The sequence below is a fragment of the Oncorhynchus mykiss genome, chromosome 7 (assembly GCF_057628025.1).
Source record: "Oncorhynchus mykiss isolate SJ-2025 chromosome 7, ASM5762802v1, whole genome shotgun sequence".
In the NCBI taxonomy this organism is placed as follows: Eukaryota; Metazoa; Chordata; class Actinopteri; order Salmoniformes; family Salmonidae; genus Oncorhynchus; species Oncorhynchus mykiss.
Genome location: NC_143028.1, coordinates 38281208 through 38566894, shown reverse-complemented (window position 1 = coordinate 38566894; position 285687 = coordinate 38281208). Strand labels below are relative to the sequence as shown.

General features: G+C 43.6%; 10 protein-coding genes and 1 long non-coding RNA gene across 24 annotated transcripts; 8 read left to right on the top strand and 3 right to left on the bottom strand.

Moving 5' to 3' along the window:
* Nucleotides 1-9188: 9188 nt before the first annotated feature.
* trim62.1 (tripartite motif containing 62, tandem duplicate 1) lies at nucleotides 9189-55735 on the top strand. 2 transcript variants are annotated; one of them, XM_021609379.3, is made up of 6 exons: nucleotides 9189-9449; nucleotides 10332-10873; nucleotides 42070-42165; nucleotides 46830-47155; nucleotides 48375-48490; nucleotides 50524-55735. In XM_021609379.3, exons 2-6 carry the CDS (start codon nucleotides 10466-10468, stop codon nucleotides 51075-51077), a joined length of 1500 nt encoding a protein of 499 aa, XP_021465054.1. In that variant the 5' UTR covers nucleotides 9189-9449; nucleotides 10332-10465; the 3' UTR covers nucleotides 51078-55735. The 2 variants fall into 2 exon arrangements, with proteins under 2 accessions (XP_021465054.1, XP_021465055.1); XM_021609380.3 differs by having other exon boundaries at nucleotides 9199-9449; nucleotides 46830-47086.
* Nucleotides 55736-62517: 6782 nt separating this feature from the next.
* Nucleotides 62518-69521, bottom strand: LOC110527834 (uncharacterized). Of its 2 annotated transcripts, none has more exons than XM_021609378.3 (3): nucleotides 69047-69521; nucleotides 65096-65245; nucleotides 62518-63875 (listed from the first exon to the last, which is right to left on the bottom strand). In XM_021609378.3, the coding sequence occupies exons 2-3, from the start codon at nucleotides 65241-65243 to the stop codon at nucleotides 62716-62718; spliced, it is 1308 nt and encodes a 435-aa protein (XP_021465053.2). In that variant the 5' UTR covers nucleotides 65244-65245; nucleotides 69047-69521; the 3' UTR covers nucleotides 62518-62715. The 2 variants fall into 2 exon arrangements, with proteins under 2 accessions (XP_021465053.2, XP_036839203.1); XM_036983308.2 differs by having other exon boundaries at nucleotides 62518-63848; nucleotides 69047-69129.
* On the top strand, nucleotides 64363-85435 carry znf362a (zinc finger protein 362a). 4 transcript variants are annotated; one of them, XM_090240896.1, is made up of 10 exons: nucleotides 64363-64658; nucleotides 65021-65271; nucleotides 75010-75073; nucleotides 75474-75726; nucleotides 76112-76237; nucleotides 77462-77798; nucleotides 77912-78136; nucleotides 80206-80284; nucleotides 82781-82939; nucleotides 83176-85435. In XM_090240896.1, exons 3-10 carry the CDS (start codon nucleotides 75011-75013, stop codon nucleotides 83290-83292), a joined length of 1359 nt encoding a protein of 452 aa, XP_090097022.1. In that variant the 5' UTR covers nucleotides 64363-64658; nucleotides 65021-65271; nucleotide 75010; the 3' UTR covers nucleotides 83293-85435. The 4 variants fall into 4 exon arrangements, with proteins under 4 accessions (XP_090097022.1, XP_021465050.1, XP_090097023.1 ...); XM_021609375.3 differs by lacking the exons at nucleotides 64363-64658; nucleotides 65021-65271 and adding an exon at nucleotides 71146-71521; XM_090240898.1 differs by lacking the exons at nucleotides 64363-64658; nucleotides 65021-65271; nucleotides 76112-76237 and adding exons at nucleotides 71414-71521; nucleotides 75990-76057.
* Nucleotides 85436-85698: 263 nt separating this feature from the next.
* On the top strand, nucleotides 85699-98518 carry LOC110527833 (alpha-1,3-galactosyltransferase 2). Of its 2 annotated transcripts, none has more exons than XM_021609376.3 (6): nucleotides 85699-86264; nucleotides 86502-86576; nucleotides 88883-88975; nucleotides 94086-94181; nucleotides 97072-97209; nucleotides 97354-98518. In XM_021609376.3, the coding sequence occupies exons 2-6, from the start codon at nucleotides 86572-86574 to the stop codon at nucleotides 98039-98041; spliced, it is 1020 nt and encodes a 339-aa protein (XP_021465051.2). In that variant the 5' UTR covers nucleotides 85699-86264; nucleotides 86502-86571; the 3' UTR covers nucleotides 98042-98518. The 2 variants fall into 2 exon arrangements, with proteins under 2 accessions (XP_021465051.2, XP_021465052.2); XM_021609377.3 differs by having other exon boundaries at nucleotides 85818-86264; nucleotides 88886-88975.
* Nucleotides 98519-120199: 21681 nt separating this feature from the next.
* Nucleotides 120200-152079, bottom strand: si:dkey-264d12.5 (uncharacterized). The gene is given in 21 exon segments (XM_021609369.3): nucleotides 120200-120332; nucleotides 120334-120553; nucleotides 120694-120755; nucleotides 126929-127061; nucleotides 127290-127426; nucleotides 132776-132917; nucleotides 133042-133154; nucleotides 135633-135798; nucleotides 135956-136092; nucleotides 136412-136594; nucleotides 144952-145348; nucleotides 145515-145600; nucleotides 145781-145852; nucleotides 146015-146130; nucleotides 146350-146421; nucleotides 146716-146875; nucleotides 147636-147719; nucleotides 148050-148282; nucleotides 148777-148897; nucleotides 149071-149247; nucleotides 151916-152079. Coding segments are annotated over 21 exon segments (2868 nt in total). The 5' UTR covers nucleotides 151940-152079; the 3' UTR covers nucleotides 120200-120299.
* A 2389-nt stretch (nucleotides 152080-154468) lies between these two features.
* On the top strand, nucleotides 154469-169115 carry emp3a (epithelial membrane protein 3 (MAM blood group) a). 2 transcript variants are annotated; one of them, XM_090240895.1, is made up of 6 exons: nucleotides 154575-154717; nucleotides 162799-162819; nucleotides 165181-165303; nucleotides 166611-166713; nucleotides 166956-167096; nucleotides 167300-169115. In XM_090240895.1, exons 3-6 carry the CDS (start codon nucleotides 165226-165228, stop codon nucleotides 167473-167475), a joined length of 498 nt encoding a protein of 165 aa, XP_090097021.1. In that variant the 5' UTR covers nucleotides 154575-154717; nucleotides 162799-162819; nucleotides 165181-165225; the 3' UTR covers nucleotides 167476-169115. The 2 variants fall into 2 exon arrangements, with proteins under 2 accessions (XP_021465040.1, XP_090097021.1); XM_021609365.3 differs by lacking the exon at nucleotides 162799-162819 and having other exon boundaries at nucleotides 154469-154717.
* Nucleotides 169116-169542: 427 nt separating this feature from the next.
* sack1e (scaffolding CK1 anchoring protein E) lies at nucleotides 169543-175607 on the top strand. 2 transcript variants are annotated; one of them, XM_021609362.3, is made up of 9 exons: nucleotides 169543-170924; nucleotides 171240-171386; nucleotides 172632-172756; nucleotides 172850-173299; nucleotides 173751-173813; nucleotides 173974-174033; nucleotides 174183-174429; nucleotides 174590-174802; nucleotides 174937-175607. In XM_021609362.3, exons 1-9 carry the CDS (start codon nucleotides 170463-170465, stop codon nucleotides 175135-175137), a joined length of 1968 nt encoding a protein of 655 aa, XP_021465037.3. In that variant the 5' UTR covers nucleotides 169543-170462; the 3' UTR covers nucleotides 175138-175607. The 2 variants fall into 2 exon arrangements, with proteins under 2 accessions (XP_021465037.3, XP_021465038.3); XM_021609363.3 differs by having other exon boundaries at nucleotides 169935-170924; nucleotides 171224-171386.
* A 1853-nt stretch (nucleotides 175608-177460) lies between these two features.
* On the top strand, nucleotides 177461-185352 carry utp3 (UTP3 small subunit processome component). Of its 2 annotated transcripts, none has more exons than XM_021609361.3 (15): nucleotides 177461-178304; nucleotides 178625-178712; nucleotides 178916-178972; nucleotides 179073-179129; nucleotides 179240-179342; nucleotides 179468-179536; nucleotides 179688-179809; nucleotides 181505-181645; nucleotides 181805-181917; nucleotides 182002-182098; nucleotides 182241-182372; nucleotides 182692-182831; nucleotides 184329-184389; nucleotides 184674-184781; nucleotides 185047-185352. In XM_021609361.3, the coding sequence occupies exons 1-15, from the start codon at nucleotides 178288-178290 to the stop codon at nucleotides 185134-185136; spliced, it is 1395 nt and encodes a 464-aa protein (XP_021465036.3). In that variant the 5' UTR covers nucleotides 177461-178287; the 3' UTR covers nucleotides 185137-185352. The 2 variants fall into 2 exon arrangements, with proteins under 2 accessions (XP_021465036.3, XP_021465035.3); XM_021609360.3 differs by having other exon boundaries at nucleotides 177789-178304; nucleotides 184326-184389.
* A 2064-nt stretch (nucleotides 185353-187416) lies between these two features.
* ppcs (phosphopantothenoylcysteine synthetase) lies at nucleotides 187417-189838 on the bottom strand. Of its 4 annotated transcripts, none has more exons than XM_021609357.3 (4): nucleotides 189713-189838; nucleotides 188092-188633; nucleotides 187886-187989; nucleotides 187417-187799 (listed from the first exon to the last, which is right to left on the bottom strand). In XM_021609357.3, exons 2-4 carry the CDS (start codon nucleotides 188621-188623, stop codon nucleotides 187476-187478), a joined length of 960 nt encoding a protein of 319 aa, XP_021465032.1. In that variant the 5' UTR covers nucleotides 188624-188633; nucleotides 189713-189838; the 3' UTR covers nucleotides 187417-187475. The 4 variants fall into 4 exon arrangements, with proteins under 4 accessions (XP_021465032.1, XP_021465031.2, XP_090097019.1 ...); XM_021609356.3 differs by having other exon boundaries at nucleotides 188092-188625; nucleotides 189713-189825; XM_090240893.1 differs by having other exon boundaries at nucleotides 187417-187794; nucleotides 188092-188625; nucleotides 189713-189825.
* A 3517-nt stretch (nucleotides 189839-193355) lies between these two features.
* LOC110527824 (forkhead box protein J3) lies at nucleotides 193356-285485 on the top strand. Of its 2 annotated transcripts, none has more exons than XM_021609355.3 (12): nucleotides 193356-194290; nucleotides 221830-222286; nucleotides 258635-258709; nucleotides 264714-264797; nucleotides 267006-267107; nucleotides 272089-272217; nucleotides 275049-275223; nucleotides 276742-277245; nucleotides 277596-277697; nucleotides 280688-280888; nucleotides 281095-281163; nucleotides 281638-285485. In XM_021609355.3, the coding sequence occupies exons 2-12, from the start codon at nucleotides 221963-221965 to the stop codon at nucleotides 281748-281750; spliced, it is 1878 nt and encodes a 625-aa protein (XP_021465030.1). In that variant the 5' UTR covers nucleotides 193356-194290; nucleotides 221830-221962; the 3' UTR covers nucleotides 281751-285485. The 2 variants fall into 2 exon arrangements, with proteins under 2 accessions (XP_021465030.1, XP_090097017.1); XM_090240891.1 differs by having other exon boundaries at nucleotides 193640-194268.
* Nucleotides 232688-237005, top strand: LOC149982536 (uncharacterized). The gene is made up of 2 exons (XR_016497241.1): nucleotides 232688-234368; nucleotides 235840-237005. It is a non-coding gene; the product is annotated as an uncharacterized LOC149982536 (long non-coding RNA).
* Nucleotides 285486-285687: the final 202 nt, after the last annotated feature.

The following is a 285687-nucleotide window of genomic DNA, read 5'->3' as shown; positions in this document are numbered from 1 at the left end:
GCCTGGCAAGGGTTCAGTCTCCTCGCCGCCCGGATGTACTCCAGATTACAGCGGTCAGTCCAGATGAGGAAAGGGTGTTGAGCCCCCTCAAGCCAATGTCTCCACACCTTTAGAGCTTTTACAACAGCCAGCAGCACCCGGTCCCCCAAGTCATAGTTTCGCTCCGCCGGGCTGAGCTTCCTCAAAAAGAAAGCCCAGGGGCAGAGCTTCAGTGGCGCACCCGAGCGCTGTGAGAGCACGGCTCCAATCCCAGCCTCGGATGCGTCCACCTCCACCATGAATGCCAAAGAGGGATTCGGAGGGGCCAACAGGGGAGCCTCGGTAAACAGAGTCCTCAAGCGACAAAACGCTCTGTCCGCCTCAGCCGACCACCGCAGACGCACCGGTCCCCCCTTCAGCAGTGAGGTAATGGGAGCAGCCACCTGCCCAAAACCCCGGATAAACCTCTGGTAGTAATTGTCCAAGCCTAAAAACAGCTGCACCTCCTTTACCATGACAGTCGTGAAGCAGGCACAACAAAACCTATTCCCCCTCAGGAGACTGAAAAGATTTGGCATGGGTCCTCAGATCCTCAAAAGGTTCTACAGCTGCAGTGCCTGGTATGGCAACTGCTTGTTCTCTGACCGCAAGGCACTACAGAGGGTAGTGCAAACAGCCCAGTACATCACTGGGGTCAAGCTTCCTGCCATCCAGGACCTCTATACCAGGCGGTGTCAGAGGAAGGCCCTGAAAATTGTGAAAGACTCTAGCCACCCTAGTCATAGACTGTTCTCTCTGCTACCACACGGCAAGCAGTACCTGAGCGCCAAGTCTAGGTCCAAGAGGCTTCTAAACAGCTTCTACCCCCAAACCATAAGACTCCTGAACATCTCGTCAAATGGCTACCCAGACTATTCACATTGCCCCATCTCCCTCTCTCTACACCACTGCCACTCTCTGTTGTCATCTAGGTATAGTCACTTTAATTAACTCTACCTATATGTACATACTACCTCAACTAACTGGTGCCCAGCACCTTGACACTGTACCAGCAGCCCTCTGTATATGTTGTTATTTTTTACTTCTCCTCTTTAATTACTTGTTGCTTTTATCTCTTATTCTTATCCAATTTTTAAAAAACTGCACTGTCGGCTAGATAAGTATTTCAGTGTAAAGTCTACACCTTTTGCATGTGACTAATGACATTTGATTTGATTTGAAGACAATGACAAAAACTATTTTCCTGACTTGCTTTTCAAAGATGTCTAGAAATGTACACGTTTTGTGCTCTTGCAGGAAGCAATCACTCCCCTGTTGCTGACTGTAAATTCTCTATAACTGAGCTAATGACTCACTAACTAGCAACGGATATGAACAAAATGTGCACACGTGGCTACATGCAGCTCTTGCTTTGATCTCAAAACAAGCGCATCTACCCACGACCACAGCTATAAACACAGTCCAAGTTCAAAGTAAATGCATAGATCCATATATGGCAATGGTCTATTTGCATATAGGCCTACTGCACCGCTGATTGGTTATGTGGCAACGGTCTGTGTAGAGTACAGGCTGAGTCTTGTGCAATCGAATCGAGCTCAGATGCGTTCTGCCTACAACAAAATCGCTTGCATAGTTCGTTTTGTTTCGGTATGTGGCATTGAAAGTGGCTAATATTGCGTTGATCAGTGGCAACCCCTCATTCAGGCCAGGTGGGGCAGAGCTTTTCTGAATAAGGCAGCTCCAAAATGCAGGTGTTTCAGCCAAGCTCAGTGCTTTCTGTGGTGGTGGGGTAGCCAGCGGAAAATACGGAGTGTAGTGTTGGTAATGTTCTCTAGTTGCGCCGTGATTGGCTCAGTGTTCTGTCGCTCATCTACAAAATCTACGGGGAGAGCTCGAAAATTCAAGCCCCTTGGGTGCTGCCATTGAGTTACATTAGAAGCGCCCATCCAAGAAGGCTCAAGGTCACACATAATATTACGCCAAATCACGTTATATAGCTTGGACTGATCAAGTCGACATCATACTTTCAAAATCTTACCTATCAAGCTAGACAAGCAGTCATCATCATGAATCACGTCAACAATCTACTGGCTAATCCTTTTCAATCCTTGTCATATGAAGAGAAATTATAGATAAACCGTATCGGTGGTCATCGGCCATAAACATTAAACAACATGTTGGAAATCACAAATTCAACAATGAGTGGTTTGGGAGGAATCAGTGGCTAACTGCAAGCGTTGCAAAGCAAACTAGCTTGCTATTCAGCCTTTTTGTTTTATCTTTATTTAACTACACAAGTCAGTTAAGAACAAATTCTTATTTACAAAGACGGCTTAACCCGGACAACACTAGGCCAAATGTGCTCCGCCCTATGGGACTCCCAATCACAGCCGGTTGTGATTCAACCTGGAATCGAAGCAGGGTCTGTAGTGACGCCTCTAACATAGAGTGGCGCAGCCTTAGACCGCTGCGCCACTCTGGAGCCCATTTAAGTGGGTGTGTGGTCCAAGTCTGGGTTTGGGTCTCTTTTTCAAGCTTAAAAGGATAAATATTCAACACCATGGGCCAGAAAAGTTTGAATACATTGGCCATACTGTCAATCCGCGTTCATAACAACTGGAAACTCGAATCGGGGAAATGTCAGACTTCAGTGAGTTGAAGACAACTGGGAGCCCAGGCCTCTTTCTAGAGCTCAAACCTGAAGAACACTGATGTCATGATTCAACCTTGTTTTTTCCAGAGTTCCCAGTTGTTTTTAAAACACCAAAAATCCAAAGAATGCCAGACTTTGATGAAAAAGTTTCATGACAAAATTTGCCCACAAGAAGGATCGCCACACCATCTTCCTGTTCAAATGTGATTTGATTGGATTGGATTTGAAGTGAGTCCAAAAATGTATTGTATGCTGCTGCATAAATGATGTAATATACCAGGTAGATACAGTGCCTTGCGAAAGTATTTGGCCCCCTTGAACTTTGCAACCTTTTGCCACATTTCAGGCTTCAAACATAAAGATATAAAACTGTATTTTTTTGTGAAGAATCAACAACAAGTGGGACACAATCATGAAGTGGAATGACATTTATTGGATATTTCAAACTTTTTTAACAAATCAAAAACTGAAAAATTGGGCGTGCAAAATTATTCAGCCCCCTTAAGTTAATACTTTGTAGCGCCACCTTTTGCTGCGATTACAGCTGTAAGTCGCTTGGGGTATGTCTCTATCAGTTTTGCACATCGAGAGACTGACATTTTTTCCCATTCCTCCTTGCAAAACAGTTCGAGCTCAGTGAGGTTGGATGGAGAGCATTTGTGAACAGCAGTTTTCAGTTAATTCCACAGATTCTCGATTGGATTCAGGTCTGGACTTTGACTTGGCCATTCTAACACCTGGATATGTTTATTTTTGAACCATTCCATTGTAGATTTTGCTTTATGTTTTGGATCATTGTCTTGTTAGAAGACAAATCTCCGTCCCAGTCTCAGGTCTTTTGCAGACTCCATCAGGTTTTCTTCCAGAATGGTCCTGTATTTGGCTCCATCCATCTTCCCATCAATTTGAACCATCTTCCCTGTCCCTGCTGAAGAAAAGCAGGCCCAAACCATGATGCTGCCACCACCATGTTTGACAGTGGGGATGGTGTGTTCAGGTTGATGAGCTGTGTTGCTTTTACGCCAAACATAACATTTTGCATTGTTGCCAAAAAGTTCAATTTTGGTTTCATCTGACCAGAGCACCTTCTTCCACATGTTTGGTGTGTCTCCCAGGTGGCTTGTGGCAAACTTTAAACAACACTTTTTATGGATATCTTTAAGAAATGGCTTTCTTCTTGCCACTCTTCCATAAAGGCCAGATTTGTGCAATATACGACTGATTGTTGTCCTATGGACAGAGTCTCCCACCTCAGCTGTAGATCTCTGCAGTTCATCCAGAGTGATCATGGGCCTCTTGGTTGCATCTCTGATCAGTCTTCTCCTTGTATGAGCTGAAAGTTTAGAGGGATGGCCAGGTCTTGGTAGATTTGCAGTGGTCTGATACTCCTTCCATTTCAATATTATCGCTTGCACAGTGCTCCTTGGGATGTTTAAAGCTTGGGAAATCTTTTTGTATCCAAATACGGCTTTAAACTTCTTCACAACAGTATCTCGGACCTGCCTGGTGTGTTCCTTGTTCTTCATGATGCTCTCTGCGCTTTTAACGGACCTCTGAGACTATCACAGTGCAGGTGCATTTATACGGAGACTTGATTACACACAGGTGGATTGTATTTATCATCATTAGTCATTTAGGTCAACATTGGATCATTCAGAGATCCTCACTGAAATTCTGGAGAGAGTTTGCTGCACTGAAAGTAAAGGGGCTGAATAATTTTGCACGCCCAATTTTTCAGTTTTTGATTTGTTAAAAAAGTTTTAAATATCCAATAAATGTCGTTCCACTTCATGATTGTGTCCCACTTGTTGTTGATTCTTCACAAAAAAATACAGTTTTATATCTTTATGTTTGAAGCCTGAAATGTGGCAAAAGGTAGCAAAGTTCAAGGGGGCCAAATACTTTCGCAAGGCACTGTATGTATACCGTAGCTAAGAAGGTAATACTAAGTTTATGTTGTGTAGTAAGCTGTTAGTAGCCCATGTGCCTCATCCTAATAATTTGGTCCCTTTCCCCCTCATAACTTAGCCTACTGTTCTGACTTGGTGGTGCACATGTAGCCTATAGCCTGTTTTAGATAAATGTAATCATTGAATATTGTAAGAGCTTTCATTGTCTGCTTATTGTATGGCCCCTTAATTTATCTTACAGTTTTGACTCAGTATACAGGGAGAATACTGTAAGAATGGCCCATGTTCTGCATTCTGTCACTGTACATTTCAAAAGTGCTGAACAAATAGTTATATTGACTACGTCCTTCCTAACTTGCTCATTAATATCTTAATCAAAGTGATTTGCTCGTTGTCCTTTTATGCCAGAGTTTGTACATCTCAATTGTCAATAAAAACCACATTTGTTTAAACAAGTCAGCCATATCAGCTATGCTTTTTAAAAGGCAGTAAATGAGGCTGAATTAACTGTTTTGCTGCCAGACAAGGCTCCGCTGATAGCCAGGTGTGTTGCTGGTAAGGATTCACTCCATGGTGCTGAAAAGAAAGCTCTGCTGTTGGGACAGCTTGATGTAGGTCCTAACAGTTTGTGGGAACCGTTTGTCACAGTTATAGTGCAATTCAAGTATTGTTTAGTGTTGTGTTGTGGCTTTGCTTGCATTTTTTGTTTTTTTTGCCCTACCAGGATTTACATGCTAAAATCGCCACTGCATGCTTCTCTCCCTGGGCTGATAATTCTTCTGTGCTCTGTGCAGCAGGCAGCAGTCCCGGGGAGCTGAGCAGAAGGACTACTGCGCGCCAGTGCACATGCACAGCTTAGAAGGAACATTGCTTAAGTGTCAATGTCAGTTGGATTTTCATAGCCATGCATGTATAGGTCGAAACAGCAGGTCTGCGGGAAAGAAAGAAAGACTCCAAACAATGCAGGCAGAGCAGAACTAGGACTATACCAAAATCCAGAAAAGAGATGTTCAATTCTACAACCACCTAAAATGAAGTGTTGCCCACACACTCCACCACAAAGCCCTCACCTACAGAGAGATGAACCTAGAGAAGAGTCCCCTCAGCCAGCTGGTTCTGCGTCTCCGTTCACAAACACAGAGCCCATAGATCCCCAAATTAGACCCAACCAAATTATGAGAAAGCAAAACTATTTGACACATTGGAAAGAATCAACCAAAAAATTGAGCAAATTGGAATGCCATCTGGCCCTAAACAAAGAGAGTACACAGTGGCAGAATACCTGAGCACTGTGACTAACCCCAAATTAAGAAAATCCTTGACTATGTACAGACTCGGTGAGCATAGGCTTGCTACTGAGAGAGGCCGCCATAGGCTGAAGTTTGAAAGAGAAAATAAATAAACATAAATAAATATAGGTTGTATTTCCAATGTTGTTTGTGCTCCACTGGTTAATTTTTTCTCATGGCAACGGGCCACAAATCTTGCTGCTGTGATGGCACACTGTGGTATTTCACCTAATAGATATGGGAATTATATCAATGTTTGATTTGTTTTCAAATTCTTTGGGGGTCTGTATGATCTGCGGGAAATATAGGTCTCTAATGTGGTCATATATTTGGCAGGAGGTTATGAGGAGGCTGGTGGGAGGAGCTATAGGAGAACGGGCTCATTGTAATGGATGGAATGGAATCAATGGAATGGTATCGAACACACGTTTGACTCTGTTCCATTATTGATATTACAGGCATTACAACGAGCCCATCCTACAATAGCTCCTCCCACCAGCCGCCTTTGATACATTTATATTCTAGACTCTGACATCGCTCGTTGTGATCTTTGTTCATTTCTTTTTTTTAACTTTTTGGATAATGTGTGTATTGTTTTGTATTACTGGACTGTTGGAGCTAGAAACACAAGCATTTTGCTGCACTTGCGTTAACATCTGCAATCTATGTACATAATCACTTATGATTTATAACACACAATTAACAACAATAAATAACGTGTATGTGAATAAGCAACCACAGATTGAACAAAAACTTTTGATGTGGCAGTGTGACACCCATAGTTCGCACAGGTGGAGGAGTTGATTTCTTTTTCTGGACAGGGGAACCCAAAGAGGGTCGGTTTGTTAAATTAATGTTTTTATTTCTTTACCCCTTTTTCTCCCCAATTTCATGACATCCAATTGGTAGTTACAGTCTTGTCTCATTGCTGCAACTATTGTACAGACTCGGGAGAGGCAAAGGTCAAGAGCCATGCAACCTCCTAAACACAACCCAACCAAGCTGCACTGCTTCTTGACACAATGCCCACTTAACCCGGAAGCCAGCTGCACCAATGTGTCGGAGGAAACACTGTGCACCTGGCGACAGTGTCAGCATGCACAGGAGTTGCTAGTGCTCGATGGGACAAGGACATCCCTGCCAGCCAAACCCTCCCCTAACCTGGTCGATGCTGGGCCAATTGTGTACAGCCCCATGGGTCTCCCGGTCGCAGCCGGCTGTGACAGAGCCTGGACTCAAACCCAGAATCTCTAGTGGAACAGCTAACACTGCAATGCAGTGCCTTAGACCACTGCGCCACTTGGGAGGCCCGTTAAGTTAATGTTGAAGTGAACCTAGTGAGAAGCCGATGTTTTGCAGCAGCCATATGGCTCTGAAGAGGAATCATGGAACAAGAACAGGAATATTGGGACAGGGACACAGAAACATGGATTCCTGTGGAGGAATGGAGGTGGAAATAGAGGAAGAGGAGGTTGGATTTGAATCTGAGGAAGATAGTGATAAAAATGTAGATGGGGTGTCGAAGAAGACTGGTGTCAAGCGCCAACAGAGTGAGCCATGATCCAGACTGAGTTCTGGAGGAGAAATGGAAGTGAATGAGTGCGAATTAATAAGTGAGGTGTAAGGTGTGGTGAAGAGATTGGAACCAACGCTTTGCATCGTTGGACATGATAAAAAATTGTCTTGGAGAAACTGGACCTTTGCCTTTTGGTGGATCCATTTGTGGTTTCAGGGTAGGTGGAAAAGGAGTTAAGTACTGTTGAATCAGTGAAGGTAATCTGTAGTGGACTGGTGATATTTGTTTGTTTTTTCTTCTGACCAGAGGGAGCAGGTGCTCCATGTCATGCAATTTGGGTCAAGATCTGTTTCGTGCTTTGCACTTAGGAACAAGGCACCATTGAAAGGAGTGATGGGGTAGCGTTTAGTGAGGTGGGGCAATTGAAGTTGGAGATTCCTGGTGTTTGCGATGCCTGCCATTTGGTGCTGTCACTGTCAGTCCTTTTGAGATTTGAGTCAGAGTCTCTACCCGACAAAGTCATTTTAGGATATATCTGTTATCCTGTTAGAGTTTTTGTGCCAAATCCACTGCGCTGTTTCAGGTGCAACGTTTATGGTCATGTCGCAGCAGTGTGTAGGAGGGAGATTCCAAGATGTGGGAAGAGTGCAGGAGTTTATGGGACAGAGGACTGTGTCATTTCGGTGGATAAAGTTGTGTGTGTCAACTGTAGGGGTGCCCTTGCTGCTGGGGATCAGAAGTGTTTGGTGCGAGAGACGCAGGTTGAAGTGACCAGAGTCAGAGTAGTGCAGAAGGTATCGTATGCTGAGGCAGTGAAGAAAGTAGAGGAGGATAGGTCAAGAGTGAGGAATCCTGAGAGGATCCCAGTGAGTAGGAGATTTGTGTCAGCACAGAGGGATAGGCCATAGAGTGTTTTGAACTTCAGTAAGGTCATAGCAATATCAACTACACCGAAGAAAGGGAAACATAAATCACAGAAAATAGATGTTGTGGTGGCACCAGGAGAAAAGTATTCGGGTATACAAGATTTGACTTCAGAAGAGTTACAGGGTGTGTTTAGTGGGGGTGTTCCATCATCCCAGGCCGTTGGCATGGTGAAGGAGCAAATAGGGTCAAAGTGGTGGAATGGGGTAGTGGGCTTTTTAAATGAGTGTAAGTGGCAGCTGCAGAGAAGTAACTGGGTAGTAGTAGTTGAGCTAAATAAAAAAACATAGTGTTATATAGGTTTAGGTTTGGTTGGTGGTGGAATTGTTATTTATTTATTTAAAATAAAAACACAATTGTAACTTGATTGAACATGCACTATCGCACAGTAGGTGGCGGCATGCACAAAGAAAATATGCGAAGGCCATGATAACAAAGAAGAAGAAGAACAGTTGGTTTGTGCGATTGCTGTCAAAGATGTTTTATAATTAACCCAAGATAGACCACAGCCTGTCGTTTCCAATGGGAGCAAATTAATCATAGTGGGCAGAACAAGCAAGGAATTGGGCAGCGCTAAACACGAGTTAGTGAGATCCTATTGGCGTGTTCTAGCATTTATTATCATATTTCCGTTAGGGAACGCCTACTCTGTAAAGTGCGCAAGTGCATTAACTCAATTCGCCCTTCTAAACAACGCACTTTTTAAAAACGTAGGCAAAGGTTCTACAAAACGCAGTCCACTCTGTTTGTTATAGATTCTAGGTTTGGAAACAGAAAACTGTATGGAGTTCAAATGTTTCTTCGATGAGAAAATTTGCAGAATGTAAGCCAAACTCCATCTAGTTCTATTTTCTCCCACTGCCGGGCAATGGGCTTCCTCTCATCACCATATTTGGTGTGATGGGAAACACCAACCAGATGATTCACATTTATACATCCGGTGAAATATCTGGCTCATTGTTTTATCTGTGTTGCTGTATTCCATTCCTTCCTGAAAGGGACCTGAGCAGAAATTCAGGAGTTGTGCTTGTCACTGTGACAACAGTGCGGTGAGTGAGGTTGTCTGAAATGATTTATATGATGTGGAGCAGTCTTCTTCGATTGTTTTGGTAAAGGTCACAGGGTCGCGTTGAAAGCACCCTGATTTGAAGTAACGTTACCCTAGGAGACTTGCTAAGGTAAGTTTGTCAAATGATCTTCCCTATTGAGGAGGCAGATGTTAGCAATGTTTACAAATCCAACTGGCCAGCAAGGCAACTAAACGTTAGCTATAACTAGCTCGCGAGGTAGCCAATTAACGTTAGATAGCAAACGCTAGCGAGCTGATGTTAGTTTGACAGTTTAACAACTGAAAAATATGAACGGTGAGTTAGCTGACAAGCGAAGTAAAGTACAGACATACCCAGGTAACAAACGTTAACTAAATAAGTTTGTATGGCAAATGGAGGTGCTGTCTCACTTTTTTCTAAACATGTCGATTCGTTAGCCGTAGCTGGCTAGCTTCGAAACATAGCTAGCTTGTTAGCTGATATGACCAGTGTCGAAGGGAGGACAGGTAACGTTAAAATCAATGTTAAAAATACTGCAGTTACTGTGAGCGACACTCCATCTTAGTAGCTAGAAGACAAGGAAAATGTAACCTGCTGTGAAAAAAAATCTCTATCATTTTGATTGAACACAGATGCCATAGCATTGACAGTGGTTCACATTTCCTAACAATTGGTCAAACCACAGCTAACTTCCAGCAACCAGCCTATTCTTGCTGGCTACTGTTTACCAATATATGAAGGCAAAGATAGCTGGTTTACTGCACCTAGTGCTAGTCAGCAATGCCAGTGCCCTCGATCCCTTTATCAGATGTAGTTTTCATTTACATTTTTAAATGTTTTATTTAAACTTTATTTAACCAGGTAGGCAAGTTGAAAACAAGTTCTCATTTACAACTGCGACCCAGTTTTATGTAATATTTTTTTTGTATACCCATAAATGTGAATTGCTGCTTGTTGGATAGCGCTCTGATGGATATGGCGTCCACCCCCCCACCCCCCCACAAAATACAGGAAAATCAAGAGTGGCCAAGATTCTGAAGTGGGTGTCAAAGAACTGCCAAGAGTTGATCTCACAAGCCAGAACATTGTCTTAAAAAAGTATAGCCAGTGTGCAGTTAAATGCAGCTCAACCTCTGTGTTTGCAAATGGCTTGCTGTCTGAAGGATGAGCTCCTGTGTTCCATCTGCCTGAGTATCTACCAGGACCCTGTCAGTTTTGGCTGTGAGCACTATTTCTGCCGAAAGTGCATCACTGAGCACTGGAGCAGACAGGAGCCCCACGGTGTACGAGACTGTCCTGAGTGCAGGAGGACCTTCGCAGACCCTCTTCTCTCCCCAAGCCTCAAGCTGTCCAACATCGTGGAGCGCTACTCAGCCTTCCCGCTGGACGCCATCCTCAACGCGCAGAGGAGCTCCTATCCCTGCAAGGACCACGAGAAGGTCAAGCTTTTCTGCCTCAGCGACAAGAGCCTGGTGTGTTTCTTCTGTGACGAGCCAGCCTTACACGAGCAGCATCAGGTCACCACTATTGACGAGGCCTACGAGGAGATACAGGTCAGTTCCTCCAGTACATACCCTGAGGTGTCCAGAATTATTAGTGGTAACAGTGTTGGTCATAGTCGGGGCCCAGGGGATGAATTAGGGGGAAATGGAGTGGAACAGACAGAAATTGTAAATAGTTTGTTGATATACAAAAGTTTTCTGCCAAACGATGGAGGACAAACCATTGATTTGCAAAATAACACACCGTCTTTGCCCTCAGGCAGCGTAACAAAGAACGGTAAAATAAGGCCATATGAGATTTTCATTACAAATATAGTCTGAAATTCCAAATAGCATCTCTGTATAGACTAATGATGGGGTATAGAGCAACAATTCAATCTATTTCCCTTTGATGTTGCAGATATTACGACATACTTGGTGTCAATTTAATACGGTTAGCCTTTTCTTCAACACTTGGATTAGTCCCACAGAGACCCAATCCCATAACACTGGCATAGCAGTCAGCCTAATCCTGTTCTCTTCTCTTTCTTTGCACTCCATTGAAGTACAGTATGCTTAACAGTACTTGTACTGTTAAACAAGTCCAATCCCATTTGTTTTGTGTATTAAACCCTTAAATCCGTCAACACTCAAGGCAGCTACAGAGACCCACTCTTTGTCCCGAGCCACTGTCTGACTAGAGCTTAGTTGTGATACTGCTGAACGGAAACACTTGATTCACACTGTGGTTGGTCAACACCACTCTGATAAGGACCAGACCTGAGGGCTTATGCTTACCAACACTCAGGCACTCGTCTGAAAGGTTTACACAATCTCCTTACTGCAGTAATTCACACTGACACACGAAGTCTTTAGGGATTGAATGTGGTAGTACAGTATCTTCTTACTGACAAGAACTACAGTATCACGGTCTTGCATAGCCACACCAATTATGCTGCTCAGTGTAGTGGGTATTTTAGGAAGGGGGTACTATGTAATTGCATACACTTTTATGGTGTTGGGTTTGATGTGAAGGTCAGTTAGTCTAGTAGCTAACAGATACTATTTAGGGTATTTTCATTACTTTCAAAGGCATTTGGAAGTAAGTATTTTGCTATTTATTTTAAATGACAAGTAGTTTTAATATTGTTATGTATTTGGAAATACACTTGGAAAGTATTTGAAAATACACTGACTCAAACACACTCTTGTGCATTTAACCCAGGTATCTGAAAATAGTATTTGAAAATGCTTTCAACTAGCAGGCTATTTATAGGAAATGATTTGAACATACTTCCAAATACTTTGAATAGAATTAATTGATTCAGGCCACATTATTTGAAAATATTAAAATACACAGAATTTAAAAAAATGTTTAAATGACAAGGACATATATGTACTTAACTGGCAAATTTGGCTAAATTAGACTCTGGTAAGATGTCAAGAAATATGACGGAAATGTGTAATATACCCTAATCTTTGTATCAGGTGGGAGTCTGGAAGGGGAAGTAGAAGAAAAATGTGCTACATTCATGTGGCTGTAAAATGCAAGCATTAAGCCTATCTGTGGGACGGCAGCAGGCTCTGACTGTTCTTTATGTTATCCCCGTATTGCTTATGTCTGACTCGGGAGGAGAGAGAACCTATTTTTAATATATTCATGTTGAGTACGTGAGAGTCGAAGGTAGTACCCTATTTCACAACGTCTTCCCCCGAGTTCAATTGAAATAGTCTACTTGCTGCTGACTGCTTGCAGCCATTATGAACTGGGAACTGAACTCGACAAGCCTCAAAAACCGTCTGTCTAGGTTTATCCAGGCTGCCTTGGAGCATGAAAAAAGGTCAGAGCAGTGTAATCTCAATGCAGAATTAATTGGTACAACATTCTTGGACAGTTTCTCAACTTGGAGCCTTTTCCAACAGCAACTGTTGTGACGTTTAGTATTACGACAGGAGGTTAAGAAGCTGCCCAGATCTACAGGACTCTGAGAGAAGAGAGGTACCAATAAGTCTCCATTGGAAACAAGTGACTTTTGGCCCCTATGAGTTTGGCACACTTCTGTTTCAAGTGTTTGTGTTCGGATTGTCATTTCTTGTTAAAGTGAAACGAAAGGAACAGGAATGTTGTTCGACTTATTGGCAAACATGTTCTGTCTTTTCAGTTTTGTTTCTTTCCCTGATTTTAGCTAACGAACACCAGTTGGACGGTTGAAACACATTGTTCAATGGTTTTGCCTGTGGGTACAAAGTTCACATTGAACACAAACCCTGATCATTCTGAGTAAGAAGTGTCAAGGTGTGATGAACGAAGGTGCCTAAAAGCAATGTTCAACTCAGAAGGCACTTGAAGTGCCAGGTGGGAAGTCTCTGTCGAGTGGTAGTGATCTAGGGTTTTGCCAGCTGAGACCTAAGGGGATATGTTGCTGGGTGGGATGCCTTTCTTCCTTTTGTTCTCTCTCTGGCTGTAATGACACTGCAAGCGCCATGAGGTTCTCAGTCAGAGAGCATTCCTCTGTACAACAGGCCACCAGTAGGAAATTATTATTATTGTAATATATACTTATAATAATATAACATAGCAGACGTTTATATCCAAAGCAGCTTTGTAATGCATGCATACATTTTTCCGTATGGGTTTCCCCGTGAATCGAACCCACAACCTTGGCAGGGTAAGCACCATGCTCTACCAACTGAGCCGTACAGACCACCGAAAAATAGCTTCAGGCTGACTGACTGACTGACTCACTCACCCGCTCTACTGCCCTGCGTTAAAAGATTGATGTATTTTGAGAGGTGAATTGAAAAGCAGAGTTTGGAGCAGTAATTTGCCCAGCGTTGCTTGCTTTTAGGTTACTTTAGGTTTAGGTTACTTTACTGTCGCTGTATTGCCCATTCCCCGACTGGAAGACTGTGAGGATAGAGCAAAATGTCTCTGGTTACCTTGTTGTTTACGCTGCAATTTACCATGGGGAGTGGTGCAAACATTTTGGTGTTGCACTGAATGCTTTAAAAATAGCCTATATGTTGAGCCAGATAAGTGATGTCTGTTTGCCTGGCCCTGGCCACAGATGAGCCCAGCCAGGGCTTTGGTTGGCTTGTGGCGGGAGCTACTCTCTGGGCTCTGGGCTGGGAGAAAGAGGGTGTAATCTCCTTAGCTTGGCACTCCACTGCTCTGACCTCAGGCAGGCAGGCCAACAGTCTTGTTGGTTGTTGTTGCTGATGTCAGGGGGCTTTGCTCCTGCAGATTGTCATCCCTGTCCCCTGTGGATCCATGCTGCAGTCAAATCTATAATGTGGTAGATGGCATGTCCTCCAACACACACACACACACACACTTTCTGCATGTGCTTTTCAATGTAAAGGATATTAAGGTGGGGATAGAGAAGGATTTGTTGTCAGTTCTGCCATTTGCTTGAGGGAGCAGAGATTCAGAGGGAACTAATGCACTCTGCGTAGGAGCTTTGTGTCTCTGTTCACACAGGAGGGCATGGCTAGCATGATCGCATCTCCCCAACTATTCAGAGCAGATCAACCCCTTTTACAAATACACAATTGGAAATAATGTTTAGTTTAGTTGGTCATTGGCTTAGCCTTATTAGTCTGAAGTCTGGCCATTGAGGCTTCTTGTCTTTTGGATTGCATCTCTGACTGAAGTGTTTGTGGGTGGACAGCTTTGTTTGATGCAATATGGTGCAATCTTTTTCCATGTTAATGCCATCTGAAACAGACTGGGAGATTGCTTATGCTATGTTTGTGGCTGGACATTGCATTGGGAAAGTATTCAGACCCCATGACTTTCCCCCACATTGTGTTACGTTACAGGCTTATTATAAAATGGATGAAATTGTTCCCCCCCCCCCCCCCCCCCCATCAAGCTACACACAATACCCCATAATGATAAAGCAAAAATAAAAACTGAAATATCAAGTATTCAGACCCTTGACTCAGTACTTTGTTGAAGCACCTTTGGCAGCGATTACAGCGTTGTCTTCTTGGGTATGACGCTACAAGCTTGACACGCCTGTATTTTGAGAGTTTCTCCCATTCCTCTCTGCAGATCCTCTCAAGCTCTGTTAGGTTGGATGGGCAGCATCGCTGCATAGCTATTTTCGGGTCTCTCCAGAGATGTTAGATCGGGTTCATCAAGGATCTCTTTGTACCTTGCTACTTTCATCCTAACCTTAATCCTTACTCGTCTCACAGTCCCTGCTGCTGAGAAACATCCCCACAGCATTTAAAAAATATATTTAAAAAAATAATGTAACCTTTTATTTACCAAGGCAAGTCAGCATGATGCTGCTACCACCATGCTTCACTGTAGGGATGGTGCCGGGTTTCCTCCAGATGTGACCCTTGGTTTCATCAAACTAGATAATCTTGTTTGTCATGGTCTGAGAGTCCTTTAGGTGCCTTTTGGCAAACTCCAAGTGGGCTGTCATGTGCATTTTACTGAGGAGTAGCTTCCGTCTGGCCACTCTACTATAAAGGCCTGGTTGGTGGAGTGCTGTCGAGATGGTTGTCCTTCTGCAAGGTTCTCCCATCTCCACAGAGGAACTCTGGAGCTTTGTCAGAGTGACCATCAGGTTCTTGGTCACCTCCCTGACCAAGGTCCTTCTCCCCCAATTGCTCAGTTTGGCCTGGTGGCCAGCTCTATGAAGAGTCTTGGTGGTTCTAAACTTCTTCCATTTAAGAATGATGGAGGCCATTGTATCCTTGGGGACCTTCAATGCTGCAGAACTGTTGTGCCTCGACACAATCCTGTCTCGGAGCTCTACGTACAATTTCTTCAACCTCATTGCTTGGTTTTTGCTCTGACATCCACTGTCAACTATTAGACATTTATATAGACAGGTGTGTGCCCTTCCATATCATGTCCAATCAATTGAATTTACCACAGGTGGACTCCAAGTTGTAGAAACATCTCAATGATGATCAATGGAAACAGGATGCACCTGAGCTCAATTTCGAGTCTCATAGCAAAGGGTCTGAATACTTATGTAAATAAATTATTTTTGTTATTTATTTTTAATAAATTAGCAATAGATTCTAAACCTGCTTTCACTTTGTCATTATGGGGTATTGATGAGGGGGGAAAATAATTTAATCAGTTTTAGAATAAGGCTGTATGTACTGTAATAAAATGTGGAAAAGGGGAAGAGGTCTGAATACTTTATTTTAGGCCCATTTTTCTCTGCTCCATATCGACAAACTGGAATCACTAAGGCCAGTCCCTTAATTGTGATGTGGTCTGTCAGGTTGCAGATCAAATCAATGTATTTCTAAAGCCCTTTTTACATCAGCAGATGTCACAAAGTGCTTATACAGAAACCCAGCCTAAAACCCCAAACAGCAAGCAATGCAGATGTAGAAGCACGGTGGCTAGGAAAACCGGTCAGGGTTCCATAGCCGCAGGCAGAACAGCAGCACACAGGACACCAGATAAGACAGGAGAATTTCACCAGATAGGACAGACTGACCCTAGCCCCCCAGAACAGACTATTGTAGCATAGAGACTGGGTTGGGGACCCTGTGGCCCTGTCCGACAGGGCAAACCAGACCGGGTATAACCCCATCCCCAAAGCGCAGCCCTCACACCACTGGAGGGATATCAACATACCACCCTGAGACAAGGCTGAGTATAGCCCACGAAGAGCTCCACCGCGCGAGCAAAACTGGACAGGAAGATCACGTCAGTGACTCAACCCACTCGAGTGAAGCACCCCTCCTAGGGACGCCACAGCACGGCATGGAAGAGCACTAGGACCTACTGAAGAGATGAGTCTTCAGTAAAGACTTAAAGGTCGAGACCGAGTCTGTGTCTTTCACATGGATAGACAGACCATTCCATAACAATGTTGCTCAATAGGAGACAAACCTGCCTCCTGCTGTTTGCTTAGAAATTCTAGGGACAATAAGTAAGCCTGCGTCTTGTGACCGTAGAGTATGTGTAGGTATGTAATGCAGGACCAAATCGGAGAGATGGGTAGGAACAAGTCCATGCAATGGGTTGTAGGTTAGTGGTAAAACCTTGAAATCAGCCCTAGCCTTAACAAGAAGCCAGTGTAGAGAGGCTAGCACTGGAGTAATATGATCAACTTTTTTGTTGTTCTAATCAAGATTCTAGCAGCCGTGTTTAGCACTGACTGAAGTGTATTTAGTGCTTTATCCGGGTAGCCGGAGAGTAGAGCATTGCAGTAGTTTAATCTAGAAGTGACAAAAGCATGGATTATCTTTTCTGCATCATTTTTGGACAAACGGTTATTGATTTTGTAATGTTACGAGGGGGGGCTGCCCTTCAAATATTCTTGATATGTAAGTCAAAAGAGAGATCAGGGTCCAGAGTAGCGCCACGGTCCTTCAGTTTTGAGATGACTGTACAACCATGAAGATTCCATTTTTATTTTACCTTTATTTAACTAGGCAAGCCAGTTAAGAACAAATTCTTATTTTCTGTGGAACAGTGGGTTAACTGCCTTGTTCAGGGGCAGAACGGACGATTTTTACCTTGTCAGCTCGGGGATTCAATCTTGCAACCTTTCGGTTACTAGTCCAACACTCTAACCCCTAGGCTACCTGCCACACCAGATCAAACAGCAAATATCTTTGTTTCTTGGGACCTATAACAAGCATCTCTGTTTTGTCCGAGTTTAGAAGTGAAATTTTGCCACCATCCACTTCCTTATATCTGAAACACAGGCTTCCAATAGAATATAGTGATTGATGGTGTCGAAGGCGACACTTAGGTCTAGGAGCACAAGGACAGCTGCAGATCCTTGGTCTTACGTCATTAAAAGGTAATTTACCACCTTCACAGGTGCAGTCTCAGTACTATGATGGGGTCTAAAACCAGACTGGAGCGTTTCGGATACATAATTTGTCTTCAAGAAGGCAGTGAGTAGCTACGCAACAGCTTTTTCAAACATTTTTGAGAGGAATGGGAGATTTGATATATACAGTGCCTTGCGAAAGTATTCGGCCCCCTTGAACTTTGCGACCTTTTGCCACATTTCAGGCTTCAAACATAAAGATATAAAACTGTATTTTTTTGTGAAGAATCAACAACAAGTGGGACACAATCATGAAGTGGAACGACATTTATTGGATATTTAAAACTTTTTTAACAAATCAAAAACTGAAAAATTGGGTGTGCAAAATTATTCAGCCCCTTTACTTTCAGTGCAGTAAACTCTCTCCAGAAGTTCAGTGAGGATCTCTGAATGATCCAATGTTGACCTAAATGACTAATGATGATAAATACAATCCACCTGTGTGTAATCAAGTCTCCGTATAAATGCACCTGCACTGTGATAGTCTCAGAGGTCCGTTAAAAGCGCAGAGAGCATCATGAAGAACAAGGAACACACCAGGCAGGTCCGAGATACTGTTGTGAAGAAGTTTAAAGCCGGATTTGGATACAAAAAGATTTCCCAAGCTTTAAACATCCCAAGGACCACTGTGCAAGCGATAATATTGAAATGGAAGGAGTATCAGACCACTGCAAATCTACCAAGACCTGGCCGTCCCTCTAAACTTTCAGCTCATACAAGGAGAAGACTGATCAGAGATGCAGCCAAGAGGCCCATGATCACTCTTGGCTGCATCAAAATCAAAATCAAAAACTGAAAAATTGGGCGTGCAAAATTATTCAGCCCCCTTAAGTTAATACTTTGTAGCGCCACCTTTTGCTGCGATTACAGCTGCAAGTCGCTTGGTCTTTTTTTTCCTTTTTTTTTTAAATGACTGGGATGGAGGTCTTTATTCCAGTGAGATTGCTAAAGTGAACACCGCCATGTTTAGATTTTCCTGACCTAGATTGAGGCACAGACACTGTCTCAATGGGGAAAACTAAGCTGACTATACTGATTGTGCTAGCGGCAGACTCCACTAAGCTGGCAAGCTGGCTAACAGCCTGCTGCCTGGCCTGCAACCTGGCCTGCAACCTGGCCTGCAACCCATCTCATTGTGGAGCTAGAGGAGTTCCAGCCCTGTCTATGTTGATAAGATGAGAGCACCCCTCCAGCTAGGACTGAGAGGGGGGCTAGAGACATTTACTTGATGCCGACACGTCTTACTAGCTAATTTACACGCTGAAGTTATGTTGCGCTTGGTGACCTCTGACTGTTTCACCCTAACATAGTTGGTGCCGACGTAGATAACAATATCCCTGTACTCTCTACACTCACCAGTTTTAGCCTCATCCAGCACCATCTTCAGATTAGCATTTACGTCAGTAGCCCTGCCCCTTGGTAAACAGTGCATGATTGCTGGATAATTCTTTAAGTCTAATTTTGAGGGTAATGGAGTCGCCAATGACTAGGGTTTTCAATTTGTCAGAGCTAATGGTGGGTGGCTTCTGCGGCTCACACCCCGTAACGGGTGGAGGAGAGACCTGAGAAGGCTCGGCCTCTGACTCCGACTCGTTGCTTAATGGGGAGAACCGGTTGAAAGTTTCTGTCGGCTGAATGAAGCCTTGAGAATAGTGTCCGGCTGCGAGGACTTTGTGGGCAGATTTATACTACTATCTGTACTTACTGGTGACACACTGTTTCATCTTTCCCACACTTAAATTGCCCTTTCCTAACGATTGCGTCTGAAGCTGGGCTTGCAACTCTGCTATCCTCACCATGAGGTGATAGTTGTTGTGCATATTGTGAGTACAGTGACTGCAATTAGACGGCATAGAGTTAATGTTGCTACTTAGCTTTTTCGGCTGGTGGAGGTCCTGCAGAAGCATGTCCAGATAAAGCGTCCGGGGTAAAAAAGTTGAATGAAAAAAACTAAGACGTTGGTAAATTTGGTTAAATGCAGAGTTTAAATGGTTATTAAAAGTAAATAATGAAAAGTTTGGCAAGTAGCCAATTAGCAACAAACAGCACAGCAGCCTAGGACTGGGATAGGAGAGTTTGAGGTTAGAGAGAGAGCCTCTGCCTGCTTTCCAGTGGCCCCAGGACATGAACCTCTTTCTGCTCCACTTGTCATTAGACAGACAGCGGTGATAGGAAACCCAGACTAGAGGAAAAGTGTTCTGTAGCCCCTGGTTACTTATGCATACAGGGACGTGTTTGTAGACTAACTGAGCTCCAGAGACGTTATTTTTAGGAATGCGCAGGATGCTGTGGGAGAGGGTACAGCACATCTATTTGCTTTAGCAAAGTCTCCAATGGCTCTGTGATGTTCTATCCTGGGAGTGTCTGTGGGTGTACCATAGAGCTCAACCTCCAGCAAGATCTGTCAGTTAAAGGGAACTCCTGTATTCCACTCTCCATTAGACCTGCCATATCCCCAGTTATCATTTCATCCTTATCTGGTCCAGAACACGGAGGTTAAGCATGACAATGTGTTACCATTTTTCCTCTTATCTGCTCCACTGTGTGGTATTTGAAGCAGTGGAAAGAGAGGAGCATGTGGGCCTTTGAAGTGTCCCTCCAGGGGTTAACCAGGGCTCTCTCTGTCCCTCTTACTCTGTAAGCTCTCTCTGAGCTCCCTTTCCACACACAGTCCCATTGCTGCAGTAATGAGTCAGGCAATTTCAAGGGCACCCATGGCTACCAATTCTCCTGTGTCCTGCCCCAGTCCGCTCCAGCATTCTCTCTCTCTCTCTCTCTCTCTCTCTCTCTCTCATTTACTTTCTCGCTCCCTTTATCCCGTCCTTATTTTTCCTCCTAATTCCCGCCATATGCTCTTTATTACATAGCTCGTTTTATATCATTCTTCTGAGAAAGGTGGTTCCCAGAGCCAGACAGGTTTTTCTTCTTCTAGCTCACTAGCAAATGAGTTTGAGTGAATTGGCGGTCAGTCAGGGTGGCATCGCAGAGAGGGAGCGCGGTTGCGTTCATGCGGAAACAGGGCCATGCGAAAGGCAGAACGGTCATATCCTATTAGACCCAAATGAGAAATTCTGTGTTTTCCTGGGACCCAAGCTTATGAAAACATGTAACTACATGTAAATATGGGTACATTTCATTGCCCCTTCTGTCTAAAACAAATGCAATATAGACAAAAACAAATAACAATGAAACGAAATACTCATATAAATAGATTAATGTTTTATTGTTCCCCATTAAAAACACTCTTACATATCTGTCTTGGTTGGAACTATTGCTGTTAAATACAATACGTTTTCATTCTAAATGGGAATAAACTGATTGATCACACCGATGTCTAACAGGAAACAAAAACACAGGCCCAGTTTTTGATAGTGCAACCCTAAGTAACAATACAGATGAAAATGATCAGGCCTACTGTACATCTTGCTGTAGAAATGATTGTTGAAAAAAAGTCTAGGTTGGAACTGTTGCTGTTAAAATACAATACATAATTTTTCATTATGAACTTGAATAATCTGATCACATCACACAGATGTGGATCAGAAAAGACATGAGAGGTGTGTGGCTGGTTGAAGTTTTCAACAAGCAGATATATTCTGTACTTTTTGACAGTGTTACCTTATATGGTCATGCTCAGCATTGAGTTTGTTTCTGTACTTTTTATTTTTTTCTACACACTTTTTGTGATTTACAATCTTGTTTTATCGCTGCAACTCCCCAACAGGTGAGGTGAAGGTCGAGTCATGCGTCCTCCGAAATATGACCCACCAAACCATGCTTGTTAACACCCGCTCACTTAATCTGTACTGTTACTTAGGGTTGCACTCCGTAACTAGCTTGCTTGCTTTGGTGAACGTTAACGTTTGCTAGCTATTAGCTGTTGTACAAGGGGATTGTTTGAACGGGGGAACTCGCATCAACTACGATGAGAGCGAGTACTCCCTTACTTCTGCTTACAATATCATCATCACCTGTTCTAAAATGACAACAATGCCTTGCTAGCTGACTTACTCTTCCATTGTTGAAGTTTCCTGTTTCCTGAAGCATTCTGCCCTGTTCTGAAAGAACACCCCGGGTTTACCGTCATGCTGGGGATGTTTGGTCAGCACGTGTTGTTTTAATTTGTTCGTTTTGAGAAACTCATTACTAAGCTCTTCCCCGCACAAAACACATTGTCGGCGCTCCTCGTTATTTCTCCAAGTTTGTATGAAACCAATAGAGAGAAACTCACCGCTTTATTTGCATTTCATGACGATTGAGCTCACTCAGAACTTGTGGCTAGCTTGAGTCAATTCGATGACAGCGGTGAGTGATGCTGAGTGGGGTGGGAATGACAAGTCAGTGGCTGAGAGCGGATCATCTGCTTCTGAACGACAGCGCTGCAGTGTGTGGGTCGCGGAGCGATCTTCCGGAAAACTGCTGAAAAAAGATCTGGTAAACCACGAGGCACACGCACATCTCCCTCCCACTCGTGCAGCTGCCAAACAGAACAGAGGCACTGCTGCTAAGAAGAGAGCGTACTGAACAGAGAGTGCAGTTGCACTTGACCAAATCAATTCGAGTAATTAATTAAATAATGATACATTTCCCCTTGACACGTTGCAGCCCACCATTAACAGTTGAGCATTTTTAAGAGAGGATGCATACAAACCTAACATCCTCATCCAGGGATGGATGTATTAGCTTCTAGCCTATTTCTCTTGTTACTGCTGCTACCACTGAAGCTGCTTGCTTAGTGAAGCTCTGCTGAGGGCTCCCAAAGTGAGATGGGGAGTTTCTACAAGAGGTTTGTGTAAACCCACCTAGAAAGTGCAAGTGTTATTAACCTTTTGCTATGTCAGATGACCATGCCAGCAGACTAATCATACAAAGTCATTTAACTTTGGGATAGGGGGCAGCATTTTCACTTTTGGATGAAAAGCGTGCCCAGAGCAAACTGCCTCATACTCAGTCCCAGATGCTAATATATGCATATTATTATTGTTATCATTAGTATTGGATAGAAAACACTCTGAATTTTCTAAAACTGTTTGAATGATGTCTGTGAGTATAACAGAACTCATATGGCAGGCAAAAACCTGAGAAAAAATCCAAACAGGAAGTGGGAAATCTGAGATTTGTAGTTTTTGAACTCAGCCCCTATCGAATTCACAGTGGGTTATTTTGCACTTCCTAAGGCTTCCACTAGATGTCAACCATCTTTAGGCTTCCACTGTTAAGGGGGGCTGAATGAGAGGGGAGTGAGTCAGCGGTCTGGCAGCAGCCTCGATCTCAGTCACGCCCTTTCATATGAGAGGTAACTCACGTTCCATTGCTTTTCTACAGACAATTGAATTCTCCGGTTGGAACATTATTGAACATTTATGATAACATCCTAAAGATTGATTCTATACATAGTTTCTATGACCTGTAATATAACTTTTTGGAATTTTCGTCCGACCTTTGCACGCGCGTTTCGATTGCACGCGCGTTTCGATTTGTTTACCAAACGCCCTAACAAAAGGTGGTGTATGGACATAAATTATGAACTTTATCAAACAAATCAAACATTTATTGTGGAACTGGGATCCCTGGGAGTGCATTCTGATGAAGATCATCAAAGGTAAGTGAATATTTATAATGCTATTTCTGACTAATGTTAACTGCGCAACATGGTGGATATTTATTTTGGCTGGTTTGGGCTTTGAGCGCCGTACTCAGATTATGCTTTTTCCGTAAAGTAAAAAAAAAAAAATCTGACACAGCGGTTGCATTAAGGAGAAGTGTATCTAAAGTTCCATGCATAACACTTGAATTTTCATCAACATTTATAATGAGTATTTTTGTGAATTGATGTGGCTCTCTGCAAAATCACTGCATGTTTTGGAACTACTGAACATAACACGCCAATGTAAAATTAGATTTTGGGATATAAATATGCACTTTATTGAACAAAACATACATGTATTGTGTGTAACATGAAGTCCTATGAGTGTCATCTGATGAAGATCTTCAAAGGTTAGTGATTTAATTTTATCTCTATTTGTGCTTTTTGTGACTCCTCTCTTTGGCTGGAAAAATGGCAGGGTTTTTCTGTGAGTTGGTGGTGACCTAACAATCGTTTGTGGAGCTTTCGCTGTAAATCATTTTTTAAATCAGACACTGTGGCTGGATTAATGAGAATTTTATCTTTAAAATGGTGCATAATACTTGTATGTTTGAGAAATTTGATTTATGAGATTTCTGTCGTTTTGTATTTGGCGCAATTTCATTGACTTTCAATTCATTCCGCTAGCGGAACCCCAGTGGACGAGTTGGATGTTGCTTCATCTGTTGTGCATTAAACTAGACTACCCACCTCCTCCCACTCTTCATTTCACTACACATTTGTATTTTTATAACAGTGGTACTGAATTGAGGAGGTGTTGAGATTATACTGTAGCGGTATTTATTAGAGGGGTAAAGACAGATTTTGTTCGGGCGCCAGGCAGGTATTAACCATGCCGAAAGGAAAAGAGTAGAATAGAGAGAGTACCACTACCAGACCCACACACATCAGCAGAAGAGACTGCATAGAGTGTAGCCTGTTTACCAGATAGCCAGTGGAGAGAAAAGAGAATACACACCATATAAAACCCACATCACAGCACAGGGGTAACCCCAACAAGAATACCTCATACAATAATACTAATAATGGCAGAGCAATTCAACAGCAACTTCATACAAGAACGAACCCAGTCATCAACAGAGGATTTGCAATAATCTGTATTATTTTCTAGTGGATGAGTGCAGAAGGTATGAATGTGGGGGGTGTTCATCAACACAACAAAGGCCTTAAAAATGTCCACAGTCTTCTCGGCCACATGTCATTAGTACACCTCACCTCAATACAGTTCACATAACAATACACAACTTGCAAGCAACCTCCCTTTTAACTAAAATGTCAATCAAAATACTTCTGGCAGGGCAATAATAGTCCAGCTCTAATGAACTTCAATGGGAAGTACATTTGAAAAATAGAGAGTCTGTTGCAGGGTAAACCACTGGAATGAGAGGGAAGAGAAAGAGAGAGAGAAAAAGAGATCTTAGCTGTGGTCTTCAGGCCTGCCGGTGTACTGTCTAATGACTGTCCGATGGTTTGTATGTTAAAGCTTCGCAACAATGTTGCTACTAATCCATGCAATCCATAACGGGCGCGGTCCCAAACAAAAACAACCACGATCTAAAGCGATCACACCGATGATTGTAGTTTATAAAGTATTTAACTCAAACGCTGAAAACAAACAAAACTTCTGCAGCACACACAATCAAACTGTCGCGCCACCCAAGATTATTTTTTTCTCTCCACTGGCTATCTGGTAAACAGGCTACCCTCTAGGCAGTCTCTTCTGCTGATGTGTGTGGGTCTGGTAGTGGTACTCTCTCTATTCTACTCTTTTCCTTTCGGCATGGTTGATACCTGCCTGGCGCCCGAACAAAATCTTTCTTTACCCCTCTCTAATACCGCTACAGAATTGGCGCCCGAACAGGGACTTGAAGAGAAACACCCATGACACCATCCACACAAGGTTGAATCATGTCTTTTGTTGGAACCCCATACTGTGTCAATGTGGACACCCCTGATGGTAATCATGTTTGGGATTCTTTCATTGTGGAAGGACTCGATGAACTAATGGAGTTGGATAGCACTGACCCTAATCCCCAGGTTTCTGGCTCACCTATAACATCTCCACCATTACCCTCCCCTCAAACCCTTCCGGTTACCCTGTCCAGAGAGACTGGGAGAGGTGTCTCTGTGATCACTGGACAACTGGAACATCAATGGACACACACCAATCATAGTTAGACAATGCAGGAGAATGCCATTCGCAAACTCAGTGAATGTGTGGAGGCTCATCAGACAGATGTGCAGAGGAGATTGGATTTCCTTCCCTGTCAAATGGAGGAAAACCAACAACAAATTGTTCAGAGACAGAAATATTTACAAGATTCTCTGAAGCAGGATATTCAAGGAAAACTGCACCGGTTCAAAACACAAATGGAAACTAACCATCATCAAGTCATAATCTATCTTGAGGAGGAACAAAACAAAAACAGAGAGCAGAGGAGTCAGCCTCTGTTGTGAAGGGAGTGTGTTCTTATCTGAAGGAAGTTATGGAGGACATGAAGAACTCTCTCACAGGGGAACTACGATTTTTGATTGAACAGACTCAAAAGGACACCGTTAATGAGATGGAAAAAGCACAGAAGGCCACAGACCTTCAACTGGAAGGGCTGCACCAGGAGGTAATGCAGTGCTTTTCCCTTCTGGACAAATCTTCTGCACCTCCCTCAGGTTTTACCTCTGCCACTGGCTTGGCCAGTAATGGAATAGGAACAGGTAGTACTACAAAAACCCCTCTGAAGATACTGTTAAACAACAGAACTCCCTCTGCCACTGTCATGCCTCCTCTAGAGCGCTCCCTCCCTATCAAACTACTTTTCCCCACTTTTGGCAGCCCAGAAGATGATGTTGATCCACTGTTTTTCTTATCTAAGTGTAATGATTTTCTTTCTATCCGGCCCCTTACTGACTTGGAGGTTCTAGCCACCCTCCGCAGTGTTCTCCATGGTACAGCAAGAGACTGGTGGGAGATAGCCCGTGAACATGTGTCAACCTGGGAGGAGTTTCAAAAAATATTCCTCTTAGCCTTCCTCTCAAAGGACTATGGGGATGAACTGGCGGAACGTGTTCGTAACAGAGTCCAGGGTGAAGCAGAGCCAATACGGGACTTTGCCTTCTCCTATCGAGTTCTATGTAGGAGATGGAAGGCTGACATTACTGAGCAGGAGATGGTCACACTCCTTCTTAAGAACATGGTTCCCCGCCTTGCTAGTCAACTTCGAGAACGTGTGCAAAATGTGGATGATCTGGTGCGTCTTGGGACTCAGTTTGAGAAGGACTGGAAGCACCACCTCCAAACTAAAAACCCGGTTCCCTCATCCCAGTATACCAATAACTCTCCTGGGGCTAAACCGTCTCAGATATTTGTACCCAAGATCCAGGACAAAAGTCCAGTTATGTGTTGGTGTAAAGTCCAACATCCTCCAGATTCTTGCCCACTCTATGTCCAGCGTCAGGATTCAGGAAAAGGTCAGAAAGGACCGAAGACTGAAAGTCTGCACAGGCGTGGTGGCTTGCATACAATTGGGTCAGCCTTAATGCCCACCATGAAGCCTTTAGACAGCACAGCTAGCGGTCTTATTCCTATTCCGCAACAACTATTGGTTCCTCTGACTGTTAGGAACTGGAGAGGGAAGGCCATAATCGACACAGGGGCATCTTACACCCTGATGCAAGAGGCCCTGTGGCAGAACATGGCATTACCTCATGAGGAGCTACGAACATGGGAGGAGGGACCATTGTACTTGGCCAATGGAGAACCTACCACTCCCTTGGGCTGGATTAGTATAATAATAAAACTGCATGGTGAGACTATTAACCTTCCTGTGGCAATTATTGCAGATTCAAGCCTTGCATTTGCTGTAGTCCTTTGCCTAGACTTCCTGTTCTTCCCTCATGGGACCTTTTCCTCCCAGCCGGGGGACACGGAATTAATTTTTATTGGTGGTAGTGGACTACTACACACACTGGGTGGAGTTGTTTCCCCTCCGCAAAGCCACTGCATCAGCCATTGCTCTAATTCTGAGAAGGGAGGTCTTTACCAGATTCAGGATTCCAGACCAAATCCTCTCTGACCGTGGTCCGCAGTTCATATCAGGAATCTACAAAGAGCTCTGTACCTACTGGGGAGTAATTGCCAAGTTGACCACAGCCTATCATCCTCAGACCAACCTGACCGAGAGGGTAAACCGAACCCTGAAGGGGATGATTGCTTCATTCGTGGGGGATCAGCACACAAGGTGGGATCAGCATCTCCCTGAATTTCGCTTTGCACTGAACTCTGCCGTGCAGGAGACTTCTGGGGTCACTCCCGCCGAACTCCACCTGGGAAGACCACTAAAAGGTCAGATGGACCGAGTCTTGCAAAGTTCGAATGTTTCACCTGACTGCCCAGCGTTTGATGCCGTACAACACCACCACACCTTGCTAGCCAGGGTGGAGGCCAGCAAAACCAAAGCCAAACAACGACAGCTGAGAAACTATGACAAACATAGACGAGACGTGTGTTTTCCACCCCAGTCTCGTGTCTGGGTACGTTCACATCATCTGTCAAAGGCATCTAAGAAGTTCACTGCCAAGCTAGCTTCGAGATGGAAAGGTCCATACCGTGTAGTGCAGCAGTTGGGACCAGTGAACTACTTGGTCTGTTTGGAGGACACTGGGGAAGATGTCAGGACAGTGCATGTTGTTGACCTAAAGCCCTGCTACCCTACGGCAGAAGAGCTGGATCGCAGGCAAAAGCAACACCTGCAGGACCTCTTCGTGGAGGACTCTGATGAGGACTTCCCTGGTTTTGTGTAGCAGGAACATGAACCTGTCAAAGCCTGCATCCTCTGTTTCTACAGGCATTGTTTTTTCATGGGGGGAGGAGTGTGGCGAAATCTGCACGGAGCCTTCACCGTGCACTGCCACTTTAAGAGCGCATGAGCAGTAAGGAAGGAAGGAATGAAGAGAGCTCATTCAGCTCTTTGGGGAGGGGCTCTTTGGTGGCGCGACAGTTTTGATTGTGTGTGCTGTGCTACAGAAGTTTTGTTTGTTTTCAGCGTGTGTAGTTTATAGAGTATTTAACTCAATCATCGGTGTAATCGCTCTAGGTCGTGGTTGTTTTCGTTTGGGACCACGCCCGTTATGGATCGCATGGATTAGTAGCAACATTGTTGCGAAGCTTTAACATACAAACCAACAAACCATCGGACAGTCAAACAGTACACCTGCACGCCTGAAGACCACAGCTAAGATCTCTCTTGTTCTCTTTCTCTTTTTCTCTTCCCTCTATCGTTCCAGTGCTTTACTCTGCAACAGACTCTCTATTTTTCCAATGCACTTCCCATTGAAGTTCATTAGAGCTGGACTATTATTGCCCTGCCAGAATTATTTGGACATTTTAGTTAAAAGGGAGGTTGCTTGCAAGTTGTGTATTGTTATGTGAACTGTATTGAGGTGTACTAATGACATGTGGCCGAGAAGACTGTGGACATTTTTAAGGCCTTTGTTGTGTCGATGAACACCCCCCACATTCATACCCTCTACACTCATCCACTAGAAAATAATACAGATTATTGCAAACCCCTATGTTGATTACTGGGTTCGTTCTTGTATGAAGTTGCTGTTGAATTGCTCTGCCATTATTAGTATTAGTATTATTGTATGAGGTATTCTTGTTGGGGTTACCCCTGTGCTGTGATGTGGGTTTTATATGGTGTGTATTCTTTTTTCTCTCCACTGGCTATCTGGTAAACAGGCTACCCTCTAGGCAGTCTCTTCTGCTGATGTGTGTGGGTCTGGTAGTGGTACTCTCTCTATTCTAATCTTTTCCTTTCGGCATGGTTGATACCTGCCTGGCGCCCGAACAAAATCTTTCTTTACCCCTCTCTAATAAATACCGCTACACCAGTTAAACATAATCAAAACCTTTTTCTTTCACTTACTTACTGTGCTGTTTCATTGTTAATTTGTTCAGTCGTTTCATTCTCAACCAGGATTTCATCATACATGTCAAACAGTTCTGTCCGTGGCCTCTCTTCCTCGGTGGGCACTGTGTCTGTTTCCATCTTGTCCTGCTGTGTCTCTAACAACATTTCACGTAAACCCTGTTTCTTGTCTGCATCAAAGTAGCGGTCCTTGTACCTAGCATTGAGCATGGTGGCGACACATTAGAGGCACAGAGAGAATGCCACCGAATCGCTTGTTCACAGTCTCTAGTAGAGTACTTTTGCTAGTTTTAACCCCACTGTCTGTTTTGGAAGTTTTGTTGAGCAGGCGTTTCACTGCCATGACAGAGGGTCTCACGTCTGCTGCAGACGCAGTTGATGAGCTTATTTCTCCAGTCAGTTGTTCGAATGGAGCTCGGAGTGTGTTCATGTTTCAAACATCTCAAATGCCATTGAAATGGCAGCAGCGGAATGGAAACCTGCACATTCTTGAGCATGCAATACATCTTTCCTCAGTACGAAATCCTCGTCGACCCACCGTGCTGTCAGACTCCGCATGCCCATGGGGCTGACGTCGCTGGTCCAAATGTCAGTCGTGAAGCTAATAGCTGTGACCCCTATAGCAGGTAGCTCATGGATGTGCGTTTCATCAATACTGTGTAACTCCGGTAGGGCAACATCTGAAAAATAGCGCCTACTTGGTAATGTGTACCGGGGCTCGACCAGTCGGCGAAAGCCAACATCATCCACGACAGAGAACGGTTGCTTGTCAAGGGTAATGAATTCCATTACCTGGAATTCATTCATGGATTTGGCCTTTGAGTTGTCTCGCTGAAATGTTCTTACTCTTTCAAATGACTGCTGGACTTGAACTCGTTTAGTTGTTGGCAGTGTTAGTTTTTTCCCTGCTTTTGTTCTAAGTAGTTGCTGAACATCTGGGGGTGATACACTTTCAAAGGAGTAATTAGGTTTGTTGTTTTGAAAGATTTCACTTTCTCCTCTCAGGAAATAATAGCAGCACAAACGTTGCATATGGCCTTTTATCTTCCTTTGAAACGTCAAAATAGATCCACACAGCAGACATTGTGGGCCAAGTTAGGAATGCTGTGTTGCACATGTAGCGCTGTATTCTTTGTGCGTCATTATGTCATAAAGCTACGTTATATAGGTATGCACGTCAACTTTGCGTCAACGCTGTGCTTTTGTTGTTGTTGCTGATATCGTGCATCCCTAATTTATTTAGTTGGAGATTTGCATTGGGTCCCTCCAGTGTTCCCGATTTGGAGTCTTGAGCCCTCACCAGTGTTGGCTGTTTGTTGACTGGTTGGCTGTTTGTTTCTTCTTCCCTCGTGTGCTTTCTTAGGTCCCCGCATCTGTTTTTATTACAGCCCAACTCACTCCCTCTTTTACAATAAGCTGTAAAATGTCTAAGAACACAGGAAGAAATAGGCCAATGAAATTAGGTTCATATAAGCTCATTTCTGCCAATTAACCTAGTTGATGCAGTGGAATACCTTAGTTTCAGTTATGTGTAATGATGTTGATTATAGCCTTGTAGTCAGACCATGCTGCTCCCACCCTGTCCCCGTAGGCCCTTGTTTTTATTTTATTTTTACATTTAACCTTTTATTTAGCTAGCTGCCAGACTGCCTGGGGAGTGGTATGTGTGCAGTAGAGGAACAGGAGGAGGATTTGCAGGTCATGTCTGCCTCGCTATGAAAGGGGAAGTGATGTCTCCTAACTTTGACAGCTTAGGGTCTTATCCTCAGCCCTGCATGTACACCAGTCGGCGTAATTCTGCAGGGAAATCAGCTCTTCCTAACACAATGTTGCTGTCCACATCCGCAAGGAAATCTGTTTTACATGGAGATGATTTGATCATTTGCGACAACCCCATAATCTTGAGTACAGAGTTGATATTAAATGCTAGTCTCGTGGGCTACTAGGAAGGCCGTGGTTGCCTATACATAGCCCTCTAGTTATCTTTAGTGCAGCCTGAGTGGTAAGCATTTCCACAATGTAATTCGTATTGAGCTGCTGTGTGTGTGTGTGTGTGTGTGTAGTCGGACAGCCGCAGAACCCCTGCCCAGCCCTGAGGCTCTGAGCTGTGCGTTCCTGATTAGTCTGGGATTTAGCAGCCCAGATTACAGGCCATTGTTCAGGGCTAGTCTGGGCCATTATCTCCTGTAATTCCCTGTGTCCGTGATTAGCTCCAGATGATTTAATTAGACGTGCTCTTGATAGGAGTCCTCGTTACTGCTCTACAGCCTCGCACCCCAACCCCTCCACTCTAATGGTGCTCCAGGAGTGTGGGGTGGGGAGGAGCTTGCATGGTGACGTTAGTATTGTGCTGTTGCCTGCCGTGGAGTAGCCTAGCTGTTTACATGGTCTATTATGGAACACTACCGCTGTGTACTCAGTGACTCTGGTGTCTTTTACCCCTCAGTCCAGATGCAGTGAAATGAGCGAGGGATCGGCATGCTTGCAGGTGCACCTGGGAAATCCTCCGTATCCTCTTATCTCTGCCTCTTACCAACCCTGGACTTGTAATGAGAATATGGTGTCTAGTGAACACACAGGGAGCCCTACAGTTCCTTCAATTCCTCGCTGGATTATTAACGAGGTGTGAGGCCAAGATGAATATTAAAGCAGCTCTGGAAGGAGAGGCGATGGAGGAAGCGGAGTGTGTATGCCAGACTGGTTGTTCTTAAACTAGACCCAAGTTTCTCCCATAGAAGACTGTGTGTTCTTGTTATTGGTTCTGGTTTGGTCTGGGCACTGTATGGGACTAATCACTGCAGTGACACTGTCCTCTCTCATCTCTCCCCATTGTCTTCATTGCGTTCAACTCCACTCTGCACCCCCAGGCCAGATTGCTCTCAGATGGAGTGGTCCCTGTCCATGCACCTGAGGGGCCACTACACTACTGCAGAGTCTCTGCCCAGCCAGTGGCGACTTTTACCTGTTTTTCTATCAGTGTACATTTCAAGCTAAAGTCAGGGCTTCCCTTCGGCCAAACATTCAGCATTGTGGTTTGGCCTGTTTTACCCCTGTATTTATTGACTAGATGGAAAGTGAATCGATGGACTGGGAGCTACAGAGTAAATCTGGACTGGCCTGGATACTCTGAGACTGTGTGAGGACAAATTTAATGTTTGTTTTGTGTGTGCATAAGTCGAACACACACTTTTTTAATGGGTTTACATGAAGTAGAAACGCTGGCAAGCAGTAAAATAGTAAAGCCAGCCAGCAGTAAAATAGTAAAGCCAGCCAGCTACAGAGAGACAACGGTACGCAGCTGCGTCCAGGGCCAAGATGTAGGAGCTAAACCAGTGTTTGTGAACTCTGTAGTCTGTCTGCATGTTGCGTGTGATGACAGAATGTTCTCCGTGGAGATTTGTGGCTCTTACACATAATGGATACTTGGTTTTAAATGAACAACATGCTGACTATCGAAGCGTTTGCCTAATCCTAAGAAGCTTCTTTTTAGTTTTTATGAAGACATGGTTATATTTGGTTTTGGTCATAACCCCCCCCCTTTCTTGAAAACCTAAGCTTGTCCTCTTCATCCATGCGTTTTGTTTGGTAAAATTGTTTTTGTGTGGGTGGGTGGAATACAACACAAATATAGAGCTGAGTCGCTACTACTAATGAGCCTGTCTCTGGAAATAATTGGAACGCTGATTTATGAGCACCACTAATGCATTTCAGTTATTATGTAATGTACAAAATACAAAGCAATTTTTTTAATTTAACCTTTATTTATCCAGGAAAAGCCCATTGAGACAGAGTATTTTTCAAGGGAGACCTGGCCAAGATTCAGCAACAATCAATACATTTACAGAATTAGGACTTTTTGTCTAGGACAAAAAGGCTTCTCAACAGTTTTTACCCCTAAGCCACGACTCCTGAAAAGGTTATCAAATGGCTACCCAAACTATTTGCGTTGTGTGCCACCCCCCTCCCAACCCCTCTTTTTACGCTGCTGCTACTCTCTGTTTATCATATATGCATAGTCACTTTAGCTATACATTCATGTACATACTACCTCAATCGGGCCGACCAACCAGTGTTTCCGCACATTGGCTAACCGGGCTATCTGCATTCTGTCCCACTCACCACCCGCCAACCCCTCTTTTACGCTACTGCTACTCTCTGTTCATCATATATGCATAGTCACTTTAACCATATCTACAGTCGTGGCCAAAAGTTTTGAATGAAACAAATATTAATTTTCACAAAGTTTGCTGCTTCAGTGTCTTTAGACTATGGAATAATGAAGCATAATTACAAGCATTTCATAAGTGTCAAAGGCTTTTATTGACAATTACATGAAGTTGATGCAAAGAGTCTATTTGCAGTGTTGACCCTTCTTTTTCAAGACCTCTGCAATCCGCCCTGGCATGCTGTCAATTCACTTCTGGGCCACATCCTGACTGTTGACCCATTCCTGCATAATCAATGCTTGGAGTTTGTCAGAATTTGTGGGTTTTTGTTTGTCCACCCGCCTCTTGAGAATTGACCACAAGTTCTCAATGGGATTAAGGTCTGGGGAGTTTCCTGGCCATGGACCCAAAATATCGATGTTTTGTTCCCCGAGCCACTTAGTTATCACTTCTGCCTTATGGCAAGGTGCTCCATCATGCTGGAAAATGCATTGTTCGTCACCAAACTGTTCCTGGATGGTTGGGAGAAGTTACTCTCGGGGATGTGTTGGTACCATTCTTTAGAGGTCGACCGATTAATTAGGGCCGATTTTTCCAGTTTATATAACAATCGGAAATCGGTATTTTTGGGCGACGATTTCCGATTATTTAAATATATATTTTATTGTATTGTATTTATTTATTTATTTAAATACCTTTTTATTTAACTAGGCAAGTCAGTTAAGAACACATTCTTATTTTCAATGACTGCCTAGGACCTGTGGGTTAACTGCCTTGTTCAGGGGCAGAACGACAGATTTTCACCTTGTCAGCTCAGGGGTTTCAATCTTGCAACCGCACAGTTAACTAGTCCAACGCTCTAACCATTGCACTCCACGAGTAGCCTGCCTGTTACGCGAATGCAGTAGAAGCCAAGGTAAATTGCTAGCTAGCATTAAACTTAACTTATAAAAAACAATCAATCATAATCACTAGTTATAACTACTAATCCAGCCTAATGGCTGGTGTAACCGATGTGAAATGGCTAGCTAGTTAGCTGGGTGTGCACAATATTAACCAGGTGAAATTGTGTAATTTCTCTTGCGTTCATTGCATGCAGAGTCAGGGTATATGCAACAGTTTGGGCTGCCTGGCTCATTGCGAACTAATTTGCCAGAATTTTACGTAATTATGACATACATTGAAGGTAGTGCAATGCAACAAGAATATTTAGACTTAGGGATGCCACCCGTTAGATAAAATAACGAACGGTTCCGTATTTCACTGAAATAATAAATGTCTTGTTTTCTAAATGATAGTTTCAGGATTCGATCATATTAATGACCAAAGGCTTGTATTTCTGTGTGTTATTATGTTATAATTAAGTCTGATTTGATAGAGCAGTCTGACTGAGCAGCAGCAGGCCCGTAATCATTCATTCAAACAGCACTTTTGTGCGTTTTGCAAGCAGCTCTTCGCAAGCACAGCGCTGTTTATGACTTCAAGCCTATCAGCCTAATGGTTGGTGTAACCAATGTGAAATGGCAAGCTAGTTAGCTGGGTGTGCGCTAATACTGTTTCCAATGTCACTCGCTTTTAGATTTGGAGTAGTTATTAACCTTGCGCAGCAAGGGCCACAGCTTTTGTCTTGTCTCATTGCTGCAGCTGCCGTACGGACTCGTGAGAGGCGAAGGTCGAGAGCCGTGCTTCCTCCAAAACCCAACCCAACCAAGCCGCACTGCTTCACGACACAATGCCCACTTAACCCGGAAGCCAGCCGCACCAATGTGCCAGAGGAAACACCGCACACCTGGCGACTGTGTCAGCGTGCACTGCGCCCGGCCCGCCACAAGAGTCGCTAGTGCGTGGAGGGACAAGGACATCCCTGCCGGCCAAACCCTCCCCTAACCCAGACGACACTGGGCCAATTGTGCGCCACCCCATGGGTCTCCTCGGCGCAGCCGGCTGCGACAGACCCTGGACTCAAACCCAGAATCTCTCGTGGCGCTAGTGGTGTGCAGTGGGACAGACTAGAACTAGCACTGAGGAAGTGGAGCAGGCATGGTACTCTCTCGCTGTAAGGGTACATTGGCTGCGCTGATAGACGGACATGAGCCTCTCTCAATTAGTAGACGACGTGAGACACATTTTACATAAGTACCGAAAGTAACACACATTTTACTACCGAACCGGTTATCAGGTCCTAGTATCGAAAAAGTTCCTAAAGTTTTGGTATACCGTGCTTCCGGGTAAGTGAAGACTCTACACACCAGGCCCATTCTAGTCAGCTGATTTGGCCCAGACAACATGGGACCAATGACGCAAGAGCCACCCGACAAGCTAGCTAGCAGGCTGGGGTTGCCATGCCTTCACAGAGCATGACCTTTCCTCTGCTCCCAATAGAATGATAGAGAAAAGACGCACCCTCAAGTCCCTGACAGAGTAGCTGACTGAAGATGTGCGGAGGAGACCATTACAGACTATCAGTTTCACAATCAGTCAAACCCATAAATATGTTCTGGCAGAGAGCTATTTCCATGACGTATAAGGGAGGGAAATACTTTCTGGATTTCTTCATTCCTAACTCATTATTCTTAGAAATGATTAAGGCGGGCTAGCTACAGTGCAAGAGAATGGGCCAAATCATAAAAATATACGAAGAGGGTTTTTATTCATGATTTGTAAGTAGCTATTAAAAATGGTAAATCTGAGGTCAGTCAACAGTTGTGCCTCCATAAAAGAGTATGGAACTGCCTGCCCCCACGCCAAACATTGCCAACAGTCTGGTTGCCAATTGTCTGGTTGCTGCCAATACACTCACTCTGCCTCTGGGGTAAGCAGTCAGTGAAAATCTAATCAAAAACACTCACCAACATACTGTGTCAGGCCACAGTGTTTTTTTTGGGAACATCCAAATGTGCTCAAGCTGCGCCTAAAATCCCAGCCCCTCATTTTCCACTCACAGCCTCTCCAGGGAAGTCCCTGCAGTCTAAACAGCACAGCAGCAGCATCCAGGCTACAGCAGCCAGCTGACTGGGCAAACTGGGGCTGCAGGCAACATCCACCCCATGTAACCTACTGGCTTTGATAGACAGACAGCCCTGTCTGTCATTGTGTATGACTGTGACTAGGCCAGGCTGAGATGCACAGACAGCGATGGCGACAGTATCACACACAGAGACAGACATGGCCCTTCCTCCTCCTCCGTATCTGACTCTCCCCTCAGAGGAGATGGAGGACCCAGTGGTCTGATCATTTCTAGCAGTCAGGTGGGAGATTGGCGAGAGAACCGGTCTGGCTGACCTGTCTGAGGAGTCATTTAGTGGCTGCTGTGACCGGCTCACTGCCCAGCTCTCGCTACTGAATGATATGCCCCTAACGACAATGGAGCCCAACACAATTTAGCTTGCTGAACAACATCGCGTGCGTACACACACACACAAACACCTTGTCCAATTAGACCAAAGTGGGTCTAGCTCCTTGAAAAATGTAGAAAATTGTGTGGCTACGGAGAGTTCGAAGGAAAAGAAAGAAGGTGGCGATGCTGGCATTCTCCAGTGGTTAGAATGTAGGGCAAGTCATGTAAATGATGAATGCTCCCAGCCTGCTCCACATCTAGCCCATCTCCAACTACAAGAAACACTACCAAGAGGTCCCTCCCTCAGAAACCGACTCCTGTTAATGAAGGGACGCACTACGTTATGGGAACATAACATGGTGGCAGGGCAGCAGGGTTTTATAGATATTAGTGAGTGAGGCTTCCAGGAATGGTGTTACGGGGTTCCATTCTCATTGACGAGAATTAAAGTCGCCTTTGTCCTAGAGCGATTTACACGGTTATCAGAACGTCAAACCTCAGGGTAAGCCTACACGCAACGCAGCCCATATTTTAAGTGTTTCTAAAAAATCTCCTATGGCGGGAAAAACGATTGGAACCATTAACCTGTTTGACCGCTAGGTTTTATTGGCATCATGACTCCTACTGTAGTACTCTATAGCTTACTGGCTAGTTAGTGGCAATTGAAAAGTTAATGAACAGTACATATTATAAATTGACATCTCATGGCGCTGCCTCTCCTTAAATTTTAATTCATGCAAATAGCCTTGTAGAGCTGTATGTTAATGATCACAGAGCGGGACCCTGGCAGGAATATGGAAGGGCAAGGCGGGGGGGGGGGGGGGACCTGTCTTGTTGGCAGAGGGCTGAAGAATAGATCTGGGTGATAGAACAGGATGACATGTTGTTTCAGCAGAGAGTTGCCAGACGGTGCAGACAGCCGTGTCAATGATAAACAGCCTCTTTTCCCAACAACTAACTCAAACTACCTGCGTCTTACGACCTAAACTGATCAAAACGACAGTTGAAACAATCAATCTTGACCCTCTGCACATGGCGTCAAGTCAGGGTTGTTATCCTAAAACCAGTGTACAAAAATGTACATTGCTATGTCACTTGAGGTTGTGGCAACATGTCCAAAGGTGTGTGAGACACCAGATTCACTCTGTTCCATTTTCTATATAGGTTATTGATTCCTGAATCCCCTCCCTGGGTGTAGAAATCAATACTTTTCAGTCTGACACACTTGCTGTTGGGGCTGGGAATTGCCAGGGACCTCACGATACAATATTATCACGATACTCAGGTGCCCGATACTATATGTATTGTGATTTCTATATATTGCCATTCAGTCTTCCATACATATTGCTCACCATGTATGCTGCAGAGGGACAAGAGCCATGAGAAAACAAGTTTTGAAAAGTGCTTGGAACAAATGGTCTCAACATTTTAAAAAGGAGATAGAGAACAAGCTATAAAGGAAAAATACTAGTGTTTTGGTGCAGGGACAAGGACTAGTGCAAAAAATATTGCGATATATCGTCAAAAATAATATCCTGATACACTACATGACCAAATGGACATCTCATTCCAAAATCATGAGCGTTAATATGGAGTTGGTCCCTCCTTTGCTGCAATAACAGCCTCCACTCTTCTGGGAAGGCTTTCCACTAGACCTTGGATTATTGCTGCAGGGGCTTGCTTCCATTCAGCCATGAGCTTTAGTGAGGTCGGGCACTGATGTTGGGATATTAGGCCTGGCTCGCAGTCAGCGTTCCAATTCATCCCAAAGGTGTTCGATGGGGTTGAGGTCAGGACTCTGTGCAGGCCAGTCAAGTTCTTACACACCGATCTCGACAAACCATTTCTGTATGTACCTCGCTTTGTGCACAGGGACATTGTCATGCTGAAACAGGAAAGGGTCTTTCCCAAACTGATGTCACAAAGTTGGAAGCACAGAATCATCTAGAATGCTATGTATGCTATAGCATTAAGATTTCCCTTCACTAGAACCAAGGGGCCTAGCCTGAACTATGAAAAACAGCCCCAGACCATTATTCCTCATCCACCAAACTTTACAGTTGGCACTATGCATTGGGGCAGGTAGCATTCTCCTGGCATCCGCAAAATCCAGATTTGACCGTCAGATGCTGAAGTGTGATTCATCACTCCAGAGTTCAATGGCGGTGAGCTTTACACCACTCCAGCCGACACTTGGCTTTGCGCATGGTGATCTTAGGCTTGTGTGCGGCTGCTTGGTCATGGAAACCCATTTCATGAAGCTGAAGTTGCTTCCAGAGGCCGTTTGGAACTCGGTAGTGAGTGTTGCAACCAAGGACAGATGGTTTTTACACGATTCAGCACTTGGCGGACCCATTTTGTGAGCTTGTGAGGCCTAGCACTTTGCGGCTGAGCCACTGTTGCTCCTAGACATTTCTACATCACAATAACAGCACTTACAGTTGACCGGAGCAGCTCTAGCAGGGCAGAAATTTGACAAACTGACTTCATTTGGAAAGGTGCCATCCTATGACGGTGCCACGTTGAAAGTCATTGAGCTCTTCAGTAAGGCCATTCTACTTCCAGTGTTTGTCTATGGAGATCGCATGGCTGTGTGCTTGATTTTATACACTTGTCAGCAACGGGTGTGGCTGAACTAGCTGAATCCACTAATTTGAACGGGTGTCCACATACAGTTACACTATATATACACACAAAAGTATGTATCAGTTGAGTTCCCCATCACTACTTGCTCTCCTCCTGTGTGTAAACCCTCCATCATGGCGAAAGCAGCCAAGAAGTTCTCTCTCTCCTTCCCAGAAGAGCTGCACTGATGGCCCATGACTCATAGTTTCTCCTCGCCCCTGTGACTCACCTATTCTAGGGCTGTAAATATAGGTGTGTGTCTGTGAGCAGAGATGGCAGGTTTGTGTTCCTGTTCACACTGATTTACACAACCGGGCCCTTCAAGTAGACAGACGCCTGTACTGGTCGCAGTGTGCGTTCTGCTCAGCTCAGAGCAGTGTGTTGCCACGTCTGCTGCCTGAAAGAGCTGGGTTGTGGATATGTAACGATTAGCAGGTCAAAGAGACGTGGATATAATTCTGTACAGAACAACCTGTTGCAGTTAAATCTATACATGTCTTAATTTATGCTCACTAGACCTAAATCACAATGCTGTTTACCTCTGTGGTTCTTCCACAACTTTAGTGGAAGTTTCTTGGCTTTACTTTCGTGAATCCAATGAAATCCCAAGTAAGGTGTGTGTGTGTGTGTGTCCAGAGGACATTGTGAGCAGCTCATTATTCATGCTAGGACTGGGGCATTTTTTTCCCTGGTCTTTGTCAGTACAGGGAGCCCGTTGGAAGCCAATAACCCTATTTAGCTCCTGAGCAAAGCTCTGCTGTATTTAATAAGGCCTGCAGTTAGGAATGTTTGGGAAATGTATAAAGCCCCAGTGTGTGTTTAGGAAATGTGTTTAATAATTGGCCTGCCAGCCAGCCGCGACCCTGTTCCCTGCCATTCGGCATCCGGGGGGAAATGTCACGTTTGGTCCTCCTGCTGAGATGGACGGGGGGGGTCTAGGGTTATTGCCATAGAGGAGACCGACAGACTGGATTACAAACGGCATCAGACAGTGTTGCCTCTCTCTCTGTTAGTATCTTGGATCAAGATGATTCTGAGTTTTTCAATGCTATAGGCCTATACACTGATCGACTTACAACCTCACAGAACAAGTTCAATGCCAATTACACTGGATTAAAGCCAACTTGTCAGACAACAGAACGAGGGCCCTGGAAGTGGAGAGACCTGAATAAACGGCACTCCTTCTCTCTCAGGATTGGTCCTCAGCCTGGGTGAGGAGTGCGCCCTCTGACCTGCTGGAGCTGGCCCTGAGAGAAATGGAACCTGCTGGAGCTGGCCTTGAGAGAAATGGAACCTGCTGGAGCTGGCCCTGAGAGAAATGGAACCTGCTGATCCAACTGCAGGCTGGAGCTGGCCCTGAGAGAAATGGAACCTGCTGATCCTACTGCAGGCTGGAGCTGGCCCTGAGAGAAATGGAACCTGCTGGAGCTGGCCCTGAGAGAAATGGAACCTGCTGATCTTGCTGGAGCTGGCCCTGAGAGAAATGGAACCTGCTGATCCTGCTGCAGTTCTCTTAACATTAAAATGTAAAGCCACATCCTGTCTAGGAGGCTCTGTTGACAGCATTGGGAGATCGTTTTCCTTAGTTCAGGTCCTTGATTAGGCTCTGTTCAAAACTGTATAGAAACTACACTGTTTTCACATTTATTTTGTAGCTTATTAAGGACATGGGCTTGTTATGTCAACACATCGTAAACCAAATTACATGCAGCGGCTGCCTGGCCTGTTTCTGTGCCAAAGAGCAGAGAACTGAATTTGAAGAGTGTTGTTGGCTTGGCTATTTGACTCGATATAGTCAACAGGAAGCAATTTTCCAGCACTGCATTGATATTCCTCAGAGTATTTTCCGCAGAAGCAAATAAATAACAGCTGTTGTAATGAACCAGTCTGTCCTTTTACTGTCAATCCCGTTTTAGACTTCTGTTATCCCTCTGGACTATTGGCACTGCAGGGGAGATTAACTATGACCTTCACAGGCAGCATGACATTGAACACATTCTCAAGTCCTGCACCTGAAGTCCTGCTCCTCTCCTGGCCCTAAGCACCATCAGTCCGATGAGGATCTGCCTCTGTCTGATAAATGGACTCTGTTCACTGTGTGTCTGCGGTGGGCTGGGCTCAGGGGACCTGTTGGTGACAGCAGTTCCAGCTCCACTGCCTGGTGTCCTCCTTCTGCCTGAGGAAACTTGGAGGTGGATTAGAGGGAGAAAGAGAGACGGCCTGGTTCTGCCATGGAGGGAGTGCCCTGGAGGAGACGACCCACTTTCTGTCTGACAGAACCCTGTCTGGAGACGACCTCCTTTCCTCAGACTCAGCCCCCCCCCCCAGGACCGCAGAAGGTTATCATAATACAGCCTTCCTTAATCAATAAGTCATAAAAGGCTTTTAGGCCGTTAGGAGGAGGAGGTGTCTGCGATACCTGAACCTCCCACTGAGGCTGAAACAGATGTAGATGTCTTACGAGAACCTTGAGTTGAACTTAAGAGTTTGACGTTTTTCCCAATAGCAAGTGGTAGCAAAGGAAGGGTGCCCTATGCTGCTGCAGGACAATTGGTCAACATCAAATCAACGGACTTAATCTAATGTTATGCACCAATTTGATCCAACAGAGGAACTTGATGAAATTTGTGCTCCAGTAAATCTGTAATTCACCTCATTAGTAACTAGGAACAATGCTGTATGTGTGTTTCTCTAGTCAGTGGTTGCTAATTTGTTGTTGTTGTTGTTGTTGTGTTGCAGAGGGAGATGAAGGAGCAGCTGGCCACTCTGCAGGACAGTGAGAAGGGACACACCGAGGCCCTGCAGCTACTGCAGAGACAACTCACTGAGACCAAGGTAACAGACACACTTCTCTACTCCGTGAGACCGAGGTAACACACACCAAGCACACAAATTCACTTAGACCAAAGTCACTTACAGTATAGAGAGCCTTTTGACCTATATGAGACCAAGGTAAAGCACCAGTGTGTCCTGTCTCTCTCTCTACCTCAGTCTCTCCCACAGCTGAGAGCGAGACTCCAAACAGCAAATTGGTTCATTAAGCATCTCTTTAATCTCAACAACTTGTTTTAACCAGCGGAGCCAGCGCATCTAGTCGATACAACAGCTTCTCCTCTTCTTTTCATTCTGGCTCAGCTCTCCCCCTTTAGCGTCTTTGAGCTGTATCGGTCAGAGAGGGAGGGCTCTCTGACAGATGGGGTTTGTGCCGTCAGCGGTATTTGTCATTTGGGATCCATCGTTCTTCCTGCTGTTTACATGCTGGCTGTCCACTGGCATGCCAGCCAAGCCAACTCCCTCCTGTCTTCCTGTTCTGTCCTGTCTGCTTGAGTTCTGCAGTGCAAGACTTTACTTTACCCTGGCTCTGTTCCAGAGAGACAAACCTGCCTGCTTCCACTGCCATCAACTCCAACTGAGTGCCAGCTGCAGGTCTCCATTATAAATCAGCCCATCTCATTAGGTTTGCATCCATTTGTCCGAGGTGACGTGCGTTGCCTGGAAGAGGGCCATAAATTGATCTCTTTGCCTCACAGATGCATTTAGGTTTATGACAATGAATTGCTCTGTTGTTCTCTTGGTTTTCGTGCTTGACCTCACACCGACACCAAAAGGAAAATTGATTAGTAGGATCAAAGCCTCAAACACCCATAATCCTCTCTGCCCCTCTCTCACCGGCAACATGGTGCTGAAACGGAAAATTTGAGCAGGTTGTTTTGGGTGTGACACTTAAACGTCCACTAATACTGCTGTTTGTCACTTAATTGGTTTATATTGGTTCTGGTGCTCTAGGTTAGTTCCAGCCCTGGGCCCATGTGTTTAGGGACGTCCCCTCCCCCGTCTGAAGAGCAGATGTTGTCTGATTCCCAGGCCCCGTGGGGGTTCGCCTGATAAGCACATGCTGCTGCTCTGAGACCCAGCCTCCTCTCCCTGTAGGCTTAATATGGGCTTTAAATATTCCCCCTGCCACAGCCATAACACCCTGCTGGGACCTGGCACAGGCCTCATCAGTACTGTCCTCTCTCTGTCACCAGGTGGAGGAGAGCAGCCCACCTTAACACATCCCATCTGTACTGGAGATAAATGATCTTAATAGGCTGAGAGCTCCCAGCAGCGCAGAGATAATATCTGCCTGCTTCCAGGTTCCTGCTGGAACAGGAGGAACAGGCATGCTGCTGGAAGGAGATTGACTGACTGATTGATTGATCGCAGGCAGTAGTAATAAAACCCAGATTATAATGCTACTGCCCCTATTCTTCTGTACTCCCCTGTGATGTAGAGGGGTCATTCCACCAATTGAGTACCTTTTGGGTAGTGTAGTTTTAGTTTGCTTCATTTGAACATTCTGTCATAAAGAGCACGTTCAACATAAATTAACATGTTTTCCCATCCCTAGGTTGCATTAAAAAATGACTGGTAAGTGCCTACTACGTGCCAAATAAAGTACCAGGGTTGACTGTACCAGGGTTGACTGTAACAAGGTTGACTGTAAACAGGGTTGACTGTAACAGGGTTGACGATTTCATCTTAAATCAGCCATAAATCCTTTTGTGACAGGGGGAATGGAAGCTTGTTGTGTGCAACAGAGCGGGGCAATTTAATACAAACTTTAAGAAAATATATATTTATAATGAACTTGTTAAAACATTTCTAGCCTGTCTACCTGTTGGTAACAGGTTTGACGCGTTATGCTCGACCCACTCCGTTTTCCACCACAAAACACCAGAAAATGGCCAAAAAGAGTAGAATCCACTCACCTGCTTTTACACTATGTTGACTATTCAATGTTTCTTTTCAGTAAAAAAAATTGTTTACCATATTGAAACAAGAGTTCAGCTCACGTAACAAGATTGAACTTAAAATGAGGGACAGACATTTCATGTGATAAGATGAATCACTAGTCACTTTAAATATATAATGTTCTTCAGAGGTGACTTTGTCAAAGCAATAAAATAACTAGGGCTTTACATTTACCACATTTCCAGACACTGTTTTTATGTGAGTATAGTCATGCCAGATATATTAAATCACTACAGCTGTGATGGAAGCAGTACGTTTCGGTACAATTTTATAGATGTCGACAGAATTTGATCGTTCGACATCGGGGATCTTTTTGTGTCTGTAAAATGTATTATGTGAGATGGTGATGGAAATACCTTTTTTTATGAGCAAATATTGATATATAAACCATCATATCGACGTCAACTTGGAAGTCGCGATGATATGGTGTGTGGTCCTCCCACTACGACTCAGGGAAACATGCAGTTTATTAGGCTACAGATGAAATAAGTTACGATGAACTTCACAGGATAGTGAAAGTGCCCAGTGATCTTGATGCTCCTATAGATATCAAGGGTCTTATTCTGGTGATGTGATTGATGCTTGACTGCCGTTTTGACAAATTCAAATACATTTAACCATAATAATGTAATCATGTAGACTAGCCTACCTGCAGTGTATCTGCGAGCTGTTGGCTAGAGCGAACGACCCAGAGTAGGCACGTTTACTATTTAACGCAACAGTTCTTGTGTCTATCGGTCCAGTTGAAAATGTGACGTAAACACATTGAACTTTTAGATTTTAATTTGGTACATGAAAGCTTAAGCGGAAAAGTACATTTTTTGTGTGCACTGAATTGTATCCGCAACAAGTCCGTTTGGTGGAAACACCACTTGTGGGAATTTTCATATTTTGTTAAATGCGGCTTTTCGTCAATTGGATGTCTCCGATGACAACCGAACTGACGACATATTCCTTAAGTACCACCGCATATGTTCAATTGATCGGATTGCCAGAATATAGTTTGTCTATATTAAAAGGCACTTCATTTAATATAACAGGTTATATTCCACATTGGTTTACAATTTCTACTTAAAATATCAAAGGGACACAAAAAGGCACTCTTTTTGTGGAACAACCCAGAGACTTCTAGAACTGGTTTATCAGTAAACTACCAGAACTTTGGTGTCTCAAGGATTTCATGTAATTTATCACAAGACATCTAGTGGCCTTTTTTGGTACTTCAGATTATCACAGGTCGGGACAGTATCTCTTTATCTCTTGCCCTCTGTGTGGCTGTATCACACGTAAAATGTATGAAATAATTCAATAAGATTTTATAGTACATTTTTAATAACAACTGCAAGACATTATCCACCTATAAACCATCAACTTAGTGAATACCAATGGTGTTTGATACTTGGTGTTTATTCGGATCCCCATCAGCCGCTGCAAAAGCGCCAGCTTCTCTTCCTGGGGTCCACATGACATAATACATAGCACAGAACATTATTAGTAACGGACTGAAATATGAGTGTTTCAGCATGAAATATGTATTTTTATTCCATTTTTTTTTTTTACACACGTAGTAAAATAAATATGTCAAACTGGTGACAGTTGTGAAAAAGTCAATAGTTGGATGCGTTGCAGAGGTAATTTTTAAAAAATGCCATTGTTGATTTAAATGTTTCTTTCATTAATTAGACCAGATGGTTCAAGAGAAAATAGCCTATCTAATAGAAACTCATGGACAATATGGACACAGATATAACAAAATGAATACTATATTGGCTAATATTTGTAATGTGATCCTGCGTTGTGTGTTGTATAATGTGAAGGGGAAGAAGAAGAAAAACGGTAGATTTTCATTTAATTCCCAAAATGACTGAAGATGCCGGTAACTTTGGTAAATTACCGGGAGCTTTGTAACCCTAACGACAACAGAGCTTAGAATGTTCGACAAAGATAATGTTTCCTCTGTAGAGACGGACAGAAGCCCTGAGTGAGAAGCTGCTCCCTCTCCAGTTGTTACTGGACTGAGCGTATAGATCCTCTTTGTTTTGTCTAGTCCGCTACTGCTGTTAGCATTGGAGGTGATTCATTTCCGCTACACTATAAATAAATTAATCAAACTCTCTCCTCAGCTTCTGCTCCTTTCCACCTTATCAACAGCCCTGCTCTTTCTCTAATAGCATCCGTTTATCTGACTATTCGCAGGCCTTGTAAATGTTGCCTTGAACACACAGCTAGTCTGTCCCCAGTCGACCCCACAGCATCAGCCTCTTAAAAAAATGCTCTCCATCTCACAAGCAGTGTCACCATTAAAACGGCACACTTCCACTGTCCCGACCTTACACTGAGCTTTGCCCTATTTAACTCCTAATGCGATCTGCATAGGCTGTTCTTATGATAGTACATTTTGTATTGAGTTAATCAGTGTTGGATGATCTATAACAGCAGAGGGGGATTTTATGTCCTTAGAAGCCCTGCCTTTGACTGGTAGCCAGCTTTTTTTTCAATTAATGAGTTCACATTTACATAATCGTTAGGCTAGGTGATAAAAGGTTTTTAAGCCCTGGGGTGGCTGACTTTCATCCAACTAAGAGTGACAGAGGCAGAATACATTTTGTTATTGGTGTGTTTAATGCTTGGAGCACAACCTGCACATTAATCCTAAATAACCAACCTCTCATCTCTCTCTTATCCCTCTCTCGCTCTCATTCCAGTCGTCGGCCAAGGGCCTGCGTGCGACCATCGGCGAGGCATTTGAACGCCTGCAGCGGTTCCTGCGAGAGCGCCAGAAGGCCATGCTGGAGGAGCTGGAGACGGACACGGCGCGCACGCTCTCCGACATCGAGCACAAGATCCAGCGCTTCAGCCAGCAGCTGCGTGACGTCAAGGAGGGCATCGGCATCCTGCAGGAGCGCCTCAACGAGACGGGACGCCACGACTTCCTGGAGGGCGTGGCCCTCACCTCCGAGAGGTGCTCTGCTTACTGTCTGACTGACCTTGGATCAGCTCTTCTTCCAAAAAGCCACAGTCCTAAACTTTTGTAAGATGGCACGCTGTCTGAGGTTATGTTATACTCCCCTCCCGACATAAGACCATCCCCTGAATGTAATGAATGTAACCCATTCTGCTCATCGTCAGGATACCGATAGTGATACTAATAGTGATAGCTTGGAGAGAAAGTGCAGAGTTAAGCAACTCATTGATATACCAGACTCATTATTTTAAATCGGGGGAAAGAGGGTGCTCAGGGATTGAGTTAGAGTATTTAAGATCTTAGAAGGGTGGACTGAGGAAGGTTGTTGCGTCAGAATGCTTTCTAATTGTAGCCGACCACGACCGGGAGACCCATGAGGCGGCGCACAATTGACCCAGCGTCGTCCGGGTTAGGGGAGGGTTTGGCCGGATGGGATGTCCTTGTCGCATCGCGCTCTAGCGACTCCTTGTGGCGGGCCCGGGCACATCTGACACATTGGTGCGGCTGGCTTCTGGGTTAAAGCGAGCGTTGTGTCAAGAAGCAGTGCGGCTTTGCAGGGTCATGTTTCGGAGGACGCGTGGCTCTTCGCCTCTCCCGAGTCCGTACGGAAGTTGCAGCGATGGGATAAGACTGTAACTACCAATTAGATATCACAAAAATTGGGGAGAAAAAAGGGTCAAAAGTACAAAAAAGAAATGCAAAAAAAAGACTACTTTCTAACAAACGGTCCAGAGGGCATTGACAGGAATGAGTGAAGAATGAACTGATATACAGGTTTGCCTCCTCATGAAGTCACAACGATTCCAGGAAGTGTAGTACTGGCAGAAACCCTTGGAAAATGTGAGAAAAGAGAAAAGACTTGACAAGGTTGTGTTTTCTCCTCAGGGTAACTCTCACAGCAGGTGAATTGTTAGCTTTGCATCACTTTTTGTTTCAATGTTTCTCAGACTTGTCGGTGTACAGCTGTGCAGCCCAATGGTTCCCAGGCAGGGTTGAGAGGGGGGGGGGTTCAAGGATGCATGTGGGAGGAATGAGAATGACTAATGTGGGGGTGGATACTGTAATAGCGTTTCAGCCCCCCCCCCCCCCCCCCTCCCCCCTCCCCTCCATCACCCATCAATCTACACTGCTGTAGAATATTACGTGGGCATCCAGAATCTGACAGATACTTTTATCAACAACGAACAGCGAAAATAGAGCAATGACTAGAGACGTCTCTCAGAGAGAGCAAAGAGATGTGAAAGTAGATTGATAGTTGACATTGATCGTTCTTCTCCACCTACAGGATAAAAGGAAAGATACATGAGACCAATCTAACATATGAAGATTTCCCGACCTCCAAGTACATGGGGCCCCTGCAGTACACAATATGGAAGTCTCTCTTTCAGGATATTTCACCAGGTATGCACCATCTACGTTAACCCTCACATAATTCAACTGTGTAACAGCATTCGCTTCACCAGGAGTGTCTTGTGAATTGTTCGATGCACCCAAGTACCTCAGCACATCATTCAGTTATGTTACCAATCATTGTCTCCACCCTGGATTTTTTACTCCAAAGGGTGCTCTTAAGCGAGGTATCTAACCCTAATTGCTCCTGTAAGTCGCTCTGGATAAGAGCGTCTGCTAAATGACACGTATGTAAAAATGTAGCATAGATTTGGGTTTAAATTGGGCTCTGATTGATGCCTTGGAAACCTTGGAAAAGACTCCCACAGTGTGCGCTAATCCCGCGTTCAAATATCTGGGATGTTTGTGAGTTCTGTGAGAAAATGGTGGCTGGAGGGCTGAGATGCCCTTCGCTGTCAGGAAAGCTGATGAAGATCTTTCTCCTTTCTTCTCCCTCTTCCTGTTCTCCCTGAGCCCACAGCCATCGCTCACTCTCACAGAAGGTTATTTAAAACGGTGCACTCAATTCTCTGTCAATTCTCTCATTTTGGCCTTCTGAAGCTGGAGAGAAGGCCGAGTGGTTTCTTGGCCTCCCTTGACTGCTTGCCAAATGGAACAATTGGTTCAGATCCATCAACACTGGCTGCCACGGTGACAACAACAAACCCCTTTCTCCCATCATCCCTCTCGCTCTCTCTGCAGATGATAGTTTAGGGGAATAAGTCTACCTCTCCTCTTCTCTCAAACCCAGTGTTACCAACTAGAAAATGTTACCAACTAGAAAATGGCATACGTGTGCGTGACTTGAGTGTATGAACGCTTGTGTTTGTTGTGTGTGTGTGTGTGTGTGCAAGAGAGATTATGGCATTTTCATGAATTGATTGAAACACACACACTGCCTGGCGACGCTGTTGCGTGGGGGAAAACATTGTCCTGCCTGCTGGCTAGTGGCAAGGCCACCTGTTTTTGTACTGTGTGATATAAACACTGAAGATCAAGGGGGGAGATTTGGCAAATTCCTTTCTCTGTTCTGTTTTAAACCAGCTCTATGTATGGGAGTGAGTGAGGAGAACAAGCTGCTATTGTTCTCCCAGCTCATTTTTCCATAGAACCAGAAAAAAAAGAGACTGAACCCAGTGCGACAACCACACTCCCTCCCTAACCCACAGAACGACATGTTCAGCTGCCTCCAGCCCTGCCAAGCCAACACAGAGCTGTGGAGACATGCGTCTCCCAGCTCCATTCCCATAGCTTTGCATGACGTTGTACAGTATCGATGTGTAGTGGAGGCCGAGGTCATTTTGAATGCTTACTCCATAAGCGGTTTCCCTTTTGTACCATAAAGTCGAAGGTTATGAACCAACAGTCCCAAACATGGCCCATGTAAATACTCTTCATGAGGTCTTCATTTCCTTAAATATGATTACAGTAGATGTTGGGCAATAGGGTGTATTACAAGAGTGGATTATTAGGCTACCCATCAGTCATCCCAAATTCCAACACCATGACAGTCCCTTACTCTCCTCCTGATAGAGTCCTTCAGCAGCACCGGCTCATTTGATTGGTAGAGCAGAAACACCAGGCACAGACACTGACTGACCACTGCAGACAGACACTGTGCCAGTGACTCAGCTCCTCCCTCCAAACAGAATGTCCTTGGTCCTCTCCCAGGCGCCTGATGAATCACTTTTAAAGATAACATTTAGAAAATCAATTTGTATGCACTTTCCTTCAGATCCCCTCTCCAGTTCAGTGACTGGCTGAAACGGGATGCCAGGACGTTTTCACTGCCTCAGCATAAAACTCAGACAGTACAGCGGCGATGGTGACAAATGGAGTGCAACGAATGACACCGCCGTTCTGGAGCTAGTGTCTATCTGAGGGAGGGAGCGTCCTCATAGCATATTTATGTTTCTCATATTGGTAAACAGTAGGGAAGAATATGCCCTTATCTGTATCCTGTCTAACTGGCTTTATCTGGGCTTGCCCTGTCAGGTCGTCTCTGGTGTGTTTTTGAACGGTCTTCATTCTCTCTCTCTCCGTAGTGCCAGCAGCTTTGACCTTAGACCCCATCACAGCCCACCAGAGACTCATCCTATCAGATGACTGCACCATCGTAGCCTATGGTAACCTGCACCCCCAGCCCCTGCAGGACTCCCCGCGGCGCTTCGACGTGGAGGTGTCTGTGCTGGGGGCCGAGGGCTTCGGCTCCGGGGTGCACTACTGGGAGGTGATGGTGTCAGAGAAGACCCAGTGGATGATCGGCGTGGCCAACGAGACGGTCAGCCGCAAGGGCAGCATCCAGATCCAGCCCAGCCGCGGCTTCTACTGCGTCGTCATGCACGACGGCAACCAGTACAGCGCTTGCACCGAGCCCTGGACCCGCCTCAACGTCAAGAGCAAGCTGGAGAAGGTGGGCGTGTACCTGGACTACCCCAAGGGCCTGCTGGTGTTCTACAATGCTGACGACATGTCCTGGCTGTACACCTACAGGGAGAAGACTTTCCCGGCCAAGCTCTGCCCCTACTTCAGCCCTGGGCAGAGCCACGCCAATGGCAAGAACGTCCAGCCGCTGAGAATCAACACCGTGCGTCTATAAGAGCCACACACAGGGTCACTCTACAGATCGGCTTGCTCACCTCAACCCTCCCTGAGGTTAGGATACCAACGATGATGACGTAACTAAGATCCTAAAGACGGCTTGTTTTTTTAAATGATGAGAGGGGGGGGGGGGGGGACAGGGTGTTTGACTATGAAATGTAAATGTATTTTGTTCTGGTGTTCTTTTCCGGGTCTCTGTTTTTGTCTTGCCTGTCAGTGTGGCTCCTCACTGATCTCACCAGGGAGGGACTATGTGGACATTGCTGCATCATGGTTTCAACTGGAGCCCCGGTTAGCTTCTTCAGGGGTGGAAGGAGAGAGAGAGACCCCCGCTCCCCCAAGCCCCTCTGGGCTTTACTCTGTCTGCATAGATGACGTCATCGCACCGTGGTTTCGTAGTGGGATCTCTGTGCTGTGACTGATGCCCACCTTGAACAGGCCCACGGGCTCTGCTCTCCTTCCAAGGCTCCAGACTGACTGACAGACGGCTGCTCGGTCTGTCTCTCTCAGCAGCCAGACATTTTGAAACCGGGGGCCACCTTTCTTTTAGGCTTGTTTGCGGAATATTTCTGACGACGCTCTGCTCCTTTTTTCTTTGGCACAGTTAGCAGTTGTGAGTGAAAGCCTATCGGTGTGGCAGTGAGTGCTGTTCCATGTCCTCCCCGGTGAACCTGTACACTTTACTGATGGAAATGATGTCGCATCTCTTGACTCCTTTCCCTCAGGACACACGTCCAGTTTTCCACAGTCAACACTGTCGAGTCAGTCCAAGTGCTGGACGTGGCTGATACTCGTCATTTGACAACGGCAGCCTCGTGGTCTGTGTGCTCTAGTGATGGTCACTCTGTGCGTGGTCACTGTTGTGGTGCTTGCTGTCCTCACCCTTCCCTCGTTTCCCTACACCTCTCTGTCTCGTTGGGGGTGCCTGGAGAGGTTGTGTGTGTGTGGCATGAAAATGTGTTTCGCTGTGCGAGTGGGGACCTCTCCCCCCCCCCCCCCCCCCCCCGGGTGGTTTCTGTTGGGTTCTTCCACTCCAGCATGAGAGCTCTACTCTACCTGGCATGTACCTATGTTGCATATTTGTTTGTACTTTTGTTTTTAGCAGGTTAGTCTCGTTTTGAGATGAACATTCTCTTTTGCAAGAGAGATCTGGCCAAAATAGCAGTGCACAAAGTTGCAGACACGTTTACAAAATAAAACACAAAGCACTACAGTTGGAAAAAAAGTATGGCGCAACTAGGGGTCAAAACATTGACCGCAACACCCCCCTCTCACCTAATTTCCCATCATAGTGTTTAACGTAGTTTTAATCTCATTTAAAGGGACGAGCTCCTGTCATTTCAGGACCTTTTTTGAAGCTCGTTCCAAGTGAAAGGGGCAGTGAACTGGCATACTCCCCCCCCCCCCCCCCCCCCCCTAATTTGTCTGCTGGACAATGTGGTTACAGAAGCGTACATGTACAAAAAATCGCCATCATTAATTACAGCCACGAAAATAGCCTCTTCCTGACCTCAAAGACATTCGATGTGGGGTTTTGAAAGTGAGACACTCATCTATCTAGAAACCCAAGTACTTGTAAGTTGCTACTCTGACTATACGTGGAAGAGGTGATAACCATAACGTTTGTCTTGTCATTTAAAATCAACTTCAGCTGACAGCTTAGTTAGGACAATTGATGACACAACATCAAACTGAACACACTGAGTTCTATCTGATAGTTAACCTTTGAATCATGAGACTGCCCGATCAGATGATCCTATCCAAGTCTTTGCAACGCGTCATGATCAACGGCGTCGAATGCCTTTCTGACAGCTCGATGAAAAGGGAGACTGTGCCGTTTCTCGCCCTGTGGCATCAATAATATCATTAACAACTTTTGTTGCTGCAGTAGAAGAGCCATGCTGTTTTCTGAAACCTCCATTGAAACTTAGATCAAACGTCATTGACACACAAACCTGTGGATTCCATCTCCCTGCCTCCTCCCTCCCTCGACGTCGACATCATAGGTGTGAGAGGAGGTTAATCAGAATAAATGAATCTTGACATCTGCTGAATTACAGTTAGCCTATGGGGCAGAGACCACTGACAACTCGAGCAGCATGACACTGGAATTAATGAGCTCTGGAAGGTCTTTAATCATTCTGTCTCTTTGTTCACTTGTTCACCAAATGCAACAATTTCATATATTTTTGTTCAGTGTAGTTTAATAACATTAAGGATATGAAAATGGCCAAAGAAAGCGATATTACACTACATTATTATACTGCCTTGGCCTGGGCTGTTGGCATCTTGTTGGCAATGTTACATTTAGTTCCATAAGGCTGTTGCAGTGTAAACATAACACACCAATATATATTCTCTGAGGCTCAGGTATGTGTTGGCTTCTCTGCCCCATATGCACCAAGAGCTCTTGTTATTTCCTGGTTTAAGATGAGAGCTCTTGTCCCTTAGCCAAGTCCAGCATTGAGAGAGCCTAGAGCCAGGGGGCGGGCTGTCTGTATGTTAGTGTGTGCTCATGTTGCTGGGATATATGCAGTTTCTTCAGAAAGTATTCATGCCCATTGACATATTCCACATTTTGTGTTAGTCTGAATTTTAAAAAATTTAAGTTTGAAGTTTTCCCTCACGATCTACACACAATACTCCATAATGACAAAGTGAAAACATGTTTTTAGAAATGTTTGCAAATTTAATGAAAATGAAATACAGATCTCATTTACGTAAATATTTACACCTGAGTCAACTACAGTTGAAGTCGGAAGTTTACATACACCTTAGCCAAATACCTTTAAACTCAGTTTTTCACAATTCCTGACATTCAATCCTAGTAAAAAGTCCCTGTCTTATGTCAGTTAGGATCACCACTTTATTTTAAGAATGTGAAATGTCAGAATAATATTAGAGAATTATTTATTTCTGCTTTTATTTATTCACATTCCCAGTGGGTCAGAAGTTTACTTCACTCAATTAGTATTTGTTAGCATTGCCTTTAAATTGTTTAACTTGGGTCAAACGTTTCAGGTAGCCTTCCACAAGCTTCCCACAATAAGTTGGGTGAATTTTGGCCTATTCCTCCTGACAGAGCTGGTATAACTAGGTTAGTAGATCTCCTTGCTCGCACATGCTTTTTCAGTTCTGCCCACAAATGTTCTATAGGATTGAGGTCAGGACTTTGTGATGGCCACTCCAATACCTTGACTTTGTTATCCTTAAGCTATTTTGCCACAACTTTGGAAGTATGCTTGGGGTCAATGTCCATTTGCGACCAAGCTTTAACTTCGTGACTGATGTCTTGAGATGTTGCTTCAATATATCCATGTAATTTCCCTGCCTCATGATGCCATCTATTTTGTGAATTGCACCAGTCCTACCTACAGCAAAGCACCCCCACAACATGATGCTGATGCCCCCGTGCTTCACGGTCGGGATGGTGTTCTTCGGCTTGCAAGCCTCCCCCTTTTTCCTCCAAACATAACAGTGGTCATTATGGCCAAACAGTTATATTTTTGTTTCATCAGACCAGAGGACATTTATCCAAAAAGTACGATCTTTGTCCCCATGTGCAGTTGCAAACCATAGTCTGGCTTTTTATGGCAGTTTTGGAGCAGTGACTTTTTCCTTGCTGAGTGGCCTTTCAGGTATAGGACTCGTTTTACTGTGGATATAGATACTTTTGTACCTGTTTCCTCCAGCACCTTCAAGGTCCTTTGCTGTTGTTCTGGGATTGATTTGCACTTTTCGCACCAAAGTAAGTTCATCTCTAGGAGACAGAATGCGTCTCCTTCCTGAGCGGTATGATGCCTGAGTGGTCAGAAGCTTCTAAAGCCATGACATCATTTTCTGGAATTTTCCTATCTGTTTTAAAGGCAGTCAACTCAGTGAATGTAAACTTCTGACCCACTGGAATTGAGATACAGTGAAATAATCTGTCTGTAAACAATTGTTGGAAAAATTACTTGTCATGCACAAATTAGATGTCCTAACCGACTTTCCAAAACTATAGTTTAACAAGAAATTTGTGGAGTGGTTTATAAACGATTTTTAATGACTCTAACCTAAGTGTATGTAAACTTCTGACTTCAACTGTATGTAGAAGCACATTTGGCTGCGACCTTTTTAGGTAAGTCCATAAGAGCTTTCCACCCCTAGATTGTGCAACATTTTCCCATTTTAAAAAGTATTCAAGCTCTGTCAAATTGGTTGTTGATCATTGCTAGACAATCATTTTCAGGTCTTGACATAGATTTTCAAGTAGATTTAAGTCAAAACTGTAACTCGGCACATTCACTGTCTTCTTGGTAAGCAACTCCATTTGGCCTTGTGTTTTAAGTTATTGCCCTGCTGAAAAGTGAAGTAATCGCCCAGTGTCGGGTGGAAAGCAGATTGAGACAGGTTTTCCTCAAGGATTTTGCCTGTACTTGGCTCCATTCCATTCATTTTTTTATCCTGAAAACCTCCTCAGTCCTTAACGATTACAAGCATATCCATAACATGAGGCAGCCACCACCTATTTAAAATTACGGCCTACCCTGGACGACCAAATCACGACCGGATATGATACAGCCTGTATTCATTGCAAAAATTGTATTGCTTTACCACATTTTTTGCAGTATTACTTTAGTGCCTTGTTGCAAACAGGAAGCTAGTTTTTGAATATTTTTTATTATTTACAGACTTCCCTCTTTTCACTCAGTCAATTATGTCAGTATTGTGAAGTAATTGTTGTTTCTCCATCCTCAGTTTTCTCCTATCACGGCCATTACACTCTGTAATTGTTTTCCTCTCCGGCAGCGGCGTTAGGAAGGATGCCTGTATCTTTGTAGTGACTGGGTGTTTTGATACACCATCCAAAGTGAATTAATAACTTTACCATGCTTAAAGGGATATTCAATGTCTTTTTTTTTTTTACCCATCTAACAATGGGTGCGAGCTATTCTTTGCGAGGCATTGGAAAACCTCCCTGGTCTTTATGGGTGAAACTGTCTGAAATTCACTGCTCGACTGAGGGACCTTACAGATAATTGAATGTGTGGGTTACAGAGATGAGGTAGTCATTAAAAAAAACACTACTATTGCACACAGTGACTATGTGACTTGTTAAGCCAATTTCTATTCCTGAACTTATTTAGGCTTACCATAACAAAGCAGTTTAATACTTATTGACTCTAGACATTTCAGCTTTTCAGTTGTAATTAATTTGGAGAAATGTCTCAACATAATTTCACTTTGATATTGTGGGTAGGCCAGTGACACAAAATCGTCTCAATTTAATACATTTTTAAATTCAGGCGCTGTAACATTTGGTAAAAAGTCAAGGGGTGTGAATACTTTTCTGAAGGCACTGTATGTTCTGGCCTCTTGTCTGTGAGGTGCAGTGATAAAAGATCCCCCTATATCCCTGCTCTTGCATCCTTGTGTCTGTGTGTGTCTTGTCTGTGTTGTCCACTTTAAAGAACTGGGGCAGTGCCCTGCTTTGTTGGATGCGTTGTTGGTGTGTTCTGATGACTATGTGCAGTATGATGCAGATCCCTGTGGGGTCTAATAAAAGCAAGACTGTTGTCCGGTGATATGGATAAGAAGTAGAAAGATGATTATTGTGGGGTGGTGGTGGGTAACTGGTATTGGTGGTGGTGATTTATAATACCACTTTTAATGATTGTGTCGGGATGTTGGTGGCTGTGCAACCATCATTGTGCGAACCCACACCTGGTGTGCTTGTTGCCCGTGGTTCCTGAGAAATGTTTTAATGTACAATTAAAGAGTGGTAAAAAACCAACATGCTTGTTTGACTTTCTTTTAGAAGCACTGATTTAACATACTAGTACATTAACATGTAGTACTAATGGATTTGTCGGGGCTCAGTCCTTTGACCAAAATGCAAGTGAAATGCTTTCTCAGACCATGTTTAACAGAACTCATTACTAGAGAGCAGCTATAATCTATCAGAATTGTACCGAATGGGATGAGGCAGTGCTTGCTGGTGTACATTCTGTGTCGAGGTGCATATTTCAGCTGAGTTGTGCCAAATCCCAGCCCTGTGAAAGCCTCTCTGACAAGCCAGTGAGGATGTACTCCCTTTGTTCCTCCCCTTCTCATGCTGAGGCATTTTTCAACTAGATTAATACAAAGCTGAGAGTAACCCTGTGATGGATCACACTGTCTGAACACAAGACAACCTCACTGCAGGGCATGGCCTTATTGTGCTGTATGCAGGGCTGATCCCTCACTCACTGTCTCTCTGTCTGCTGTCTGTGAGGATGCCTGGAGATTGGAGAATTCCTTCTAAAAAAAGGCCAGCCCACTCATTCTCATTTTCTTTTTAATGAAACCATTGTATAAAGTGAACATCGGAAGCGAGAAGCAGCGGTTTGCCAGCTATTTGATGTCGGTGCCGTTGTTGGAGGAAAGGTTATGCTTGTAGCGTGACATTACCTCATGCTCCATTGTACGTGCTAATTCAGGGCTGATTGAGTCCAGTTGCATCATTATTACAGAGGAGCTGTGGACCTAGCAGCAGAGCAGCTAACAACCGTCAGTCACCCCAGGATCAGATCTCAGTACTTCTCCTCTACAGTATTTAGTTCTCCTCTCACTTACACTCCTGTAAAGGCGCAGACTATCTAACTTCAACTCGGGACAATTTGTCCATTCAAATAAAAGGGATTTTATTTATTTTTTGCCATGGGGAGATCTTTAAGAAACCCTCACCATTTAATAGAGGTACATATGGTTCAGCTATGGGTGTAGTGTGAGCTTTTGGCTTCACTGTCTTAAGAACAGTGAGCTGATGGTAAGCAGGGCTGTTCTCTCACAGGTACCATAACTGTAGTGACTGAATGAGCTGGAGAGCGAGCGTTCACTATCAAAGCAAATGATGCCATAGACACTATGAGTAGACCACATTCAGTGTGTGTGTTTGTGGCTAGAGTTGAGATCAGACAGTAAATGAGTACAGAGTTGAGAGATATCTGCACAAAGGCGCATTCAGAACAGGATCGTTTTTTTGTTGTAAATGTAGCGCCTGAAGGGCATATTCAAGTCTTATACGGCAGTAATGGTTGTTTGAGATGTTTTGCGTGGGAGTGATTCTGCCCTAGAGGTGACCACAGAGGACTTAAAGTAACAACAACCGAAAATACGGGAATGTAGCAGGTGATTTGTCAGTTCAAATATGTATTTATATAAATAAAACCAACACAAACCCTTTTCTCAACACACGATGTGCTTCAGAAATAAGAAAATAAAAGAAATCCACAAATAATATAAATTCAATGTAGCATTTTCACAAACACTAATATTGCGTAATATTCCACTATTCATGCATTTTTCGGGTGCCATTAAAGCGGCAGCGCTCTTTTTCGGACACAATGTCTATCGTCCATACAGAATGGAATTACTTTAACATACGAAAGAGAATCATTTCATACAGTTTCTCAAAGCTGATTTCTTTCTATCACGTGGATTGTTGTGCACTCTTAGATATGTGGCAGTGTCACAGTGTATTGAGAATTAACCACACACCGATTAAGCGTATGTTAATAGCATCCCTGATCGCCGTGTTGTGCATTTCTACATTAGCATCGTAGTTGGGATTTTGCATCTTGTGGAATGAGGGCTGCATTTCCCCAATGCATGTAACACCTCACTTCATGCCTGGGACTCATATTCCTTGTACGCTTTTTGATTTGTCCATTCATTTGAATAAATTATTTGACCCAGTACAGATATTCTGTTCAGCTAGCAAGGAAATGAACAGAATCACTGAATTCTTGATTGAATCAAAATGCCCTGTGGCAGAAGTAGCAGCTAAGACATTTCCTAATCGTTTCATCGGCTCCTGAACTTCAGTTTGTCAGTGCTAAACACACACACACTCTCTTTCAAAAGTAAGTGTGTATGTACATTCAGATGGAACAGAGTAAATAGGCATTTTAACGTCATAGATTTAACCAATCAGCATTCAGGATTAGAACCACCTGTTGTATAAATGTACATAACACATATACAGTTACAGCCAAATATATTGGCACCCTTGCACTTTTCTTAAATAATTCCCTATTTCTTCAATAAAAACGTTTGGCCACCACACCTTGTTATTGGATTTAACATTGCAAAACCAATTTCATTTTTGTAAACTTCATTTTATGATTTTAATTTAGACAATTGACAAAATGATTGGCACCCCGGAGCTAGTACTTGGTTGCACAGCCTTTGGCCAAAATAACAAATACTTCTTGTCATCAATGGGCTTGCGGCACCTTTGTACTAACAATTAGCACCATTTTCCAGCAGCAAAATGCTGTAGTTCTTCAATATTCCCTCCACCAACTGCTGTTTTCAGAGCTCACCATAGATTTTGGATGTGGTTCAGGTCTGGTCTTTTCGCAGGCCACTCCAGAACAGTCCGGCATCTCTTCTGTACCCCTCCTGAGTGCTTTTTGATGTGTATTTGAGGCCGTTGTCCTGCCGTAAGACCCACAAACTTCAATGGAGACCCAGTTTTTTGGACACTGTGTTGAACAAAACACCTGATAATCTGCTGATTTCATGATGCCTTGCACACATTCAAGGCCCCCAGTCCCAGAGGCAGCTAAGCAACCCCACAGCATTAACAAACCTCCCCCATCTTTGATTGTAGGGAGGGTGTTATTTTCATTGAATGCTTCATTTGATCATCAGTAAACACAACGCTGATCTGAACTTCCAAAGAGCTCTGATTTAGTTTCATTGGTCCACAGAATATTTTCTCCAGGATGTAGGCTTCTTTAGGTGAGTTAAAAAAAAAATCTAATCAGGCTTCCCACTGGGCAAAAACTGGTTGAATCAACTTTGTTTCCACGTCATTTCAACTCCCCCCAAAAATAGACGTGATGATTATGAATCAACGTGGAAAACTGACTGGATTTGCAAAAAGTCATCAACATAAGGGCGTTTCGTCTTTTTTTTCACCCAACTTTTAACCTAAATCCAATGAAATGGTGACATTTTTGGTTAATATCACTTTGAATTCACAACAACCAAATGCCAATCAAAACTAGACATTGAACAGACGTCTGTGCCCTGTGAGTTTCTTTTGACTCCTTCAGCAGTGAGGTCTTCTTATGTTCACCAACGACCAAATGAACCGTTCAAAGAAAAGAGCAACCTTCCTACAATCAAATATGGGGGAAGTTTGTTAATGCTGTGGGGTTGCTTTGCTGCCTTGAATGTGTGCAAGACATCATGAAATCAGCACATTATCAAGGTGTTTGAGTGCAATGTTCAAACCAGTGTCCAAAAACGGTGTAAAAAGCACCCTGGAATGGTTCAAGAAGAAACACTGGACTGTTCTGGAGTAGCCAGTGATGAGTCCAGATCTCCTCCAAAACCTATGGTGAGAGCTGAAAACAGCAGAATTAGATCAGCTTGGTGCTGAAGAGTGGGCCATATTGCCAGTAAAAAGGTACAGCAAGCTCATTGGTGGTGTTAGGTTCTGGTACAAATCCAGTCGGACACCAAAGGCTCTGGAGTGATGAATCACGCTCCACCATCTGGCAGTCGGACGGATGAATCTGGGTTTGGCGGCTGCCAGGAGAACGCTACCCATAGGGCGGAGCACAATTGGCCCAGCATCGTCCGGGTTTGGCCGTGGTAGGCTGTCATTGTAAATAAGAAATTGTTCTTAACGGACTTGCCTAGTTAAATAAAAACATTTAATAACATACACTACGTGACCAAATGTATGTCTAGTATAAACAATCAGTCTCTGTCGCTGGGCAAGAACTGAGTCTGTTCCTCCTCTTGATGTTTGTCCGTGCTTCTTCACCTGCATTGCTTGCTGTTTGGGGTTTTAGGCTGGGTTTCTGTACAGCACTTTGAGATATCAGCTGATGTACGAAGGGCTATATAAAATAAATTTGATTTGATTTGATTTGATTTGTCCTCCGAGTCCAGAATTTTCCTGGGCAGGGAGGTGAGATAAGACGACTTTTGGACTATTGTTAGGATGGGCCCCTCTAGCCCCCCTCCTAGAGGTTTCTTCTCTCTTCAACTGTTGTGCTCACCTCGATGTTGAACTCTACATCTCTCACTGTCCTGGTTCCACAGAAACTAGCCTGACCTTACCAGGAGCTGAGACTCGACTGTGGCTCGACCTACTTCCTTAGAAATATTATTAACATATCTGGACATAGAGACTTTCTGTACTTCCCTTTGCCACTGTAATAACAGTCTCCAGCTCCAACATGCTAACCAATAACAAGGTATTACTACTACTAAGTGGATTATGCATTTAAAACGGTTCAAGTCAGATCATGTCCAACAATGACTACAGCTATCATGGCCAAAGGCTGTGCAACCAAGTACTCGCTCTGGGGTGCTATTCATTTTGTCAATGCCATTTTTATTTAATTTATCAATTAAAATTTTAAACTTAAGTTCTGCAATGTTGAAAATCAAATAACGCCTTTAAAAAAATATTTATTTCACTTCTTTTAGAAGAAATAGCGAATTATTTATGAAAAGTGCAAAGGTGCCAATAAATATGGCTGCAACTACACCTTTAATAATATATATATTTCAATCTATATCCAGTGCCAGAGACTTTAGAGAATGAGCTCAGCCTCATTTTGATCTACTCTGGGCTCTGGGTTGAATCACTATTTTGCTGTGTATCTGTCTGTACAGGTCTGAACACTTTGGCAGCCAGAAAGATGTAGCTAACTAGCCCTACCTGCTGTTGACTCAGTGTTTGCCCTCTGGCTCTCTCAAGGGCAGCACAACCTAAACGTTACTCCTTTGTTTAGAGAAATCCCCTCTCCATCTCTTGTTTCACTGTACTGTATGTAATATACATTCTAGCCTGGGAGCTTCAGAGGTCTCCGTTGTGAGCTACCTGGGGTTGTTGCTGGCTGCAGGCTGCCCTCTGGTGTTGGCCTGGGTAATATCAGCGTTTCCTCTGAACTCCGAAGACATTTGAACCTGATGTTAGGAGGTATGCAGCATGTGTCTGCAACGTGGTACCTGTATGAACACGGCTGTTTGTGTGTGTGTGTGTGTTAATACCTTGAATTTCTCAATGTTATTCAGCCCCCTGCTGCGCCTGTGATCAAGCGGAATCTTATTCCTCGACTCAGAAAACCCCTGAGTGAAGAGAAAGCTTTGTTGTCGTTTCATGCCTAGCTACAGCCCAATGGCAGTAGTGTTTAGAGCCACTTCTTGTTAAGCATGCATTATAATCACTTGCCTTTTGCTGAGGTAAGGTGAAGTCAGATCATCTCCCATCAAACTATTCTAAAATCACATTTCAGATAACTGAACCCCCCCCATCTACTGTTTCAGCAAACTAATTATTGGGTTGCATGTCTATAGATCTGGAAAGCAAGCCTCAACCTGACTTTTTCAGCACTCCTCTGCAGCTTCCCAGAGATCACTCGGCACGCATGAATAGACAGTCACAGTCAAAGGGGGAATCGTTTACTTTTTATCATTGACAGGTAGACCAGCTGTCTACAGTACATGTAATATTCATCTGATCCCACCCCCGGACAATACCTAATAAGTCCCTCTCAACACAATCCCATTCCCAAGCCACACTTTAGTATCTAACACTACCCCCATCCGGGTTTATTGTCCAGTACACTGACTTTATGCCTGTGTTACATTGACTGGGAGAGCCCTGTGTTGTCTGTGGCTTCTTTGGGTACAAACAATAAGAGCTTCAAACTCCACTCCAGCATTGTCTCTATGTGCCTGATCAGTAGGATGTTCACGCTGAGATTTAGAGGTAACACACAGACAATGAGCAGACACACAAACCCTGTCATTACGTTTACCCCCAGGCAGGGAAAGCCCCACTGCCCCATCCCACACTGGCTCCTGTAGGTAGAGCCTGTGTGTTCCTCCACTGTAGTGCTGAGAGGCATGTCTCCTAGTCCTTTTGTCTCTCTGTGTTCCTCTAGTATGTCTGCTGACAAACACTCCAACGATAAGAGGACAGAGTATCCATGGTGAGCCAGTGATAGCTGTATGTTGTTCCCGGAACATGGGCTGTGAAGGGAGCATCTGGATCGTGTTGTCTCTGGGTCAACAGACTGTGTGTCTGGCACCGCTGACGTGGCAGGGTTTACAGCCATGCATGGTGCAGCGAATGTTTGTGCGGGCAGTTGAATGTCAGTGCCATGTTCCTCCTTGTGTGTCGTTGAGTGTGTGTCCGTCTCTGTGTGGGCCAGGTGTCGTCTGAGCAGGCCCCAGCCCACCGTCAGCACCAGCAGGAGGGCCAAGGTCACGGTGGCCAGGGCCCAGCAGGGCTCACCCAGAGCAGACAGGACATTGTTGGGGAGGCTGGGAAGGCACATAGTGAGGGAGCTGGTCCTCTCCATGCAGACCTTCACCCAAAGTCTCCAGCTCTGACCCCCACAGACACCACAGAGAACCCACACCAGCAGACAGCAGAGGAAGTAAATGATGTGGGGCAGGCACTTTTCCTGGTCCTCTCTTCCTCCTCTCTGGCTGTCTGTGTCCCTGCTCTGCCCGTCCTCTACCTCCACTGTCACCCCATGGTGATGTGCAGGAGCTTTAGAGCCTGGAGTTTTACTACGTCCGCCTGTGTCCCCGTCCACTGCTCTACCTCTGCCACCATGGACCTGGGGCCACTGCAACTTCATGGCAGTCTCCACGGCAACAAGAGGAGTGGTCATCAGCAGCACCGCCCAGTAGGTGTGGCTGAGGAAGAGCAGGAAGCGCAGGGCAATGACATCAGAGGACGTGGAAAACTGAGGTAGCCAGGGGTCTGCAAACCAGAGGACAACCAGGATAGCTGAGGGACAACAAAGACCAATCAATCAAATAGAGAAATGTGGAGGATGGGACTAGAAGCATGAGGATTGGGACACTGAAGTAGGCCATAGGAGTATAAAGAACTCCCATTTAAATTGTAAGATCACTAAAATTCAAATTCAGTGATTAACACAATGTTTAGCACATTGATATATTTTGCCTTTCTGTAATACACATCGTTTCCAGTGTTTACGACACTGAAGGTGCAGGTTGAAGGTCACTAGACTTGACACGGAATCACATGGCTTATTCTCACATCTGTTGATAGCGGTTGAGGCCAGACTGGATGACCAAGGACACACTGATTATTCACTGTTGTACTGTTATCGCTGACATCCTGTGAACACTGTATGATTCTATAGGAGCTGACAAAGTCACTGCCTTTTGTTTTGACAGCCCGTCTCCAGGGGCGTGTTCTCTTCTTCTGTGCTGGGTTTACAAGGTGCGTCTGTGCCCTGTTGGAACTTGTAATAAACCAAACCAAGAATAGAGTACATTTTGGGTCGTGTTCATTTCACCTAATTGTAACACATTTTCAATTTCATTTAAAAAAAAAACGTTGTTTTCCCCTTCTCAAATAGTTAAATAAAATTTTAAAAAATGACTATAGCAAGTGCCAATAAAGTGCATTAAAGTAACAGGATTGACGGTAGCAGGGTTGACGACTTCATCTTAAAAATCAGCCGTAAATCCCCTTGTGACTGGAGGAATGGAAGCTTGTCGTGTGCAACAGGGAGAGCTATTGAATGCTTCACAAAACAACGTAAGCTGTTAAAACATGTCTAGCCTGACTATTAGATCTTCAATGTTTCTTTTAACATTTTTAAAAAGAAATATTTTCACCATATTAAAACGAGAGTTCAGGGTTGACCTTAAAATGAGGGACAGACGTAAATGAGTCACTCATCACATGAAATAAATAATAATGTTCAGAAGTGACTGTCAAAGCAAGAACATGACTAGGGCTTTACAATGACGGTGAAAACGTGGAGAAACAGCAGATTTTTGGTCTTTATTCATGTAAAGAATTTGATGTATTGTATACCAGGCTTTTAAAATTCAAAAGGTGCGCAAAATGTACTCTATTCATGGACTTTAGCAACTGTTCCCCTTTCTGTTTTCCAGCCAATTCTTATTACAAGGAAAAACAGGTGGTTGTAGCTGTACACAGCAGAGATGGGGTTAGAGGTGGAAACGTACTTGTGACTACGAGGTCTGTGAAGAGCAGCAGGCAGTTGCAGCAGAAGCTGACTGCACTGAGAGAAGCAGTGACCATGGGCAGGAAGAGAAGACTGCAGGCCAGTTTACACACACACACCACAGCCGCTCCCTCCAACACACCATCCATGGCTAAAACAAAACAGCACAGACAAGAGGTATATATTATAAACCATTGTTGGATTATCACTGGATTTTTTTCTACTCCAGTTGGCGCATACACTGATCACCACCCAGGTCTTTTCACTATATAGGACCTGGGTGTTGAAACTCTGTTTTGGTGGCACCCTGAGAGTCAAGGGCAATAATCACTGTTTGAGACAGCTTACTGTACGTACAAAACATAGCATCTAAACTCAATGTATTAGACCCCTAGAATGACTTAAAGGCCCAATGCAGCCATTTTTATCTCAATATCATATATATTTTAGGGATAACAATTTAGTACGTTATTGTAAAAGTTTTCCATTAAAATTGTAGCAGATAATACAGAAATAGCTTTTTCTCAAACAAGAATTTTGCTTGGAGTGTCTAAGTGCAGAGAGGTTTGGAACTAAAACGTATACCACCTGGTGACATCCGGGCAAGCCAAAACTCCACAGATGCACAACGTGCTGATTAGAATGTATTTTCAACCAGCAACTTTCAGGAAATAACACTGATCAAATGTTCACTTTTACAGTGTTAGGGCTCTATTCAATCTGTATTGCTGAAGTGTTACAGATAGGAAATTACCTTTAAAATGTCTAGCGCGCTATTGGGCCGTCATCTGCAGCGTTTACCGACATGAATGCAATCTCTGCTAAGGTGGGAACATTGCCTTGGAATTTCAATCACGCTTTAAAGCTGTATTTCTGCGATACGGATTGAATAGAGCCCTTAGTTTTATCAGCTGTTGTACAATATGATACAAATAACAGGAAAAAAATATTTGGATTGCAGTGGGCGTTTAACTCAAGACCCATCATGTGAAATACTGTAGCAAATATATGCAAGCAATACTTTTAAAAATAATTTTACGCTGTCATCCAAATGATATCAATCTGCTGCAAACAGATCAATATTTCTTTGTATAAATTAGCATTAATCCATGGCCTTCTCAGCCACCCATGAATGTTTTTGGTCACTGAAATGTCAATAGACAGCAATGAAATCAGTGTATGATTTTTTTTAGGTCATTTTTTTGGCCTTTCAACTTTTGAGATCCATAACAAACTTATGTATTATCTTTTTATTTCGATCATCTGTAATAAGGGTACGGTTAGGGTACAGTATTATTGGGAGTACAAAAATATACAAATACACTTAAATGTACCTTCAGAGGTACACATAATCTCACATGGTATTCTTCTGTACCTTTTAGGGTACATGTGCGGATAATTTTGTATGATGGTAAATTTGTGTACCCAATATTCTGAATATAAAAAAAGGTACAATCATCACACACTCAAAAAACATGCCCATCATTATCATATTTCCCAGCATGCTCTTTTGCAGATAGATTTGTACAAATATTTGCATGCACATTGATTGATTTTATTTTGTCTAGCAGAAGATCAATAATATGCATTTACTGAGATGGTTGTTCCTGTTTAGGTAGTCCAATTTAGAAATGTTCCCCAACTTGGCAGTCATTCTAAATGCAGGTTGCGTGTGAGCCAACATAATGTGACTATGTCGCCAGCAAACCAGGAGTTTCAGACCACTGTGTTGGGGTAAAACTGTCGAAGTATGATATACGGTATGTAATGTATTGTGACTCATGAGTTTAACTTCAATGATAAAATATTCACTTAGGCACTCACTTGATAAAGGCTACAGGACTGAAAGCCATTGAATGCAACAACCATGTCTTTGTCACTTGCAAACACAGTCATGGGTGGTACTGGTAACTATAAAATTAACTTAAAAAGGCACACTGGGATATATGCAAATAAGGTTTTATACCCTATAGTGTTAAAACAACACCCAAAAACCCTTTTAGATGAACATTTTTGCCACTTAAAAAGGAACTTTGTCACTGTGGTGGTAATCTAAAAAGGCATATTTGTAACTTTTCCTAAGGTAAGTTCTTGTACCTGTACCATCTTATCGCTAAGGTACACTATTGGCTCTTTTAAAAGGTACGAACTGCAATTGTACAACTATGTACCTATAACTAAAAAGGTACAAAGGCTCTTCACAGCTCTTAGTCTGTTGTCAGTCTTTTCAACCGACATATGTGACATACATAATTACATTGTGCATGTTTATTCATACGGTAATTATTATTTACATGTCCCCACCTGGGATTTGAACACGCAACATCTTGGTGCACAGCATTCTAGCTAGCTACTTCCCTCGCCGTAATGTTAACATAACTGCGGAAAAGCAGTGATTAGAACACTGTATTATATAACTCTATGTTCTATCCCCTCTGGAATCCTGAAGGGATTCAACTGTCATCACACTAGTGTCAACATCACAACATCACTGGAGCGATGTAATGACTTTTTACCCTTCCGAGACGTGTGTGTGTTGTCAGTATCACATCATCACTGGACAGCTATAATGACTTCGTAATCTTCTGAGATGGTTCTATCAATCTCACTGTCCGGTTGTTGACTGTTGAAGGTACAACAACACTGTGGTTCACAAACTGAGGGGCGCAGTGGTTCGGCAGGGGGTGCACAGGGGAAACACGTTCATTTCAAATACCATTTTATAAAACAATGGCAACACTGCCATGTTGATCTGAGCCTTGCTGTTGGAAAAACACAATTGTGTACGACTTTCAGCTGTCGCAGATGATATCTTATATTCTGAGAAAATGGTAACCATGTTCTATCTATGTTTGGTGGGATCTTGATGTAATTTTCTCCTAGCCCTTAGAAAACTTACCACAGGAATGAGCTTGCAGCGTTCCCGTAAAACATGTCTAAAACATTATTATTGAATATTCTGAGAACATAGTAATCACGTTCTGGGTCAATTCTGTTTGACATTAGGGGGAATGGTAATTTTGACATGTCATGGGAAGATTCCTATGAAAACGCTAGGTAATTACCTGGGACTGTAAGGGAACGTTCTCTAAAGTTGTGAGAACGTTTGTTGTTAGCTGGGATCTCACACTCCATTGAATACAGGCAGTTGACGCCAACACCCCTCACCTAATATTCCAAAATGTTTTCAAATTATGAGATGTATCCACCAATCTAAAGAGAGGAATTGGCTGAAACTTGACAGCCTGCCATTCCGCTCTGTGGACAACGAATTCCATTCTTAGGGCGGAGACACAAGCATCTCGTCATTATATCCAGCAACTCTGGCTGCAGTGAACAGCACGATTTTCCTCTCTAAACAGTGCAGAGGTGGAAGACGTCTGTAGATGGCTTGGTAACTTCTGTTTGACTTGACATGAAACGAAACTAGTGTTTAATCCCGGTGTTGAGCTAGTGCGTAGCAGCTAATTAATGTATAATATGTTGTTGTAGAAAGTTATGCATGTCCCTACTGCAACCAAATTGATAATCGCTAGAGTAAATGTTTATTGTGTTTGCTCTTCTCCGAATATCATTTGAGTTTTAAATGTTTAGAAATGCAGTAAATAAGCTTTAACTTTATTTATTTTTAATCATTGGTGGTGGTTGTAAATGTGCCATACTGTAGGTTTAGCTGAAATGACGCAAATGTCATGAGAACTCTAGCACACGAACAGACACTCCTCCCCCATGTCTGATTTGTTTTGAGTTATGCCTCACTGCCAGTTTCTGTCTTTAAGCAAACTAACACTCTCAAGCCCATCTCCACCATCTTAAATCCTAGCAACAATCGAACAGATGAGTCTAAACTACAGCCCACGGCAATGCATAGTGGTGTTCGGTCAATGATCCCAATTCAGTCAAGGAGTGAGTTTGCATGAAAATCGTTGTGAAGTTTGAATTAGTACCTTACCTGTGCACACACGCGCCTCCAGCAGCACGTCAGTGTGAGCCAAACAGCTCTCTTCCTTTCTATTCACCTCCCCACGCCCCTCCCCCTGTGGGACATGTTCAGTCCAGGGGGGCAGGGTTCCGGTCTGTGCTCAGAGGGCACTTTCGGTACTGCATTTTAGCTGAAGCCAAGACCAAAAGGACAATTCCCATAGACTGCCCCATAGAGAAGTCCAATTTTAAAATTCCTAAAAATACACTTTCATTATCACCTTTGTATCAAAAATATCCATTGAATTTTCCCAGTTATTTTCATTGTGGCCGATTTTTTTTCTCCATCACTCACAGCCGAAGATATTAACATTTAATATTCACCCAATGTCTGCCATCCTTTTGGATGTAGACGTGCCCTCCAGGAGGTCTATGTCGCCAGATGTTACAGAAGATCATCCAGGACATGAGCCACGGCCTGTTCACCCTACTACCATCTAGAATCTAAAAGGCAGAGACAGTGCAGGTGGTGGGACCGATAAACTGAAAAACAGCTTCTATATACAGGCCATCAGACTTTTAAATAGTCACCACTAACCACTAATCGGCCTCTGCCCAGTACTGTTAGAGACTGCTGCCCTATGTACATAATCATTGAACACTGGTTACTTGAATAATGTGTGCATACTGTTTTACCCACTTCATATGTAAATACAATATTATATTCAAGGTTAATCTTGTAAAACTACTGCTGTACACAACTGTTCTATTCATATACTGTCTATACACACCATTATATACATATATATTTATATTCCGGACTATGCCATTGCTGGTTTTGATATGTCCTAATTCCTTTGTTTTAATTTTTAGGATTTGTGTCCTTTTTTTGTATTGTTAGGTATTACTGCATTGTTGGAGCTAGAAACATAAGCATTTCGTTGCACCTGTGATAACATCTACAAAATATGGGTACTAGACCAATACAATTTGATTTGTTGTGTTCGTATCTGTCTGTCTGTCTCCACCTGTCTCTCCGTCTGTCTGTCTAGTGAAACTGGCACCTCTGTGGTGTCCTTTGTAGATTGATGTGTTCTGTTGAGAAATGAAAGCTTGTTGTTGGGCAACATTGCCATTGATAGTAGACTACTGTTTTACATGTCCATAATGTGATCACTCAGATATTCTTATCTAATAATTCGGTACTGCCATCTCATGCTGAAACGTGCACATAGCGTTCAGGTTGCAAAAACACATCTCTGATAGCAGTGCTGCAGGTCAATTCTAATTTAAGGTCGTCACTTCAGGAAGTAAACTTAAATAACAATTAAAGCATTTTTTAACAATCTATTTACAATGACTTCTCGATCAACTGAGCTATTTATTTCAAATGTTTTTCCATTTTTGGATTTTAAATTAAAATCACTTCCTGAATTGACAGCCCTCAATTCGAATTGACCCCTGCCCTGAAGCCCCCACTTTTAGTTGGAAAATGTGGTTTTATGAGTTAGGCTCGCTTTATGGAGTTTATTAAAATGTACTTGCTACGATTGGGATATGTTGTTGTCTCACCTAGCTATCTGGATAAGAGCCTCTGCTAAATGACTAGAATGTTAAATGTTATGGAATGAAAAGTGGCTAAATGTATCATGGTTTACCAACAAACTGATTAAATCACACAACTAATGGTTATTACATGGTAATGCATTATATGTATGCCTATTCAAAATGTATAGCCTTTTTTATTGTAGTGTATTTATTATTGTTTCAGGGTATAACCAAATATTCTACTTTGCGATATAGGGGCTACATGGGCAGTAATTTAACGGAGACCCCCCCTGTTTTTGAACCCTGGCCTCATCCTCAAATTCTTTAGAGTTGAGAAGTAGTGAAGACACTATGTGAGCGTGAGAGCGTATTACTATGAGGATTTTTGATACCCAGTGGTGTAAAGTACTTAAGTAAAAATACTTTTAAGTACTACTTAAGTAGTTTTTTGGGGGTATCTGTACTTTACTATTTATAATTTTGACAACTTTTACTTCACTAAAATAATAATTATACTTTTTACTTCATACATTTTCACTAACACCCAAAAGTACTCGTTACATTTTGACAGGAAAATGGTCCAATTCACACACTTATCAAGAGAACATCCCTGGTCATCCCTCACGTAAAGCAGTTGAGAAAAGATGATGCCTTGATATTATGGTGCAGACAGTTGACAGCCTGTCAAACGAAAAGCTGTCACCAATTATGTCACTACAATGAGGCATATCCTAAACCAAGTTTATATCGCAGCAATTATGTCAATTCTGAATATCTTTAGGCCTATTTTGTAGTTTTTATATTTCCAAAATCTGCTTCAGTGAAAGCAAATCCTCGCCTGCAGCACCCAGAAGTGAACAGTAGGCGACCCGGAAGGTCTGAACTCCGACTGAAGGCAAGCAAAAGGAACATCTTATTATTTTATAAAATATCATTAAATCTACCATCGAGGTGTCAGGTTTGTATACATTTTTACTCCTCTCTTGTGTGCAAATTTAAAAACGTTCGGCTGCATTGCTATTTTGAAATCAGTTATCGCTACCATTTGAGTCGTCAAAAAGTTCAAATAAAAAAATACTAGCCATTACCAGAGCATATTTGAAAAGGACAACGTTCTAGTTATATTGTGCATAGCACACGGAAATGCGGCAGATGAGATGCAGTTATGCTACTATTCTGGAACTAAATGATGGATTTGCATAGCGAGAGAACCCAGTTGTCCATAACGCATTGCATTTTGCAAGGCATGATTGTTGTAGGAAGTGTCTCTTTTTTTCTTCTTCCTCGAGCCGGGCTATTCAAACCTGCAAATCTAAGTAAACAATCATCCGAACACTTACGCTAATGCAAAGAAATCGATTACAAATGTGCATGCATCGAGACACGTTTACTTTTTTTAGGCGAATTAGTACTGTACATTTGGGATCTGCAGAATATGGCGTCCAGTCCTTATAAAAAATAAGACAGGCTGCCATTTTTGTTTTCCTTTTGTCTGAATTCTTTAAATAAAACTGTCTGAGAATGTGGGAGAGGCTGTGGAGCGAGGCACCAGGGGGGGATCAGAGTTGCTCTGCAGTCAAAATTATCTTTGTGATGTGTTAGCGTTTTAAATTCTAAAGGTTTTTATTTTATTTTGGATCTGCAAATAAACGTAGACGTCCAGATAGAATAAGGAAAAGTTAAGTAGGCTAACTTTTGTTTTTAGTTCACAAGTCTAGACCAGCCTCAAGTGATTTGTCTACCCTTGTTATAGGCTGATAATTGAGTACTCATTTATTTTCTGTTTTAAGATAATGATTTATAGAGCAAATAATAGCCTATAGTATTCGTATTGCAAATATGACGTTGGGCTAATGTTGCACGATTGACACAGGCTGACTATCTAATTTGCCGCTAATTGTCTGAAGATGGATAACCTGCAGCCTAATATTTTTAATTTCCTTAAACACGACTAGCCTATACATTTCGGTCTATGGGTTACAGTAATTTTAAAAATCGTACATCTGACTGGCGAAAAGCAATAGACACCATTTTGAGAAACAGCAGTATTTGGGTTTTTATTGCGTATGGGCATGACACAGAACGATAAAATCACTGATATCGGTTCAAATTGACTTAAATCTGCGGTTCTCACCACAGATGTTTTCAGCATGCAGCTATTTCTGCGGTGACTCAAATAGTTTAGGTGGTTCACTGTCTGTAGTTTAGGTGGCTATTTCACTGTCTGTAACAACTAATGCAAAATAGTGTAGTATTTCAATTGAAGACTTGATTCCTCAATACAATTGAAATTTGATTCAATATTGTATACTGTCACAAATGTGGGTTAAATTATTGTTGTTGTTATTAAAAAGTAATGTTGCTCTCCTTGAATAGCAACTTGAGCACTACTTATACATCATGGAAATCAAGCCATGTTTGCATGTGGGAAGGTAATGGGATACATTTGCTCCTTTGTTAAACATTATTGCAGTGGTCAACTCTTTGATGGTTGGCACATTTTACAGAGTGTGGCTTCAATCGGAATTAGGCATTATGGGGATTTCAAGGGGCTCAGTCAATAACAAGAGTGAAGTGTGTTAATTTCCCAACATTGATCCCGGGGACCCAAAGTGTAGAACTGTGTTGGATTTTACTCCAGCTGAGTAACAGTAAGAAACATAGTTAGTATATCAGATTAGCAACCTATTATCACCTATTCTCTCTGCAGCCTTAGTTACGTGGAATAGTTAAGATTTAATCTATTTGATTGTCTTGCTAATGGAGTAATTGATTTAGATTGAAACCTGCACACAGAACGTTCCGGGCACTGAATCTTTTTTTAATGATCTTGCAGCTGGACCTGATCCAAGGCTTGATTCTCAACCATGTCCATGTTATCCCTGAAATAACATTTTAAAAAGTCTGTCAGTTTAGTGTCGAGTTAAATGTGATTGATTTATTGAAAACAGTATACAGTCTTGGTTCTAGGGGTTGCCATGGCATAGACAGATTCCCCCCCCCCCCTGTTTGATTGTTGATTATGGCAGTAATACATTTGTAGGCGTTACAGCCTCCGGATGCTCTACACTCCATCTCGAATACACAAAGGACTCTACTTTAATATAGTTTGACACTTTCCTCTGTTGCTTATGAAAATGTGTTGTTATTATCACCAACATCAAACATGGCATATCAAAGACAGAGACAGCCGTCATATGGGGGAGATGATCAACTCTCTACCTATATTCTGCTCTTGCCCAGGAGACTCAGAGTGCCTCCAGGAAGTGAAATGGACACCCTGTCAGCATGATTAGGGAAATATTTTCTGGGTTTTTGTTCATACGGCTGGACGTATCATTTTAGTTTCTTTTGGCTGATGCAAGTGGACTGTGTTACGCTGCTGCTAAGTCAAACAGACTTTAGAATGGTGGACTGTGCCAAAACACACAATGCAATATGTCATATAAAGAAATGAATAAGGCTTGAAAAGAGAAGCGATGGAAAGAAAGCCCACAGATCGCAGACATCTATGAGAGAGCAGCAGAATCTACCATGGGACAAAGAGCAGCAATGCCACTTGCCCCAAATTCTTCCAAATGTGACTTTTTCATAGAGAGATTGGAGTAAAAGCCTGTTCAATGACATTCACTCTAAATTGATTCAGTGGAACGTCAGGGAGCAGGGATATAGGTTATTTTGTTCCCTATGAAAATATCGACAGTGGAGGCTACAGAAATACCATCTATTTTCAAACGCCTCAACCATCAATGCAATTCTATCTTTAATCACAAAATGGTATAGGGAACTGCCAATATGACAAGTGTTTCTTAACAAGCTATAGCTCCCATGTGATGTTATGGTGTTTATTTGGGGAGATGCCCATCATGCAGTGTGATGGTTAGAGTGTCTGCTGATGGAGAGGGAGAATAAACAAGGCCTCATGGGTATTTCCCTGCCTAATGAGGGGATCCCAGTTGAGTCACACATTTTATTTTATTTTTCCTTCTTTGAATCATTTCTTGCGGAATTGAATCCTCTGCAAATTCTCAGCTGTCTTGGGCGACGGTCGGGAAGTTGTGACTCAGAAAAGTGCGATTATTAAGCTCTATACTTAGCTACAGTGCGTGTGGAACTGGAAACACAACTTCCGTGGTGGACATGACGGAGGAAGAGGAGGGGAGAAAGTTAGAAAGTAGTTCCATTTACTTTGAATCGTGAGGCTAGAATACAATACATTTACAAACGTACGCCCAGTGTTTGGCAAGTGGCTAAATGGCCAGCATTAACTACATGTGTCTACTGCAAGAAGTCTATTGGAGATTCAGCAACTATTTATGAACTCATTAAAGTGCTGCAAGCATTTGAATGAATTGTGAGGCTGAATTAGCTGTGTTGTTGTTGTCATATCTATTTATATGGACTGTGTGCATAAGGTAGTATTTACATCTGGTCTGTTCGTCACAGGATGGCTGAACCTCGTTTTAATAATCCCTACTTCTGGCCCCCACCACCCAACATGCCTGGCCAGGTGAGTACTGACTGTCTAAGACTACCCTCGCATTCAACAACAGGGTAGTTAGTATAAAAGAGGATGAGGAAGAGGATGATGATGATGATGGCGGACAGTAGACTGTGAAGATTGTCAATTATTATTCTAGGTGATGTAACATTGAGACCCATGAGCAGTGAAAGGTATTTTGCCTGCTTGATTGTCATGCAAATGTCCATGTAAAGTATGCACTATTTTTTACGACTCACTTGAAGAGAGGACATAGATTACTGTTAATGTGCTTAGGGTACATTGTAGAGTTGTTTGCCTGTGAGTCCATTGGAGGGAGCCAAAGCAGAACAAATTAATGTAAGCCCACACAGACGTTAACTATGGACTGTTCTTCTGTCTCTGTGTGTTGTTGTCTCCCTGCTGTCAGCTGGATAACCTTGTGTTGATCAACAAGATCAAGGAACAGCTGATGGCTGAGAAGATCAGACCGCCTCACCTGCCGTCTTCCACAGTTCCCTCCCAACAGCAACTGCTGGGGAATCCTACACAGACAGAAGCTGGGCAGCATGTCCAGATGTCAGTTGAGAAACTGCAGCAGATGCAACAAGAACTCCATGCCCACAGCCCGTCCCATCCAGACATTGCCCTGCACGCCCGGCCAGCCTCCAGCTCTGTTGCAGGTACCCTGACCGCCCACCACCTCCCTTCACCAGGCCAGGCTCCACTGTCCATTGACCACCACCACCACTCACACACTTCTATTCTCAGAGGCGGTTCAAATCAGAATGCGTCTCTACTGTATGTCTTGTGATCACACCCCCTCCCATCCTCCTCAATCTCATCAAGTGATTGGCACACATCCCCTCACTTTTTATAAATACTTTTTGTGTCACTTGTCATTACTGTAATAGGCCTACTTATAATCTTTTTCTATCGTTGATAGATGGATGGGGAAAATACTTGTTGAGCCTTGTATGAGCCAGGCTTTATATTTCCTGTTAATTTTCCATGGTAAGAGTTTTTTTTTTGTGTAAATTCTGTGAATTTTCTGCACATCTCTAACAGGACGTATTCTTGGTGATGTAAACTTTAATCTGGATGATAAAACAGCTATAAAAGCTAGAGGATTGTGGGAAGACTGGCATTTGCGTCAAATCATAGACCAACCCTCTAGAACGAACCACCTGTCAGGTAATCACATGATTTTTTGACACAGTAATGCCCGTCTGGCACATAGGAGAGACTGGGGTTAGTTCAGCCAAAGGGGTAAGTTGAGCCATGCTTGTTTCTAGGAAACCATACACAAAATGTATAATTTGACCAAGGTCATCATTTCATGGAGTCTGTAAAGGAAGAAACCACATGGAAAAGGTGTTAAGCAAGTTAGGTCCAAAAAAAAAAAATTCACCACGTCAAATTCATTTATTGTGTTAAGAGGTTTCATGATGCTTCTATCTAAACCAAAGTAGGTCATTTAAAAATAATTCTATACATCAGTTGGGGGTCTCTATAAGCTACAATATGAGGTCCTAAACCTAGCATGAAAGTGAATCATTGTAGTTGTGTGGGCTAATATAGTCAAAATGTTTGTCTTGGGGTAAGTTGAGCCAAAGGCAAGTTGAGCATATTTAAGTGTTTTCTTCCCAGGCGTAATGAAAGGCATATGAGGTAACAACAGGGCCTGGCCTGTGTTAGGTGTTAAAAAAAAGTACTACATGTTTGTTAGGTGTTAAGCAAATGTAAAAAATAGCTTAAAATGATTAAAAGGCAAAAAAAAAGTTATTGTGATTAATTGTGTTTGGGAAATAAAGATAGACATGGTTTTAAGAAGGTGGTAATATTTAATTCATTACAGAAATTGTAGGCATCTTTACTTACCCTGTCCCCCATCCGGAGTAATTCGTGCAAAGATACAACTTTTTTAGACAAGCTATGTTTTCATGAATTCAGATTATTTACAGGGATACACAACACCCTAAAATATATGTAGATATCTTTGTTAGAAATAATACTATATTTCCCTTGATGGAGTGATGCTGAATGTAAAAAATGGCTCAACTTACCCAACTCTCCCGCACACGGAAAGAGAGGCTTCCATAGCCCATTCCAAGATTCCTGTACTGTTGGCCTCTAGACTAATCCAGGCCTCTCAAAATGTGACAGGACTTTTGGCGTATCAACGTGATTTCAAATTACTTCAGCCAACAACTAGGCACAAAGAGTTCTCCTATGTTGAGCGAATAACTAAAAGGGAACATGTCAATAGATAATTTTGAGCATTGTCTCTGAAAAAGTATGCACAATTTTAAGAAGTATACATGTAACTGACTGCATTCTTCTGTTGGAGATTAGTCATTACATAATTATGCAGTGATTATTTAGTTTGTGAGTCATTTTTACCTCTTGACTTGCCAGGTCTGCCACTTTCCTCTCGAATGGGCAACCATAACACCTCAGAGGCCGTCACTCTGACCACACCCACCTCCAATAGTCTGAGCCGACTAGGCGGAGCCCCCTCACCACATCATGTCCTCTCAGGCTTGGCCAGTGGCCCTGGGATGGAGCAAATCAAAAGTAACGGAGGCCTTGCTGGACTGCTGGGGCCCCCTCCCAAGATGGAGGGGCGAGGGCGTAAGAAGATAAAAGCTGAGAACGGTGGTGGCTCTCTGTTGGTGGTGCCTTACCCAATCCTCGCTTCAGGCAACGACCAATCCTGCCACACCGTCACCCCCAAACAGGGCAAATGCTACAGGCATGAGCACACATGAACCTTTTACAGACTGCTACATGTTGATTATCCTCCAAATGTCTTACTGTCATATTGATTGCTTCCGGTGTCTTCCATGTGCGTGTTGTTTTGCACAGGTGTAAATCGTGCCCACTGACCTTCTTCTCCAAGTCAGACATGCAGATCCACTCCAAGTCCCACACAGAGGCCAAGCCTCACAAGTGTCCTCACTGCTCCAAATCCTTCGCCAACGCATCCTACCTGGCCCAGCACCTCCGCATACACCTGGGCGTCAAACCTTATCACTGCTCCTACTGCGAGAAATGCTTCCGCCAACTCTCCCACCTGCAGCAGCACACCAGGTCAAATCATGGACTAATTTGATCATCAGTTTAATACTGTTTTCATGTACTCACCAACTAGGTTCTATAGTGTAATGATAATGAAATTCTTATTTTCAATGACGGCCAATGAACATTGGGTTAACAGCCTTGTTCAGGGGTAGAACGACAAAGTTTTACTTTGCTAGCCCGGGGAGTCGATCTAGCAACCTTTCGGTTACTAGTCCAACGCTCTAACCACTCGGCTACCTGCCGCCCCTCTGTGTTTTTAATATACACTGAGTTTGCAAAACATTAAGAACACCTTCCTACTATTGAGTTGCATCCCCCCACCCCCCTTTGGCCCTCAGAACAGCCTCAATAGGTTGGGGCGTGGACTCTACAAGGTGTCGGAAGCATTCCACATGGATGCTGGCCCATGTTGACTCCAATGCCTCCCACAGTTGTGTCAAGTTGCCTGGGAGTCCTATGGGTGATGGGTCATTCTTGATACACACACCTAACAACCCATTTCCTAACCTTAACTCAATTATTGATGTGATCCTTTGCTGTGTATTTTGTTTCCATTTGCAGCAACAGGATACTTCAACCAATCCTGGAGCTTTAGTAACTTGCAAGCTACATGGTTTTGTGCATTTAGTTTTTATTTTATTTAACTAGGCAAGTCAGTTAAGAAGACATTTTTTATTCACAATGAAGGCCTAGGAACAGTGGGTTAACTGCCTTGTTCAGGGGCAGAACGACAGGTTTTTACCTTGTCAGCTCGGGGATTCGATCTAGCAACCTTTCGGTTACTGGCCCAACGCTCCTGCCGCCCCGCTCCTTAAAATCAGCCGAACTGGCTGTGATTGGGAACGATTCCCATAAATAGCCCTACAAATACAAATTAGTATTTTTCCGCACATCTGCTAAGATATTTTTTTGTATTTCCTCACATAGTTTATAATTTGACTCATGAAGTTATCTTAGCAAACACTTAAATATTTTCTCTTGCCCATTCACCCTCTTAATGGCACACATACACAATACATGTCTCAATTGTTTCAAGGCATAAAAATCATTCTTTAACCTGCCTTCTCCCCTTCATCTAAACTGATTGAAGTGGATTTAACAAGTGACATCAATAAGAGATCATAGCTTTCACCTGGATTCACCTGGTCAGTCTGTCATGGAAAGAGCAGGTCATCTTAATGTTTTGTACACTCAGTGTATACAGTTGAAGTCGGAAGTTTACATACATTTTAGCCGAATAGATGTAAACTCAGTTTTTCACAATTCCTGACATTTAATCCTTGTGAAAATCCCCTGTCTTAAGTCAGTTAGGATCACCACTGTATTTTAAGAATGTGAAATGTCAGAATAATAGTAGAGAGAATGATTTATTTAAGCTTTTATTTCTTTCATCACATTCCCAGTGGGTCAGAAGTTTACATACACTCAATTTAGTATTTGGTAGCATTGCCTTTAAATTGTTTAACTTGGGCCAAACGTTTTGGGTAGCCTTCCACAAGCTTCCCACAATAAATTGGGTGAATTTTGGCTCATTCCTCCTGACAGAGCTGGCGTAACTGAGTCAGGTTTGTAGGCCTATAGAGTACCAGTTTTTCAGTTCTAGGATTGAGGTCAGGGCTTTGTGATGGCCACTCCAATACCTTGACTTTGTTATCCTTGAGCCATTTTGCCACAACTCTGGAAGTGTATGGAAACTTCTGACCCACTGGAATTGTGATACAGTAAATTACAAGTGAAATAATCTGTCTATAAACAATTGTTGGAAAAATTACTTGTGTCATGCACAAAGTAGATGTCCTAACCGACTTGCCAAAACTATAGTTTGATAACAAGAAACTTGTGGAGTGGTTGAAAAATGAGTTTTAATGACTCCAACCTAAGTGTATGTAAACTTCCAACTTCAACTGTATATATTAAGATATTTTCTGACTTTATTGAACCGACAGAGAGGCTTACTGTAGGGAAAGATAGAGTGGGGTTGTGTCAAAGGGCAGTAGGCCAGATTTTTTTCCTATGTCGACACCGTAGACACGGTGCTGCAGCTTCATTAAATCTCCTCTTTACTATATCTTTTACAGGATTCACACTGGAGATCGGCCCTATAAATGTGCCCATCCAGGTTGTGAAAAAGCCTTCACTCAGCTCTCCAATCTGCAGGTATGAACTGGACTGGGTTTTCAGTTAACCTCATGCTTGGTCTTTTAACGACATCCTGGTCTTTTAACCACACCTCTTGCTCCCCGGGCCACAACATTTCCATCAACCTACACACACACACACACACACACATACACATCAAACCTGTTCTAGTTTTCAGTCAGTCAACTTCTGTAAAATGTACTATGGGGAAGTCACGCTCTTGCGACTTCGGTTGAAGGACCTACAATCACGCCTGACAAATCCGATAAGCGTAAGGCTAGGCTTTATTCTTTCGGTTACACCGCTCTTCACCTCGGTGTGAACAGGAACAATTTTAGCATGAATCACACTACTAAAATAGACAATTGGAACAAATTTAATTTGACACATACCCCGAATGCAACAGGTGTAGACTTTACAGTGAAATGTTTACTTACGAGCCCTTTCCCAACAATGCAGAGTTAAAAAAGTAAGAACATTTAGCAAAATAAGTAAATAGAAACACATAAAATAACAATAACGAGACTATATACAAGGAGTACCAGTACTGAGTCAATGTGCAGGGGTATGAGGTAGTTGAGGTAATTGAAGTAGTATGTACAGTACCAGTCAAAGGTTTGGATACACCTACTCATTCAAGGGTTTTTCTTTATTTTTACTATTTTCTACATTGAAGAATAATAGTGAAGACATCAAAACTATGAAATAACACATATGGAATAATGTAGTAACCAAAAAGTGTTTTATATTTGAGATTCTTCAAAGTAGCCACCCTTTGTCTTGATGACAGCTTTGCACACTCCTGACATTCTCTCAACCAGCTTCATGAGGTAGTCACCTGGAATGCATTAACGGCCTTGTTAAGAGTTAATTTGTGGAATTTCTTTCCTTCTTAATGCGTGTGAGCCAATCGGTTGTGTTGTAACAAGGTATGGGTGGTATTCAGAAGATAGCCCTATTTGGTAAAATACCAAGTCCATATTATAGCAAGAACAGCTCAAATAAGCAAAGAGAAATGACAGTATATCATTACTTTAAGACATGAAGGTAAATCAACAAGAAACAAGAACTTTGAAAGTTTCTTCAAGTGCAGTCGCAAAAACCATTAAGCACTATGATGAAACTAGCTCTCATGCGGACCGCCACAGGAAAGGAAGACCCAGAGTTACCTCTGCTGCAGAGGATAAGTTCATTAGAGTTAACTGCACCTCAGATTGCAGCCCAAATAAATGGACCGCAGAGTGAAGGGAAAGCAGCCAACAAGTGCTCAGCATATGTGGGAACTCCTTTAAGACTGTTGGAAAAGCATTCCAGGTGAAGCTGGTTGAGAGAATGTCAAGAGTGTGCAAAGCTGTCATCAAGGCAAAGAGTGGCTACTTTGACGAAGTTTGTTTAACACTTTTTTGGTTACTACATGTTTCCATATGTGTTATTTCATAGTTTTGATGCCTTAACTATTATTCTACAATGTAGAAAATAGTAAAAATAAAGAAAAAACAATGAGTAGGTGTGTCCAAACTTTTGACTGGTACTGTATTCAGCTCTATTTACTCTCAGATTTGAAAATGCTAATTAGAATCAAAGTAGACATCATGCAAAGACTACAAATTCATGCAAGCTCCTGCATGTCATCTCTAGCTGGCATGGGTATTTATGGGTATTATGACTCATACTGTGGTACTCTATAGAATAAAATGGTGCTGCAGCAAGTTGGGCATCACCAAACACTTTTGTGAGGTTTATTCGATGTCACTGCTCCCAGTGTACTTACAGCTGGGACAGGGGAAAGTCACTACGCAGCGCACCATGTACGCAATACCTAGACTGCCTGCATTTGGGAGCATCAGGTCTGGATGGTATCCCATCGGCCCTTTCATTTAGTATCTGTTGGGGTCAGCATGGGGCGTGATTATGTTTTCCCATAGTATGCTGTACCGAAGTTGACTGACTGAAAGGGAACGGAACGTTATTATGACTAATTACTTTTCGCTGAAAGTGAAAAGGGAAGTTAGGTAAAACAACTGTTTGGCCCCGCGTTGCCTGTTCCTTGGCTTGGTAAAGAGTGGTATTAAATTGAAGGAATGAATCCGAGCCTCACACTTATCTCCTGTGGAAGGCGGGGCTTCCAGCGAGGAACGAATTGCATTGGCCTTGTCAGGCGGGATTGTAGATCCTTCAACCGAAGGATTTTGTCCCAGAGAAGGCAATAAAAGCATATCAAATCCACATAGTCACAGACAACAATGCTATTCATTCTTCTTATATTTCACACACATGCTATTATACCTGAAAATATTGACAACCTTTGGAGATAATTGTTATTTTATGTTTTGAGTTATTGGATTTTCAGCATGATTTTCCTTTATTCCCACCGCTCATAATTCTGGTCAGATGATGGCCTGGTTTGACAGGAAGTGCATTTCTAGCAAGATAAAGTTTCCCTACCCTGAAAGTCTAGATAGGTCTTTGAATCGTGTAATGTGATCACTGTGTCCGTCTGATTCCCTGCCTCAGTCTCATCAGAGACAGCACAACAAAGACAAGCCCTACAAGTGTCCGAACTGCTACCGTGCCTACTCGGACTCCGCCTCACTGCAGATCCACTTGTCTGCGCATGCCATCAAAAACGCCAAGGCCTACTGCTGCAGCATGTGTGGCAGAGCCTACACCTCAGTGAGTAGGCTATGCGGCCGCATGAGCTGATGTTTTCACAGGATGTGGGCAAACATGCTCAATGTCGTTAGCGACGGAGTCCTAGTGTTGTTTCTTAATTCTCAGTCAATATATAAATAGTATTGGTACTGTAGCTCATCGCTCTTTTAAAAATGACACTTTTGGGGAATCATTCATACCTCATTGTCTACTGAAGCTTGGTGTTAATTGAACCTTTATTTGATGTTTGTCCTCAGGAGACCTACCTTATGAAGCACATGTCCAAACACACGGTGGTGGAACACCTGGTGAGCCATCACTCTCCACAAAGGACGGAGTCTCCCAGTATCCCCATACGGATCTCCCTCATCTGAGCACTTCGCCCTAACACCCTATCCTGACACCCTGCCCTGACACCCTACCCCTGACACCCTACCCCTGACACCCTATCCTGACACCCTTCCCTGACACCCTACCCCTGACACCCTACCCCTGACACCCTACCCCTGACACCCTACCCCTGACACCCTACCCTGACACCCTACCCCTGACACCCTACCCTGACACCCTACCCCTGACACCCTAACCCTGACACCCTACCCCTGACACCCTACCCTGACACCCTACCCTGACACCCTACCCCTGACACCCTACCCCTGACACCCTACCCCTGACACCCTACCCTGACACCCTACCCCTGACACCCATAGAGGAACTCCCTGTAAGGTCACACCCCTCCACTTAAGCGTAATCAATCCCAGATATTGGCTTTTATTTGTTTGTTTGTATACCCCATGTGGGTTTCAAAAATGGGTCAAACTGTATTTGTACCTTATCAAGAGGTAGACTTTTTTTTCTGTCATCTATATGGTGTGATTGGGTAATGTTTGGGACATCCAAAGATGATTTTACAGCACTTTCAGGCCTCATAGTATTGGCCAAAAAGGTTTTTAGTCTACTAAGACAATAAAAGGCATTGCTCCAGGCAGCTAAAAAGTTAACCATAGGTGTTATAATGCATTAAATGACCACTCCTACTATGTTTTTCTATATTGTCCTTTTCTCTCTTTACGCTTTGCTAAAGTATATTTACATTGGGAACTTTACCTTCCTTTTGTTTAGGTCAACTAAATCATGTATCCAAGCATTTTTTTTTTGCCACGCCTAATGTCAATGTTTGCATCACTTTCGTTACTTAAAAAGGAATTGTTCTCATGTAAGCTTTATAACGCTTAAGTATGTCTTTTAGACAACAATGCACACAAAAGGCTTTCAAAATGGAGGGCCAATACCTATGTTTTATTCTTGTAGTTTTCATCTTGTTAATATTATTGTCCATGGTATTAAAAAGGACACTGCTTAAGGCAATCCTGAAAAGCACCAAAATATATTTTGAATCTGATGTTGGTATTTGTAGAAACTCAGCATGTAAGAGTAAAAATATTTTGGTGACGTATTGAAGAAATGTAGCACAAAGAATTGTCCATAATGGAACTGACATATTTGTTGGTTCAAGCCATTACAGTACCTGACAGATTTTCAACCAGATTTTAATGGAGGCAGACAACTCATTTAAAATCGAAATGTATGAAATATCTTAACACACATTCCATTATATGTAACATTTCAATGTGACTCGATTGAACCCTCTACCATGTGTCATGATGTGGTCAATTACATGCATGAGCTCTGCCTGTGTGCTACAAAGATTTGTTTGCCGACGTTGATGAGGAAGGGGTCTCCTCATATTTCCTTTTATCTTACCTATGAAATAGGAATAGAAAGTACAAATACGAGAATCCACAGGTTTGAAACCAAATGAATGTAATCCTTCTTAATTTGTATATTTTCCCCGTGTTTGCCAGTGATGGATATGGTGTGCTGTCTGGTAGAAAATGTCAGAGCACATTACAACATGTGATACCTCCTGGCCTTTCATTGGTTAACACCTGTGAAGCTCTTTGCGGAAGAACAACATGTGCTGCCTCCTCACTGTCTCCTTTTCTATTGAGTGATTATTTGTACATATATTCTGCATCTATGTCCTGCAGGTTATTTTATGCCCTTTAATGTTTAAATTGAAAATGAGTAAATTCCTGTTTTGGGTGTCCCATGAAATATGTATAGATATCTTTATGTACAAAAAGACCTCCTTGTGTCTTGTAATCATTTTGCTCTCATGTCTAAATATGAATGATTAACATTTTGTTAATTTTATACACATTTAAGCCTTAACTTGTATCATTGTATTACATTTTATTTGCCCCATATTGATGCCTCTCTGTACCCAGTGTTTTATGCATTTTATTTCATAGCATGGAATATACTGTAAATAAACTATATTAACTGTTAATCCCTTTTCTATAGTAAATGATTATATAGGTCTAGCTATTATTACAAAAATCATTGTTTCATTTGTCATGCATTGTGGTACCATGTCCACATTACACGCAGTCAAGACTTAGAGTGAATTGACTTTGTGTAAGAATGAGCAAAAAATAAAACTATTCAAATGTTCCAATAGTTTGGGATTGTTTTTATTGGCCAATATGTCCTTACATAATAATGTATAAATTATACTTCAAGACCTACATCAGCGTTTGATATCAACTGTTATTCCTTGGCAAACATTTATTTCAAATAGGTATATGATGCTGGAGATACTTGACTTTTCAGGTAAGCTACCTGTGTAAGGTATGCACTGCAATCAGGAATGGTCAGCTCATCCACCTGAATCAATAGATTCCCTCATGCCTGTTCATGCCCCCAAATTCACTCCCATACCATTCTATGACCTTTTGATGCCAACAAGCATTTGACTGATACACGCCTGGTGACGTTCAGCACCACGCTTTATAACTCGCAATTTATTTAAGACTGTTCTTTATTTATTTCCCTTGTTGCTTTGGCACACACGCCTCATCTCGAAAATATCTCGCTCCGTCGTGTGATATGTCAAATGAGCTCAGGACAATCCGACGAATGGTCCGATGAGTCATGTTGTCATGGGGAAAGATGCCGCGTTCACGTACTTTCCGCGAGTTATCTGGAGCTCCTAGTTCCAAATTGGAAATGTCATTTTAACGACCCTCTAAATGGTAATTACAGGGAAACTCGGAGAAATGTTTGTTTCCTACCATTTACCTTTTCAACCAAACTATGGCAACCAATCCAACCCTCCATGTACAGGATACTTCTTCTCTTGAGATGAATGCCAAGTTCTGATTCGTTGAACGCTGCATTTGTTTAACTACCACCAGTTAGCAAATCGGAAAAATTATACATTTTTTGTTCTGACTAGCCCTTGAAAGCAGCGTCAGTTTATTACAGACGCGTCAACGAGCAGGTAGGCTACAACATTTCCATCTACACCTGATGACATTGTTGCTGTTTTTCATTTGTGTAAACGCTCTTAGTCATATTTTGGTTTCATATTATTGCTACTTTAGTATCACAGATGTATAGCCTACATTTTATTATCCTAAATCCAAGTAAATAATGACTTATCTTTACAATGCGCTGTTCGTCATGGCCATAATAACATCAGATTGGTATTCACTTTATGTAAATGTTATTCCCTCAGCATATTCGTTTCACTCCTTTTTACCATCTGAAACAGACTTCGGAAGAAAAAAAAACGCATTGGCCACACAATGAGGTAGGCTGTGACTTCTGTGATTATGCATGTACAGTGGGGCAAAAAAATATTTAGTCAGCCACCAATTGTGCAAGTTCTCCCACTTAAAAAAGATGAGAAAGGCCTGAATTTTTATCATAGGTACACTTCAACTATGACAGACAAAATGAGAAGAAAAAAAAAATCCAGAAAATCACATTGTAGGAGTTTTTTATGAATTTATTTGCAAATTATGATGGAAAATAAGTATTTGGTCAATAACAAAAGTTTATCTCAATACTTTGTTATATACCCTTTGTTGGCAATGACAGAGGTCAAACGTTTTCTGTAAGTCTTCACAAGGTTTTCACACACTGTTGCTGGTATTTTGGCCCATTCCTCCATGCAGATCTCCTCTAGAGCAGTGATGTTTTGGGGCTGTTGCTGGGCAACACGGACTTTCAACTCCCTCCAAAGATTTTCTATGGGGTTGAGATCTGGAGACTGGCTAGGCCACTCCAGGACCTTGAAATGCTTCTTACAAACCCACTCCTTCGTTGCCCGGGCGGTGTGTTTGGGATCATTGTCATGCTGAAAGACCCAGCCATGTTTCATCTTCAATGCCCTTGCTGATGCAAGGAGGTTTTCACTCAAAATCTCACGATACATGGCCCCATTTATTCTTTCCTTTACACGGATCAGTTGTCCTGGTCCCTTTGCAGAAAAACAGCCCCAAAGCATGATGTTTCCACCCCCATGCTTCACAGTAGGTATGGTGTTCTTTGGATGCAACTCTGCATTCTTTGTCCTCCAAACACGACAAATTGAGTTTTTACCAAAAAGTTATATTTTGGTTTCATCTGACCATATGACATTCTCACAAACTTCTTCTGGATCATCCAAATGCTCTCTAGCAAACTTCAGACGGGCCTGGACATGTACTGGCTTAGGCAGGGGGACACGTCTGGCACTGCAGGATTTGAGTCCCTGGCGGCGTAGTGTGTTACTGATGGTGCTCACCGTTCTTGTGATCATTTTGACCCCACAGGGTGAGATCTTGCGTGGAGCCCCAGATCGAGGGAGATTATCAGTGGTCTTGTATGTCTTCCATTTCCTAATAATTTCTCCCACAGTTGATTTCTTCAAACCAAGCTGCTTACCTATTGCGGATTCAGTCTTCCCAGCCTGGTGCAGGTCTACAATTTTGTTTCTGGTGTCCTTTGACAGCTCTTTGGTCTTGGCCATAGTGGAGTTTGGAGTGTGACTGTTTGAGGTTGTGGACAGGTGTCTTTTATACTGATAACAAGTTCAAACAGGTGCCATTAATACAGGTAACGAGTGGAGGACAGGTGCCTCTTAAAGAAGAAGTTACAGGTCTGTGAGAGCCAGAAATCTTGCTTGTTTGTAGGTGACCAAATACTTATTTCCACCATCATTTGCAAATAACTTAATTAAAAATCCTACAACCCGGGTGGCGCAGTGGTTAAGGGCGCTGTACTGCAGCGCCAGCTGTGCCATCAGAGTCCCTGGGTTCGCGCCCAGGCTCTGTCGTAACCGGCCGTAACTGGGCGACAGAGCCCGGGCGACGCACAATTGGCCTAGCGTCGCCCAGGTTAGGGAGGGCTTGGTCGTGCACCAGCGACTCCTGGTGGCCAGGTGCACGGTGTTTCCTCCGGCGCAAGCAGTGCGGCTTGGTTGGGTTGTGTATCGGAGGATGCATGACTTTCAACCTTCGTCTCTCCCGAACCCGTACGGGAGTTGTAGCGATGAGACAAGATAGTAGCTACTACAACAATTGGATACCACGAAATTGGGGAGAAAAAGGGGTAAAATAAAAAAAAATCCTACAATGTGATTTTCTGGATTTTTTTCCTCCTTGATGAAAATTACATCTTTTTAAGTGGGAGAACTTGCACAATTGGTGGCTGACTAAATACTTTTTTGCCCCACTGTATGTCATTAATGTTAGACTTATTTTTTAAGATAAAGGAAATTACCCATTAATTATATTTACTTTAAATTCATTTTGATGTATTCATTCATTTGAAAAAATGAACACCTTGACCATGCTAATCCAAACTCCCCAGATTCAAGTGCTAGTTGGAACTAGGAAACTCGAAAACAATATGTATTTTAAGTAAAATCCCTCTCATATCCCCTGAACTAATAAAAGTGATCACAATAAAAGGGTCACAATGTTGGGACAATGATATTTCACTGTCAGAACAGTCTTAAACTGGTATTTTGTCGTTTTGCCATGTGTTCAGGAAATATAGGCCTATTGATGAGTTATTGCATTGACTCTCTATTGCACATTTAAAAAATATATTTTCTTGTCTATTTTCCAGCAGATTCATGTACAAGGCAAAGTGTGTATTAACAGTTGCATTCTGTGCCTTTGTGCTGCTCTTCATAGCCTACTTCACACCCATGTCAGTAAGGTGAGAATGTCTCTCCCTAACCAAACAATTAACATACCCTCTCCCTAATCAAACATAACTCCTCCCATTTGCCAATCAATGGCTATATACAGTCGGGAGAACAAGTATTTGATACACTGCCGAGTTTGCAGGTTTTTCTACTTACAAAGCATGTAGAGGTCTGTAATTTTTATCATAGGTACACTTCAACTATGAGAGACGGAATCTAAAACAAAAATCCAGAAAATCACATTGTATGATTTTGAAGTAATTCATTTGCATTTTATTGCATGACATAAGTATTTGATACATCAGAAAAGCAGAACTTAATATTTGGTACTGAAACCTTTGTTTGCAATTACAGAGATGTTTCCTGTAGTTTTTGACCAGGTTTGCACACATTGCAGCAGGGAGTTTGGCCCACTCCTCCATACAGACCTTCTCCAGATCCTTCAGGTTTCGGGGCTGTCGCTGGGCAATACGGACTTTCAGCTCCCTCCAAAGATTTTCTATTGGGTTCAGGTCTGGAGACTGGCTAGGCCACTCCAGGACCTTGAGATGCTTCTAACGGAGCCACTCCTTAGTTGCCCTGACTGTGTGTTTCGGGTCGTTGTCATGCTGGAAGACCCAGCCACGACCCATCTTCAATGCTCTTACTGAGGAAAGGAGGTTGTTGGCCAAGATCTTGCGATACATGGCCCCATCCATCCTCCCCTCAATACGGTGCAGTCGTCCTGTCCCCTTTGCAGAAAAGCATCCCCAAAGAATGATGTTTCCACGTCCATACTTCACGGTTGGGATGGTGTTCTTGGGGTTGTACTCATCCTTCTTCTTCCTCCAAACACGGCGAGTGGAGTTTTGACCAAAAAGCTCGATTTTTGTCTCATCAGACCACATTACCTTCTCCCATTCCTCCTCTGGATCATCCAGATGGTCATTGGCAAACTTCAGACGGGCCTGGACATGCGCTGGCTTGAGCCGGGGGACCTTGCGTGCGCTGCAGGATTTTAATCCATGACGGCGTAGTGTGTTACTAATGGTTTTCTTTGAGACTGTGGTCCCAGCTCTCTTCAGGTCATTGACCAGGTCCTGCCATGTAGTTCTGGGCTGATCCCTCACCTTCCTCATGATCATTGATGCCCCACGAGGTGAGATCTTGCATGGAGCCCCAGACCGAGGGTGATTGACCGTCATCTTGAACTTCTTCCATTTTCTAAGAATTGCGCCAACAGTTGTTGCCTTCTCACCAAGCTGCTTGCCTATTGTCCTGTAGCCCATCCCAGCTTTGTGCAGGTCTACAATTTTAACCCTGATGTCCTTACACAGCTCTCTGGTCTTGGCCATTGTGGAGAGGTTGGAGTCTGTTTGATTGAGTGTGTGGACAGGTGTCTTTTATACAGGTAACGAGTTCAAACAGGTGCAGTTAATACAGGTAATGAGTGGAGAACAGGAGGGATTCTTAAAGAAAAACTAACAGGTCTGTGAGAGCCGGAATTCTTACTGGTTGGTAGGTGATCAAATACTTATGTCATGCAATAAAATGCAAATTAATTTCTTAAAAATCATACAATGTGATTTTCTGGATTTTTGTTTTAGATTCTGTCTCTCACAGTTGAAGTGTACCTATGATAAAACAAATTACAGACCTCTACATGCTTTGTAAGTAGGAAAACCTGCAATATCGGCAGTGTATCAAATACTTGTTCTCCACACAGTGGGGAGTATATATATATATATATATATATATATATATATTCGTATGAAAAAGTTTGGGCACCCCTGACAATTTCCATGATTTCCATTTATAAATAATTGGGTGTTTGGATCAGCAATTTAATTTTGATCTATCAAATAACTGATGGACACAGTAATATTTCAGTAGTGAAATTAGGTTTATTGGATTAACAGAAAAAGTGCAATATGCATCAAAACAAAATTAGACAGGTGCATAAATTTGGGCACCCCAATAGAAAAATCACATCAATATTTAGTAGAGCCTCCTTTTTTGATAAAATAACAGCCTCTAGACGCTTCCCATAGCCTCTAATGAGTGTCTGGATTATTGATGAAGGTATTTTGGACCATTCCTCTTCACAAAACATATCCAGTTCAGTTAGGTTTGATGGTTGCCAAGCATGGACAGCCCGCTTCAAATCATCCCACAGATTCTCAATGATATTCAGGTCTGGGGACTGGGATTGCCATTCCAGAACACTGTACTTGTTCCTCTGCATAAATGCCCGGGTAGATTTTGAGCAGTGTTTTGGGTCGTTGTCTTGTTGAAATATCCAGCCCCGGCATCATTTCAACTCTGTGACTGATTCTTCAACATTATTCCCAAGAATCTGCTGATATTGAGTGGAATCCATGCGACCCTCAACTTTAACAAGATTCCCAGTACCGGCACTGGCCACACAGCCCCACAGCATGATGGAACCCACAGCATGATGGAACCCCCACCAAATTTTACTGTGGGTAGCAAGTGTTTTTCTTGGAACGCTGTGTTCTTTTGCCGCCATGCATAACGTCCCTTGTTATGACCAAATAACTCAATCTTTGTTTCATCAGTCCACAGCACCTTATTCCAAAATGAAGCTGGCTTGTCCAAATGTGCGTTTGCATACCTCAAGCGACTCTGTGGCGTGTGTGCAGAAGAGGCTTCTTCCACATCACTCTCCCATACAGCTTCTCCTTGTGCAAAGTGCGCTGAATTGTTGAACGTTGCACAGTGACACCATCTGCAGCAAGATGATGTTGGAGGTGGTCTGTGGGCTGTTTTTGTCCGTTCTCACCATCCTTCGCCTTTGCCTCTATGATATTTTACTTGGCCTGCCACTTCTGGCCTTAACAAGAACTGTGCCTGTGGTCTTCCATTTCCTCACTGTTCCTCACAGTGGACACTGACAGCTTAAATCTCAGCGATAGCTTTTTGTAGCCTTCCTCTAAACCATAATGTTGAACAATCTTTGTTTTCAGATCATTTGAGGGTTGTTTTGAGGTCCCCATGTTGCCACTCTTCAAGAGGAGAGTCAAAGAGAACAACTTCTTGCAATTGGCCACCTTAAATACCTTTTCTTGTGATTGGATGCACTTGTCTATGAAGTTCAAGTCTTAATGAGCTCACCAAACCAATTGTGTGTTCCAATTAATCAGTGCTAAGTAGTTACAGGTATTCAAATCAACAGAATGACAAGGGTGCCCACATTTTTGCATAGCCTATTTTTCACATCTGATTTAGTTTCATACAACTTAAATTGCTACACTAAAAATCTGGACAATACCCCAGTACTCAGCTTTTATTAGAAAATGAATGGCATGCCACTGTGATCATTTTCTGTGACAACAGAGTAAATTATTATGCAGCCTCAGAGGGGTGCCCAAACGTTTTCATACAACTGTATATATACACTGCTCCAAAAAATAAAGGGAACACTAAAATAACACATCCTAGATCTGAATGAATGAAATATTTTTATTAAATACTTTTTTCTTTACATAGTTGAATGTGCTGACAACAAAATCACACACAAATTATCAATGGAAATCAAATTTATCAACCCATGGAGATCTGGATTTGGAGTCACACTCAAAATTAAAGTGGAAAACCACACTACAGGCTGATCCAACTTTGATGTAATGTCCTTAAAACAAGTCAAAATGAGGCTCAGTAGTGTGTCTGGCCTCCACGTGCCTGTATGACCTCCCTACAACGCCTGGGCATGCTCCTGATGAGGTGGCGGATGGTCTCCTGAGGGATCTCCTCCCAGACCTGGACTAAAGCATCCGCCAACTCCTGGACAGTCTGTGGTGCAACTGTTGGTGGATGGAGCGAGACATGATGTCCCAGATGTGCTCAATTGTATTCAGGTCTGGGGAACGGGCTGGCCAGTCCATAGCATCAATGCCTTCCTCTTGCAGAAACTGCTGACACACTCCAGCCACATGAAGTCTAGCATTGTCTTGCATTAGGAGGAACCCAGGGCCAACCGCACCAGCATATGGTCTCACAAGGGGTCTGAGGATCTCATCTCGGTACCTAATGGCAGTCAGGCTACCTCTGGTGAGCACATGGAGGGCTGTGCGGCCCCCCAAAGAAATGCCACCCCACACCATGACTGACCCACCGCCAAACCGGTCATGCTGGAGGATGTTGCAGGCAGCAGAACGTTCTCCACGGCGTCTCCAGACTGTCACATGTGCTCAGTGTGAACCTGCTTTCATCTGTGAAGAGCACAGGGCGCCAGTGGCGAATTTGCCAATCTTGGTGTTCTCTGGTAAATGCCAAACGTTCTGCACGGTGTTGGGCTGTAAGCATAACCCCCACCTGTGGACGTCGGGCCCTCATACCACCCTCATGGAGTCTGTTTCTGACTGTTTGAGCAGACACATGCACATTTGTGGCCTGCTGGAGGTCATTTTGCAGGGCTCTGGCACTGCTCCCCCTTGCACAAAGGCGGAGGTAGCGGTCCTGCTGCTGGGTTGTTGCCCTCCTACGGCCTCCTCCACGTCTCCTGATGTACTGGCCTGTCTCCTGGTAGCGCCTCCATGCTCTGGACACTACGCTGACAGACACAGCAAACCTTCTTGCCACAGCTCGCATTGATGTGTCATCCTGGATGAGCTGCACTACCTGAGCCACTTGTGTGGGTTGTAGACTCCGTCTCATGCTACCACTAGAGTGAAAGCACCGCCAGCATTCAAAAGTGACTAAAACATCAGCTAGGAAGCATAGGAACTGAGAAGTGGTCTGTAGTCACCACCTGCAGAACCACTCCTTTATTAGGGGTGTCTTGCTAATTGCGTATAATTTCCACCTGTTGTCTATTCCATTTGCACAACAGCATGTGAAATTTATTGTCAATCAGTGTTGCTTCCTAAGTGGACAGTTTGATTTCACAGAAGTGTGATTGACTTGGAGTTACATTGTGTTGTTTAAGTGTTCCCTTTATTTTTTTGAGCAGTATATATATATATATATATTTACATTTTTCAGTAAATCCATATGTTGAAGGTATGGCAAACTTTCCATAACCAGAAACACATTACCAGTCACACACTATAGAAACAATCCATACACTTCACCTACAAACAGAAAGGTGTGTACATTCTAACTCAACATGTTGGGTTGCAGGTACTTGGAGGGGTTCCTTCCCATGAGCCGATGTCCTCAAGCCCCTGCAGAGAAGCTGAAGCTGGGGAACAGTATAGATGCCTCCCTAGACCTCTGGTAGGCTATAAAATTTGATTGTCTGAACAATGACATGCACAGAATATGCAATTACTTTTACTGTGTTCACTACTTTTATTTGTTTTGTGTTGGAGGCCGACAATGAAATCCTAATCTTTTTAATGGCGTGCATTGATACCAAAGTGTTATTGGTAAAGGTATGGGGCAAAGCTCTACACAGTTCTATACCACATACAAGTACAAGTATTTGATACACTGCCGATTCGGCAGGTTTTCCTACTTACAAAGCATGTAGAGGTCTGTAATTTTTTATCATAGGTACACTTCAACTGTGAGAGACGGAATCTAAAACGAAAATCCAGAAAATCATATTGTATGATTTTTAAGTAATTAATTTGCATTTTATTGCGTGACATAAGTATTCGATACATCAGAAAAGCAGAACTTAATATTTGGTACAGAAACCTTTGTTTGCAATTACAGAGATCATACGTTTCCTGCAGTTCTTGACCAGGTTTGCACACACTGCAGCAGGGATTTTGGCCCACTCCTCCATACAGACCTGCTCCAGATCCTTCAGGTTTCGGGGCTGTCGCTGGGCAATAAGGACTTTCAGCTCCCTCTAAAGATTTTCTATTGGGTTCAGGTCTGGAGACTGGCTAGGCCACTCCAGGACCTTGAGATGCTTCTTACGGAGCCACTCCTTAGTTGACCTGGCTGTGTGTTTCGGGTCGTTGTCATGCTGGAAGACCCAGCCACGATCCATCTTCAATGCTCTTACTGAAGGAAGGAGGTTGTTGGCCAAGATCTCGCGATACATGGCCCCATCCATCCTCCCCTCAATACGGTGCAGTCGTCCTGTCCCCTTTGCAGAAAAGCATCCCCGCAGAATGATGTTTCCACGTCCATGCTTCACGGTTAGGATGGTGTTCTTGGGGTTGTACTCATCCTTCTTCTTCCTCCAAACACGGCGAGTGGAGTTTAGACCAAAAAGCTCTATTTTTTTGTCTCATCAGACCACGTAACCTTCTCCCATTCCTCCTCTGGATCATCCAGATGGTCATTGGCAAACTTCAGACGGGCCTGGACATGCGCTGGCTTGAGCCGGGGCACCTTGCGTGTGCTGCAGGATTTTAATCCATGACAGCGTAGTGTGTTACTAATGGTTTTCTTTGAGACTGTGGTCCCAGCTCTCTTCAGGTCATTGACCAGGTCCTGCCGTGTAGTTCTAGGCTGATCCCTCACCTTCCTCATGATCATTGATGCCCCACAAGGTGAGATCTTGCATGGAGCCCCAGACCGAGGGTGATTGACCGTCATCTTGAACTTCTTCCATTTTCTAATAATTGCGCCAACAGTTGTTGCCTTCTCACCAAGCTGCTTGCCTATTGTCCTGTAGCCCATCCCAGCCTGTGTCTTTTATACAGGTAACGAGTTCAAACAGGTGCAGTTAATACAGGTAATGAGTGGAGAACAGGAGGGCTTCTTAAAGAAAAACTAACAGGTCTGTGAGAGCCGGAATTCTTACTGGTTGGTAGGTGATCAAATACTTATGTCATGCCATAAAATGCAAATTAATTACTTCAAAATCATACAATGTGATTTTCTGGATTTTTTGTTTTAGATTCCGTCTCTCACAGTTGAAGTGTACCTATGATAAAAATTACAGACCCCTACATGCTTTGTAAGTAGGAAACACTGCCGATTTTGCAGGTTATCAAATACGTGTTCTCCCCACTGTACATCCTTGTAATAGGTTTCTTAGTGCAATGTCAACCACATGATCTGCTTTTTCAACCTGCTTGGCAGCGTATTTGGGAGAAGGGGCAGTGGTTTTAGTTAGAGGAATGTATGTTTGTTAGACCCTGTATGAATAGCATAAGAATTATCAAGTCAGCCCACAGTCAAATGCTTCATGCCTCAGTGCAGAGGTATTCAAATGTTACCTAACGAGGTCCGGACTACCCCACTGGGCACATGCTGGTTGACTCAACGTTGTTTCCACTTCAATGAAATTGAGCAAAAACCAAGCCATGAAGTCAAAGGAATTGTCTGTAGAGCTCCGAGACAGGATTGTGTCGAGGCACAGATCTGGGGAAGGGTACCAAAAAATGTCTGCAACATTGAAGGTCCCAAAGACCACAAGCTCTAGGAAGAGTCTTGGTGGTTCCAAACTTCTTTGACTTAAGAATGATAGAGACCACTGTTCTTGGGGACCTTCAATGCTGCAGACATTTTTTGGCACACTCCCCCAGGTCTATGCCTCGACACAATTCTGCCTTGGAGCTCTATGGACAATTCCTTTGACCTCATGGCTTGGTTTTTGCTCTAACATGCACTGTCAACCTTGGGACTTTATATAGACAAGTGTGTGTGTGCGCCTTTCCAAATCATGTCCAATCAATTGAGTTTACCACAGGTGGACTCCAATCATGATGTAGAAACATCAAGGACAATCAATGGGTACAGGATGCACCTGAGCTCAATTTTGAGTCTTGTAGCAAAGGGTCTAAATACTTATGTAAATAAATGATTTATTTTATTTTAATACATTTGCAACAAAAAGTCATTATGGGTTATTGTGTGTAGATTGAGGATTTTGTTATTGATTTAATCCATTTTAGAATAAGGCTGTAATGTGACAAAGTGGAGAAAGGAAAGGGGTCTGAATACTTTCCAAATGCACTGTAAGTCCTGCTATATTCAAATGCACTAAAAATGGCCAATCCCTTGAGCATTGACAGCATGTTAACTTGCTTCATATCCCCCACTGTCTCTAGAATAGGGAGTTAATTACCTTTATTACTCTCATTCTATATCGTTTTCCTCTCCTATTCCATATACCACACAGTACACACTACAGTGAAGCCACTTTTGTTTTTACCATTGTTTGTTCTGAAACCCAATCTGTTCTTTTCTCTCCAACCAGGTCCAGAGGTGATGTTCAGACCTGCACTGACTGGGGAGCACCTGTGATCTGGGATGGGATGTTTGACCCAGATCATTACGACCAGGAGCACAGGAAGAACCACTCATCTGTCTCTCTCACTGTATTCGCTGTGGGCAGGTCAGTTTTTCAACTCAGTTACCTTCTTTTTTTTTTTTTTTTAAATATCAACTCATCAATTCTTATGAAACGCTTCTCAGTCACTTAAACAACATTTTGATATGTTCTTCTTGAACCAGAGTTTTTACTCCTTCCCATCCCAAGGTATCTAGATGCCTACCTGAAGACATTCCTTCTCTCTGCTGAGCGTCACTTTATGGAGGCTTTACCTGTGACATACTATGTGTTCACGGACATTCCCGAGAGGGTACCAGACATCCATCTGGGTCCTGGGCGGAGCCTGAAAGTTGTGAGGGTGCAGAGACACTCTCGCTGGCAGGACATCTCCATGATGCGTATGAGGGCCATCGCAGATGCCATCGAGTCACGGATTCGTCACCACAGCCACTACGTCTTCTGCTTTGACGTGGACCAGGTGTTTGTGGGTCGGTTCGGCTCCGAGGCTCTGGGAGACTCTGTTGCTCTGCTCCACGCCTACTACTACCACCGACCACAGAGCCTGTACGCCTACGACCGCAACCCCAGGTCCAGGGCCTACATGGAGACTGGGGACTTCTACTATCATGCTGCTGTGTTCGGAGGCTCGTGGCGAACTGTGAAGAATATGACGGAGACCTGTTACCAAACCATCATGAAGGACAAGGAGAACCAGGTGGAGGCTCTGTGGCACGACGAGAGTCACCTCAACAAGTACCTGTGGCTCCATAAGCCCAGCAAAGTGCTGTCTCCAGAGTACTGCTGGGACAGGAACATTGGCTTCCGTGGTGACATACATGTGGCCCGCCTGCTCTGGTCAGAGAAGAAATATGGCACACTCCGGGTTACAGATTGAGTAATCAGAACCTGTGTGCAATAATCTAATGAGCAAAAGCCCCTGAAGCGTCAAACATGGTCCACAGTACAGAGCTGCGATAGTCTACAGCCCAATGTGATTTATGCCCATGCCTTGTTCAGAGCAATGAGGCTTGTAAATGTGTCACAATGGGCTGTCAGACTATTAGAGCTGTGAAACTGTGGAATTATTGGCTTGTGTGTTGAAACATGATCTTGCAAGTAGTACGTTTCTTGGTTCTCCTGTGTTGCTTCAGTTGTCTGGTGGTATTGTCTCTCCACCCACGAAGTCTGCTGTCTGTGGCTGGTGGGGATTGAACAAATGGGGAAATAGACTATGCTTGCACTGCTTCTTTTATATGGTTTATATTTGTGGATTAGAAGTAAAAATCTGTTTTCTAAAGTTGTATTAGATATTGGAAATTGTTTTTATGTATAATTTCTTTTACAAATAAAGATGGATACCTTAAAAAAAAAACTTGTGTAAGAACTTGTCAGAAGGATCCACACATTGCAAACCAACTCCAAAATAAGGGCTAGATTCCATCAGTAGCGCTACAGATTGAATCTAGGCCTAAATGTTTAAAAATGGCAACATCTCAGGTTGGGGATATTGCATGCCTCAAAGGACAAGGATTTACTGGCCACATGTCTGCTGAGAGAGATGTCCTAACAAACATAATCCTCAGGTTGTTTTTAAGATATATACCGTAATTTCCGGACTATAAGCTGCTACTTTATTCCCACGCTTTGAACCTCGCGGTTTATACAATGACGTGGCTAATTTATGAATTTTTCCCGCTTTCACAAGATTCATGCCGCCAAAAAACTGAGCACCGTCACATAATGTGACGTAAATCGAGCGGGCTCAAACTTCCCATCATTCTGATTACGGTAGTAATTTTGTCAACCTCATCATGGCAAAGACACGGAGAAATGCATATGATGCAGCTTTCAAGTTGAAGGCGATCGATCTGGCTGTTGGAAAAGGAAATAGAGCTGCTGCACAGGAGCTTGGCCTTAATGAGTCGATGATAAGACGTTGGAAACAGCAGCGTGAGGAACTGACTCAGAAGCTTTCAGAGGGAAGAAAAGCAGATGGCCCAAAGTATTTGCAGCCACTCGACATCAGTGTAAATCGTGCATTTAAGGTGGCGCTCCTTGTTCAGTGGGAGGCTTGGATGACAAGTGGGGAGAAATCCTTCACTAAAACGGTCTGCATGCGAAGAGCAACTTATGGTCAAGTCTGCCAGTGGGTCCTGACAGCGTGGAGCATTGTCAAAAAATCCACTATCATCAACGGGTTTCGAAAGGCTGGACTGCTGCGTGTTGAAGGGGCAGCATGAGCTCAGCGGGGAATTTGCCTCCGGATGAAAGTGACGAGAGCGACAATGAAAACGATCCAACATCGGATGAAGCAATTCTGAGGCTATTCAGCTCCGACGCCGAAGGAGATGACTTCAGTGGTTTCAGTGCACAGGAGGAGGAAGATAGTGACCAAGTTAATTTGTTTCAATGTACCGGTAGGCACCTGCGGCTTATAGACATGTGCGGCTTATTTATGTACAAAATACATATTTTTTAATAATTCAGTGGGTGCGGTTTATATTCAGGTGCGCTTAATAGTCCAGCAATTACGGTAATCGATAATATATCAACCGGGACTGTAGCTTTTTCAATAGGAGAGGGAGAGACCATGGCCGCCCCACTCTGTTGCGCAAGGAAAACTCTGCGAACACCCAGCTATCCACTGACATGATGTGATATTTCTTGCTCATTTTTCAAAATAAAAGCCTGAAACTATGTCTAAAGACTGTTGACACCTTGAGGAAGCCATAGGAAAAGGAATCTGGTTGATATCCCATTAAATGGAGGCAAGGCATCCAATGGAACAGAGAGCTTTCAGGAAAAACAGAACTTCCTTGTTGGATTTTCCTCAGGTTTTCGCCTGCAATATCAGTTCTGTTATACTCACAGACAAAATGTTGACAGTTTTGGAAACTTTAGAGTGTTTTCTATCCTAATCTGACAATTATATGCATATTCTAGTTTCTGGGCCTGAGAAATAGGCCGTTTCAAATGGGTACGTTTTTTAGCCAAAAACAACAATTCTGCCCCCTACACTCAAGAAGTTAATGTGAGTATCTTTTTAGATTTAAGTTATATACTCAGCAACAACAAAAGTCAATTTATCAGGATCCTGTCTTTCAAAGATCATTCGTAAAAATATTCAATGTAAAGGGTTTAAACACCGTTTCCCATGCTTGTTCAATGAGCCATAAACAATTAATGAACATGCACCTGTGGAACAGACAATAAGACACTAACAGCTTATAGGCAATTGAGGTCACCGTTATGAAAACTTAGGACACTAAAGAGGCCTTTCTACTGACTCTGAAAAACCCCAAAAGAAAGATACCTAGGGTCCCTACTCATCTGTGTGAACGTTCCTTAGGCATGCTGCATGGAGGCATGAGAGGACTGCAGATGTTGCCAGGGCAATACATTGCAATGTCTGTACTGTGAGATGCCTAAGTCAGCACTACAGGGAGACATGATGGACAGCTGATCATCCTCGCAGTGGCAGACCATGTGTAACAACACCTGCACAGGATCGGTATGTCAGAATATCACACCTGTGGGACAGGTACAGGATGGCAACAACTGCCCGAGTTACACCAGGAACGCACAATCCCTCCATCAGTGCTCAGACTGTCCGCAATAGGCTGAATGATTGTACTGAGGGCTTGTAGGCCTGTTGTAAGGCAGGTCCTCACCAGACATCACTGGCAACAACGTTGCCTATGGGCACCGTCGCTGGACCAGACAGGACTGGCAAAAAGTGCTCTACACTGACGAGTCTCGGTTTTGTCTCACCAGGAATGATGGTCGGATTTGCTTTTATCGTTGAAGGCATGAGCGTTACACCGAGGCCTGTACTCTGGAGCGGGATTCATTTTGGAGGTGGAAGGTCCATCATGGTCTGGGGCGGTGTGTCACAGCATCATCGGACTGAGCTTGTCATTGCAGGAAATCTCAACGCTATGTGTTACAGGGAAGACATCCTCCTCCCTCATGTGGTACCCCTCCTGCAGGCTCATCCTGACATGACCCTCCAGCATAACAATGCCACCAGCCATACTGCTCGTTCTGTGCGTGATTTCCTGCAAGACAGGAATGTCAGTGTTCTGCCAGGGCCAGCGAAGAGCCCGGATCTCAATCCCATTGAGCACGTCTGGGACCTGTTGGATTGGAGGGTGAGGGCTAGGGCCATTCCCCCCCAGAAATGTCCGGGAACTTGCAGGTGCCTTGGTGGAAGAGTGGGGTAACATCTCACAGCAAGAACTGGTAAATCTGGTGCAGTCCATGATGAGGAGATGCACTACAGTACTTAATGCAGCTGGTGGCCACACCAGATACTGACTGTTACTTTTGATTTTGATCCCCCCCTTTGTTCAGGGACACATTATTCCATTTCTGTTAGTCACATGTCTGTGGAACTTGTTCAGTGTGTCTCAGTTGTTGAATCTTGTCATGTTCATACAAATATTTACACATTGTTTGCTGAAAATAAACACAGTTGACAGCAAGAGGACGTTTTTTGTTGTTGCTGAGTTTATATTGATTCTGTGAAGATATAAAAATAAAAGAATGATGAATTGTCTGTGTGTATAATTGTTCTAGAGATTTGATTAAGTAATGATGGAACTAAACAAGTAATATATGAACTTGCGCACCCAGACGCAGATGTACGTCGGGTGGGAAAATAATAAATACATGTTTTCTGTGTTGGTCCCCTTTTTTATGGATCATTTGGGATTTATGGGATTTTCTCCGTCCGGGTAATACAGTGCCTTGCGAAAGTATTCGGCCCCCTTGAACTTTGCGACCTTTTGCCACATTTCAGGCTTCAAACATAAAGATATAAAACTGTATTTTTTTGTGAAGAATCAACAACAAGTGGGACACAATCATGAAGTGGAACGACATTTATTGGATATTTCTAACTTTTTTAACAAATCAAAAACTGAAAAATTGGGCGTGCAAAATTATTCAGCCCCTTTACTTTCAGTGCAGCAAACTCTCTCCAGAAGTTCAGTGAGGATCTCTGAATGATCCAATGTTGACCTAAATGACTAATGATGATAAATACAATCCACCTGTGTGTAATCAAGTCTCCGTATAAATGCACCTGCACTGTGATAGTCTCAGAGGTCCGTTAAAAGCGCAGAGAGCATCATGAAGAACAAGGAACACACCAGGCAGGTCCGAGATACTGTTGTGAAGAAGTTTAAAGCCGGATTTGGATACAAAAACATTTCCCAAGCTTTAAACATCCCAAGGAGCACTGTGCAAGCGATAATATTGAAATGGAAGGAGTATCAGACCACTGCAAATCTACCAAGACCTGGCCGTCCCTCTAAACTTTCAGCTCATACAAGGAGAAGACTGATCAGAGATGCAGCCAAGAGGCCCATGATCACTCTGGATGAACTGCAGAGATCTACAGCTGATGTGGGAGACTCTGTCCATAGGACAACAATCAGTCATATATTGCACAAATCTGGCCTTTATGGAAGAGTGGCAAGAAGAAAGCCATTTCTTAAAGATATCCATAAAAAGTGTCTTAAAGTTTGCCACAAGCCACCTGGGAGACACACCAAACATGTGGAAGAAGGTGCTCTGGTCAGATGAAACCAAAATTCAACTTTTTGGCAACAATGCAAAATGTTATGTTTGGCGTAAAAGCAACACAGCTGAACACACCATCCCCACTGTCAAACATGGTGGTGGCAGCATCATGGTTTGGGCCTGCTTTTCTTCAGCAGGGACAGGGAAGATGGTTAAAATTGATGGGAAGATGGATGGAGCCAAATACAGGACCATTCTGGAAGAAAACCTGATGGAGTCTGCAAAAGACCTGAGACTGGGACGGAGATTTGTCTTCCAACAAGACAATGATCCAAAACATAAAGCAAAATCTACAATGGAATGGTTCAAAAATAAACATATCCAGGTGTTAGAATGGTTAGAAAGACCAGACCTGAATCCAATCGAGAATCTGTGGAAAGAACTAAAAACTGCTGTTCACAAATGCTCTCCATCCAACCTCACTGAGCTCGAGCTGTTTTGCAAGGAGGAATGGGAAAAAAATTCAGTCTCTCGATGTGCAAAACTGATAGAGACATACCCCAAGCGACTTACAGCTGTAATCGCAGCAAAAGGTGGCGCTACAAAGTATTAATTTAAGGGGGCTGAATAATTTTGCACGCCCAATTTTTCAGTTTTTGATTTGTTAAAAAAGTTTGAAATATCCAATAAATGTCGTTCCACTTCATGATTGTGTCCCACTTGTTGTTGATTCTTCACAAAAAAATACAGTTTTATATCTTTATGTTTGAAGCCTGAAATGTGGCAAAAGGTCTAAAAGTTCAAGGGGGCCGAATACTTTCGCAAGGCACTGTACATTTAGAGAACCTCCCTTAAGGCCTGAAATGTATTTTCCGCAGTAGGAGATGAGTTGCTATATTTATTGAATAAATCCTTTCCCCAAACAGTTACAGCAAATTAAGATGGAATTAAGATGAAAGATCAACATAATTTAAACCGTTTTACGAAGCCAAATGACGGTTTCCACTGATTATCATTACGGAGCTAATGTGATGCAGGGAAATAATTTAAATAGGTTGCTTGAGAAAATAATCTGCTTTTATTACAAGGTGCAAAATCTGGTGTTAAATCAATGGATTTTGTTAGTGTTCAAATACTGGAGAGTTGAGACCAAATCACGGACGCTGGACAGAGTGGATTTCAGTTGTAACAAAAGACAGTTTTAATGAGTCAGAGATATCTTGTCCCGCAGTTTTACGTGCACGGACCTAGTTCACATAACTCGGCAAGGAGCCAGGTGAAAAAGAGGCCTATACAATGGTTACATACATTTTTATACATAGAATAAAGTAGGTGGAGTCTTGTCGTTTCGGTCTTCTTGACTGGTCGGAGGGTTGGAGGCGGGCCTTGCTCTAGCCAGAGCGGGCCCCATTGGTGCACAGCAAAAGTTCTTTGCTCTTGGGACCGGCCAGTTAGAGGGAGATGAGATGTGTGTTTATATAAGGAAGAGGGGGTCAGTCTTATGGCTGGGTGTATGTGTTCTTACTACGGAATGTCTTTGTTTATATGAGCTATGTGTATGAATATTTATATAACAAATCCCCCTCTTCACGTCTATTAGACGTGAAAACTATAGCAGAAAGGTGGCGGTTGCAATCGTGGGTATACATAAGGTGGTGCTCCTAACCTTGTCTGGTTTGCATGGTGGGTCTGTAGGTGTAGTGCTACGTTTGGGACGGGAGTGATTGGAGGGAGTGATGTCAGGAAAGGAGTTAGGGACATGTGTAGGGGTTGGTGTATGTGATGTGGCAGGGTGAAGTAGTTGTTCAATTAACCATGTGAAAGTCCTAGGGTTACTCCAAATATCAGTATGAATATCACAAATAAGGGACCAGATATCCCCAGCCTCACCCAGAGAGGGAGAAATTTCCCTCTAACTGGGCGAGGTTCCCTTCTCAGGGGAGGCGGAGTTTGATGCCGCATCACCTGAGGAAGGAGTGTCTTCATTTGGAATCGAATTTAGGCCGCTCAAATCAGCTCTGACTTCAGTCAGTGTTCTAGAAGGAATTGGGGCTGGGGTGCAATGTGTAAGGCGGTGCCAAGGTGTGCCTGATTTACCTTTGACCTGGACTGAGTGTGAAGTAACCTCCTTCACTTCGTACGGTCCAGTCCACCTGGGTTCCAGCCACTTTCTCTTGTGGACTGTAACCCTCACCCCGTCACCAACCTTTACCTTCAGTAGTGGCGTGTCCCCCGGCAGCTCCCCCTCCTGGACCTTGTGAACCTGGGTAGAGAGTGCTGCAGAGAGAACCGTCAGTTTTTTCACATAATTAGACATTACAATTTGTTGTACATCAAGGGCGGGCATATGACCTCCCTCCCTTGGTGAACCATGCATGACTCTACCAGTTATTATCCCATGAGGCACATACTTTAGCTATCTTAGCTTTTGCTTTTGGTTTGACGTTCCACCAGATTTTGGGATTGGGGCCTGTACACAGATCCAAAACTGTGGGTTATGCCAAATCTTTCTTCCACCTGTCTCAGGTGTTTGTTAAATGTAAGCCATTTGTCAAATTTGATTTGTCTTGGGATGCCATACCTGGGTATTAGTTTGGTTTGGTTTGTAGCCACTCAAAGACTGACCTAGCATCCTCCCATTTTGTTAGTATTGCCTCTACCCATTTGGAGAACCTATCTACTATGACTAGGAGATAGAGTTTGCCTTTAGATACATTTTCGGGGCCCATGTCGGTGTAGTCTATACTAATATCCTGAAAACATGCATTAGGTATTACGTATGAGCCCATTGGTGTTTGATATGGTTTCTTTGGGTTGTGTCTGTCACAACCATTGCATTCGTCACAAAATAAATCATTGTCATAAAATAAGTCAGTCATATTTTTTATGTGAGGGTGCCACCAGATGTGCGAGGCCTTTTTGGAGGGTCTTTAGTTTGCCTTCGTGTGTGGGGCCATGTGTTTCTCATAAAAGTTCTGGGTCCATCAGTGTGGCCTGCTTCATGGGCATGGGCTGAGTCTGTATAGATATTCAGTCTTTCCTTTTCCTCTGATGAGGACCTGCGTCAATCCGATGATTTCAGCTAATTTGGCCGATGCTGGTTGAGGGATGATGGCTGATTGAAGGGTGCCATCACGAGGTGAGCTGTTTTTTCAATAGCTTTTGCTACTGCAGCAACGTATCTGGAGCATGTTGACTGTCCTACCTCAATGTGGTCAAGTTTGAAGAGTAGTACATCAAGACCCTTCTCTCCCCCTCTTGTTTCTGGAATACGACGGATGAGGTGAATCCTTCCCTTCCAGAAACATCCAAATGGAACTTGTTCTTGTAGTCAGGTGCAGTCAGAGCTGCTGCCGCTGATAGATCTGTTTTCAGGAGTGCTATGGCTGTTGATGCTTCAGCCGTCCAGGCCAGGGGTGCATGGAGGTTCCTTGATCGTAGGATGACCGGTGCTGCCACCCCCTCTGGGCCACACCCAATGGTACAACACCTGATAGGTGGGGTCAGGTGCATCATGTCTTCATCCCAGTCTGCAGTGTAGAGGCAGTCATCAGTTTCTGTTGCATTGAGTGTGCAATGGATCTCAGCTTGGGGAGTCTTATATGGGTGCAGAGTGTAGATTTGAGCTTTCAGTTGGTTGAACTTAAACTGGATGTGAGGGGTGGCAGGCCCTGTGGGTAGGCATTTTAGCCAGTACACTTCTTGGGCTTCAGACAGTGTGGTCATCGGCAGGAGTGGCATCCTCATCATTCTTACTGGGTGATCAGGTGTTGAAGTGGGAGGGTTAGTTGTAATCTTGCTGCTCCTGCTGCATGTGGCTAGATTCTGGGTGGTTGTATGCTGGCTGTTGCTGATGCATGGGTGTGGGTCCTGGTTGCTGATGTTGCAGAGGTGGGTTTCCCCCACTTCCTCTTGCTCTCCATTGCTGTTGCTGCGGGGAGAGTGGTTTCATGCAATCTCTAGCAAAATGACCGGTAATTCCGCAGTTAAAACACTGGTAGTTTCCCCCTCTGTATGGTCCAGTGTAAGGGCCTCGTTGAGCCCGTTGCCGTTGCAGGATATACCGCTGTGGGGGAGGGTAATGGGGTGGTGGGGCTGCCTGCTGTTGGATCATCTGAGAGACAGTCTGTGCCACGATCTGAGTGTTATCTGGCTGCTCCCCTTGGTCTTGAGTTTCTACTGCAATCATTTGTTTGGGCGTGATGGCTGCAGACATTTTATCTAAGTCGTCTGATAATGTGTATAATGCGTTATTTAGGTATATCCAATCCTTACTATGTGGTGTTTATTTCTATCGTTGTATGCTTAGCCTGTCCCTGGTCGAGACAAAGGGGGTTATCAGTATGTGACGCCCGCCACGTGTGTATTTCACCGGTATTTTATTTGAATTTGTTCAGCGATTCGTTTAGGTATTTTCTATAAATGATTCTGCGATTTCCTTTTGGAACAATATATCAGTGAATATATGCGGTTCTATAAAAATTTTCAGAGTAATTCTAGCTCTTTAGGAAATATAGATAGAATAGAAAAACCCAAAAATCAGTGTGTAGCTTTTAGCGTCTGTCAAACAAAGTCTGTACTAAGCTCGGCGGCTTATTTAAATACTTTCTAGAAACAATTCAGTAAGTTCCTTTATGAACTTATATCAGTAAATTCCAGCGATTCTATAGCAATTGTCAGAATAATTTTAAACTTTAGGCAATATCAACAGGAATGAAAAAAACGAAAATCAGTATTCCATTCGATACTAAGGTGGCTTTGTCTACCAGCACGTGTGCATAATAGCCCAGTTACGTATCCCAACCTACTCCGCGACAAACGTTTCTTTCAATTTAATTTCCCCCATCTCCAAATCATGGAATGTCAACTCTGGTTCATATTATGTTTATTGTTTGATGTGCAATAGCCACATCATTCCCGATCTCTGTCTTGTGGAAGGCCAAACTTACATATCCTATATCTATTCGACTACACCTCTAACATAACCAATTAAACAGTTTACAACTCATTCAATAGGATCTTTTACATGCAGATTCAGTCGATCTATTAATTAACTAAATCTCTAAACACAACCAATTAAACAGTTTAGAACTTATTCAATAGGAACTTTTACGTGCATACTACACTTCTAAACACAACCAATTAAACAGTAAGCACTTATTTAATAGGAACTTTTACATGCATACTACACTTCTAATAATAGGCCAATTGATAAAAAATAAAAATACAAATAAAAAATAAAAACGAGCAAAACAAGATCTCCCCGATCAATGTCTTAGGTTCTTATGTAAAAATTTGGGCACCGATTCATACTCACGCCCAGTACTTTCTGATCAAAATTTGGTTTAGGCTATAATACAATATGCAGATTTCGATATAACGGGCTCTGCTCACCTTTATATAGAGCGCTCCGATCAGATTTCCTGAGGCAAGATGAATGGCTGGGGAAGTCACTCTTCCGTCTGATTTTTTAGCCGTGATCAGTCTCGTCCTCTCACACTAACTTATAATAGATCGAATTCAAGAACAACCATCCTCTGCTACCAATTTTGTTAGTGTTCAAATACTGGAGAGTTGAGACCAAATCACGGACGCTGGACAGAGTGGATTTCAGTTGTAACAAAAGACAGTTTTAATGAGTCAGAGATATCTTGTCCCGCAGTTTTACGTGCACGGACCTAGTTCACATAACTCGGCAAGGAGCCAGGTGAAAAAGAGGCCTATACAATGGTTACATACATTTTTATACATAGAATAAAGTAGGTGGAGTCTTGTCGTTTCGGTCTTCTTGACTGGTCGGAGGGTTGGAGGCGGGCCTTGCTCTAGCCAGAGCGGGCCCCATTGGTGCACAGCAAAAGTTCTTTGCTCTTGGGACCGGCCAGTTAGAGGGAGATGAGATGTGTGTTTATATAAGGAAGAGGGGGTCAGTCTTATGGCTGGGTGTATGTGTTCTTACTACGGAATGTCTTTGTTTATATGAGCTATGTGTATGAATATTTATATAACAACTCATTGACTGCTAATAAATCCACTTTGCACGTGAAAATCTCTGCGGAGAAACACTAACAAACTTTTTTTCCTCATGAATTGACGGATGTATTTTAATTTGTTACATTTACATATTAATTAAACGTCCATGACTTTAAAATTAACAAGTGTGAAGCAGAGGTTGGTATTAAAAATACAGACTAATATTGTTTGGGTAGACTGAAATGAAAACAATACCTTCTAATAATTTGAATGGAAATATGTTATTAGTTATTGGTGGTTTTTGGATAGACTACTAATGCCATGTTTTAGTCAGCTGGTGAAAGCGAGTCGTGCTCACTGGGCTGTAAGGGACGCAGTGGGACACTTGCAGCAGAGGTCTGAATAGTTGAATTGGAAACGTTCTTTTGATCGTTTCTGATTACTGTTGCTGGGTTTTATAGGTTTAGGCAACACCACTGAATTTCAGCACAAAGTTAATGAATTATCAAACGATAATCTATTTCCATTGCCGGGGAACAGTGCTTAGAATGAAAGTAGATCCAAGTAAATGTTTTATTTGACTATAACGCTGATAGGACAGCACAGACTTGTTGAAGGCTCTAGATTTGTTAAACAGGTTTATATTTGGACTAAATCAATGCAACAGGTTAAAATGATAACATTACCGGAAGTGGGCGATACAGCTATTACCAATGTAATTGGACATTGGTCCAGTAACGACACCAGGATCATTTGACATGGGAGGAAATGGAGCCGATTTTTGGGGTTGGACAATCCTCGCGAGAATTAACGACAATGGAGTCTAAAGGGTAATAAATTAAAAATACTCAGAACCTTGGGTGTTTTAATCTCATGTGAGATTTTTTTTTTAATGTTGTCTTGTTCTGGAATAGATTTGTAAAGGGAACTGGCCTGGCCATTTATTTTGTTTTAGCCATATGGTTTGTAAAAACCCACTCACAACACATTTGCTATGAATATTTGTTAGTGGTGTTAATACCGTGTTTTGTTGAGTGGACTATTTCATTTGGGTTCGTGAGTTTTCACAAATTGGCATTATCTTAAAGGGGCACACACATGGAATTTCAACGTTTTTGTGTTTCTGAGTTTTAATTGAACACATGTACATTCTTTTGATAAGAAATGTACCGGAAACTTCCATTTTGGATCCCAGGTTTCCAGTATGAAATGTTAGACTGTTTTTGATTAATTAGTCGAATATAGTAAGAAACACTTCTTTGAAGGGTTTGTCTGACCTCTGACCTGACTTTCCAGTGTGGTTTGATCACCCTCACTGGAAAGCCATTTGGATGATCAATTTAAGGTGATTTGTAATACTGATAATTAAGTTTATGGTTCATCTCCTTATTTGTGATTCCGACTAACGGGAAGAAGGAGAGGGTTTTGCCTTTGAATAAGGGTAGGCTGTCTTAAGTCTATTTTCCTATGACTGTATGGGTATAAAAATAATAAAACATCTTTATGGAGTTATTGTTAGTGATTCTAATTAGATTTTGTCATTTGAAATTGTTTTAAACAGTAGTGGTGTTTTTTTTTTTGTTTTTTTTTAACACAGTGTGAGTCTTGTGTCAAAATGGGGGAATGGTGACATGTAGGAGTGTATCGAGTGGTACATGCAGGAGTGTATTGTTGTGTTGCTTGTTCTGTTTCTGGGGGGTTGGCCCAGAAAGATGATTTAGGCTTGTCTTTAATTTGGGGTGTTGATTGTAGAGGTCGACACACTGCTAAATGTATAGTCATTTAGATTAAGAATGCATTGGGATACTGATCTGTGGTTATAATCATAAGAAAGTGAATACTATAATTATACTGTATGTTAATATAAATGTACGTTTTGTGCGTTCTGCCTTTAACTTTTTTTTTTACTTTGAGTACTCGGACCAATGTGAATCACTGAAGCAAAGTCGTTCAAATTTTTGGGTTGGATAATTAATTGGGTTTTGATTATAATTTGGAAACTGAATTATTTTTGGGGGGGGAAAACTGACCAATTGATTTGAGTATGTTAACTATATGAGTGAACGCAATTCATGTATTATGGATTTGTTGTTTCGATTGATGTTATGCTAATTGTGACATGGGTGAAGAAGTTGTGTACTGAAGATGTTGACACTATACTCAGCATGCCCTGGTGAATGGAGAGGGTGAACTCTGATCCTGAGAGTCAAATCTATTTGATTCTATATCCATTACCAACTTACATTTTTGATCCAAACCCTGAGCACGGGTCCCAAATTGATCTGATGGCCCATTTGGTTTGTATACATAGTCCTGAAAGGAGCAACTGTAGGTGGTGTTTTAAAGGGAATACGTGGTCCCAGAGTCAGTTCATTTCCTAAATATTATTTGATATAGAAAAGACTGTGCTGATGGCAGGAAGAGATTCAACTCAGTTTCCCAAGGGAGGTTATTTACCATGTATGGCATGGCCGAGCACCAGAAAGGTTTTTAATCGCTCTTATTTTCATTTTATTGTTTTAACGCTGTAAGGGTTTAACTGAAGGTTTAAAATAAACTTCATTTCTTAAAAATGGGGAATGTGAGGGCATTTTCTGTTAAACCTTACTAATGCTTTTGTACTAAATGATCCATCTTTAAGCCTAGGCATTGGGCTTGAGTTAGTTTCTTTAAACTCATATGATAGAAATGTGTGTGTGCGAATTAGAGGGCTGTTCTAACTGTTCTGTGTGTGTGTAGCATGACCATATCCGGGTATCCATATCCCAGTATCCGTGGTATTCTGCATACCAGTGATAGCACAATTGTTCTGTTTGGAGCCTGTTTCTGGGTGAAAGATTCATGTTTTGTGTGTGTGTGTGTGTGTGTGTGACCAGTATGACCACATGCTATCTGGACAGACAGTCGAATGCACTTGCTTGACCAAATTGGGGGAACCGTTGCGCTGCTGTTAGAGGAAGTATGTGTGGAGGGACTTCCTGTCATTCTGGCCCTTGTTGACCTCACTCAGTTGTGACAGACTGAGGCAACTTTTTCACACAGTTGTCTCCCTTAATATACACATACAGTACATAGAGTCACGTGTTTCGCAGACGCTTGCATGGGGTAGCTTGACAATACACAGTGCCTTGCAAAAGTATTCATCCCCCTTGGCATTTTTCCTACTTTTTTGCATTACAACCGGTCATTTAAATGAATTTTTATTTGGATTTCATGTAATGAACACACAAAAAAGTCAAAATTGGTGAATTGAAATGAAAAATCCCCCTTTGCTGTGAAGCCCCTAAATATGATCTGGTGCAACCAATTACCTTCAGAAGTCACATAATTAGTTAAAGTCCACACGTGTGCCATCTAAGTGTCACATGGTCAGAGTGTGTATGTGTATACACACACACACACACACACACACACACACACACACACACACACACACACACACACACACACACGTTCTGAAAAGCCCCAGAGTCTGTAACACCACTAAGCAAGAAGCACCATGAAGAACAAGGAGCTCTCCAAACAGGTCAAGGAGGAAGTTGTGCAGAAGTACAGATCAGGGTTGGGTTACAGAAAAATATCCAAAACTTTGAACATCCCACAGAGCACCATTAAATCCATTATAAAAAAATGGAAAGTATATGGCACCACAACAAACCTGCCAAGAGAGGGCCGCCCACCAAAACTCAGACCAGGCAAGAAGGGAATTAATCAGAGAGGCAACAAAGAGACCAAAGAAAACTCTGAAGGAGCTGCAAAGCTCCACAGCAGACATTGGAGTATCTGTCCATAGGACCACTTTAAGCCGTACACTCCACAGAGCTGGGCTTTATGGAAGAGTGGCCAGAAAAAAAGCCATTGCTTAAAGAAAAAATCTCACAAACACTTTTGGTGTTTGCCAAAAGGCATGTGGGAGACTCCCCAAACATATGGAAGAAGGCACTCTGGTCAGATGATACTAAAATTTAGCTTTTTGTCTATCAAGGAAAATGGTATGTCTGGTGCAAACCGAACACATCACCCCGAAAACAACATCCCCACAGTGAGGCGTGGTGGTGGCAGCATCATGCCGAAGGGATGTTTTTTATTGGCAGGGACTGGGAAACTGGTCAGAAGGAAGGAATGATGGATGGTGCTAAATACAGGGAAATTCTAGAGGGAAACCTGTTTCAGTCTTCCAGAGATTTGAGACTGGGACGGAGGTTCACCTTCCAGCAGGACAATGACCCTAAGCATACTGCTAAAGCAACACTCGAGTGGTTTAAGGGGACACATTTAAATGTATTGGAAAAGCCTAGTGAAAGCCCAGACCTCAATCCAATGGAGAATTTGTGGTATGACAAAGATTGCTCTACACCAGCGGAACCCATCCAAATTGAAGGAGCTGGAGCAGTTCTGCCTTAGACAAATGGGCAAAAATGCCAGTGGCTAGATGTGCCAAGCATATAGAGACATACCCCAAGAGGCTTGCAGCTGTAAATGCTGCAAAAGGTGGCTCTACAAAGTATTGACTTGGGGGCTGAATAGTTATGCACGCTTAAGTTCAGTTTGTCTTATTTCTTGTTTGTTTCACGATAAAAAATATTTTGCAAGGGCCTCCTGGGTGGCGCAGTGGTTAAGGGCGCTGTACTGCAGCGCCAGCTGTGCCACCAGAGACTCTGGGTTCGTGCCCAGGCTCTGTCGTAACCGGCTGCGACCGGGAGGTCTGTGGGGCGACGCACAATTGGCCTTGAGCTTTTTGTCTATCAAGGAAAATGGTATGTCTGGTGCAAACCGAACACATCACCCCGAGGGAGGGTTTGGCCGGTAGGGAAATCCTTGTCTCATCGCGCACCAGCGACTCCTGTGGCGGGCTGGGCACAGTGCGCATTGCGCGCTAACCAAGGTTGCCAGGTGCACAGTGTTTCCTCCAACACATTGGTGCGGCTGGCTTCCTGGTTGGATGGCGCTGTGTTAAGAAGCAGTGCAGCTTGGTTGGGTATCGGAGGACGCATGACTTTCAACCTTCGTCTCTCCCGAGCCCGTACGGGAGTTGTAGCGATGAGACAAGATAGTAGCTATTTAAAAAAACAATTGGATACCACGAAATTGGGGAGAAAAAGGGGTAAAATAAAAAAACATTTAAAACTAAAAAAATATATTTTGCATCTTCAAAGTGGTAGGCATGTTGTATAAATCAACTGATACGAACCCCCCCAAAAATCTATTTTAATTCCAGGTTGTAAGGCAAGAAAATAGGAAAAATTCCAAGGAGGGTGAACACTTCCACAAGCCACTGTAAATAGTCCTGTACTCTTTGTACAGGAGGCTCTCACTCCATTTCACCTGCGTGGGTGGTGCGACCAGCCTCATTAGAATAAATTTTATAAAAGTAATACCTTGATTTATTATAGATTTTTCCTCTCATTAGTTAAAAGGTAGAATTTCCAGCACACATCCCAAGCCACCATACAATCTCTGACTTTGGTTAAAGGAATAAGTGTGTTTTGTGATGCTAACGTTAGCCCAGGAATGTTTAGATGTTTCAGTTCGGGGGGGGGGGGGGGGGTGTAAGAAACTGTTTATAAAGAACAAATCTTGTTCTTTCAACATAACATTGGCAATGATTGGTAGTTCTTTCTGAAAATAAATAGGGTGGACAGTGATAAGGGAATTTATATGTTTAAAAGGTAATGACTAAAGAATACCACCCTGAAATGTAATTATGACATTATGTAACATATATAATGAATAATTAGACAAACGTAACTATTAGTAATTATTAGATTCTGTAACATGTATAATGAATTAGAATGATAAACTTCAGTCTAATAAGGTTTGGTCGAGACAAGTAGAAATGAGTGTGTATGTGACTAAGACAATACAGAGAACAATTAAACTGTGTATGACCTGACCTGGCTAGAACTCTGAGAAATGGGAGTCCCATCAAGGTCTTCTAATCTTGGGGGACTGGAACTGCCAGCTTGGTAGTGATAAACAGTGGTGAGAACCATGGGGAAGGATACATCCCACCTACTGTTCGTGTGTATGTATGTGCGTAGGCTACCGACTGTTTGTGTGTAGGTATGTGCGTAAGTAGGGAGGGAGTGATTTATAAAATGGCATGTCTTTGTATTATGGACTTTAGAACGTTCTCTCGAGTAAACTTTACGGACCTTTTGCATAAGCTGAGTCTGCCTAATTATTATTAAACCCAGGGTCTTACAAACCTCGGGGATTGGTCAAAACTTAAATAAGTGTTAGTTATCATTGGGATTGAAAATTCTCGTGACAGACAGTAGGTTGGTTCTGCTGCTACGATTGGATAGCGTGCACTGCAGCACAGGTGCAGCTGTGCTCGGGATGACATGGGTGCTGCGGGTGCTGCCAGCAGTGCCAGGCAACGGTCCCGTGTGGGCAGAATTGAAAACGGTGATGTTCTCGATTCTTTGACAGATTCTCGTATTTACACCCATTTTAAACAAGTTATTGCTGGTTTTCTAAGTCTAAATATTGTTCTAATACTAGTTCATCTCCTTGGTTTAAACTTAAAGCGCCAATGAGCATTTGAAACAATAAAGCGTGCTGCCTGTGTTGTTATGTGTTAATAACATTTAGACTACCTTACCCAGCAGGCTATGCGGGGGGCAGGGGGTTGAAGAATGCCTTGCATGGCTAAACATGGGTTTTCTATGTTCATTAAAAGTAGTTAAACCCACGTCCCGGTTTGTCATTATACAAGGAACAAACATAACATGGTGTCAGATTGATAGTTGCTATGACGAGACAGATAAGAAAGGAGTAACTCTGCAAATTTCCGCAACTAAAATTTAACATTCTACCACAAGTCAAGTGACGCGAGTAGTCGAAGATGCTAGCTTGCAAGAGCGAGGACAACGAGCCGCAGCAGCGAGAGTGACAGCAGCGAGAGCGAGGCTGCATTGGAATCTGTTGACGAGCAAGTTGATGAGCAACATACTGAAGTAAGATAAATTGACACTGTTCCTGTTCTCCATCATGGATAGGCTTAGTCCTCCTACTCCTATGCAGTTAACAGGCTATCTAGCTGACAATTTTCCAATTTTCCAAACGTTTCAAGCAGAGATTCAATATCTACCTAGCGGCAAGTGGTGCAGGGGGAGATGATGACGACAAATTGAAAGCTTCCATTTTTCTGCATGTTATTGGAGAGGATGCATTGGACATTTACAATCGCTTTCAGCAAGACGTGGCAAACTTGACATTTACTGTGCTAATGGATACATTTGAGGAGTACTTTGTACCAAGCCAGAATGTCACGTTTGAGAGATACAAGTTTTTCTCTCATGATCAGAAACAGGGAGTCAGTTTTGACCAGTATTTGGCTGAGCTGAACACTCTGAGCAAAACGTGTGAATGTAAAAATCTGAAAGACTCATTAGTGATAGACAGGATAGTCTGTGGCATACTTGATAATGGACTCAAGGAGAGATTCCTGCGTGAGCAAGATTTAACTTTGGATAAAGTGAATCTGTCGGGCAGCTGAAACCACCAGAGCACAAGCTAAAGAGCTGCGTAGGGATGAGACATCAGTGTATGAAATAAAAAGAGAGGAGCACCACACACACAACACCTTACAAAACAAAAACAAGCAAAAGAGAGAAATCAAAACAATAAATGTGGAAAATGTGGATTCATCCACAAGCCCCAAAACTGCCCTGCATATGGCAAATCATGTGGGAAAAATAATAATTTCTCAAAATGCTGCAAAGCTGAGGCTACAAAGAAAAAAGGTTCACACAATCAAGGAGATTGAAGAATTCTTTGTTGATTCTGTGGAAATATGCAATGCAGTAAATGCTGAATGGATTGTGCCATTGACTGTGAATTAAACTATAATACCATTGAAGCTTTATACTGGAGCACAGGTAAACCTGTTAATCGCTGGATGACTACAAAACACTGAAGGTGAAGAGCAAAATACACCCGGTGAAAATGAAGGTTACTGGTTATACTGGGGAGAAAGTACCAGTCAAATGTAGCTGCATAGTAACTTTACAGCACAAAGGAAAACAGTTCAGAGCACAGCTACTGATTGTGGAAAAGTGTATACAGCCTATTCTAGGAATCAATGCATGTGAAAAGCTCAATTTGTTGAAAAAAGTGTATGTAGTGACATCACAGACTGAAAATGACCAAGAATCACTACTGGATGAGTATGAGGATGTGTTTGAGGGTCTTGGATGTTTACCAGGAGAACACAAAATATGTACTGATGACAAAATTACTCCGGTTGTGCATGCATGCAGAAAAGTTCCATTTGCACTGAGGAAAAAGCTCAAAGAGGAACTCGGACGCATGGAAAAGATGGACATCATCACAAAAATGGATGAACCTACAGACTGGGTAAGCTCACTGGTTATTGTGGTGAAAAAGAACGGTGATCTCAGGATATGTCTAGACTCAGGAGATCTCAACAAAGCAATCAAGAGAGAGCATTTAAAGTTGCCAACCAGAGAAAAGATAATGTCGCAGTTTGCTGGGGCAAAGTCGTTCAGTAAGCTTGATGCCTCATCAGGATTCTGGCAAATTAAGCTAGATGATGCAAGCTCAAGGCTATGCACATTCAACACACCTGAGGGCAGGTAAACATTTCTTCGTCTACCATATGGGATTCTCTCAGCGCCAGAGGTCTACCACAAGACAATCCACATGATCTTTGAGCACATTCCAAGAGTGGAGACCATGATGGATGACAAAAGAAGAACAAGACGCGAGAGTGAGACAAGTGCTGGACCTGACACGGAAAGTCAACCTAAAACTAAACAAGGACAAATGCGAGTTTGGTGTGAAAACACTTACCTTCGTGGGAGACGTCCTTTCAGAGGATGGAGTCAAACCAGACCCGAGGAAAATATCAGCCATCAACAACATGGAGCGCCCGAAGAACAAGGACGATGTGAGACACTTCATTGGCATGATCACCTACCTTGTTCATACCTCAACTGTCAGCACAGTCCGCTCCACTCAGATGTCTTCTGGAACAGAAAAATTAATGGGAATGGTCCCATGAACAGGAAAACTGCTTCAAAAACCTAAAGAAGACAATCACAGAAGAGCCAGTGCTCAGGTTCTATGATCCAGAGAAAAGCACAAGGATTTCTGCAGACGCGTCACAGTTTGGCCTGGGAGCAGTTCTTCTGCAACAGCATGACGACACATGGCAACCCGTCACTTATGCGTCCAGAGCCTTGACAGGCACATATATAAGGTATGCCCAAATAGAGAAAGATCTACTGGTGAGCACATACGCTTGCGAACGGTTTCCCCAATACATCTACGGACGATACTTCGAAGTAGAAACCGACCACAAACCATTGGTGTCAATCATGTCTAAGCCACTGAATGATTGTCCAATGAGAATCCAGAGAATGTTGATCAGACTGCAAAAGTATGATGTGAAGATGATCTATACCCCGGGAAAGTTCATGTTCGCCGCCGAACACTCTTTCTTGAGCAGTAGACAAGGAGAGCTTCATCACACAGAAAAACACAGATTCAGGCCTACGTTGACATGATGGTAGCATCACTTCCTGTGTCTTCTGAGAGAATGGAGCAGATCAAAAGAGAGACCACAGCTGACCAAACAATGACAGAGTTGAAAGAAACACTGATAGGATGGCCCGCACAGAAAAATAACTGTCCAAGGAGAATACAGGATTACTGGATGTGCAGAGCAGAGCTCACCGTTGTGGATGACAGTGTTCAAAGGCAACAAGATTGTCATTCCCATGACACTACGCAAAGAAATGCTACAGAAAATACACGAGGGCCACTTGGGTGAGGAAAAATGCAAACGACGAGCACGAGAAGTAATGTACTGGCCAAGAATGAACCAGGAAATCAGCCAGACCACTGCTTCGTGTGAACTGTGTTTCACCTACAGGCCAAAGCTGCAAGCAGAGCCGCTAATGCCTCATCCAGTACCCAACAGACCCTACTACAAAGTTGGAGTTGACCTTTCTGACTGCAATGGCAAAAGTCACATTGTTGTTACCGACTACTACTCAAACTAACCTGAAGTAGCAACACTGCCAACTACCTCCAGCAAAGCTGTAATCACCTACCTGAAGTCAGTCTTCGCAAGACATGGGGCTGCGTCTGAACTGTACTCGGACAATGGCCCGCAGTTCTCAAGTTCCGATCATTCGCTGACGACTGGGGATTCCGACAACACCTCCAGCCCCAACTTCCCAAGGTCCAACGGCTTAGCAGAGAGTTCAGTCAACATTTTTAAAGGTCTGTTGAAAAATGCACACTATGGAAAGGAGGAATTCCTAAAAAATCTGATGATCTACCGCAGCGCACCACTGCAGAACGGACTTTCACCTGCACAAATGTTGATGGGACGTCGTGTCAGAACCAACCTACCCATCCATGAGGACTTGCTAACACCCAGAGGTGCTCACAAAGTCAAACTCGTGAAGGAACAACAGAAAGACAAACAAAAACAGCGACACGACAAAAGTGCAAGACACTTACCTGAACTGAAACCTGGAGATCAGGTACGACTCCGAGACATCACCACAGGAATCTGGATGCAGCAAGGGTGTGTGCAGAAAGAAGTTGCACCGCGATCCTATGAGATCCAAACGGAGTGTGGATCACAACTGAGACGAAACAGAGTGGATCTAAGGCTTCAGCCATTCACTCAAGGGACGGAGGATCATCAGGAGGATACTGCTGAAGCGTCAAATGCCTTTAGCAATGGACAATTCAGTCTGAACACCCTGACTGACAATGAGCGCTGTCCAACTGTTTCAGGAAGCACTTCAGCAGAACGACCAAAAAGGACTGTCAGAGCCCCTGAAAGGCTTATTGAGAATTGCTAAAAAAATATATATTTTTTTTAATTGGGGGGAAAGAAATGTGTTATTGAAAATTACGTGTTATGCAGGTTGAGTAAACAAATGTAATGTGACGTGTAGTTACATAGAAAAGTAGTTTCCTTTTAAAGGAAGGAAGATGTGTTGTTATGTGTTAATAACATTTAGACTACGTTACCCAGCAGGCTATGTGGGGGGCAGGGGGTTGAAGAATGCCTTGCATGACTAAATATGGAGTTTTCTAGCTGAAGTATATGTTCATTAAAAGTAGTTAAACCTACGCCCCGGTTTGTCATTATATAAGGAACAAACATAACACTGCCCACCCGTTTTGGTAAGAAGCTGACCGATGGGGCTGGAGAAATCTGACCTCTCTCAAATGTATAGATAGAGCTATGAATACAAGGATTGACCATCCATGGATATCAAAATTATAGTTTTAACCATGTTTTGTGTTTGTTTACAAACATTGGGAGTAAAACAAGCAGTTGTATGACAGTTGAACTGAGCTCAAGAGGCATTTGTTATATTCTTGAAGAATCAATGGATACATGTCATTCATTTAAGTCCAAAAGTGGACATAGCGACTGCTGATTGCCCCTTTAAATACTGACAATGTGAAAACATCAAAAGTTATATCATGACACAAAATGAACTTTAAATAGACTTAAACCACAATGCATAGAATATATGTCATTTAAAAATAAAACAACTAGTCCTGTCATGGTATTATTCATTGCAGCATTCCCTTCTTAAGTTTGGCTGTATTTGCCTGTCTGTCCTCACACCTCATCACTGTCCGAGCTCAGTGCGTCAGAGGTTGTGGTCAGCCCTGGTCAGAGGGGGGCGTCAGGTTCAGATTGCTGTCCCACACCCCTGGGGATGAGGTCAGGTTCAGATAGCCCATCTCCACAGGCTGTGTGGTCAGGGTAGAGCGTGGAGAGGTGAGTGAAGAGCGTGGAGAGGTCAGTGAAGAGCGTGGAGAGGTGGCTTCCTCTGTGTGACTGGCCTTGCACCTATAGATGTTGTCCAAATGGCTTCTCATGTCAAATGCTCCAGGCAGAACTCTGTTGACCACAGAAAACATTCAATACAGTCTTACTTTGAGGAAAGTGCAACAAAGATTGCATGTAAGATGCTCTGTTAAAGTGAACACAGTATCCTTTCATGACAATGGCGGTTTGGAAAAAAACTGAAGTTTCTCTACCTGGTTTCCAGAAGGCTAGACGTTAGCAGTATGCTCTCAAAATGAGACATTTTCTTCGATTCCTGATTTTTTTTTAAAGAAGGAAACGTGGCATGTTATGGTGAGGCAAAATCCCACTTCCAAGTCAACCTCACTTTGAACCATATCCTGCACACCGAGCTAGCACTCTCCAGCCACAACTTTATCCATCATCATATACACACAATCAATTAAACTCGCTCTGTTCTGTGCAGTGCTGTGTTTCGGGACTTAGATTAAATCATCAAATAAATTCCATATAGCAAGAATGCATCCAGGGTAAGTCTAGGCTCATGAAAACATGTGGAAACTTGAGAATGTTGAACACACAACTGGAGTTGTTTGTTGACTACCTTAAAGTGAGATTCCATCTGTCATAATCTCCAGCACAATACCCGTGTCTACCTGTGTGAAAACGGTGCATGTCTATGCGATTCACAGTGACGTGGGGAATAAGAAAATACTCATTGCAGGTTTTGAAAATCACAGTTTTTCTTTTAACCCTACCCTGTGATTTCTCAGAAGCAATTTTAGGACTTTTCTTCTCTTTTTAACAAAGCAAATATGAGGAAAATGGTACCGAAGTTCTACCAACACATTGACTCTGTCGTACTCGCGCTGGTAAAACATTGGCCAACTACTATTCAACTTCTCGAAACACCTTCGCCCACTTTGAGGATAACACCGTGCCACCGATGCAGCCCCATACCAAGGCTGCCAGCCCAGATGGCATCCGTAGCCGCGTACTCAGAGCATGCGCAGGCCAGCTGGATGGAGTGTTCAAGATGTCCACCATTGCTTTCTTGGGTACAGGAACAAATGTAACTGACCTAAAGGACTATCGCCCCGTAGCACTCACTTCCGTCATCATGAAGTGCTTTGAGAGGCTAGTTAAGGATCATATCACCTCTATTTAACCTGATACCCTAGACACACTTCAATTTGCTTACCGCACCAATAGATCCACAGTCGATGCAATCGCCAACGCACTGCACACTACCCTATCCAATCTGGACAAGAGGAATACCTACGTAAGAATGCTGTTCATTGACTATAGCTTAGCATTCAACACAATAGCTCATAATTAAGCTTGGGGCCCTGGGTCTGAAACCTGCCCTATGCAACTGGGTCCTGGACATCCTGAAGGGCTGCCCCCAGGTGGTGAAGGTAGGAAACAACACCTCCACTATGCTGATCCTCAACACAGGGGCCCCACAAGGGTGTGTGCTCAACCCCCTCTTGTACTCCCTGTTCATCCATGACTGCATGGCCACGCAAGCCTCCAACTCAATCATCAAGTTTGCAGAAGACACAACAGTAGTAGGCCTGATTACCAACAATGACGAGGTGGTGAGGGCCCTGGGAAAGTGATGCTAGGAAAATAACCTCTCACTCAAAGTCAACAAAACAAAGGAGCTTATTGTGGACTTCAGGAAACAGCAGAGAGAGCACGCCCCTATCCACATCGACGGGACAGCAGTGGAGAAGGTGGAAAGCTTCAAGTTCCTCGGCGTACACATCACTGACGATCTGAAATGGTCCACCCACACAGTGTGGTGAAGAAGGCACAACAGTGCCTCTTCAAACTCAGGTGGCTGAAGAAATTTGGCCTTGGCCCCTAAAACCCTAAAACTTTTACAGATGCATAATTGAGAGCATCCTGTTGGTCAGCATCAATGCATCACTGGGGGAAAACTACCAGCCCTCCAGAACACCTACAGCACCTGATGTCACAGGGAGGCCAAAAAGATCATCAAGGACATCAACCACGCGAGCCACTGTCTGTTCACCCCACTATCATCCAGAAGGCAAGGTCAGTACAGGTGCATCAAAGCCGGGACCGAGAGACTGAAAACAGCTTCTATCTTAAGGACATTTGACTGTTAAATAGCCATCACTACCCGGTTTCCACCCGGTTACGCAACCCTGCAATTTAGAGGCTGCCGCCCTAATGTGTACATACTGCTTTACCAATCTCATATGTACAGTGCCTTGCAAAAGTATTCGGCCCCCTTGAACTTTGCGACCTTTTGCCACATTTCAGGCTTCAAACATAAAGATATAAAACTGTATTTTTTTGTGAAGAATCAACAATAAGTGGGACACAATCATGAAGTGGAACGACATTTATTGGATATTTCAAACTTTTTTAACAAATCAAAAACGGAAAAATTGGGCGTGCAAAATTATTCAGCCCCCTTAAGTTAATACTTTGTAGCGCCACCTTTTGCTGCGATTACAGCTGTAAGTCGCTTGGGGTATGTCTCTATCAGTTTTGCACATCGAGAGACTGACATGTTTTCCCATTCCTCCTTGCAAAACAGCTCGAGCTCAGTGAGGTTGGATGGAGAGCATTTGTGAACAGCAGTTTTCAGTTCTTTCCACAGATTCTCGATTGGATTCAGGTCTGGTCTTTCTAACCATTCTAACACCTGGATATGTTTATTTTTGAACCATTCCATTGTAGATTTTGCTTTATGTTTTGGATCATTGTCTTGTTGGAAGACAAATCTCCGTCCCAGTCTCAGGTCTTTTGCAGACTCCATCAGGTTTTCTTCCAGAATGGTCCTGTATTTGGCTCCATCCACCTTCCCATCAATTTTAACCATCTCCCCTGTCCCTGCTGAAGAAAAGCAGGCCCAAACCATGATGCTGCCACCACCATGTTTGACAGTGGGGATGGTGTGTTCAGCTGTGTTGCTTTTACGCCAAACATAACGTTTTGCATTGTTGCCAAAAAGTTCAATTTTGGTTTCATCTGACCAGAGCACCTTCTTCCACATGTTTGGTGTGTCTCCCAGGTGGCTTGTGGCAAACTTTAAACGACACTTTTTATGGATATCTTTAAGAAATGGCTTTCTTCTTGCCACTCTTCCATAAAGGCCAGATTTGTGCAATATACAACTGATTGTTGTCCTATGGACAGAGTCTCCCACCTCAGCTGTAGATCTCTGCAGTTCATCCAGAGTGATCATGGGCCTCTTGGCTGCATCTCTGATCAGTCTTCTCCTTGTATGAGCTGAAAGTTTAGAGGGACAGCCAGGTCTTGGTAGATTTGCAGTGGTCTGATACTCCTTCCATTTCAATATTATCGCTTGCACAGTGCTCCTTGGGATGTTTAAAGCTTGGGAAATCTTTTTGTATCCAAATCCGGCTTTAAACTTCTTCACAACAGTATCTCGGACCTGCCTGGTGTGTTCCTTGTTCTTCATGATGCTCTCTGCGCTTTTAACGGACCTCTGAGACTATCACAGTGCAGGTGCATTTATACGGAGACTTGATTACACACAGGTGGATTTTATTTATCATCATTAGTGATTTAGGTCAACATTGGATCATTCAGAGATCCTCACTGAACTTCTGGAGAGAGTTTGCTGCACTGAAAGTAAAGGGGCTGAATAATTTTGCACGCCCACTTTTTCAGTTTTTGATGTTAAAAAAGTTTGAAATATCCAATAAATGTCGTTCCACTTCATGATTGTGTCCCACTTGTTGTTGATTCTTCACAAAAAAATACAGTTTTATATCTTTATGTTTGAAGCCTGAAATGTGGCAAAAGGTCGCAAAGTTCAAGGGGGGCGAATACTTTCGCAAGGCACTGTATATACTGTATTCTATTCTACTGTATTTTAGTCAATGCCACTCAGATATTGCTCAATCTAATATTAATATTTTTCTTAATTCCATTTTTTTTACTTTTAGATGTGTGTATTGTTGTGAATCATTTTTAGGTACTACTGCACTGTTAGATACTACTGCACTGTTGGAGCTAGGAACACAAGCATTTCACTACATTCGCAATAACTTTGATTTGATAGAAACATGCTGTTTTCACATACAGTTGAAGTCAGAAGTTAACATACACCTTAGCCAAATACATTTAAACTCAGTTTTTCACAATTCCTGACATTTAATCAGAGTAAATATTCCCTGTCTTAGGTCAGTTAGGATCACCACTTTTTTTAAGAATGTGAAATGTCAGAATAATAGTAGAGGGAATGAGTTATTTCAGCTTTTATTTCTTTCATCACATTCCCAGTGGGTCAGAAGTTTACATACACTCAATTAGTATTTGGTAGCATTGCCTTTAAATTGTTTAACTTGGGTCAAACGTTTCAGGTAGCCTTCCACAAGCTTCCCACCATAAGTTTGGTTTATTTTGGCCCATTCCTCCTGACAGAGCAGGTGTAACTGAGTCAGGTTTGTAAGCCTCCTTGCTCGCACACAATTTATTGTTGTCCTTAAGCCATTTTGCCACAACTTTGGAAGTATGCTTGGAGTCATTGTCCATTTGGAAGACCCATTTGCGACCAAGCTTTAACTTCCTGACTGATGTCTTGAGATGTTGCTTCAATACATCCACATAATTTTCCTGCCTCATGATGCCATCTATTTTGTGAAGTGCACCAGTCCCTCCTGCAGCAATTCACCCCCACAACATGATGCTGCCACCCCCGTGCTTCACAGTTGGGATGGTGTTCTTCGGCTTGCAAGTATCCCCCTTTTTCCTCCAGACATAACGATGGTCATTATGGCCAAACAGTTATATTTTTGTTTCATCAGACCAGAGGACATTTCTCAAAAAGTACGATCTTTGTCCCCATGTGCAGTTGTAAACCGTAGTCTGGCTTTTTTATGGTGGTTTTGGAGCAGTGGCATCTTCCTTGCTGAGCGGCCTTTCAGGTTATGTCGATATAGGACTCGTTTTACTGTGGATATAGATACTTTTGTACCTGTTTCCTCCAGCATCTTCACAAGGTCCTTTGCTGTTGTTCTGGGATTGATTTGCACTTTTCGCACCAAAGTACGTTCATCTCTAGGAGACAGAACGCGTCTCCTTCCTGAGTGGTATGACAGCTGCGTGGTCCCATGGTGTTTATACTTGCGTACTATTGTTTTTACAGATGACCGTGGTACCTTCAGGCGTTTGGAAATTGCTCCCAAGGATGAACCAGACTTGTGGAGGTCAAACATTTTTTTCTGAGGTCTTGGCTGGATTTCGTTTGATTTTCCCATGATGTCAAGCAAAGAGGCACTGAGTTTGAAGGTAGGCCTTGAAATACATCCACAGGTACACCTCCAATTGACTCAAATTATGTCAATTAGCCTATCAGAAGCTTCTAAAGCAATGACATTTTCTAGAATTTTCCAAGCTGTTTAAGGGCACAGTCAACTTAGTGTATATAAACTTCTGATCCACTGGAATTGTGATATAGTGAATTATAAGTGAAATAATCTGCCTGTAAACAATTGTTGGAAAAATTACTTGTGTCATGCACAAAGTAGATGTCCTAACCAACTTGCCAAAACTATAGTTTGAAAACAAGACATTTGTGGAGTGGTTGAAAAATGAGTTTTAATGACTCTAATCTAAGTGTATGTAAACTTCCGACTTCCACTGTATGTAGATACTGGTATCGTGCTGGAGATAATGAATATGACGTTGTGAAGTGGTGGAATTGCACTTTAACAAGCAGCTACATTGCCCCTATAAGGGAATCTGTTATTGCTCTATCAATTTTTGTATTATTTTAAATTCATGATATATGCCCTATTGATTCTTGAAGAATACAACTTGTAAATTCCTCATGAGCTTAGCTGCATTGTCTGACCCCATCAGGCACCAAAACAATATTGTTTTACTCCTCTGATGAAGAATGTATAACCTGAAAACATGGTTAATTAAAATGTAATTTTGGTAGCTTTTTTGTTGTTGATTTATTTGATCATTTCAAACACAATACAGCCACATGTACAATGTATGGCCAGACCTTGCATCCATAGCTCTGTCTATGAATTTGAGTGGTTACATTTCTCCTGCCTCATCCCTGAGCTTTTTACCAAATAAGTGGCAGGGTGAGCCACTTCGTTATTGTTTGAACTGCAGATTGCAACTTTAACACCGCTAAGTATGAAGTCCAATTATGACTGGCTTTCCAAGAACACAGACTCTGGGAAATCTAAATAGTTGGATACTTTGACAACTTAAACAACAATTCACATTTCTGGGTGGCAGGTAGCCTAGTGGTTAGAGTGTTGGGCCAATAACCAAAAGGTTCCTAGATCGAATCCCCGAGCTGACAAGGTAAAAAAAAATCTGTCATTTTGCCCCTGAACAAGGCGGTTAACCCACTGCTCCTACGCCGTCATTGTAAATTAACTGACTTGCCTAGTTAAACAAAAAGGTATAAATAAAAATCTACGCCACCCAATGTACCTGTACATTAGCGCTGCGTGCTTTATGGAGATTCTTTAGTGCGTGCTGCAATGCTGCTCCGTTAGGAATCAGACCGGACATCTCCACTATGGTGTCCTGTAAGTGCTTGCTTTCCTTCTCCAGGAAATCCACACTGGAGAATGAAACGATAGGAAACAGCACACTTAGACACTCCCCAGAGACATCCAACACTTAACAACACGACAGGAGGTTCAGTAGCTGTGCTAAATGGTGGAGCTGTACTCTCATTACTGTGCTAAATCGGAAGTGATTAGTAGTACCTGTGTTTAGTACCATTGCTGGGGTTCAGTACTGTATTGAGTGGTGTTAGTGAGGGGAGGGGGAGGGGTGTTCTGAATACCTGCATTGAGTGGTAGTGGCAGCAAGCACACTCTTGTTTGTTTTCTCCTCCACGTCATTCAGTTTTCCGAGCAGATCCCTCTTCTCTGCCAGCAGTTTCCCATTTTCCTCATTCATGTTCACTATCATCTCTTTCTCCTAGAGAAAACAAAGAAAGTTCCTTAGTTCTGTTTTGCATGTATGGCATCAATTGGCATTGTCCAGAGTGTGTGACATGAGGGAGCAGCAGATTTAGGGCTTGGACAGACCACCAAGACTGTTGGCCGTGGTACCTCTGCCCAGCATGTCGGCAGTCATTTTTGTGTGTGTTCAAATAGCACAGTACATCGGCCGTCAGCCTGGTTAAAATACTCCAGGCCAGAACGGGTTGTAGCGTTGCTAGCTTTGTTCCCATTGGTATGTCCATGTTCTGTTAGATAGCCAAAACTAGCTCTGATGCGCTAATGTTGCTAACTAGCTAGAATTTGTATAACGTCCTGGCTCATACTTTAGCTAGATAGCCACAACTGTGTCCCACCCTTAATCTTGTAAAAAATGGCCTTCTCTCTTATGTCCCTTCCTGCCGTCCTCCCCAACTTTCCTCTGTACTTGAAATAAATGCCTGCTCTTAGTATCTCTATTCCACTGCTCCTGCTATCTCTGCACCATCACTGTCCATATCAGGCTTTTTGATTCTGCCTCGATCATTGAAACTACAACATCCTCACTTCTAAGTGCTTGTTTAGCCAGTATATCAGCTGCCTCGTTCCCCTCCACCCCCACATGGGCTGGGACCCAAGTAAAACTTGTCTGTATGCCCATCTGTCTAATCCTGCCATGGGTTTGTAGCATCTCATACAGCAGGTCTGGTCTGCTACGGGACCTAAAGGACTGGAGACTCATCAACACTGCACATGAATTAGAGCAAGTAACTACATCCTTCACCCTATACAGCCAGATGATCTGTAATACGTTTCCTGACTGCCACCCCATGTTCCTGGACTACAAATCCTGACCCAGTAGGTCCTGTCCTTGTATCTTTTGAACCATTGTGTAAATAACCACAAAATCCTGATACACAGTTTCCAGACGTCTCTTAAACAAATCAGATGGATCAACACCCTCCCTATCTTTCTGTAGTCTCTCCAACACTTCTAGATCAACTACTGGAGGCTGGAGTAGCCATGGTGGATTTACAGGAATAGCTACAATTGGGCTAAACTCCCTTCCATACAGTCCCATCTCCCTCGCCTAGATATTACCCATCCACCCAATGCGTGTGTTCTGTCTTCGCTCATGTTCCCAGTATGCCTGTGAAATCAAACCAAAGTTTGTCACGTGCACCGAATTCAACAGGTGAATACAACCTTACAGTGAAATGCTTACTTATAGGCTCTAACCAATACATACAGACACCGGTTAGTCAGGCTGATTGAGGTAGTATGTACATGTAGGTATGGTTAAAGTGACTATGCATATATGATGAACAGAGAGTAGCAGTAGCGTAAAAGAGGGGTTGGCGGGTGGTGGGTGTAACACAATGCAGATAGCCCAGTTAGCCAATTAAATCAATTTCACATGATGAGACATCCCTTGTCCCTCCCTGTAGGTTGATCCAATAATTCAGTGCCAGCTGCTGTCTCCTAATCTGAAATGGCATATCCCCCATCTCCACCTGTAGTGCAGCCACTGGGGATGTCCGAAAGACACCACTACATATCCTGAGTCCTTGCCCCTGTATGACATCTAGCCTTTCCAATGAGGTCAAGGCTGCTGAACCAGATGCTATACTGTCATAGTCTACACCAGATCGGATCAATGCAACATACATGGTCCTCAATGAGGAACGCCCAGCCCCCCCACTCCTTCACCGTCAGACAGCGCATCACATTTAGCATCTTCCTACACTTTCCCACCACTCTCTCAATGTGTTCTGCACAGGTCAGTCTAGTGTCAAAGCATACCTCAATGAACCTGAGGGCTCCACCCTTTCCAAGTTTCTCCCATATAACCTCAAGCATACCTCATCTCCCATCTTCCTCCTTGTAAAGAACACTGAGTTCTCTACAGAGAACCTGAACCCCCACATTAATGCCCACCACACTACCTCATCAATTGCTTCCTGTATCTTCCTGATTATGTAAGGCACATTCCTTCCCCTCTTCCATAAGGCCCCATCATCTGCAAATAACAACCTCCCAATATCCGGCTATACCTGAGAGTAAACACAATTGATCATGATTGAGAACAACAGAGGACTAACCACGCTCCCCTGAGGTGTACCGTTATCCACCAGGTGCCTGATAGGGACTTTCCCACCCTCACCTGGATAGACCTTCCAAACAGGAAATCCTTTAGCCAGTTGTACATTCTTCCACCTACTGCCATAATATTAACGACTTGATTAACGACCCCTCCTTCTGCATCATATCATACACTTTCTCCACATCATATTATACACCTTCTCCACATCAAAAAAAGACAGCTACAACAGTCTCCTTGTTCACCTGAGTCTTCCTGACCTCTGCTTCTAAGCAGAGCACTGGGTCCATAGTTCTCCTACCCTTCCTGAATCCACTCTGATGTGGCGATATTCCATAATCTTACATACAGGTGATGTTAAAGCTATTGGCTGATAGCTTGTTGGCCTCATTGGGTCCTTCCCTGGCTTCCGGATTGGTACCACTACAGCCTCCTAACTGCCTGGTAGTTTCCCCTCCTCCCACACTCTGTTGTACAACACCAATGAGGTGTGCTATGTTATGTTGACCCAGCTTAGTTATGAGGCCCTGGATAAGGTGTTGACCTTATCCAGGGCCTCATAACTAAGCTGGGTCAACATAACATAGCACACCTCATCTTCCCCAGGTGAAGTTAACCCAGCCTTACCTATTGCCCTTTTCACCTCTACCATGGTAAATGGTGCATTCAATGCATCATTTGCATCCTCCCTCCCATCCAGCACTCCAGGATGCTCCTCTCACGTTCTCTCTCTCCCCCTCTGCCACTCCTCTGACAAATATGCTGAGCTATGCACTTGGACAAATGCTTTGGCCATCATCTCTGCCTTCTCCTCATCTGTTACTGCCAGTCGTTAACACTGGATAATCCCACTCCCTTCTGACCCCACTCATCCTCTTAATCATCCCCCACACTTCTCCCATGGGTGTCGTCCTTCCAATGGTGTCACAGAACGACGCCAACATAACCTCTTTGCCTGACAGATAGTACTCTTCACCAGGGCCTGAGCCTGCTTATACTGAATCAGATGGAAGTTATGCGTCCTTTTTAGTACTCTAAATGCCCTGTTCCGACTCCTCACCATTGTCCCACACTCCTCCAAACACCCACCTGCCTACTCCATCCACTGACACCTCCTCCTCCCTACTGTGAATACTATGAGGTAATGATCACTCCCTACTGTCGACTCCTCCCATACCTCCCACTCACAGATTCCTGCCATTGCATTAGATGCCAGAGTGAGGTCCAAGGCAGATTCTTTCCCTATGGCTACATCAATCCTGGTCCCTCGGCCATCATTCAGGCACACAAGGGCTGCATTCCAAACACTTAAAAGACACACCCTATACCCTCAGCCCTCAAATTAAGTGGACACTTCAGAATACGTATCATGACGTCTGACGAGTATACACTTGCAGGGCAAGGGGCGAGGAAGGAAGGACTGATTTTTTAAATGGACCGCCCTTGCCTGGAAATTCGTCACTGGCTCATCCCGCGATGATTGTGTTTTCAGCCACCAAGTAGCTTGTGGGTGCTTTATATGAGCTACAGTCAGTTATGATTACATGTCTACTTATATTAACTATATAATAATTAATATATGCCTACTGTATGATAGCTATCAAATTAATTAGCTAAATAACGTTATCCTGCCTAGCTACTTCTGAATAAGAAAAATGTTTTATTTCCACAATTTCCAAAAGCAAACCAAACAAAAAAACAGAATTACTTTTATGAGACATGTTTGTGCATTAGTAGCACAATTTCTAACTATTTACATTTGTTTTTACTTACCTAGTAAGTAAAATGTTCAATATGTTGACTCCTTATTGACATTGATGTTCTCGCTGACTTTTCTTAGCAGATGTACAATCATCACGAATTGAATTATGGGGCGTTTCAGGCCCCGAAGTGAACATAATTGTATACTCGCAAACTCCATTCAAAACGAGGGCTGAGGGTCTTACGCTGCAAACTTCCCTTGCTTGGCTAATCATTTGGACCGATGACAAATATGGCCGCGGGGATTCCCCCAAGAGCATATGGGTGAGGGTTAAGGGTTAAGGGCTGTCGACCTTTGAGTTTGAAACGCAGCCCAGATCTTTCATTTCTATCAGATTTTCCATCACTTGGAGATTTCCCCCCAAGAGCGTGTCCTCCCCCTACATCTCTGTCCCTATACAGGGTTCATAGTGGTTGATACTGTATGATAAAACTCCACAGTCAGTTTGAGCCATGTTTCGTGCACACATAACATCAGGTTTAGCTGGCATATCTAGAATGAACTGCTTGAACTCCTGCCCATTGACCAACAGGCTTTGAGCATTTTATTTTATTTACCTTTATGTAACTGGGCAAGTCAGTTAAGAACAAATTCATATTTTCAATGACGGTCGAGGAACAGTGGGGGTAGAACAGATTTTCACCTTGTCAGCTTGGAGCTCAGAATGAGAACGAGTTGCTTAACCACTTTATGTAGCCTCGCCCACTTATTTTAATCAATAAAAACGTTTTTTTTCTCACGTAGAATAAGCACTCGGATGCAAGCGTTAGCATAATTAGCATTCACATAAGAGTTGGAACTGCTTGTTGTGAGTGGCAGCGGGTAGGGCTTGGTTTGTATGTGTTGTGGGGGGGAAGGTGCAGAGCACAGAAAGAGCGAGGGAGACGAGACCAAAAATACAACAAGAGAGCCAGTGGCTATGAGGACGCAAAATGAGCTAACATTCAATCTTGACGAGTACTCGATTATGAAAATTCAAATGTAATTCTAATTAAAGTTGATTTTAATGAATAATCAATGCAGCCCAAATTCACTCTGATTTGTTACAACCAATGATGTATATAAACCCCATTGGTTACTACCTACAGTGGCTAGATAGCTAGCATGGAGGAAGCTTTCCCATTTGTTTTATGAAGTGTGATTGGCTTAGCTAATTACTGTATATTGTCAAACTTAAGCAAAATACTGTTTATCCTTCAAGCGCAAAACTCCCTTAGCTCGATGTAAGACTTGCAACAGCAAAAACAAAATTGTCAAAATGATTATTTTAGTTAACTGTTTTGAACATGAAAGTGTCTGTGCTGGAAAAGTGCCCTCTTTTCTCCTTCTTGTTATCACTCCTTTCCCTCTCGCAGAAGTTTGTGCTCTCTGATTGGCTCAAAGTTGTCAGGCACACAGCAGGTGGTAACTATTGTTGTGCCAGGCAAGGGAGCGGACCCCTATTGTGCAGGCTAACAAGCTGGCTGGCGGGTCTGACCTCTTACCCTGGCGGATGAGGTTAAGGCGAGAGCCAGGTCTCTCTCAAGGCTTTGAATCCTCTCATCACGACATCCTGTCTCCTTCAAATAAATCTGTTTGGCTCGCCGCATTTTGGCTTTGTGCTGAGATCGCTTCTCGGCGTTCTTGCTGTGGGAGCAGAGGAAACCAAACCACACAGCGTTGTTGAGCACCAGAAGAGAGTGAAAGTGTGACTACAGTAGCTAGGCTAAGTCCCTGGTTTTGCTTTGAGGATGTTCTCTAGGATCTTTACCTTTTCTGTAAATCCAGGCACGTGAGAACTTCCATGAGCTCCTCTGTTAGTTTCTCACAATCCTCCTGCCTGGCCTCCAGGCATTCCTTCAGCTTTACATAATCAGCAGGAATCTGTGGTCAGTCAGACAGGCAGGCAGACAGAAAGACATGATCAACATCTACATAGGCTAGATGAGGGTCTCAGTTTACATTTGTTCCAATACCATACAATTCTGACTGAAACACAGATACAGTGGGGTCTGAAATTATTGACACGCATGATAAAGATGAACAATAATGACGGTATAAAATAAATAATTCAAATACTGAACTGTGTTGTATGCTAAAATTGTTGTAGAAATTATTATATTTTATACTGATACTAGTTTGCTAGTTTTATATGAGAGCCTCTTACCATGAATAATAACAGGGGAGGTTAGCATGTCTTGGGGGTATGACATTTGACCCGCTATAACTTTCTCACTCATTATTATTCGTAATCATGGTAGCATCCACAATGTAGAAGTGTTTAGAGACATATTCTTATTTAGAATAAAAGTGACTCCAAAATGATACAATACATTATTTACCATAAATTTTGTTTGGGCACAAAATAATCTGAAAGCTTGATGTAGTCATTGTGTGCTAGGAATATGGGAGCAAATCAAAAACTTTTGACTACTTTATTTATAAGAATCTTCAGGGTTGTCAATAATTTTGACCTCTACCTTTTCGGAAAACATTTTTTATTACTATTAACAAAATGTCTTCCTCTCAGCAATTATATTAGTTTAAAATAACATACAGTGGGGAAAAAAAGTATTTAGTCAGCCACCAATTGTGCAAGTTCTCCCACTTACAAAGATGAGAGAGGCCTGTCATTTTCATCATAGGTACACTTCAACTATGACAGACAAAATGAGAAGAAAACAAATCCAGAAAATCACATTGTAGGATTTTTAATGAATTTATTTGCAAATTATGGTGGAAAATAAGTATTTGGTCAATAACAAAAGTTTCTCAATACTTTGTTATATACCCTTTGTTGGCAATGACAGAGGTCAAACGTTTTCTGTAAGTCTTCACAAGGTTTTCCACACACTGTTGCTGGAATTTTGGCCCATTCCTCCATGCAGATCTCCTCTAGAGCAGTGATGTTTTGGGGCTGTTGCTGGGCATCACGGACTTTTAACTCCCTCCAAAGATTTTCTATGGGGTCGAGATCTGAAGACTGGCTAGGCCACTCCAGGACCTTGAAATGCTTCTTACGAAGCCACTCCTTCGTTGCCCGGGCGTTTGGGATCATTGTCATGCTGAAAGACCCAGCCATGTTTCATCTTCAATGCCCTTGCTGATGGAAGGAGGTTTTCACTCAAAATCTCACGATACATGGCCCCATTCATTCTTTCCTTTACACGGATCAGTTGTCCTGGTCCCTTTGCAGAAAAACAGCCCCAAAGCATGATGTTTCCACCCCCATGCTTCACAGTAGGTATGGTGTTCTTTGGATGCAACTCAGCATTCTTTGTCCTCCAAACACGACGAGTTGAGTTTTTACCAAAAAGTTATATTTTGGTTTCATCTGACCATATGACATTCTCCCAATCTTCTTCTGGATCATCTAAATGCTCTCTAGCAAACTTCAGACGAGCCTGGACACGTCTGGCACTGCAGGATTTGAGTCCCTGGCGGCGTAGTGTGTTACTGATGGTAGACTTTGTTACTTTGTTCAAAGCTCTCTGCAGGTCATTCACTAGGTCCCCCCGTGTGGTTCTGGGATTTTTGCTTACCGTTCTTGTGATCATTTTGACCCCACGGGGTGAGATCTTGCGTGGAGCCCCAGATAGAGGGAGATTATCAGTGGTCTTGCATGTCTTCCATTTCCTAATAATTGCTCCCACAGTGGATTTCTTCAAACCAAGCTGCTTACCTATTGCAGATTCAGTCTTCCCAGCCTAGTGCAGGTCTACAATTTTGTTTCTGGTGTCCTTTGACAGCTCTTTGGTCTTGGCCATAGTGGAGTTTGGAGTGTGACTGTTTGAGGTTGTGGACAGGTGTCTTTTATACAGATAACAAGTTCAAACAAGTGCCATTAATAAAGGTAACGAGTGGAGGACAGAGGAGCCTCTTAAAGAAGAAGTTATAGGTCTGTGAGAGCCAGAAATCTTGCTTGTTTGTAGGTGACCAAATACTTATTTTCCACCATAATTTGCAAATAAATTCATTAAAAATCCTACAATGTGATTTTCTGGATTTTTTTTTCATTTGTCTGTCATAGTTGAAGTGTACCTATGATGAAAATTACAGGCCTCTCTCATCTTTTTAAGTCGGAGAACTTGCACAATTGGTGGCTGACTAAATACTTTTTTGCCCCACTGTAAATATCCTATTTTGGCATACAATATAGCTCAGTATTTGTATTATTTATTTTATACAATCATTGTTGCTAATCTTTATCAAGGGCCGCACTATACATTTAGTTATTTGACAGCTTTCTCTTGAAATGAAGAGAGAGTGCCATGCCCCATATCAAATCAAATTTATGAAATTTCAAATGTATTTCAAATCAAATCAAATCAAACCATAGTCAGAGGGTGCCAGGTCACTCACCTCCTGGCTGGCTGTGCCTGTCTGACTCTGTAGGACATCTAGCTGTGTCTGCTGGCCTTTAAATCGGAGGCTCAGCTCTGAGTTAGTGCAGTTCAGGGAGGCTTCCACCTCTCGCAGGGAACACCCCTCATCCTGCAGCTCCTCCTCCCTCTGCTCCCACATCCTCCTGAATGAACCAAACACACACACTTTTAGACCAGGACCACATATCTACAACTGCACAAGCAAACCACTACAAGACCATAACTGACCATCACACAGCTGGTTGCTGGTTTAAACAGTTTAACTGAAGCAGCAGAGGGGCCTTTAGTAGGAGAAGGTACCTGTGGAGCTGGTTGTCCTGAGTCCTAAGGGCCGTGTATCTTGCTGCCTCCTCTTGCTGGCCAGACTCTGTGTTGCGGTTTCTTTCCACGTTCAGCTGGTGCTCTGTGCTCTTCAGCTGCTGCTGCAGACTCTGCATCTGAGTCAAAGAGGCAGCGGAGGGAAGAGGTAATTTACCTTGTGTGAAAAGTACTACTACTATTATTCTGTTTGGCTTGGTCAGAGAGCTCAGAACTACAGATTTTATTTTATTTCTCTCTCTATGGGTGCCAATCGTATCCACAGTAATGCAGCTGACTCAACTAATCAGCGTGGAATTTAAATTAGTTTAATGAACTGGAACAAAGTTGATTGGAAGAAATTTCACTGTCCCTCTGCGGAAATTGATTGGCCACCCCTGGCTTGAGACTATAGGCTGAAGACTATGAATGACACTGCACTCCTGCATGGTGTCTCACCTCTACCTCCATGTCTTTGAGCTTGGCCCTCTCAGCGCTCAGCTCTTCCTGCAGACGGCTGCAACTCTGGGCTTTCTGGCTGCTCTGGGCCAGCCCCTCCCTCAGCTCCCTACTCTCCTGCTGCAGAGCACTCTGCTCCAGATGGCTGACCATAGCCTGGCCCTGCTTCAACTCAGCACACACCTGAACACCACCACAACCACACACACAACCAGTACATTTACATACAGAGAAACCATGACTTGTTTTCACAAAATGTAATCCATAAAATGGTCCTTTGGAGGAAGGATTGTTGACATACTGTACAAGTCAAAAGTTTGGACACAAGGGTTTTTCATTATTTTGACTATTTTCTACATTGTAGAATAATAGTGAAGACATCAAAACTATGAAATAACACATATGGAATAATGTAGTAACCAAAAAAAAAAAAGAAATCAACATTTATTTTGATATGCCATTTTGATTTGCCACCCTTTGCCTTGACAGCTTTGTACACTCTTGGCATTCTCTCAACCAGCTTCATGAGGAATGCTTTTCCAACAGTCTTGAAGGAGTTCCCACATATGCGGAGCATCTGCGGTAAAACTCATCCGAAACCATCTTAATTGGGTTGAGATCGGGTGACTGTGGAGGCCAGGTCAACTGATGCAGCACTCCATCACTCTCCTTGTTGGTCAAATAGCCCGTACACAGCCCGGAGGTATTGCTGCAGAATGCTGTGGTAGCCATGCTGGTTAAGTGTGCCTTGAATTCTAAATAAATCAATGACAGTGTCACCAGCAATGCACCCCCAATCCATCACACCACCTCCTCCATGCTTCACGGTGGAAACCAATCATGCGGAGATCATCTGTTCACCTACTCTGCGTCTCACAAAGACACAGCGGTTGGAACCAAAAATCTCAGATTTGGACTCATCAGACCAAAGGACAGATTTCCACCGGTCTAATGTTCACTACTCGTGTTTCTTGGCCCAAGCAAGTCTCTTCTTATTATTGGTGTCCTTTAGTAGTGGTTTCTTTGCAGCAATTTGACCATGAAGGCCTGATTCACGCAGTCTCCTCTGAACAGCTGATGTTGAGATGTGTCTGTTACTTGAACTCTGTGAAGCATTTTGGGCTGCAATCTGAGGTGAAGTTCGGATAATGAACTTATCCTCTACAGCAGAGGTAACTCTGGGTACCTACTATTTTCTTTTTTCACAACTGCCACCAGTTTGGCACCAAAACATTTACAACAAAGACCTATTGGCATATTTATTTCACTAAGTGTGTAAAAAAAAAAAAACTTGTAAAACCAGTGGTATTCACTAATTCTCCATGCACTGTAATTTACTAATTGATGAGAGCTATTGATAGGAGCTAGGTAAATTATCAATCCGTTTGGATAAGGGGATTGTAAATATAAATTATAAATATAAAATATAAATTGTTTTAGATGTATTTTACCTCATGATCTTTGGAGACAAATGTGAAACCAGTCATATGGCAGCAAACTGAAGCATATCAACATGACAGGTAGGCTATGTGTGCCCCGTTCCCACACTGAAGCATATCAACATGACAGGTAGGCTATGTGTGCCCTGTTCCCACACTGAAGCATATCAACATGACAGGTAGGCTATGTGTGCCCCGTTCCCACACTGAAGCATATCAACATGACAGTTAGGCTGTGTGTGCCCCGTTCCCACACTGAAGTATATGAAATGCTGTGCTTACAGAATTTAAATTGTATGGCCATATTACTTGTAGGGATAAATCTTGGAGACACAAGCCAAATGAGATGACAAGCCAAATGAGATGACAAGCCAAATCCACAAAGAGTGACAGTTGGGCCAAATTTAACCTTTGTGCACTCTAGATGTTTAGGTTTCAGCTCTATTGCTCAAAAGCAATAATAGATCATATTTAACATATTACAAGTTGTTCAATAACTTGTGACATGTCGCCCACTTCATGGAATCGTCACGGAACGCAAACCAAGCCTGGCAGTTTAAACCTGGAGCCTGGCACACGACGACTGGACTGTTGTCATATCAGTTCCATGATCAGTGAGGATTAGGGTAGATTTATAGGACCTTCGGTCAACTTCTACTGTTACACGCTTCTCCACTTCCAGTATTTAATGGATTGAACAACTGAATTGCAACTTTCAGGATTAATAATCAAACCGTTGTATTTTTTTATCAAACAATATATTTAGTGTGTAAAGGCTCTCCTAAACGTTTTACATTTTTTATGAAGAAGGTAGATTCCTAAAATATACAAGATCAAGTAATTTTACCAATTAGTGCTGAAACAGATATTTTGATGGCTATCTTTCATTGATCCTTAATATTCTGAACCCGTTCTCTCTATATATTATAGTGAGTCTGTCAACAAAATTCGAATAAAATGTACACCGTATTTAGTCTTAGAAAACCCGACCCTAGGCAACACAGTGACTACGGTCTGGTTTCAATGATTGACTCTTTTGGCATTGATGAACGAACTTCGCACTGCTTACTTCGATAAGGAGAAAAAAAACAAATTCCGAGGACATCACGATTCAAACCAAAGTTTGTAGGCAAAACTTTTGCCGTGGTTTTAGTTAAAGGTAGTTGATGCATACTAGCCACTTACGAAATGCAATCATTAAAAATGGGGCGGCAGGTAGCCTAGTGGTTAGGGCGTTGGGCCAGTAAACGAAAGATTGCTGGATAGAATCCCCGAGTGTCACACCCTGGCCATAGAGAGGTTTTTATTCTCTATTTTGGTTAGATCATTCTAGTTTCTTTATTTTTATGTTTTCTATTTCTTTGGCCGGGTGTTGTTCTCAATCAGAGGCCGCTGTTTCCCCACCTGTGTTTTGTATGTAGTTGTTTTCTGTTTTGTGCATTCTTGGTTAAGGGTGCCCAGTCCGGGGCCCGCAGCGAGGGTCCCCAGTCCGGGGTTGGCGGCGAGGTTCCCCGCACCAGAGGTGCCACCAAAGTGGGGGGATAGAGGTTTTTATTCTCCATTTTGGTTAGGCCAGGGTGTGACTAGGGTGGGCATTCTAGTTTCTTTATTTCTATTTCTTTGGGTTTGGTCGGGTGTTGTTCTCAATCAGAGGCCGCTGTCTATCGTTGTCTCTGATTGAGAATTATACTTAGGCAGCTTTTTCCCACCTGTGTTTTGTGGGTAGTTGTTTTCTGTTTTGTGTTTGCACCAGGCAGAACTGTTTCGTTTTGTTCCACTTTGTTGTTTTGTTTCCGTGTTCAGTTTGAATAAATAATCATAAACACGTCCCACACTGCGCTTTGGTCCTCTTCTTCAGACGAGCGTTACACTGAGCTGACAAGGTAAAAATCTGTCGTTCTGCCCCTGAACAAGGCAGTTAACCCACTGTTCCCTGGTAGGTCGTCATTGTAAATAATAATTTGTTTTTAACTGACTTTCCAAGTTAAATAAATAAAACATAAACAGTCTAAGGTAAGTCTGAATACCAAATACTGAGAAGCGCTTAAATCAAAATGCGTAGAAAAGGCATACATTTCATAAGTCTGAATTGGGCCCCTAGTGATCCTGTGACTGATGGGTTAGGGTTGTCCTGTTGGCACAGTAAAGTGGACTCACTGTGGTCAGAACCTGCATAGTCATCTGCTGCTGTCTGGATAGTTTGTGTTCTTCCTCCTGGACTATCAAATCAAATTGGATTTGTCACATGCGCCAAATACAACAGGTGTAGTAGACTTTACATTGAAATGCTTACTTGCAAGCCCTTAACCAAGAATGCAGTTTTAAGAAGAAAAAAAAAAGAGATAAGAATAACAAATAATTAAAGAGCAGCAGTAAATAACAATAGCCAAGCTATATACAGGGGGTACCGGTACAGAGGCAACATGCGGGGGGGGGGCACTGGTGTCGAGGTTATTATGTACATGTAGGTGGAGTTATTAAAGTGGCTGTGCATAGATATTATAGAGTATCAGCAGCGTGGCCATTTGATTAGCTGTTAATGAGTTTAATGGCTTGGGGGATAGAAGCTGTTTAGAAGCCTCTTGGACCTAGACTTGGCGCTCCGGTACCGCATGCCCGTGCAGTAGCAAAGAGAACAAACAGTCCATGACTAGGGTGGCTGGAGTCTTTGACAATTGTTAGGGCCTTCCTCTGACACCGCCTGGTATAGAGGTCCTGGATGGCAGGAAGCTTGGCCCCAGTGATGTACGCACTACCCTCTGTAGTGCCTTGCGGTCGGAGGCTGAGCAGTTGCCATACCAGGCAGTGATGCAACCCGTCAGGATGCTCTCGATGGTGCAGCTGTAAAACCTTTTCAGGATCTGAGGACCCATGCCAAATCTTTTCAGTCTCCTGGGGGTGAATAGGTTTTGTCGTGCCCTCTTCATGACTGTCTTGGTGTGCTTGGACCATGTTAGTTTGTTGGTGATGTGGACTCCAAGGAACTTGAAGCTCTCAACCTGCTCCACTACAGCCCCATCGATGAGAATGGGGACATTCTCGTCCTCCTTTTCCTGTAGTCCACAATCATCTCCTTTGTCTTGATCACGCTGAGGGAGAGGTTGTTGTCCTTGCGCCACACGGCCAGGTCTCTGACCTCCCTATAGGCTGTCTCATCGTTGTCCATGATCAGGCCTACCACTGTTGTGTCATCAAACTTAATGATGGTGTTGGAGTCGTGCCTGGTCGTGCAGTCATGAGTGAACAGGGAGTACAGGACGGGACTGAGCACGCACCCCTGAGGGAACCCCGTGTTGAGGATCAGTGTGGCGGATGTGTTGTTACCTACCCTTACCACCTGGGGGTGGCTCGTCAGAAAGTCCAGGATCCAGTTGCCGAGGGAGGTGTTTAGTCCCAGGGTCCTTAGCTTAGTGATGAGCTTTGAGGGCACTATGGTGTTGAACACTGAGCTGTAGTCAATGAACAGAATTCTCACATAGGTGTTCCTTTTGTCCAGGTGGAAAAGGGCAGTGTGGAGTGCAATAGAGATTGCATCTGTGGATCTGTTGGTGCAGTATGCAAATTGGAGTGGGTCTAGGGTTTCTGGGATAATGGTGTTGATGTGAGCCATGACCAGCCTTTCAAAGCATTTCATGGCTACAGACGTGAGTGCTATGGGCCGGTAGTCATTTAGCCAGGTTACCTTAGTGTTCTTTGGCACAGAGACTATAGTGGTCTGCTTGAAATACGTTGCTATTACAGACTCAGAAAGGGAGAGGTTGAAAATGTCAGTGAAGACATTTGCCAGCTGGTCAGCGCATGCCCGGAGTACACGTCCTGGTAATCCGTCTGGCCCAGCGGCCTTGTGAATGTTGACCTGTTTAAAAGGTCTTACTCACATCGGCTGCGGAGAGCGTGAACACACAGTCGTCCAGAACAGCTGATGCTCTCATGCATGTTTCAATGTTACTTGCCTTAAAGCGAGCACAGAAGTTATTTAGCTTGTCTGGTAGGCTTGTATCACTGGGCAGCTCTCGGCTGTGCTTCCCTTTGTAGTCTGTAATAGTTTGCAAGCCCTGCCACATCCAACAAGCGTCAGCCGGTGTAGTACGATTTGATTTAAGTCCTATATTGACGCTTGCCTGTTTCATGGTTCGTCAGAGGGCATGGTAGGATTTCTTATAAGCTTCCGGGTTAGATTCCCGCTCCTTGAAAGCGGCAGCTTTACCCTTTAGCTCAGTGCGAATGTTGCCTGTAATTCATGGCTTCTAGTTGGGGTATGCATGTACAGTAACTGTGGAGACAACATCATCGATGCACTTATTGATAAAGCCAGTGACTGATGTGGTGTACTCCTCAATACCATCGGAAGAATCCCAGAACATATTCCAGTCTGTGCTAGCAAAACAGTCCTGCAGTTTAGCATCTGCTTCATCTGACCACAATTTCTATAGGCCGAGTCACTGGTGCTTCCTGCTTTAGTTTTTGCTTGTAAGCAGGAATCAGGGGGATATAGTTATGGTCAGATTTACCAAATGGAGGGAGAGCTTTCTATGCGTCTCTGTGTGTGGAGTAAAGGTGGTCTTGAATAGTTTTCCCCTCTGGTTGCACATTTAACTTGCTGATAGAAATTAGGTAAAACTGATTTAAGTTTCCCTGCAAACCACCAGAAGCACCACCTCTGGATGAGCGTTTTCCTATGGCGGAATACTTCCTATGGCGGAACATTGAGTGCAGTCTTAGTGCCAGCCTCGGTCTGTGGTGGTATGTAGACAGCTAGGAAACAGAAACTCTCTAGGTAGATAGTGTGGTCTACAGCTTATCATGAGATACTCTACCTCAGGCAAGCAAAACCTTGAGACTTCCTTAGATATCGTGCACCAGCTATTGTTTACAAATATGCATAGGCCCCCGCCCAGTGTCTTACCAGAGGCTGCTGTTTTGTCCCGCCGATAGTGTATAACCCGCCAGCTGTATGTTCTTAAAGATGTCGTTCAGCCACGACTCGGTGAAACATAAGATATTACAATGTTTAATGTCCCGTTGGTAGGATATACGTGCTTTCAGATTGGAAAATAAATGGGACATCGATTTAACGTTATCTAGCAGAATGGAAGGCAGGGGCAGATTAGCCTGATCCTCACAAGGCATCCTGATCTCTTTCCGCAAAACCTACGTTTCCTTTTCCAGCGAATCATGGATCTGGGCCTGGTGTCTGTAGTATATCCCTCGTGTCCGACTCAGTGAAGAAGAAAGAACTCTTCGTCCAACTCGAGGTGAGTAATGTTCTGATGTCCAGAAGCTATTTTCGGTCATTAGAGACGGTAGCAGCAACATTATGTACAAAACAAGTTATGAACAACGCGAAAAAAACAAACATCACATGGTTGGTTAGCGCCGATAAGACGGCAGCCCTCCCCTCCGACGCCATCTTGAAGAAACGGGCTCCTATTGAGGAAGCATTTGGTACTTGGTGAAACCGCTATGTCTATTTGAGATATAACAACAAAGAAGTTCCTTCAAACAACGAAAACTGTTATTTTTCCCTCTGACATCATTGCACGCAAGATAGAACACCAGCATATGTACAGCTGATCTCCTCTGTTTCATCAACAAAACAAATGCAATAACAAAGGTGCTGGGCCGAACAGTGCGCTGTTTCGACATATGCAGTTTTCAGCTTTAAAGCTGATTGTTTTCAGGTGCAGATCCTGTGGTCGAGTGGTAACACTACAGGCATAGACACTTAGGCTGTGTTTACACAGGCAGCCCAATTCTGATTTCCCCCCCCCCCCCCACTCATTTGGTCTTTTGACCCATCACAGCAGAGTGAACACACCAATTAGTGAAAGAAAATATCAGAATTAGGCTGCCTTTGGAAACACAGCCATATAGGTTACATTCCCCTGCATCAACCAATGGTTGGGTGCCATGCCATCGACTGGCATTGGGCACTAGATTGCATATGTGGTTAGATGATACGTAAAATACCTAACCTGGCATAGTAAGATCTGGCATGTGTCAGCAACACCTAGGCAGAGGAACGCGCCCATACACTCCTCTGCCCATAGACTTGGGTTTAATTCCTCACTCCAACCCTTCGAACTGTTTCTCCCATGTACCTGTCTCCCCTTCTGTAATTTCAGAACTGTCTCAATAAAGTAGCAAGATACCTCCTCAAAACAGGTTGTTTTCTAATCAAAACATGGATTAACTGAGATTTCCCTATTTTAGACAATATCTCTTTAGCCTGGGTACCAGTCTGTTTCTGCTGTCTTTCCACTTCTTGATTTTGACAGGACAAGGATTATAGGAAGTGGAATGTTACCTTAAAACAGGTTCTGGATTTCAGGGTACCCACTACGCATTTACCGTCAGGCTGTGTCTTTTTGACATCCGTATAAGGCGCATTTTATCGATGTCTGGAAAATACGTTTATTAAACATCCTGAAAAATAGGCTTTGAACCTTTCATTCAGTCACTGAAATGCATGTGATGTCAACATCGGGAAAGGATGTCTAAAAGACGTCTTCTCAACGTAATTTTGCTGACTGGGTAATATCTCCTCTACCAGTCATGACCCAGAACAACATGTCCATCATCCATCAATACATCAACAGCAGGCCTGCGCCCACAGCTACTGTACACAATACACCGTCTGTGGCACACAATGGAGGGTGACGTTAAATGAAGAAAGAGAGCGCAACCAAGCTGCCATGTCAAATGAATACCCGCTAAATCCATGAAAAACACAGCACAAGCCATTAACATCAGCTGCTTTCAATCAATGGGTCACTGTGTGGGATATAGACAGTAAAAACAAAACTACATCATTCCTTGGGAAAGGTAGTCAGGAAAGAGGTTTTCAATTGTAAGATGATTTTTAAGATTAAATATAAACGTGAATTTAAGCAATTTGCTGTAAGAAGTCGATGTTATGTTACTATTCTATCAAACTTAAAACTTGTAAGTTCATTCCATTAACAAATTTGAGAAACATTGACAGGTCCTAACCATAGACACATAATTGGTCCCAACCAGCCCATTCACACTAACTCGGTAGCCCCGGCTAGTGGCCACAGCATAGCACTACATCATCAGACGGACAGGAGTCATCCTCACCTTAAGCTGCAGTTCCACCGCCTGACTACTATGCTGCTTCTTGCTCCGGCCAAGAGCTTCATCCAGCTTCAACTCCAGCTCCTCCCTCATATTCTCCAGATGTTCATATTCCTTCTTCTCCTCGTCCATCTTAATCTTCAGCTCCTCATACACCCTCTCCGCCTCCTCTTTTTTAGTCTTCAGTTCCTCATACTCCTCCTCCACCTCCTCGGTCTTATCCATCAGCAGCTCCAGAACCTTCTCCTCCTCTTCTCTCTGCTTCTTCAGCTCCTCGTAGTCCTCGTACTCCTCTGCCTTCTTCGTAACATTCAGCAGCTCATCGTATTTCTCCTGCAGCCCCTGCAGTTGATGCCGCACATCGTTCAACTTGTCCTTGGTCTCGGACTGCTGGAGGCGTCTGCATGAAAGAGAGACACATCATCACCATCTGACAACAGATTTCACTTTCCTTTCCACTTTCAAATGAATTAACTGGAATAGCATCTACTATCAGCCAACACAAATCTGAGATTATACTGGGTTTGGTTTTGGGCTAAGTTCTAGAGACAAAGTTGAGGTGGGACCTTTCATGGGTCTTGACCTGGTCCAGGAGCAGTAGTTCTGTCTGGAGACAGACGGTGTGCATCTGAGGGGCAGCTATCCCTTCTCCCTGAAACACACAACACAGGACAGGCAGTTAAGTGACAGGCAATGTTTGAAAGACAAAACCTACTGCATGACCACTTCAATTATTTTTGAAGCAACAGATATTTCTATAAAGATGGTGATATCAATAGCTGATTTGTTGTAGTTTGATGGGGTCTCATCTCCATACTGCGTTTGGTTGTACCTTAGCCAAGTTAAGCTGCAGTGCTTCTGGGTGGATCTTAGCTGCGTTGTCAGAGTGCTTCATTTTCTCCAGCTAGGGAACAACAGTATGAGCACATTACATACAGCAACTATCGTGACCTTCACCCCCCCCCCCTCACACATTGTAGCCAAAATGACTACATCTTGTCCATGATCCATTTCTTTATGACAATTTAAGGAGGGGGGATAACTGAATCCAGGAATGGCAGATTACCGTCTCTAGGAGGGTCTTTCTCTCTGCGTCCATGGTTCGCACCCTTGTCCTGAGGGCTCTGATCTCCTGGTCCAGACGATCATTCAGCTCCGTGGCCTTACGCAACTCCACCACGTCTATAGGAGGGACAAAGGAAAATTTTACCCTCTAAACTATAGGTGTCACTGTCTCCACACCAGTTAGTCAGTCAGTCATACTTCTGGAAAAGCCTAAAGCGATACGGTGCAGTTCCTTTGACATTCTGAAAGGCTGTTCTCTGAAAATGCTCCACAAAGGATTTTTTTTGTTTTTTTTGTTTTACAGTAATCCAAAATGTAAAGTAAATATCTTCTTACCACATTTCTTGAGCTTTTCCACTTCCTGCCTGAGCTGTTCTACCTCCTCCTGGGCTCCCTGCAGCTCTGGCTCTGGGTAAAGCACACATATACTTATTCAAGACCGACGTCGGAGAAACACATAACACACAACTGGCACACAAAAAAATGCACACATTAATACAGTTGCTCTTTTATTTTTTTACTTCAGTTTATTTAGGAAATATTTTTCTTAACTGCATTGTTGGTTAAGGGCTTGTAAGTAAGTATTTCACGTCAAGGTCTACACCTGTTGTATTTGGCGCATGTGACAAATAACATTTGATTTGAATAGTAACTAGTACCCTCACTTAGCAGAGAAACGGGCTGTGTGAAATCTGGCCTCACCATAGGCACTCTGGGTCATGCGGGCTGACTCTAGCTCATCGGTCAGACGTCGGATCTCTCTGTGGGCCATGGCCAAGCGGCGTGATGCCTCCTCCAGGTCTCTCTCTAGACGGGCCCACTCACGCTCCACACCGAGCCCTGACCCCGGCCTGAGCTCAACCTGGGGAGGGGAAGAGAGCAGACCCACAACACTGAGCACGGAGAGGAATCTATCATCACTGTCTACAGGAGTACTATTGATTTGACGAATCATTCTCTGCAGGAAAAGGTGGAGTCATTTGAAAGATCCCTGTTGCGAGGCCTTAGCTGTTCCTCACGCCGAGAAGGTTAAAACAGAATAAACAGAAACATTCGATAAAAAAAAATTGGTCAGGAAATCACACTTGCAGTACATGCATTTGGTTCAGACAAGATACCATTGACACTGAGGGGTGTAGACTCCAAATTACCCATTACATCCACACACCCAGAAACATGGAACAATGTTAACTAGAAAGAGTTAGCGTTTTCCTCATGAATCTTGTTCTGGAGGCAGCTCTTCAGAGTGGTCACCAGCTGGCACAGCCACAACGTCATACAATCATTAACCCTAACTTTAACCACACTGCTAATCCTAATGCCTAACCGTAACTTTAAATCAAGACCAAAAAGCATATTTTTGTTTTGATGATTTTTTTTTCAATATAGCCAATTTTGACCCATCTGGCAGAAATCGCACAATTCTTCCTCAAGGACAAGACTCATCCCAATAAACGTCAAGCTGCAAAGAGAACAGGAAAGAGATACAGCAAACACAGCAATTAGAGGGCATGCACAAGGGGTCCCATCACCATGCTGATGAGTTTCAACATAAACTAGAGCATCTTATTCAGGCTTGGCTAAGTGTTAACTGGGATGCAGTATTATCTAAATGGACATACTGAGGCCAACGCCTGTTTGCTCTGAGCTGCCTTGCGGAGTCCAAAGAGCCTCTTCCATGAGCTCTGGCCACGTGAGGGTGCCCCCTTGTGGAAAGACAGTGGAATGAATGAACAGTTTAGTCACAGACTGGATCATCTTCTCTCTCCATGGTCTTACCAGCGGAGCTGCAGCACATCCACTGTCTATGACACCCTGATTTAGCAAATTCACTATAACAACATGAACCAACTATAGTATCTCCATGTAACTATATATCTTCATGTATCATTTGTGACAGTTACTAAACCACTGGAACAAACTGAACAAGAAAATAAATGTGACTTCTAAAGTACTTTGGTTAGCCCTAATCCTCTCATATAAACTCAGTATAATCTTGGACTGAGAGAAAGCATGAGACAGCGAGTTGGTCTCACCTGGTCCATGCTCTCTTTGGTGCACTGAGTCTGGGACTGTGTCTCCTGCTGGCTGGCAGAGGGGGTGCCTGCCTGGGCATCGGGGACTTGCGGGGCCTGGGGGTCATCAGGTCTCTCCAGCAGGGAGGCCCTCTCCACCAGCAGGTAGGCCACCTGTTCACTGTGGCTGCTGGGAATCACTTCTGCCAGGCCCTCCTGGTACAACATCTCAGCCACCTCATTCATCTGGGCATCTGCACACACACACACACACACACACACACACACACACACACACACACACACACACACACACACACACACACTTTATTTTCTTCCTTACTGTGTAAGTGCAATACCTACAACACTTCACTTAAAAAGGGGACTATTACACATTGGTAAGGACACTAATGACCCTGATTTAGAAGGTTTGACAGGAATGGGATACACATTTGAATCCTACACACAAAGAACCATATGTGCGTTTAGATTGTATTTTTATAGAATCATTTCATGAATCATTATAAAAAGGAAAAGATGTATGAAATCAAACTAGAACGTACAATTGAAAGAGAGAAGTGTGATGACATAATCGTTCAATAATTACATTTGATGTGGAATACACATACCAAAAAAAAGACAGTTGACAATTTTTTTTTTTTTAAAGCAACATGGTTATTCGTTCCAAAGGTTCATTTGTTTCCATAGAGTTACATTTTTCACATCTTATCTGGGTTCTATGTCCCACCTTGCTGGAGTGTCAGGCGTTGCAGCTGGGCCCTGAGGACCTCATTCTCCTGCTCGTACTCCTGAGCCAGGGCATCCCTCTTCTCTGATAGGCTACGGATGTGCTCCAGGTACCTCTGCACCTGAGATAGACACATATCATCAGCTCAGGCCCTGAGCTTTGGCTGAAGCCAGATGAGTGAGTTCCTGTACCCACCACATGGTGCCAATCAGAGAAAAAGTATTGAGATGAATGTATGTGCAGCCTGTACAGTACAGTGTAGCATCACAGACAAAACTCTGGGTAATGGCTCACCTCGGCCATCTCGGCAGAGTGGCGTGCTCGTAGGCTGTCCAAGTCATGGGTCACGGCGACGAGGCGACCCTCGCTGTGCTGGAACAGCCTCCATAGGAAACCCAGCTGCTCCTTCACTGAGGCCCCGGGGGCCATGCCCTCCTCCTGCAGACAGAGGACCACATGCTCCAGCTCCTCCTGGGGTTAACATGACAGAGAGACAACCACAGAGATCAGACACTGATAGGCACCTTCCATTGAATGGAATGTCTCAATGCTGTTTCTTGCAATTGTATGATGATTGACTATCAGCTGGAAAGCAAATAGCTGCTATGAAGATGGCCAAAGACAAGGCAAAAACAAAGTGAAACTCTGGGAGACCACATTCTCCCTGCTTCTCCTCCTGGGCTAGAACATCCTTCTGCTCTGACAGGCTGGGGATCTGCTCTGGGTACTGGGCAATGGGCTGCACCTGAGAGACACTTATCAACAGCGTCTCAAGGTTTCAAGGCCGGCTTCAGGCAACATGACCCTGTGTTGAGAGAGATTAGTGCACTCTCTGAGACTAATTTGATTTAATTGAAGGAGAAAATGCTGAACTTGTCAGATCACCTGCCTTGCCAGGCAGATTCTTACCTATAAAAGTTGTAATATGAAGTCTGTCAATGGCACTTTGATGAAGCGGCATGGACTGTATCTGACACATACAGTTGAAGTCGGAAGTTTACATACACCTTAGCCAAACACATTTAAACTAAGTTTTTCACAATTCCTGACATTTAATCAGAGTAGAAAGTCCTCGTCTTAGGTCAGTTAGGATCACCACTTTATTTGAAGAATGTGAAATGTCAGAATAATACTAGTGATTTATTTCAGCTTTTATTTCTTTCATCACATTCCCAGTGGGTCAGAAGTTTACATACACTCAATTAGTATTTAGTAGCATTGCCTTTAAATTGTTTAACTTGGGCCAAACGTTTCAGGTAGCCTTCCACAAGCTTCCCACAATAGGTTGGGTGAATTTTGGCCCATTCCTCTTGACAGAATAGGTGTGACTGAGTCAGGTTTGTAGGCCTCCTTGCTCGCACATGCTTTTTCAGTTCTGCCAACAAATGTTCTATAGGATTGAGGTCAGGGCTTTGTGATGGCGTTGACTTTGTTGTCCTTATGCCATTTTGCCACAACTTTGGAAGTATGCTTGGGGTCATTGCCCATTTGGAAGACCCATTTGCGACCAGGCTTTAACTTCCTGACTGACGTCTTGAGATGTTGCTTCAATACATCCACATAATTTTCCTACCTCATGATGCCATCTATTTTGTGAAGTGCACCAGTCCCTCCTGCAGCAAAGCATGACCACAACATGATGCTGCCACCCCCGTGCTTCACTGTTGGGATGGTTTTCGTCGGCTTGCAAGTCTCCCCCTTTTTCCTCCAAACATAACGATGGTCATCATGCCCAAACAGTTCTATTTTTGTTTAATCAGACCAGAGGACTTTGTCCCCATGGGCAGTTGCAAACCATATGGCTGTTTTGGAGCAGTGGCTTCTTCCTTGCTGAGCAGCCTTTCAGGTTAGGTCGATATAGGGCTCATTTTACTGTGGATATAGATACTTTTGTACCTTTTTCCTCCTGCATCTTAACAAGGTCCTTTGCTCTTGTTCTGGGATTGATTTGCACTTTTTGCACCAAAGTACGTTCACCGCTAGGAGACAGAACGCATCTCCTTTCTGAGTGGTATGACAGCTGCGTGGTCCCATGGGGTTTATACCTGCGTACTATTGTTTGTACAGATGAACATGGTAACGTCAGACATTTGGAAATTGCTCCCACGAATGAACCAGACTTGTTTTCATGAGGTCTTGGCTGGTTTCTTTTGATGATATCAAGCAAAGAGGCACTGAGTTTGAAGGTAGGCCTTGAAATACATCCACAGGTACACCTCCAATTGACTGAAATTATGTCAATTAGCCTATTAGAAGCTTCCAAAGCCATGACATCATTTTTGGAATCTTCCAATAGGTTTCAGGGTACAGTCAACTTAGTGTATTTAAACTTCTGACCCACTGGAATTGTGATACAGTGAATTATAAGTGAAATAATATGTCTGTAAACAATTGTTGGAAAAAATACTTGTGTCATGCACAAAGTAGATGTCCTAACCAAACTATAGTTTGTTAGCAAGAAATGTGTGGAGTGGTTGAAAAACTAGTTTGAAACTTCTGACTTCAACTATAATTTATTCATGTTTTTTTCCACATCTCAAGCACTGCACTGTTCAGTATGAAAAACATACAGTAGACTTTCTCAGAGGAGGTGGGTTAAATACATAAGACACATTTAGGTTGACTACATTTATGTTGACTGCATTCAGTTGTGCAACTGACTAGGTATCGCCTTTTCCTTCCTCTGTGGATGACTATACTGTTGAGACTATGGATCCACATGACTTTGGGAAACAACTGTTGCTTATTAGCGTCAGCTGCAGTTGGGATAGTCAGGAGAGGTTTGCCTGAAATGTGCAGCTGTTTAAATGCCCACCAGACCTTCCCAACTATTTTAAGAGCCGTTTTTGGAAAGGAATCTTACATTTATAATTTACTATGAGAAAAATGCCCAAGGTAAAGCCTGTTAAAATCAAGTCTGCGGTTAATGACAGTTGATTATAGTCATCATTCTAGTTTTGCCAGAGAAAGTCTGTCACTGTCATGGAGGGTTTGTAGCCTAGATACTGTACTCATTATAAACTTATTTTGACGGGTTGTCCGAAAAGTTGAATGGTAAATGTTGATCAACAGTTGCAAATGGGATAGTATAAAGTCGTCAACATCAAATGGTAAAACTATGAAAGAAAGAGGGACTTACCTCACTCTGCTCCGTATCTTCCATGATAGGCGAGACAACTCGAAACAACTGGAAGAGTACTATTATTTAGGCGTTTAATCCCCCAAAATACATAGAAGTGATTTGCTTCTCCCCCCCAAAAAATGGCTGGAACAAACTCGCTTTCTAAAGTGGAACACATTTTCGTTATGCGACGCAACAATGTTGCATTGCATTCCAGAGCCACGGATCGCGTAATAAGGCATTGAGCAGTTCACGGGTTTTTAGTTCGGACATGGCTGAATACAAAAGGCGTTAGCAGACTTACTGTAGAAACACTCATCCAGCGAGACGCATGGACGACGACTCCCAAGCCAGCACTATTTCCAAACAAGGATACGTTTTTTTACAAGGCATTCTCTGACCCTTCTCTTTATAAACCTTATTTCAAAACATGATACATTTATCTATTGTATTGTTAATTTTACGTGTCATGATCGCAGTTATTTTTCGTCTGTCTCGGTATGCCACGGATCAGTGCACAGTTGGTCTCACTCCCTTCCCATCATAGGCTACCGTTATTTTTGACTGGGTGGATTGTTTCGGAGTCGTGAACGCGCAGCGGGATACCAGCGCACCATTCGCTTCTATTTTCTGGCTACAGAATAGGAAACATCGAGAAAAAATACATATACCCACGCTACCATGGCCTATGAATATGTACGTTTTTGTAGCCAACTCTCCCAATCATAGGCTTTAACATTCCTCATGTTAGTTGAATATTTTTTTATACACAGACCTACTACTTAATTAGGAAATCATCTTCATTTTGTATCGAAATAATACGGTGAATGTAACTGAATGACCGTAAGATTCTGAACTTTGCATCAACCCTTCTCCATAACAGCATAAACACTAGAGGGCGCACATATAATGCACAGCATATATGCAACAAAAGACCAAGCTGAAATTCTGATCAAGATAGGGGCGTCATTATATAAATTATAAACATAGAGCTAGCTAGTGGTCAGGATATAGTAGGATAGACAGTAGGATAAAAGTACCAAGCCTAACCACAGCCCTAACTTAACCCTAGATTCATGCCTACATCCCACTTCAACCATTACTTAACACTAGCTTCATGCCTACGTCCCAGTTTAACCCTAACTTAACCCTAGCTTCATGCCTACATCCCACTGCAACCCTAACTTAACCCTAGCTTCATGCCTACATCCCACTTCAACCATAACTTAACCCTAGCTTCATGCCTACGTCCCAGTTCAACCCTAACTTAACCCTAGCTTCATGCCTACATCCCACTTCAACCCTAACTTAACCCTAGCTTCATGCCTACACCCCACTTCAACCCTAACTTAACCCTAGCTTCATGCCTACGTCCCAGTTCAACCCTAACCCTAGTATCAGCCTAATATTGGCATAACCATTATGTTCAACCCTGGCTCAAACCTTAACCTAACCCCTCCAAATAGGGCTCCCCCACCTCTGAATTCCCAATTTAACGGTGCTAAACCTAGAATTTAGCAGAATTTCTACATTGTCCACTTGACCCAATTTCCACTAGATAACACAGCCACAAGCAGCTTTCCCATTTTGACAACAGATGCAGCTCTGTTGGGAGACATCAATAAGTGAATATCACAGCCAATCACATCACTGGAGGGTTAGTAATACTGTGAAACACTATCATTCCACTACCTTTGCAGCTATATTATGGCATTTTTCAACAACAACAAAAAACCTGTATGCAACCATAGACCAAGCTGCAATTCAGATCAAAATAGGGGGTCATTATATCCCAAAATAAACATCAGTGTTCAGTTTAATGGAATTTAATTACATTGAATTTTATCAAGGCACTTTATGGAAAAATGTACATTTGTTAATTTGGTGTTTTTTTTTAGATTGTTCTATTTTATTGTATGTTTGTTGTCAAATATTGCCTTTACATTCAAATAAAGCAGATTTCGTGAAAACATTTTTGTTTGTCTTATTGTGTTAACTTTTAGCCTACTTGTTTAGGTTTCTTGTGTGGTCTCAGTTTTCCCACTCACTAGGAATCAAAAGTGGTCTCTAATGAGAAGTAATTTCCTCCCATTGACTGAATCCAGCCTGGCAACAGTAGCTGTACTGTACTAGAGACAGACTAACCCAGAATGGGTTATACAGTACATCTCCCATATTCCCACACAGTTGCCCCTAGATCAAAGCAATGGATCACTTTAAACAGGTAGTCTACTCAACTATAGTGTGACTTTGGATACAACTTGACAAAACAAATACATGAGGTAAATTGCTCCTGACAAATGCAATAATAATGTATGTTGCTATGACAGTTAAGATTCTTCTGTCTCTATAAACTGATACTGAACACATACATTACATCCTTCTACTCTTACAATTTGCTGCAGGGTTATGGAACAGATCGAAAGCAAAGTATGAATTATTCCCCATTGTATGTATACCATGCCAACATACGAATGTAATGTTTACAATATGTAGCTTTTCATGTGATTGACTCGGTTCATGACTGTGGGTGGGTCCAGTGCAGTGGGTAGTCAGTAGTCATTTTTAGTCAGTTGGTCCAGACTGTAGACTTTGGGGGAGGGCAGAGGAAATGGAAGTTTAAAACTCCCCCTGTATCCCACTCTGCATTCCAACCCCTGTCTTTCTCTAAATTTTAGAGACCGAGTGTGGGAGAAGACGAAGTGTAGAGGGGGAGGAGATTGGCATCTGTGAGAAAAGCCCGATTGCAGCAGAAGACAGGGCTGCTGAGGGTTACAGAACCAGCCACTTGGCCCCTGGAACTGAAATTTGCAATCTAAGGTAAGTCGCAATATCAAGGCTTTGAACTTGACTTGACAGTCTTGATAAATCTTTGGTTATAGTGATATCTATTGTGTTTTTGCTTTGATTTAACAGTGACACAAATATACTATATACCAAAATCATTATGTGTGTTTTGAAATATATACTTTTAAAATGGTTATTCTCAATCTAGAGTGTAATGTTATCAGAGTCAATGTACTTTGTTTTCACGGCACGGTTCCCTTTCAGCCACTCACTCGGTGTAACATACTATGAGGAGTCAATGTCAATGACCGATCATATTCACCTGATGAAAACTGAAATCACGCCCAACAGGCCAATGGATGCTGAGCCTGCCCTCGGAAGCCTTCCTGGTTATAATACCAGGCTCGCATTCATTTCCTCAATTCTTCGCTCCTCAGCTCACCTAAAGGGAGAAAGGGTCACACAATCTACAAACTTTTCAAGGACACAAAGATTGCAATTTTCGGCTTCAACTTAGGTGTCTGTTATTGGGGAGAGAGTACTGGTACCACTAAATGTTATGAGTTTTGGGTGTTGGTATTGGTTTTTGTGTTTGATAAATGTCAACTTCTTTCTGTTCTTTCTGCTCTGCTTGTTCAGCTAATGCTTCCTTGCTTGGGTAGGATTTTTGTTTGCTAAAAACCCACTACTTTCTGCTCTGCTTGTGTAACCAGTGCTTCCTTGCTTGAGTAAGATGGCCAGTGGTAAGAGTAAAGGCTAACCAGCTGAGTTTTAACCTCCGACCGTACCCTAGGGCATACTCACAAGTGTTGTCCTGTTTGCCTGGGGTGGAAATACGCTCAGTAGGCCTTTGGGTCGGACCAGTGAAGGGTCTTACGATGAAACCAGTGAAGGGTGTTCCGATGAAACCAGTGAAGGGTCTTCCGATGAAACCAGTGAAGGGTCTTACGATGAAACCAGTGAAGGGTCTTCCGATGAAACCAGTGAAGGGTCTTCCGATGAAACCAGTGAAGGGTCTTACGATGAAACCAGTGAAGGGTCTTACGATGAAACCAGTGAAGAGTCTTACGATGAAACCAGTGAAGGGTCTTCCGATGAAACCAGTGAAGGGTCTTCCGATGAAACCAGTGAAGGGTCTTCCGATGAAACCAGTGAAGGGTCTTACGATGAAACCAGTGAAGGGTCTTACGATGAAACCAGTGAAGGGTCTTCCGATGAAACCAGTGAAGGGTCTTCCGATGAAACCAGTGAAGGGTCTTCCGATGAAACCAGTGAAGGGTCTTACGATGAAACCAGTGAAGGGTCTTCCGATGAAACCAGTGAAGGGTCTTACGATGAAACCAGTGAAGGGTCTTACGATGAAACCAGTGAAGGGTCTTACGATGAAACCAGTGAAGGGTCTTACGATGAAACCAGTGAAGGGTCTTACGATGAAACCAGTGAAGGGTCTTACGATGAAACCAGTGAAGGGTCTTACGAGCCTGGTTGGCTCAAGGGCAGCTCTGGGGCAGCCTAAAGCCCCAGCTTTGGATTTGGTGGTGGAGAGTGAACCATTGGTGGTTAATCCACCTTTGATTGAGCTGTGTCGTCGGGTGGCAGATCACCTGGAGATGGATTGGGTGTCTTCTCCCCCGCAGCAGAGTTCCTCCAGGTTTGGGAGAAGGTACCTCCTGTCCCTTCAGCGCAGTGAAGCATCACTTACCCCTGTATAAAGATTTTCGCCGATGAGCTAAAGGCGACCTGGGATTCCCCTCATTCAGCCAGGCTGGTGCTACCAGGTTATAGCGAGTTAGTGATTGTAGAGGGTATGAAGAGGGCGGGGCACATTTGCAGTCTGATGGATGGAAAACTGGTGAGAAACTGAGCTCCAGATGCTAACAACGGGGCTAATCCTAGCAGGGTGCTTACGAATAAACCGTGCCGGCAGATCAGATGGACAAAGTGTACCAGGGTGAGGGGTGTGCCGGCCCGGTCATTGAATGTGGTCACAATGCTGCAGATGTATCATATCGATTTGCTGCAGGAGCTGAATGCGACTGTGGAGGTGGGGAAGCCAGTTTCAGAGCTTCTCAACAAAATCCGTGCTACGGCTGATTTTGTGCTGCGTCTGTCCCACTGTACTATCCTAGTTGGGGGGAAAGTATGGTAGCAGCGGTGGTGGCTCAGCGGCACCTCTGGTTGACATTGTCCTGGATTCCTGAGAGGGACAGGCATATGTATTTTGATGAGCCAGTTTCACCAAAAGGTTGTTTAGCTTGGCTATGGAGTTCTAACAGGCCCCTTTCAGGGAGAAACAAAAACAGGATGTAGCTCTACGGGTCTTTTTCTAATGAAGATCCTTCACCGGGGCACCTCGGCAGTTCCCGAGGCGTGATGGGAAGGGTCTAGGCCAGAGGCAGGATGCTCCAGGCCAGGGGGCGGCTTCGAGGTTCTGGGCAGTGGCGGACGTCTTGGCACAGGCGCCATGCTTGGTCAAAGGAGACCAGGGTGAAAGAAGCAGACCTCACAACCCTAGCTGGAGGAGGCGTGTTTTTGGGGCCCTCACCAAGCATTTACGGTGACAACAGTGCTCCCAAGTGGCTCGGTCAATGGGGGCAAGTTACTTGTTGCCAAAGTCCCCAAACCCGGTGTGATCCGGGTATCAGAACGGCAGTACCATGAAAGCACATTGTTTCTACCCAAGATTCCTCGGTGTTCAGGGGCATTGAGAGTGTGGTATCGTCCAGGTGTGTGCATTCCGCACATTCAGACGCACGGTTGTGGTGGATATGAAAACAAGCATGACAACAAAAAAAATATTTTCCCTATCATTCAGGAGATAATGTTTAGGAAACTGGCAGCGTGATCTGTCCAGTGGCTGGCATGCACAGTTTCACTGGTTAATGAGGACGGCGACGAGGGGGTACTGTCTGCAGTTCGCTGTGCATCCTCCTCCTTTTCGTGGCATCATTATGTCAATGGTCCCCGAGGTCCTAGCGTCTATCTTGAGAGAGATTTCCTCTCTCAAAAGCAGGCTATTCGGGTGGTCCCTATGTCTGAAGTACAGAGCGGTTGGTACAGCCGGTACTTCTTAGTTCCCAAGAGAGATGGAACGTTGTGTCCCATCCTGGACTTCTGTGTTTTTAAACAAGCACCTCAAGGTTTGCAAGTTCAAAATGCTCACACTCCTCTGGCTATTGTTGTCTGTGCGTCCCATCGATTGGTTCAAATCCGTAAATCTGAAGGATGGGTATTTTCATGTGGCTAAACATCCTCCTCACAGAAAGTTTCTGAGGTTTCATTTCGAGGGTGTGGCCTATGAGTTTCTGGTCCTGCCTTTTGGGCTCTCCCTATCACCCGCACCTTTTCTGTGGTGGTGGAGCCGGCTTTGGCACCGGTGTGTTGCCAGGGCTATGAGTATTGGCCTATCTGGGTGATTGGCTGGTCGTAGCGGTGTCGAGGGAACCGGAGGAGCTCCACACATTGGTTTCCCATATTCAGTCTCTGAATCACAAGAAAAGTTGTTTGACGCCGGCTCAGCGCATTCAGTTTCTGGGTGTCGTTCTGGACTCGGTTCTGAATCATGCGTTTTTGTCCCAACAGAGGAGGGTCGCATACCGGCTCTGTCTGGCAAGGTTTCAGCTAGAGCACTCTGTGCCTTTTCGCTTGTGCCTGATGACCTCTATGATAGCTCTGGTGTCTCTGGGACTTCTGTTGATGCGACTGTTTCAGTGTTGGGTTCAAGGTATCCCCGTGGTGCCTAAGGGACCCGTGACTGCTGTTGCAGGGGATTCTCATGGGCCAGGTAGTGTTCAGCAGGGTGATCACGACAGATGCATCCTTACTGGGATGGGGAGCGCTGTGTGTGGGCTACTCGGAAAGAGGAATTTGGTCAACAGCGCAAAGAGCGCAGCATATCAATTACCTAGAGCTCCTGACTGTTTTGCTAGCGCTGAGGTGTTTCCTTTCGATGTTGGAAGGCCAGAATGTGATGGTAAGGTCCAACAACAGGACGGTGGTGGCGTACATCAACAGGCATGGGGGTGGCAAGGTCTCTCTCACTCCTACACATGGCCTGTTATCTGCTCGAATGGAGCAGTGCGCATTTCCTGTTGCCCAGGGCGACGTATCTTCCTGGATCTCTCAACGTGGGTGATAGAGAATCATTGTACCATCTAAACCGCTGTGAAATATATTTTTCATAAGCACAAATATTGTATTTTCAGCTGTTTCAAGCTGGTGTACAAAATCACACAAAAAAGATGCAAAAACTAAACTTATGAACTGGAAGCATAGAAATAGTGCACATAGAACAGATCTACCGCTTCTTAAACTTGCTTTCAATGAGAATGACAGATCTATAACACAGATGTGAATTTGGTCAGGTCTCCCAAAAAGTTACATATTGCAGCTTTAAGTGTGTGTTATTGAACAGTAAGTTGCATTTCATGTCACTGTTTACATTATATTAGTCATGCACATGTCGAGTTTAGCACATAATATTTCCCTCAGAGTTTACTCTGTGTAATCCTGTGTAGTCAGCAGCTAAATGTGTTAATAAGCTAAGTAAGCTAGCATTGTGTATCTGTAGCACTTCATATTGTGCATATGCATAGAGAACATGTGTATAGCATCATTCCCTTAGTTACCGCTTACATGCAAGTTCTGACTGAAAACTGGTGTAAGCAGACCACTATCTCAAATCTACTGCTGATAATCTGAATAATCCTTCCAAATCTTGGCAAGTAGTTGTAAATCTGACATCCTAGAGGTGTGCCTCAAGGATCAATTTTAGGTCCACTGTTGTTAAGTATCTACATCAACAACATTGGGAGACATTGAGACAGCTGATGTACATTTTTATGTGGATGACACTGTTCTCTATTCAAGCAGCAGTAGTTTGACTTTGGCTTAAAAACGAACTCAAATGGCTTTTAACATCATTCAACAGAATCTGTACGATTTGAAGCTTGTTCTGAATTGCTCTAAAACAAAATACATGTTATTTTTCCAATACTAAACACTCTGAAAATCATGTCATTACTACCTTGAAAAGGAAGTCTACAGAGCAAGTAAAGACAAATATCTAGGAGTTTGGGCGGATGAGAAGCTGAGCTTCACTAATCATGTTGAGGGCCTGGTAAAGAAGATCAAATTGAGAACAGTTTTTTTCCAGGCTTGTTTTTCTTTGGAGGCCAGATAAGAGCTGCTACGGTGTACATTCCTGTCTATCTTCGACTACCGTGATGGTATTTATATGCAGACCTCAAGCACTACCCTGAAGGCACTTGATTCCGTGTATCACGCAGCTCTTAGGTTTATTACTGACCAAAAGCGTCTGACACGCCACTGTGACCTCTATAGTGCTGTCAGCTGGTCTTCGCTGACTCTACGTCGGCTTTAACATTGGTATGCTATGATCAATAAGGCCATTTTTGGAAGACTGTCACTTGATCTCTGTTCTTATTTGACAAGGTCAGAACATAAATACCAGTTACAGTCTCACTCCTACTTACTTCTAACGGTCCCTAAAATCAGAACGGATCATTGCAAAAAAGTGTTTTAACTACTCAGCTCGGTGGTCTTGGAATTCTCTCCAGAACAGCTTGAAACCCCAGGATCTTCTTACTGAGGAATGTGATTGTCATTCGGACTTGATGCGGTGGTACATTGGATTTACTAGTTCATCTATGGCGCTTGTATGTCTCTGTCATTTAAATGCATTTGTGTCTTCCTAAAAACAAACCTATGTGCCTATGTCTGTAAGTTGTTACAGTTGGTCTGATATTTGTCCGTGGTAGTCCTTTATTAGTGGACAACGGGTCACAACAATAACCGTCATTTCAGTCATACTGCATGAGGAGTTATTGTACACCCGTCTATTAAATGGATGTATGCTTTTGCACACTATTTGGGTTAAGATAGCACTTTAGCGTGCCTTTCCAGTGTATTAATCCAGTTAGCATTTCGTAGTTAGTCAAGCCTAACATGGCGCCGGCGCATGTTACTTCGGTGATTGTGTTGTGTCCCACCCTTTCCGATGTCTTTATGGGATTCAGTGAGATTCCATCCATTCGGTTATTAGTAATGGTGTAGTCATTCATGTGTTATTGCCAACTAGTGGTGCTTTAGTTTAAGCCTTTCATGTGTAATAACCTGTTATAGTGATGTCATATAGTCCATATTTGTCATGCAATGTCATTGTATAATAGCTGTATATCATTCCTGATTTTGATGGCACTTTAGTTATCTGCTTCCTCCTATAGGAAAACCACACATACACACACATCCACACACGCCTTCACACCCAAGTGTGCCTTGTGTCAAGCCGTAGCTCTGTACACGCTGTGCTGCCTTCATACGATGCTGTTACATACGGTCTATCTTGAAGTAAACTGCAAGTCAACTATTCACTGTGTCTTCCCATCAGTGCATCCTGACCGAGGCCCAGATGCAAGCACGCCCATACCAAACCAGCAACCTAAGAATAATACACCTTTAGCCCTCCACTACATTGTGGTCCGTTCAAACCTGGTTAAAGTGTTTACTCTGATCATCCACGGCGCCATGCCTAACCTTATCCTAGTTGTAGTACCTCAGCAGAGTATTCACAGTATTCACAGTATGCACAGTATGCACAGTATTCACATGGGAAAGAAAACGACCTTCAGCCTCTTATTGAGGGAGCTGCCAAGACAACACTCCTCTCCACCCAGTCCCTTCCTCTCCAGCCAGGCCAGATGGGACACAACTCCAGACGAGTGGGAGACCTTCAGAGAGTACAGGTTCGTCCCAGACTCCCATCTGAGCCACGAGAACAGAGGGACAGTCTCACTCAGCTACGTGAGCAACAAGAAGAGACCTCATACCCCAGTCCATAGCTAGACTCTCTCTCACTAAGCCAGCCTCTACAGAGTCCTCATCCTGAGGCATCCCTGCAGCAGAGAGAGTTCTGCCGACACCACCACGGCCCGCATCAGTGCTTGCTGAGCATGTGGAGCCATCACCCAATGAAGAGGATAAGGCTTGTGATGGACAGTATGACAACTGTGAGTTGACTGACCCTCCAACGTGGCCTTCAGCATGTGATGAGTCACTTCTGCCTTGTCATCAGAGTGGCACTCCAAGCCTACAGTGCAGCTACCAAGAGCCTCCTCCAGCAGCAGCTGAATTGTCTCAGTCCCGGCACTCACCACACCTGTCTGAAGGATATTCATCCATTAGTGGTCCAGCTAAGAGACATACTGTACCTACCTATCAGCTCCCAAACATTTCCAGTGTGGAGAACCAGCCCGCTGATGGTGCCAGGGTGTATCTACCTGTCCCTGCCACTGGTTCTCATTTTGCCCTCAGCATGGGTATCCATCCTGTTCCTGACAAGGTGTTCCAGTCTGCCACCGTTAGCCAACAGTAGCCTGCAGCCAGCTGCTGTTCCAGAGTGGCCACCCTCTCCAGCTACAGAGCATCAGTCAGCAGTCAGCCATCGTGGAGCTCTAGACCACCAGTATCTCTTCCACCAGCTGTAGCCCAGGGATCCTCAGCCCCTGTCCCAGTATCTCTTCCACCAGCTGTAGCCCAGGGGCCACCACCTGTCTCTAAGCTAAGAGTCATCCCTGTTCCAGTTAGGGGGGCTTCAGAAGCCAACAACAAGCCCCCACCTGCTCCTGATGAGGCGCACAGCTCATCTCCAGCCACGGTCCCTCCCATGTTGCTAGGACTACAGTACTACAGTAAGTCTTACAGGTCCTCTTACAGATTGTATATCACCATAGTATGTCATACCGAGTGACCAACTGAAAGGGAACGTACAGTTTTGAATATAACTACTGTTCCCTAAAGGAGGGAGCGAGGTATAACATATTTTGGCCCCGCGCCGTCAGGGGGTTTGGGCTTTCTGAAGAGTGGTACTGAATTGATGAAATACATGCGAGCATCTGTATTATAGCCAGGAAGGCGGGGCTTCCGAGGGCTGTCTCGGCATCAATTGGCCCATTGGGAGTGATTTCAGTTTTCTTCAGGTGAATATGATTGGTCGTTGACTCCCCATAGTATTTTTTTGCCTCATTCCCTCCTTCAGGGAACAGTAGCTATATTCATAACTGTACATTCTCCCTCCTACTATGTTAATTCCTCAGGTTTGCTCCTCTTCGTACTAGGTAAGTACTACATAAACAGTACAGTTTACCTCAGCAGTGAAAAAGCCTAATGCCAACCCGATAAAGAATGTGACGAGACACATACCTTTTAGAATAGTCATCACCAATCCAATGGGAAAAAATCTCCCTCTCACTATTTCACGCAGGGGAACATGTATGTGTTGTATTTGAATTTAGAAAGGAGAAGAACAGTACACACACACACAGTCTGCTCTATTCTGCAACTGAATGTCTGAACCTAGTCCTCCATTGGCATTCATCCCATAAACAGGCGCTGTCAGAATGGGCCAGCTTGAATGGGCAAGCTAGAGGAGACTGCGAAATGAACTCCTCTCAAGAAATACTCTTATTCCAGCCATTTGTTGTTGAATGGTGATGCATATTAGATTATTTACAGTATGAGGATGGGGATGGGATATAACCTTGTCCTGCATTGCTTCTAGACATCTGTATATATGTGCACAGGCTCACAGGAAAGGCATACGTCTACATACAGTTGAGGTCGGAAGTTTACGTACACTTAGTTTGGAGTCATTAAAACTCCACAAATTTCTTGTTAACAAACTATAGTTTTGGCAAGTCGGTTAGGACATCTACTTTGTGTATGACACAAGTAATTTTTCCAACAATTGTTAACAGACAGATTATTTCACTTATAATTCACTGTATCACAATTCCAGTGGGTCAGAAGTTTCCATACACTAAGTTCACTGTGCGTTTAAACAGCTTGGAAAATTCCAGAAAATGATGTCATGGCTTTAGAAGTTTCTGATAGGCTAATTGACATAATTTGAGTCAATTGGAGATGTACCTGTGGATTTATTTCAAGGCCTACCTTCAAACTCAGTGCCCCTGTGCTTGACATCATTGGAAAGTCAAACAAACAAACAAATCTGGTTCATCCTTGGGAACAATTTCCAAACGCCTGAAGGTACCACGTTCATCTGTACTAACAATAGTCCGCAAGTATAAACACCATGGGACCATGCAGCCGTCATACCGCTCAGGAAGGAGACGTGTTCTTTCTCCTAGAGATTAATGTACTTTGGTGCGAAAAGTGCAAAACAATCTCAGAACAACAGCAAAGGACCTTGTTAAGATGCTGGAGGAAAAAGGTACAAAAGTATCTACATCCACAGTAAAATGAGGCCAATATCGACATAACCTGAAAGGCCACTCAGCAAGGAAGAAGCCACTGCTCCAAAACCGCCATAAAAAAGGCAGACTACGGTTTGTAACTGCACATGGGGACAAAGATCATACTTTTTGGAGAAATGTCCTCTGGCCTGATGAAACAAAAAATAGAACTGTTTGACCATAATGATCATTGTTATGTTTGGAGGACAAAGGGGGAGGCTTGCAAGCCAAAGAACACCATCCCAACCGTGAAGCACGGGGGTGGCAGCATCATGTTGTGGGGGTGCTTTGCTGCAGGAGGGACTAGTGCACTTCACAAAATAGATGGCATCATGAGGTAGGAGAAATTATGTGGATATATTGAAGCAACATCTCAAGACGTCAGTCAGGAAGTTAAAGCCTGGTCGCAAATGGGTCTTCCAAATGGACAATGACCCCAAGCATACTTCCAAAGTTGTGGCAAAATGGCTTAAGGCCAACAAAGTGCGAGCAAGGAGATCTACTAACCTAGTTATACCAGCTCTGTCAGGAGGAATGGGCCAAAATTCACCCAACTTATTGTGGGAAGCTTGTGGAAGACTACCCGAAACGTTTGACTAAAGTTAAACAATTTAAAGGCAATGCTACCAAATACTAATTGAGTGCATGTAAACTTCTGACCCACTGGGAATGTGATGAAATAAATAAAAGCTGAAATAAATAATTTTCTCGACTGCTATTATGACATGTCACATTCTTCAAATAAAGTGGTGATCCTAACTGACCTAAGACCAGGAATCTTTACTAGAATTAAATGTCAGGAAAAACCGAGTCTAAATATATTTGTCTAAGGTGTATGTAAACTTCCGATTTCAACTGTACATGTTTCTAGTCTGATTGAAATGATAATAGTAATAATAGTAGCAGCAGACAGGGGTTTCAGACAAGTGACGGGACATTTACTTCCTAAACCTACAGCATGTTGGAGCTCTGCTATGTTCTTCAAACGCAGTTCAGGCTCTCTAGATTCCCCTGACTTATTCCCCTGACTAAGATGCCTGTGGTGGGTTGATAGCTAGGCAGAGAGAGATAATCACTGCAGGCATATGTTGAGGAGCATGATGAAAGTGAACATGTTTCCCCCTGAGAGAGCGATAGAGAGAGAGAGCGATAGAGAGAGAGCGATAGAGAGAGAGAGAGCCAGAGTATTTCAGGCAACTATCTCAAGACTTTGTCTATGTCCAGGACCCCTGGGTGTGGCCTCAGTGGAAGCTCCCAGCAGCAGCCATCATGGTTCTCCTGCTCATGTCTGTGACTGTGCTGCATCTGCTCACTCTGGCCATGCTGTTCATCGCTACCATGGAGAAGGTGAGACACTCTCCACTGTTAGCCAATCTCAACAACTAACAAAGTTAGTGTGAGAGAGGTAGAACAATTATTGTTATCAATCAATAATAACAAACCTTCTGGCATTGACAACTTAGATGGAAAGCTACTGAGGATGGTAGCTTACTCTATGGCCACTCCTATCTGTCATATCTTTAATCAGAGTCTAGAGGGAGTTGCACCACTGCACCATTCGGGGGGCTCACGAATGGTGCAGCGGTCTAAGGCACTGCATCTCAGTGCTAGAGGCATCACTACAGACCCTGGTTTGAATCCAGGCTGTATCACAACCGACCGTGATTGGGAGTCCCATGACTGGGAGTCCCATTGTACGGTGCACAATTGGCCCAGCGTCGTCCAGGTTTAGCCTATGTAGACCATCATTGTAAATAAGACTTTGTTCTTAACTGACTTGCCTAGTTAAATAAAGGTTAAATAAAAATAATAATATATAAAAAATTGTCCTCAGGCATGGAGGGAAGCCAAAGGAATTCTGCTACCCAAGAGTGGTAAAACAACCTTTACTGGTTCTAACAGCAGACGTTTCTGCCAGCTCTTAGCAAACTATTGTAAAAATTGTGTTTGCCCAAATACAATGCTTTTTCTCTGACACACACACTTACCCCACCAGACATGCCACCACGGGTCTTTCACAGTCCCCAAATCCAGAACAAATTCAAGAAAGTGTACATAACTTTATGGAGACATTATTGCATGGAACTCCCTTCCATCTCATATTGCTTAAATGAACAGCAACCTTTTTTTGAAACAGATAAAGCAACACCTCACAACGACTCTCCCTTATTTGACCTAGTTATGTTGTGTGTATGTATTGATATGTAGGCCATGTGTGCCATTTTTACATGTATGTAGTTCTGTCTTTGAGCTGTTCTTGTCTATTAATGTTCTGTAATATGTCATGTTTCATGTTTTGCGTGGACCCCAGGAAGCGTAGCTGCTGCTTTCGCAACAGCTAATGGGGATCCTAATAAAATACCTAATCCGACTCTGCAGCACTCCCTTTTCCTGGCATATGTTGCTGATATGAGTATCAAAGGCTGAAGAGAGAAACTACAACAACGTTGAATATCAACCTACGGATAGCACTATGGTGCTTAAGATAAACCTACCGGGACCTTATATAATATGCAGGAATTTAATTTATGGATATTCAATCACATCGAAAGCTCTGAAGGAATCCAACAGTGGGACGTAGCCAACCCACTTTTATGATATGGGCGGATTGCCTGCTGAACTAAACCTTTCTTCTATTGTGTGTCTCGCTCTAGTCCTGGTGGGTCTGGACCGATGCTGAGATCACAGACCTCTGGTATAACTGCATTCATGACAACGCAACGGGAAACTGGCTGTGTGCTGCCTCTAATGAAAATGGTAAATAAAATAGGACGTTTTATCCAGGCTACGTGTGGTCTTTAGGATCTAGTCTACATGTGAATGAGGATGTCACTTCTTGTCACCGCTTCCCATCGTTATTCTGTGTAATTATGCCTTTGAGTGATCATGTGCATGATGTTTGTGTTTTGTGTTTCCAATGTAGTCTTTATACTCAATGTGTCTGTCTATGTGTTGTCCCAATGACATGGAGTCTTATGGCTCATCTCTTGTTCCTCCAGACTGGTTGCAGGCTGTCCAAGCCCTGATGGTCTTCTCTGTGGTCTTCTCCTCTATCTCCTTCCTGGTCTTCCTGGGTCAGCTCTTCACCTTGTCTAAAGTCGGGCTCTTCTATTTCACAGGCCTTTGTCAGGTCTTCGCAGGTACTGTACTGGACCAGAACTTACCAGTTTATGGCAGCCAGTTATTTTGTGTGTGTACTTACTGTATATTATTTTAGAGGGTTTGTCATTAACCTAGATAAGTTGCTTCCTCATTCTCTGTTAATTGTGGTTGTTGATTCACACACGTCTATTCTCTGAAGATAATTTACCCTCCCTGTCCTCTGTCTGCTTTGCTCCTTCAGGTTTCACATCATTTGCCGCCTCGCTCATCTTCACGTTCCACCGTAAGGAGATCCTGCAGGACTCTAGAGACCTAAGCATGGGTCACTTTGGCTACTGCTTCATCCTGGCATGGTCCTGTGTACCCCTCCTGCTCTTCAGTGGAGTTCTGTATGTCCACCTGCGCAAGAGGCAGTGAGCCAAGACTGACGTGAGGTCAATCAGCAGCATCATTCAATATTACTTGGTACTGTCATCCTGTTATCACTCGACTGTGGTGAACAACAACAGAGACGCAATGTACGATGAAAGAGAGGTCTTTATTTTCTCTGTAATATATTTCCAATGGGATTTACATACACTACATTACCAAAAGTATGTGGACACCTGCTCATCGAACACCTCATTCCAAAATCATGGGCATTAATATGGAGTTGGTCCCCCCCCTTTGCTGCAATAACAGCATCAACTCTTCTGGGAAGCATTTCCACTATATGTTGGAACATTGCTGGAGGGACTTGCTTCCATTCAGCCACAAGAGCATTGGTGAGATCCGGCACTGATGTTGGGCAATTATGCTTTGCTCACAGTCAGCATTCCAATTCATCCCACAGGAGTTAGATGGGGGCTCTGTGCAGGCCAGTCAAGTTCTTCCACACTGATCTCGACATAGCATTTCTGTATGGACCTTGCTTTGTGCACGGGGTCATTGTCATGCTGAAACAGGAAAGGGCCTTCCCCAATCTGTAGCCACAAAGTTGGAAGCACAGAATCGTCTAGAATGTCATTGTATGCTGTTGTGTTAAGATTTCTCTTCACTGGAACTAAGGGGCCGAGCCCAAACCATGAAAAACAGCCCCAGACTATTATTCCTCCTCCACCAAACTTTACAGTTGGTACTATGCATTGGGGCAGGTAGTGTTCTCCTGGCATCCACCAACCCCAGAGTCGTCCATCGGACTGCCAGATGGTGAAGAGGGATTTATCACTCCAGAGAATGCGTTTCCACTGCTCCAGAGTAGTCAAATGGCGGAAAGCTTTACACCACTCCAGCAGACGCTTGGCATTGAGCATGGTGATTTTAGGCTTGTGTGTGGCTGCTCGGGCATGGAAACCAATTTCATGAAGATCCAGACGAACAGTTCTTGTGCTGACGTTGCTTCCAGAAGCAGTTTGGAACTCGGTAGTGAGTGTTGCAACTGAGGACAGAATTTTTATAAGCTACGCCCTTCAGCACTCGGCGGTCCCGTTCTGTCAGCTTGTGTGGCCTACCACTTCGCGGCTGAGCCGTTGTTGCTCCTAGACATTCCACTTCACAATGACAGCACTTACAGTTGACCGGGGTAGCTCTAGCATTGCAGAAATTTGACAAACTGACTTGTTGGAAAGTTAGCATCCTATGACCGTGCCACGAGAGCTGTCAGTAAGGTCGTTCTTCTGCCAACGTTTGTCTATGGAGATTGCATGGCTGTGTGCTAAATTTGATACACCTGTTAGCAACGGGTGTGGCTGAAATAGCCATACCCACTAATTTGAATGGGTGTCCACATACTTCTATATATACAGTATATAGTGCATGTATTGTGTGCATACTATTACTGTATCTGTGAAATACACTTTTTCTCATTTAATCTATCAATTGAGTCATTTCATTTTATAGAATTTTTTTTGACTGTAGGCAATATTGCTGCGGCTTGGGTTAATTCTGTAATTTCTGTGATGAAGTATTTGATTGCATAAAATCTTCCTCATGATCAGTAAGAAAAAAAAAGGTTGTGGAGTTAATGGCTCTTGTGTGTTTAATTCCTCTGTGAAAGCTTCTTTAAATTCCTACCACATGCCCGTTGTGAAGAACTCCAGTATGCCGTACTATAATAACCTCTGTAGGGTGTGCCACTATGTTCTTTGAGCTTCAGAGACACTCCTGTGAAGGGGCATTCATAGGTAGCTACCACACTCACACCACAACATTACTATCTTACTCTAAAAAAAAAAACACTTTATGGTCGAATAACATCATTAGCTGACTGTTCCACTTTGTAGAAACCCGTATCTCGTGACATCATTCTGAGCATGGATGGTGGAAATTCGATGAGAGTCAATAGAAGGTGTGGGAAGAGAGGACTGCCCCCAGCGAGGCTTCCCCAGGCAGTCAGTGGGACTCCAGTCCTGCTCCTGTGGCTAGCAGACCTGCCCGTCTGGCTGGACCGGTCTCAGGAGTCAACTATGAAGTGAATGAAAAGGTTTTCTTTCATCACCACATAATAGATAACACAAAGGAAGAAATATTACATACACTCTCTGTAGGGAGTCACCTAAAAACTGCTTTATTTTGGAAGATAGCCACACAGAATCCACAAGTTGGAACACAAGTTGACATGAGGATTTGAAAGTTGTCCGCTGTGCACTTCAGGGTAAGAAGTGGCGATTCTCTCGAGGAAACAGGGTCGTGACCCGATCGTGGCTGCGAGAGACTGAAAGGATCTGTCAGCAGAGCAGAACGCTTGGAGCAGAGAGAGAGGCAATGTGAGCAGAGAGAGAGGCAACGTGAGCAGAGAGAGAGGAGGAAGGTGAGAGTGAGGGAGGAGTTGTACGAAAGGGGGAGGAAGAAGATAAGAGAATCTGTTATAAGTTGGAGGTAATCAGTCTTCATATTTTAGGACATGAAGTGTGAGTGTGAAGGGTGAGTTGTCTTTTTCTATCACCACTATCATTATTTCATTGTTTTTAGTGGTTATGATCTCTTTAGTGATTATATATCATAACTCACTCAGAGCTATTTGTTCCTTACGTCAACAAGGACTTGTGACTTGTTTGTGAAAGGCTGGGAACTTTTTTTGCCTGTGTTTTCAAGATCGTTCCCTTGAAGATATATCGGTGTCCTTACCTTATTTAACTGATTCTGGACAATGCTTTCAATGAGATCTAATGCGAGAATCAAGATTCATTGGTGACTGCGTTTCTCTCAGAGTAAACAGAGGTAGTGAAAAGGAGACTTCTACCGCACACAATTGTCCAGTAACAAATAGCATATCATCACCAGCTAGTGTAATTGGTGTCATGATTTTGGCTGGACCTGTGCTGCCCTAGTAGTGCTTGTAGGTGGGGGTGTACCCCCCCCCCCCCGCAGAGTTCAAAAGACAACCCTCATTCCCAAAGACCGAGGAGGCTACATACTGTTCGGCCATGTCAAACTCCCAGGAACAGAGTCTGAATAAGGATGTGATATTTCTGCCGATGTCTGAGTCCAGCCCGGAGTACCTTCACTGCGAGAGGGAGCGCTATGCGCTAGAACGCCTGCTGAGTGCGGGCCCCGAGGCCTTCTACACCACGCTGAGTGCAGAGCACCTCGTCCCCTTCCTCTCCCCAGAGGAGGTGAACCAGATCAGTGGCAGGGTCAAGGACTACCATAGCAGCTATGAGGAGTTGGAGGGGGCTGAGGAGGGTGGCAACTCAGGTGTGCAAGACCTCTCCGCCAGGTACTTCCCCACCCACTCAGACACCCCTGCACCGTGCCTGGAGCTGGGCTGGCCTGAGGGGGTCACCTGGGTGGGAATGGGACACGCCATGGTCTACACCAGCCCACCTGCAGATGAACAACCTCCTGTCAGAGAGATCATCAGAAGACTACTGCAGGGGGCTAGCAAGGTATGTCTGAATGATTGAAGATGATATACTTTTAAGGCACAAAAATATAATCAGGCCTACATGCACTTGGCACATCAGTAAAAATATTGGATTGTATGATGATTATTTGTAGCGGATGGCTGAGTTCATCGCTACTGGCTTTAATGAGACCTAGAGGTGCTGTCAAGCCGGATCCAGAAATGCCTTTTCTTTGCTGGGTCAGTGTTGTTAATGGTGCCTCTTCAGTATGTTGTGTTAGGGTTTGCGACCTGGTCAGGGAGAAATATCCACTCTGTCACGTATTAATATTCCTCTGACAGAGTGTCTGCTGTACAGGTTGTTGCCATGGTGACAGACAGACTGACAGATAGCACTGTGATTGGGGATCTACGCACTATCGCTTCCCGGGGAGTCCCTGTTTACATTGTCCTGAACCAGAGATCCAGCCAGGAGAACCTCCCCCCTCACAGGCTGAGGCATCCGGTGAGTAACTACACCATATAAGGACTACAGACTCTGACTCCTGATGTCATTCATACCACTTAGCCAATCCCACATACCTTGTTAATTCACACAGTACCAAAACAACAGCTCAACATTTTAATAATCTTTGTCACAGTGCATCAGGTTTCATAAAAGCAGTATGAACTTTGTGAAAGGGGAGTCATTAACCTGACATCTGGCTCTTGAGAAGCTGATGCACACCCAGGCTGACTAGTCTCTGGTAACTCCTTTTTTTGGGCATTTGTGGAATGTATCTGGGTGAAGCAACACAACTGAACAGGTTGTTCTGCATTTACTTTGTCAGTCTGTGCATCTCTTGGTGTGGCTCACGTCACGTCTGTGGTAATGATATACAAGACAAAGGATATTATGGTGGACTACAGGAAAAGGAGGACTGAGCACACCTCCATTCTCATCGATGGGGCTGTAGTGGAGCAGGTTGAGAGCTTCAAGTTCCTTGGTGTCCACATCACCAACAAACTAACATGGTCCAAGCACACCAAGACAGTTGTGGAGAGGGCACAAGAAAACCTATTCCCCCTCAGAAGACTGAAAATATTTGGCATGGGTCCTCAGATCCTCGAAAGGTTTTATAGCTGCACCATCGAGAGCATCCTGACGGGTTGCATCACTGCCTGGTATGGCAACTGCTCAGCCTCCGACCGCAAGGCACTACAGAAGGTAGTGCGTACGGCCTAGTACGTCACCAGGGCCAAGCTTCCTGCCATCCATGACCTCTATACCAGGCGGTGTCAGAGGAAGGCCCTAAAAATTGTCAGACTCCAGCCACCTGAGTCATAGACTATTCTCTCTGCTACCGCACGGCAAGCAGTACTGGAGCAAAAAGTCTAGGTCCAAGACGCTTCTCAACAGCTTCTACACATTTCCTCAATTACCTCGACTAACCGGTGCCCCCACACATTGACTCTGTACCGGTACCCCCCTGTAGCCTCGCTATTGTTATTTTACTGCTGCTCTTGAATTATTTGTTACATTTATTTCTTACTTTTTTAAGGTATTTTTTCTTAAAACTGCATTGTTGGTTAAGGGCTTGTAAGTAAGCATTCCACTGTAAGGTCTACACTTGTATTCGGCGTATGTGACAAATAACATTTGATTTGATGTATACTGTATATTCTGGCAGTATTTAAGTAAATTCAAAGTCTATGTCTGAATCGACAGGGTTGAAATAAAGTTGATTACCTTGTATTCTGCACTTCACAGAATATACAGGTTCGTGTTCTTGGAGGAAAGACCTTCTGTTCGCGGGAGGGAAAGATAGTGATGGGGGAATTGAAGGACAACTTCCTCCTGGTGGATTTGGAGACCGTGGTTAATGGCAGCTACAGGTAAAGCAGCTAGGTGCTCTCCACAGGTTATAACTTTTAACATACTCAGTTACCCTCTGACATCAAATAACAGCTTGTTATTGTGTTCACTAGCTTCACATGGTCAGACGCCCACCTGCACCGGCAGCTGGTGACGGTGCTGAGTGGCCCGGTAGTGGAATCCTTTGACCGAGAGTTCCGGATCCTCTTTGCAGCCTCACTTCCAGTTCCAGACACATGGAAGACCACCAAGGCCCCAATAGATGAGCCCCATCACCACTCAGTGCTCCTGGACCTCAACAACCGGCCCAAGTCTTTCCCCATGGAGCCTATCAACAGCCCCCCTCCTCCCCCACCTGCAGACTACACCCTGGATTGGGAGGCCCTGGGCGTCATCCACAGAGGAAGTCCTGTCAATCAACACGGTGAACCCATGGACATGAATGTGAACATGGAGAAACCATTGCAACATTTTACAGCAGTGAACAAAAAGCCACCTTTTGGGGAGGAGTTTTGTCCGAAGGAAGTTGATCACCTCACAACTACGCATGCATACGAGGGGAGGTATGTGTGATGAAACCAGAGGGATTGCCACAATGTGATTTCCATACCTGTTTTTATGCCACAGAAGGCCAGATTTCCTAACCATTTGAAACCAGTGAAAGGTTTTTGATCCGCCCGTGTACGGCTCTAAAGTGTACAAAAAAGTCAGTTTCGTGCACTCAGGTTTGATCGTTTACCTTTCATTCCCTTCTAAACATGTGTCAACAGGTGCAAACATGGCCCTTGTGTCAACGCAGGCCCATATTGTTGTGAGCTTCGGGGTGTAGAAACCTAGAACATATGAAGCCAGTCATAGAACGCACGTAATGTGTGATTGTATGTACTGTGAGCCACTGTCTTGGTTGTATTTGCTCTCTGTGTCACCTTTATCTGTAATACTTTTATCTTGTGGGGACAGTAGCAGTTTCTGTATGATCGGTGCTCAGGTCATTTTGTTCTTTTCACGTTACAGAATATGGGCCAACAATGTCAGTTCGGAGAGTGAAATTCAGCTGGATAATCAAACGACTTTTAAGTGAGTCCATTTTTGGGAAGTATGAGACTCATACATGCTCGGTTTGCAATGTTTTTTTGGCATATCCTTAAGAAGAGAATGAGTTTTATTCAGAATAACTCTCCACAATACTTTGAGTAGCAATGTTATAACACCTGTCTGGTTTCGGATGATCTTGCAGCGGAGATTTACCCTCTCAGGAAGAGAACCAGCCGTCCGCTGAAACAGAAACCCAACACAGGTGTGTAACGCTGTGATAATTGTGACTATAATTGTGATTGTGAATTCACTTTCAGAACTTTCCAATTAATTAAATGGATACATTACCATAGTAAACCTAGCCATACTTTTGTCAGTAAATAGTACTAAAATGTAATTATTCTCTTGAAGGGTCCAACTCAAAACATATGGCATACACCTCTCCAAACAGAGGAGCTCTGAAGTTGATGAGAAAGAGTCTGTGGGGCCCAGTGAAAACAAAATGGAGACAGGCCCACGAGAAGAAGCTGTGGGCTTTCCCTCCAGAGAGAGAAGAGATCGTCCAACTAGAAGGGAAGATGTTATGGCAGAGGAGTTAGGCACAGAGGCAACTGAATCTAGAGTCAACTCTGGTGCTGATAGCCCCTCTATATCTAGGGTGAGCCTCTGGTTTATAAATATACACACAGTCCCACTGCTACTGATTCATCCTGTATGGAAATACGAATCTGTCTCATTTGGAGTACAATAAAATCAAATACTGTTAGATGTTAAAGGACAGAGTATGGACAGTGAAGGTTTGCCTTTCTCTTATGCAGAGACCTCTGATATTGAAGGTGCCTCAAAGTGAAAGCTTCAGCTCTTTGAGTGACATCATGAGGAGGCTGCGGCCTCGTCAGAGCTCTTCAACCCAGCTAAGGAGGGGTGCTAAGACCACCGTGTCAGAACTCAGCAGTTCCATGATGGACCTGAGTGTGATGCATACAGACGCAGGCTTTAAAGAGAAGGGACCATCAGTACCACAAGCCAGTGTAAGTGTATGTATGTATGTATGTATGTATGTATGTATGTGTGTGTGTGTGTGTGTGTGTGTGTGTGTGTGAGAGCAAGATAAAAATAGAGACCATCTACTGAGACATTCCCTGGTTTTCTCTTTTTCCGACAGTACTTTTCTGACCCTATTCGAATGACCCCAGCCTTCGCCCTGATGAGGAAGAGGAATGATGAGTTTAAAACGGGGATCCTTAGGCCTCCCAAAACCTTTCTGCCTCCTACCACCAGGCCTCGCAGTGGCAGTGTTGGACTCCAGAGGGACTGGAGAAGGCCACAGAGTGACTGGGATCTAGGGAAGGAGGATAGAAAGTGATTGAGTGAAGAGGATGGAAGAGAACGGGGAAATGTCACGATGCGAATGGGACAGACAATGGTAGCTGCATTGAGAGAAGAGTCTAGTGTTGAATCACATGGACAAAATTGATGTGCAACTTCAGTGAAAATGCTTACTGTATTTAGCTGGAAGATGAAGCAGGGAAGCCATCTGTTAATGACAGCCAGTTTGAAATGTATTGTAATGTAACGTAATGGATGTGACCAATGTAAACTCAGTTGATCATCTCTCATAATACAGACGTCCTACAAGATGGTAAAATGCTCAGCAGAACAAATCTAAACAGCCACAGTTTTCATGGTTTCAGGCCCCACACAAATGTATACATACAGGTCGATGACTAGAACAATAGATTTCTTGACATATTAATTTGTTTCTTATGGAATATTGGATTAGGACGGTTTTTCATTATATGTCAAACTGAATAAAATAACCTTTCATAATGTTAATTCACACAGGTTGATCTGTTTAATATAACTTTCAATCCTATGATATTTAGTTTATTATCATGATTAACTATATCTCTGTCCTCGCAAATATAATATATCTTATAGTCCAGGGAAGACAAAAAATATATATATTTTCCATAGAATATACACTGCTCAAAAAAATAAAGGGAACACTTAAACAACACAATGTAACTCCAAGTCAATCACACTTCTGTGAAATCAAACTGTCCACTTAGGAAGCAACACTGATTGACAATACATTTCACATGCTGTTGTGCAAATGGAATAGACAGCAGGTGGAAATTATAGGCAATTAGCAAGACACCCCCAATAAAGGAGTGGTTCTGCAGGTGGTGACCACAGACCACTTCTCAGTTCCTATGCTTCCTGGCTGATGTTTTGGTCACTTTTGAATGCTGGCAGTGCTTTCACTCTAGTGGTAGCATGAGACGGAGTCTACAACCCACACATGTGGCTCAGGTAGTGTAGCTCATCCAGGATGACACATCAATGTGAGCTGTGGCAGGAAGGTTTGCTGTGTCTGTCAGTGTAGTGTCCAGAGCATGGAGGCGCTACCAGGAGACAGGCCAGTACATCAGGAGACGTGGAGGAGGCCGTAGGAGGGCAACAACCCAGCAGCAGGACCTACCTACCTCCGCCTTTGTGCAAGGAGGAGTAGGAGGAGCATTGCCAGAGCCCTGCAAAATGACCTCCAGCAGGCCACAAATGTGCATGTGTCTGCTCAAACGGTCAGAAACAGACTCCATGAGGGTGGTATGAGGGCCCGACATCCACAGGTGGGGGTTGTGCTTACAGCCCAACACCTTGCAGGACGTTTGGCATTTGCCAGAGAACACCAAGATTGGCAAATTCGCCACTGGCGCCCTGTGCTCTATACAGATTAAAGCAGGTTCACAGTGAGCACATGTGACAGACGTGACAGTCTGGAGACGCCGTGGAGAACGTTCTGCTGCCTGCAACATCCTCCAGCATGACCGGTTTGGCGGTGGGTCAGTCAATGGTGTGGGGTGGCATTTCTTTGGGGGGCCGCACATCCCTCCTTGTGCTCGCCAGAGGTAGCCTGACTGCCATTAGGTACCGAAATGAGATCCTCAGACCCCTTGTGAGACCATATGCTGCTGCTGCGGTTGGCCCTGGGTTCCTCCTAATGCAAGACAATGCTAGACCTCATGCGGCTGGAGTGTGTCAGCAGTTCCTGCAAGAGGAAGGCATTGATGCTATGGACTGGCCCGCCCGTTCCCCAGACCTGAATCCAATTGATCACATCTGGGACATCATGTCTCGCTCCATCCACCAACGCCACGTTGCACCACAGACTGTCCAGGAGTTGGCGGATGCTTCAGTCCAGGTCTGGGAGGAGATCCCTCAGGAGACCATCCGCCACCTCATCAGGAGCATGCCCAGGCGTTGTAGGGAGGTCATACAGGCACGTGGAGGCCACACACACTACTGAGCCTCATTTTGACTTGTTTTAAGGACATTGCATCAAAGTTGGATCAGCCTGTAGTGTGGTTTTCCACTTTAATGTGGAAAATCCACATCCAAATCCAGACCTCCATGGGTTGATCAATTTGATTTCCATTGATCATTTTTGTGTGATTTTGTTGTCAGCACATTCAACTATGTAAAGAAAAAAGTATTTAATAACAATATTTCATTCATTCAGATCTAGGATGTGTTATTTTAGTGTTCCCTTTATTTTTTTGAGCAGTGTATATCCCTTTCAGCCAAATAGTCATATTCTGGTTCAGTCGACAGAGGGCAGTAGTATTACGAGTATGTTCATGATATCCACAATGTGGGGATTCAGTTTCTCTGTAGAGAACTCAGACAGTGTTCTTTACCAGGAGGAAGGTGGGAGATGAGGTATGCTTGATGCTATATGAAAGAAACTTGGAGAGTGGTGGGGGCCTTCAGGTCCATTGGGGCAAACTTTGACACTAGACTGACCTGGGCAGAACACATTGAGAAAGTGGTGGGAAAGAGTAAGAAGGTGCTAAATGTGATGCGCTGTCTGACGGGGAGGGGAGGACGGCAGGAAGGGACAGAAGAGAGGAGGCTATTTTTTACAAGATTAAGGGTGGGACACAGCCAGTTGAATAAGACCATAAATGTGATAGGAAAGCATCCTACAGGAAAGTGTGATTATTGACAGGAAACAGAGACCGTGGAGCATGTATTGCTACAGTGTGGGGAGTATCAGATTGAAAGAGAGAGGCTGACATCTAGTATGAGGAAGAAGAGGATACAGGAAATAAGTTCAGAGTAGATTGAGTGGAACTTCATTAAATATAGTTTCAAATATTTTGTTTTATTATTTTAAGAGTTTAGCTTTCCCTCTCTCTGGCCCACACTCCAGTACAGTAGGTGGCGGTAACGCACCATAACGTCTCACTAGAACATCTTTGATACCGTTGGATGCCAACCGGTAAACACCAGCGAAGAAGAGGAAGAAAACAACCCGGAAGCACGTGGAAAGAAAACAAAAAAATGCGAGGCTGCTAGGAGTTGCAAACGATTATAAGTCAATTTATCGTTTGTTGAGTCACCGGAATAGAGACAACATTTTTTTGGAAGATCACATTTCTAGGCAACAGAAAAAGTTATCCCACTAGTAAGATAGCTAGCAAGCTAACGTTATTCTACTGAGCTTCTCAACATGGTTCGGGCGGTAAGGTACGTTAGCTAGATTTCTTTGTATAAACAGTTATATGCTAGACATTTGACCTTTAAATTGTCATATGAGATGCCAAGATTGTAGTCTTTATGATGTCCAGGGCACTGTTTTTCAAAAGTTATCTATATGTCGCCTATCGAATACGATCAAATGCATATGAATAGAACGGGAGTTTCCGTTCAAGTACATGTTTCGCCCGTTCTATTCATTCAATATCTATGCATTTAATCATATCCGAGAGGCGAAATCCAAATAGATTACTTTCGAAAAACTGGGCCCTGGCTTGGATGTGACAACTTAAACCCCCTGCTCCACTCAGAACCAAACGCGCCCCTCCGGTGAAGAAGACGGAACAGTTTGACGAAGATGACCCTAAAGCATACAAGGACATGCCTGTCCCAGATAAGGTAGTCTATATATGTTATGGAGAAGCCTGTGTGACTAGAAGTGTGATTAACTTCACATGTTATCAACATCTGCACAATGTTGATGGGCAACTATGCTTATGGAGCTTGTCCCTTACTTGACCAAGAGTTGTTTGTCATTGTTGCTGTTGACCGATTTTTGAAAGTTTCCGTTCAACCTCCTTTTAACGTACAATCTTTTTAAGAGATCCTCGCAGTATACGAAGGACAAGGTCGACGAGTTCCACGATGACAAAATCTCGGTGAGTCTCCCATCTGTATATTTGAAGAGTTCAACTTCTTAACCCTGGTTATCTTTTTAACCCTACTCCGTCTTAATGTTGCGTATGTTTGCCACTATAGAAACTCATGGCACGTGGTGTTCAGATGGACAGTGACCAGGAAGATGGTGATGACGAGGTGAGTCAAAGGCCAACAACTGGAGGTGAGCAGTATCTAATAGAGCAGAACTTGAATGACTTACCCGTGCAAACGTCACATTGAGCCGATGAGTGTCGTGTGGTTTGCAGGAGGAAGTGATGGCTCTGGACCTCACTGACTCAGAGGATGAAGAGGAGGAGGAGGAAGAAGAGGCTGATATGGACAGTGATCTGGAGGGGAAGAAGGATTATTGTAATTATACAGCCCAATGTCAACCTACTATAGCAGTTTTTGTACCCACTCAACTATTAACCTGTTTTTTTTCTGCGTGTGTATTTTGCTGAATTAACATATTAAATGTGGTTGTTTTCTCCTAGATCTCCCCAATGATATGGCATGGGGAAACAGGAAGAAGATGTTCTATGACTCTGACTATGTGGCTGCCAGTGAGTATTTCACATTTTATTCATTAATATTATTGAGACCTGTTACCTGTAGTCTTTTATGATTCCTGAATGTTTATATCTGGTTGATGTAGTTACGTTTGTTCGACGTAGGCTGTTTCCTTGAAACGACTCACTTTTTTGTTTGTTGCAGAGGGGAAATCTCAGCAAGACGCAGAGGCAGAGGATGAAGAGGAAGAGGAAGAAGCTAAGAATATTCAGAGACGATTGGCTGCCGATCTTAGCGAGGAGGACTATGATCTTAACCTCCTTCAGGTATACATTATCAGCAACAAAGTATAGAGTTGAAGTCGGATGTTTACATAGACTTAGGTTGGAGTCATTAAAACTCGTTTTTCAACCACTCCACAAGTTTCTTGTTAAGAAACTATAGTTTTGGCAAGTCGGTTAGGACATCTACTTTGTGCATGACACAATTAATTTTTCCAACAATTGTTTACAGATTTCATTTATAATTCACTGTGTCACAATTCCAGTGGGTCAGAAGTTTACATACACTAAGTTGACTGTCCTTTAAACAGCTTGGAAAATTCCAGAAAATGGTGTCATTGCTTTAGGAGCTTCTGATAGGCTAATTGACATCATTTGAGTCAATTGGAGGTGTATTTGTTGAAGTATTTTTCACGGCCTACAATCAAACTGTGCCTCTTTGCTTGACATCATGGGACAATTAAAAGAAATCAGCCAAGACCCCATAAAAAAAATGATTGACCTCCACAAGTCTGGTTGATCCTTGGGAGCAATATCCAAACGCCTGAAGGTACCACATTCATCTGTACAAACAATAGTACGCAAGTATAAACACCATGGGACCACGCAGCCGTCATACCGCTCAGGAAGGAGACGCGTTCTGTCAACTAGAGGTGAACGTACTTTGGTGTGAAAAGTGCAAATCATTCCCAGAACAACAGCAAAGGACCGTGTGAAGATGCTGGAGGAAACGGGTACAAAAGTATCTATATCGACATAACCTGAAAGGCCGCTCAGCAAGGGAGAAGCCACTGCTCCAAAACCGCCATTAAAAAAGCCAGACTACGGTTTACAACTGCACATGGGGACAAAGATCGTACTTTTTCGAGAAATGTCTGATGAAACAAAAATAGAACTGTTTGGCCATAATGCCCATCGTTATGTTTGGCGGAAAAGGGGGGAGGCTTGCAAGCCGAAGAACACCATCCCAACCGTGATTCACGGGGGTGGCAGCATCATGTTGTGTGAGTGCTTTGCTGCAGGAGGGACTGGTGCGCCTCACAAAATAGATGGCATCATGAGGACAGAAAATGATGTGGATATATTGAAGCAACATCTCAAGACATCAGTCAGGCAGGAAGTTAAAGCCTGGTCGCAAATGGGTCTTCCAAATGGACAATGACCCCAAGCATACTTCCAAAGTTGTGGCAAAATGGCTTAAGGACAACAAAGCCAAGGTATTGGAGTGGCCATCACAAAGCCCTGACCTCAATCCGATAGAAAATGTGTGGGCAGAACTGAAAAAGCATGTGTGAGCAAGGAGGCCTACAAACCTGACTCGGTTACACCTGCTCTGTCAGGAGGAATTGGACAAAATTCACCCAACTTATTGTGGGAAGCTTGTGAAAGGCTACCCAAAATGTTTGTCTCAAGTTAAACAATTTAAAGGCAATGCTACCAAATACTAATTGAGTGTATGTAAACTTCTGACCCACTGAGAATGTGATGAAAGAAATAAAAGCTGAAATAAATCATTCTCTTCTATTATTCTGACATTTCACATTCTTAAAATAAAGTGGTGATCCTAACTGACCTAACACGAGGATTAAATGTCAGGAATTGTGAAAAACTTAGTTTAAATGTGTTTGGCTAAGGTGTATGTAAACTTCCGATTTCACCTGTACATGCTTGAGCCTCTAGCTCTATCGAAGTAAATAAATACATTTTCCTGTTGTCCTCATTTTGTTTCTGTATGTGTAGGAGTTTGCTGTAGAGGAGCAGGAGGTGGAGAAGGAGAGGATTGTGAAGGACCTGCAGCAGATGTCCCAGAAGGAGAAGATGAAGCTGCTGAAGAAAGAGTCACCAGAGCTACTGGAGCTCATTCAGGACTTTAAGGCAAAGGTGTGATAACCACAACAGCACTACTACTGTATGTGCAACAGGATAAGAAATATAGTGTAATCCACACTTAATGTTGTTGAGCCTGTAACAAGCGTTACAGTTACTAATGGTGGTGTTGTGTGGTAATGCCGTGCTGTTTGCCGATGGTGGTGTGTGCAGTTGGCAGAGCTGAAGGACGAGCTGCAGCCTCTTTTGGAGATGGTCAACGATGGACGGATCCCACCAGGAAAGGGTGCCAACTACCTAAGGACCAAACAGCAGCTTTATCTAAAGTAAGTGTGAATGTTATTTGTGACATAAATTGCATAAAGAATGCCAATGAGAATGGCCTCGCTTATTGTTATTTCTGTCCTTAGTTACTGTACAAACATCAGTTTCTACCTGGTCCTGAAAGCAAAGCGTATTCCCGCACACAACCACCCTGTGATTGAAAGACTGTTGACTTACAGAAATGTGAGTAGATGCATTTGTCATTTGTGATTTGATCCAATTGTAGGTATACTGTATGTAGTGAACTTAACACAGTGCTTGTCATGTAGTTGGTATGATTCTGATTGTGTCCTACAATAATTGCGTTCTCTGACTGTCCCTGCAGCTGATTAATGAGATGGGTGAGGTAGACGCTCGGCTTGCCCCACAGCTGCGCAAGCTGCTCTCTGCAGACCAGAAGGAGAAGTCCGCTAGAACGTCGGAGGGCAGCGAGCAGATCACCAACAAGAAGGTCAAGGTGAGAAATGAGTTGGATGTTGGTCCATTGGGTGATGTGGATGTTGCGTATACTTCAAGGTGGACTCAGCGATATGACGTAGATGCACAAAGTAAACAAATTGGGTCAATTTCTGCAACAAGTTTGAGCATCGAAGCACAAGGCTAAACTTCTCCGCTGTGTTGCTACCACACTGTAACAGCGCGAAGCGAACCCGTGCGCATATACTGTGTGAGAGGGAAGTCTTGCATCTCGTTCAACGCAATATCTGCGGCGCTGCTCGTGGCAATGTCATTTTGCCGGGTCTACCTTTAAACTCGACTGCTCCCTATGTTGTCAGGTATCCGAAGAGGCTGGGGCGGAATCATCTGAAGACTCATACTCTGACTTGGATGAGGAGGCTGCTCTGCGTTTCTACAGAGGCGTGGAGGAGAGGCTGAAACTGAAGAGGAAGGGCAAGGACCCGCAGGCTGAGGAAGGGTGAGCATTACCCGAGTATATTATAGAGCACCACAGTGGTGTCATAACACCCATAAAACCTAGTGGTCAAGCAGGGAAATGGTTCCAATCATTTTCCCACCATTCATTTTCCCCGTAGGGGATTTTAGAAACACTTCAAATAAAGGGCTGTGTTTCTTGTGGGCTTACCCTGGCGTAACGTTTTGATAACGGTGTAAATCTCTCTCTTTCAGACAAGGTGACTTTTATCAATATATTCGGCTCTATTTAAACTCAGATTCGAAAATGCTAATTAGCATCACATTAGACATCTTATCAAATGTTATTTGTCACGTGCGCCGAATACCACAACCTTACTGTGAAATGCTTACTTACAAGCCCTTAACTCTGTTTATTGAACTGCATAGTTGGTTAAGAAATGTTTTACTAAATAAACTAAAGTGAAAAAAATAATCAAAGTAACACAAGAAAATTACATGGCAATAAAGAGGCTATATACAGGGGGTGGCGGTACCGAGGCAATGTGCTGGGGTACAGGTTAGTAATTTGTAAAGTGACTATGGATAGATAATAAACCGCGAGTAGCAGCAGTGTAAAACAAAAGGGGGTGGTCAACGTAAATAGTCCGGGTGGCCATTTTATTAATTGTTCAGCAGTCTTATGGCTTGGGGGTAGAAGCTGTTAAGGAGTCTTTTGGACCTAGACTTGGCGCTTCGGTAACGATTGCCATGCGGTAGCAGAGAGAACAGTCTATGATTAGGGTGGCTGGTGTATTGGGCCGTACGCCCTAACCTCTGTAGCGCCTTACAGTCAGATGCCGAGCAGTTTCCATACCAGGCGGTGATGCAACCGGTCAGGAGATTCTCTGGTGCAGCTGTAGAACCTTTTGAGGATCTGGGGACCCATACTAAGTATTTTCAGTCTCCTGAGGGGGGAAAGGTGTTGTCGTGCCCTCTTCACAACTGTCTTGGTGTGTTTGGACCATGATAGTTTGTGGATGCAGAGACCAAGGAACTCAACTCTCGACCCGCTCCACTACAGCCCCATCGATGTTAATGGGGGCCTGTTCGGCCCTCCTTTTCCTGTAGTCCATGGTCAGCTCTTTTGTCTTGCTCACCTTGAGGGAGAGGTTGTTGTCCTGGCACCACACTGTCAGGTCTCTGACCGCCTCCATATAGGCTGTCTCAGCGTTGTCGGTGATCAGTTCTACCACCATTGTGTCGTCAGCAAATTTAATGATGGTGTTGGGAGTTGTGCTTGGCCACACAGTCGTGGGTGAACAGGGAGTACAGGAGGGACTAAGAATGCACCCCAGAGGAGTCCCCGTGTTGAGGATTAGCGTGGCAGATGTGTTGTTGCCTACCCTTACGACATGGGGGGGGGGGGGGGGAAACGCTTTCTGTTTGACCGGATATTGGGTTTGATGGGTATTAGGACACACTGTGGTTCTCTATTCAAGTTCAAAGAGTAGGAATGAGATGGGCAGGGTTTGATGGTAGCTCTGTTTCCTCGTAGCAGATTGGAGGCGGCAGAAGATGACTATGTGGATCCAGATGCCAAGAGACGCATTACCTACCAGGTACAGTGTAACACCCTCTGAGAATTAGAAATGAGTTACACACATTCAAGTATACAGCAGCCATGATTTATTGTACATCTTAGCCTTTATGTACAATATGAACTGGTTCATGTCTCTTGTTCACCTTTTCATTGTACAAAGCACAGTATGAGGCATTTATTCTCCCAATACATCAACACATGGCCTTCAGATCTATCTTGTACTTTGTATGGAAGAGTATTATATTCCCTTCATAGTTTAAACCATTAGTCTAATTAGCACATGCTGATCTATCCTTTCTGAAGATGGCCAAGAACAAAGGGCTTACACCAAAGAGGAAGAAGATTGACCGCAATCCCAGGGTCAAACACAGAGAGAAGTTCAGACGAGCCAAGATCCGCAGAAAGGGACAGGTTTGTAGACTACATTTAAACTTGGAAGTTGCAGTGTACACACATCCTATGAATGATTGACTATAAGTGCTTTGCAGGAATTACTGACACCTTCAGGCAGATCTTTCTGAACCACTGCTGTGTACTGATATTATATACAGTATTTGAAAGCAAAATTGACAACTTGTATCGTTTAACTTGTCAATTATGGGCCAAATTACAAAAAGACTGTTGGAATTCCTAGTTCTTCAAACAAGTCTACATGAAAGTATTTAATGTATTCCAGGTTCGTGAAGTCCGTCGTGAGGAGACAAGATACAGTGGAGAGCTGTCTGGTATTCGTGCTGGAGTTAAAAAGAGTGTCAAACTCAAGTAACCAACCCAACTGTTTCCTTTAAGGAAGACTGTCAACAGTTCCCTGTGGACTGGAGGGGATTTGTGTGATTTCTCCAGCACAATGTAATACCAACATACAGTTGGGGTTTAATGTCCCAAGTCTGTCACTTTACCGATGTAATACTGTCTGACATTGTCAGAGTAATCTACTTTGTTGTAATGAAACTGCAATAAAGTTTTTCTTAATCAAGTCAAACTTCGTTTGGCATTACCGTTCCACAACCCACATGTTGTAATCTGCTTCCTGACAAGATGGTATGAAACAAAGTTAAGATGCTCAAGGATCGGTTTGCTGTCGTTATGTAATGTTTTTTTTTTTTTAGGCAGACCGTGAGTACTGAAACCTGCTTACCCATACACATAAATGTCTGATCTAGGTGGGTGAAAGCCAAGCCAGATAAAATAATGATCCAAACTGGACAAGCATGAATTACAGACAGATTTAAAACCGAGTTTAGTACACGAGATTGTCCCAAGCCCGGGGACTTGCACTGTACATTAGTGTTCTACAAGTAGCCAGGTCTCCTAGTAAGCAGCATGGTTTAGGGCAGAACCCAATTAGTCAACTGGTCGATTGTTTGGTCATTGGGCTGTTAGTTGACCGAGGTTGTTGTTTAGTCGACTGAGCAGTAACGTGTGTGTGTGTGTATATATACACTAATGTTCAAAGGTTTGGGGTCACTTAGCAATGTCCTTGTTTTGAAAGAAACGCCCCTTTTCTGCCCATTAAAATAACATCAAATTGATCAGAAATACAGTGTAGACATTGTTAATGTTGTAAATGACTATTGTAGCTGGGAACTGCATTAAAAAAAAACATTTTATGGAATATCTACATCAACAGTGAAGAGGCGACTCCAGGATGCTGGCCTTCTAGGCAGAGTTCCTCTTTTCCAGTGTCTGTTATTTTTCCCATCTTAACCTTACATTTTTTATTGCCCAGTCTGAGATATGGCTTTTTCTTTGCCACCCTGCCTTGACGGCCAGCATCCCGGAGTCACCTCTTCACTGTTGATGTAGATATTCCATAATGTTTCCGGCTACACTGATAACGTTGAGGCTGGTGTTTTGCGGGTAATATTTAATGAAGTTGCCAGTTGAGGACTTGTGAGGTGTCTGTTTCTCAAACTAGACACTAATGTACTTGTCCTCTTGCTCAGTTGTGCACCAGGGCCTCCCACTCTTTCTATTCTGGTTAGGGCCAGATTGCGCTTTTCTGTGAAGGGAGTAGTACACAGCGCTGTATGAGATCTTCAGTTTCTCGCATGGAATAACCATTTCTCAGAACAAAAATAGACTGACGAGTTTCAGAAGAAAGTTCTTTGTTTCTGGCCATTTTGAGCCTGTAATTTAACCCACAAATGCTGACGCTCCAGATACTCAACTAGTCTAAAGGCCAGTTTTATTGCTTTTTTAAAAATTGTTTTATTGCTTTCATCAGGAAGTTTTAAGATGTGCTAACATAATTGCAAAGGATTTTCTAATGATCAATTAGCCTTTTAAAATTATAAACTTGGATTATCTAACACAACGTGCCATTGGAACACAGGTGGTTGCTGATAATGGGTCTCTACACCTATTTAGCTATTCCATTTAAAAAAATCTGATCTTTCCAGCTATGTCATTTGCAATGTATTTCTGATCAATATGTTATTTTAATGGACAAAAAAGGTGCTTTTCTTTAAAAAACAAGGACGTTTCTAAGTGACAACTTTTGAATGGTAGTGTAGGTTCTGGTACTGTTTATATTGAGGTGCAGGAGCGCCACAATTATTTTAAGCTAATATATAAGCAGTAGAAAAACTGAGGTGCCTGTACTCTGCTCCGGTTAGCTCCTGCCCAAGTCAAGCACGGCTTCTTATGCTAGTGCAAATAGCCTACAGCTGTGTCTGTAGGCCCACAATGTTTTATACAATTTTGCAACTTTGCTAGTGCAAGCTTTGGGCTAGACCCAACTTAATAGTAGATACAATGTTTCAAAATAGTTGCAGACATGTGTAGCCAGTGATTTATAGAATATTTTTTTATCAGGTTATTTTCTACCTGCAGGCTGCAATGTTTTTATGTAGGCTATTTCGTTTCCTTCTGGTTATCTAGATCTCTGGTGCCCTCGAGGCATGTCTTATATCAAACTAAGTTTAAAGCGTCAGAAGATCAATGCCTACCTATAGTTGAATTTATTAAAACATAAGGTATGTCTATATATGGAAAAATACACATTTACAAATTTCAAATAATGAACTGGTCAAAATAACAGAACTTTCGGTCAACAAAATGTTTATTTAGTTGGGGAAAGCCCTAGCATGGTTAACTGGGGTCTCAGCCTTGTTGGGTTATGAATTGACTGTGAGCTGCAGTCAGATTACTGACAATCCTGTCCTCAATCTCTACATCTCTGCTTGCTTCCTCATCTGTGAGTACCAGCTCGGCCTGAGTGTCAGGGGTCACCACCACTACATAACCTCGTCTGGTGTCCAGTACATTGGCTACCACAGCCTGGTGCCGATAGGTGGCCAGAGCCCGCCGAGCTCTGTCCAGCAGGATGGATGGGTCTGTTTCCAGCTTGAAGGAAATCACAAATGCTTGAGGGGCCCAGTCCTTCACCAGCGGCGACAACATCTTGGGGACCATCTTCATACTGATCTACAGGACAGGAAAGAATCTTGACTTAACAGTGGATCTCTAATAAAGAGCATGTGCCGTTGTATTTGATGGCTTTCTTTACTCACCTGAAGTGGTCCATTGGAAGACTGGATCTTGTGCTCTGGCATGTCAGACGCTGGGATGTAGAAATCCGACACCGCTGCAGCCAAATAAAACATGGCGTTGGACCCTGAGTGGAATGAACATAGAGCGCATGTTAGTTATCCCTGCACATGCAGGTACTGTGCATCTTAACAAGCCCTGCTACCACTAGTTGAGTGTCAGGTCCTACCTATGGGGCTGAGTGCCTGTGCTGCTGCTTTGAGGAGGTGCAGGTACTCGGACAAGGTGCTGAACTCCACAGGCAGAAGAAGCCCTGCCTTTTTCACCGCCTGGTAACGCATCAGGATTTTGGCAATGTTGGGAAGTGCCTGCTGGTTGACCACGACTTGGTCAGAGACCGAACCCCCCTTTCCACTCTCCAGCTGTAGGCTGTCCAGCAGATTAATCCCAGAGTAGAGGCGTGTGAAAGGATATAAGGAACGGTGTCTGTGCAGGAAGATCACAGCATATCCTGACTCAAGGAAGTACTCTGCCGAGGATGCTCCGCGCCGGCCACTGCTGAAGTTATCCAGGAAGCGGACGGTGCGGGACTCCAGGGGGACTTTGGTGCCTCCTGAGGTGATAAGCACTACCCTGTGCCCTGCAGCCCTGTGCTGCACAGCAAAAGCTGCCATCTGCCCTTTGACCTCCTCTACATGGGAGGGAACAGCAAACTCTTCAGACAGCTTCCCTTCTGCAGTGAGGGTCCTGGGGTCTGCCATGCCTGGTTGGCTGAGGAGAGGGGGGAATATCAGCTTACAAGACAAATATTACATTGAAAAGGAATGTGAAACCTAACATGCATTGCAGAGTATGTAATTAAGCAATAGGGGGGGGGTGTATATGGCCAATATACCACGGCTAAGGGATGTTCTTATGCACAACATGGAGTGACTGGATACAGCCCTTAGCCATGGTATATTGGCCGTATACCACAAAACTCCAAGGTGCCTTATTGCTATTATAAACTAGTTAACAATGTAATTATAGCTGTAAAAATAAATGTTGTCATACCTGTGGTATACAGTCTGATATACCACGGCTGTCAGCCAATCAGCATTCAGGGCTCTAACCCCCCAGTATATAATTTGGTTTAAAGCTGCAATATGTAACTTTTTGGGTGACCAAACCAGATTCACATACAAAATGTGAGTTTTAGATCTATATTTCTCATCGAAAGCAAGTCTAAGAAGCGGTAGAACTGTTTTGTGTTATTTCTATGCTTCACATTCTAATTTTTCGTTTTTGCGTCTTTTGGTTTTGTATACCAGCTTTACACTGCTGAAAATGCAATATTTTTGGTTATGGACAAGATATTTCACAGCGGTTTAGATAGAACAATGATTCTCAACACTATACCTGTTTTTTTTTTGTCACAAACTGAAATTAGGGGAACTATTCGAATTTTAACAACCAAGAAATGGCCGTGCACCGTTAAAGTCGTGGAGAGGAGCCAAGCCATCAATCTCTAAGATAATGTACGCTTTTGGTAGGAATAAGGATACTTGTGACCTTGACACACTTTTGAGGGGACGAACAGTAGTCACTGGTTGATTATTTGAAAGAGTATCTGGTTTGCCTCTATGATACGTAAGTATGTTAGACTCACCTTTGTCTACTAGCTACAACTTTACTGCACTTTACAGCAGTTAACGTTATACCTTAGAAAATGCGGTTCACACTAGCTGCTATTACAAGGAAGTTCATTGGCATGGAACACGCACCTAAGATCATTCGGCTAATGTTGCAGTTATCAGTGAATTAGCTTAATATTCATATGAATCTTATTCATTAATAGAAACATTCCTTACTTTTAAAAGGCACCGAGGGAAAAACGTAGCTGATGATTGAGAGGTACCGGGCGACTTCCGGATGCTGTCTGGCGTGATGTCTTCTTCGATTAGCTACATTCATTGGAATGTAAAGAACTCGGAATTATGTCGCCGCCTAACATCGTGGAGGTTGAATTGCCAAGTGACTGCATTACAAATGATTCCAACAACAAAGGGAATGTAGGGGCTAGCCTATACATTGTGTTTCAGTTATTTATCACACTTAAACATTTTTTTCAGAAATAATAATAACCCACGTAGTGATTCAGTGGCCCTTTTCCTAGATACTTTTAGTTACAGGCAAACAACCTCCTGTCCCATGAAGGTCCAGACCTGGCAGGGGCTGTAGTAAGCTTCCTTAGAAAGGCTATACAAATAAGGCAAACTTCAAACAAAAGTCTGAGACTGCAGGATTACCACTCCGCTGCCAGCAATGAAGTGATTCAGGGGGAACACCTGAGCTAAAAATCAGCGACAGGACAAGTGCACTACCTACAAGTTCACATCTCTTGGCAGATGCTGTAGTCCTGAAAGCAACATATAGGAGAAGATAGTAGAAACTGAGGTTTTGTTTGAAACTGCTAGTGAGTCGGGTGAAGATAATAGTACAGAGATGAATGGGTTGTGATTGAATAAGTGGGATGGATATTGTTTGTCGAAGTGTTAATTTCTGTATTTTGTTTGGCGTTGTTTTGCCGTCTTTCACGCAATGGATTTGTATTTTCTCATTCAATACCCCGCCCCGCTGGTGGCGGTAATGCACCATTAATATTGGATCCCAAGCGCCGTTAAACCCCATCGAAGAAGAAAAAGAGGCTAAAATCCGCTTTCAGTGAGCTCCAAAAGGGACAGTGACAAATGTTTTGTTGTTTTGTCTGTGCTCCAGCACTTTGGATTTGAAATTATACAATAACTAAGAGGTTAAAATGCAGACTTTAAGCTTTAATTTGAGGCTCTTTTCATCCATATCGGGGGAACTGTTCAGAAAATACAGCAATTACAGCTTGTGACGCTACAAACTTGTTGGATGCAATTGCTATTTGTTTTGGATGTGTTTCAGATGATTTTGTGCCCAATAGAAATGAATGGTAAAAAAATGTATTATCATTTTTGAGTCACTTTTATTGTAAATAAGAATAGGATATGTTTCTAAACACTTCTATATTAATATGGACGCTACTGTGATTACGGATAGTCCTGAATGAATCGTGAATAATGATGAGTGAGAAAGCTACAGACGCACAGTTATCATACCCCCAAGACATGCTGACCTCTTACCATTACAATAACAGGGAAGGTTAGTGTTTTTGGGGGTGGGTATGATGAATCTGGGTTTGGCGGATGCCAGGATAATGGTCTGGGGCTCTTTTTCGTGGTTCGGGCTAGGCCCCTTAGCTCCAGTGAAGGGAAATCTTAATGCTACAGCATACAATTACATTCTAGATGATTCTGTGCTTCCAACTTTGCGGCAAAAGTTTGGGGAAGGCCCTATCCTGTTTCAGCATGACAATGCCCCTGTGCACAAAGGGGGACTGAGGCTGCTACCCTGACCTTGGTGAACATGGTGGCTAGTCACCTTCAACATGCTAAATCATATCATCACATTTTATTTATTGATTTTAGTCCAGCTTTCAATACAATGCAAATACACACACTGCTGAAACGACTACTGTACCTAAATGTCAACGGAGGACTCGCAGGTTGGATCAAGGACTTTTTAACTGACCGCCCACAGAGGGTCCTCATGAATGGGGCCCTCTCTGATGTACTGACCCTGAACACAGGGGTATGTCCTTTCACTGTTGTAGTTCTCTCTACACTAACGAGATGAAGAGCCGAGGAAACAATGTGAGCCTTTTAAAGTACGCGGATGACATGGCTCTGGTAGGACTCTTTTTAAAAAGATCAGATGGGGACAGCTATTTTAAACAGACCAACAACCTTCAAGAATGGTGTCGGTCAAGTGGCCTCCACATCAATGTGGAAAAGACAAAGGAGCTGATCATCAAGGGCAACAACTTGCCAATGTCCCAACCACTCTCTCTGAACGACCAACCAGTGGAGGTGGTTGAGGGTTTTAAATAGCGAGGGACACAAATTGATAACAAGCTAAGTTTTTACAGAGAATGCAGACTGCAGTTGTAAAAAAAAAATTAAGCAACACCTGTTCTTAATCAGGAAATGAAAGAGGTTTGAGTTCAGCCAGGATGCTTTGGAGAGGGTGTACTGCAGCTCGGTGGAGAGCATCCTCAAGTTCAATATGACAGTCTGCTATGGTATTCTGAGTGTGAGGAGCAAAAGGAAACTGACCAGAATAGTAAACACTGCCAGCAAAGTAATTGGTCGACCACATGCACATTTGAGAATTCTGTTCCACAAGGCAACCAAAAAGAAGGCACTGGCTGTTGTTGGCGTCCCCTCCCACCCTCAGTTTGAGGCTTCCCTCTGGCCGGTGCTTCAGAATGCCCATGTGTAACAGTATAACTTTAGACCGTCCCCTCGCCCATACCCTCTGCACACATCAACAACAGTCACCCACGAAGCATCGTTACCCATCGCTCCACAAAAGCCGCGGCCCTTGCAGAGCAAGGGGAACTACTACTTCAAGGTCTCAGAGCAAGTGACGTCACCGATTGAAACGCTATTTAGCGCGCACCGCTAAGCTAGCCGTTTCACATCCGTTACACATGGCCAAGAAAAACGTGTTCAAACATTCACTCGTTCCTTGTGCTGTTGGACTACTAAATGCAAAGTACATTGTATCGGTATATGTACTTATCTATCTAGTGCAGTTGGGACAGTGGTCGGTTGGGAGTGAATGTATTAATGTCCTCTATGTTGTTAGTGTATGCAACATGATGGACTGACTGGTTTAAATGTGTATGATGTGAGAATGTATGTGTATGTGATTACTTTAATTAAGGTGATGCCAAAGAAAAATGTCCATCCTGGATGGATAATAAAGTTATATTCTATTCTAGTGTATTAATGATTTTGGAATGAGATATTCGGCGAGCAGGTGTCCACATACTTTTGGTCATGTGTATTTGGACAGGAAGAAATATGAATCGCAACCTGTTTGCGGCGCAAGTGAAGCATTTTCAATGTTAATCCACTGGAGGTGCTGTTGCCTCATTTACTGGATGAGGAAACTGAAATGATACTGAACTAGACTAGCTCAGATTAGACGTTTTTGAGTCCAGCAAGGTATGATGAGTTTGACCGAAATGTCAATGCATGTCTCATGAAGATGAACATTATTAAGATCCTAGCTGACAGGATGCTTCTAAAAACAGTGCAAAATATCTAAAGTCAATAAAATAGCAAAATAATGAATTTCTTGCAAATAAATATGACCTCTAGTAGTACTGTAGTAACTCCTGTAATACGATTATTAAGAGCTAACACCTCGAACACACCTACAGTATTTTTACGCAAAATGGTACGCAACATCATCTGGATATGTGTGCAACAAAATTTCAGCGTTCACATGCTACCATTTCCGCCAAGCCATCGATCTATGCATACAATTCGATGTATACCTTCGATATTTCCAACGTATGCACCACAAAGAACGCACTGCAACAGCCTCTACAACGCAATGCAGTATGGCTAATGCAGAGTTCCACTGGAAATGAATATACTTCTTCTGGTGTACCAAAATACAAAGCACTGCTGGTGTGATCGAGGCGTAAGAACACATAGAAACAACTTTTTTTGTATTTAGTTGTTATTACAATGATTGAGTAAATATGTGTTGTTATTCTTATTGTTATTCTTACTACAGTTATTACTATTGTTGTTTTTTATTAAAGTAGTTGAAGAAGAGAGAGGACAGTGAAGTAGGGGACTAGTTTTTGTGGCTGTGTACATCTCCAAGTGCAGTTTGTAATTTGTGTCGTTCTCATGTTTCATGAACATTATTAAGATAATGCTCCATGTAGCTGACAGGAGGCGTCTAACAACAGTGTAATAGATCTAAAGAAAGTCAAGAAAATAGCTAAATTAATAATGTCTTGCTGATAAATATAACCTCGAGTGGTACTGTAGTACGAGTATTACTAGCTAAGAAACAACATTTTTTAAATCACGTATGTTGTTGTAATTATAATGATTGAGTAAATATGTGTTGTTATTATTATTGTGAACGTAGTTCTAGCAGAGGCAGAGAGAGAGAGGGGACAGTGAAGTAGAGGACTAGTTTTTGTGGCTGTGTACATCGCCGAGTGCAGTAATGTAGCCAGTGCAGTTTGTAATTTGCGTCGTTCTCTGAATTGTATTGAAAGTAGTTCCGGGTATTTTTTTTTTGTTGTAGCCTGTGTAGAAAACGAGTCCCGGATGTTGGCTGTCGAGACTGGACTCGAGAGAAAGGCGAACGGGAAAAGGCAGAGAAGCCGAATAGGGACGACACTGGCGAGAGTTCAACGGGTCTTACCTAGGACAAACTCCAAGAGCATAGGCACCTGAGGGACTTTCTTGTTGAAGAAGAGGTGAAAGGGGAGGGGGCAGATACTTCAATACTGCCCTGGACCAAGGTAACGACCTGACATACCCAGGGTAAGTGAGCTGTAAGAACATGGGAATGGTAGTTGAACTGAGGCCCATGAAATGGACGACTTTCATGGGGGAAGTGAGCTGTACTGAAGTTCTGGGGATTGAGTTCAGCAATCAGGCCTTGATAGTTTTCTTTTTGCTGGGACGGGGCGTATAGGGACATTATTCGTAACGATCCAGGTAGCTCGTTTCCTAACACGATAACTAGCATGCTTGATCACAATGCGTAGGTAGGTAGCTAGCTATAACTCTCGAACTTGACAGTTAGCACCATTGACAACTGAGCAACTTTGACAGCTAACGCCACGGTAGCATTCGTTTTTCCATATCTTTAGCTAACTAGCCATATTGGAAATTAGCCCGACCATTCTTTGACAAGGTGTGTTGCTAAAAGGTTAGCAATTTTAGCAACATTTATCCAAGCTAAGTTGCTATCGTTAGCTAACTTGGGAAGGGGGTCACACTGTGCGCACACTGTATTTAGCTAACTCGAGCTAGCCAGCTTGACTGGCTGGTACGTTTGGTCCTTCATCAGCTGTTGGAATGCGTTACGTCTGTCAATTTAATGTTGTCTGACTTTGTGGGATTTCCCGAGATATGGATGATAATCAATGGTCTTAAGCGTCTGTACTTTAACTAGCTCATCAAAAATGTATGCATTGTCAAAATGTCACTGGCTAGTTTGGCTAACTGAAGTGAAGAATTTAAGGGGGAAAAAAAGCACTTGAGAGCAAGGCTTTGTTCATCAGTTGATTCAGGTTATAGTAGTTCTGACTTGCACAACCGATGACTCCAGAACCAGGGATGTAACACCAACTCCTGATTTGTTAGCTACAGATTGTACGCCTGATAATGTGACAACCACATATTGTTGGTGTCCATACTGGGCGTTACATGAAAGCACCATACAAACCACCGCCATAGATTTGATCAATTTAGCTGTTCTTTGCGATATTTTCTTAGTTCTCGATTCCGTGAAATTTAAAAAAATATTTTTTCATTTCCAGTTACAAGTCGATATACAAAAACCAGCGAAAACTCGGATAATATTTTTGTTGTATTGCGTGAGGATGTTCCTCGCCATCGTAGCTTCTGCACATATGTCATTTCCCAGCATCTTTGCCGGAGCCAGCTGTTGGAACCGAAATTATTTTACAATAGTTCTGTTGTGAGCAGAATTTTGTATTTATTTTTTAAATCATTTTTATTTCTGTTGAGGTAAAAAATAAAGTTCGGAACCGGTTCGAACCCCCCGAAAAGTTACGGTTCATATAGTTCGTTTTCGTATATATATTTTTGTTGTTGTGTGAAATAAACATCGTTTTTACTTTTAGCTCATTAATTTACTCCAATTAGCGCCAATAGAGCAGCAACGCGTAAGATAGTTGTTTACATGTTTTGATTGGTCAGATAATTGCAGGAGTTAGATGTAACTGAAATGTCACAGGCGGGGAGAGGGCCAGACATAGAGGGGGATTGGCTTGAAGCTCTGAACATCATGATGGAATTGGAATGTATTGGGCTATTACTAGCACTATAACTTCACCGAATTAGATAACTAATAGACAATATTTTTGAAAAAAATATGTAAAACTAAAAATAACGTTCTCAAGATTTGAAAATAACGATTCTGTTCTGGAACACTAGAAGTCACTTTCGTTCCTGGTCCTGTTTCCGTTGCTCTGAAAATGTACTTATTTTCCCTGAACCGGTTCCAAACCCTGGCAGAAACTAGTTGTTTCAATGCATCACGGCTGCAGCCAGGTAGTAGATGACAGCTCGTCATACAATGTGACCAAAAACAAAGTTCTGCACACATGTAAGAGGTATTCAGTGCATTTGGAAAGTATTCAGACCCCTTGACTTTTTCCACGTTTTGTTATGTTAGTCATAACTTTAATATGGAATCGAGTACATATTTTCCTCAATCTAGATACAATACCCCATAATGATGAAGCAAAACATGTTTTTAGATTTTTTTTTGCTAATTGATTCAAAAATAAAAAACGCATACCTTATTTACATAAGGATTCAGACTAGAGGTCGACCGATTATGATTTTTCAACGCTGATACCGATTATTGAAGGACCAAAAAAGCAGATACCGATTAATCGGCCAATTTTTATTTTATGTATTTGTAATAATGACAATTGCAACAATACTGAATGAACACTTATTTTAACTTAATACTGTATAATACATCAATAAAATCAATTTAGCCTCAAGTAAATAATGAAACATGTTCAATTTGGTTTAAATAATGCAAAAACAAAGTGTTGGAGATGAAAGTAAAAGTGCAATATGTGCTATGTAAGAAAGCTAACGTTAACGTTCCTTGCTCAGAACATGACAATATATGAAAGCTGGTGTTTCCTTAACATGAGTCTTCAATATTCCCAGGTAAGAAGTTTAAGGTTGTAGTTATCATAGGAATTATAGGACTATTTCCCTCTACCATTTGTATTTAATTAACCGTTGACTATTAACCGTTGACTATTGGCACTTTACTATTGCCAGTGTAACAGTATAGCTTCCGTCCCTCTCCTCGCTCCTCCCTGGGCTCGAACCAGCAACACAACGACAACAGCCACCACATCGAAGCAGCGTTACCCATGCAGAGCAAGGGAAACAACCACCCCAAGGCTCAGAGCGAGTAGCGTGTGCTAACTAGCCAGCCATTTCACTTCGGTTACACCAGCCTGATCTCGGGAGTTGATAGGCTTGAAGTCATAAACAGCGCAATGCTTGACGCACAACAAAGAGCTGCTGGCAAAACGCACGAGAGTGCTGTTTGAATGAATGTTTACGCGCCTGCTTCTGCCTACCACCGCTCAGTCAGATACTTAGATACTTGTATGCTCAGTCAGATTATATGCAACGCAGGACAAGCTAGATGATATCTAGTAAAATCATCAACCATGTGTAGTTAACTAGTGATTATGATTGATTGTTTTTATAAGATAAGTTTAATGCTAGCTAGCAACTTACCTTAGCTTACTGCATTTGCGTAACAGGCAGTCTCCTTGTGGAGTGCAACGAGAGAGAGGCAGGTCGTTACTGCGTTGGACTAGTTTACTGTAAGGTTGCAAGAATGATCCCCCGAGCTGACAAGGTGAAAATCTGTCGTTCTGCCTCTGAACGAGGCAGTTAACCCACTGTTTCTAGGCTGTCATTGAAAATAAGAATGTGGTCTTAACTGACTTGCCTAGTTAAATAAAGATTAAATAAAGGTGTGTAAAAAAAAAAAAAAAGATTGTTATGAAAACTTGAAATCGGCCCTAATTAATCGGCCATTCCGATTTAATTGGTCGACCTCTAATTCAGACCCTTTGCTATGAGCTTCAAAAAATTACCTGAGGTGCAACCTGTTTCCATTGAACATCCTTGATGTTTCTACAACTTGATTGGAGTTCACCTGCGATAAATTCAGTTGATTGGACATGATTTAGAAAGGCACACACCAGTCTATATGAAGTCCCATAGTTGACAGTGCATGTCAGAGCAAGAACCAAGCCATGAGGTCGAAGAGCTCTGAGACAGGATTGTGTCCTGGCACAGATCTGGGGAAGGGTGCCAAAACATTTCTACAGCATTGAAGGTCCCTAACAACACAATGGCCTCATCATTCTTCAATGCAAGAAGTTTGGAACCACCAAGACTCTTTCTAGAGCTGGTTGCCCCAGACAAACTGAGAAATTGGGGGAGTAGGGCCTTGGTCAGGGAGGTGACCAAGAAGCCAATGGTAACTCTGACAGAGAGTTGTCCTTCTGGAAGGTTCTCCCATCTCTGCAGCACTCCACAAATCAGGTCTTTATGATAGTGGTCAGACAGAAGCCACTCCTCAGTAAAAGGCATCTGACAGCCAGCTTGGAGTTTTGTCGAAAGGCACCTAGAGACTCTCCAACCATGAGAAACAAGATTCTCTGGTCTGATGAAACCAAGATTGAACTCTTTTGCCTGAATGCCAAGTGTCACGTCTGGAGAAAATCTGACACCATCCCTACGGTGAAGGCATGGTGGTAGCATCATGTTGTGAGGATGTTTCTCAGGGATTGGGAGACTAGTCCGGATCGAGGGAGAGATGAACAGAGCAAAGTACAGAGAGAACCTGTCCAGAGCACTAAGGACCTCAACAGGACAACAACCATAAGCACACAACCAAGACAACACAGGAGTGGCTTTGGGACAAGTCTCTGAATGTCCTTGAGTGGCCCAGCCAGAGCTCGACCTTGAACCCGATCGATCGAACATCTCTGGAGAAACCTTAAAACAGCTGTGCAGCGACGCTCACCATCCAACCTGACAGGACTTCAGAGGAGAATGGGAGACATTTCCCAAATACAGGTGTGCCAAGCTTGTAGCATTTCTTTTTTTATTTAACCTTTTATTTATCCAGGCTAGTCAGTTAAGAACGAATTCTTATTTACAATGAAGACCTACACCGGCCAAACCCAGGGCCAAACCCAGACGACGCTGGGCAAATTGTGCGCCGCCCTATGGGACTCCCAATCATGGTCTGTTGTGATACAACCTGGATTCAAATCAGGGTGTCTGTAGTGACTCCTCAGCACTGAGACACAGTGCCTTAGACTGCTGCCCCACTCGGGAGCCCCGAGAAGACTCTAGGCTGTAATCGCTGCCAAAGGTGCTTCAACAAGGTACTGAGTAAAGGGTCTGAATACTTATGTAAGTGTTATATTGCAGTAAAAAAAGAAGCACATTTTAAAACCTGTTTTTGCTTTGTCGTGATGGGGTATTGTGTGTAGATTGAGGGGGGGAAACTATTTAATCCATTTTAGAATAAGCCTGTAAAGTAACAAAGTGGAAAAAGTTAAGGGGTCTGAATACTTTCCTAATGCACTGTATCTCACGCGATACAAAACATAAATTCAGAAAGATATTAAATATGATTTTTGTAGAATCACCTGCAACTGGAAAATGACATTTTGAAGAATTTATTTTGTTCCCGATTTGGAGAAGAGAAAAAGTATCGGCAAGAACAGGTTAGTTGCATAATTGATGGCGGCGGTTTGTATGCGACTTTCCTGTAATGTACTTCTTAAAATCTTTGGTTATATCACATGATCTGGTGTAAAATATGTAGCTACAGTTTTCTATTATCACATGTCTACAAAACCAAGGTTAAGTTGTTTCTATATATGTGCCATCTCTGCTATATGTCCTACTAACAAATACAAAAAAAATCTCAAACTTAGTCCCACAAAGATAGACCAGACCGGGTTTGTCTTAATCATCCATTATTTATAGCTACAATATTTCACTTTTTTTTGGTGACCTGACCAAATTCACACACAAATGTGAGTTAGGTCTTTAATTCCCATTGAAAGAAATTCCAAGAATCTGTAGTTCTGTTCTGTGTGCTATTTCATTGCTTCCCTTTCTGAAGTTAAGTTTGAGTCTTTCGGTTATGTAAATCTGCTTCAAACAGCTGAGTATACAACATTTTTGGTTATGGAACATTTTAATTTCACAGCTGTTTAATGGTACAATGACTGTTTGTTTTGTCACAAACTGAAATGACGAACTATTAGAATTTTAGCAACCAGGAAATGGCGGCGTGATTTCTGCATAGTGCATCTTTAAATAGCAGCTACAGTGTGCTGTCTGCATGTACATGCAGCCTTGAAGCTGTTCAAGTATTGATATCACTCCACCGGCATTACATTAAGGACTTGAGTTAGTATTTTGTTCTATTTTGACTTGGTTTTTAGAAATTACTGTGCCTAAGTCACACACTTGTCTGATTCCTCAAAGTACAGTTTTTGTTACTGAGCGGTAACAAAAACATTGCAAATGTGGGTGATTTAAAATAATATAAATTGTCATTCAATGTGCCATTGAGGTTCTCTCTCTCTCCTCCCCTAGTGATGTATAGGTGTTCTTTATTGACCCCCACCGCCAATTTCCCTTTGGGTTCGACATTGTACTATCCTTAAAGCTGTCCACAGTTTGAGTCTTTAGGACAGGGATGGTAGTCTGCTATTTGGTTATAACCTAATCTGTTTTGATGGTGATAAGTGGAGTAATCATCTTTTATTAGATTTAAGACTTTTTGGCACCCCCCCACGTCCCGTTAGTTTCACACAACATGATAGTGAGAAATTCACACGTTTTAAAAAAAAATCTGTGTTTTCAAGGAATTGTATGAACTGTGAATGAGTTGTTTCTGGATGACTGGGTAGTAGAGCGGGAGATATTGTGCGGCGTGATGCAGCATTGTTGCGGCTTTGTGTGCTGAACTGTTCTCTGAGCATTGTGAAATTAGTCCATCAGTCTGTGCATCAGTGTTCACCTCTTCTATTGAGGGTTTTCATATTCCTTATCTATGCAAATGTATGGACCATGTAGCTTAGACTTTGAACAGTATTGGCCACAACGTTTGTCTGCTTTAAATTGGGCACCTCTTAGATGCTCTGTCGTTGGTCCTGTGTAATTAAATGTATCCACAAATAATTAAGGATTAGGCTACCCCTTTCAGTTTCAAATTGTAGGCCTAATTTTTTAAAATCTTAAAATAAGCTCCAAGCAGGGATAAATGCACAATGTCAGTTGAGGAAGTAGAGGTTCAACCTCTGCTTGTTTGGTCTGTCTGTAACCATTTCCATCCAAGGATGTGCAGCATTTTGAGGAGATGAGGCACAATGCGACCACAAGCAAGCACTATGGGGTTAAATCTGCTTAACATAAGCGTTCCACAAATGAAAACCAGCACATTGAAAGGGGCTATACCACCCACCCAATTTCCACCTTACTGTTATGGACTGAAAGACTCCATTCCTCACAAACTAGATTGGCAGGTTTTCTTGTGATCAGGGATGGGAATATCTATACAGTGTGCTGATGGTTTAGGGTAATGCTTCAGATGTACCCTCACAAGGATCATGTTTGAGTCTGCCTGCTGTCTTTTCCGAGCCCTCTGTGGAAGACCTGCATTTTCCCTGGCTTTTGAGATCTTGTGCAGCATTGATTGATCCAGGTGTGCTTAACAGTGGTACTACAAACATCTGAATGAAACAAAATTATTATTATTTTTTAATCATTGGAGCCTGTTCACTGGCTTATGGTATTAATCTTTATCTACCCGCAAGTACTGTATTTCACAGGTTTTGCATTTCATAAAATTGCGGAATCCAGTATTGAATATTGTGCTATTTCTTTTAATAAGCTTAATAGGATAATGACACCATTGTGGAGAGGTGGGTAGGGTCTCCAAACCGACAAAGCCTTTGTAAGAGGCAGTCTCTCACCTTTCACATACGAGCAGCTCATTTCGAATTCATCTGTGGCCCTGTGCCTAGCTCGGTCTCACTGAGAGGCTTTTTAATTTCTCCCCCTGTTGAAGCGATTATTCAAATGGCAGTCCGTGAGACTCAGTAACCCGACGGCTGGTGGTAGCTGAGCCCCAGGCCCGGCAGGCTGAATATACCAGTCCCCTGCTGCCCAGGGATCGGACAGACAGAACTCAGGAGGGAGGCTATCCATTCAGACCAGCCCAAGCAGTCAATGTCAAGATTAGCAATCATCATCCTATTATATATTATAGGCTGGGCTATTCTTTTGATAGACTGGTGACTGACCGCAGTAGTGCAAGTATAGTGGGCAGTATGTCTTCAATCCAATTGCAATATTGTGGTGCATTGTCCTTATTGATTGATCATATCTTTGTTCAAAACCAGGGATTTTTTTTTGCCATTCTTGGGCGGGCTGCCAAACAGTGGGAAAACAATGCTTTCAGTATTAACTTAAACAACTGAAACCACAAAGTATGTAGAATATATATATATTTTTTTAAATCTTTGAGAACTAACAATCAATATAAACGCAAGACGGGGAGAAATGACAATTCCCCCAAAACATTGTTTTGAGCAAATAACACAGCATTAGCCATGCAAAATGCCTAGAATTTCAGGGGACTAGCTTTTAAAGCTGCAAAATGGAAAAATGTGTAGAATTGCAAGAAATTCTTCAACTGCAAAAATGTCTATTGGTGCCATGGAGAAATTATGGGCAACGAATGGTCTATGATTTTATTTAATCTGTAATGTTTGCCAAAAAAATAACTCATACGTGAGACTTCCTGCTGGGTATTGGGTGGGCACATGCATGCTCCTCTGTTTGTTGCTATGATGGCAGGAAACTATTGCAGGCGCCTTCTCTGAAGCAGCTCAGGCCTAAGTGACTCTGAAGGGTTCCTTTGAAATCTCTCCTATGTTCTGCTCTAATCCAGTATGTAGTTTGTGCTCCTGGTTGTGGCGTTGGTGAGATGGGACTAGCTCAGTCTTCATTAGCAACGCTGTGCATCACCAGAATGCAGATGAGCTATGAAGCCATTCATCTCCTGGAAATGCGTCCCTGATTCCAATTTGAATCTTATTTGCAGTTGTGTGAGCCCACTTCTCCATGTTAAAGAAATATCTTTATGTGAGAGATCAGAGGGGGATAATTGCTCTTAAGTGAACCTCATTTAGTGCTGGCCAGAGCAATTACAGTAACTGCAGTTCCAGGCATTTTCGGGGGCCTGCAGCAGCTGTCATTGAACACTCTGAAGCTGTGATATCAAATGGTGAATAGATTGACATTGGCAAAGCATTATGTAGAAATGGAATGTTCAAGGATGGATTTTAATTAGTTTTGCAGGTTTTATGCAGCTGTTTTGCATCTAAGGAAAGTCATAATTAAAAATAACAATTAGAAACGCATTATTTTTTGTAATGATTAAAAATAAATTATTCTCAAGGTGCTGTAAGGTGAAAGAAAGCCAGCACTTCTTTCCCTCAGGCAAAAACCCCCAGGGCTTGTGGGAGATGTTTTATCATTAATGTTATTCAGAAGCCAAATTTTTTTGTTTTGCTCAGCTGGGCGCTTTAATCTATTTTTGCTGTAAATTAATGAATTTTTAAAGAGCCGTTCGCTGGATGTTGGAATGCAGCATTGGTTCAGAGTTTTCAAACAACCCCCCCCCCCCCCCCCCCAACCTCCTCATGGGATGGAGAGAGCAAGTTTACTGAACTACGCTTGAGTTATTGTTTTTTTTTATTCATCTAGCAATACACTGCCTAACTCGGTCTCCCTCTCTCCAATATGCAAGGCTGAAAATGTGTCTGTAAAATTTGGGAAGAAACTAGTTGTGGACACTGATCAGTGAAAGAAATGTTTTAATTGTTCTGCTTGCCCAGAATTATCGAAACAAAGTCTACACATTTTAACTCAATCTCTTAATGTGTCCATATTGCCATCCGCTAGCTTAGATAAGGGCCTTGTTTGTGTGCTGGTGCCATGTTTTTGGACCAACCTTCCCCATGTTGACTATTGAAGCCGCTACAGAGGAACCAGCTACCCACACTGTGGCCTGGTGGGTTCGCGCTCGAGAACGTGTGGGTGAGAGAGGACAGAGGGAATCATGAATACATCTCTTGCAACGTGGGGCTGTTGTGGTTCTCTCAGAATAGGCTGCACGTGGCAGCTGTAAGAAGGCCTAACCACCACAAGAAAAAAATGTTCCAGGGGAATTGACTACAGGGAAGGTTTGACCATATATAAGTGTAGATTAGAACATCCCATAGTAGGACCTTGCCATCTCTGCCATGTGAGACTAACAGTATGCGTAATGAGTAAGACTGACTGCTAATACCTTGACAGGATTTCATTAGTTCATCATATTGTACTTGGTGTCCTTGAGTTGTCATCGCCTATCGCAGGACTTTTTCTTTTTTCTTCCTATGCTCAGTAGAAGCAATTGATATGCCTATACGATTCACACTCTTAAGAGACTTGTGAGCTGTGTGCTGGCGACGGCTTTTGCTAAGCTTACACAGCTTAAGTAATGAGAATGGAGCTCTCCTCCTGCTATTTAGTATCCATTTTAATTACAGTGGCTAGCTTATTCGCTCTTAGCGAATGCAAATTTCACCTCCAAGTTAAATGGCTTAACTTGCTAAAGATGACCTTTTTTGAGAGAGGAATCTTCATCCCAAAACAAAGTTGTAGCCAAGTCCTTTTGCTGGAAGCATTGATAACAATGGAATAATACAATGACCTGTGTGTGTGTTTATACTGCCAGCCTCTCTGTTCAATTTTAGGAAAGTCGGGCTAAATGTGTTCGTAGTATGTGGAGACGCTACTCACTGTGACGGTCACTGTCCCAAGTCAGTCCTGCTGGGGTTGAACCAGTCAGGTGACCATTCAACCAGCCTCGTCTCTACGGCTTCAGTCACTGCTCATTCTTCTCCCTCTCATCTTTCTCTCTCAATGCTAATGCAGACCAGACAAATTATCTCCACCTAATTTCTGAGATTTTATCTAGACTTGTGATGTGGTGCAATGCACATGATCTTTAGGAATGATGGCCAAGTTTAGGGGGGGGGGGGGGGGGGGGGGGCTGCTGTGTTAAGTTAGATGTCTCAACCTTATGAATTTAAATGGCCTTTTTTACCCTTGTGCCTCAACGTTTTCTGCCTGCCCAGCAGAACGTCTTAAGTCTCCCCCACTATATTGTGCGTTTCTGAAACTCGAATAAATTGCTCTTCACGTAGTTCATGTGCACACAGGTTTCATTTGTGATTCAGAAAATCCCAGAATGAAGCCAAGGGATCTCTGTGGAGTTTGCGGAAACGTCGGTCTGTGGAGCCATAACCGACACAATGAGTGATTTACTCCCCTCCCTCCCCTCTCTCTCTCTGCTAACCCATACCACTACATTCACTCGCTGCTCCTCACTTAGCAAACAACACATCTGTGGAGATTTCTGAAGAATGCATCTTGTTACACAGATGAGTCATACTTCCTCTGGCCTGTGTGCTTCTCCCTCAGAGTGGATGAATGAGCGGGTGTGCAGTGGGGGGAGGGGAGTGGCAGGATGGCTGCGGTGCCCTGCCACTGTGCCAGTGGCCTATAATGTAATAAGGAAGTGTCAAGGCCACGCCACGCTTCATGCAAACGGCGTCGGAGCGTTGTACACGTACAACATTTTAATTTATTTTTTAAAATTTAGCCACAAAAGATTAAGTAGAACTGCATGTGTAGTGTATAGTGCCCTTTTCAGTGTGTCTGTGAAGGAGCTTGAGGCGAGGCAGATCCATGGTGCAACAGAATGGCCGTCCCCAGGTGGCTGATGTGATGGTCAGCCAGGGTGAGTCATCCCCTGGTAAACTGATGGCCTGGAAGCCCAGCCGCTGACCCTGGCAGGACTATGTTCCACTGGGCCTGGGAGGCAGGCAGGCCCCGGGGCTGGAGAGGATGGAGCCTGCTGCACCTGGTCATGTCTGAAGCAATTGCTGCCTCTATCTCTGGAGGAATTTGGTGTTGTGTTAGTCTTTTGTCCAGTGCAGGAATTAAGATTCCTTCATCAAAGCGTGCACTTTGTTACGTCTTGCGCAGTAGGGCTACACACACACACACACATCTGCCAACCTTGACGTCTAGGAAGAATATATTTTTTTATAGTAGGGGAATTCTTAGGCTACTGTTTACTTTGCACAATGCACAGACTCCATTGATTTGACATAGCCTATATAACAATGACTATGTCAACTGTATTCAATTGTATTGGTGTATAGTTAAATCACATGGCGTTCACATTAGTGTTGATAACGGTTAGTGTTTGACTGCCATTAGGCCTCACTCGGCTTAGTCCTGTCTTCCCTATACCTGCACTATTTGATCCCTTGCCAGGATCAATAACTCAGTCTGAGTGACCTACTTATGTCTTCTAAGAGTGCCCGAGATACTTATATTTGCAGGAGAATACGGTGGTTAAATATGTCAATTAAATTGAAGTTAAACCCATTTTAGGATTTAAGCACCCAAAGGCTGTGTCAGCATGGTAGTCACCTCAGAGAATTCCCTTCGTTATCGCAGAGCCACAGAGGCATTCTGCAAACATTTCAGATGTAATATCTCATTAGCAACAAATGATTGAATTTTATATTGGCTCTCCCTCCCTCAAGCCAATTCCAAAAATGTCAGCATCTAACTAATTAGCCTTGTCAAAGTCCGTAATGGTATACTTTCTGTTTGATGTATCCAATTTATGCATGTTGTCACTCAGACGTATGATTCAATCTATCAAAGGCTTTTAGTTAGTGTAGTGGCACTGGGCATGAAGGGGAAAACCCCTATAGTACCTAGGCCATCTTGGTCTACCCCCATACGTGTGCGTAGACCGTATTAATTGCGGGGGAGAACCGATACAGTTGCATAATGCGCTATTATTTTGGGACTATTATAGATATGACTCAAAGTATCGATTTTGTAAAAAAAAAAAACAATGTATATATTTTTGCTTCAGTAGGTAGCATTAGCTACCGCTAGTTGACTGTACATGCTTCCTATTGCAAATAAATCAAATTTATTTATATAGCCCTTCGTACATCAGCTGATATCTCAAAGTACTGTACAGAAACCCAGCCTAAAACCCCAAACAGCAAGCAATGCAGGTGTAGAAGCACGGTGGCTAGGAAAAACTCCCTAGAAAGGCCAAAACCTAGGAAGAAACCTAGAGAGGAACCAGGCTATGTGGGGTGGCCAGATTATAACAGAACATGGCCAAGATGTTCAAATGTTCATAAATGACCAGCACGGTCAAATAATAATCACAGGCAGAACAGTTGAAACTGGAGCAGCAGCACAGCCAGGTGGACTGGGGACAGCAAGGAGTCATCATGCCAGGTAGTCCTGAGCCATGGTCCTAGGGCTCAGATCGAACTGACCTCAAAGCACTAATCACTCAGACCTACCTGCACCAAAGCTCAGGTATTTTTCATCCTCTAGCTTATCAATCTTTTTAGCCCACATATTTTCGGCACATTTCCCCTGACTGACACTTGTCTCATGCTTTCTCTCGTATCTCTACAGCAGGTGTGTGTGTATGTGTGTGTGTATATTAGTGAGCATTATGTTTGCAACATCAACTTGATATAAAATCGCAGTATTGAATCGCAAGACGTGTAGAATGAGGACAATTGTAATACATATCGTGTCGGCACCGAAGTTAATATCGTATCGTGAGGTCCTTGGCAATTCCCAGCCTTTCTAGACCCGAAGAACCGATTCTACATTAATTATGTTTAAAAGGGACGGGACCATACAGCTTGGTGATCACTGAAAATGAAGCACGGGGAAGATCAATGCTTATGAGAGCGGTCTGATATGAGCTGGCTTTAATTGGAAAACGGTGCTGTTTTCCTATGAGGACAGCATCTCAAACTAATCTCTAATTGCAGTTTTTCGGCGTGTTGCCTCATTGAAGCAGAAACAAGCTGTGCTGTTGAATGCGGCGTCTTGGCTGCTCATTCCCTTGTACAAGGCTTTGCTGCTGTGAAATGTCAGTTTGACACGATCGGCCCAGCTCAGTATGACCTCCCTGGACCCGGCATGGCCGCTCCAGGGGGTGTGTTCACAAATTTTTCTTAGGTTTTCTCTAATACTGTGATGCCTTCCCCTCTGGTTTCTCTCCCCCCATTAAGATGCAGGAGGCAGAGAAAGTCTGTTCGGTAGGGGGGGGGGGGGGGGGGGGGGTGAGGGAGAGACTGTGGGCATTGGGACCTTAATTACTTAATGGGCGCTGTAGAAACCGAGCGCACAAGTTCTGTAGCTCACAGAATGTCTAGCTGCAGAGTGTCAAAGTTAATGTTCTGACAAAAGTGATCATGATTGAGGATGAAGAAATGAGTAGTGCCTCTTTGGCTAATACTGATTTACTACTGGGTGGAGAGGTTCAAGACTCATAATCCCCATAGTGCTCTCGTCACATTATCCCTCCTCAGAAATGACTGGCTTTGAAACCCCCTTGCCTGCCTCATTCTTGTTCTTTTGACTTTCATGTTGTCCTATAAACTTCACATTTTTAAGGGTTCATAGCGAGCAGGCGCTGTTTATTTGGTTAGCGTTAGCCTATTTGTTTTCTACTCTTGCTGTTTTGCAGCCCTACTTACCATGCTAACTTGGCACCCAAGGCAAGAAGTTGCAAATGCACTTTTTAGAACCTAAGGTCTAACTACGTTTTATTTACACTGCTCAAAAAAATAAAGGAACACTAAAATAACACATCCTAGCTCTGAATTAATTAAATATTCTTATTAAATACTTTTTTCTTTACATATTTGAATGTGCCGACAACAAAATCACACAAATTATCAATGGAAATCAAATTTATCAACCCATGGAGGTCTGGATTTGGAGTCACACTCAAAATTAAAGTGGAAAACCACACTACAGGCTGATCCAACTTTGATGTAATGTCCTTAAAACAAGTCAAAATGAGGCTCAGTAGTGTGTGTGTGTGGCCTCCACGTGCCTGTATGACCTCCCTACAACGCCTGGGCATGCTCCTGATGAGGTGGCGGATGGTCTCCTGAGGGATCTCCTCCCAGACCTGGACTAAAGCTTCTGCCAACTCCTGGACAGTCTGTGGCGTTGGTGGATGGAGCGAGACATGATGTCCCAGATGTGCTTAATTGGATTCAGGTCTGGGGAACGGGCGGGCCAGTCCATAGCATCAATGCCTTCCTCTTGCAGGAACTGCTGACACACTCCAGCCACATGAGGTCTAGCATTGTCTTGCATTAGGAGGAACCCAGTGCCAACCGCACCAGTATATGGTCTCACAAGGGGTCTGAGGATCTCATCTCGGTACCTAATGGCAGTCAGGCTACCTCTGGTGAGCACATGCAGGGCTGTGCGGCCCCCCAAAGAAATGCCACCCCACACCATGACTGACCCACCGCCAAACCGGTCATGCTGGAGGATGTTGCAGGCAGCAGAACGTTCTCCACGGCATCTCCAGACTCTGTCACGTTTGTCACGTGCTCCGTGTGAACCTGCTTTCATCTGTGAAGAGCACAGGGCGCCAGTGGCGAATTTGCCAATCTTGATGTTCTCTGGCAAATGCCAAATGTCCTGCACGGTGTTGGGCTGTAAGCAAAACCCCCACCTGTGGACGTCGGGCCCTCATACCACCTTCATGGAGTCTGTTTCTGACCGTTTGAGCAGACACATGCACATTTGTGGCCTGCTGGAGGTCATTTAGCAGGGTTCTGGCAATGCTCCTCCTTGCACAAAGGCGGAGATAGCAGTAGCACCTCCATGCTCTGGACACTACGCTGACAGACACAGCAAACCTTCTTGCCACAGCTCACATTGATGTGTCATCCTGGATGAGCTGCACTACCTGAGCCACTTGTGTGGGTTGTAGACTCCGTCTCATGCTACCACTAGAGTGAAAGCACCGCCAGCATTCAAAAGTGACCAAAACATCAGCCAGGAAGCATAGGAACTGAGAAGTGGTCTGTGGTCCCCACCTGCAGAACCACTTCTTTATTGGGGGTGTCTTGCTAATTGCCTATAATTTCCACCTGTTGTCTATTCCATCTGCACAACAGCATGTGAAATTTGTCAATCAGTGTTGCTTATTAAGTGGACAGTTTGATTTCACAGAAGTGTGATTGACTTGGAGTTACATTGTGGTGTTTAAGTGTTCCCTTTATTTTTTTGAGCAGTGTATTTCAAAACTCATGGATAATTGAATATTAATCCCCCCAAAATGTGATACACGCTACTGTAGTGCTAACAAATGTTTTCGAAATTCACACAGTCATGAGAGCCAGGAATTGTATTCAGTTGATGGAGTCTACATGCAGAATACATTCAGTATGATTGTGTGTGTTTGTGTGTGTGTGTGGCTATTCGATAAGTGTTTTGGTCTGTAAGTGGCATGATCTTGGAACTGTTAATACGTTGAAGCTCCTGGTGGACAGGCTCTGTAGGTCAGCAGTCTGCTCTGCTGCACTACAGCTCCTCTGAACCAGTGAGTCATGTTGCATACCACATGACTCACCACTTTCGCCAAGTGAGTCATCTCTAACAAAAGCGCCTCATATGGAGGAGGCTGAGGGGGAACCAGGAACCTCTTTCAGAGAAATTATTTTTTATAAAATTGCAGTAAATGGTCATATGATACATTTCTTCATGCTGTCCGCTATCAGCTTCTCCGAATCTGTCTCGTCATTAGCCTAGTTTGTGAGCGTACACGTGTGTTCTGTTTTCTGATAACCATGAATTGGTGAGGATTGTATAGCATAGTGGTGTTCAATGCAATTTGTCGTCATTGTCCTATCCTTTGCAAGAATTCTCTCACATTTCTCATATTCCCAGCCATCTTGGCAGAGAACTTAAAGCAGCATAGTGTTGTGCATTTAATCTGTTTTTGAATCATCCCCCCAAAAAATAATGTATTCACTTTCTTGTTATCTGACAGACATGTCCTCCATGGCTGTTTCACAATACACCCCCCCCCCCCCCCCTCCCCCCAGAATTTGATTTGAACTCCAAGGCCTTCTACTCTCTGGCTTTCCTTGTGTTTTACTAATCCTGCTATATCAATTGAAGTCTTAGTCAATTTTGTTGTAGAATTCATAGTGAATCTTTGCTGTGGCTCTAAAGTATAATTCCTTTCTCGCTCACTGTTAAACAGAAGCCATGCCGAAGACCCGGGAGAGCAATGGGGAGTTTTATTAACCTATACAGCTGTTTGTCCTTGGCCAACACATGCTTTCTCATGCTTAGGCTATAATAAAACCATAATGACAGGCATAGAGGCTGAGACGCACAAATAAGAAGTGATCGTTGTCTTGGGCATGTGATCTCTGAGGCAATGGAGACTGATTTGGTTTGGAGCTCTCGTATTGTGGCGGTCTCTCGCCCTCTCAGCTGAACAGTTCTGATTGATGAAGCGCACGCAGTGTCTCCTGCAGGATATAGGGTTGACATGGTTTCTGTGGATTTTTGGCGTATGGCTGTCACTCATTGTGAATATTATGTATTGTACAATGGCGGTGTGTACCCCCTTAGACGTATTAGTAATCCTATTTCTATGGTTTTGTGTGCATGGCCCCTTTTTTAAGGGGAGCCTGTGTCTGCTGGCTGGCTGTTTTCTGGGGCCCCTAAGTGAAGGTGTCTCTGTCAGATGAGTGACGCTCGGCAGAGGCAGCAACTGGGACTTGTGTTTCATCTCCCCTCATACAGCTCTGGAGCAGACATGCAAATCCGCTTTTAATGAGCGCAGCCTGTGGTGTGTGTGTGTGTGTGTGTGTGTGTGTAGGGGGATGGGGATATGCTCAGGAATTTTAAAGTGGGGTAAAAGGAAGGTAAGGTTAGTAACCGACAGCAGCGTGCCAGAGCAGAATGGGAGAAAAAGGCTTTGTAATCTGTGAGGGAGGTTGAGGGGTATGTCAGATGTGATAGGAAGTCTCCTCTCTCGACTCGCGCATTCATTAGCCCCTCTGATATCTGACGTGGCTCCCTCTCTTTGGTGCTAAAACACTCTGGGGTGAAGCTGCAAAGGGTTTTTTGGTGATTACATTTCCAACCAGCATCAACAATAATGCACATTGCTTCACGCAGAGAATTACTGTGAGGGCTTTGAAAGTTTTTTTTTTTTTTTTTTTTTTTTTTTTGATTCGTCTGGATGTTTTAGAATCCCCTACCTCCCCCCCGTACGCGTCTGCAGTACATTCAGGTTTTCCAAGCCATTACAGTAATGGCAGGGACATAACAGCTTTTAGTCTTGCTGTGGACTTTGCTACAAAGCGTGCAGGGTACTTTTACCTGATCTTTGGAAAGTGATAATCCATCAGGGGTGCATGTCATGTGACGTCTGATGTTCGGTCATGACATATAGCTCTCTGGAGCCGTGATGCAGATGAGCTTTGCGCTGTCTGTAAAGATCCTGGATCAATGTACGATTTATCGCCTTCAGCCGTTGTCATATAATGTTAATACACTGAGGACTTAAGACTTTTTTTTGATGAGCTTTTGCAAATCGATCGGCGGTGAACAACCTCATCAGCTGCCACTGACTTGATCGGAATTTCCCTGGAGGTCCTTATAGCCCTGCGAAATGGCTGCGCTCACTAGGTGGTTTCTATAAAATACTAGACCAATTTGTACAAAATCTCCACAGTAGTGCAATTAGACAACCCAGAGACTTATCGCTCTATAAATAATGTCATAAAATATTGGATAAATGATACATGGTGGCTATGATGACAACACACTCAGTGTAGTCCACTGCTTTATGCGCCTCCCAGATGTTTCTAACCACACGTCTACAAACAGCCTTGACGCAGCTGTTTCATGGGAGGAGCAGAGGGCGTTCCACACCAGTCTGTCCCACGAGTACAGTTCGCTAATGACCAGATTCAGGAATTGTCAAGCAGCCCCCATGCCTTCCTCCCCTCCATAAAGTGCGAGTTCCATAGCAGAAGCATGCTTCTCCTCACTGCCTGCATGGGTTTCTGCCTTCTCTCTGACAACACCAGTTTCAGATTACCACCTGGCTATGGCTGCGTCCTAACACTGGAGGGAGTTCCTCTGTCTGTCTTGACAGCCAGGCTACCGTAGCGTTGAGTCATGTCACTGGACACAACACTGTGGTGCTGTTCTCCTGAAGCTGCTGCCATGTGGGAGTGGTGGCTGGTGGCTTTGTTCTGTTGCCTTGCAGCTTCAATGTAAGTAAACAAGTTCAGCAAGCCAGGTCTGGGCAGGAGACTTGATTGTCTGCAACACTGTATTGTTCAGTTTTTATTATTATTATAAAACATTTTAAAAAATCATTTCCAACTGTGTGGACTGGTCAGCAGGTGGAGTGATCTCTCAGATCAGATCTGTGATCAGCGACGTGTCGGCAGTGGCTCTGCCAGGCAGTATGAGTTCAGTCCCCATGGTGATTTCACAGTCTGATACTGCTGCACAGCGGCTGTTCGGACAGCGTGTCTGAAATTTCCATTGCTTCATTTGAACATCGTGCACTTGGCTTTGGGAGATGATTTTTGCTTACTTTGAGCTTTTTTAAAATCTAAATCGTATACCTGGTCTCATGATAAATCCTCTGGGTTAGTGATGCCCTATTGTGCTGTTTGATGAGCAATGCCATGTTGATTCCCTTTTGCCTGGAGGTATTTGAACAGCAAAGGCCTAGAACAACAATGACTCGTACAGTTACCTTCTCTCCTCTCCTCCTCCACACCCAGGTAAACAGTGTGGTCTCTTGGAAACCAAACGCGTTGACGCAACCTGGAACAGGGTGTGTGGGAGGGATGATGTTGACAGGTGGCGATGCTGAATGCCTGTCTATCTCCGACTCTCAGTCACTCACATGGCCTAAAGCTTCCAGGAAGCTGCCTTCTGAAGTTGCTCAGTCTCAGCCAGGTAGAGGGCAGGAAGCCGTGCTACTCCAGCTAGTCTTGTTATAGACTCCATCCGCTCAAGTCCTACTGTTCTCTCTGCTGCCGCACGGCAAGGGGTACGGATGCACCGAGTCTGGAACCAAGCCACCCGACTGCTAAATAGTTGGTGCATAAAGGGTTAATGCAGATCGATTAAGTCTTTTGACTCCTCACACATGCTGCTGTTAATGTTTATCTAACCTGTTGCCTAGTCACTTTGTCCCTGCCTTTTTTAATGTTCATATCTTCCTCAATTACCTCACATCGGGCTCCCGAGTGGCGCAGCGGTCTAAGGCACTGCATCTCAGTGCTAGACGCATCACTACAGACCCTGGTTCGATTCCAGGCTGTATCACAACCGGCCGTGATTGGGAGTCCCATAGGGCGGTGCACAATTGGCCCAGCATTGTCGGGGTTTGGCCAGTGTAGGCTGTCATTGTAAATAGGAATTTGTTCTTAACTGACTTGCCTAGTTAAATAAACAATAAAAACATGGATTTGTTAGTCATGTGTGTGTGTGTGTATATAGCTAAGTTATTGTTAGTCATTGTGTATTTATTCCTTGTTAATATTTTATTTATTTATCTTTTTCCCTTTCTCTGCATTGTTGGGAAGGGCCCACAAGTTTCCATTTCACAGTTCATCTACACCTGTTGTTTACAAAGCACGTGACAAATCGAATTTGATTTGGAAGGCTTCCAGAGAATACCTGAGGAGTTTCTAACCAGGTTTGACCATGGCTGAGTCCTGGTGACTGACTCCTGGTGTCCCTGGTCCACTCCACAGCTGATTGTGGTTTCTCCACTCTCTGTCAACTCTCTCATTTTACTAGGGCTAACGGAACACACAGCAGCAGTCTCACTCTCGAATGGAATGGGATCGCTCTCCAGAAAGAATGTAGAGCTCTGTAATGGATGATTTGTTTCTCCTGGCAGTGAATATGGGCCACCGATGGACTGTCTGTGCTGGCTGTAACCCAGTGATGGGGGGGTCACTCACAGATCTAGTGATGGCATGCTGTCCCCCTTGCGCGCACATCCGCAGAACGCTCCGACGTCACATCAAGCAGCACTCTGCAAAGATGGCCTCCTCAGCCTGCCTGCCCTGCGCCAAATGGCTACGCTGTCTGAGCAGAGGCTAAGCTGACGCTCCAACAAAAGATGAAACTATTGACCTGTGACTTAATCCTCTAATCTCCGCTGTTATTGTGCAACCACAAATGCAGAGGCATTATCGTTCCAGGGAAAGGGCACGGTTTTATGACGGGTGGCCCAGCCAGCCCCTTTGCAATGTGCCATGAATGCCCATCATGCTCTTATTGTGCATGGTCACTCTAGCATAAGCTTTATCTTAGTCAATTACTGTCTGTAAGGCTGCAGCCTGTTCCATACTATTTTTGTTGTGTGTTTGTGTTTATCTGTTTGTGGGCTGTGCTGCATGCGTTTTTCCACTGGCTACTGGGCGGCGTTATCTCATGCAGGGTAGAGGGTACAGTGGCGTTTTATTTATTTATTTTTAAAGAGGGAGGGGAGGGAGGTGCAGTAAAACGCTGAAATGGAACTCGGAGTCAAAGAGCAGCTCTTCAACAGCATCCAGTTCCGTCAGGCAGTGAACTCCTTTTAATAAGCTGTTCATTATTTCTGAGAGAGTGGATATTGATTAAAAAGCAAAGCGGTTTTAATTTTCAACTCAAATGTTAATGCCATCCCAGGTGAAGACATTTTTTTCGGCTTACGTGAGGAGAACCTCTAACGACTGAACCAAAGTGCCTTATTCTCCCAGTTAGAATGGCGTTGTATTTATATTTGAAGCACTAAATAGGCCTGACTAGTGTTGTAACTATATGTTGCGCTAGTATCACTCTCCGTCTTTCCACAACCTCGTGTGCTGCCTAGCCTGAACCCTGTCTCCATTTTGAAAGTCAGGACATTATTCCAGCTCCTGTGGATGTGATTTTTGAGCTTTCTCTGCCCACCCAGGTAATTCCTTCGACTCACGCTTTGGCAACTTCATCTTGTTCTCGTTATTTAACACGTTTCAGTTGCCGCGAGGAAGAGCGCTTGTGCACCGTTATTTGTGAAGGCGGTGATATGGGATTTCCAAACGCTCAACGTGGTGCTGGAACTCCATGTCAAGACGAAGCAGCTTATTCTGGCAGAGTCCACGCGTTTTTTTTTTTTAATTGCAGGAAAACTTCCTGATTGTGAGTTTGCTGTATCTCTACTGATGTGACACTGGAGCCAATCATATCTGGTCCAGAGGCAGTGCCAGCGCCTCCCTCCTTACCCCAGTGCCTGGAATTTAATTGTGGCCTATAGGATGCGATCTGGGGAATGCTGATGAGGGGAAAGGCTCAAGAATGCCACCAAAACAGTCCTCCTGCCAGTCCCTTAAGTGGTCTATTTGGGATTCAGCAGCAGCCCCTCTCTGTCCTGTCTGTCTTTCTCTGTGTCCTGTCTGTCTCTCTGTCTCCCGCTCCGGCTGCCAGGCTGGCGTGGAGTCGAGCTCCCCAGGGGAAGAGTGTTAATGCAGGCCCTCAGGCCCAGGGACCAGGGTAATTGGGTTTGCATGGTCGGTGTCAGGGCACCCCCACCGCTCCCTACACAAAGGCCACCTCCCAGCCAAGCTGTTAGGGACAGAAACACAAACCCCTCCTGATCACTGGTGTAATTCATTGGAAAGGCTTATTGAATTACTGGAATGCTGTATGTGCTTTTTTTGTGTGTGTGTGTGAGGACCTGCTGCAGATTGCACAATGAGCTTGAGGGCCTTGTTTGCCTGCCTGCGTGCGCAGCTCTCTCCAAGCCCAGGCTCTGAACACTACCGTGAATAACGGCAGACTGCTAATTTCTAATATCCCCAAACGGCGTAATTACTGCAGCTTCCATTCAGAATCCTTTTTCTCTTGTTTTCAAGTACCCAGGGGGTCGTGTTAGCTTTCCTTACGTCTGCTGTTTCAAAACAGACCGTCCAGAAATCTGCGTCTTTAAACCCTGTTTCAACTGCGTTTTTATGATTTTTTTTTGTTTTCTTCTATAGCTGTACCCCCCTGATCGCTATTGTTTACATTCTCAGACACTACGTTAGTACAATGCACGGCCATCCTATGTCTGTTTATCATGGAGCGAATGCAGCCGGCTACATTTTCCGAATGTTTTGCTTGAAGTTGAGCTCGCATTTTACCGGAGAAGAGTAGGCTACAAGAGGATAAATACCAGAGAAAAGTAGCTCCACATCAGTCAGAGCGCTGTCTGCTGATAGAATGCCAGTTCCTGGATTCTCATTCAAGTGCAGAAGTGCAAATGAAGCTTAAAATGAATCTGATTCTGAGCAGAGATTTCAATAACCATTTTACATCTGTTTACAATACCCAGCAAGGTATTTCTTACGCCTGAAAAATCACAATCGGCGTTAACGCGACCCCTGGTGTCTGTTTGACCAGGTCTTGATGTGGGGTGGGGGTGGGGGGTCACAGTCTGTCTGCGCTGTAACCTCATGACAGCCTTGAGGCTGGAGCTGCATGGCTGGGCCTCATCCAACTCCGACTGTATTGGCTGGCCTGGTGTCAGCTGCCTGCTACGGCTTATGTAGCCAGACATGCACATCCATGCGGCCTATTATACTCTGGTTGGTTTGATGCTGAGTGCTTCGAGCACCCCCACTAGTATGTTTTTGCTCAGTGCAACAAGAGCCAAGTTGTTCATGTCAACGTGGCATGAAAAGGGCAAGCGGGCAAAGACTAGTCTTTTTCGACCTGGATATGTGTAGTGTTTTTTTAAAACGCTTTTGTCCTGAATTGAAATGATCACCTCACCTCTGTTTTGGTAAGAAGCTGAGCGGTGGGAGAAAAGCAACCGCTCTCAATTTCATACAGCGCCGTGGCTGCGAAGACTGGCCATCCATGATATTAACGTTTTACCCGTTTTTTTTTTTAAGGTTAGTGTTTGTTTACATTTACTTTGTTCACAAACATTGGAGTAAATTTTGCTTGGTCATGAGGTATTTACAAGTTATATTCTTTTAAGAATCAATGGGATATTATAAATCCAAACATTTCAGCAACCAAGGCTTTAAACTGCCTCACACACACAGCATGGTGGCAATCTCCACTGATTGGCAGAATAGTTATGGAGTATGGTGTTAAGTCACTGGCGAGGTGGGAGCAGGTGAACTGAGAGAACCCACTTCCCCTACAGTATACCATAGACTGCTTCACATAACCACCCAACCAATTAAATAGACCGGTTCCCAACACTGAAACAGAACTCCAAATGCACAGTTAGCAGCTATCTGCAAACACAGGCCCTGTCTCTGAGCCCAGCTTGGCTGCGGGCTACAATAAGCTGAACAATGTGTTCAGCAGTTTGAGCAGTGAAGCGATAATTGACACATCCTAAAAAATGCAAGTAAGGATTGGGTTATTAATGCTCCCTCTCTTCCTGGCGGTGGTTTCAACGGCACCATTAAGCCTTTAATTGAGAAGGAAGATTGAAATTAAAAGTCGTTGCCTTGGCACTGCCATTACCTACTTGATTTTTTTTAAATGAAGATGAAACCCCCTTGGGGGTGTACACACGACACGATTACAAACGTGAGCATTCCAATCACAATGGCCAGCCGTGTTCTTCCAAAAATAACTCTCAATAAGCCGTTTGCTTCCAGGACTGGGGAAAAAGTGAGGAATCTCCCTTTTTGAGTGACAGACAGGTGAGCGGGGTTCTAAGAAAACAAGGGCTTTTCAAGCAGTGGAATAAGGCTGTTGATATAGAAGGTATGGCCTGGGTTTCGGTCGAGAGTGAAGATGATACCAAAAGCTTGTTACCAGGTTACATCACTGTTGTGAGTTGTGTGCCAGATCTTCAGGCGTAGCAGAGGGGGACTCGCTGAGCCATTCCCGTCTCTTTCGCCAAGTTACATTACACCTTTTTTTTTTTTTTTTGTGTGTCATTTAACAGACTCTCTTATCCAGCGTGACTTACAGGTGAAATTAGGGTTAAGTGCCTTGCTCAAGGGCACATCAACAGATGTTTCACCTAGTCTGCTCTTCTTCGGTTACTGGCTCAGTGCTGTTAACCGCTAGGCTACCTGCCATCCCTCCCACTACAGGAAGATATCTCTTATAACCGCAAGCTTTTCTCTTTCTCGTCTTAGTTTCTCTGTACTCTCTCTCTCTCTCTCTCTCTCCAACATGCTCAGGGGCAGCATTTAATCACCGGTGGTGTAAATATTTACTGTTGAGTTTTTAACTACCGATGACTGTGTTGGGTCTTAAGGAGATGTGCAGCACTATCATGGCCATGGGTCTCATGGTCTTGTGTAGCCAGGCAGACATATGCTGTGCTGAGGTGTTAAGTGTGACAGATGCATGGCTGGAGTGAATTGGGGGGGGGGGGGGGGGGATATTCATTGCAGATATGTGCATTAGAAGGAACACTGGTCTGGTACCTATCAAGAGTTTTGCGTCTGGAAGTGTGACTGAGAATGTGGAGTCTGGATATCCCTTTCTCCGGGATAGGGAATGATTCAGGGTTCTGGATATCTACAGGTTTCCTTAGCTAGGTAAAGAGAATGTGGTAAGCATTAGGTACCAGGAAATGTAGCCTATATGGAACTATAAGCAGGTACTAAAACGACGGCTTGCCAAGTGTAAGGCTATGCAGCAGACAGTGGGAAGGGGTGAGTTTCAAACCCAATTCTTTCCGCTCCATCTCAAGACCGTGAAGGTGTCATCTACTGTGACGGTATGGCGAGGACGGCAGGCTCCATCATTAGTCACCCTGTTGCCTCAGAGGATGACGCCTACAGACAAAAGGGTTTGGCACTACGCAATGGCTGCACTGTGTTTGAGCCACATCAGACTTATTGACAGTGAGGCATGACTGAATCACTGTCGGTGCTCTGCGTAATAAAAAGGTAGGGAACTTGTTGGATTAAGATATTTCAATACCAAATCTGCCATTAATCTGAGGGGGATAAAACCCTTCAAGCGCCACTGAATAGAAACTAATTTGACGAGGCGTTTATTCCTCTGTTGTAAAACGCGCCCCAGAGCACCACACTCAAAACAAATTACAGTTGAGGAAAAACCCTGGTTTGTGAAAGCGACAGTGACAGACTCAGCTGGATCAAAGCGGTTCCATGTGTGGAGTGGTAATCTCCTCCCTGGGTCTCCTAAGTGTCGGAGCCTGAACTCTCTGGCCTCTGGATGGTCCTGGCCTTGGCTGCCTCTCACAGAGCTTTGGCCTGATGAAGGCAGAGGCGCTGCTGCCGCTCTTCATCATTCCTGCCCCAGCCAGGGTTCGCCAATGTAAGACGATCGGCCTTGCAGATTCTGAAACATCTGGATCATTAGCATAGGGTCAAATGGCGTTCGTCTAAGTGTTGCGGGTGGAGCCACTCATCAACCTGCCGTCTGTCAGCTTGCTGGCCTCATGGCAAGCTAACGGGGTCTGGCTGCATCCTAGCCCTGCTTCATCATCCTATTGTAAGGATGCAGCGGATCACTGCTGCTGAGCCACAGGTTAGAGCCAGCTACAGACACACTGAGTGAGAGATGCAGGGGAAAGTCTGCTAGTTGTATTTCAGGGTATTGTGGCTTGTGTTACAATGTAATTGGTGGTAGAACAATTAGAGATTCGTATTTTCAATGGTACATAAAAATAATGAGAATAGTGTGTTTTAATTTGATCTCGGAGAGGGTTGGTTACCCTGCTATCTCTTTTAAAGTGGAAAATGACTCATTAGCAGGACGTGACTCACCTTTTTCATTTCAATTAAAACGGGTGCCTCCAGAGCCACTGTGGCATTTGGTCGTTTCAGGTAATAAAGCAGCAGTGAGCTTGCATAAGTGCTGCTACTACGTCTCCTCTCACAGATCAGGGTCTTAGTTACCACTAGGCTGAGGCTCTAGTCAGTGACTTGCTGCAGCGTATAGCCTTGTCTCTGTGAAGGGCATTCCTGCTGCTCCTCAAACCCTCCGAGTTCTGGGAGGTATTTATTACAGCAGGGTGGGCGTGTGAGCAACACACACACACACACAGTGGAGATTCCTCTCTTTCTCCTGCGGGGCTTTCTCCCCCACCATAGTGCAGTGCTTTACAGGGGCTTGTTTTGCATGGCTGCCTGCCTTCACCTAGCTATGCCTGTAACTTTAGGCCCCTCTCTTCTGCTGCTATTTTAAGCCAGAGAGGGCATCGAGCCCAGCAAGAGGGGCTGTTTGTGTGCAAATCAAGGCGGATACAAAGGGCCGAGCATAGGCTAGGACGGTTGGCATGATGACACAGGGCTGGTTGTTTACGGCAGAGGCTCCGCCTGGGGGAGGAGGGTTTACTAGCCTGCAGTCAGAATTCCTCCTGAGCCATTCCCCCATTTGGCTGGCAGTTGTGAAAACAATTCTCCCTCTAGTATTTAACTCCGCGTCAGCTCTATGGGCAGCAGGGAGCGTGAATGTGCTAACTTGCAGGGGTGGTGGGATATCTTTTTATTTTAACAGGTAAGTTGACTGAACACATTCTCATTTACAGCAACGGCCTGGGGAATAGTTACAGAGGAGAGGGATGAATGAGCCAATCTTAAACTAGGGATCATAAGGTGACCATGATGGTATGAAGGCCAGATTGGGAATTTAGCCAGGACACTGGGGTTAACACCCCTACTCTTACGATAAGTGCCATTGAGTCTTTAGCGACCACCGAGAGTCAGGGCCGATGTTTAACGCCCCATCCGAAAGACGGCACCCTACACAGGGGCAATGTCCCCAATCACTGCCCTGGGGCATTGTAATTTTTTTTTTTTTAATTACAAAGGGTGCCTCCTCCTGGCCCTCCACCTCTACTTCCAGCAGCATCTGGTCTCCCATCCAGGGACTAACCCTGCTTAGCTTCAGAAGCAAGCCAGTGGGATGCTGCTGGCTCCTGGACTTGAGTTCCTGTGTGCTGGCCTGGTATTGGGATTATGGAGTGTGTGTCAGACAGCCTTGTGTGGTATTGTGAACCATCTCTGTAACAAAATATGTGGCACAGCGTTGACTACCAGTATGTGGATTTAAGGCTAGGCTGAGTCAATCAAACCTACCTGTTTTTCTAGTATCCTGTAAAACGGGAAGCATCCATATGTTTTGAAAGTACCTAAAACCAATCAGACATTTACCTTTTTACTACAGGGAATATGATACTAATTTAATGCAGTATATCTAGCTAGTTGCCAGACATGGTCTTTTTTTTATGCTCACCAACCTCATTGTTAAAGTGTAATTTCAAAATGTGTGTAGTTGGACTGAACCCTGCCTGTCTTATCTTCTAGGCCTCACTCAGAGACCGCTAGACAGCTGAGCTGGGGGAGCCTTGCCCTCAGCCTCCACTCACCTCACCTGGCCTGCTTTCCACCCATCAACACCCCCCCGCCCCCCCCCAGCCTAGCCCAGCCTGCCGTCGCTATGACGTCGGAGCTGGAGAGTAGTCTGACCTCCATGGATTGGCTGCCTCAGCTGACCATGCGGGCTGCCATCCAGAAGGCGGATGCCCAGGGGGGCCACGGGGGGCAGGGCATGGGCAAGAAGAACGCCATGCTGGACCCCAACACCACGCTGGACCAGGAGGAGGTCCAGCAACACAAAGATGGCAAGCCGCCCTACAGCTACGCCAGCCTCATCACCTTCGCCATCAACAGCTCGCCAAAGAAGAAGATGACTCTGAGCGAGATCTACCAGTGGATCTGTGACAACTTCCCTTACTACCGGGAGGCAGGCAGCGGCTGGAAGGTACGTACTGTAAGAGGACAGACAGACGAGCTGGAGTAGAAAGGATGTCAATTCCCAGCTGATGACATCACCCGGTGTCTGTGTGTGGTTTTGGAATGCTATCGAGTTAGTTTTGTAGACATCGAGTTGGACGTGAAAGCTCAATGTCATTAATAACAAGCACCACACTGTAATTTCCCGTAAAGCTCAAAGCGAACTGTACATCTTTTGAATAAAAAAATTAAATAAAAATAGGAGCAGCCCTGCGAGAACTGTGAAGTGTAAAATTCTGGATTAATATTCAGAGATGTCCCGATCTGAGCAAACAAAGACTAAATAACTCATTCATGGGTGGTATTATTCATTGCAGATGCCTTGATAGGGAGAAGGCCGTTGTGTAGGAGAGCGCCAGTGCTGTGTCATCATCTCAAGGAGCACATGATCAACACAGATGAAGCTATGCTGATTGCCTTTTAAAGAGCCCAGATGGAAAGTGATACAAGAATGAGTTTTCCAATCAGTAGACATTTATAGGAAGTAGGATGTGCGGCACTGGTTTATTGCAGTCAGACATGATGTATGCAGCCCATTTCCTGTGTGCGTCTATGTGGGGAGGGGATAAGAAAGTATCCAGCATTAAATGGGTTGATTTGGCTTCATTTCAACCATGTTGATATGCAATGTCTTAGATTTTAGATTGAGATTTTAGTGGGATCCCCATTAGCTGACGCCAGTGGCGACAGCTAGTCTTCCTCTGGTCCGGCGCAAAAAAAACAAATATATTAGACAAATACTTTTACTACATTTTTGTCATAACTAGGTTTATTTTATTTAAAAGGTAATTTGCTATTTGCCTGAGTCATTTGAGATTAATATGATCGTGGGGGGTGGGGGGGGGGGGGTTCTAAGGTGACGAATGGAGTTGTTTTAAGCTGGTCATACTATGGATCATTTAGCTTTTTGATTATGAATTTTAGGGCCCCTTTATATATAAAAAATTATAACAATTATTTGATAAAATATTGAATTTGGCATTTACTAGTATAGCCCATAAATGGCAAACAATGTATCATAAGAAACAAGGTTGAGGTGTTTCCCCTGTATCTAGGAGATCAGGAAATATATATATGGGATGCTCTGGATCGACAATGTGTTCCAGTTCCCACCAAATATCCAGCTACTTCGCACAGCCATTGAAGAGGAGTGGGACAAGATTCCACAGGCCACAGTCAACGTGATCAACTCTATGTGAAGGAGATGTCGTGCTGCACGAGGCAAACACCAGATACTGTCTTTCTGATCCACACCACTACCTATTTTAATGCATCTGTGACCAAGACTCCTCTGTACTCCCAGTCATGAGAGATCCATAGATTAGGGCCTAATGAATTTATTTCAATTGACTGATTTCCCGTTATGAACTGTAACTCAGTAAAGTCTTTGAAATTGTTGTGTAAAAAAACATTGTTCCGTATAGATTTGTCTAGGTGAAATAATGAATATTTAGGCTACCCCCATCTTCCATTATGTTCATATTCAGATAGCCATTTTCAACTAACCCTACTACCCCCCCCACACACACACACACACACACCATCATAACAGTCAAGGGAGGTAAATAACAAGGGGGTAAATAACAGTGGTTTCCTTTGAAAGTGGGAAAATGGGATCTTTCCAAAAATGCCAGACGTATTACTGTACTCCTCATATTCAACAAATAGCATTTTGTTCTTCCCATAGGAAAAAAGCAACCACAACTCTCATTTGCGGACTGCGGCGTGGCAGCCGCAACACCGATGAGTGAAAAGCAGCACACATGGGAAAATAGAGCTTCTGATGTGATCAAAGCAAAAATAGCCTACATGAAAGTACGAGAGAGCGTAAACATTGTTTCTAGTTGAGGTTAGTTGCAAGTCAAGTGTCCTGGATTCGCATCAGTTTAAAAGATTGAAGTGACCACCTGGGAGCTGTGAGGGAGAGCCGGGCAGATCCGCTCGATCAGACCACACGACTGAAAGATGCCGATGCATTGCATTAAATATTGTGCATGTTTAGGATTTGACAAAACGGATGAAATGGAGTTTCTTGTCAAATTAAATGTCCAGTAGGCTCATGTGGAATTCTCGTCACACTTTTGTCAACTAAAATTTGTAAAAGTTATTGGGGTTCTTTTTCGGGGCATCTCATTATTGTCAGTTTTAGTTAGTTATTGGCGATGAAATTAACACAGAGTCAATCTCTCCTCTACTTTGAGCTAAGAGAGACTGACATGCTTACTGTCGAAATTGCAGAGGTTACTAAGGAGTGGTGGATTGTGGGCTGGGTGGTAACCTTGCAGTTAAGAGATCGGGCCAGTAACCAAAAGGTTGCTGGTTTGAATCCCGAGCTGACTAGGTTAAATCTGTCTGTGCCCTTGAGAAAAGCACTTAATCCTAATTGCTCCTGTAAATTGCTCTGGATAAGAGCATCTGCTAAATGACAAACAAAACACATTGTTAGCCTACACAGTTTGAACATGGGTAAAAATAACTACTGTATGGTGGTGAAATGTATTTAGGTTGACTATTGCGGCTGTGATGTGAAAAATGTGGTATCACTACGCATGTTTTGCGGTCTATTCATTCATAATTTACATTTTCAAAGACAAAGTCTTTTTAGATGATGGTGAAACATGGTAATCACAGGAGCAACAGCGTTTAATTCAATTAGCCCGCTGATAGTCCTGAGAATATGATCTGTATACACCTAATATAACTTCTTTTCGAACGCTTTTAAAACACGGAAACCAAACGTGGAGACTATGGATACGACGTCCTCCGTGCTAATGCATTATCATAATTCGTATGCGCGTCACTAGAAATTCCTACATTAGCACATTTCTGTTAACTGAAACATCCTGACAAAATACCACATATTTCTGGGCCTTATGTGCCTGAACCTAAACTGCTAAGGGGGGGAAAAAAACCTGTAACTGATATTATTGGTTGCCCAATCAGTCAGTCTAGATGCAGTTCTTTTGAAATGAATACCGGGATGTGTTCAAAACACCAGGCATCTGAGCAGTTATTCAAATTGCATAGGCTATTCACTGCAGTTTCCAGCCTAGAGTTTTATACTGACTAGAAAACAATAACATTCTTCATTACATTGTATTGTAACGTATGGTAGCTTTTCCAGCTGTGTACCCCTGGACTGGTAGGGAGCGCACTCAGCGCAGCCTCTGGAGGCACATAATGTAGCTACCTATGATTTCGTTATCTAATAAATGTTTTATTTCGCTGTGTAAATTGACTTGATATATTCACTGCGGTATTAGGCCTAACATTGAGCTTATATGAATTCTGGTCTAATATGCCTACACTTCTACCTAGGCTGTAGATTACATCTCCAGCCTGTCTTTGTTCTGTTGCACAATTATGCACCTGGCCTCGCCGCTGCCATGGTTATTCCTGGAGTCCCAGGAAAAGTCAGACTACAAAAGCTTGTTGGACACTTATTTCAAATGTAGTTTTTTGCCTAATAGCCTATTGGAGGAGAGATTTGCGCTTGATTACTGAATGTAAAATAGGCTACAGCATTAAGAACGGGCAGGGAGATGGAAAGGGGAAGTTCGTACGCCTACTTTAGGCAATTATTATCTTAACACTGATAAAATACACCGTATGAGTGGCCTGCTATGGTACCTTGTCCTTCGAAACTGTCAAGAATATACCCAAACTCATCCAAATGGTTGCTACGTCACTGCAGTTTACAACCTATGGACAATAATTGTGTATTCACTAGATGACCATAATAAATTCCTCGTCGCCCTGTTGTAGCCCAGGTATAGCAGTTGTTGTCTAAAAACATGCATAATCACTAGTGGAACTTTGCGTTCCCAGGGACCACAGATCTCAATTTTATTTTTTTCCCCCCTTGCACTTTGACGGGTAAATATTGCCCTAATATACACTGCTCAAAAAAATAAAGGGAACACTAAAATAACACAGCCTAGATCTGAATGAATGAAATATTCTTATTAAATACTTTTTTCTTTACGTAGTTGAATGTGCTGACAACAAAATCACACACATTATCAATGGAAATCAAATTTATCAACCCATGGAGGTCTGGATTTGGAGTCACACTCAAAATTAAAGTGGAAAACCACACTACAGGCTGATCCAACTTTGATGTAATGTCCTTAAAACAAGTCAAAATGAGAATCAGTAGTGTGTGTGTGTGGCCTCCACGTGCCTGTATGACCTCCCTACAACGCCTGGGCATGCTCCTGATGAGGTGGCGGATGGTCTCCTGAGGGATCTCCTCCCAGACCTGGACTAAAGCATCCGCCAGCTCCTGGACAGTCTGTGGTGCAACGTGGCGTTGGTGGATGGAGCGAGACATGATGTCCCAGATGTGCTCAATTGGATTCAGGTCTGGGGAACGGGCAGGCCAGTCCATAGCATCAATGCCTTCCTCTTGTAGGAACTGCTGACACACTCCAGCCACATGAGGTCTAGCATTGTCTTGCATTAGGAGGAACCCAGGGCCAACCGCACCAGCATATGGTCTCACAAGGGGTCTGAGGATCTCATCTCTGTACCTAATGGCAGTCAGGCTACCTCTGGCGAGCACATGGAGGGCTGTGCGGCCCCCCCCAAAGAAATGCCACCCCACACCATGACTGACCCACCGGTCATGCTGGAGGATGTTGCAGGCAGCAGAACGTTCTCCACGGTGTCTCCAGACTGTCACGTGCTCAGTGTGAACCTGCTTTCATCTGTGAAGAGCACAGGGCCCCAGCGGCGAATTTGCCAATCTTGGTGTTCTCTGGCAAATGCCAAACGGTGTTGGGCTGTAAGCACAACCCCCACCTGTGGACGTCGGGCCCTCATGCCACCCTCGTGGAGTCTGTTTTTGACCGTTTGAGCAGACACATGCACATTTGTGGCCTGCTGGAGGTCATTTTGCAGGGCTCTCGCAGTGCTACTCCTTGCACAAAGGCGGCGGTAGCGGTCCTGCTGCTGGGTTGTTGCCCTCCTACGGCCTCCTCCACGTCTCCTGATGTACTGGCCTGTCTCCTGGTAGCGCCTCCATGCTCTGGACACTACGCCGACAGACACAGCAAACCTTCTTGCCACAGCTCGCATTGATGTGTCATCCTGGATGAGCTGCACTACCTGAGCCACTTGTGTGGGTTGTAGACTCATGCTCTCATGCTACCACTAGAGTGAAAGCACCGCCAGCATTCAAAAGTGACCAAAAGCTAATGAATGGCCTAATATAGGTAACTAATATTTAGTTTCTTACCTCAGCTACACATCACAAGCCTCTGTTAGAGCTGTTCCTGTGCTCAACAGGCTCTAGGCTATGCAAGCCTCTCCGATAATAGGCCAGTCCTCTCTTCGTGAAATCCCATGAAAGCTATAGGCTACCAAAGCTATGGGATTTTTTTATTTTTATTTTTTTAAATACTTTTTTGATATTTCAAGCCTAATGGCCTATTTTGGGGAAAGAAGCAGGCTTACTTTTACTAATTTGCTGAATGTAAAACAGGCCTACAGCATATAAAATGCATGTAGGGGAAAGTTGAGGACAAAGTGCATTGGTGTGATCACTTTTGGCCATTTATGATAACACTGTTACGTAGCCTAGATGAGCACAGTGAAAGACCCAGAGGAATTGACAACTGTTAGAAAAATGGAAATCCCTAGCCCAGCCTAAATAGCGGTTTTTGGTTGAATTGCGACATAAAATAAAAAATATTATTTTTAAATAGAAGTTACTATATATATTATTTTTCCTTAGGCCTACATGTACATTAAAGTATTATTTTCAGTTGTCACTGACCAACACGCACTGAATGGTCTGAATCAGTGTGTTAAGTGCCATGAATGGTCTTGTTGCCACCTTTTTAATCGGCAACATGTAATAGGATGTGTTGCTCAGTCGACCGGTGCAGGACTGTAGAACGATGAACTTTCTTGTGGATACTCACCAACATTTTCTAGTCCTGTAGCCTATAGTTTTATCGTTGTTTTTATAGTTATTGGCTTGATGGCCCTTAAACTTCTTACGGCTGAAATCCCGTTAACGGGATCAATTTGACAACTGCCAGTGAAAGTGCAGGGTGCCAAATTCAAACTGAAATATCACAATTAAAATTCCTCAAACATACAAGTATTATACACCGTTTTAAAGACAAACTTGTTGTTAATCCCACAGTGTCTGATTTGAAAAAGGCTTTAAAGCGAAAGGACACCAAACGATTGTTAGGTCAGCACCTAGTCACAGAAAAACCCTGCCATTTTCCCAGCCAAACAGAGGAGTCACAAAAAGCAGAAATGGAGAAATTCATCACTAACATTTTGATCTTCATCAGATGACTCTCATAGGACTTGATGTTACTCAATACATATTTTGTTCGATAAGGTTCATATTTATATCCAAAAATCTCAGTTTACATTGGCGTGTTATGTTCAGTATTGTTTTGCTTCCAAAACATCTGGTGATTTTGCAGAGAGCCACATCAATTTATAGAAATACTCTTCATAAATGTTGATGAAAATACAAGTGTTATACATGGAATTAAAGATATACTTCTTCTTAATGCAACCGCTGTGTCAGATTTCAAAAAAGCTTTACGGAAAAAGCACACCATGCAATAATCTGAGTACAGTGCTGAGACCAAAACAAGCCATACAGATACACGCCATGTTGTGGAGTCAACAGAAGTCAGAAATAGCATTATAAATATTCATTTAACTTTGATCTTCATCGGAATGCACTCCCAGGAATCCCAGTTCCACAATAAATGTTAGTTTTGTTCGATAAAGTCTATGTCCAAATACCTCCTTTTTGTTCTCGTTTAGTTCACAAATCCAAATTCACAAGGGGCAGGCACTTATTTCAGACGACAGTTCCATTACAGTTCGTTGAATCTGCTTCTATCTTTAGGATGTTTTTCATAAATCTTCAATAATATTCCAACTGGACAATTCCTTTTTCTTTAGAAAGGAAAAGGAACACAGCTAACTCTCACGGGTGCACGCGAGACTGAGCACATGGCATTCTGCCAGACACCTGACTCAAACAGCTCTTATTCTCTCCCTCTTTGCAGTAGAAGCCTGAAACAAGGTTCTAAAGACTGTTGACATCTAGTGGAAGCCTTAGGAAGTCCAATTGGACCAATTTTTTTCACTGTATATTGGATAGGCAAAGACTTGAAAACATACAGACCTCAGATTTCCCACCTCCTGGTTGGATTTTTTTCTCAGGTTTTTGCCTGCCATATGAGTTCTGTTATACTCAGACATCATTCAAACAGTTTTAGAAAATTCAGAGTTTTCTATCCAAATTTAATAATATGCATATATTAGCATCTGGGCCTGAGTAGCCCAGAAGCTAATATATGCATATTATTAAATTCAAAAGTGTTCAAACAAAAGTGACCAAAAGCTAATGAATGGCCTAATATAGGTAACTAATATTTAGTTTCTTACCTCAGCTACACATCACAAGCCTCTGTTAGAGCTGTTCCTGTGCTCAACAGGCTCTAGGCTATGCAAGCCTCTCCGATAATAGGCCAGTCCTCTCTTCGTGAAATCCCATGAAAGCTATAGGCTACCAAAGCTATGGGATTTTTTTATTTTTATTTTTTTAAATACTTTTTTGATATTTCAAGCCTAATGGCCTATTTTGGGGAAAGAAGCAGGCTTACTTTTACTAATTTGCTGAATGTAAAACAGGCCTACAGCATATAAAATGCATGTAGGGGAAAGTTGAGGACAAAGTGCATTGGTGTGATCACTTTTGGCCATTTATGATAACACTGTTACGTAGCCTAGATGAGCACAGTGAAAGACCCAGAGGAATTGACAACTGTTAGAAAAATGGAAATCCCTAGCCCAGCCTAAATAGCGGTTTTTGGTTGAATTGCGACATAAAATAAAAAATATTATTTTTAAATAGAAGTTACTATATATATTATTTTTCCTTAGGCCTACATGTACATTAAAGTATTATTTTCAGTTGTCACTGACCAACACGCACTGAATGGTCTGAATCAGTGTGTTAAGTGCCATGAATGGTCTTGTTGCCACCTTTTTAATCGGCAACATGTAATAGGATGTGTTGCTCAGTCGACCGGTGCAGGACTGTAGAACGATGAACTTTCTTGTGGATACTCACCAACATTTTCTAGTCCTGTAGCCTATAGTTTTATCGTTGTTTTTATAGTTATTGGCTTGATGGCCCTTAAACTTCTTACGGCTGAAATCCCGTTAACGGGATCAATTTGACAACTGCCAGTGAAAGTGCAGGGTGCCAAATTCAAACTGAAATATCACAATTAAAATTCCTCAAACATACAAGTATTATACACCGTTTTAAAGACAAACTTGTTGTTAATCCCACAGTGTCTGATTTGAAAAAGGCTTTAAAGCGAAAGGACACCAAACGATTGTTAGGTCAGCACCTAGTCACAGAAAAACCCTGCCATTTTCCCAGCCAAACAGAGGAGTCACAAAAAGCAGAAATGGAGAAATTCATCACTAACATTTTGATCTTCATCAGATGACTCTCATAGGACTTGATGTTACTCAATACATATTTTGTTCGATAAGGTTCATATTTATATCCAAAAATCTCAGTTTACATTGGCGTGTTATGTTCAGTATTGTTTTGCTTCCAAAACATCTGGTGATTTTGCAGAGAGCCACATCAATTTATAGAAATACTCTTCATAAATGTTGATGAAAATACAAGTGTTATACATGGAATTAAAGATATACTTCTTCTTAATGCAACCGCTGTGTCAGATTTCAAAAAAGCTTTACGGAAAAAGCACACCATGCAATAATCTGAGTACAGTGCTGAGACCAAAACAAGCCATACAGATACACGCCATGTTGTGGAGTCAACAGAAGTCAGAAATAGCATTATAAATATTCATTTAACTTTGATCTTCATCGGAATGCACTCCCAGGAATCCCAGTTCCACAATAAATGTTAGTTTTGTTCGATAAAGTCTATGTCCAAATACCTCCTTTTTGTTCTCGTTTAGTTCACAAATCCAAATTCACAAGGGGCAGGCACTTATTTCAGACGACAGTTCCATTACAGTTCGTTGAATCTGCTTCTATCTTTAGGATGTTTTTCATAAATCTTCAATAATATTCCAACTGGACAATTCCTTTTTCTTTAGAAAGGAAAAGGAACACAGCTAACTCTCACGGGTGCACGCGAGACTGAGCACATGGCATTCTGCCAGACACCTGACTCAAACAGCTCTTATTCTCTCCCTCTTTGCAGTAGAAGCCTGAAACAAGGTTCTAAAGACTGTTGACATCTAGTGGAAGCCTTAGGAAGTCCAATTGGACCAATTTTTTTCACTGTATATTGGATAGGCAAAGACTTGAAAACATACAGACCTCAGATTTCCCACCTCCTGGTTGGATTTTTTTCTCAGGTTTTTGCCTGCCATATGAGTTCTGTTATACTCAGACATCATTCAAACAGTTTTAGAAAATTCAGAGTTTTCTATCCAAATTTAATAATATGCATATATTAGCATCTGGGCCTGAGTAGCCCAGAAGCTAATATATGCATATTATTAAATTCAAAAGTGTTCAAACAAAAGTGACCAAAAGCTAATGAATGGCCTAATATAGGTAACTAATATTTAGTTTCTTACCTCAGCTACACATCACAAGCCTCTGTTAGAGCTGTTCCTGTGCTCAACAGGCTCTAGGCTATGCAAGCCTCTCCGATAATAGGCCAGTCCTCTCTTCGTGAAATCCCATGAAAGCTATAGGCTACCAAAGCTATGGGATTTTTTTATTTTTATTTTTTTAAATACTTTTTTGATATTTCAAGCCTAATGGCCTATTTTGGGGAAAGAAGCAGGCTTACTTTTACTAATTTGCTGAATGTAAAACAGGCCTACAGCATATAAAATGCATGTAGGGGAAAGTTGAGGACAAAGTGCATTGGTGTGATCACTTTTGGCCATTTATGATAACACTGTTACGTAGCCTAGATGAGCACAGTGAAAGACCCAGAGGAATTGACAACTGTTAGAAAAATGGAAATCCCTAGCCCAGCCTAAATAGCGGTTTTTGGTTGAATTGCGACATAAAATAAAAAATATTATTTTTAAATAGAAGTTACTATATATATTATTTTTCCTTAGGCCTACATGTACATTAAAGTATTATTTTCAGTTGTCACTGACCAACACGCACTGAATGGTCTGAATCAGTGTGTTAAGTGCCATGAATGGTCTTGTTGCCACCTTTTTAATCGGCAACATGTAATAGGATGTGTTGCTCAGTCGACCGGTGCAGGACTGTAGAACGATGAACTTTCTTGTGGATACTCACCAACATTTTCTAGTCCTGTAGCCTATAGTTTTATCGTTGTTTTTATAGTTATTGGCTTGATGGCCCTTAAACTTCTTACGGCTGAAATCCCGTTAACGGGATCAATTTGACAACTGCCAGTGAAAGTGCAGGGTGCCAAATTCAAACTGAAATATCACAATTAAAATTCCTCAAACATACAAGTATTATACACCGTTTTAAAGACAAACTTGTTGTTAATCCCACAGTGTCTGATTTGAAAAAGGCTTTAAAGCGAAAGGACACCAAACGATTGTTAGGTCAGCACCTAGTCACAGAAAAACCCTGCCATTTTCCCAGCCAAACAGAGGAGTCACAAAAAGCAGAAATGGAGAAATTCATCACTAACATTTTGATCTTCATCAGATGACTCTCATAGGACTTGATGTTACTCAATACATATTTTGTTCGATAAGGTTCATATTTATATCCAAAAATCTCAGTTTACATTGGCGTGTTATGTTCAGTATTGTTTTGCTTCCAAAACATCTGGTGATTTTGCAGAGAGCCACATCAATTTATAGAAATACTCTTCATAAATGTTGATGAAAATACAAGTGTTATACATGGAATTAAAGATATACTTCTTCTTAATGCAACCGCTGTGTCAGATTTCAAAAAAGCTTTACGGAAAAAGCACACCATGCAATAATCTGAGTACAGTGCTGAGACCAAAACAAGCCATACAGATACACGCCATGTTGTGGAGTCAACAGAAGTCAGAAATAGCATTATAAATATTCATTTAACTTTGATCTTCATCGGAATGCACTCCCAGGAATCCCAGTTCCACAATAAATGTTAGTTTTGTTCGATAAAGTCTATGTCCAAATACCTCCTTTTTGTTCTCGTTTAGTTCACAAATCCAAATTCACAAGGGGCAGGCACTTATTTCAGACGACAGTTCCATTACAGTTCGTTGAATCTGCTTCTATCTTTAGGATGTTTTTCATAAATCTTCAATAATATTCCAACTGGACAATTCCTTTTTCTTTAGAAAGGAAAAGGAACACAGCTAACTCTCACGGGTGCACGCGAGACTGAGCACATGGCATTCTGCCAGACACCTGACTCAAACAGCTCTTATTCTCTCCCTCTTTGCAGTAGAAGCCTGAAACAAGGTTCTAAAGACTGTTGACATCTAGTGGAAGCCTTAGGAAGTCCAATTGGACCAATTTTTTTCACTGTATATTGGATAGGCAAAGACTTGAAAACATACAGACCTCAGATTTCCCACCTCCTGGTTGGATTTTTTTCTCAGGTTTTTGCCTGCCATATGAGTTCTGTTATACTCAGACATCATTCAAACAGTTTTAGAAAATTCAGAGTTTTCTATCCAAATTTAATAATATGCATATATTAGCTTCTGGGCCTGAGTAGCAGGCAGTTTACTCTGGGCACCTTATTCATCCAAGCTACTCAATACTGCCCCCCAGCCATAAGAAGTTAAAACCTCTCAAGGATCGGAACCTTTTTTTCAATTTTCGCCTCAAAATGGCATAACCAACTAACTGCCTGTAGCTCAGGACCTGAAGCAAGGCTATGTAAACTCAGCCAAAAAAAAAGAAACGTCTTCTCACTGTCAACTGTGTTCATTTTCAGCAAACTTAACATGTGTAAATATTTGTATGAACATAAGATTCAACAACGGATATATAAACTGAATAAGTTCCACAGACGTGACTAACAGAAATTGAATGATGTGTCTCTGAACAGAGGGGGTTAACCTTTCTGATCTCCCCATCCCGGATCCGGGATCGTGAATACAGACTCAAGCTCATTACCATAACGCAACGTTAACTATTCATGAAAATCGCAAATGAAATGAAATAAATATGCTAGCTCTCAAGCTTAGCCTTTTGTTAACAACACTGTCATCTCAGATTTTCAAAATATGCTTCTCAACCATTGCAAAACAAGCATTTGTGTAACAGTATTGATGGCTAACGTAGCATTTAGCATTAGCATTCAGCTGGCAACATTTACACAAAAAAACAGAAAAGCATTCAAATAAAATCATTTACCTTTGAAGAACTTCAGATGTTTTCAATGAGGAGACTCTCAGATAGCAAATGTTCAGTTTTTCCTGAAAGATTATTTGTTTAGGACAAATCGCTCCGTTTTCTGCGTCACGTTTAGCTATGAAAAAACCCCTGTATCCAGGATTGTGTAAATCTATCAGCAAGCTCATTAGCATAACACAACGTTAACTATTCATGAAAATCGCAAATGAAATGAAATAAATATGCCATCTCTCAAGCTTAGCCTTTTGTAAACAACACTGTCATCTCAGATTTTCAAAATATGCTTCTCAACCATAGGAAAACAATCATTTGTGTAAAAGTAGCTAGCTAGCGTTAGCATTTCGCGTTAGCATTTAGCGTTAGCATTAGCGTTAGCATCCAGCACGCAACATTAACAAAAACATAAAAGCCTTCAAATAAAATAATTTACCTTTGAAGAACTTCTGACGTTTTCAATGAGGATACTCTCAGTTAGATAGCAGATGCTCAGTTTTTCCAAAAAGATTCCTTGTGTATTAGAAATAGCTCCGTTTTATACATCACATTTGGCTACCAAAAAAAATCCGAAAATTCATTCCTCAAAACGCGAACTTTTTTCCAAATTAACTCCATAATATCGACTGAAAACATGGCAAACGTTGTTTAGAATCAATCATCAAGGTGTTTTTCACATATCTCTTCATTGATACATCGTTCTTGGACACATGCTTTCTCCCCTGAATCAAATGGTAAAGTAGAAGCAGCTGGCAATTGCGCACCGAATTCGACGCAGGACACCAGGCGGACACTTGGAAAATGTAGTCTCTTATGGTCAATCTTCCAATGATATGCCTACAAATACGTCACAATGCTGCTAAGACCTTGGGCGAACGACAGAAAGTGTAGGCTCATTCGTTGCGCAATCACAGCCATATAAGGAGAGAATGGAAAACAGAGCTTCAGAAATTCTGCTAATTCCTGGGTGATGCATCATCTTGGTTTCGCCTGTAGAATGAGTTCTGGGGCACTTACAGACAAAATCTTTGCAGATTCTGAAACTTCAGAGTGTTTTCCTTCCAAAACAGTCAAGAATATGCATAGTCGAGCATCTTTTCGTGACAAAATATCGCGCTTAAAACGGGAACGTTTTTTATCCAAAAATGAAATAGCGCCCCTAGAGCTCTAACAGGTTAAAATCAAAAGTAATTCTCAATCTCGTGTGGACACCAGCTGCATTAAGTGCTGCAGTGCATCTCCTCAAGCACTGCACCAGATTTACCATTTATTGCTGTGAGATGTTACCCCACTCTTCCACCAAGGCACCTGCAAGTTCCCAGACATTTCTGGGGGGGGGGGGGGGGATGAACGGCCCTAGCCCTCACCCTCCGATCCAACAGGTTCCAGACGTAATCAATGGGATTGAGATCCGGGCTCTTCGCTGGCCATGGCAGAACACTGACATTCCTGTCTTGCAGGAAATCACACACAGAAAGGGCAGTATGGCTGGTGGCATTGTTATGCTGGAGGGTCATGTCATGATGAGCCTGCAGGAAGGGTACCACATGAGGGAGGAGGATGTCTTCCCTGTACACCACAGCATTGAGATTGCCTGCAATGCCAACAAGCTGAGTTTGACCATCACCCCTGGTGAGACACAACCTGCTACTCATCAGTGAAGAGCACTTTTTGCCAGTCCTGTCTGGTACAGCAATGGTGGGTTTGTGCCCATAGGTGACGTTGTTTCCGGTAATGTCTGGTGAGGACCTGCCTTACAGGCCCTACAAGCCCTCAGTCCAGCCTCTCTCAGCTCATTGTGGACAGTCTGAGCACTGATGGAGGGATTGTGCGTTCCTGGTGTAACTCGGGCAGTTGTTGTTGCCATCCTGTACCTGTCCCGCAGGTGTGATGTTTGGATGTACCGATCCTGTGCAGGTGTTACACGTGTTATGCAACTGCGAGGACGATCAGCTGTCCGTCCTGTCTCCCTGTAGCGCTGTCTTAGTCGTCTCACAGTACAGACATTGCAATTTATTGCCCTGACCACATCTATATGCCTCCTTGCAGCATGCCTAAGGCACGCTCGTGCAGATGAGCAGGGATCCTGGGCATCTTTCTTTTGTTGTTTTTCAGAGTCAGTAGATAGGACACTAAGAGGCCTAAGTTTTCATAACTGTGACCTTAATTGCCTACTGTCTGTATGCTGTTAGTGTCTTATTGCCCTGTGGAACACAGGTGCCTGTGGAACACAGGTGCATGTTCATTTAATTGAACAAGCATGGGTAACAGTTTTTAAACACTTTTTACAATGAAGATCTGTGAAGTTATCTGGAAGGCAAGGTCTTGAAAGGGACATTTTTTTCTTTTTTTTTTGCTGAGTTTATATTCTTGATACAATTTGAAAGGAAACACTGACGTTTGTGGAAATGTGAAATTAATATAGGAGAATTTAACACATTATTAGATCTGGTAAAAAAAAAAAACATATTTGAAATGCAATTGAAAGGCCATTATATCACTTAGGAGTCTAGGTGTGATTTAGGCAATTAGATGCCAGCAGTGTACAGTGGGGAGAACAAGTATTTGATACACTGTCGATTTTACAGGTTTTTACAGGTCAGTAATTTTTATCATATGTATACTTCAACCGTGAGAGACGGAATCTAAAACAAAAATCCAGAATATCACATTGTATGATTTTTAAGTAATTAATTTGCATTTTATTGCTTGACATAAGTATTTGATCACCTACCAACCAGTAAGAATTATGGCTCTCACAGACCTGTTAGTTTTTCTTTTAAGAAGCCCTCCTGTTCTCCACTCATTACCTGTATTAACTGTACCTGTTTGAACTCGTTACCTGTATAAAAGACACCTGTCCACACACTTAAACAAACAGACTCCAACCTCTCCACAATGGCCAAGACTAAAGAGCTGTGTAAGGACTTTAGAGATAAAATTGTAGACCTACACAAGGCTGGGATGGGCTACAGGACAATAGGAAAGCAGCTTGGTGAGAAGGCAACAACTGTTGGTGCAATTATTAGAAAATGGAAGAAGTTCAAGATGACGGTCAATCACCCTCGGTCTGGGGCTCCATGCAAGATCTCACCTCGTGGGGCATCAATGATCATGAGGAAGGTGAAGGATTAGCCCAGAACTACACGACAGGACCTGGTCAATGACCTGAAGAGAGCTGGGACCACAGTCTCAAAGAAAATCATTAGTAACACACTATGCCGTCATGGATTAAAATCCTGCAGCGCACGCAAGGTCCCCCTGCTCAAGCCAGCGCATGTCCAGGCCCGTCTGAAGTTTGCCAATGACCATCTGGATGATCCAGAGGAGGAATGGGAGAAGGTCATGTGGTCTGATGAGACAAAAATAGAGCTTTTTGGTCTAAACTCCACTCGCTGTGTTTGGAGGAAGAAGGATGAGTCCAACCCCAAGAACACCATCCCAACCGTGAAGCATGGAGGTGGAAACATCATTCTTTGGGGATGCTTTTCTGCAAAGGGGACAGGACGACTGCACCGTATTGAGGGGAGGATGGATGGGGCCATGTATCGCGAGATCTTGGCCAACCTCCTTTCCCCATTGAAAATGGGTTGTGGCTGGGTCTTCCAGCATGACAACGACCTGAAACACACAGCCAGAGCAACTAAGGAGTGGCTTCGTAAGAAGCATCTCAAGGTCCTGGAGTGGCCTAGCCAGTCTCCAGACCTGAACCCAATAGAAAATCTTTGGAGGGAGCTGAAAGTCCGTATTGCCCAGCGACAGCCCTGAAACCTGAAGGATCTGGAGAAGGTCTATGGAGGAGCGGGCCAAAATCCTTGCTGCAGTGTGTGCAAACCTAGTCAAGAACTACAAGAAACATATGATCTCTGTAATTTCAAACCGGTTTCTGTACCAAATATTAAGTTCTGCTTTTCTGGTGTATCAAATACTTATGTCATGCAATAAAATGCAAATTAATCACTTAATCATACAATGTGATTTTCTGGATTTTTGTTTTAGATTCTGTCTCTCACAGTTGAAGTGTACCTATGATAAAAATTACAGACCTCTACATGCTTTGTAAGTAGGAAACACTGCCGATTTAGCAGGTTATCAAATGCTTGTTCTCCCCACTGTATGTACAAAGTTAAAGACTGATCCAATGAACCATTGTATTACTGTTCAAAATCTTGTATCAAGCCAAAAGTGCCAAATTGGTCAATTGATACATTTAAGTACATAACTAAAGAGAACATATAGAAATTATATGGTAATAAAAAAATATGTTTTACACACTCCCAGGTATGTCATAAATGATGGCTTCCCTACAGAAAAGGCACTAACCTTCACAGAACCATCTAGATCGGAGCAGACACAGCAGGGGTTCAAACTGTAGAACCAGTGCCTATGTTTTGAATATAAAAATGTATTTTATCAAACAAAACAATGCAACATTTTATCTCTGGGACCCTCAGGATGACAAATCGGCAAGATTACTGAATGTAAGTACATTATTTACCTTCAGATGCGAATGTATCAAACCAGTTGCCATGATAAAATATTTTGCTGTGCGCTCTCAAACAAAGGCATGGTATTTTTTTCACTCTAATTGCTGCTGTTAATTGGAAACTACAGTTAGATTAACAATAATTTAAGCTTTCTGTCCATATAAGACATGTCTATGTCCTGGGAAATGTTCTTGTTACTTACGTCATGCTAATCACATTAACGCATGTTAGCTCAACCGACCCGCGGGACAAACACCAATCCTGTAGAGGTTTTAACTCTTACACAACTAACCTAATTATCACAACATAACTGCTTGTAGATATAGCTAACATTAGCGAACTTTAACTAAATACATATACAATTTCACTTGTTTACTTGACTTTGAGACTAGAAATTGACTCCTTCAAAAAAAATGGACTCTAAGTCGAATCCTTCACTTCCATTGTCTGTGCACATAGCAACATGCGAAAATGTGGATAGCGTGTGTCTAGTTCCTTTCGTGTTTGTGTGAGGGGCTGATGTGAGCATGTCTGGGCGGGGTGAATGTAGGTCGGATGCAGTCATCACTCCGCTATTCCCCTGGAGAGATGTTGGCGGGCTGCAAGAATTTAGGAGCCAGAGCACGCACGCGTCTGCTCTGTATGATAATGCGGGCTGTGCCTCCGAGATGAGACCGGGCTAATCCAGGCATTTAATCATCTCCATAGAACTCCATTAGCCCACGCTTTTAAGAAATATCAATAAGTGCTGTCAATAGGAACAGCTAATTCATCAAGGTCAAAAAATATGAGCGTGGTTGTTTTTGAAGGAGTGAATAAGCACACTGCGTCCACGAGCAGGCAATTAAACAGAGGCTTTCTTAAACTCTCCAGCTCTCTAAAGCACTTTTGGATACATTTTTGCACTCTTAAGCGATGCAGAAGAGTTATAAAAAGAGACCTCTTGGGTTTTTTTATAGGCCTGTGCTGTAGGTCACACTAGCTGACGAGAACGATGTTTGGGGAATAGCTAGTACTTTGAGAAACACTGGCTAGTGCTGACTTATGTTGGCCCAGTATGCCTACTACATGGATACTTGCTTAAGGATATATCATCCTTTCTATAGTCCACCCCCACCCCCCCCTTCATCCCATAGCATATATTTGTACCAACATCACCGAGCATGTTACATGGGAGAATCATGTATGTATGTAGGTAGGTAGTGCTTCTTGTATTCTAAAACAGACCCTTCTGTGTTGTCTGCTGTTCCCTCTAGTCCAATGCAATCTTGCTGCTCAAACTAATCCATTCCAGTCTGTCATTGCAGTGTAGGATATGTGGCCCTAATGACTTTCTACAGATTTAAAGGCAAATCAGTGTGATCTGGTCTCTCCCAGGTTAAGATGTCCTGCTTCGCTTGTCCAAAGCTCTTGATGCTGATGAGACTTCTTTTTTTTTTTTTTTCAAGACGTTTTGGCTGTGGGTCAGTTTCTAAGGTTATTAGTTTCACACTGGCTGGCTCCTGCCTGAGCCACCGCTAATGAACTTAAAGCGATCCAAGTTCTACCTGACCTGCTTGGGTCTCATATCTTGGCCCTGCAGTGACTTGTTCTCTCCTATAGGCTACCGGTGAAATGCATTAGTGTAGGATCCTTTTTGTTTAGTGACACGTTCCGTATAAACCTCAGTGTTAAGGTATTAAATGTATAGACACTAGAGGGTTACTGGGCACCCAGTCCATGCAAAAGCTCTGCAGAGATCTGAAATCTGTTTACAAAACAGGTTTATAATCCCGCTTCAAACCGGCCATCTAATCTGATCAGGCCCTCTGAAAACGTGTGTCCGGCCGGGCCTTGGCAGATGGGCGCACCGCTAATGAATTTAATAGGAAATACCTGACCTGCTTGGGTCTCATACCTCGGCCCTGCAGTGACTTGTTCGCTCCTCCGACCACACAGCCTATAGGCTACCGCTGAAATGCAGTAGTGTGGGATTCTTCGACGTGTGACACATTCAGTATAAACCTTGGTGTTAAGGTATTAAATGTATAGACGCTAGAGCACCCACAGATGACGCCAGCGGAGCTCCTGTTCGGCCCGCTCCAACCCCTTAACCAACTCGTTAGTGCTCTCGGATGGAACACACCCGCGCACGCATGTACACCCAATCCAATAGTCGCTGACTGTGGAGCCGCCCACCTCCGTCTCAAATCTTTCTTCCCACGCCGTATGTCGTCCAGTGCAGGCAGAAACTCTTTCCCTGCTGCGTTTCTAGCAGGTGAAGGATGCCAAAGAGAACGTGGCGCAATTCTCAACCAGGTTTGAAATGTTTGCTCTTGAACTTTAACTGTTGAGGAGATTGTTGAGACTGATTTTCCCATGTTTTCCACACCTGCGTGAAGGCAAGCTGGCAAATAATGGATGCCGATTGCCCTACAAACACCATCTCCCTACTGCATGTCCACATGTCCTCACAGCTACTGTGTCATGTTGATTAAGAAACGGCTCCAGTGTCTAGGAGGCTATAAATCGGGCCAGTCTGCAGACTAGAGATGGGGTACGGCGCTGCCTTCTGCAGGGGCCCTGGACAGACCTAGCCTCTTTGATCTCATTATAAAATGCAAATGCGCTGCACCCTAAAGGGATCAAAGGTTCCCCTTCCCATTGGATGGCGCAAGTTTAATAATAGCAGCCTGGAGCGGTTTCTGTTTTTTAAGAAGTGATTTGGGGAGCTGCCGTTCCTCCGGGACATTATTTACTTTGGAGATAATGTTGCTGCTCACTAACGTAGTGACTGACTGCAGCACAGAAATCCCAGGCAGCTCCTGTTGCCTATTTTAAATGTGATCAGTCAGGTAAGCGTGTTTTGCGCTTCTCTCTGCCCCTGCTATCTCCCACCTCAAGCTTGGGTTTCAGGGTGTGGAATGTGAAAGTGTAAAATTGCTTCAACGGTAGACTCTGATACCTCCATCTACTTCTCCATTACCCCGCTAAGCAAGCAGTTACATTTTAAATGCTTTGCAGATATTCAATAATTCAGCAGTTGAGATACATATTTAGAGTAACTAATGCTTATTTTCCCCGGCCCCAAAAAATACGACCATTTTAGAACACGGTCTTATCATGCTGTATCAAAGGCACTGACAGTGCAAAGTGAGAGCCCTGTTTTTTGAGATGCGTGTGGGATTATTTTTAGCAACTCCGTCTCTCCCCAGATTGTTGTTAATTGTAGATGCAGCAGAAGTGGCTGTGTGGAGGCCCGGTGCCGACTGTGTTGGTGGTGGGAGTGGTAGTGAATCATTCGGCAGCCGGTTTGATCCTGCTGTGTGGCGGGTTCCCGTGTCAGGAAGCTCCTGCCTGGCTGCCCGCCCACCAGCCTCACCTTTCCTCCCCCCACCGCCTCCCCACTGCTCACACTCTGCCCCTTGGAGTGGGTGGGGAGGACATGCTGGCTGGCATGCCTCGCATCCATTTGGCAGGAGCTGTTGTCCCCACACCCCGTTGAGTGAGGAGTCGACTACATTGAGGAACATGAAAGGGCTCGGGGCTCTGGAGCTGTCTCTTGTGGCCCATATGTACTGATTTTGGCTCTGTTTTTATGTAACTGTCTTTTCCCAGCTCATGACCATGACTTCACAGTTCAGTTCATCTATAGCTTCCATTCCATACAAGCATATCTTAGCCTAAATATGAACCTTTTTTACGGTTTTTCCTTTCCCTGCTGAGCAACACATTTTACCATCCGTCATTAGTCACGAATTGATCGCTGAAGCTCCCTCGACTGTGATAATGAAATCTGTTTAAAGTCAATACCTGACTTGCTGCCTGACTGAGACCCCAGTAGTAGTAGCACTGCTGCTGTGCTGTTTATTTCTCCACCGATGGTGTTGGACAGTGATCCACTGTTGAGCTCTGGATGGGGTGCATACTTGCTGAGTCACTGCTCCTGGCCTGCTCCTGGCCTATCTGAAAAGCAGTGCGTCTCGGTCTGTGTTATGGGGGCATGTTGCTCAGCCGCTGAGTGCTACGACGACACTAGAGCAGTGAGGAAGCAGAATGGTCTCTACAGCTGCTCAGTAGCTGGGGGTAGGGTTTGGACTGAGACTCAGCAACGCAGTGAAGCACAGTATAGGGATGAATTTGGATTGGCTGAGATTTATTTGTGTGTATTTAATAACTGAAGAAAGGGGGTGGTTCTGTATTTTTATGGCTTTTCCAGATCTGTTCGCTTATGTGGCGACTGAGATCATCACCTCCAATGGGCTGTGCCCATGCTTTGTCTCAGATGTAAGGCTGGAAATGGAGACCATTTGGGAGGCGGGGGTGAAATCACCCTAGCTACAGAGTTATGAACTGCAAGGAACTCATAAAACTTGAAAAAGAATTAGCTAGTCCTCAGGTTCTTCTAAAGGGAAAACGGATGGGGAGTATGAGAATCCTTCAGTCATCCTTTTTGTACCCATCCGAATTTTGATGTTTTTATTTCATTTTTTTTAGATGTGATGCTCTTCTGAGGTGGTGTCCATTTTGGCCTTATGGGTGTTCCTGTCATTGTAGCAAGGGCAGCGAGCATTTAACAGTCCTAAGTGCAGGGCTCTGTGGTTTGCGCAGTCATGTGACATCATCAGTTTAATCCTCTATTTAAAGCCTTACACAAAATGAAAGCGGTTGTCTGAGGATGGTGCTAAACCATCTGACATAAAAAGAAAAGGGGGAAAGTTTCATGGAAAAAGCTTTAAATAAAGGTTAAAATCATGCATGTCACATGATCGCGCGAACACAGGACCCTAGTTTGAGAGATGTTGAAGGCTTTACCATGGCTTCAGTATAAGACTGAATCCCAATCATGAAAGCCCCTGCTTTGCCGGTCTCGTTTTAATTGAAACCCTAAGCTCGTCGTTTGAATTCAATTCCTACTCATGGCCTTTCGGTGTTAGGTCAATCTGAGCCTAAGCATGGCCTCTCATAGGTACTTTGATTTCTCCCGGAAAGAGGGGGGGGGGGGTGGGTGGAGAGAGGGGGAATAGACAGAGGGGTGGAGAGGCGCTGAGCCATGATGAATTCTACATGCTATAAATAGAGCCAAGTCCTTGGAATCCGCCTTTAACTCTGAATCTTCCCTGTTAAATCCACCTAAGCTGGGCTAGGCTGGCTACTGCTGCTGCCGCTGGCTTCTGCTATATAAAAACTATTTTCACAAATCCTCCAGAAAACATGAACGATCAAACAATCAATGCTCTCGTGTTTTTAATAAAGTATGTGTGACGGATTTCTTCCCTTCTCTCTGTCTCCCGGTCTTTGTTTGATTTCATTAATAATATCCATAATTGAGGTAGTCTGTTCTCCCTGTAGATCGTTTGCCTCCCGTGAAGCTCGCTGCTAATTTGTCAGCTGTTCTCTCGTGCGCCTGTTTTTTTTTTTTTTTTTCTTTAAAAAAAAAAAAACATTAAAAAATGAATAAAGCTCCAGCCAGGACTAATTATTAGAACCTGTGGGAAGGTCCTGGGGATCATGAGACTGACTGACTGGGGATCAGGCCGGAGTTCTGGAGGCTGGCTGAGGTAAAGCCCCTCACTGAGCATATACCGTTAAACCTGGAGGGTTATCTGAGCTAACTAGCCTATACAGCCACACGGCAGGTCACCGTCATCTGATAGGAATTAAAAGCAGAGGTAACAAGCCCTAATGATTGGCATGTTCATCTAATCAGCATGGGTAGTAATTATAGTGAGAAGGTTCCTGGCTTATTTCATTTCATTTTTGTTCTAATGCATCCTCGAGCCTCCATGGTAATTACGTAACCCTGATCACCCCTTCGGTCATTGTCCCAGAGCTAATGACCTCACGCTGCCGCTTGCGATCGCCGCTTTCTGCAATGGCATGAATGTGGCGTGAATGTCAAGATATCACCATGTGCAAAGCAGAACGTGGCGACATGTTGATTATTTTAACGTTGTCATTGCCACATCTGAGAGCTTTTCTACGCCTCTCTCTGTAAGCCTTGCTCATGTCTGGACGGTCTCTGAGTGAGAAACTTGAGCCCCGTGCCTGCATGTCCTCATTGGGGTCGGTGCTCGACGGAGAGGGGGACAGTGACACAGCTGTGGCGGCAGAGCGGAACCAGTGATGGATGACATGTCAGAATGGGCTGCTCAGCCTTCCCTCCACTCCTATTGACAGCCACGACTCTCCCGTCCAGCGTCAGTGTGGCTAATCGCAGGTCACTACACCCACGGATATGACACATGAATATTGCTGGTTGTAATTGCTCGTTTGTCAATGTCACCGTTTTCAATGCAAGTTTTCTGCAGTTAATTTATCGAATGAAAGTCCCATTTGAAAAACATCAAAGAAATGGTCTAAGTCAATTTGCTACGAGGCAGGGGCTGTGTAAGCATAAAGGCTGCAGTAGAAAACCAATATGGCTCACAGCAGCACAGTTTGACTATGCTTACTAGTCGCCAGTGTTGAGACAGGATTGTACTCTGGATTCTTAGCCGTGACCAGGAAGAACGGAAACCAATGTTTTAACACGTGTTTACTGTTACCTTGTGGTTTTGCTCAGGCGCTATCTAGATGCTGGGAGTTCTGTCCTAGTACAATATGTAAATGGGGCTCCGTGTGGGAGATGGTGTGTGTGTGTGAATGCTCAGAGCAATTGTTTGCCCCGGCTTTGAGCCCTGCAGCCGCGAGGCCACAGCCCTCTTCCCCACCAGTTAATTGCCTCTGAATTAGCCCATTAATGCGGTCGTGTAGAGGGATGAACGGGTGCTCTGAGGTGTCTGGCCTCTCTTGACCACTGCCATGTATTATTTATGGGTCAGCGAGTCTGTCAGCTCAACATTAACTTGGCTAATGGGCTGAAAAGGAGGTCTGTAGCTGCTTTTTAAATCGGTAGCAAGTCAAATAGAATTCAGGAAAGTTCTGGTTTGGTCTGAAGGTGGAAGCTAAGGCAACACTTCACATTTTAAAGGCTGTTTTTCTGTTCCTCTGTACATTCCTGTAAGGACGAATAGTGCACCCTGAGGACAGGTTACCATGGGAGATCTACCGCAGATACGGGGTTGTGTCATGCTCTGTCTGCCTGTGATGCAAAGGCATGATGTGCTTGGTTGCCCCATATGAACTTATTTGATTCTGTATAGTTTAATCCGAGGTAGGATAGTTTCTCCTATTGGTGGATTGGTTGTATATCCAGAGGCTTTAGATCGCATGCCTCTAACTCATTTCACGGAGGGCAGCGTGTCTGCAGATTTTCTCTCCTCCCTTGGACTTGATTGACAAACTGAGGTCACTAATTAGTAAGGAACTCCCCTCATTTGGTTTGTAGGTCTTAATTGAAAGGAAAAACCAGCAAACAGTGGGCTGGGTGATAAATGGCAATATATATATTTTTTTTTAAACTTTTTTTTTTTAAACATTTTTGACGGTAACAATGCAATTCTACAGTTTCAGTTAAAGGACAAAATTACAAGCTTTGAAATATTTTGGTTGTAGTGGGGACAGTAACATTACCTCACAACAACAACAAAAAAATACCAAGGAAAATGTTTTGGCGCACATATACTTTTAAATGATAAATTTAGGAGTCTGTAGTAGAAAAAATTTGTCAAATGAACGTAGACATGAATAAATAACTTTATTTTGAGATGTACCAAGATGGCTGTGCAGTGGCTTCAATACAACGCCTCCTGTCAGTCATCCAGGGTTTATACACATTGGTGGCAACACATACATTCTAAGTGATTTCAATGGGTCTTTCTCAATTCTGATTTGTTTGATATTGTTCAATCAAACTTAACCGCTTATAATCATTTTCAGAAATTGATGAAAATGCTGAATGTTTGCACTTGAGAGAATTTCTACACTGCCACGTAGGTCTGGGCAAACAATCAAGCGCTTCTATTTTCCCGAATGTTGCAATTTTGATTTAGATCAAAACATGGGTGAACCGTTGCGATCATGGAAATATAATGATTATTCTAAATATATAGTTGGAATATAATATTGGTCACTTTGAATACAGTTTGACATGACAACTATTGAAAAAGCCAGGGAGGAATTTGTGTCAGGGTGGGAACCAATGTGTTTCCCAGGGAAACCTATAGCCTTTGCCAACATTTTAACTATGTTCTCTTACTTCATGTACATGTAGCTAACATGTTCATTCTTCACCTACTCCTCTCTGATTTTAGAAGGTGTTGTACAAGCAACATGCTGATTTAGGCCTACATCAGCACTGGTATTAATCAGGCTGTATTAGCTAGCTATGTTTTTGCTCTGACTCCGCTAATAAATGTACTATCTAGTGATAAGTGGCTAACAGAATTTATTTTAGCCACAACTACCTAAGAAAAGACAAACTAGCTTTGCAGACGGTAAGACGCACAAACTAATAATGTCATAGAACGCTGTGGTTTTATACATTTAAGACGCAAAGTGGAAAGCAGCATAGTTTTTCATCAACATCTTGTTGCCAGCTGCTGCGTTGATCATGCAGACTAAAGTCGGTTGAAGTGGGCGAGCAACAACAACGGTGCTCCTTGAGTGACGGGTCGGGGCTTGGTGAGAGGCGGAGAAGGACGACTCACTCAAGTTGCATAGTAAACTATAAAAACGGACGTGACACAAGGCCGAGTGGCGTATCACATTTAATAAACCAAACATTGAAATACAGTTATACAAGGCAAAGTAAAAACCCAAACCGGTCCGTGCAGCAATATGTTTGTGTGTGTGTAGAGTCAAATATTGTATACAGCCCAGCCCTACACTAGGCCCTCCATGGAATGAGTTTGACGCCCCCATCTTTGGATGGAGGTAAATGTGGACCGTAAGACCCCTGGTCTATTTGTGAACCTTTATTTATCCGTGTCTTTTCACTGCTTGTTCTCTAAGAGCGACGGGAGAAGAACACGACTGAATATGAAACGATGGACCTGTATTTCCACTGAGAATATTATTTTCTTGCAATTCATTAAACAACCAAACTCCCAAAGGCAGTCAGTTTGCATTCACCAGGCATAGTGAATATATGATGCCTCCAGAGAACTCCACCATGTTTCTGAAGAGATCATCCCAATCGCAAAACGTACTTCCTCCTGCCTTTTTTTTAGTGGTGCTCAATCATGGCTGGCAAGTCATTTCCGTCTCTCTGACATTGAATACTAAATTCATATGCCTTATTTCAGTCTCATATTATTCCACTTTGACCTTCTCGCTACGTTAGATATGGTGTTTGTTTCATTTATTTTTTATCTTTCTTCCATCCTCGAGACATTTTGCTATTCTCAGGCTTTTTAAAAGTCAACAAATTTGACTCTGCCAAGAATGGTAGACCTAAAGAATGTTGCCTACATTTTGCTCTATGTTTTGATTATTGGGGAGTATAAGCTCTAAATTCAATGGAAGTAAATTACAGGTCCATGTGTTTAGTTTCTCTGCCAGACTTCATGAAACAAAACGACCACATTATTTTCTCAGATCCTTCAATTGTCTTTAGGAGATCGGCGTCCAAGAGGTCGGGTCAAGATAAAATGTAACCTGAAACCATGTCATCTGCCTCTCAATATTATGCCCTCTACCTCAAAGGGTAAATGCATTTAGTTTTGGTGACATGGGCTATGTTATACAGCATTATTGTGGTCTTTTACAGAAGGTGTTTTTATTAGTCCAAAAAATCTGTCTGGTAACCACATTTTACATATGTCTATTTTCTTTCCACAGCTTACAAGGCTAGAGACGGACAAGGCCATAGAAATCAGAATTTATACCCAATACGTCTTTGTAGCATTTCATTTGTTCTACTCTTAAGTGGGCCGTTGGCACTACTTGGTACCGATGGAGCGGTGTGAGTGTGGGCACTATAGGGGGCTGCTGTGAGCAGCTATTGTTAGTGGAAGGATACTATCGGACGCTCTACTGCCTGATAATTAAGTGGCGTGCTGACAAACGGCTTTCATCAGATCTCTCATGTGGAACTGAGAGCATGCGAAGGCTTTCAGGGAGGATAAACTGGAGGACGTCACTTTGCCTCCAATCTCTCATGGCCTTGTGCTGCCTCCGCAGAGAGGGAGGGAGGGGAGAGCCATGTATTGCACAGAAGCACGAAAGTGCAAGCTTGCATCCGTCAGAATGGAACAGACCCAATTTATAGCCAGGCTTATTGTGTGCTTCTCTCTTTTGGCAAATATTGCGAATTCAGAACTGTTTTTTTGCGATGTTATGTCAAATGGTGAATGCAATGTGTGAGGATTGTTTTCCCTTCTGAAAACCTGTCAAATTGTCTTTTTGTTTTCTCTTGGAGTTTCACAGTTCGGGGATCAAGTCAGAGTGGAAGTGCAATTGGCCTTCATCTAGATGATGCAGATCTTGTTTTTAGATGTTTATTTTGTCTGCAAATCAATTGTATGAGACCTTCAGTTCAATTTGAATCTCACCAGAATGGTAAGAGGAGCCAAATAGACAGAACCTGGGCAACGTAGCAAACGCTAGGCTAGGCCTACATGTCCACTACTTTTTTTTTTTTTTTCAACTCTTCTGGACCACCTGGTTCTTTCGTCCATTCCTCTAGACCCAATTATTCTCTTAGTCTCCTGTGCTGTGCTGACCAGTGAATGATGACAGAACAGTGGCTCCATCCCTCTCCTCTATTCTCCTCTCTCTGACTGTTTTTAACAACGTCCATGTCCTCGTGATTTTTGAGAGCGAAACTTGGGGGGGGGGCCCTCAAACCTGAAAAAACGAAACACAATTTTTGGGGAAAACTAAACCGAATCAGGCCAAAAATAAAACAATTTGAAAGGCTCTAGTTATGAGTGGAGCTGCTATGCTCTGGCGACTGTGGAAAGCCCTTTGACTGTGTGTGCTTTGCTCTCAGCACCAGGCGAGAGAGCGCTCCTGAAGGACTATGATTAAAAGGGTTCAGACGAGTGGCTCAGCTCTTTTGTCATTGTGTTGACCTGTCATTCAGTGTTACATTTAAGTAAATTTCCCCCTGTAGCCTTTCAAAAATAATTTGCAGCAGCCAACCTGGCTACCAATTTTGAAAGGAAACGTTGAAAAATCTCAAATGTTGCACTGAAGAGTCAGGTCTGTAACCTTTAATGCATCCAGAAAATAATGCAGAAGAGTTTGGATTTTTTTTTTCCTTCTCCGCAGACTGAGCTCAAGGTTACCCAACAAAGCAGGTAAAGATGTGGGTGTGAGCGAGGTTGAGCTCAGAACGCTTTCTTTGCAGTGCTTTTGGTCTCCAATCCCCTCCTACTGCTGAAAAGGGAACATCCTTAGTGCAGCTTTCATAAACTTCTGTGCCACTCCGGAGAATAGGAGTTTTGTCTGTGCCTAAACTGAATGTGGGTGTAAGTATGGATTACTTTCATGAAGTAACTTCAGATGAAGATGGATGTCTGAAAAGCCAGATAATGGGGAATATTCTGTTTCGAATAGCAGAGTGTCTATCAGTGCATTTTGGATCGACCGTGACTGATTGGCGTGTGAGTCGGTGTCCAGTTCTCTCTTGGCATCTTCTTGTCCCCTGCATACCTGCCTGGGAGGGGCTCCGTGTCTCCCACACCTATTTTCATTCCCAGTCATGTCTCCTCTTCACAGCCAGCCACGCACTAAGCAGGAGTGGGTAATAATTGTGTCTTGAAGGCTGCACAAATGTATTTCTATTTTATTATTTCTTTTTTTTAATGGAGAAAAAAAATGGACAATCAGTTTGCGGGCCAGAAAAGGTGCAGTTATTTCAGAGTTTATACCGAGGTCCATATTTAATCAGCCGACGGGCCGGCCCCTGACCGTATTTCGCTCACCGCTGCACTAAAGTGTAGTTAATATCGGCTAGTAGCTCTCTAAGCCTGGCAAGCGAGGCTTAATGATCCCATACCCACCTGATGGACAGGAACCAGCCCATCTCTCATCTGCCTATTACCTAACATGACCCAATGCATATGTATGGAAGATGTACACCAGCCTATACAGAAGTGAATCTAAGATCTGTATGGAACTAAATGACCCTAGCAGGCAACTCCCACCATGGTTATCCAGTGGGTGTAGACGGCACAGCTTCAACTGGGGTTAAAACGGCTTGCGTGGGTTGCTTTTTATTGTACTGGATCTGAAGCTCTTCAGCACCAAATGGTAAGGAGAAACCTTTCTAAATAGTCAGTACGTTTTTGAAAAGCTTTATCTGATTTTAAGCAAATAGTTTATTGTACAGTAGAAACAGGAGTTATCACTGGTTATTTTGAGCACTGATTTCTCTGCCGGCTATGCGCATGCATCTTATCTTTTAAATTTCCATATGCAAGCATTTATCGCTTTCATCATTTTAATATACTTGTGAAGGATGGGTTTAATCTAACCATTTGAAATAGAATTTCCAGTTGGTATAATCTCACTTTGCAGAGGATTGGTTTTTGGTTTAGATTAGGCCTACTTCAACATGTTACACACAGGTAGGCTAGGTAGGATCTGCTTCACAAACTGTGCGTTTTGTGATCGACATGTTTTTCTATTTTTTTTACTGCCTTCTCCGTCTTTTAATTCACATGGCCTCAACTTGCACGCTTGGTCTACATTTTTAAAAAGTGTATTTTTCCATATAGATACCCTATGTTTGAATAAAATCAACTATATGTAAAGCTACTGAGCACGTCGGAAGCTTTTAAGCTCTGTGATTTTAAAAATGAAGACTGAGCCGAGCCCGGATCTTTATAGCCTAAACAGAAGAGGAAAAACATTTTCCTGACTCCTCCCACTGTCCTTTGCAGCCATTAAGCTCCTGAAATTGCCAGTGATCGGCTACACCAGCGGTTGGCAACCTTTTCCATTTGGAGTGCCAAGTTATTGTACCTCTTCTCATTTTTTTGGGTTTCTTTTTCTTTACCCTGTTTTCTTCCCAGTTTTCGTGGTAGTTAGTCTTGTCTAACGCTGCAACTCCCGTACGGACTCGTGAGAGGCGAAGGTCGAGAGCCATGCATCCTCTGAAACACAACCCAACCAAGCTGCACTGCTTCTTGACACAATGCCCACTTAACCCGGAAGCCAGCCGCTCCAATGTGTCGGAGGGAACACCGTACACCTGCCGACCATGGCCACAGGACAATCATACCATTTCTACTGATCTGCGTGCCAGTTAGGATGTTCATGGAACCATTTCATTTGAATTTATCTTCATATCTCAAAATCAAGGACATGTGGTTAATCAAAATTCTCTCTAAATGAAAATTGTACAAATCTAAAGTTAACTTCTATTGCCAGTATGTAAAAATGGCCTACATAAAGCCAACAAATAACATTTGCAGCCCATAGGTAAAAATGCTGAAAATAATATATATAAATCACATTGGATACCCATGGCCTGCCTGCAAGGAACTTGAAACAATGTATCAACTATTAACTTGGTCCAGCCTGAAGTTTGTGCTAGCTAACTTGCAGCATTGTATAAAATATCCTGGCCCCTCAGTTTCCTGTGCCAGTGAGCTCCTGACAGACACGGCTGTCGGCTATTCACGCAAGGGATCAAAAGTAATCCGGTGTGTTTCCTTACTCAAGATTTTAAACTTTTTTTTTTTGGTTACCACATGATTGGGGCCGGCAGGTAGCCTACTGGTTAGAGAGTTGGGCCAGTAACTAAAAGGTTGCTAGATTGAATCCCCAAGCTGTCAAGGTGAAAATCTGTCGTTCTGCCCCTGTACAAGGCAGTTAACCCACTGTTCCTAGGCCGTCCATTGTAAATAACAACTTGTTCTTAAGCTACTTGCCTAGTTAAATGAAATGCATTTTTTTTAATGATTCCATATGTGTTATTTCATAGTTTTGATTAGAGGTCGAACGATTTTAATTAGGGCCGCTTTTACAACTTTTCAGAATTGGTAATTGGCCTTTTTGAATGCCGATTCTGGACGATTTACATTGCAATCCACGAGGAAACTGCGTGGCAGGCTTGACCACCTGTTAAGCAGCGTCAAATGGACTTTGTGGCTGCATGGAGCCAAGGTAAGTATCCTATAAAAAAAACAATCTTCACATAATCACTAGTTAACTACACATGGTTGATGATATTACTAGGTTAACTAGCTTGTCCGGTGTTGCATATAATCAAAGTGGTGCCTGTTAATTTATCATCCAATCACAGCCTACTTCAACTTCGCCAAACGGGTGATTTAACAAAAGAGCATTGCCGATTAAAAAGCACCATTTTGTCCACAAATGTACCTAACCGTAAACATCAATGCCTTTCTTAAAATCAAAACAGAGTATTTTTTTTTTTTTTTAAACCTGCATATTTAGTTTTTAAAAATCCATGTTAGCAGGCAATAGTAACTAGGGAAATTGTCACTTCTCTTGCGTATAATATTTAAACTTTGGGTTGCCACCCGTTCGATAAAATACAGAACGTTTCCGTATTTCACTGAAAGAATAAAGGTTTTGTTTTCAAAATGGTAGTTTCCAGATTTGACCATATTAATGACCAAAAGCTCGTATTTCTGTGTATATTATAATTAAGTCTGATTTTGATAGAGCAGTCTGTCTGAGCGGTGGTATGCAACAGCAGGCTCGTAAGCATTCCTTCAAACAGCACTTTCCTGAGTTTGCCAGCAGCTCTTAGCAATGCTTGAAGCACAACGCTGTTTATGACTTCAAGCCTATCAACTCCTGAGATTAGGCTGGCAATACTACAGTGCCTATAAGAACATCCAATAGTCAAAGGTATATGAAATACAAATGGTATGGAGCGAAACTACAACCTAAAACTTGAACTGGGAATATTGAACCACCAGCTTTCATGTTCTCATGTTCTGAGCAAGGAACTTAAACGTTAGTTTTCTTTTACATGGCACATATTGCACTTTCTTCTCCAACAGTTTTTTTGCATTATTTAAACCAAATTGAACATGTTTCATAATTTGAGACTAAATATATTTAATGTATTATATTAAGTGTTCATTCAGCATTGTTGTAATTGTCATTATTACAAATATATAAAAATTATCCGATTTTAATCAGTATCAGCTTTTTTTGGTCCTCCGATAATCGGTATCGGCGTTGAAAAATCAATCGGTCGACCTCTAGTTTTGATGGCTTCACTATTATTCTACAATGTAGAAAATAGTCAAACTTAAAACCCCAGAATTAGGTGTCCACACTTTTGACCGGTACTGTATGTGTGTAGTTATATCTATTTGCCGTGGCTCGACTAAAAAAATGTAAAAAAATCTCTGTCGACTAACAGCCTATCGACCAAACAATTGACTAGTCGACTAAATGGAGTCAGGCCAAGTAGGGTTTTTTAAATGTATTAGTTATACCTTGGCATGCGTTTTGCTGCAGCAAGCAAACTGTTGATGTTTTATTAAAACGACATACAAGCGAGTAAAGATCAGAAACTAAGGGGTTTAAAGCCTAGCATGCCAAGACTGCTACATGATACCAAGGGAAGCAGATTATATGCCTTTGAAGCCTGTAAACAATCAAGTTGAAAATCGTTGCGGTTGACTTCGTGGTTCTTCAAGTGTGGGCTACGGGTCTCAGTACTTTGGTTATGAGAGATTGTCGGTGTGTGCTGTGCGTTGAGCCTGTGCTTGACTGTGCGTCTACTCTTCAGTTGGTGTGCGTGGGGTTGGGGGGAGAACTGTGTTAGGTGGGGGAGTGAAGGAATGTGTGTGTGCACGCGCTGTGGCGTTCAACGTCTTCCCACAACAAATAGACAGCAAAGGTGCTACATTCCTTAGCCCCTGTGGAGATCTCTGACGCTGAGGTCAGGTTTATGTTTTGTGTAGGAATGGGACCTTGTATAGAATGTGTGTAACAACAATGCAAACAAATCTACTGTACCAATGCTTTATCCTCACTGCTGGTTGGTTCCTTCCTTTGTTGTATCATAGCTGTGCTGTGGCTCAGTCCTCTCTCTCGCTCTCTTTCTGTCCTCGCTCACAGAATGCTGCTGCAGGCCTTATCTGAAAGATCACATCCCTTTTCTGTATAACAAGACTAGATCTGATGTATGCACTGCAGCAGCAGTGGCTCAACTCTTTTTGTCTGCCTCAGTCATTCACATGGAGGTTTTCCCACAGGTCATTTAAAGGTCATGCTATCCTTGTACTATTTGCTTTTGGCTGCAAAGGCCTGTATTCTATTAATTTTTTTTACATGCATGTTTAAGATGCTCTTAAAAGCCTTGTGGTGCTGTCTGTTTTTAATGGTTAATGTTGAGAAGAGATGTTTGGAAATGTAAAGTGAACTTGTGGGAACGTTGTTAGTGTTGTTATTATTGGGGAAAAGTGTCAAAAGAAACTGTGCAACTCCAGTACAACAGCTCCGGGTTATGCAATATAATGGGTTCCAATCCTGACACTGCACAGTTGTGGGAAAGCATATTGATCACACACTGCTGCAAATCTGAAGGCATTGAAGCGCTGTTCCATTTGGAGTTTAAATGTTTAAAGAGCTCGTTTGGGCCTTCCCTTACTAAGATTTGTTTATTTTTATTTTTAAATGGGCTCACAAGTAAATACTCAACTTTTACATGAGGGAGAAATGCCATGTGTTGGCATGCCTGTCAATAGGACACGTGGAGGCGCAGCAGCAGAGGACTGCGTTAGACCTGTGGAGAGTCCTCTTCTCCACGGGTTCTCTCTGCGTGAGAGAACTCCACCTCCCTGCGTCGCAGTTGCGTTGCAGTTGCATCCCGGTGAGGCTGCGGACCGCTGGGTGCACTGGCCCCCACTCCTTACCCCCTTACTCCTCCCTGTGAGGCGCAGGGCAGTGACACGGCCTGTCCCTTTGCCTCACTCTGAACGTTTGACACGCGACGCGAGGTCAACGTGACCTACTTTCCCCTGGCTACCCTTCTGCTGAGCCGCAGGGGCGTCGGGAGGGTGGTGGTGGTGGTGGTGGTGGTGAGTGACGTTAAGGCGGGACGGGGCAGGGATGGTGCTCTCCTGGCGTTGGATCACCACGTTTAGTTTTGAGACGTGTGTGTGTGTGTGTGGGAGGCGACAGTGGGAGACACGCACACCGGCTGGGCGTGAACCGCACTGTGGGGTTTGCAGGTGCTGGGCAGTACTTTGGATGGACCCCTGCAATACTGCCTTAACGGAATAAATCCTTCTACTCAGTGTACTTCTGACCACACTGTGGGTTACTGATCTGGCTGCTCCGTCATCATTGTGTGTCCGTATGATGCGCTGCATGCTGGAGATGCTAAGGCTAATTGTAGTATAGCCATAAAGTGTTTGTTTTGGAAAAGCTAACTGGCTTTAATTGGGAGGATTCTCACCAGCGCGTTGTCATCTTATTGACGGGTTGTGCTCTGCCTCCCTGCAAGGATGCTAGGGTCTCTCAAATTGAGCCGAAGTGGCTCTCCTGACGTTTCTCTGCGAGACGCTGCGGTCGTAACGTGTTAAACGCTTCTATCCACTCCATTTCACCCTTTCTCCTATGATTGACCCTCAGCCTGTTAGTTTCACACCAGTGACTTGTAAGCTTAGATGGGAGCGTGTTTGATAGATTACAGTGTGTCGCTGGCGCACAGAGACGGTCGGAGAGAAGAGTTCATTTAAAAAGTCAACCTGTTAATGCACTGGCAGTACTCTAGGCTGGGTCAGACCTGGATGACCGTATCAATGATTTAGACCTGCAAGAAGGCACTAAATGGCGACTGAACAACATCTCGCTGAGCGCTACTTGCCCTTCTCACCTCGTGGCAACAAGTGCTCGACATGCCCTCCTGCTCCTTGCCGGCTGAGTCTGTGGAAGGTGGATGGGTTTTACTTCGGTCTTAAGTGCTTACGCTTGTAAGACATTGTACGGTCAGCATTACACTCGGGCCCTCCTTTCTCTCTCTTTTGTCTTCCTAGGGACCTAATGGCCTTAATGTTTTCCAAACTGATGGCTTGCATCACACCTTTTTGTTCCTGGACCTGAATGTAGGCTATGAATATTCTGCATAGTCTACTGTATGTCTATACAGATGTATCCACATGCACGGTGTCAGACACAGCTGAGTGTCCCCACTTGACATGTGGTCATATCAACTAATGCAGTGGTTCCCAAACTGTTGGGTATGGCAGCCCCACACACACACACAAATTGAAATATTGAATGCTCCCCAATGCTGGAAGGGGGGCCTGAGGTGAAAACGTTTGGAGAACCCCTGCCCTAATGCAGGAGGCGTGTAGGCTAAGACTGACTGGCGGGCAGACTGGATACAGACCATCCTACTGATTTTAGTGCCGTCTGTGAGGAAGCCCTGCCAGGCCTGACTGAACGGCTGCTCCAACAGATTCCCAGTAGAGCAGGCAGGCTTGCTGGACCATCTCTCCATCAACCACGGACACTGACTGATGCACTCCAGTCCCACACTAGACTGGAAGATACAGCACTGGTGCTATCAGACGGTGACACAGATTTTGGGGTTTGATTAGCCTCGTTATTGAGTTTAAAAAATAAATTAAAAAATGAATACGTTTTATTTTTCTATAATGAACACAATCTGCCCTTCCTGAAACGGTCCTGCCACTTTTTGTTGTGTATGTTTTGGTGTATTGGATTTTAGCATTTCAGGGGATTTTACCACCGGAGATTGACAGCTTGATAACAAGACTGTCGTTGTCCTCTCTTCCTGAGGTGTATTTCTCTATACTGCTGTTACAATCAGCGCCATCTTATCGGCTTTGGGCTGTACACATCACACATCTGCCCAACGACCGTCCGACTCGTCTGAGGATCTCAAAGGTTCTTAGTGCAGCCATCTGTCAATACTAGAATGGTGTGGAGATGTGTGCATTCGGCTAGTCCGTTAAGCCTGTGGCTGGCCCAGCCCCGGCTGATTCCAGGAGGCTGGCCGGCTCCACCCTAACTGATACTAAACCAGGAGCACCGCTCCACTCTACAGCCATCATCATGGCTGCTTCGAGCCCCCGACCAGGCAGATATATATCAGCCTCTGTGGGTGAGGAATAGCTAACACCGTAATGAGTTAAGTTTCAGAATGATCTACATAATTTATTTCTCCCCCCCCCCCCCCAAGGAGACTTGTGTAGCATTAATTAATATCAGGCATCGTCCCAGTGAGGGATTCATTTGGGATGCGTGTCTCTTAATTCAAGCTGAGCTTTGATTGTTGGCGCCCATGTAATTTGAGAAGTAGAAGAAGCCAGTCTGCTGTTACCGGGTAGATTAGGCCCGGTCCTGGTAGCTTTCAGTGTGTAGACTGACATCTAGTCACAGATATAGCAGTTTATTTCCTCCCAAGGTTTCATTTTTAAAACAAGTGTATTTTGACAGGAAATGGGACTTGACACCAAAGGATGACGTTGTACCATGCTACGAAGGTCCCTGTTTGGTCTTTCTCACAATGGCACAGCCATTGTGGCTATGACATGCTCTCTGCTCAAAGACACGAGACCTCTTCACTTTTTAATGTGATTTAAAAAGTGGGGAAAAAATGAAATCCCTTATCTCTAACCCCAAATTTCTCTCTCTCTCTCCCCACAGAACTCAATACGGCACAATCTGTCATTGAACAAGTGTTTTCTCAAAGTGCCTCGCTCCAAAGACGACCCGGGAAAGGTAAGACGACCGTGTTTCATTCAAACCCAACATACAGAGATGACTGAACGTAGCGGAAATAAGCGGCTGGTGTCCACAGACAGACCTACTAGTCTAGACTCACTCTTTGCAAGTAGTCCTCCATTATGATCTAATGCTGTCTGCATGAGGAACATGTTTGCTGTGAACGCCTGCCAGTGTGCTCTGACAGTCTGGAAATGCATGGCACGCTCGTAATCTATTTTGAACATTCCACCCCCACAAAATTGCATGTCAAATGTAAAGACCATGTTTTTGCTTTTTAGACCTGCGGGCAGACTAAGTACGAAGATGTGATAATAAGTCACTGTCCTTGTGAGAATAGTCCAAAATAAGGCCTTAGTCAGTGCATTTCGAGTAACGCTACAAAAGTGCCTCTCGGGCTGGGTTATGAGGAGAAAAGCCCTCAGATCAGAGAGGGAGGCCATGCTGACACATACAGCACCTGCCTCTCCCGCCCCATCTAAGGCCGGCAGGGACTGCTGCTATGACACCACCAGCTCCCATACCAGCCTGTTTTACCACACAATCGCTCCCATCTCTCGCCCTGTCCCTTGTCTTACTAGTATCTCTCACTGCGCTTTGTTTCTCACGTGGTTGGACCATGTGGGCCTATATTTAGTGTATCCTGGTTATGTGAATTGGTCGAACCATATGTAAGAGTTTTTGTCTGGTGAACAGGCACATGAACAGGCACAAAGTGGCTTGAAGAGCTACGCCAAGCTATGTACTGTAGAGGTTGGGGACTGAATGCTAATTTCATGTTTTGCTGTAATCCTCTGATATTGACACTCCTGGGAGCTGCACTAAATACAAAATAATCTATTGCTGTGAGTCCCATTCCAAATGCATGGCCAACTTAATTTGGAATTTTCCTCACCCCCCCCAAGACAACTTCAAAGAAGTGCTAGCCTCTAGATAGGTTCCATCAGTATTGTAATGTGGCAGGGATATGAGCAGTGCTGGTCGGATGAGATAGGAGAGCACCGTGTCTACCTCTGAGATGGAGAGCGAGATGACATGCGTGGCGTGCACCTTCACCGTGGGGGGGGGGGGGGGGTAAAAGTGCTGTTACGGCTCCCACTGCAGAGACCTATTTATTTCACGTGTTAACCGGTTAGGAATGCTAAATGTGCACCGTGATTAAAAAAAATAGGTTGACATACAATACTGTAGGAAAATCACCAGCCTCTGAGAGAAACAGGTCATCAGGGCTTCTGGTGGAATCATCACATGTCCATGGCATTTTGTGTAGAGACTACATGGATGGTAGAGCTTAGTTTTCCTTACATTTGTAGCTTACATTATGGACAGACATTCTTGCTTTGCCGGCTTCACTATGATGCCGTGCATTTGTGATTTATTTAAGAAGTCTCTTCCCCCGTCGAGTCTCGAGGGGCGTGTGGAGAAATGCAGAAACTCCCCAAGGGTTTGTGCTTAAAGATTATATATTTTTTGCCTAATTAAAAGAAACGCCGCCCGTCTCTCCACCGGCGCAGTGAGTCTGAGTCTACCAAGAGCTCTAATTGAAACAGTTAACCCCAAAATCCTCATACATCTAGCAGTGAACCAGATGCTTTGATCAAAACACGCAGCTCAGGCAGCTCACCTTCAGGCGTCCTTAGACGTTTCTCTGTCCATTACTCTCAGCCTCTTGCAGTGAAGACCAACATCGCCAAATATACCAACAATGGAATTGGGCTACAGAACAGTGAGGAATAATGGGATTTATACTCACATATACAGTTGAGTCTGACGTTTACATACTCCTTAGCCAAATACATTTTAAACTCAGTTTTTCACAATTCCTGACATTTAAAAAAAGTCCCTGTCTCAGGTCAGTTAGGATCACCACTTATTTTAAGAATGTGAAATGTCAGAATAATAGTAGAGAATTATTTATTTCTGCTTTTATTTCTTTCATCACATTCAGTGGGTCAGAAGTTTACATACATTCAATTAGTATTTGGTAACATTGCCTTTAAATTGTTTAACTTGGGTCAAACGTTTCGGGTAGCCTTCCACAAGCTTCCCACAATAAGTTGGGTGAAGTTTGGCCCATTCCTCCTGACAGAGCTGGTACAGTGCCTTGCGAAAGTATTCGGCCCCCTTGAACTTTGCGACCTTTTGCCACATTTCAGGCTTCAAACATAAAGATATAAAACTGTATTTTTTTGTGAAGAATCAACAACAAGTGGGACACAATCATGAAGTGGAACGACATTTATTGGATATTTCAAACTTTTTTAACAAATCAAAAACTGAAAAATTGGGCGTGCAAAATTATTCAGCCCCTTTACTTTCAGTGCAGCAAACTTTCTCCAGAAGTTCAGTGAGGATCTCTGAATGATCCAATGTTGACCTAAATGACTAATGATGATAAATACAATCCACCTGTGTGTAATCAAGTCTCCGTATAAATGCACCTGCACTGTGATAGTCTCAGAGGTCCGTTAAAAGCGCAGAGAGCATCATGAAGAACAAGGAACACACCAGGCAGGTCCGAGATACTGTTGTGAAGAAGTTTAAAGCCGGATTTGGATACAAAAATATTTCCCAAGCTTTAAACATCCCAAGGAGCACTGTGCAAGCGATAATATTGAAATGGAAGGAGTATCAGACCACTGCAAATCTACCAAGACCTGGCCGTCCCTCTAAACTTTCAGCTCATACAAGGAGAAGACTGATCAGAGATGCAGCCAAGAGGCCCGTGATCACTCTGGATGAACTGCAGAGATCTACAGCTGAGGTGGGAGACTCTGTCCATAGGACAACAATCAGTTATATATTGCACAAATCTGGCCTTTATGGAAGAGTGGCAAGAAGAAAGCCATTTCTTAAAGATATCCATAAAAAGTGTCGTTTAAAGTTTGCCACAAGCCACCTGGGAGACACACCAAACATGTGGAAGAAGGTGCTCTGGTCAGATGAAACCAAAATGTAACTTTTTGGCAACAATGCAAAACGTTATGTTTGGCGTGAAAGCAACACAGCTGAACACACCATCCCCACTGTCAAACATGGTGGTGGCAGCATCATGGTTTGGGCCTGCTTTTCTTCAGCAGGAACAGGGAAGATGGTTAAAATTGATGGGAAGATGGATGGAGCCAAATACAGGACCATTCTGGAAGAAAACCTGATGGAGTCTGCAAAAGACCTGAGACTGGGACGGAGATTTGTCTTCCAACAAGACAATGATCCAAAACATAAAGCAAAATCTACAATGGAATGGTTCAAAAATAAACATATCCAGGTGTTAGAATGGCCAAGTCAAAGTCCAGACCTGAATCCAATCGAGAATCTGTGGAAAGAACTGAAAACTGCTGTTCACAAATGCTCTCCATCAACCTCACTGAGCTCGAGCTGTTTTGCAAGGAGGAATGGGAAAAATGTCAGTCTCTCGATGTGCAAAACTGATAGAGACATACCCCAAGCGACTTACAGCTGTAATCGCAGCAAAAGGTGGCGCTACAAAGTATTAACTTAAGGGGGCTGAATAATTTTGCACGCCCAATTTTTCAGTTTTTGATTTGTTAAAGTTTGAAATATCCAATAAATGTCGTTCCACTTCATGATTGTGTCCCACTTGTTGTTGATTCTTCACAAAAAAATACAGTTTTATATCTTTATGTTTGAAGCCTGAAATGTGGCAAAAGGTCGCAAAGTTCAAGGGGGCCGAATACTTTCGCAAGGCACTGTATAACTAGATTAGTAGATCTCCTTGCTCGCACACGCTTTTTCAGTTCTGCCCACACATTTTCTATAGGATTGAGGTCAGGGTGTTGTGATGGCCACTCCAATACCTTGACTTTGTTGTCCTTAAGCCATTTTGCCACAACTTTGGAAGTATGCTTGGGGTCATTGTCCATTTGGAAGACCCATTTGCGACCAAGCTTTAGCTTCCTGACTGATGTCTTGAGATGCTGCTTCAATTCATCCACAGAATTTTCCTGCCTCATGATGCCATCTATTTTGTGACGAGCACCAATCCCTCCCGCAGCAAAGCACCCCCACAACATGATGTTGGGATGGTGTTCTTCGGCTTGCAAGCCTCACCCTTTCCTCCAAACATAGCGATGGTCATTATGGCTGAACAGTTTTATTTTTGTTTCATCAGACCAGGAAAGTGCGATCTTTGTCCCCATGTGCAGTTGCAAACTGTAGTCTGGCTTTTTTTCTTGCGGTTTTGGAGCAGTGGCTTTTTCCTTGCTGGGCGGCCTTTCAGGTTGTCGATTATAGATACTTGTATAACTGTTTCCTCCAGCATCTTCACAAGGTCCTTTGCTGTTGTTCTAGGATTGATTTTCACTTTTCGCACCAAAGTACGTTCATCTCTAGGAGACAGAACGCGTCTCCTGAGCGGTATGACGGCTGCGTGATCCCATGGTGTTTATACTTGCGTACTATTGTTTGTATAGATGAACGTGGGACCTTCAGGCGTTTGGAAATTGCTCCCAAGGATGAACCGGACTTGTGGAGGTCTGCAATTTTTATTTTTTAGGTCTTGGCTAGTTTCTTTAGCTTTTTCCCATGATGTCAAGCAGAGAGGCACCGAGTTTGAAGATAGGCCTTGAAATACATCCACAGGTACACTTCCAATTGACTCAAATTATGTTAATTAGCCTATCGGAAGCTTCTAAAGCCATGGCATAATTTTCTGGAATTTTCGAAGTGGTTTAAAGGCACAGTCAACTTGGTGTACATAAACTTCTGACCCATTGGAATTGTGATACAGTGAATTATAAGTGAAATAATCTGTCTGTAAACAATTGTTGGAAAAATGACTTGTGTCATGCACAAAGTAGATGTCCTAACCGACTTGTCAAAACTATAGTTTTAACAAGAAATTTGTGGAGTGGTTGAAAAATGAGTTTTAATGACTCCAACCTAAGTGTATGTAAACTTCTGACTTCTATATGTATAATATTACCGCTTAATTGTCTCTGGTTAATTTCCATTGTGAATTATTCTCCCTCTGAGGGAAACACTAATTGACCTCGAGCTTCAAAAAATATGAAAACATATTTTCTCAACATTGTGTTGTTTTAGCAGTGGGGTTAAAGTTGCAGCGTTTCAAAATGAAAGCTCGGAGAGAAACACAGGACCGTGCTTTAGATGGCAGTAGTATCGTGACGAGTATGAACTGGGGCCTACTGCGGGACACGTGTTGTATGGATGCCTTTAGACACAGGTTGTTGCAACAGCACTTTCTCTTCTGTTGTCTAGACTGACAATTTCTCTGTAAATATCAATTATTCTCTCTGCTAAGGAAGTCATTTTAAAGGTCCTGATCTCACTTCCCCGGACAATTGTGAATGATTCTATCAGGAGTAATAGAAAATATATTTTTTTAAATCACAACTTGTAATGGCCTGGGGGTGAGAATCTCATTTTAACCACTGTAAGCAGTGATGCTTGTGGCTTCAGGGAGGAATTGCCATTGAAAAATGAATTAAATGTGTCTGAATGCAGAGATAAATAATACAGCCACGGGGTGGAGTTGTGTGGAGCTGCAGCCTCCGAGCCAGCAGGTCTATTCTCTCCTTGATTAGCTGGGCTCAGACATGGAACAGAAACCCAAAGCGCTGCTCCCGCGCCTGACGACAGCAGGCCAGCTACAGTTGGATACACTAGCACTGCTTCAGGAGGGGTTTACCAGTTCAACAGCCCCAGTCTCTAACTAACGAGCACCAAAGACAAAGGGAAGCCTTGACACGAAACACAGCTCCCTCCAATTACAAACAAAACCCACGTACACACTTAATACCCACACAGGATTACTTTTTTTTGTTTTTTGTGTAGATTGTGTTTTGCTAGCATTTTGTCAAAGCACTAATGTGGCAGTACCAAAGAAAAGTCAGATTTTACTCTTTGTCCTGAGATGGAAAGCCATATGTCCATTGCTAACATTCCTGTGGTGCCAGGCAAGGCTTTGTCTGTTCTGTTCTTTACTGCGGTGCTCAATGGTCCTCCCCCCCCCCCACAGGGCTCCTACTGGGCCATCGACACCAACCCAAAGGAAGACGCCTTGCCCACACGGCCGAAGAAGAGGCCACGGTCCGGAGAGAGGGTAAGTCCCCCAGACAACACACCATGATTCTTTGTCTACAGTTGTAGATACCCTCACTTAACACATGCCATTATTTACATACACTACATGACCAAAAGTATGTGGACACCTGCTTGTCAAACACCTCATTCCAAAATCACGGGCATTAATATGGAGTTGGTCCCCTCCCTTTGCTGCTCTTCTGGGAAGCATTTCCACTAGATGTTGGAACATTGCTAGAGGGACTTGCTTCCATTCAGCCACGCACATTAGTGAGGACAGGCACTGATGTTGGAAGATTAGGCCTGGCTCAGTCAGCATTCCAATTCATCCCACAGGAGTTAGATGGGGTTGAGGTAAGGGCTCTGTGCAGGCCAGTCAAGTTCTTCCACACTGATCTCGACAAACCATTTCTGTATGGACCTTGCTTTGTGCATGGGTAATTGTCATGCTGAAACAGGAAAGAGCCTTCCCCAAACTGATGCCACAAAGTTGGAAGTACAGAATTGTATGCTGTTGTGTTCATTTCCCTTCACTGGAACTAAAGGGCGTAGCCCAAACCATGAAAAATAGCACCAGACCATTATTCCTACAATGCATTGGGACAGGTAGCCTTCTCCTGGTGTCTGCCAGATTCAGCCGTCGCACTGCCACGTGTGATTCATCACTCCAGAAAATGCATTTCCAGAATGCAATGGCGGCGAGCTTGACACCACGCCAGCCGAATTTTGGCATTGCGCATGGTGATCTTAAGCTTGTGTGTGGCTGCTTGGCCATGGAAACCCATTTCGTGAAGCTTCCGACTAACAGTTATTGTGCTCACGTTGCTTCCAGAGGCAGTTTGGAACTCGGTAGTGAGTGTTGCAACCAAGGACAGGCTTTTTTTTTTTTTTTTTCGTTCTTCAGTGCTCGGCAGTTCTGTGAGCTTGTGTGGCCTACCACTTTGCGGTTGGGCCTAATACTTAACAGTAACAGCACTTGCAGTTGACCAGGGCAGCTCTAGCAGGGCAGGAATGTAACAACGGTGCCACGTTGAGTCACTGAGCTCTTCAGTAAGGCCATTCTACTGCCAATGTTTGTCTATGGAGATTGCATGTCTGTGTGCAGATTTTTATTTATTTATACACCTGTCTGGAACGGGTGTGGCTGAAATAGCTGGATCCACTAATGTGAAGGGGTGTCCACATACTTTTGTGTGTATGTATGTATGTATGTATGTATATATATGTATATATATGTATATATATAACATCAATTGATGTCCTCTGGCTGGTTATTCTGAGTGGGAGCGTTTGTCTTTTAATTATGCATGAGTCGTGTCCAGTGTAATATACTGGTTTAGTCAACTGCCCAGATTGACCTGGCTACGAGGCATCCATCCCTTCCTCCCTGGCTACTGCAGTCTGGCCTCCCCTGTGTGGCCCGCCATAGGCTACAAGAAGACATGTGGGGCTTCGGTTGAAACACTGAGACGAAGACACAAAGAATCAGTGGAAAGGCAAACCCACTCACTCCGTTAACCACCCACGTGTGTGTGTGTGTCGATCTGCGGTTGTAAGATAGGGAGAGGGATAGAGCAACGCACATTCCATACATGTGTGACACAGTGTAAATGAGCTTAAATATAGTAATTGTTGTGTAATTCAAAAGCATGACATGCACAGTGTTTACTCAAGTTTGTACATGTATGTTGTTGGTATGACACGTGCACGCCATCCTCCCCTACAGTTTTGACTGGCTGCCTACAAGGCATCCCATTTAAGTCCTCCGACATTAGAAATGGTGAAATCTCATTTATGTTTATCATGAATTAAAAATGGTATTGTTGCCAGCCAATCCTCTTACAGTAAGCAGTTTTGGGAGACAGGCGTGGTGGAGTTATCTCCCTCCGACCGAGCCGTGCAGGGAGCAATGGGGGCTGTGCTCTTCTCTCCATCTCCTCTGGAAATATTTCCGATGTGACCTAAATAAAGGTGTTGCTCCTTTTTGTTGTTTTATAAATGGTCCTGGTGTATTTTCCATACTGGAGATCTGCATCCCTCCCTATTGCCTGGAAGGAAAACTAGCTTCCCAACAAACACTGGAACATGAGTGTTAGGACCTTTACCTCCACCTATGGCTTGAGGTCCTGTATCATTCTGATAATTAGTTTAGAATGTTTTTTGTTTTTTTGTGCTCCTTTATTTGATAATTAGCTAAGAGTGTTTATTTTTGGTCTCCCTCCTCCAGGCTTCCACACCGTACAGCCTGGAGTCGGAGTCTTTGGGAATGGACTGTATGATCTCTGGAAGTGCCTCTCCAACGCTGGCAATCAACACTGTGACGAACAAGGTACCTACCCAGCATGCACCTGCACACACTGCACCGCCCTGACCCTCCCTCCCCTACACCCAACCACCCACAGCTTATTCCCCCCCCTGAGAGTAGCACTCAACTGGGATAAACACACACATACACACATTTACAGATTCTTTCCAGTACATCTCACACTAACGCCCAGCTGCAATGCAGCACAAGAAGCACTGTATACAAAAGTACTGTAGTGGTGAGTGTGCGAGTGGAGTTGAGCGGTCAGAAATCCACCCTCGTTGCTCAGACCGGTCAATGTCCTTTTCCTCCTCCTCCGCAAAAAAAATAAATAAAAATGCTGCTCCAAATGTTCTCAAATTTTGGGTTTAAAATATAATTTAAGTCACTCCTTCAACCATTTGGTTTTGAAGTTGGCTATCATAACAATCGTCAACATTTCAACATGTTGTAGGGCAGGCTATTCAACAAGGATCTATCTACCTGATGTGTAAAAAATATATATCATTTTTTTTAAATCAATTGATAATCGGATACTTCAGTTGCCGTGGTGCTCACATTTGACAGTTGATGGACAGTTACAAACTCAGACTCCTCTTTAACAATAGCCTATATAGAAATCAAAACATCTCCGTGCTGCTGCGTCGGCTCATTGGTTGTCTTGCCATCAATAACACAGGCCGTGTGACCTATTTCTCAGTCGACTCACGTCAACATCTCTGCGCATTAGTGGTGGGTTAGGCTAAATAAATACAACGGGAGGCCCTGGCTTTTTAAAAGAACCGTGATGAAGGAAATGAAGCAAAATGCTGGGCAGAGCCCAGAGCTCGTGGCTGAGTGGTACCGGAGAAAAATTGGAGTGGGGGGGAAGGTCGAGCCAAACATTTTTTTAAAAATCCGCTCCAGCCAAATTAGGCACGCTTCATTCCGCTCACACACACAGCACCACAACAAGGGATTACTCGTACTATGCAATACGGTATCGATACTTGGACGTTCTGCAATATGATCGACCCTACACAGACTTTGCAATGTGATACTCTACACACTAGGGTTGGGGTCAATTCAGGAAGTACACTGACATTTCTAATTTCCATGAAGAGAATGTCGAATTGGAATTTGGTTTACTTGTTGAGGAGCAATGGAACTGACCCCAACCCCACTGCCGACACACCTGGAAGTTGATGCCCAGTCCTTCTCTGTCCATCAAGTGTGGTTGGGGACATTACCCTCTCTGCTGTAGGGGTGTGTGTGGGTGGGGCCGATACTGCAGAGATGTTGAGAAACCCCAGGGACTGCAAGCTGATGGCTCTGAGTGTGCGGTTCACTCTGGAATTGAAATAGGCTTTTTAACCTTAAGCCCTCTCCTCTGGGCCCAGTGGGGGCAGCTCTCTGGAGTACTTTTAAAAAGCCTGCAAGACGCTTATTAATTTACTGCAGCAGGCACAAAAAAAGACGGGGTTTAATATAAATGGGGGGGGGGGGAGGGGGTGCTTGTAAAATCAGTGTGCAGTTAAAGGAGTCTTGTTTGTGTGAGTGGCTGCCTGTTGTCTTGGGGTGGGTGGTGATGGGGCACTGTAAACACACACACACACACACACGCGTCTGTCTTTCCTCCTCTCATCTCAACAAATAAGCACTTGTCATTGATTTGCCGGGGTTTCGAACCTCAGTTGGGCATTTTAACACGGACGTCCTCCATAGAATAACAAAAGTTAGATTTCACACATGCTAAGAATCATGAGCAGGAAAACAAAACAAATCTTCTGAACATGCCCGCTCCAGGCAAGGTTACAGCAGGGCTGTGTGTGAGGATGTTATTATGTGTCTTTTTGTTCTCCTGCTTGTAACTGTTGCTATGGTAAAGCAAAGATCAAGTGGATAGGAGAAATAGCAGCAGCAGATCGGAGCCCTGCTCTTGCCAGAGAGCTCGTTTCTCATTGTAGTACACTGTAAATACACAACTGGCCACGCCTCTTTCAGTGTGCTGTGCCAAACCACAGGAATTTGCTCTCTCTCTCAAATTCCCGCCTTCTCTGAGGTCAATGTGAGGTTGTCAGGACTACAGAACCAATGAGTGTTTCCCCCACGATCCCTCAGACATTTCTCAAGTAGCCCTCTTCCTCTCTCATTCCCCCTCAAACAAACACACATTATTTCTCTATTCTGAGGTAGCTGTTTGCAGTGGCGTGAATGAGACGGAAGTCAGGCACTAGTGTGATAAAGGAAGGCGGATTGTAGAAGACGTGTGTTTACCGAGGAAATGTCTTGCCCTGTGCTTTGCTTCTCTCCCTACTTAAATCCCATGAAGAGGGATTATGAGGAACACTGGCTGGCATTGTCAGCGACACCTGGGTGAATCTCGCTTTGATTTCATAATCCGTGTCTCATGCTCCAGATTAGACTCGTGTAAAAGATACTCCTGGCTTTTTACCTAATTCATGGCTAAGACTATCACACACACTGACTCGCTACCACCAAACACGCATCAGGATTTATTGTTGAGGGAGTTGCTGCGCATGTGGGGTGAGCAGTGTGTGTGAGCTGCGGGTGGGGGGGGGGGGGGTGTGTGTGTTTATGTATGTGTGTGTGTGTGTGGTGGGGGTGTTGGAGTGAGGTGAGCTGGGGGGTGTGTTGGGGTGAGCTGGGGGGTGTGTTGGGGTGAGCTGTGTGTGTTGGGGTGAGCTGTGTGTGTTGGGGTGAGCTGTGTGTGGGTGTGTGTGTCGGGTGAGCTGTTTGGTTGTTTGTGTGGAGAACAGTGCATGTGTGTGCGACATGATGACATTGGGTGTCTGTGACTGTGTGTCGTACATGCTCAAGTGGGCGACTTGACTCCCGGGTCTCTGGGGTCTGTTTAAAACCACAGAGCAGTGAGGTTTGGAAATCATCACACTTTATGGATGAGGAGAGTAAAAATAGATTTATGGCGAGCAGCTTAAGGCTAAAAGCCTCTTTTATGACTTCATTACACATACCATTTATATTTCTGCAGCGCACTGAGTTTGATCAGCATTGTAGTGCTGATTCTCAGACGTGCCTAAGCCCTCAGTCTTAGCCGCTCATTGAGTTCCCCGTTCACGCTAATGAACACTGGAGCCCAGCCCACACTGAGTGGTGGAAGGCTAGAGTCGACTAATGAGCTTCTCTTGCATCCCCTTCCCCCACCCCACACACAATACAATACAATACTGGATTCAATGCTCTCTCTTCTGGCTGTTGTCATTAAAGCACAACATTTGTGTCATTCTCTAGCTGAGAAAGTGAGAGCTTAGAATGACAGACGGCTCAAACTGAGTTTAGAGTGCTCCGTGTCGGTGTCTGTGCTCAGACTGGCGACATAACAATAAGGACAGCAGCCCCATCTGGGTTTTAATGTTTGTTTTCTTTCATAATAGATCAATACTTTGAGCGTTTAGTTTGATTCAGCTTTCCTGTTTTTGAGATTTTCTGGGTTTTCACTTTTGTGACTTCCATTGTGCCCGTCATGCTCAATCACGCACAAGTACTGGAGAGCAGTCAGGCCTGGACTTCCCTCTGGCCTCAGAAGGCAAAGCAGCCATGTCCTGCTGTTGTGTGTTAGACAGAGGGCGCTATAGAGAGGGCGCAGGCAGGCCACAGCCACTTGGCCCAAGGGCTGTGTGTCTCATTGTGCAGAGCACAGAGCCCAGCCTTGTTCCACTCAGCCTGATGAGCAGGCAGCCCCGACCGGCCACTGGGCAAGACTCGGATTCATCACCAGCACCATCCAGGCTGAGGCTGCCAAGATCTGCATGGTTTGTCACACCAGTGTTTCCCCAAGTTTTTTTTTCAGTTGCGGTGGCATAGTTAGTGGGAGGAGGGTTTAGAGGCCTTCTTGGATGCAGAGACAAAATGTTGCTGCTTCTAAGGCAAATGTCCTGCAATTCTACACATTTTGCCATGGCTTATGCCTTGTTCTAATGTTTGAGTCACTCAGATGGCATAACAAAATCAATGGCCACGCCATTTTTGGAATTTCTGATTTTCTCGTTTTTATTTTGGTGATTGTTAGTTCTCAAAGATGATCTTATTAACAAAATATGTCCATTTATCTTTTCTACTTACTTTGTATCTGTTTTAGTCGTTTACGTTTCCACTGAAAATATTATACCATCCAAAGTTTAGTGTTTTTTTTATTGTAAAAACAACAACGTTGCAGTGGTGTCCACGATGCGTTTGAGGGGAAACCCTGCACACACACCAGCCAGCAGCATCCCACATAGCTGCCATTCCACACTATGGAAAAAGCTGAATGCAACTGCTATTCTCTCCGGATCTCATTATATTCATTACCAGATTGTTTCTACCACCAATGCTACTTATTTGCGGTCTGTTGTGTTATGCCACAATACACTTTTCCCCCCTTAGCAAAACCTTTTTCAGATGATGATAATGAAGTGTTCTGAAGTGCTCTGGCTGCTTGCGTCGCTGTATTGAAAGGTCAGGGTCTCGGTTGCGCCGAAGACCTTTTGTTGGTTGTCCCAAACCGATTTGCGCACTGTGAGCAGATGGGTCTGACACGGCCAGTAGTGTGACCTTTAGTAAAGAAGGGGGCGGTCCCACTTTACCTACCCAGAGAGAAGAGCCTTTACCTGGACACTCATTCAGAAGGGACCCCTGGGGCTCTGCTGGCTGTGTAGCCTCCGTAAAGGTGTTCCAGGCCAGCCAACATTTCAGTTCAGAGAAAACGCTCTGCAGTAATGACAAGTGATAACATCCAGTACACAACAGCTTTACGCACACACAGTTATCGAATTCCTAGACACACACACACACACACACACACACACACACACACACACACACACACACACACACACACCAAATTCAGTTTGTTACGGAACCAAACTGATTTGCATGCATTTTTACTGTCAGAAGGATAATGATTATAGATGGCATGCAGTCATTACGTAAAAACCCTGTTGGTGAATCTCCAGGATGTGTGGTATGCAAGAAAAGCTAATGCAGTGCCTTCATCTTATTTCAGGTGGCATTATACAACCCAGATCAGGATGGGAGTGACAGCCCAAGAAGCAGCCTTAACAACAGCCTGTCTGACCAGAGTCTGGCCTCAGTCAATCTAAACAGTGTTGGCAGCGTGCACAGCTACACACCGGTAAGACGTTGCACTGCGACCTCTAACCACAGTGCTACACACTTCTCAGACCAAGCACCACAAACGACGACAAGATTCCAGCTACACACAATTTAGACCATGTACATGGCATTCGGAAAGTATTCAGACCCCTTGACTTGACCCCACCCCTTGACCCTTATTCTAAAATGGATTAAATCATGTTGGTTCCCTCATCAATCTACATAAAATAACCCATAATGACAAAGTGAAAACAGGTTTAAATTTTTTTTTTTGCAAATATATAGAAAACATTTTAAAAAACAATACCTAAATTACATAAGAATTCAGACCCTTTGCTATGAGACTTGATATTGAGCTCAGCTGCATCCTGTTTCCAATGATCATCCTTAATGTTTCTACAACTTGATTGTAGTCCACCTGGGGTAAATTAAATTCATTGGACATGATTTGAAAAGGCACACACCTGTCTATATAAGGTCCCACAGTTGACAGTGCATGTCAGAGCAAAAACCAAGCCGTGAGGCCGAAGGAATTGTCCGTTGAGCTCCGAAACAGGATTTTATTGAGGCACAGATCTGGGGAAGGGTACCAAAACATTTTCTGCAGCCTTGAAGGTCCCCAAGAACACAGTGGCCTCCATTCTTAAATGGAAGAAGTTTGGAACCACCAAGACTCTTCATAGAGCTGGCCGCCCGGCCGAACTGAGCAATCGGGGGAGTAGGGCCTTGGTCAGGGAGGTGACCAAGAACCCGGTGGTCACTCTGACAGAACTCCAGAGTTCCTCTGTGGAGATGGGAGAACCTTTCAGAAGGATAACCATCTCTGCAGCAGTCCACCAATCAGGCCTTTATGGTAGAGTGGCCAGATGGAAGCCACTCCTCAGTAAAAGGCACATGGCAGCCAGCTTAGAGTTTTCCAAAAGGCACCTACATTTTATCAGTGCTTCAACAAAGTACTGAGTTCATTTATCTAACCTGCAGAGCTTGAGAGGATCTGTAGAGAAGAATGGGAGAAACTCTCCAAATATACAGGTGTGCCAAGCTTGTAGCGTCATACCCAAGAAGACTTGAGGCTGTAATCACTGCCAAAGGTGCTTCAACAAAGTACTGAGTAAAGGGTCTGAATACTTATGTAAATGTGATGGTTGCAAAAAAATGTTTACCTGTTTTTGCTTTGTCATTATGGGGTATTGTGTGTAGATTGGGGGGGAGAAAAACGATGTAATCCATTTTAGAATAAGACGTAACGTAACAAAATTCGGAAAGAGTTAAGGGGTCTGAATACGTTCCGAATGCACAGTATATCAACCTCTAACCACAGTGCCCCGGGCTAAGCACGAGCTAAGACCAAAGAAACACCACATTTCGCTGCCACTGTATCACAGCTAGACATATAGTAATATAGACTATACATGTCAATCTGTAATCACACTGACAACCATATACTTCTAAGACTGAGATCCTAAAACCGCAACTGTCTGCTTCACCACTAGACATAGTCATTTAGACCGTGCATGCCGATCCCTAACCTCACTATCACAGAGTTACATAGCGGTTAGTTAGCTGAAAGCCTGGAACTTTAACACAGTGAAGCAGCTCCACTCTGAGGGCCGTGCCCCTGACCAGGGGGGAGGGTTAAGGGAAAGAGAGATCTGTACACGTTCTTGGAGAGCTGCTGCCTGTGATGTCCTCCCACCAGAGATGCCCCCTTCTTTGGTGTGGTCCTCCCGCTTCCCAGGGTGCTCTCTGCTCCAGGCTCTCTGCATCGATCTGTTCAGACTGATGGATGTTTCTCCAGTGCTGCTGAGACCAGTCTCTTCTTATTACTGCCTCACTTCAGCCAGCCACACTGACTGAATTCTATAGTAAGGCAATCTATACCGTAGCCCACGAGTAAGGCTTCAAAGCCTTTGCTGTTGTAAATAACGTGGCCTCCAACATACATTAATTGAAGGAGTCTCCCTAGCGATAGAGTAGTGATGGCTCAATTATTAGTGTCCTTCAAATGTTAAACCTGGTATGGCTTGAAAGCTACCTCTGTGATGTGGAGTTAAATCATGAAGACTCATTTTGTGTCCTCAGTTATAGAATAGTGGTGACTCCATGTTAGTGTTCTTCTCATGATGAACTTCATTAGACAGTGTTGCTAGAGCGCAACATTGCCTGCACTCTCATACACCCGCAGATAAAAATCGACCCCCAGGCATATGCTGGACATGACTAAAATGAATGGTTATTTGTACAAGGCTTTGGTATTGATTTTTTTTGTTGTTTTGTTTTAAATACATTTTGCCGGCCATCTGAGTTATTGGCTTTGTGTTCGTGTTGGCTACTATTTGAGATGAGGCTGCAAGCAGCGATTTAAGACTGTCAAAGGCAAGTCGCCGATAGGTTGAAGAATGAACACTGATATTTAGCTGCTTATACATGTCCATTATGTCTTTAGAAGTTTGATTAGCTTAGTGGACTGGACTAAGATATATAGATCTATATGCCTAGATCTGTTGCACTAAATGGAGAAACATGTTTTGCGTGAAATGTTTCAGTGTCTCTCTTGTTCTCCGGCAGATCTATGTGCAGATATCCGTCGATGTCTGAGAAGTATGTTTCCCAGTCGAGAGAGTCAGTTTTGACGGTGTAATCAGCACTCTTCAACAGTTACAGTGAAAGTTGTAGTCTGTCTGGAATAGGTTTGTATTGTGGTTAGTTTTAGACTGAGGTGTGACCGCTAGCTTGTTCTGAATGACTGAAATAAGAGCCCTCAGGTTCTAAGCAGAGCAGAATAGGTTTAATTCACGGCTCCCAAATCTTTTATCTCTCCTCTTTCTCCTGCTCTCTCTTCCTCCCCAGGTGACTAACCATCAAGAGTCGGTGTCTCAGTCCATGAGCCTCCAGCAGCCGCCCCAGCCCCAGTACAGTATGCCAGAGAGGGACAAGCAACTCCTCTTCTCCGACTTTGAAGATCTCAGTGCCTCCTTCCGCAGCCTTTACAAGTCTGTCTTTGAGCAGTCCTTCAGCCAACAGGGTGAGTCAAGAAGGGTTACACATCAGGTACTGTAGTGGACAAATTTGTGCACAAGAGGCCAGGATGATTCTATGGCCTTTTTGTTTTGCACTAAACAGTTGGTGGAAGGAGAGTGGAATTGGCACTAATTAGGTTAAGTGGGTTGGATGAGTCGGGATTCGATAGACAGTAGCTCTAGTGCAAATCCATATGGCTGTTTACACGGTCTACATGCTAAATCCTCTGGCCTCATTCCCAATGCGAATGCACGATAGAGTGAAGAGTTCATAGCAGAATAATGCCGTTTTGTAAACGTGTAGATGCAGCTTTGTTACTCTGCCTGTCATCTCGTATATCTTTACGGTGTTTTATACTTTTATTCTTTTTTTTCAGACGATCACAAGATTGCAGCATCAAACCCTCTGTCTGTTGACGCAATTTCCATAACAATGATATTCATAATGGTGTAGGCCCATCGCACAGGGTCGGATTAAGTGTGGCACTCCAAAAGCCTGTCAGCCCTTTAGAACGGAATGCTTTTTGTTTGTAATCTGATTGACTGATGAACAAAAAGCACTTGACAAGCGGGTTATGGGCAAACGCCGACAAAGCTTTTTCTTGTATAACCTACTTTCACAAATCAAATGCATTTCATGCTAATGTTTTCAAAAGTGTTCCTCTCCCTTAATCTATCATCTAGGTTTCATTAGTTTAAAGTTGTTACCTTTTTTTTTTTACATTTTATATATGCATAAAAGTGAAATCTCTTAGTCAGACAAGCCCTTGCAATTAAAAAGTGTAAATATGCGAGCGAGAGGATTTCACACCCTGGTGCTGTAGACAGTGAGCTAATTCACTGGCTTTGATAATAGGTAATGAGCTCGCATTGTTATTCTGGGGCTGCGCGCTAATTGCTTTCTGTATTTCCCTGGTTGGACAATGGGCTTTCTGTACCGATAAGAGATGTACCTTTGTCACCCCTGCAGTGAGTGTTCTGGGGGCGATTGCGGCAGGGCAGGAGTCGGCTCTAAAAGCACTCCAGTGAAATAGGTTTTACCGTGCCAAAGCCGTGATGGACCAGGGCCTCTTAAGAACCGCTCCCCCTACACTCAGATTATTGCTGTTGGATGTGCAGATGTTCGCGCTCCAGTCGTGCTTGTTTTTCAAAATAGTGCGGCAACACAGTGTCAAAAGAATTGCAGGGTTCGGAAGAAGAAATGCCCCGGCTCTCTGTGGTTTTCAGAAGCTCTGCCGCCGCTGACTCATTCCTTTCAGCTGCTCGTTCAAAATGGCAGCTGTGTCGTCAAGTGTAGTGCTCCTTGAAGGGAATCCCAGATCCACTGATTGCATGATGATGTTGTCGTCGTTAACTTGAATGGGTGCTTTTACAACTGAAACCTACAAGCCCCCTTGGTGTTAATGACTTACCTGCAATATTTAAGTGGTTTCTTGTAGTTTGTTGCATTGTATGTTTTATATCAAATAATGACTTTGTTGAAGCACAGAGTAATAGGTATGACTGTGTATATGGACCTCCAGGTTTGATGGGCATGCCGACGGAGTCGTCCCAGCAGACCCATACCGCCTGCTCCTATCAGCACTCCCCCAGTGGCACAATCAGCACCCAGAACAGCCTGACAAACAACCACTCCAGCAGTGGTGGCCAGGTGCCCCTGTCCCACCCTCCCCAGCTCCCTGGCCAGAACACCCACCCGGGCCACGGCTCGCCCCACACACAGCACCTCTCCCAGCACGGCCAGCATGGCCCACACAACCAACATGGCCAACACGGCCAACACACCCAGCACCCACAGCACCCTCCACACTCTCAGCATGGGCAGCACCCCTCACATGCCCAGCACCCGCAGCAGCACACGCCGCACCCCTCCCAACACGCACAGCACACCCCGCATCCCTCCCAACATGCCCAGCAGCACGGCCAGCACCCCTCCCAGCAGCACGGCCAGCACCCCTCCCAGCAGCAGCACCAGAGCCTGGCTCACCAGCCCCATCCTGCCCAGCAACAGATGGCCTGCAACACAGGTAAGACCTGCCTCTTTCCTCTGCACCACACACACATTCAGATGCATTCAGAGATAACCCAGTGAGACACAGCTGGACCTGGCTACCTCAGTATTTATTCTGCATTAAGTACAGAGACCTGATTTTGGTCAACAGACAGTAAATTATCATCTGATTTATGCGGTTTGCTGTAATGAGAACAAAGCAAATGCTGCATCCAGACAGTACCTCTGGAGCCCTGCAACCTTTTCAGAGGGAACCGACTCCACCCCGTGGCCAAAGTAGAGTACTGTTGCAAAAGAAAAACACAAAAAATGCTGATTCCTCTCCAGCCTCTAAAAATCAATCTGTGCTCCTCTCTGTGTTTGCAGGTCTGCCCTCTGACTGGTACCCCAATCTGGACGCACTGAAAGAGAGCTGCCGTATTGCCAGCAGTTATAACTGGGCTGATGTCGACCTCTCACCTTTTCAAGGTGCGGCCATGAAGGATTGTGAATGCAGTTCCATTGCATTGGCATATCCAACTTAAGCCTCAATAAGCTAACTAATTATACACTTGTCTTTATTTTTATTATTCTTATTGTCAACCTGTGGTATTTTTTTTTTTTTTTTACCAACATTTCAAAAGCTGTTTATTGTGATTACGAGTCATTTTATCCAAATTATTTCATGCCATAATGCCTGTGATGAGCACCAACAGGCAAGTTTATTGGAGCTCTTTTGTTGGTGTGCTGAAGTGTTGCCAATCAAGGGTTTCATTTGAAGGAGCTCTTCAATTAAAGAACGCTGCCTTCAAGTTTAATTACCAAATGCAGTGTTGCTCAGCAGGTCACAGAGTTGATCCAATTACCAATGTTATTTTATTTGTTACATGCACCGAATGCAAGTGTAGATTTGACTGTGAAATGCTTACTTACGAGCGCTTTCCCAACAATGCAGTTAACAATGAATAACATTTGCAAATGGATAAAGAAAATAGTAACCCAATAAAATCACAATAACGAGGCTATGTATAAGGAGTACCAGTCCCGAGTGAGGTAGCTGGGGTGACTTGAGGTAATATCTACATGTAGGTTAGGTGATTGATTGAAGTATGACATGACAGTGATGTACTGGGCCGTATGCACTACCCTCTGTAGCGTCTTGCGGTTGGATGCCGAGCAGTTGCAATACAAGGCAGTGATGCAGCCGGTCAAGATGCTCTAAATGGTGCTGCCGGATACATTTGAGGATCTGAGGGCCCATGCCAAATATTTTCAGACTCCTGAGGGGTAAGAGGCGTTGTCGTACCCTCTTCACGACTATGTTGGTGTGTTTGGACCACGATGGGTCCTTAGTCCGTCTCCAATACAGCCCTGTCAATGTGAATGGGGGAGTGCTTGGCCCTCCGTTTCCTGTAGTCTCCAATCAGCTCTTTTGTCTTGCTGAAGTTGAGGAAGAGGCTGTTGTCCTGGCACTACACTGCCAGGTCTCTGACCTCCTCCAAGTAGGCTGTCTCGTTGTCGGTCATCAAGCCTACAACAGTCATGTCGTCTGCAAACTTAATGATTGTGTTGAAGTCGTGTGCAGCCATGTAGGCGTGGGTGAACAGGGAGTACAGGACGGGGCTAAGCACGCACCCCCGAGGGGCCCCTTGTTGAGGATCAGTGTGGCGGATGTATTTTTGCCTACCCTCACCACCTGTGGGGGCGGCCCATCAGTAAGTCCAATATACAAATGCAGAGGGAGGTTGTTTAATCCCAGGGTCCTTGACTTGGAGGACACTAGAGTGTTGAACGCTGAGCTGTGAACATAATTCTCACGGAGGTGTTCCCTTTGTCCAGGTGGGAAAGGGCAGTGTGGATTGCAATAGAGATGGCATTATCTGTGGATCTGTTGGGGCGGTATGCGAATTGGAGTGGGTCTACGGTGTCTGGGATGATGGTGTTTGTGAGCCATGACCAGCCTTTCAAAAAAAAATTCCCCATGGCTACAGATGTGAGTGCTACGGGGCCATAGATGGGTTACATTGGCATTCTTGGGCACAGGGACTATAGTTTGAAGTCCTGCCACATCCGACGAGCGTTCGAGTACGGATGTTGCCTGTAATCCATGGCATCTGATTGGGATACAGTGTCTTCAGAAAGTATTCAGACCCCTTGACTTAGAAAAAAAAAACTATCACATTTACATAAGCATTCAGACCCTTTACTCAGTACTTTGTTGAAGCACATCAAATCTATTTTTATTGTCACTTACACATGGTTAGCAGATGTTAATGCGGGTGTAGCGAAATGCTTGTACGTTTGGCAGCAATTACAGCAACGAGTCTTCTTGGGGATGACGCAATAAGCTTAGCACACCAGTATTTTGGATGTTTCTCCCATTCTTCTCTGCAGATCCTCTCAAGCGCTGTCAGGAAGGGATGGGGAGCATTGCTGCACAGCTATTTTCAGGTCTCCAGAGATGTTCGATCGAGTTCAGGTCCAGGCTCTGGCTGGCTCAAGGACATTCAGAGACTTGTCCCGAAGCCACTCCTTTGTTGTCTTGGCTGTGTGCTTAGGGTTGTTGTCCTGTTGGAAGGTGATTCTTTGCCCCAACTCTGGAGTAGGTTTTCATCAAGGATCTCTGTACTTGGTGCCAGGTTTCCTCCAGACGTAACGCTTGGGTTTCAGGCCAAATAGTTCAATCTTGGTTTCATCAGACCAGAGAATATTGTTTCTCATGGTCTGAGAGTCTTTAGGTGCCTTTTGGCAAACTCCAAGTGGGCTATCATGTGGCTTTTACTGAAAAGTGGCTTCCATCTGGCCACTATACCATAAAGGCCTGTTTGTTGGAGTTCTGGAAGGTTCTCACATCTCCACAGATGAACTCTGGAGCTCTGTCAGAGAGACCACTGGGTTATTGGTTACCTCCCTGACTAAGGCCCTACTCCCCTGATTGCTTAGGTTGGCCAGCTCTAGGAAGAGTCTTGGTGGTTCCAAACTTCTTCCATTTAAGAATGATGGAGGACACTGTGTTCTTGGACCATCAATGCTGCAGAAATTTGTTGGTACCCTTCCCCAGATCTGTGCCTCGACACAATCCTGCCTCTGGAGTTCTACGGACAATTCTTTCGACCTCATGGCTTGGTTTTTGCTCTGACATGCACTGTCAACTGTGGGATCTTAGATCGACAGGTGTGCCTTTCCAAATCATGTCTAGTCAATTGAATTTACCACTGGTGGACTCTAATCAAGTTGTAGAAACATCTCAAGGATGATAATGAAGCGGATACATTTGAGGATCTTTTTTTTTTTTACATAAACTTATCTACACCCTCTTGACCTTTTTTTAATGTGGTGTGATTTTTAGAACTCCACTGTTGTCACTGCAGTGACTGGCAGCTAGTACTACTGATATGGTTTGACTGGTGTGCTGCAGAGGTGGCTATGTCTGGCTTTTTTCCTTGGCTGATGTTGCATTTGGGTCTGAACCCGTGCAGGACTGAAGGAGAGCATGAGACAAGCGGAGCTGAACAACTGGTCTCTGGAGCCCACGCAGATCGCTGACCTCTGCTCGTCTATCAACCAGTTCTTCACCCGCACTGGTGTCATTCAGCCACAGGGGGCAGTGCAGCCGCCGCCCGTACCCGTATGCCATGGCTCCATGCACCCCAACAAGCCCAGCCAGCACATCACCACAGGTCAGTGACCCTCACCCACATCCTAGCTCACACTATTATTGCATTTAGCATTTCAGACCACTCCCATTATCAGGACATTGACGACATGTTCCTCTTATGTGAACTTACATTGCAATAACGCTGGGGATGAGGAGGATTGTTTAAGCTAGCGCATACATTATTTTGGGATTATGGTATTTCAGTGAAGTTGGTCTTTCTCTCCACAGGAAATCTCTACATGGACTCCAGACAGAGCATGTCTATGATGGGGCCCCCAGGGTACCCCCACATGACAGGTACAGTACAGCTGCAGTCCCCATTCAAATAATCACTAAACTAGGTCTCAGCCAAGGGCATGGTCTCAACAGTACACTAGGTATCCATCAAACCTGTCCTTCCACATTAAACAAGCACTAGGAAAAAAAAAACACCTTGACGGGTCCTTTCCCCATTTGACTATTATTTCAAAACAATTATTTGACCTTTATTTAACTAGGCAAGTCAGTTAAGAACAACTTCTTAATTACGATGGCGGCCTACCCCGGCCAAACCCTAACCCGGATGATGCTGGGCCAGTGGGCCTCCCAATCACGTCCGGTTGTGATACAGCCTGGAATCGAACCAGGGTGTCTGTAGTGAGGCCTCTAGCACTGAGATGCAGTGCCTTAGTCCGCTTCGCCACTCGGAAGCCCAAAACGACTCATTTAACCAATGATGCTTCTACTGTGTATATGTAGTATGCCCTCATTCCCCTTCTCTCCCCCTCTTAGGACCCCATGCGCAGATGAACCAGCAGCACATGATCCCTCCCAGAAACTTCCAGATGCACCGCATGCCAGCAGATGACATCCAGGATGACTTTGACTGGGACTCCATTGTCTAACGTTAGATGTTCTGCCCCTAACGAGGAGCTTCCAGGAGGTGCAGAGGAGATGAGTGTATGAGGAAGAAGCCAGGCTGAGCTGTACGCTCACAGTAAAAGGAGACGGAACTGTTGTTGGTGGGATACAGAACCATAGAACAGGTGTCACTTTCGGAGGAGAGAGCAAGAGAGAGAGACTTCAGAGTCCTGACATTTTTACAAACAAAAACAAAACCTACAAAAAAAAAAAAAGTGTTACTTTGAAGACAATCATATTTAGTAAAACATGTTTAAAGTGGTGGCTTATGTGCTTGTCTTGACGAGGCAAGTAGCACACGTTCATGTCAAAACACATGCTCCAGCCTTCATCCCTTGGCCAGCCCTCTCCGGCCAGCCTCCTTCGCCCCCCTCCCCCCCTCCCAGCCAGCAGCTATCCAAAGTCCCCCCCAGGTCCGTCCGTAACTGTTGTGTGATTTTGAGCGACCTTTTTCGGCTTGTTATCCTTCTCGTGTTGACTTTAGGCCTCAGCTGCTTCTTGGATGAGTTTCTCTCTTTTTCGTTGTTCTTTTATGGAAAACGCAGGCAGCCTTTTTGAGTAACGTGATGGTGCTTGTTGGTCACCTTGTGGGTGGACGATGGATCCCCAATGGTGGGTTTATTGGTAGTGAGGTTAGGTTTACAGTAGCTAAGGTTACGTTATGACCAGGGTGTTTTGCATTGAACTCTGCTTGATATAAAGATCACAGATGCTTCATCATAGAGTAATCCATCCAGTTGTCCTTTAACCAACCCATCTGGTCCATAAAAAAAAAAAAGAAAAGCTAATTGTGGAAATTCAGCAACATTACCGGCAGTATTTGTGGTTTTGTCTATTCTGTCAACAATGTATCATACCTTTTTAAATCTCCAATACTCCAACAAGACTGAAAAAGATGCATGAGTGGGTGACTGTAAGAAATCCAGACCTCCTTTTCACCTTCTGTCCTTTGTTTGACTTATTGAATAATACTTAAGACTGCAAGTACAGTCTCATTCTCAATCACTACATCCTTTCACTAGTCATACACAATGAATTTGAGTACATGTGTGCGCCCTATTGTCTGTAGGTGTCTCTTCACCTATTACATTCTGTGCACATGCTGCACAAAGAACTGTAGGATATCTCCCTGTTCTCTTCTGATGCAGGAAATGACAGGCTAACTTCATTTTTCAGTCGTGAGGTCTACTACAAGCCATGCAGTAGGAATGTTCTTCATTCAGATGCTATACATCTGAATCAGTATCGATCTCCCCCAATATCTTCTTTGCTGTGACCCAGTCAGACTTGCACTGCAAGGCAGAGAATATGCTGTAATACAATCATGAACAATAAAATAAAAAACAATGGGAATGTGGTGTGTGTGTGTGAGAGTGTGTGATTTTAATGTAATTTTAGGGCTATGATTGTTTGCTGCAATCATCTGCATATGCTATCAATGAGCACAAAACAGATGCACAAAAACAGAAAAATGAACGGTTAGAGGCAGAGATGCATTTTTTTAGGCAGGGTTTCTTATTCAGAGAAATGAGCACTTTCTGGTCAACAGCCAAGGGGGGGGGAGAGAGAGGAGAAAAAAATGGGTGGGAGACTAGTAGTGCTGGAAACACTCCTGTTCACCTGTCATGTCCCGTAGTGGCTACTGAATCGGACTTGTCCTGAACCCTCAACATGGTTGCTTGCGCAACCTATAAGGGAGCTTGGGCTGAGTCTAGCACAGTCCAGCTTACCTTTTCACTTTGTTTCTTTCACTACGGATTACCGAGATAAACTAAACGTTCACTGTTGCCCCCCCCCTCCCCCTTTAGACAAACTTTAGCTTGGGTTGGATTTTGTTTCTCTCCATTGCTTTTTTTTTGTGTGTGTGTGTGATCTAACGACAATCGCGACAAGGTTTGTAGTATCACATTAACACAGCTGAGCCCAGACACCTTTTGTCTGTTGTAACAGTTAGTATACATGTGTAGATACTGTGTGGCTGTCCTTTTTGAAACAGGTTGCAGAAGACATAAGTGGGAAAGCTTGGATGGAACTAGAGCTTTTCACAAAAACCTATACTGCCAGGCGTGTCTGCAAGGTTGTACAGATCTTTTGCCAGCCAGTTCACTCTGTAAATGGTTCATACTACCCATTTTGTTCTGATATTTTAGGCTAATTGTTTTTTGCTTTTCCTCTGTCTTTATCCATCATGTCTTGCTACTTCTACCTTTTCCTGTAGCTGGTTTTGGGTTAGATTCCCAAATGTTCCTTGTATTTTAAACAACCGTTGTGTGTGTGTGTGGCTCGCTCATGTTCTTGCCTGTGGATACCCATTGAGTGTTTAGGCTTTGTTTATTGGCCCAAATCAGTCAGTCATTTAAAGGGATACTGAGGGATTCGGACAATTGTTTTTCTACTTACCCAGAGTCCGATGAACTCGCGGATCCCCTTTTTTATGTCTCTACGTGCAGTATAAAGGAAGTTGGAGGTAGTTCGCAAGCCTCTGTTAGCACATTGACTGGAAGTCTGCAGGTACGCTAGAGTATGGGTAAGTAGAAAAATGGTTTAATTGCCAGAATCTCATAGTATCCCTTTAAAACAGTCAGAATGCTCATTCAGTTAAAATGCCAAGGTTACTTCAGATTCTCAACCATTGAGTCCTTCATTAGTGAACAATGAATACTTTATGAAGTAGTAGTGATCGTGAATTTACCATTTGACTGCTAGATAAGGTCAGCGTGGGTCCTGTAGACTCTATTGAGACTGACCCAAGGAATGGGTGTTAGAATGTGGATCTAAATGTGATAGGGAAGTCTTGGCAGCCCATGGTTGGCAGGGCATGTTTGGTATGTTGCATTTCATCACTGGTAATGATGAGGGCACTAATGGAAAAACACTAGAGGACCGTCAAAGGGTATGTAGTTGTTAACCCACCCCCCACAGCGCAAAGAGGAGATGGGAAGGGCGGGGAAGAGCTCATAGATGTGATGCGCGTTAACGAGTAAGGGAAAGACTATGACTGGGTCATGTTTATGCATCACCCTCTTTACTGAGTCTGTGTGTCTGTCCGTGTGAGAGAGTACATTTTGTTTGAAAAGACTAACTCAATTTTTAAAATACCACTGGAGATGTACCTGCCAGAGAGATTACTATGATATCAAAAAAAATAAAAAAATAAGCCTTGTTACATGGGAGAACTGCCAACAAGTACTGCTGATTGAGGCCTATTTTATTCAGTGCTGGTGTGTTGTGCTTCTTGTAAATACATGTATTTTCAATCATCCCTATTTCCTCTTGGGGGTGGGGCATCAAGGCAAGGGAGGGACTTACTCATGAGAGGAGGGGAAAAGAATAGAGTATTTTGTTATTGTCCAATCAGAGGGTGACACAGTATGTATATATCTATATTGTATATATGTGATGAAAATGGTTGGCTTTTTGTGTGACACTACCTTTTACCTGTACTATGGTTCTACATTCAGTGTTTCAATGTTGATAATGTTTGTTTTTCTGTTTTTTGATTTTTGTCTTGTCATTTCTTGTATTTGTTTTCATTTTGTCCTTTTTTTGGTTATTGCACGGTTTATTACTTTTGCTGTCCAATGAGGTGACACAGCTACTCTTTGTATTGGTTTAGTGCTGTAAAATAACTCCAGTGTTATTAGAATTGTCTATCCCACCCCCATCCCCAATATGCATGAATGGCACTTAAAGAAATAAAATATGTTAACTTCACTGTGGAATGGTGTGGTGTTTGTCATATTTTGTATGTATTTGAACGAGTTATATGAAGCAAACGTGTGCTACAGTGAATTATCCTGTGCATGATTTACTATTTTGAACAGTAGAAGTAGCTGCCATCAGTCACAAATGAGTTTTGCAGTCTATTTCAACTAATAGTTGTGCGTAGTGGAATTGCACTTTCTATGTGCACTGTGTAAA

Excerpts from the sequence above, each read along its gene's own strand:
- emp3a (XM_021609365.3), top strand. The coding sequence starts at position 165,226 with ATGGTTCTCCTGCTCATGTCTGTGACTGTGCTGCATCTGCTCACTCTG. Across the intron at positions 166,714-166,955 it reads TGCTGCCTCTAATGAAAATG|ACTGGTTGCAGGCTGTCCAA; the intron begins GTAAATAAAATA and ends TTGTTCCTCCAG. Across the intron at positions 167,097-167,299 it reads CCTTTGTCAGGTCTTCGCAG|GTTTCACATCATTTGCCGCC; the intron begins GTACTGTACTGG and ends TTGCTCCTTCAG.
- sack1e (XM_021609362.3), top strand. The coding sequence starts at position 170,463 with ATGTCAAACTCCCAGGAACAGAGTCTGAATAAGGATGTGATATTTCTG. Across the intron at positions 170,925-171,239 it reads TACTGCAGGGGGCTAGCAAG|GTTGTTGCCATGGTGACAGA; the intron begins GTATGTCTGAAT and ends TCTGCTGTACAG. Across the intron at positions 174,803-174,936 it reads CATCAGTACCACAAGCCAGT|TACTTTTCTGACCCTATTCG; the intron begins GTAAGTGTATGT and ends TTTTTCCGACAG.
- LOC110527833 (XM_021609376.3), top strand. Across the intron at positions 88,976-94,085 it reads TTCACACCCATGTCAGTAAG|GTACTTGGAGGGGTTCCTTC; the intron begins GTGAGAATGTCT and ends GTTGGGTTGCAG. Across the intron at positions 97,210-97,353 it reads ACTGTATTCGCTGTGGGCAG|GTATCTAGATGCCTACCTGA; the intron begins GTCAGTTTTTCA and ends TCCCATCCCAAG.
- ppcs (XM_021609356.3), bottom strand. The coding sequence starts at position 189,815 with ATGAATGTAGCTAATCGAAGAAGACATCACGCCAGACAGCATCCGGAA. Across the intron at positions 188,626-189,712 it reads TCCCTCGGTGCCTTTTAAAA|GCATGGCAGACCCCAGGACC; the intron begins GTAAGGAATGTT and ends TCAGCCAACCAG. Across the intron at positions 187,800-187,885 it reads CTTCCAATGGACCACTTCAG|ATCAGTATGAAGATGGTCCC; the intron begins GTGAGTAAAGAA and ends CCTGTCCTGTAG.
- LOC110527824 (XM_021609355.3), top strand. The coding sequence starts at position 221,963 with ATGACGTCGGAGCTGGAGAGTAGTCTGACCTCCATGGATTGGCTGCCT. Across the intron at positions 277,698-280,687 it reads CGACCTCTCACCTTTTCAAG|GACTGAAGGAGAGCATGAGA; the intron begins GTGCGGCCATGA and ends GAACCCGTGCAG. Across the intron at positions 280,889-281,094 it reads CAGCCAGCACATCACCACAG|GAAATCTCTACATGGACTCC; the intron begins GTCAGTGACCCT and ends TTCTCTCCACAG.
- znf362a (XM_090240896.1), top strand. The coding sequence starts at position 75,011 with ATGGCTGAACCTCGTTTTAATAATCCCTACTTCTGGCCCCCACCACCC. Across the intron at positions 77,799-77,911 it reads AAACAGGGCAAATGCTACAG|GTGTAAATCGTGCCCACTGA; the intron begins GCATGAGCACAC and ends TGTTTTGCACAG. Across the intron at positions 78,137-80,205 it reads CACCTGCAGCAGCACACCAG|GATTCACACTGGAGATCGGC; the intron begins GTCAAATCATGG and ends TATCTTTTACAG.
- utp3 (XM_021609360.3), top strand. Across the intron at positions 179,343-179,467 it reads GGAGGGGAAGAAGGATTATT|ATCTCCCCAATGATATGGCA; the intron begins GTAATTATACAG and ends GTTTTCTCCTAG. Across the intron at positions 184,390-184,673 it reads AGAGACGCATTACCTACCAG|ATGGCCAAGAACAAAGGGCT; the intron begins GTACAGTGTAAC and ends TCCTTTCTGAAG.
- LOC110527834 (XM_021609378.3), bottom strand. The coding sequence starts at position 65,243 with ATGGATGGTGTGTTGGAGGGAGCGGCTGTGGTGTGTGTGTGTAAACTG. Across the intron at positions 63,876-65,095 it reads CACAGACCTCGTAGTCACAA|CTATCCTGGTTGTCCTCTGG; the intron begins GTACGTTTCCAC and ends GTTGTCCCTCAG.
- trim62.1 (XM_021609379.3), top strand. The coding sequence starts at position 10,466 with ATGGCTTGCTGTCTGAAGGATGAGCTCCTGTGTTCCATCTGCCTGAGT. Across the intron at positions 10,874-42,069 it reads AGGCCTACGAGGAGATACAG|AGGGAGATGAAGGAGCAGCT; the intron begins GTCAGTTCCTCC and ends GTTGTGTTGCAG. Across the intron at positions 47,156-48,374 it reads AGCCACAGTCCTAAACTTTT|GATAAAAGGAAAGATACATG; the intron begins GTAAGATGGCAC and ends CTCCACCTACAG.